General features: G+C 37.7%; 1 protein-coding gene across 8 annotated transcripts; it reads right to left on the bottom strand.

Moving 5' to 3' along the window:
* Positions 1-15,749: 15,749 nt before the first annotated feature.
* On the bottom strand, positions 15,750-180,089 carry PEX5L (peroxisomal biogenesis factor 5 like). 8 transcript variants are annotated; one of them, XM_069472887.1, is made up of 16 exons: positions 180,064-180,089; positions 179,185-179,344; positions 177,630-177,701; positions 105,700-105,804; positions 95,330-95,441; positions 89,020-89,214; positions 85,622-85,745; positions 84,599-84,695; positions 70,821-70,916; positions 29,786-29,902; positions 27,414-27,557; positions 24,327-24,397; positions 22,315-22,512; positions 21,460-21,625; positions 20,918-21,075; positions 15,750-15,954 (listed from the first exon to the last, which is right to left on the bottom strand). In XM_069472887.1, the coding sequence occupies exons 1-16, from the start codon at positions 180,087-180,089 to the stop codon at positions 15,750-15,752; spliced, it is 2,046 nt and encodes a 681-aa protein (XP_069328988.1). The 8 variants fall into 8 exon arrangements, with proteins under 8 accessions (XP_069328988.1, XP_069328991.1, XP_069328989.1 ...); XM_069472890.1 differs by lacking the exon at positions 89,020-89,214; XM_069472888.1 differs by lacking the exon at positions 105,700-105,804.
* Positions 180,090-229,730: the final 49,641 nt, after the last annotated feature.

Genomic DNA, 229,730 nt, shown 5'->3' with positions numbered 1-229,730 from the left:
ATTATAACTCAGGAACATTTAAAAAAGATTAGTTCCCCACTTAAACTTGAAGGAGTAAAAAAGGGCTGAGTTATCCCTTTAAGTGCTGTCAAGAATTCACTTGGGTTTGTGACGTCGTGGTGTAATGCCAGATGCCCACAGCAGCGTAATATTGTACTTTGCCAAAGGTAGGTGAATTCCCAGTTTCTCAGCAGCCCTTTCCCCCAAAGGCATAGTGTTTATTTTTAGTTAAAATAGGTAATCTCTTTTTACCATACCACACGGTAGCTCCCTGGAATCGTGTAAGGTACCCCCGATTTGTCTGTAGTTTTCCCGTCTCTGAGCTCTTTCCCTGCCCCCAGGTCCACGGTTTCTGGGGTCAGAGTCTTGTCTCTGCTCCCTTTTGGTTTGTTACCTCCTAACTTGCCTTCACTGCTTATCTGATGTGACCAACAGTGTGATCTTGTACACTTTAAGGATTTTAGATGCAAAGAAAGTTTATATGACGTTATGAAAGACTATTCTTCTCACATTGGTTATTTTCGGTATTTTAGTTGCAACCTGGGATTAGATTAGAGTTTCGAATGTGATAAAAGGTGGAGTGATAGCGTTCTGTAATTTTCCTACTGCTCTGCACCAAATCCCAGAGTCTCTGGAGTTTCTATTTATGATTATTCAGTCAAAGGAAAAAGGATTTATTGCTGTGTGCTTAACATGTATTTGTTTGGCTGAAAGGATCTTTTAGAAACTGTAGGAAAATAAAGCAGAACCAGCTGGGTGAAATCAAGCACAGACATTGGATTAGGACGTGGTGAGTCAGGACCGTGGTTACGACAGGGGCGCCTGTCTCGCAGATCACCTAACGCTGTGTGAGCGAGGGTGGCCGTGTCCGAGGCCTGGGGCCTGGAGACCTGGGCGCAGCCCCCCACCTGGCTGTGGACCGTGAGCAAGTCCCTTATCCTTCCTGTGCCTCACTGTCCTCATCTGCACAGTGGTGCGATGACACCTGCCCTCTCTTTCCAGTCATGCTTTGAGGATCTGACACGATGAACCTGCACAGAATAGAAGGCGGGGTGCAGTGCTGGGTCCTAGTAGAGTATGCTCCCTGCCTTCGCTCATCTGATGTTTTCCTGAGTTTGGGAATAGATGAGATTGGCAGAAGGTGGGAGCTCACGGTGCAGTAATTCTCTACTCAAGTGTGCTCGCTGGCGTTACCTTCCAGTGTTGACTTGGACATCCTAAAGCAGTCCCGCGCTCTGTTCCTCGAGTTGCTGACTCCCGTGGAAACGCCCATGCTAAGCTGCCTTACAAAATCCAGTGCCCTTAGGGCTGAGTGTCACAGAATAATGATTCCAAACATGCATCAAAAATGGCTTGTTTCCATCGATGTTACCTAGCAAAGGCCTTTTTGTGGAATGGGGGGGGGATTGGGGGTTTGGATTGAAAAGTGGACAAAGATAGCATGTGTATTTTGAACAAAATAAAAATTTTATAGTAAAACTTTGCAAAATTAATGATGTAAAATCAGTATTTGAGATTATAACCTATAAATTACTTAATTTCATTAAACAGAAAAAGAAATTTAGCCCTTTTGATGCCTAACATACTGTAAGAAAGCATACTATGGCTGCCTTTTTTTTCTGCCTCACAACGCAAAGGGCTATTTCTACAAGGCAAAGTTTTGTATATGTGCTATTCTTCATTTCAGATTGAGAGTTGGGAAAAACTGGAGCAAATAATGGGTTTCTTTCTTGCTTAAAAATGTGTTTATATGTGTATCTTAATATATACAAAGCAGGTTTCCCTATGAAAGTCCTGAATGTACCACTTAATTTTACATGTGTGTAGACGAGATTATTTGTGACTGAAAACTGGAATAATATGTGGATTGTGTCAACTGATTATCAGCCTGTTAGGAGTCCTCTGTGTGGGGCATGTTGGTATCATTGTGAAATTCTCACTGTATGTGGGTGTCTGTGTGAAAGATAATGCTCTCTTTCTGTAAATATCTTTTGATATATATTTGTGTAGAATCCCAATGAATGTGTCTTTGGAAAATGTAATGTATCAAAGTTTTTATTTTGTCAGTTGGTCTAAATGCCCATGTAACTAATCAGCAATCCAGTTTGGTTCAGATTGGGATTTTCTTTTAAAGGAAAAAATGTATGCAGAAATGACTCTTGGAAGAATCATATTTTAATGACATTTTATATCAACGTTGCTTCAACATTTTGGAATTGATGAAGCTGCTTTCTCTCACCTACAAGAGAATGTGCCTGCCATTTCCCAGTTGCTCACTTTGAGCTGCAGAAGTCCAATGGGAATAGCTTGAACCGTTCACTCCCTGAATTGTTTATTCCTTTTACCTGAACCGGAGCCTGACCCGCAGTTCATAGCGAGAACGCCTGGTCTGTATGAGGCTCCACCTGTCAGTGTGTGGGGCCAACTCGCTTTACCTCTCCAGGCTTTTTTCTTTAAAATGAGTGGGTCAGACTAGATGAGCTCAGAAGTCCCTTCCTCCTCTAAAAGCCTCTTCTATTTTTAAAGAAGGGATCACCTAGAGGTTTAGACCTTATATTTTTGAATTGTTACAGCTTCTACACCCCAGTTGGGGACCTGTGTCATTTTTAGTATCCCAATCCCATTTCTATTCCTGCTCTACTTATCTTTATTTTCTTTGGTCTTCATCCCATTTTTTTCCCACTCTTGAAGCTCACAACTTTCCAGTCCATGAGGTATTTTGCCTCCATCCCCCTCAAAAATAACAACAAAAAAATCCATTTAAAACACCTTCCTAGAAAAGGCTCAGAACGCATTCAGCTAAATCTGTCACATTTATAGAATATTTTAAAATTCTAGGGGAGGGCAGGGGAAAAAAGTTCTAATTCAGTTATAGCTATGATCTCCAAATAAGTCTGACAAAGTTGTCTGTCACAGACAGGATCTCTGTTTCATCTTGTAGGCATCACTGTTGCTAAATCTCATCAGGACCGGGGGATGGGGTTAGACAAAATGTGATTCTGTCCTTTATTTTAAAGGATTCTATCCTACCCTGTCCTTTGCTTAAAAATCCCAGGTTGCGAAACAAGATTCTGTGCTCTTAAATTGGTGTATAAGATCACCTCCACAGTGTCGTGGAGATTTCCCACTCAGTAAATCACCCTGAAAGAGTTCGCATCAGATGCTCTAGGTCTGTGCTATTCAGCGTGATAGTCAACAGCCACATGTGGCAAATGACCACCTGAAATTTGGTTGGTCTAAGTTGAGATTGTGCCGTACACGTAAAATACACACCAGATCTTGAAGGCATGGTACCAAAAAAGAACTTAAAATATTTCACCAATATTTTACATTGATGACATGCCGAAATGACAATATTTTGGATATTAAATAAAATATTAATAATTTAATAAATAATATTAAAGTTGTTTTCATTTATTTTTATCTTTTTTTTTTTTTTAAATGTGGCCACTAATGAATTTAAAATTAGATGTGTGGCGAACGTTGCACTTCTGTTGGACGGCGCTGGTCTAGACTTCCACGGTGTGGGGTAGGCAGTGAAATCCCACAGGTAGGAAAGGTCCTTCTGAGAGGCATCCGAATAGAAGCAGCACAAATGTTTTCGCTGGAGTCAGGAGCACTGTGAGGCACAGAACACCTCCCAGGAAGCAGGTTTTTCTGCCTAAAAACCAAGATACATATGTATGATCCTAATTAAAAAAACAAGAGCACACGAGCCCCAAACTGTCTGCCTTCAGCTTTGCCTGGGAGCTGCTATCTTTGCTCCTCTTTTTCTAGCATCTTCCAGGTGCCAAGGGTATTAGCCACATGAGGGTGTTGGGCATATTTGTTTCATTGTAGGCAACATTCTCTTGTGGTTTCCCCTCCCCGGGTATTTTTAAGTCTGTTCAAAGCTGGCTGTGTTGAAATACGGTGCAAATCCTGCCGCCCTCGATGAGCCACTTCTCTCGACCTCGGCAGAGGCCGAGCCTGTTGCCTGTGCCCACCTGCCCAGCAGGTTTTGATGCTGGCTCCTGAAAGAGTTTGTATTTATTTTATTTTGCACTAGTCACAGTTGTTGTTTAAACTATATCAAATGTTTTGGGAGAGTATTTGCCTGTGATGAAAAGAGAGATGAATGATTTATTGCTTCAATTGTTTTAAATTAAAAGCTATTCTCACAATCTGAGGTTCCTTTATGGCTCTTTTTTTCCCCCTTTTTTTTAAATGCCAAGTCAAGTGATTCTGATGGTTCTTATCCACCAGTGGAACAGGTAACTTTAGACAGTGACTAATTTTATTTCTTTTTAGGGTTTCTTGGTGTAGCCAGGCAGCCTTGGTGGCTGTATGATTCCCATCGCTAGTGGCATGTTGCTACCTCTGAGGAGGTGGGAGGGGTCAGGGCAGGGAGGAGTCTGCTGCCTTAGACATCTCTGCTGGATGTCACGTCACAGAGTGGAGTTCATCGAGACCTTTCTGGGGTTCCCAGGCTCCACATTTGCAGGTGGCCCCCCTAACACGGTAAAAGCAAAATGGAGAGGTGTTAAATCAAGAGACTTCAATGTTTCTATGACACTGTGTTTCTAGGGCTTGAGTTTCCTATTGCTGCTGTGACAAATTACCACAAAGTCAGTGGCTTAAAGCAATACATTTATTAGGTCAGAAGTCTGAAAATGGGTCTTGCGGGGCTAAAATCAAGGTGTCGGCAGGGCAGCTATAGGGGAAAATCCCTTCCTGCCTTTTCCATCTTCCAGAGGCTCATCATTCCCGGGCTCACGGCCTCCAACCACCACTGGCCTCACTTCAGCCTCTGCTCCCAGCTCCATCTCCCCAGCCTGGCTCTCGCTGCCCGCATGGGAGGACCCTTGTGATTACATTAGGCCCACCCAGATAATCCGGAATGCCCTTCCCATCCCAAGATCCTTAACTTAATCACATCTGCGAAGTCCCTTTTGCCAGGTAAGGGAACATATTCACAGGTTTTGGGGAGTAAAACGTGGACATCTTTGCCTATCACGTAGGGTATGTTAATCACTGCTTAAAGATATATCAATTTGGAGCCGCCAAAATGGTGGTGCTCAGACATGAGGCCAGGGCTGACCCGGGGGATGCAGGTGTGGCGCTGGTGGGAGGTGGGAAGCGCCCACAGACACTCAACACGGTCTCCAAAATGAGCTCAGGCATTCATGAGAGACGGAGGACAGAAATGTTAATAATTGTCAACAAGCAGCTACTCTTTCCACCTCCCCACCTAAAGAGCTCAGCCAAGGAGAACTATAAAGAGCCTTAAAGTTTTCGGAATGAGGAGAGGGAAAAACTAAGGAAACAAGAACTCAGTATCTCAGTCATCAAGGCAGCGTATACGCATGGTCAGCCCAGTCCTTTTCTAGGAGATTAAAAACTCGGAAGACCAATGGTCACTGAAATCAGGAAAAAATTTGAATATCTTAGAAAAGAAATGACATTAATTATATAGAGAGTGGAGTTTTTTTGGAACAACAGGTGGTTTCTCTGGAATATGCAGTGTTTGAAAGACATTTGAGAAAACCATACATGAAGTTTAACCAAAGAATGAATGGATGCTAACTCAGCAGAATGGATTTTTATGATGAGGACTAGGGCATTGCTGAAGGAGTTAAAAGTATCTCTGGACAATTTGTTTCTGTTCCTTTTGCCTGATATGTAACAGATAATAAATATTCAATAATTCAATCAATAAATGTAAGTTTCGTCTTAAAAAATACATGTATTTAATGCCCGAAGTTTGTAAAAGAATGAACCTATATATTTTTAAAAATTTAAGTAAATGACTGACTTCAGTGTTTTCCCATATGTTTTGGTGAGGAGGAGGAGGAAACTGATTGAGATAGTGTAGAGCAGGAAGGAAAACAGGACTAACTCCATGACAGACTGGACCTCTTAGGAAAGGCCTAAGTTTTGGTTTCCCCAACGCAGGCCCTCCCCCTCCCCGGAATGCCGCTGGTAACAACTGAGGGCCCTGGCTTGGAAACTGGCCAATTAGGAGCCAAAGCCCCGGCTTGGAAACTGGCCAATCAGGAGCCAAAGCTATCGGCCACTTTTGAGGGAACAAATGAACTAAAAGGGGGGTGGGGGGGGTGTGCCCGATACATGTAACCTATCGATAAGTATAAAAGCTTTGTTTCCACCCCAGGGCGGGGTCCGGGCTCGTGGAGAGACCACTGCGCTGGTGCTCTGAGCCTTGGACCCTAGCCTAGGCTAGAAAATAAACTCCTTTGTCTGTTGCAGCCTTGGTGACTCTGCCTATCTGTTCCTGGGACTGAGGGAAACCGGTTCTTACAATAGTAAAGGATTACTTGTGATTCAGAGAATTGTAAATTTTTAGGACAATGCAAACCAGCTGCTACTCACATTCACTTGCTATATCCCATCGTGCCTGATGGGGGAGTTTACCAGTGTGAATACCTGCTGTTGAAATTTTGGTCCTGTTTTTCAAATGTAGTCAGTGACAAACTTCAGTTGTAGTGGGAAAATTTAATTGGCACTGATCATTTAAAAATCAACTAGGAAAAGTTTTTCAGTGTGGTAGGGAGGCAGGGTGGTGTAATTACCACAGTGGAGGCATATAGACTTGAAGTCAAATCCTGTTTTCAACACAGACTAGCTATGTGGCTTTGGTACACACTTGATATCCTGACACTCAGTCTTCTCACCTGTATAGTGGGCATAATAACACCTGAGATGAATTATGTAAAGCATCTGACAATTTGGTGAATACATTTTTACATCACCATTTTAACCCATATAGCATTTTGATCCTATGTATGTTTTGACCCTTTGTTTCAGTCTAAAAGATTTTTCAGATTATTTATTTATTTATTTTTTTTTTAGAGACAAGAGTTTTGCTCTGTTGCCCAGGCTGGAGTGCAGTGGTGCAACCATTGCTCACTGTAGCCTTGAACTCCTGGGCTCAAGTGACGACCCTTCTACCTACAGCCTCCCAAGTATCTAGGACCACCATGCCTGGCTAATTTTTCTGTTTTTGCTCAGAGACAGGGTCTTGTTATGTTGTAAGGTGAGGATTGAGAATTGACCACGAGATTAAGGAGGTCAGGGGTGATCTCTGTGCAAAGAGTTTTGAAAGTGTGGGTTTTAAATGTTAGAATAACATTTAAAATAAGATGGTCAAATAGAAAATGAAATATTAAGGATGTAGGAGGGAGATGGAAGAATTGCTGATCTGATGTCCTTGAGCAGGCAAGAGGTGATGGGATCTGGTGCCAGCGTGAGGCGCTGATTTGGGCAGGGGCATGGAAAGACCGTCTATGGCAACAGGAGGCTGAGGGAGGCCGAGACCAGGAGTGCAGCTGTGGGCTGGCATTTCTCTCCTGCCTGCTTTAATTTTCCCAGTGAAGTAGGAAGCAAGATCATCAGCTGGGAGCGAGAATAAGGGAGTTTGAGGATTTGAGGAGAGAGAAGGTGTGAAACAGTTATCCATTGCAACTATTTCCAAGCTTTCACATTGTTTTCTATTTTAGTTTAATTGGTATCAATTCTGTAAATTGTATAAGGACAGTCTGAGTCATCAGTTAGTTTTGGGTTTTATCAAATTTTCCCTACTGAAACTTTTGCTATTGCAAGTTCCCTTTTGCAGCCATTATTTCCACCGGGTCCAATCTTGCAAATCTAAGTTTTGTCCACAAGAGTTTATTCTTTTGTCAATTTTTAATCAATAGCAAGTTTTTACCATGAGCAATGTTAGCTATCATCTTGGTTATTTACCTCAAGCCTACTTTTTCCTGGATCAGTTTTTGCAGTTTTTATAAATAATATTAGATGCGATCTTTAGTCAGTTTTTAATTTAGAAGAGATTTTTTTTCACCTTGCACAGTTTTTGCTCTTATGTTCATTATTTTCAGTAATATTAACTATGGACTGGATAAAATTATTAGTAGGGCAAAAGTATGGGACAAGAGTGCCCACTGGGGTTAAATGGCAGAGTAGAAACGTGTAGCCTAGGGAATCTGGCACACGGTAGGTTTCAGTAAATGTTAGCTTCCTTTCCTCTTCCCTTTCGAAGAACTTGGGTTGAGAAGGCTGGACTGCCTGGTCTCTACCCATCTTAACTCAGGTACAGAAACTCAAGCATGGGCAGTACTGAAGGCCAGTACTTTAGCTCCACAGGGCAAAATACTAAAATTAACCATCAGTTCTCAAAACTGATGCATATTGATGATTACCAGGCAGCATGATTTATTAGGGGAGTAATAAAGAACAAAAATGTAAGTTCTTTGTGAGCCCTGAAGTGCTGGGTAATTAAGGTGTTACTTTAAGGAGTCTTGTAAAGAAATATAAAGAACTCTTCAAACCTTGGGCTGTTTTTACATACACATGGCAATAAAAGCAGCTATTTCAGGAAATTAACATAATTTATGTTTAAAAAGTGGAGGTAGAAAATGTAAAAGAGGCTTAAGTTGCCCAAGGAGTGGAGGCGGGGAAAGAGGCTCAATTCACCACTAGATAGATGGATTTGTACCTTATATAGCACAGCAGTGAAGTAAGAAAGAATTATGTACAGTTTGACTTTATAAAGGAAAAAAATGGAATTCCACTGAGGCTAAGTGCTGCTTCAGATCAAAAGAGTGAGAAAGGGATGCTCAAGTCTCTCTCTCTCTCTCTAGCTCTCCTTAGAGCCTGCTGTTCCTTTTAGCACAAACCTGACTCAAGGACTTTACTTTGTAAACATTTTGGAAGCACAGAAACTTGGATCCTCTTTGCTTAGCGGGAAATCTGCCCTTGATCCTGAACTGGGAAGGCCTCCTACGATCTTCCTCCTGCCAGGGTGTCTTTTAAGGTCTCCCTGCTCCCAGTCCTCACCACCCCGGCCTCCTTTCTTCTTGTGCACACACTAAGTTTATTCCTGCCTTGGCACCTTGCACTAGCTGTTGGCTCTGCCAGGAACCTTGTCCCCAACTCCACTTGGCTGACTTGTCGTTTAAATCTCAGTCCAAATGTCACATAAGAGAAAACTTTCTTGACTACTTACAGTTAAGGGAGCCCCCACTGACTCTCATAATACCTCATATGCCTTGTTCTAGCACTTCACAGCACATGGCTTTCTTATTTGTTGAAGTATCTGTAGGTCTCCTCTCACAGACATCTGAATCCTTCAAGAGCAAGTTTGATTTTATTCACTTGCCACTGTTTCCCACACTGAGAACAGTGCCAGCACATTGCTGGGGCTCAAAGATTTATTGACTGGCTGACCAAAAAAAAAAAAAAAAAAAAAAAGACCCTAAAACTGAATTATATTTTAATACTTTTATTCTAAACAATCACAAAATTCAATTTCAGGTTAAATAATATCCTAGTCTTAAAAAAATTAACAGAGGAGGAATATTTTAAAGTTTTATTGTATATCTAAAAATGTATTCCTGATTTCCAGATAACTCATGCAAAATCATATGTAATGAGAGTCAATAAAAGGACCTTTTAGCCAGTAATACAAATTGGATTCCATTTGATTTGAAGCAATTCTGATTCCCAAATCCCATTTTGAAAGATTCCTGAAAAGACTTTGAAGCCACAGACAAAGTTTATTTGAAAACATAGTTTAAAATTGCACAAATATAAATACAATTTAATAATGTGAAAAAAGGAAGGCATGCTTCCAATAATAGTACAAAAATACTACCTTAATCTTGGTACTTTGCAAATTATAAGCCAACTGAGTAAATCAAAACATCAATATGATAAGAGGTTATTTTTATGGTAGTAACTTTATTTCAAAGAGCATTGCAGGGAAATACTAAGATGAAGCCTTAATACCCAACAGAGTTGTGCTATGATACATATTATTTCACTAAATTACAGATACGGTATCACATAGTATGCCAATAACTTTTAAATCCCCTCCCCCATTGCCATTAATTTACTATAGGTCATTTAAACTGGGTTGGAATTAATTTAGAGACTTGGTGTAAACATTTAAAGTTAAATTTTTTCTTTGTTATCTATTTCAGCTTGAAAATGAAATCCCAAGATTTTAAACATTATTGAGCATCATGAGGAAGCATCACAGAAGAATTTGTCTCAAAACAATATTTTTAGATTAGACCATATATGCAATATTCATAGATATACAAAATATATAGAAATGTCTTTTCTAAATAGTTAATAAATGCTTGTTATAGTTTGTAAAAAGTTTACTAAATTAATCAGGTTTTTTTTTCAACCAATGTAAACAAATTTGGGCAATGAAAATTGAAGAGGGTTTGGGTTAGATGATACGTGGGGAAAATGAAAGGAAGTTGGTAAAAGTTTAGGTTAGCTATATTTCCTTTAACTACTGGTAACAGTCAATCATGAACACATTTCTCGCATGGCACAATCCTTTATGGTATCCATGCAAAAATGTTATATAGCTCAGTGAAAATGTCAAATGTTCAACTTACCCAGCTGAATGTGTATATACCTCTTAGTCTTTTTGTGTCACATTTCTGTCTCCAACAAATTCAAAGAAAAACACCCCCAAAACCAAACTACATACATTTTATAGTTGAACAAAGAACTGCCTCATTGGTTTTTGTTTGTTTGTTCATTTTGTTTTATTTTTCTTCTTATTATTTTGAGTACAGGCTTCTAAATGTGTTCCACTGAGCCTGTCAAGGTTTTGCTGCTACACCGCAACACTGCAGTTTAGTTTTCTCTGGTACAGAAGGTCTGAGAACACAGTTCTGAGATGGGGACAGTTGTTTTCAGAGTATGTTATTTTGGTATTTCTGCAGAGGTTGCAGGTTGTGGAAACTTTGTTCAAGGCAAAATACCAAATGAGAGGTTGTTAAACCTCACACTTTAATGTTCTGTTTATTCTTCTCTTAACTGTTTAATGCCTCCACACAACAAACGGTCTTTGCTGTGTGTGTGTGTGCAATTCTGTCTTTGAGCTCGTGTGTATGTGTGTGGGGGTTCAGGGGTGTATGAAGTGGGTGACAAAGCTGTTACTAACATAAGACCCCATTGTCTTACTGAACTTTGTTCTCTCCATTTCTAGTCTCCTCGTAAAATAGGGATTACAGAAAAAGGCAGTGAGATGACTTCAGATTTGGTGCTGAATGACCATGAAATCACCTCAGCACCCCCTGAATTTCAGTGTTTTTAGACCTATTGATCAAGTGCAGTTTCTCAAGGGACATGGGTCCAAGTAGCTCACCGACCATACCAATAGGGCTGTGTCAGAACACTGCCATGAGACCCCATACACTCGCTATGTGACATTTATGGAAATTAAGGCCCCATGTCCACTTTGCCTGATGATGATTTTCCTGTGCCTGATATTACCCCAACCTCCCCACCTTATTTAGAATGTCAGTTTTTCTAACCTATTCCTAAACATTTAGAAACATTTTGAAATGCATTATTAAGAATTTAGAGCCCAAACTTTTATGTGCTGAGGAAACTGACACAATTTAGTTTAGTTGTTTCAGATACTTGGATTTGTTTCAATTTTCGACCTGTTGTGCCTCAACTGGTTTTTAAAAGTATTTAGATATCTAAGTACCTAAATTCTTCAGAGGATTAGCTTGGCACTGCTGCAACACTGCACAAACCTAATCTGTGAATATCTGCAAAGTTCTGTGTGATAGGATGAGAATAATTTCAGGGATAGGATAGAAAAAGCAAACAGAAAAACTAACACAAAGTTCATGAAAATGCTCCCTTGTTCAGAAGCAAGGAAAATAAGCTAACCTATGAGACTTAATCATGCACTGTGTAAATTTACATTCAGTAAAGTTATCTTGCATGCTTTGGTTAATATTTGAATAGGCAGATTTGCAAGTACTAACGCATGCGATATTTTTGTACCTGAGGTTATATGTTTTGCTTTTTAAAAATTGCTTTTTTACAAACGTTATGCCAGAGTTCATCTATGAGCACTCTTTAAAAATATATATGTATCTACTTCTTACTTCAAAACAGTTTAATTTCACCCAGTTCTATAACTACTGAGATGATAGGGAAACTGAGGATAGGGAATGAATTTGAAATTATTTTACAAAGTTGAAATGATGTGTACATATGTGTCATAATTTCCAAAATAAGAGGGCTTAAAAATATGGCACACAAATTAAGCCTTCAGAATACCCTGTTTCTAGAATGCTTCTATGAATAGAAGCATTTCAAGATATAAAACAACATGCACAACTGCTATGACAACTAACTTAAAAGTATAGTCCAGTCTTGTAGAACTGATTCAGGAACAAATGAGGGAAGGACTCAAAATGACCATCTTGCTTTCCTATATTCCCAAGGAGCTCACAGACAAAGTTTATGGTAAAGAGTTTGAGAGCTCCTGTTATAAGTGGGACTAGATACAATTGTGTTCAAGTCTTTCTTGTATGGCAAGAATATACCAGAAATAGTTATCTGTACAAGTATTTAGATGTGGGCCCAAGAGTCAATATAATAGTTTTCTTTAAATAGAAGAGCAAGGAAAGTGGCATAAAACTCCAAAAGTGAGTGTGTCCTGGACATTACTACCCAGCTATGTATCACTACTTTGCCATTCTTGTAGGAATCCAGATTGGCTGAGAAAACATAGTTCACAGTTTTCTATTACAGTTTCCTGGTGAACAAGACCTGCCTTTGTTTCATGAGTCAAGGGGAGTGATCTTGGGAGAAAGTAAAGGGAATGAAGAAGCAAAATGATGGGCCCAGTAAGAGCATCTTTACTCCTTGCCTTCTCCCCCACCTCTCAACTTTAGGAAGGTGCAGCAGCACAGAGAGATAGCCTACTAGACATAGTTGTACCATATTTTGAAACCCAGCAACGATCACTGACTTTCTCTGGAATTTCATCCAATCTACTGGCAAAGTCAGTCCCTGAAAGTCACCTCTATGCAATTGAGTGGCCATTCTAGTAAAAGAGAACCACCACCTAGGAGCTCTTAGGTTGTCACTAATACATGAAAAAAGAAACTCAAGCCTTCCCAGAGTGCCTCAGAAGGGAAATAAGGGCACCCTACCCTGTCCAATGGAAAGAGTAATTTAAATGACAATTTCTTGCCATGAAGATGAGATGCCAAAACCAGTTCTGCCTAAAAAAAGTGTATACACTTAAAAAAAACCCCAAACATGTTATGATATATACAAAAAAAGACCATTCTAAAGTCTTGCTACGTAATTTTTGGTGGTGCTTTGTTTCTATAAACTTTCAGTCACTTTTCAGTAATAGTTTCTACTTAATTTTATCAAAAATTATTGAAAATGCAATTCTTTTCCTCTTGGGCAGTAATTCTGGACTTCCTGACAAGCAGCAGCCTATAAAAATCTTAGTTCTAATGGACACTAGACATACTGGAGAAAATCTTACCAAATGCTCTGCAAATGGAAATGGAAAATTGTCTAGTCTCCCCTAAAACAACTCTTTGGAGTTTGAAGTTACTTTGTGTTCCAGTAGCAAAAAAAGAAAACTGGAGCCACAAAACTCACCGCCACTTAGCACAATCAAATTAAACCAAACTATTCAACATCTCCAGGCTTTACATTCAGGCAGCAAATTCAGTTGCTGCTGAACATATAGAATGGCATCACAAGCAAAGCACCTGGAAGTTAGCTTTGACTTGTTCAGAGGCTTCTACTGGACTGCCCAAGTCAACTGGCCAGTCAGTGACTGTACAGAGATTGGGAGGAGGAGGGAACAGGCAGGGAATGGATGCTGTTCTATCAGGTATATTCAAGCAGACAGTTACCCTGGGTTGGAGGCTGGCCCCAAGAGAACCTCCCAGACTGAGATTCTAGGATTCTAAAATTCTAAAGACCATTCTTGAAAATATTGTTGAGCTTCACTTTGCAGCAGAGACTGCAGAGAATCACAGGCTAAGCGGGGTTGCACTACTGCCCAATGGCGAATGCCTGCATGCTCCTGCCTCCTGCTGCCGGGCTGGAGTATCACCTAGCCCAAGTGAGCTTTGACAGAGAATATCAAAACCTGGCACCTAGCACAGGGCCCTCAACTCTTTGTCTTTATAAACTAGAATAGATCATAACATATATAAGCCTCAAGGATCTGTGGTTTTATGTTAACTTGAGGTCCTCTCACAACCCAGGAACTTCAAAGGTCGCGGGCAGAGGATTTATACCTGCACTTAACATTCAATTTCTAAGCATGTGTGCACATTTCTCCCTCAGTAGAAGCTAATTCCGCAGTCAATCAAACTGTTTTGACCAAAATTCTTCTTCTTCTTTTTTTTTGTAACTATAATCATGAGTGGAATGAGCTATTACTAGCCAAAGAGCATAAAGAAAAAGTTGGGATTAGACTACTGTGGGAAAGGTTCTGGAGGACCCTGGAGACAAAGGGAAGAAGAATGGGACAACTTGCTGGAACTGGACATGGGTTAAATTATATTTTGGTTAGCATTTTTCAAACAGTTTTTCTAATTCTTAAAAAAAAGAATCTATCTTTCAAAATAATCACTAAGCCCTAAACACATACAAGAAACACTCTGGAGAACTAAGTGGAATGTAACCAATTAAATAAAACACCACTGCCAACAGAAAATTTCTGATACTTGCTAAATGTTCAAAGAGCCAAAGGAGCATGCATCTTTCATATTAATCTGCTGACATTCAGTGAGAAAATGTTCTTCTATCACTTAGAATGCAAGGGATAAACAGTGCAGTATTATGAAACTAAGAAAACACATAATTTTTAGGAAAAATGTTTTTATCACTCTTAAGAAAAACTATTTAAAATATTAACAGTTTAAAAGGAACATTGGTATGCAGGGCAATTAGAAAGCCAGTAAAAGATGACTTACGCAAGTTAATATGAACTCAATAGAAATCACGATATCATCAAACTTTCTCCCTGCAGAGAATGCATGAAGAGACAGTACTTTGTCTCTTACTTAAGTTCATACAGTCCCAGAAAGCATGTGGATAAAACACCTATGTTTGACATATTTATACCCTATGTCATCATATCTGCTTTAAGAAAAACACTCCTTTAAAACCCTACACTATGAAAAACTATTTTCAGGAATTTCTTATTTGGTCCGTTGATCTAACAAGGCTGAGTTCCCAAATCTTTCACCCCCAAGGTAAAAATTGGAGCAACAAAACAAAACTCCAGCAAGGCATAAATAAGATATTAAAGTGCATATATACAATCCCAGAAAAGTTTTGATTGGGAACAGCAAAAATTTCTAGTGCAAAAACTGCTTTTGCCAGCAAAGCTCCCTCTCTGGAATCAAAGGGCTACAGTAAAAGTTAAAATTGGAACAGGTTTAAGCAATGCCTGTCTTTAGTCAAGAGTTAATATATGTGCATGCACCAATGGCCCAAACTATGTTCAGTCTTGCAAAAGGGGACATTTCAGAAACAGTCAGAATTTCCTGATCTGAGGCAGTGCTTTCTCCCATGAGCAAGTGTCCCATGAGCAAGTTCCTCAGATGTATCATCCGCTGCAAGTAGGGATTAAAAACCCAAAAGAACATGTTTTGCAATATGCTTGCAACTTGTGAAAAGAGTATTCACACAGTCACTTTATTTTAGTTTGAGTCTCCAATTCTTCTTTTGAGCCCGACCTTCACTCTGTCTACAACATTTTGTGCTTTTGGATCTGAACAGAGACTGGGCATTGTCTGTAGAAATTAATTTCCTTGGGTTATATGACCATGTCCTTTTGAATATCTGATTTATCCTTTTTGAAATTCATAATAAAATAGTTTTTCATTTCTCAGTACAATTAAACAGGTGAGGGGTTATTTATTTTTTTTCCTTTTCTTTTAAGGATCCAAATTGAAAGCTCTTAGGAGGACGTCCAGGTCACCAAGATTAGCCGCCTGGAAGAGTTCCGGTTGGTCCATCAGAGACAGTGCAATTCTGAGGGCAGCCCAGATATTCCCAGAGATGGCAGGATGAGGAACTTGCTGTTGATTCCTGCTCTTTCTTTGCAAACTGAGGGCAGTGAGAAAATTGCTGACCGCTTCTCTAAGAGGGTAAAAAACAGATATTTTGAAATGTAACACGTCAGAGTTAGCAAACTTAAAATAAAAAAAAAAACACCAGATTGAGTTATTTTAGTCTAAAATCCTAAATTGCCTCTCTTTGTTGTTCTGGATGATCAGATGAACAACTTTCTGAATCTCTCATTATGTTTAGTGAATGATATTTGTTAAATACAGTGAAATTGGAAAGGAAAAAGAAAAGCAAATTTTATTTTAGGAATGTCGTGTGGGAAAGGAAGAATAATAGCAAAACCGTTGCTAACTCATTAATGCATTTGATTTTCTCCCACTCCAGGAATGATTTGAAGACTTAATACACTTGTAGATATGATTTCTATAACTACAGTTTAAGAGGAAGAATATGGCCCTACTTAGAAATAAAGTGGTCTAATTTTTCCTATTAGTGATAGAAATATGGAACACAATTAAGATGGAGTTAAATTTGTTATCAGAGCATCTGGGCTTGAATCCCAGATATTTAGCCTTAGGCAAATTTCTTACCTTTTCCAAGGTTCAGTTTCCTTGAGTATGTAGTAGAGATAAGAGAAAACATTTTAAAACTTTGTGAGGTGCAGTTGAATCAATTCATGTGAAAGCTCTTACTGAGTAAGATCAATAGTTATCGAAGTGTGCTCTGGGAAACTTGGGGATCAGTGAGGTCAAAATCATTTTTATAATGAAACTGAGATGTTATTTGACCTTTTCACGTTCATTTTTTCACATACATACAGTGAATTTTCCAGACTTCGTGATGTGTGATATCCCAATAGATTGAATGCAGAAGCAGATATGAGCGTTTAGTAAGCAAGATATTAAAGAAATTTGTGAAAATGTAAAACAATGCCACTCTTCTCGTTAAACATTTTTTGTTGTTTTGGAAAAGCATTATTTTTTTGTAAAATATGTATGTTAACATGTAGCGAGTTTTATTATTTTTAAATGAATCTTTTAAAATGTTGTCAGTTTAATTTCTAATATGGTTAAATATTGATCCATATAACCTACACAAACAAAAGTCCTTTTGAGTTCTTAATAATCATTAAAAGTATAAAAGGATCCTGAGAGCACAAAGTTTGAGAACAGCTGAGTTAGACCTATCAGAAACTTTCTAGTTCTTCTTGTCCACCAGTCCGCAATTGTGCTCAGGTGCCAGGTGTACCTGCTGGGTCTCTTCAATGTCACCTTGTCACCCCAACCTTGTATCACGTATCTGACAAAACGATCCTTGCTAAGAATAATCATTTGTCTCTGCCTTACTCTTCTCAAGAACTTTTGACACACTTGATCTCTTTTAATCCTGCCAGGTAGTTATTAAGCATCTGGCAAGAAACCTTGAAAGTGAGGCTAGATTTCTAATTCCAATGCACGTAATCTAGGCATTTGCTCATCTATAGTGTTAGATCTGCCTGAAGATAAAAGCAACTGGGAAATGGTCGTGCTGTATGTAGCAACCTGGGTAATAGAGTGGAGTGGGTGTTCTAATCACCCCTCTTCTGGGTTTCTTGTAATCAAGCAAGAAAGGAGGCTTTATAAATGGATGGACATAGGGAGTCTGCTTCAGAGGCTCTTTCTGTCCCCTCTTCACTGGTGGGAGGCTCTATTGATAATGTCTCCCAGTTTCTCCTCATAATCCTAGAACTGCAAGAACTCTGGGGGAACGAAGCTCTGGAAATGCCCTCATTCACTGGCTGCTCCCAGCCTTCAAGTGTGTGGCAATAATTTCAGAGGGATTTTGAGAGTAACGAAATAGTCTAATTTATTAATCTGATCAAATGACTTCAGGGTTTTTTTTTCATAAAAATAGTCTAAACCTGTTCCTCAACTTATGAATTTGGAGTCCTTTTGGGAGACTCAGAAGATTGTACATGTGTATGTGTGAAGAGTTTTCACATGTACATGTATATGTGTACTATTGTTTTCAAACATTTCACACCTATATGTATGAATTGGTGTGTATTGTCATGATTAATAAAAAGCTTATTCATTTAAAAGCAGTACTCACTTTACAGTAGTTTTCCCTCATTATACTAATAGTAAAACTATTACTATCAAAGGGAATAAAATTTTTTTCATTAAAAGGGGTCCTCATTTGTGAAAAGGTTAAGACTCATTGTTCTAAGTTCTACTCCGGGACTCTGTTGACAAAGGTGTAACATTTTAAGCTACACCCAAGTTTCACACCAACAATTTCCTCTCTTTATTTCAATTGCTAGGATAGGGCTTGCCTTTGACTCTTTATAGAAAATGTGAGCTGACAAAAGCCAATGTTGTAGCTACATACACAGATACCTGCGGTTCTTGAGGAAGAGGTCCCAAGACTTTAGTGAATATAGAAGTTATTTGTAACTTTCTTCTGAGCTGTATCCCTATCGAGGGTTGTTATTTCCTAAGCATAAACTAATACCTCAAGTTACACTTCTTTTCAGAATTCATTTAAGGTTTATATCTCACTTGACGGTCTTTTTTCTGAGGGAAAAAATGTTTATCACTTTTCAGATTTCCCACATCCAGCGTGACGATACAAGACTCACAAAGCTTAGTTAAGATGTTCCAAAGTAACTGGTTGAGTAGCATTGCCAGATTTAGCAAATAAAAATATAGGGTGCACAGTTACATTTAAATTTCAGATAAACAATGAATAATTTTGAGTACAGTCATCCCTTGGTATCTATGGGGGATTTGTTCCAGGAACCCCCGAGGATACCAACAAAATCTGCAGATGCTCAAGTCCCTTACATAAAATGGTATAGTATTTGCATATAACCTACGCACAGCCTCCTGCATGCTTTAAATCATCTCTCTACATCACTTATAATACCTAATATAGTTGTTATACTGTATTTTTTTAAAAAATCTGTATTATTTTTTTTTTGTTTTTTGTTTTTTCCCCAAAATTTTTAATTCATGGTTGGTTGAATCCACAGATGTGCAGCCCACAGATATGGGGGGGGGCAACTGTACAAGTATATCTCATGCAATATTTGGGAAATACTTATATTAAAAAACTTATTTGTTGTTTATCTGAAATTTAGATTTAACTGGGCATTTTGCATTTTATCTGGTAAACCTAATATTGACTTGCTCCCGTACAGCAGACTTTCTGCTTCAGGATTTAAAATTCACACCTCAGTAGAGTTGTGCAATTTTACCTGCCATGGACCTTCATGGCCTCCTGCAAATAGTTACCCTGCTGAATTTCTTATCTGTGAATTCCCAGAAAGTATTTTATTGGCCCCTCAAGTATTGTTTTCTACATTAGTTACCATTAAGAAAAACCAGTTTTATAAAAGCCTCCTTTAATTGATATGTCTACATGTATATACGTATTTATTTACATCTCCCTTGTTCCAAAAAAAGAACCTGAGTTGTCTCATAAAATACATATATACAACATATCTAGAAAAAAAGTGAATAAAAGAGGTAAATAGAAAACCTGCTCAGGAAAATCAGATGAAGCTAGGAATGAAGTTAGTATACAAAATGGGAGATGCGAGGAAGATGGTGGACTAGAAGCAGCCCCGGGCATGCTGCTCCCAGGAAAAGGATCATCAATTGCAGGCAGATGCCTACCTACGGCTAGCTCTTCTCACAAAATGGACGCAGTCAGGGCTTAGACGGCTCATGTGTGGGGAGGGGAGCATATTTACACAGCTGATATAAAGAAGGCCTCTGTAGTGGCACTTTCCACAGTGTCTATAAAATAAAACAAGCCAGTTGATCAAGAGTCACTTAGCTATTCCTGGTTCTGACCTCAGAAAAATCCTCTTAAGAGGACACAGTGTAATCTGGTGACTAATGTTCTTTGTAAGACTTTTTTTTTTAGTATAAATGCAACAACTATTTTCTAAGGCCTCAGTATTTGCCAATGGCAAAACGCACAAATGCAGTTCAGAAGCAGTAATTCTTCAGATGTCAAAAAAATAGTCTAGTTATATAGCTCTCTGATGACTTACTAAATAAATAACAGTAATAAGAATACCTATGGCAATAATAATCATAATAATAAAACCTACTAGATCTTGAGCATCTACTCCATGCTAGGCAATTACATTTAACCTGCACAATAATTCTGTAAGATAGTTATTATCATCTCTTTTTTAAAAGTTTTATTTAATTTTTTTAATGCCAGTCAAGTGAAGCCGTGGGAGTGGAGAAGGAACAAAGGAATCTGTAACTGGTTGTAATCAATTAGTTGTAAACACATTTAGTTCTTTATTTCAATTATGAAAGTAATACCTGTTTACTGAGAAAATGACAAAATGGAAAAAGAAAGGAGAGCAAAGATCACCCATGTTTTTATTACCCAAAGGTCATTTACGGTACCTGGTAATGGGGAAGGGACAAAGAGGACATAGATCTGAACAACGATGATGAATGATGAGAGAATGAGAAAGGCATTTCAAACCATAATCCCATTTTTTTTCTTTTTCCCTAATAGCTCTATTGGTACATTAGGTTCTAGAAAACCTGGATTCTTGATTTGGCTTTGCTAAACACCGGTTCTAGGAATTTCCGGAGTCTTTTTGCTGGGTCCCCTTGCTCATGCCCCCAAGATTCTTTTTTTCCTTAAGTGGAAAATGAAAGATTGGACTGATCATGTTTGTCAAGCAGTTGCCCTGAGGGTGTTAAAGACCCAGAGAACTGGTCCCGTCCTAGGCTGACCGAATGGAAATCTTGCGGGGTGAGTGGGAACCGGGAGGGGGAGAGGCCTGGGAATCGACATTTCCCGAGATGCCTAGATGATTGCTGCTCTCTGAGGATTGAGAACCCGCTGAGCACACGGTTCCTGCCTCAGGATCTGCAGTTTCCACATTCACGCTTGACGGGAGGAGGAAGAGGACTACTCCTAGGAAGGGAGGTATTTTTCTTTGGAAGGCACCTTCGGGGTTACTCGACGTCACTCCTGGGCATGGCTTTTGTTCGCGGCCGGCCCGCTGCCTACTTACCTGTAGGCGCCCAGGTTGATGCAGCTGATCCCCAGATTGTATCTGGAGCGGATGAAGCCCGGCTGAATCTCCAGGGCCCGCGTGTAGGCCTCCACGGCTTCCTCGCTGCGGTCTCCGTTCGCCAGGGTCGCCCCGAGACGGTTCCATAATGAATAGTCCTGATGGCAAAATCAGAGCTCTCTAAGCCAGTACCAGCCACAATGACAGAGCATTCCCACATTTCCCTGCAGAGGAAGGGAGGTGGCTAAAAATATTTCCAGTGCTCGCCGAAAGGGACACTGGCGAGGTGAATTACTCAAAAAATCTTTAGGAACAACTTTGTGAAATGACTTTCATTTATCAAAGAACAGCTACCCTTTGATGCTGTCGTGTAATTAATGTTTCTATTTTGGGTAAATTCAGTATTAACAGCCACAGTAGCACATCATTAGGACTGATCGCTTTAAACCACTGGAGGCAGGGAAATAAAGTGTAGAAGAAATAGAGAAAACTTATTTGTTACAGAGAACCTTAGGGTTTCTTGCTGTACCGTGCTGTCTTACCTCCGGCCGAACAGTTAAGGCGGCGTTAAATGCATCTATTGCTCTATTAAATTCTCCGCTCAGGTGGAACAGTACCCCCAGACCTGTCTGTAGGTCTGGGTCAATCACATCTCCATTTTGGTGGGCAGCTTCCAGATATAATTCCTTCACTCCTTCCAGAACAGAGCTACAATGGCAAAAATTAGATTTGTAATCCAAACAGTCGGGAACATGAATGATTTCCTGTTAAATCTCTTGACTCTATTTCAAGAAGTCTCTCTTCATAACAGACCAGAAAATTTTGCTTATAGTATCTTAGCTTAATGAGAATACTGGTAACACTGAATGTTAAAAAATATGGCTGACTTTCGTGAAATACTTTGTAGTGCCCAGATGCAGGCTGTGCTAAGTAAGGAATTCACAGGAGAGTTCTGTTGGCCCTGTGAGTGTCGGTGGGGAAAACCCCACAGCTGAATTTCCCAAGGCTTCAGTGAGAAAGGATTTAATTACAGGATTTATTGCTGATGAAAAACAAAATTTCTAGAAGATAGGACTGCCATTTTCCCCCATTCCTAATTCTCAAGCTTTATAAAACTTGGAGCATCAGTACTCATTATATTTTAGGTAAACATATGTTCAAAGCATTTGGCTTTAAAACGTGGTGCTCAGATAAATGTGAGCGTCCATAATGTAGATCATGTGTCAAAAGGTTGGCCCTGGGCTCAGCATCAATCTTTCAAATCAGTGCTGCAGAATGCTATCCTACAAACCATTCTGGAGTGAGTGGTGGGTATCTGAGGCTCATTCATTATCCTTAAAGTGATTCATTGTGTACATGGGTGTTTGCTGCTGGCTGTAATATAATGAGAAGGATACCTATCAACTGGGGACTTAGACATCCGCCGGGTGAGGCCTGGAGATCCCTTCTTGCTCTTCACAAGGTATTTGTACTTTGGATTTTGCTTAATCCAATTCTTCAGAGATTCACAGGCATCCTGCTGATGGCCAGTGTTCGTGTAACTCACAGCCAAAGCCATCAAAGCTTTCAAGTTGTTGGGCTGTAATTCTAAGCACCTGAAAGAAGGTGGGGGAAAGCCAATTTCAGATGGTTTTGGGAGCCGGAGTCTAATAGCGTGTCAGAAAATTTGAGGTTTTTATTAATTAAATGTTGCAAAAGCATCGTTAAGTTTACTTCAAGTCCCTGGAAAACACCATATTTATCCATATGAAAATTGGGACCAAAGCATATTTTTAAGAAAGTTAAAACTTATTCTGATGACTGCCAGATTTGGTAATTTTAATAAATGGTTTTAAAACTATAGGAAGTGTGGCTTATCCTGCACATAATTTATTAGTAGTGAATCTAATGAAAGGTAGGGATATCATTATTTTAATGCCACTCTCTTACTAATACATTAATATTATATGTACCCTATCCCCAAAGAAAACTGACTTGAAATTGGACATCTGGAGATGAAAGATCGTATAGTGTTTTGCAAAGGAGAGGGAAATTCCTATATTTCCAGATTATTGATGTGAGTTTACAGGAGACACAAGTTATAGCTGCTCTGCCGCATTCTATTTCACTGGCCTCTAGCAAGGGCTTTTCAAACTTTGAAGTGCATGTGAATCATTTGGGAATCCTGTAAAATCTGCATTCTGGTACAGTAGGTCTGGGGCTGGGAGAGTTGTACACTTGGGTCTGACAAGCTCCCAGGTGATGACATAGTCCCTGGATAAGACTTTGAGTAGACAGCCCTAGACAGTATCTAATACCTCTCTGCGGGGGTCCTAACCTCCCAGGAATTTATTAGCACCAGGCAGAGAAGTTCTTAACCCTGGATGTACATTATAAACACCTGGGGGAGTTTTTAAAACTATAATGTTTGGTCTCCAGCCCTGACCATATAATCACAATCTCTGGGGTATGCCTGGGCAAGTTTTTTTTTTTTTTTTTTTTTTAATGATTCTATTGTGCGTGTGTGTGCAGGGTTACGAACCACTAACACAAAGTTCCATATTTGGAGGTAGGAGATGAGGATTTGAGTTCTGTCTCTTACATCCTATCTGTGTGACTTTGACCTTCTCTGATCCCCAATTCTCTCTTCTATAGGAAAAGGGTATCATCCTCCCTTGAGGGCATGATTATATCATCAGATGCCAATAGAAATTTGAAATCTAGGATTCCAAGATTGCAAAACCCTAGAATTCTAAGGTCTAGAATTCTTACATTCTAAGATTCTGAAAGTCCAGGATTTATACACTTACACCACTGATTTATACACACACACACACACACACATATATACCACATATATACACATATATAATATTAATATATGGAATATTTGTGTACATAAATATATTCTTTTCCTATACCAATATATTAAACATATTCATTATAAAGGACAGGGAAAGTAGAAGTCTATTTGGTAGAGGTTATTTTTCCAGATTTAAACAGGAGTTCTAGTCAAGTAAGTGTGATGTAACACCCACCCACTGTTTCCACCCTTCACCCTCAAAGTAGTCTAGACCTTTAGTCAGTATTTTTCATATGTTTCTCCTAAAGAAAACTTTCAGATGCTGCAGAAGGCTAGAGAGTTCAAAGGAACTATTTATTCAATGAGTCTGCTTTATGACTGCTTTTAATATAGACTTTCTTTGATGCCAGTGAATGTTAAGTGATTTGTAGATAGCAAAACATTGTGATTTAGGAACATTATTTCATTATAAATTCTTGTTTTCCAGAGCTAAGTGTGAATGATATGTAGTATCTTAGCACTTATCCTGGCCAAATTCTTTGCACTTCAATAAAAATCAAAAGACAAATCTGAAACACAGGAAGTCCATTAACACTAGGCCCATGATTTGCACTTAGTTTCATCTACCTCTGGAGGGCGACAATAGCTGCTTGTTCATTTTCATTCTCTGCCTGGGTTATCCCGAGGAACTGCCATGCCTATGAAAAACAATTGGCGTTAATACTGCAAGGTGAAGCAGAATTACTCACGTGTTTTACTTGGTTTACCTGTGATGGATCCCCTATGCACAGTAGCCTGTCTCAGAGGTGAGGGCTATGAAAAAGGGGAAAATATCACATGCATTTCTTCATTTAAACTCTCTTGTGGTATCTGGGTCAAGATCCTCTGTCATTATTTCCAAATTCTTTCAGTATTTATCCTTTCCTACAACCCAGTGCTATGGAAACCTCTGAATTTCTGGGATTTCATGATATGAAGTACCTCAAAACCAAAAGACAAATATATAAAACTATACAATTGTGAGGAAAAGAGCTGGAAAAATAATCTAAAAAATGGAGCTAAAAAGTCTAAAGTTTGTAGTGAGCAATCGCAAGATGTACAACATGAAATTAGCTGTTATAAATGAAAGTCAAACAGAAGAGTTCACAGGAAATTTAGGAACTAGCAAAAACAAAATGAAATAAAACATAACCTCCTACAATTTGTATACCCCTCCAATGTAATCACTGTTAAAATGTATAAAGCACATATAAAACACAATCATAAAATATATATAATTTTATAATCTACAGTTATACTTTTTATTGTATCTAAAGCACTTTTTTCATGTTTTTACAAATTTTTTAATTTTTAATTTAAATTTTGTTGAATGGACATCCCCTTATTTATCCAACCAATTCCCTTATTGCTCTAAAGTTGTTTGCAATCTTTTGCTATTCTGAAGAGCATCTTCAGGCAGATAACTTTTTTCATAATGAGAATCAAAGTTTTAATATAGCAAATTTCAATCTATGTACTCATAAGAACAGTAATTCTCATACCATTATAAAAGTAACACACATGAGCAAAATCTCTCATTACACACATTGTCTTCAAATTTGCTGGAGGTGGGGGTGTATCAGGGTCTTTGGGATTTAAAAATGTTTGTGCAGTGTCAAACTCCCATCCCTGAAACTAATGCTGTAGACATTTTAAAATAAAACTCTAGGAAAGCACATAAAGTCATCTTAAAGTGCCATTAAAATTGTATTAGCTTTTCCCTTCATGGGTTATTATCACATATGCCCTCTAAACTCATAAAAGTACTGATTGTTTTCCCACAGAATATCATTATTCTTTTTAATATTTCAAATGTACATAGAGCAACTTCTATTTTGATTTCACCTTCCATATATCTTAGAATGCTTCTTAAGAAAAAAATTGATAAAACAGTCTTTCTCTGGGAACTTCTGCCTAGCCTTTGGCCATGGTGTCATTTTCACTGTCTACAGTGTTATTGTCTTAGTCTTGAACTCTCCATAGATTCAGAAGCCCTGGGTCCTTGCCTGGGATCCATTAGTTGCCAAGGGCCCCAATTTTCTCATTTATGAACCTGAGACTTGGGATAATAATGTATATATATATTTTTAACCTCCCAGGGTGGTTACATCAAATAATACAATATACATGAAAACACCTTGTAAAATACATAGCATTTACAAATGTAAGATGACATTAATATTATTTTGTGGAGGGTGGCCTGTAGCTTTTTACTAATGTAATGATTTTCTCTTCTATAATGATTCATATATTTTTTTTTAACAATTCCAGCTCTCAGTTCAATCCCATTTCACTGTAAACCTTTTGACCAACAAGATATTAGGAGCTTTAACTAGTGATCAGTTTTCCCCTTCTACCTATACGACCAAGAATAATAATGAAGACTAAATATTGAGGTGCCAGGAACTGAGCTGAACATTTTATTTGTATGAACTAATTTAATCCTCACTACACCCAATGAGATACTTACGATTATGATTTCCATTTTACAGATGAGGAAGCTGAAACTTAGAGGGCTTAAATGACTTGTTCCAGGTCCTCTGGCTAACAGGTAGAGCAGGAATTTGAACCTATGCAGTTAGGATGGCAGAGCCTACAACCTTAACCACTATTTTATATTGTATTCACAGCGCCGTGTACACCTGTCCCTAAAATTTCTGCAAATTCCTCTGGGAATATCCCTTATAAAATGATTCCTGAAAATAACTCACAAACTAAAAAGAAGCCTTTATACTGCCACTAACTTATTACAAGCCTTCACAGGTTTAGAAATTTAGTGGACTAAGATAGGACTGCAGAAGCTCTTTGGGGGTCTCCCAGCCTCTGTCTCCAATCACCCTTCCCATTTCAGAGACAAGGGTTTTTCTAACATGCAATCTGCTGATATGCCTCTCCTGAGTAGAGGGTCCCCTCCTGGTTTCCCATGGCTTTTAGATGAAACTCAAACTCTTGCCTATCTCTTCTTGCCTCCCCACTACCATTCTGTCCTCCCCTCTTCTGCCTGACAAGATGTTTCATGCCCCTCTGCCTGCCCATGTCCAATTCTCTCTTAACGATAACTCAACACCCCTGTTGTCTTTAATACTCCCTCCTTCAATCCTTAGCGTTGGATTCCCTTGTGCAGGAAAGCTGGCTTAGGAGTCCTGCTCTCTGCTCTCCTAGCGTCCTGTGCATATGCTGACACCGCATTGATTGCACTGCATCGGTTTATGTGCTTGTCTCCCCAGAGAGATCACAAACATGTCTCTTTAGCTGTTACATCTTTCCAGCTTTTCAATATTTTAAGCCAGGACCTGGTGTAATTTGGACACAGTATGTATTCAACAAATGTTGAGTGAGTAAAACAAGGATGATATATGGTGTGACTCGAGACCCAGACACAACTATACATTGCCCCCTGAAAAGTACTGGTGAGTTTCCAGGTTGGTAATTTTGATTTTTCATTTCCTGTCCCCAACTTTTATTTTTGGGTACTATAGATACTGCAGATTAGAAACCTGGTTAGATAACGTGTACCTATTTGCAACTTTCAAACAAATAGACTAAGCCAGGTGAACTCCTTTGGAAACCACTACTTGATGAGAAAGCCACCCAGCAGATTCTGTGCCATCCTCTGTCCCTCACTAACACATGCAGCCACTGTCTGAGTCTGGCAGAAGTAAGGGAGAGTGACACCTCTGCATCTCCAGGGTCCTGAAGAATTGCTGCCTCCATGAACAGGATGGTGACTGGCAGGTCCCCTTCCTTCAGCCTTTTTAAGCCTTCTTCAAATGCTCCCGGCCAGTCCTTGAAGGGGTTTTCAGTGTGAAAGTAATATCCCTACAACACAGAGAAGGGCCAGTACAGGATTCACTGACATATGCCTTCATTCTTAGATTCAGTAAGTTTTCTTTGAATTTTAATTTAATTTATTTATTTCAATTATTTGATTTATTCAATTTAAATTTAAATTTGTTTTTCCTTATTGTGAATATAGTACATTTTCATTACATACATTTTAGATAATACTGAATAGTATAAAAAGAACAGAAAGTTATCCAAAATACTGCAACCTAAATATGACCACTGCTAACATTTTGAGTTTGTTTTTCTTCTGATTTTTTTTTTGTTCTTTTTGTTTTAACCATTTCCTCTCAAGATTTAAAAAATACTGACTCTTTTGACATATTTTTGCTAAGTGCTGCCAGCAACCCTCCTGAAATGTTAATACCACATACTGTATATCTGTTTATGTACTATGGCCCCTTGGAGAACTGCAAATCATTGTAATGTCTAAGATTTTTTTTTTTGCCCCAACCCCAAATCAGTTTTTATCCCATTGGGGACTATATCACCCCTGTTGAGAATGCATGTTTTAAAGTTATAGGATTTTATTACTGCAAAAATTTAAATAATACAGAATGTACAAATAATTGTCTAGTATCTTTCTGTGAGTACACAAATTAACAAATAGGCTTATACTGTATATATATAGCTTTATAACTTAGGCCCCACTTAGTTTAATACTGTAATTATTTCTGTTATTAAAATTATTTATATGGATATACTAAATTTACTTACCCAATCCCCTATCGATGGACATTCATGTTATTTTAAACTTTTTATCATAAATTAAGCCATAATGAAAGCCTCATGCTCATATCTTTGCCTGCATTTGCTTATTACCCGAGGATAGACTCCTAGAGGATTTATTAGGTTAAAGGCTATGAAATGTTTTTAAGCCCTTGATACATGTAACTGAATTGTTTATGAGAAAGTTTGTCCCAACTTAAATTCTCACCTGAAGTATCTGAGAGATATTATTTGTTTAAATTTGATAGATATAAATAAGCTAGCCCATTGATGATGTTACAAAGGTTTAAAAATAGAACATCTTCTTTCTCCATAGGTGCTTAGAAAGACAAAACCCCCTATCAAAAGCCACAGGGGACGACCAGCTTTTGTGGGGGTCCTGCGGATATGGATTCCTGGGAGTGAGGGGCTGAGGGGCCCTGCCTGGCCACAGGGGCAAGGGTCACAGCCCAGAGTCTGATGATCTGCATCAGTGCTCTCTCTTCTTACTTAGCTTTGCTTTCTTTGTGGAAAAGAAAATTATTTTTAATGAGATGGTTGTTGATTTTTTGAGACTGCCTGGCCCACTGAGGGACAGACAATATTGGGAGGAGGCAGACATTTTAATGACTATGTGGATTGCAAATCCCCTCAAATCAGAGACTATTCATCATCATCTCCCCAGAGCCTGGTGTAAGAGTAGATACTCACTAAATATTTCTTGGATTAACAAAATATCACGGAAATTATCCAGAACTGAATATTATTGAGACTTCCTCCACCACAAAACCCATAATATATACTTGTATGTGTTTTTTTGTATGTAAAAAATTTACACATTTCTATCTTTCAAGTCATTTATATTTATTCCTCAGTGTTTTTTCACTTCCCCCCTCAAGTGTTTTTAAAAACATAAATCCTAGAGCAACTTGGACTTCATGGGTAATTTGGCTGGTTGTTCACTGCACTTGTACATTTGTGGCTCCTATCAGGGGAGTAGCTCCGAGGAATTCCCCTGGGACTTGACCTGGTTGTGTGAAAAGTGTCTTTCCCACTGAATTTCTTTGCTCGCTGTATAATGATGCCCTGTGGAGTGTAGCCCTAAGCCCATGCTGCCTTCTCTTGCCATTAATGTCACTCCTGTTGTTAGCACACCAACAGGACTCACGTGACTGGCTGGCAAAGCATTGCGGGATAAGCCCAGTTCTTGTTCCACCCAACCCTCAAGGTCAGTTAGTTCAGTAACCAGCCGGCAATCAGGATCCAGGTTCTGGTTGGCTGCCAAAGTGTCTGTCTGATCACTTACAAAAATAAGAGCCTTTCATTCAAGTTTGGCTGCCTTCACTATTGTTTCTATCTGTCAGAATTTCTTCTAGGTCAGATTGACATGAAATTGTCTTTTTAATTCTTGGATTTTGGACAACATAGTTGTTGACTAATCTATGAAATGTGATTCAAAAAGGTTGAGAAAACCATTTAAGAACAGAATTGGTTACCTTCTCACTAGCTGAGACTGTAACTTGGTTCTGGGCTTCTTGGTTCTCAGATATCCAGTTCCTCCGGGCCATTTCTTCCCATTCTGCTTGCATCTTATCCCAAAACTCTGTGTCTGACTGGGAGACAGAAGAAATGAAGAGAGAATTATTTAAGAACATGCTACATCATCTGATTTATTCCTACAGAGACGGTTTTGCTAGCAGATCAAAGTGAGTTCTGAGGAGGAAGACACTGTTCTAGCCGGCCACATCCAATGATACTCATGCTTGAAGAGCTTCTGGAGGGTGCTCAGCGGTCAAAGTGTTGACATGGATTAGTTGTGACTTTCCCCAGCAGGAAAATAACTACCACTTGAAGGACCAGAATCATCTACACCAAATTCAGCCAAAAAGCCACTACTTCTACAGAGTTTCAAGTGTGGGCATTCGGCACGCATTTTAGGAAGGGGGGCCTCTCCCAGTGTTGCTTCTAGCACATGAGGAACTAGAAAGACTGTTTTGGGACTGGCTAGGCAGTGACTGGACAAGGGACAGTAACATTAGTCGATCCTATTCTGTGATAAGTACTGTGCTAGGAAAAAACTGAGCCTAGAGTGTTATGTTATGGTCCCAAAGCTTGGAGTCACAGGATCTGAATCCCATCTGGCTCCCAAACCCGCACTTAGCAGCTTATGGCGAACTTGGCCTCCTGGTGCTAAAGAGTGAAGGACCCTGGTGTGGACCTGAATGAATCCTCCTCAAGGCTCTTTCTACAGTAGGGTGACGTTTTTGAAAAATATCACTCTGTGGGTTTTTTCCCTTAAAATTTCCCCGTTGTCTTCTATGAGGGAAATCAGGCCATTTGCTCTTCTCTACTTCAGGGAAGGTGTGTGTCCTAGCCCGAAGCAGAATTTTTCTGCAAGAGCTGTCCCTGGTTGGCTTCTATTTTATTAAGCTAGAAGAGAGTACTTTAGATGTCCCGGGGGGAAAAGGAAGGAGCCAGTATCTTAAAGAATTTAAGAGAGATAGGGGAACTTTCCAAGGGTAAGGGAAGAGAGGGAGACTATTGGTTCTGATTAGCAGGAGACTGATGCTCAGCTTTTAGGTGTTTCCCAGGCAAATTGTCCTGACCTCAGAGTGGATGACTGAGGGTGTGACTAGTGGGCTAGCTTGAACCCTGATCCACATGGCAGGGAAACAGAAACTGAATTTCAAGGAGCCACTCTGAGCCTGGACAGCTGTTAGTGATCACCACAACAGACAAGAGGGTGGTCTCTGTCCTTGTTTTCTGGCACTACCTAAGCCTTCCACATTTTCTGCCTGAAACTAACTACCTGCCAGTTTGGTAAGAAAGATACTTGGAAACCACTTTATTATCTTTAAAGAAAACAAAATGGGTATTCCTGGAACACCTGAGTCTGGGACTAAGATTCATACCCTTTACCTGCAAATCTCAATTTCTATGATTCTAAGTCCTGTGACCTATTAACACAGGACATAGCGGTTAAGCTTAAGGTTAACCTTCCCCTTTTAATCCTCCCTGTCTGCCTGGGTGGTGGCTGCCCTGAAGTGAGAGAACTCTTCAGGGCTGCTCTGAATGGCAATTATAACCTTATTTCTCTCGGATACGAATGTTAATGGAATAAGGGCCAACCCAATGTGATCGATCCTCGGCTACTAAATAAATAGCAGGTCTTGCTCGCCTCCCTTATTATGTCCAGAATCCTCGTTCCCACCACAGAAGCTAGTCCCTCTGACAGAGGCGTCCCTCATGAAGGGTTAGAGCAGCAGGCATCTTGACAGTCTGTGTCTGAGATGCTGGACGTACGTGGAATGGCCACTAGGTACCCAGGCTAAGGTTAGGAATAACATTCAACATCTCCTTTTAAAGGCTTTTTCTAGTAGAATACCACATTGTGCAGACAGAATGATCTCAAATATACAAAAGCAATGGCCGGATGAAAGACTAGGAGAACATATGCTGCCATGCTGATAGAAATGTGTCTTTGCATGAAGGCATGAGGGGGGATGTTTTCCCTGCTTCTTTATACTTTTTATACTTTCTGAATTTTCTACAATGAGCATATTTTGCTTTTATAATAAAAAAATGAGGTTAAAAAAACAAAAAAGAAAAATACCTTTCCTTTTTTTAAAAAAAAAAATCATGAAAGCTGAATATGATTAGATACTGAGGGATTTGGAGAAAATTTGGGGAACTCATTTTTTTAATAGCTTTTCAAAGATGCAGTTTTAACTTGGCTGTATTAGAAATGAAGAAAAGTCTATCAAGTGAATTTTGTAATGTTTACTGACGTTCCCACATCCCCACTGGGTGATGTGAAAGGATGACTGCACCTACTTCCTAAGGCAGATAGGTTCCTCTAGCAAGAGTCCTTGGAATTGAAAGCGTGTTAGAAGTCTTCTGCATGAGAGAATGAGGAGGATTTCATAATGTGTACATCTGAGTTACAAAAGGATGTGTCACCTTTCCTGTGGTTTCAAATTAGAGCAGTAGATGCAAAAATAAGACTGCTGTGGAAAACAGACAGAACCTCCTCTGAGGTGGGGCGGCCAGGCTCTCATTTAATGAGATACACCAGGACTTACTGTTACCACTTAAAATGAGTTACTGCTGACTAATTAAAGTGCACAGCACAGTTCTCATTTAATTACCGAAGACTACTTTTAGCATAATCAATTTTCATCCTGTCTCGGAATCCAGACTTCATTCACGTAGCTGCAATTAACACTGCTTCCCCCTGCCCCGCGTTTTTAAATCAATTTTAGAGAAACCTGAAGCATATTTGAATTTTAAACATTTTAGACAAGATCAGGGGGATTTTATTTATTGATGATTTTCTTAGCTGTTCTGGGATTTTGGTAGATTGTTTTTTATACTCTACATGTAACAGGTTATCTGGTCATAGCAAAGATGAACTATTGTTTGCATTCCATTTCCATTTCTAAGAGTAACTTTCTGATGGTCACAATAGTACATACTCATAAAAAACCTGGGATATGCAGTGTGGCGGTTAAGAATAGCAGCTTTCTCCTCAGATGGACCTGGGTTCAAATTCTTGCTTCATCATTGCCCTTCTGCAAGTCCCTTAATTTCTGTGAGTCTCGTTTTCCTTATCTTTAAGATGAAGACTTAATAGTGGTTTTGGTTAGTTGTTATGGTGACTACATGAGAAAATGTATCTGTGGCATAAAGCATATGGTAGATGCTCAATAAAAGTACATGTTCTTACTAGCGTTTTTGTACCATTGAGAAAAATATAATGAATGAACAAAAATCACCCACAACCTCAAAGCTCAAATATACATGCTGTGAGTATTTTGGTGTTTTTTGTTTGTTTGTTTTTGTTTTTTATTATTTAAGACCTTTATTAACAGGTGCTTGCAGTTTGTCGACTTTCTTGAAAAAATGAAGTTGTAAACTTTTATTACAAATTAAAAAGGAAGTTCTTAAAAATCTCACCTTGACCAGATATGAAACAATTTAAAAACCTTTAAAGGCGCATTGAGAAAAACCAGGCTTTTTTTTTTTTTTTTTTAAATACGTTTGTTATTACCAAAAAAGACATCTTTAGGTAAAAATAATAAAAACCCCATGCTGCATAGATAATGCAGATAGTTCTAGTTATCTGGTCAACGGGCAAAAAGTGAGCACTTAAGGTCTTCAGCTCCAATCTTGTTCATTTCTTATTGCTGGAATTTCATATTCATTTCTTCTTGTTGGATGACTAAACCGGACGATGGTGGAGATGGTAAGCCGGCATTTACTCAGCCCCGCCCTGCTCAGCCTCGGGAGCCCACGAATTCTCAGCTGGTGGATCGGCTGCTGTTGTCTCTTTGCCGTCCTGTGGTTTAGGGTTTTCTGGGCGTCTGCGTGGGTCATTGAAGTTGCTGCGGTACCGACGTTGAGGCGGCTGCTGACCTTGGGTCTCATCTCCTTGATTCTCTTTATCCTCTTCATTGCCATCCTCTCTGGGCTGTCTTTGGCGAGGAAGGGCCCCTGCGGCATCGTGGTCTATAAACCTGATACATATTTTGTCTTACTGGTGGTCCACCTTGTTCTCCTGCACCCTGGTTGGCAGGACTCTCCATCACTTCTCCCTGCACAGGAGGGTTGGGACAGGGCGGTCGTGGCTCACAGGGTCTCCGCATGTAGTAAGGTGGGAGCCTTCGCCTGCGTGGGGCCGGCGTGGCTGGGCCTGGCCTGCAGGAGCGCTCTCGGGTCCCTCATTCTCCCCCACTCTCACTATTCTGGCAACGCTGCCCTGCGACGTGGAGAGCGCCTATCACGGTTGCGGTCTGCTGCCTATTTACTGCCTTGAACTGCAATTCCACCAGGGCCTGTAACAGTTGCTGCCTCCGCACCCTTTTCTCCTTAAACAACATCAAACTCCAGTGCGAAGGTACTTCCTGGGGTTGTTCTTCTTTATGGCAGTCTGGTGTACAAATACATCTTCTTTGGTGTCATTCCTGTTGATGAAACCATATCCGTTTCTTACATTGAACCATTTTCCTGTCCCCAAAACCTTCGTTGCGATGACCTTCTTGTCCCCGTCGGCAGGCGCCGCCGATGTGAGGCCGCCGATGTGAGGCCGCCCGCGCCACCGCTCCCTGCGCCGCTGCGGGTGGTGTCCGGCTTGGTGTCAGCGGCGCTGAGGGCGGGGGCGGCGGGCGGCTGCTGGGTTTCGGCCTCGCTGCTCTCGGTTGCGGCCGTGGGGACGGGGGCCGCTGCGGCTCCTCCCGATGTGTGATGGTGACTAGGCCGGGGTGGCGGTGGGGCTGCACTGGGCTCTCTAGGGTCCGCTCTCCGCTCCCGCTACGGATCGAACTCATTTTGGTGTTTTAATCTGCTAGAAATACATATTCTTCTGGACACCTTCTTTATCTTTATTTAAATCTTCCCTTCCACCTAATCATTTGAAAACAGGAGCAAGGTTAAGAAAATGATGGCAAAGCCTCTCTAATGAAATGTTATACAGCAATTAAAACGATGTTTATGAATAGTTTATGATAACATTGAATAGTCCCTGAGTTTTAATGTTCCTTGATAAATAGTATCATTACAATGATAGAAAAACCACAACAGTCATGGGCCAGGAAAAAAGACTGTAGAGCAGTGCACCAATAGCACTGCTTTTATGGGATGGGGTTATGAGTAATTTATTTCATCACCTTTTCTTGTACTTTTTAGCAGTTTCCAAATTTTCTATTGCTAGCATGTGTTATTTTGGTGGAAAAGTAAGATTTGGTTAAAAAAGGCTTACTTCTTTTCAATTTCAATTCCTCCATCCTGTTTTCTTCAATGATCCCACACTAGAGCAGTTTGAATTGCCTCTGAATTCCTTCAACAGTGACGTTCTGTGTCAGTAGTTTGGAAGAAGAGAGATGGGTGCTAGAAGCCGCCGTTATCTCTGTGAACTTGAGTCAGTCATTTTTTTTTTTTTTAACTCATCTGTACATTATTTTTCCTCATTTGTAAAGTGAAAAGAATAGGTACATTAGATAGCAGCTTAGGCTTCTTTGGCTACACAGATTAACTGAGATCAGAATAAGGGGGAAGGAGCATCTTAGCACAGAATCACATTTTTTTTGAAGGCAGCTTCTAATTTCCAATAATTATATTTTAAAATATTATCCCAATAGTATATTTGACATTTTTTGCTTCCCTTTTTTGACTGTAAAACTGGAAAATAAAAATTTCTGTAAGTACCGGGGTAAAATTAAATTTTAATTAAATTAAAAAATAAAGAATAAAAAAATAAGCAATTTATTTTAGAACCAGGAAGTTTTAAGGGACGGCAGCATATTATCAGTTTCAATTCACCAGTCCATATTAGTCATCTTCTAGTAAACACAGAGATGCTCTGATTTTGTGATCCAATGTAATTAGCAGTCAGAAAGGTCCTGGGGTTGTTATGGAAAGGAACTGATCAATGTGAGGTTACACGCCAGTTCTGCCTGTGAGGAGTCTAGCTTTCTTTGTGACTCCTTAGGTGTCCATTGATTAGCTGCCACGGGATCAAAATGTAAAAAAACCAAACCAAACCAAACCAAACCAACTAACTCTGCAGATGCAGAAGAAAAGAAAGCACCTCTTTTACATGGCAAGAAATCAAAACCACCATGCAAGTTTAGATAAAGTATTTGCCACAAGAAGCAGTTTTTGTTGAGGTGAAATTATGTGCAGATCAGTGTGGGGCTTTGTTGCCCTGCGGTCCAGTAGTCCAGGCTGACTGACAGCGCCTGAATATCCCCACCCACCACATCTCCTGTTGACTAAGAGCTCAATTCTAGCTGAGAATTCCATGTGGCTGCCCAAAGAACATATTCAACTTGGGGCTGTAATCACAGATGTGCAGTGCCACATAGTGAGGCTCATTGACAAACTGGAGTCTATTCAGGCAAGAATGACCTTGGGCAGGAGTAACCCTGCTTATGAAGAATGGGTAAAGGAGCAATTCCTCTGCCAAAGGAAGTCAGGGGAGGATGAGAGCTGAGTGAGCCACACTAGGCTTGTTCTGCAGACAGCAGAACTAGGACGAATGAATAAGTGGTGGTTCCAGGGGGACAGAGTTTCATCAAATGCAATATAAAACTGCCTGAAAGTGGAATGGGCTCCCTCCTTTTCAGAAGGATAGGTTCCCCCACATTAGTAGTTTTCAGAGACAGAATGACCAATATGAGGACCAATGTAAAGGCAATTCCCAAATCAAATAGAGGTTTGACCTACTGAATTCTCTGGTCCCAAACAACTCTGAGTGTCTCTGGTGGCAATGTTATTAATGAACTGATTTATTGAGTCAAACAGGAAGGCTCAAAGTTAATAAAATCTCTATGAGATGAAAAATGGATCTGTCATGCATTCCCCTTCCTCAATCTAAAGTGTGTAGGGAGCAAAACAGATGAGCTTTGGCTTCAGGTAGAACAGGCTGGAATTCCAGCTATGCCCTTGTCATGTGACCCTAGGCAATTTAGTTCACCTCTTTAACTAGGTTAGCTCATCTGCAAAATGTAAAAAGTCTCTTAGAGTGGTAATGAGAATTAAGTGAAACAATGCATGGGAAGTGCTTTGAACTTGTAACATCTGAGAGCTAAGGAATCAGCAGTTAGTGTTATTTTATTACTCATAAATGAAAAAGAATATTTCCCAGGATAGAGAGAGAGTGCAATCCCTTAAACTATTGTAAACTGCGTGGTTCAGAAGTGTTGCAAAACAAAAATATCGGTACAAGCACTTAAAACAGATTCTCTGGTTGCCTCTGGGATACATGCTTCTTCCTTGTTTCAGTGGAGTCAGCTGTCACTGCAGATGCTGGCAGGCACCTGGGATATAGCCCGAGGCTCTCGAAAAGCAACGTGCCAGCAGGGTAGCTGAAGAAATGTGGGGAGGAAAGATTGGAAATGATGGCAAGGGGAGGAATGGGCACAGGAAGCTGGAAATAATACAATGTTCGAGCAGTTTGTCAGAAAAAATCAAGAGCCATTTCTTACAGAGAGAATCTAAGATAGTTTTCTGTTTTTTCCTTTCTCTTCCTTCTTACCTGGCAAGGGGGCAAAGAGGAATGGAATATTAAAGAACAAAGAGCAAAATCTGTTGTCCAAATGGGGAGGAGTCACTTTTGCTTTTAGCGTATTCATTAGCGAAGGAATGTCTTTGCAGAACTGAAATTTCACATGATTGTATCTGTGGTCTTGGCTCCTGTGGTATTTGCATTTACAAAAAAGAACAGCCATTAATGTTAATGTCACTGGAGTATGCCTGGGGTTTCCTGCTGCTTTGAGAGTAAGGTTTGGTGGGTCCAGATTGTCAGTGGCTGTTTTTATTTCATGCAGGCCTTTTGGCTGCTCTTGGGCAAGTAGGGGCAGGTGACTAGGGCTACTTTACCACTGGCATGAGGAGGTGGGGAGAGGGTCCCTGCTTTTTAGCCTTGTTTCATGTTGCAGGTGATGACAAGTCATGTGATAAAGGAAGCTGGTGTGTGGACAGTGGACTAAAGCAGTGTGACTCTGTTCCAAAAGCGGTTTCTTTTCCTTTAGCCATGTCTACAGGTAGTGAAAAGTTACTGGGAAACTCCTACTGGTTTTAAAAAACAAGGTATTAGACATATCTACTAAACCCAAATTACATGTTTTGTATTATGTGATTATTAAAACAAAACCAAACCACCTAGATGTGAATGCTACCCTCAAGAAGCTCACTCTCTGACAATAAAATAAAAATAGTGATAACTGTAATTCAGGACAGGGTGAACAATATGGTACAAAAAGAAATGAAGTTATTTACTCAATGTCACACTATTATTGGTAAATGACAGAACCAGAATTCAGAAGATTTAATTTTTTCCTTCTGTGGTAGATTGCATCTTCCCCAAACAGCCACAGTAGTATTTCTGGTCCCCCATCCTCTTCAGAACCTTGCCTTACTCCATTAAGAGGTGACCTATTGCCCGGTCTTCGAATGCCTGCTTTGACAAATAGAATGCAGTGGAAATGCCCTGGTGTGATTTCTGAGGCTTGGTACTATTTATTAAATAAAAGGTGATACAGCGTCTGCCTGCCTCTGCCTCAGGATACTCATCCCTGGAATCTGGCTACCATGTTGCAAGGAAGCCCAAGCCTCAAAGCAAGGCCACATGTAGGTGTTCTCAGTAACGTCTCAGATAACTACCAGCATACTCAGTCTGACACATGAGTGAACCTTCAGATAATTCCAGCCTCCCGCCATCACTCTCAGCCTTCAAGCCACCCTGACACATTGTGGAACAAAGATGAGCCATCCTTTGTGAGCCCTACCCAAATAACAGAGCTTTGAGCAAAATAAATATTGTTGTTTTCAGCCACAAGTACTGAGTAATTTATCACACAGCCATAGTGACTGGAACATCTTTTACTACTTTAGGTCCAAGGACTGGAGTAGGGGAGGAAGACTCGGCTTAGAGACAGGACGTTACTGCTGGGGCTTTTTTGAAAGGTTTTCAGGCTGATGAAGTATGGCAGCATTTCCCAAAAGAGTGTTCTAGGAACAAAGAGTTCTGTGGCCAAATGAGCTTGAAATACTTTAGGTTAAATCAAAGGCTACAGATTGGTGGCCTGTAGGCCAGATCCGACAAAGACTCTCCTTGACTAAACCTTAGTCAGGCTCCTCTGAGCCCTCTTCTCAACTAGACCTCAGTCTTGGATTTCCATGTCCATCTTTGCAGAGTCTGATTTTACTAAGAACCCTGCTAAGTCAGTTTAGGAAAAAATGCCCCCTGACTTGATATCTGCTTACCTCTGTATCTAATCAAATTCTCTATCCCTCAGCAAGTGATGTCTCATCACTCTGGCCTGCCCTCAGCAAGAATCCTGTCTAGTCAGTTTACCCAGAATCCCCCATACCCCTGACATTTCCTCTTAGTAATTTTCCGTCCACTGACCACCCCCCTGCTCCTTGGCTATGAATCCTCACTTCTCCAACCTGTATTTGGAATTGAGCCCAGTTCTACACTGAGCTCTCTTTTCCCCGGTTGTTCCTGAGTAAAATCTGTTTTTAACTGCTTTAACTACTGTACGGCTCTGGTTTTCTTTAGCAGATCTGGCCAAGAGACGTGTTCTCCTCTCTCATCTTGGATGTGAGGTTTCACATGAAAATCCAGATTTCAGACATTTTGTGAAGATCTATTGATACAAGGCCTATATTTCTAGAAGCAGCGACATTCAGGGGGTACACGTGGTTTCCTCTTCATCACAGTTGCCTCCAGGTCCTTACCTTTACCTGCCTGGCCCTGTGGGTAACTGACTTTACAGTTTCTGGACAGAAGTAAGCAGGCGCCTTGCTGAATGACTTCCTAGGATCTTTGCATGCTAATGTACATCTTAAATCTCTGAGAAGGGGTTGTAAGCTTGTAAGCAGAAGTCCTAAATGTATTTTACCTTGAACTGTGTGTGTGTGTCTCTGTGTATGTGTTTAGGGTTCTCTAGAACATAACTTGGAAAATGCTGAAATAAAGGCCCACAGCACGAGCATCTAAAGTTCCACAAAAACAGACCTCTGGTGGGATAATTTTTGTGTATCCTGAAATCAGCTCTCAGGGACAGGAGTTTACAACACAGTTTGTTTTTATGTGATTGTTTCCAGTGAAACGCATCTCCAATTAGCCAGCAGGTTTTCTCATTCTCACATCTGCTGTGTGAATCAGAATTCTTCACGATTTTGTTGTTGTTGTTATTCCAGAAAGGGAAATGAAACCCAAAATGTGGAGGGAAAAATTAAAATAATTTTTTGTATGTTTTTGAGAAGATAACTCATTTAATATATTTATCTTTTCAATACTAACTAGTCATTGAAAATGACCTTTGAAACTACATATAATTATGTACACAGATTGGACAAAGATTGAAGGAAACATGAAAAAACGAAAACAGCTAATTTATTAGTGTAGTGGCATTTCTGGGTAGTTCCTGATCTTTCCTCCCCCAATCTTCTGATTTCCTTTACTGTTTTTGCTTTTAAAACAACTGAATAAGAGAAAAATCTCTGTAAAGGAATCATTTTCTAGTGATCAACAAATTTTAAGTTCTATGGTTGGTTCAGGGATGGCAAAGCTAACAGCATCCAAATCTAGCCTTATATCGGGAATAGTGATTACGCGCAGGAGGTTTGGAGTTAGATCAGGTTAGAATCTCAGTTCTAGCACTTAAGAGCATTGTGATATTGAGCAAGTGACTGAATCTCTTTGTGTCCCAGTTTATCCACCTTAAAATGGGAATAACGCTGTCTTGGTAGGGCTGCTGTGAGCACCGAGTGAAACGAAGAATGTAAAGCACTTGGCTTAGAACGTAGAAAGTGCCCACGCAGGGGGTTGCATTTATGGCTACAACTAAAGCAACCTCAGGAGATCTAGAAATAAACCAGTTCTTTCCTCTTCCTTTTTCCTTTGATGCAGGGAAAGGTCACCAGAGAGATTAGTTGAGAAACAGTTTCTCTTGTAATATTTTCCTTGGTGAAAAAGAATTTAGACTTGCTATATCTAATATTCATGTAGATACTACTTTCCACTTTGTGGAAATAGTTTTTTCTCCCCATTCTTTCAGGATATGTAAAGAAAAAAAAAAACTGGTTCAGTCATTTTGGCAGGAAAAGTCCAATAAAGAAATCACTTGTACTGTATTGAATACTGCACTGATATTCTGACTTCCTCCCTTTTTCTTTGTGACTGCAAGATTGTCACAATGGTTGACCAGATGTGAAGACAGATTCTAGATCCAGTTTGTTATCTTATGAAGCTTTTGGCTAGGAAAATGGCTGAAACTGCTTTCTTTGATACTGAAATCAAAGTGGCTGACCCAACAGCAAGGCAAGGATTCTGAAAAGCTGCAGAGAGTTCCCCAGCCTGGGAGCGGTGGTGGTGGTGGTATCACGTGGGAAGGTGGACATGTCCATGCTACCTTGAGCTAATATCCAGCTATTCATGGCTATGGTGGAGCTAAGTGATTTCTGTAACATCCACCAATGCCTTAAAAAAATTCCAGATGGCCAAAATCATCACACATTCTCCTTGTATATTGATTTATTGGCCTGTGAGGCTTAATTTGGATAGAAACAGAAAAAATATTTTCTCTGCCAAGGATAATAGGCATTCGATCTAGTGTCTTGGCAGCAGCTGCCTCATTCCCAGTATCAAAACACAAAGGAGAGTCAGAAAAAATGCCAGGCCATAGATTCTACTGGCCCAGGGAAAAAAAAAATCCACTCTCTGAACACTCTTTTCCACAAAACCTGACAAACAGAAGAGAGGTGGCTATGGATGGATTCACATTCCTTTATTTTCAGCTACTTGGCTGTACTGGCAAGATTTGCTGGGCTTTAACAAATGATATATACCTGCACTGGTCTCAGCAGCTATTATGTAGTTTGGAACACATTTTGAAAGGCCAGATATAGTATCTTTGAAAAGAAATACTATCATGTACAAGACAGTAGTACTTTTCCAATGTCTTTATAACATGGATATTTTTTTTTTCCTATGGAACCTCTTTGATTGAGGTCATTCATAAAATGTGAAGGGTAACATCTTCTCAAAGTAATTTATTATATATATTTTCAAATTTACTTCACTCATTCAGCAAACATCATGCCTACTGTGTGGCAGGCAGTGTTCTAGTCACCAGGGTGTAGCAGTGAACAGGAGATGTGCTGGTCCTGCCACTGGAGTGTGCAGTGCAGTGGGGTGGTGGGGCATAGACAGCTGCAACACAGCGCTCTAAGGGCTGGGAGAAGGGGCAGGAAAGATGCTCTGGCAGCAAAGAGGAGAGAACCCAATGTAGACTTAGGAGATTGGGAGTCTTCTTGGAAGCAGTAACAGCCAACTGAGACTCTAAGGTTGAACAAAAGCTAACCAGGTAATGGGGTAAGAAGAGAATATTTCTGGTAGGAGGAACAGCATATGCAAAAGCTAGGAGAAAGACGACCTGACCCATTCTGGGAACTGATTATCATGACACGGGTGTAGATGTCAAAGCAGAGGAGTCAGAGTTGAGGATGCAGAGGCAGGCACGTTCAAGATCGTAACGGATCTTATAAAGTCAGGTCAGTGAGCTCGGACTTTATTCTAAGGACAAATGAGAAGCCATTATTCACATCTGTGTTTTAGAAAGATTACTGTGGCTAAAATGAGGAGAATGGAATAAGTAGGGCATTCTCTTCTGCATACTGAGGGCCATGAGACCAGTTACGGGGTCGTTGCAGTTGTCTATATGAGATGATGGTGGGCAGAGTACAGAGTAGGGCGTTTGCAGTGAAGAGGGAAAGAAATGAGTGAATTTGAGAGATATTTAATAGAATCAATTCTATTGGTGTTTGATTAGATGTTGGAAGAAGAAGAAGAATGAGGAGGAAAGGGTGAATCTAAGAGATTTTCTAAGTGAGGAAGTAAGAGGATTTAGCGATAAAACGGCATTGCCTCTCACTAAGAGCAACAAAATTGTCACTTGAATATGTATAGTTTTTAAGAGCTTTCAAGTGTATTAACTAATTTTACCTTCACAAGTGACTTGTCCAAGGTCAGTAGCTAGTTAGTAACAGAACCAGGGCCAGAACCCACTTCTCTTAATTCCTCCTCTTGTACTCTTTTCATTAATGCAACTTTGTTTCTCCTCATTTCTCTCCGCCTCTCTAACCTGTCTTTAGATTTAAGGATCAATTGATGTTGCAGCTTGGCAAATATTATCTTGGTTGGAGGAAAGAGCAGAACAGATCTCTTCTGTTTGTCTCTTGTCACTTAATTTTCTGAGACAAACCAAGTTCATTCTGTTTGGAAATACAAGGTCACTGATACTGCTTTCAGCCTCTTTTCTATCAGGAATGAGGGAAACTACAATAGAATGTTAAAATGGGACTCTTCCAGTCTGGTTTTGGCTGTGGTTCCAAAAGAGTTGAAAAATAGAATGAAACAATAGGTGCCTGACTACCTATGCTATCTACTATGCAGGGCTTGCAAAAGGAATGGTAAAATATTTTTACCATAACACACACATACACACACACACACACACACACACGTTTTTCAACATTTCAACTATAACTCTGATAGAAGGGCTAAAGTTGAAGGGGCCCGGGGAAAGCATTTCTATGAACAGAATGGCCAAGGATTTGTGTTGCTTACAGATCAGATTTGGGCCACCAAGGAGCAAGGCAACTTGGAGCTATTTTGACTTCCACTCCAGAGGCTTCCTGGAAGGCTGGGGGTTGGTGCCATTCTCACGGGAACTGCAGTTGGATATTCCCTGCAGGAATCTCTGAGGGACCCACAAAAGCAGAGCATGAGAGAATGTGCTTAAACATCCAACAAGCCCGGAGAACACCTATGCAGGGTCAAGATTGTACCTGCCATACAAGGCTGGGCCCCTTCTCCTGTCCCTCCCTGCTATGGGTTCTACCACGGAGGGCTCAGAGTCTGTGACTAGTGAGCAGAGGGCAGGGGGTGGGAGTGGGAGACAGAAGGTCCACCAGGCAGCTTTCCCAATGCAAAGGATTAGGCCTAAAGGTGCTCCTAGCTTGGGAAGTGAGAAATTCTAAATTGTGAATATGGAAGGAGTCATGTAATTATTATAAAGTTTATTTATAGAAAATCAGGCAGAGAATATGTTGTGTATCTCAAATAAATTCAACATGCATTAAACCCTAGGCTCTAGGTCTGTGCTATGTTCTTAGACTATGAAGCTGAAAAAGATAGTTCCTAACGTCAAGGAGCTCACAGTCACCTGGAAGGAATTGCTGGAGTGTTGAAAAATATTGTGGACCAGAAGTCAGAAGGCAAGGACTCTGGCCTTGGTGCTGCCACTCCCTAGGGGTGTGATCTCGGCCAAATCAGATAACCGGCTCTCATTTCCAAACATTTGGGAATTTTTTTCTATAAACCGTGAAGAGTTAACAGCAGAGTTAGGTGGTGTTATTGTTTTTTTCATAAAAACACTTTTCTTGTAGGATTTGAATGTCCACAGAAATGTGAGACAATGTATCAGCCGGAAATGGTTCCTGCTAACCAGCAGAGTACAAAACAACCCGGTTTAAGTTCTGTGAGGACAAAACAGCATTAGTGGCTTTTTCTTTTTTCTCTGGGAGACAGAGCTTGTGATTTATTTTTTAAAAGGATATTTGGAATCTGAAGAACATTGCTGACTCAAGAGAAATGTAAAGGTCAATTGCTGCGTCCAAGCTATGCTGTTATGACATTTGAATAATTAAAAGATTGTTTTCAGGGGTAATTGTGGTCCCATATTTTAACTAACTATTTAATGAAAATAAACTATAAACATGCTCTGTTTTTGTATGGGGAACTCCCCAGAGCCTATAACTGTCCAGATGGTAGAGACTAGAAGGATTAAAGCAGGTTTAAATTAGGGATCACCTTAATCTTCAAAACTAGACTTAAGTAGGTATTAAGAGCACATTTTAGAGACTTCCTAAAACTCATTCAAAATGTAAGAGCAAAGGACTTTTACCTCATTTAGGTATTTGTATTTTTTGGATAAAATCCTTTAAATTTTAAAAAAAAATTCAGTAATAGTCCTCCTTGTAGGCAAATTAGAAAAAGTAAATGAACAAAAAGAAAAAATAACCCTACTAATTTTACTATCTAGATATAATCACTGAAAGCACTTTGGTGTATCTTACTGTAGGTTTCATTAACTTTGAATCCAAGGGCCAGTTATTTCTTTCTCTGAGCTCTAGTTTTCTCATCTATAAACAGGAATTAACATACCTACCTCACAGGATAGTTGTGAGGAGTACATTTTATAATACTTATAAAATATTTATCAGAGTGCCTGGAACATAATTAATGCTCAATGAACATTAGCTATTATCATTATTTTATTTTTTAATTTGTGAAAATGGAATCTTACTGTGTATGTGGTTTCAGAATCTAATGAATATATTTACATGTCAATAAATATACAACTATTAATATCATTTTAATGACCCCATAGTTCCCAATGTATAGATTTATCTTCACACATTCTCCCATCCAAGTACTAATCAGGCCCAACCCTGCTTTGCTTCCGAGCTCAGAAAAGATTGGGCACGTTCAGGGTGGTATGGCCGCAGACTATCTTGCCACATTCCAACTTCACCCATTATTGCTATTATAAAAATCTGTATCAAATAGCCTTGAACATGTACCTTTATGCACATGGGTGATTACTTTTCTATAATTATTAAGGAATTCCTGGGTCAAAAGGCATAAATATTTTGAGATTTTGATAGACATTGTGAAATTGCCTTTCAGAAAATTGTACAACTCTATTCTTCTACCAGTACCAAGTATTATCATTTTAAAAAGTTCTTTGCCAAAGTGGCCACCAATGAGGCTGAACATTTGTTTTTTGCATATACATATTGTTGGTTTGTTAGAAAATTTGTAAAACCGTATGAAGCTGGTGGAAGGACTTACTCCTAATTGATTCAATTTATTTAATGGTGTTAAATAAAATTTATGGGAGGCCATTGATTTGGACTGAGTTACTGCACTAGGCCCCAACAGACCAAACCAAAATGGAGTCACTCATGCTAAAGTTCGTGTCACCGAACCAAAACTAAGTTGTTTATCTGACTTTTCAAGAAATAGGAGAGACACAGAATCTCCAAATCTCCAACCAGGCCAGTTTTAGCCGGCATGATAAGAAAGTCCCCTCTGCTTTAACCTTTGCAAGGAAAGTAACCGGAAGTAATCTGGCGCTAAACAATTTACTTTTTGTTCCCTGTTTCTGCTTTCTACAGCCCTTTTTTTTGCCTATAAAGGCAACTTCCTTTGCTCATAAGAGCACCTTTTCTAAATTTTTATTATCAGGGATATGCTACCCTGAGTCATGGGTCACAAAAGCCAATTAGATCATTGAATTAAATTTGTTATAATTTTGTCTTTTGACAATGGTTATAGGACTATTCAGGTGGTATATTTCTTTTTAAGTCAATACTGGTAAATTATATTCTACTGAGAATTATTTCATTTTTCTAAATTTTTCAGCTCTTGACATTTTAAAAACTACTTTTAAATCTGTTTTACCTTTAGATATGGCTCCCTTTAAAAATTCTAATAGTATTTTTTGTGCCCTTTCTCCTGTTCCTTAATCAAAATTATCACAAGTTTGAAAAGATTATTCTTAAAAAAAACCCAGACTTTTGGCTTTGTTGTTTCTCTCTACTATATCCTGTTTTCTAGCTGATTAATTTCTGCTCTTATTATTTTTATTCTCTTATTTCTATTTTTTTTGGTTAATTGTTCTTTCTCTAACCTTTTTAGATTTCTTAAGTTGATGCTTAATCTAACAATGTTTAATCTTCTGTCCTAATACAAGTTTTTAAGAGTACGTAATACTCTTGAAGTATTGTGTTATCTACATTTTGTAAGTTTTGTTTTGTTGCACTTTAGTATTATTCAGTTATAAAAATTTATTAATTTCCATTATGGTTTCTTTTGTGACCATGAGTTATTCTGAAGTGTGTTTTTAAATGGCCAAATATATGGAGTTTTGCACTGTGGCCAGAGAACATGATTTATATGCAAAGAATTCTTTGAACTGTGTTGAGACTTGCTGTACGGCTTGACGGCATTTGGTAACTATTCCAGGAAACTATTGAAAAGAATGTATGTTCTGCAATTGTTGAGTGCAGAACACACACAACAATTGCCTTCTGGACTAGGCCTCAGAAGACCAAAGTGCCTATCCTTTTAGGAACAAACTGGACAAAGTCAGACACAGAGGCACAAGCGTACTTGCCAGTATTAATATAACGGGTTTCCTGTGGGAGGGACATTGATCATAGGCTGGGCGTTTAGGCATGAGATCCTGCATAAAGCACGCACACTGTAAACATTCATGAACAAATCCCTTGGATTCCAGCAGGGCAGGGCTAGAATTCATAGCCACTCTCTAGAGAGAATCTCAAGACCAAATCAGAGGAAAATGCATCAAATCCAATTTTAGCAGAAACGGATGTTTTGTTCATATAGATGGGCTTTGGAGATATTCAGATGTAAAATGTAGGCCATAGCCTCTGTAAAATTGACTCCTGATAATAGACAACATTCCCTAAGCTCTTTCCTGGAAAAAACTTGCATTCTTTCTCCATCCCTGTGAGATATAAAATTTCCACCTAAAAGTCTTCCCTTTGGGAGTACAAATTTAGGGTTGCCCGGCTAACAGTTGCTTAGAGCAATGGAAGAGGTAATTGAAAGACTGATATGCTGAAAGGGAAGAAACAATTTGGAAACTGGCAAATGAAAAATTGTGATGAAAGCTCTAAGATCTGCTTTGTCTGTATGTTTATTTATGTCTATGTATGGATATATGTTATATATATGGGATATTTTCTACCTCTGGATAATGTTGCCAAAATATATAAAAGAGCTCTACTTAATTGGCCTAAAAAATAAGTGCTTATGTAAAGTATTATCTTAGAAAAATAGAAACTAACCCAATTGCCTTTTAGTTAATGTGACCTGGGTAAATCTTTGGTAAATAAACTAGTTTTAAAATTGCTGGTAGAATAAAAGCAGAAATGTCTTCAGAACTGTCAGCATTAATTATAATATAAGCACACTCTTTTTTTAAACCTAGATTTGCTAGTCAAACAAGCTCATTATCTCCTAGAAGTTTAAGGTCATGACACTGTAAATCCAATCTAAAAGCAGCATGCACAAGGAAAATAAATTGCTTGATACATATCAGTCGTGGAGTAAAAGGAGAGAGGAAAACCATGTTTAACTTTTTAGTTTCTTATATTTTCCAGATTTGTAAAAAGAAACAAAATTGAAGATGATGGCTAGCTTTGTTTTCCATGAGAAATTAAAACATAATTGTTAGTAAAGAGTAAATTAAATGAATGTAAATGGGATAAACATTTATAAATTGAGCCACGTCTCCTTATATTTATATCATTACTATTCTTACTCTCTTTAATAGTTTCAAAAATCTTTTTGGTAACTTGAAATCTTAAAGTGATATTAAGTAATAGATACTCATTAAACATCTGGGTAAGTTAAAATAGTGAAATATTAATTACTAAGCATAAGTTTAAGTTTATATAATTTGACATCTTTTCTTTAAGTGGCTTAAAGAATCTAAATATATTTAGGTCTGTTAAAAAATACGAAAAATTGAGGAAACATATCTCTCTAGATATTATGAAATGGTGAATGCTGATACAAGACAGTTCACAGTGCTTGCTAGTTTTCACTAAAAATTAAGGCTGCTAGGAGTTAAAATTACAATTAATATGATTATATTAACTATAATAGAATATGTATAATATATTACTATTTAAAATGCAACTAAATTACTAGAAATTATAAGGAAAACAACTCTGTATGTGAGGAAAGATGTGTTTGATAAGGAAAGATATAAGGATGCATTTTTCTTCAAAAAAAAAGCTGATGGATTAAAAGAAAAGGTTATAAAAGGTTTACGGAAATCTTGTGTGCTGGAAGGTGACTGAGATTGGATGAATTTATTTATAAGGTTTTATTAAAATTAGCTTTATCATTGATAATACACTGCTGCAAAAGTAGAATTTGGTTTTCTCTATTAAAATGGCAAAGTTTTCTTGGAGTATTGCTCTGAGAACGTAAAAGTGTTTTTTTTTCTTTTGAGTAATTGACTTAGGAAACAAAGATTTTGTGTTTTATCAAGATAATTTCTTGTGCTTCATGTTGTCATCTGTTAGGTCTTTAGTTACTTAAGAAAACTGAATCCTAATATTAAATGAGCTAAGTATTTATTCACAACTATGTAAACTGCATATACCTTTAAAATCTTTGTCACTTAGATGAAATAGATAACCAAGAGCATATTTAATCAAGTGTTTTAAGCCTTTTGACACTTTTCACAAACTTTCCCAAATCAAATTCTAAATTAATTTGTTTGGTCTCAAATTAACTTTGGGATTTTCCAGTTGGACCCCTGGAAAGCCTCAAAGGATGTGTATCTCACCTTACAAAAGATGAATATTCAACTAATTAGGCTTATTTGATATGTTAAATTACATAGGAAGCATTTTCAAATAATAAGTGATGCTAAACCTTCTTTAAGTTATATTAATATTTACAAGTATATTAGTGACATGAGTGTTCCAAAATTGTATGAGATTTCTAAAAATGTAATATTATGAGTTATAATTTTGATTATTATATTAAAATGTTGCATGCCACAGAAATAACCAAAATTTCCTTGTTAACTTTTGGTTATAATGAACTCTCAGAAAATTTTTAACCATGGCCATTCTAAGACTTTGTCATGCACAGAGACGTATTGTTTTCATTCTTCTCTAAAAGCATCTGTAATCAGCTATAGTCCAAAATTGCTTATTCTTCAAGGAGATTCATGGAAAAGACTCTGGCAACTCTAGAATATAAGTTTCTGATAATTCTAAGATCACGTCATTGGACTGCGTAAAAATTCCCAGAAATATAATGAAGAAACTGATGGCTTTATAAAACTGTTAATCAAGATCAAGCAAAAGAAGAACCAATTACACAGGACTCAATGAACTGATAGGGATAATGTTTTTAATGACTTTTTATTTTAAATAAAATAAAATGATTCTTCATATGTTTCATTTTCTAGATTTAACAAGACCTTTTTTTAAGCTATCTATAATTTATAGCAATTTGGTAAAGTACATATTTTTGTGAGCAAAAGTTGAAACATTTACTTTTTCTCCCTACCTCATCCCTCCAGAATTTTAAAACTATTTGTGACAATTCTTATTTTAGTGTTAAATAGTTACTTGCATAAATTAAATAAGAATCTACTCTCTTTATAGCAGGATACAGTTGGAAATATTGGTTACATTATCAGGACTTTGGGATGTCATATTTGAGAATATACATAGAATGATTCTTATAGGTGAAGTCTAAAGTCTACCTTGATTTGGCTTCCTAGCCTAGTGAGGTTTTTAAAAGTTCCATCTGAGATTTCTTATCAAAAGTTCCAACAAATTAAACTTAAAAAGAGCCTATGTCATCAATCACTATTCTTGTTGCACTTAAATAATCAGGCCAAGTATGATGAATCTAAACTTATTTTGCAAACAAATTCGCAAACACTTTGATTATCTTTGGGGAGATTGTAAAGAAAAAAATTATGTTTCAGAAAAAAAAAAACTACAGTACGCTTATTATTAGATTGTAGCCTTGTTCATTTTTTTGAGTTTTTATTATCTACCTGTAGACTAGACTGGATCCTGAATTCTTCTAGTTTCCTCCAATATCTAGTTACACCTCTTCAAGTAAGGAGGAATTACTCTCTTCCTGAAGCTGAACAACTGAATGTAAATTTCAAGGAATGAGTCTCATGCCTGATATGTGGGCCACACAGAGAGTTCACCAAACCACCTGATGCTTAACTGAGACGTTCGAAATGCAAAGCAGAATGAGAAGTTCTGTTCATGCTGTGAACAGCTTTTCCTAAGACGTCAGAACAAGACATCCCATGATAATGAGACTCTTATCCCTCTTAATTTTTCTTCTCTATGCCTATCTATTTGGCTGGGCAGGATAATGCTGTAATTAGAATTCCACAATCGGTAGCCTCTGTGAGTAACTTGATGAAGTGTTGGATCTGTTGTGCCCAATCTACATCTTTACACGACCTAAGAGATCCTTTAGTCCAGCCAGTGGCTAACTTTAGCAACATCCCTAAAGCAACTGTTTGTTCAAATTGTACAAGTGGTCTCTTTTATAGAGTTAGACTTCTAGACCCACTCGTTCTAACTATTGGTTTTAATTTAACCCAGTCATGGGATGTTAGACAATAGAATTGCTGCTTCCTAGCTGAACAGGTGGCAATCAGTGCAGTTGCTGACATTTCTTGTTGCACATGGATAAATACATTGGGTATTGCAGAGACTCCGTTGCAAAAATTAACAAACAGGCTACTTGGTTAAAACAGGTAGACTCCTCATCTGATTCATTCTTTGATCTGTTTAATTTTGGTTGGTTTGGTTCATGGGGACCCTGGCTAAGGAGCATACCACAAAATCTTGGTGTTATCCTCCTGATAGCCATAATAGAAATCTCTCTGATGAGCTGCATTCTCTAAAAAGTTTTAAATGTTTGCATGCAGTCATCCACAGAATGTCTACTTTGGCCTTCCAGTGTTTGCTGAAAAATCAAGTTTTTAGATCTAGATTGTTAATAAGGTTTTTTTTGGGGGGGGGAACACAGTCTCTCTCTGTTGCCTTGGCTATAGTGTGTGTGGTGGCAATTGTCATAGCTCACTGCAACTTTAGATTCCTGGACTCATGTGATCTTCCTGCCTCAGCCTCCCAAGTAGCTGGGACTATAGGCATGTGCCACCACACCCAGCTAATTTTTTTATTTTTAGTAGAGATGGGGTCTCGCTCTTGCTCAGGCTGGTCTTGAACTTCTGACCTCAAGTGATCCTCCCAACTTGGTCTCCCAAAGTGCTAGGATTACAGATATTATGTATCTTTTCTTTTAAGAATAATTTTAGAATGTTTTAGAAATTCTTAAAAGTTTTTGGCTCTTTTAGGTGCATTCATTCTTTTTTTTTTTTTTTTTTTGAGACAGAGTCTCACTCTGTTGCCCAGGCTAGAATGAGTGCCGTGGCGTCAGCCTAGCTCACAGCAACCTCAAACTCCTGAGCTCAAGGGATCCTCCTGTCTCAGCCTCCCAAGTAGTTGGGACTACAGGCATGCACCACCATGCCCGGCTAATTTTTTCTATATATATTTTTAGCTGTCCATATAATTTCTTTCTATTTTTAGTAGAGACGGGGTCTCGCTCTTGCTCAGGCTGGTCTCGAACTCCTGAGCTCAAATGATCCGCCCACCTCGGCCTCCCAGAGTGCTAGGATTACAGGCGTGAGCTACCGCGCCCGGCCCATTCATTCTTATTGTCTAGTACCAATAAAGACTTTTTTCATCTGTTTTGTTTCTTTGATTATTTCAATAATAATTTGAGACAGGGGAATTAAACACATGTTAAAATCATAGAAATTCAGATTTCAGAAAATTATATTTCCTTTAAGTTGCATTTAACTCACAAAGTGCCAGGGCTGCCTCTATATACTGATACATCCTCAAAACACATACATCCAACTTCAAGAGTATTAAGGAGTAATGGTGATCTTTACTATAGCTTTTCTCAAAGGAGTATTAAGAGTCACTTTTCTTGAAACCAAAAATTCATTTCCTTCTGATAAGTTGTGTTAGTTTCACTGAGAATTAAAAGATTTACAGTCTATTAACTCCACATCTGTTATTAGACTTTGGAAATTTACTTAAAATCTCTGAGAAAGGTAATATTATTATATACAGAAAATTATTGTCCTTGTTGCTGCAAGGCTTCGGTGTGAATCTTGACTGTTGCTACTTTCTAATGTATTACTGTGTACTTTTGGGTAATTGCTGCCTGAATCTGTAAATGGATTACTACCAATAACTGTCAGAATTATTTTGAGGATTAAGTGAGATAGCAAATGTATATGCAAAACTTAGTACGGACTTGACAAATAATAGCTGCTTATTACTTTTAGAGGATGGCAGAATAACAGCAAATGAAGATATCTCAAAATAAGCTATTGAAAAACAAAGCAATTTAGCCAATCTATAGATTCTTTTCACCTAAGAAGGAAACACTTTATATGTTTTTTTAAGCATTATTTTTTCCCCTCAGTGTTCTGATATAGCTTGCTCTCTAATGACAGGCTTTTAAGGAGAAAAAGTTTCTAACACAGGCTGTTAAGTATATTGGTTGTTATGGAGACCACAGTCTCTAAACTAATCAGCAAATCTAAGCTAATCAGCAAATCTAAACTCTCATAAAGGAAAAGGCTTTCTCGTTTGAGAAGGGAAAATCTACTCTTTTTGGTAAAAAGAGGTGGGGATACATTCTGGCAGGTGATTATTGTGGCAATGTTATTGATTTTCCTTTCCCTTTGGCCTTGAGGTAAGGAAACAAGGATCTGACTCTAAATAAAGAGATTCAGGAAAAATTCCAGTTCCAACAAGATTATTCAAATATGTTTACAAAATCAGTTATAGATTAAAAATTAATTGACATAAATTAAAGGTTTTTGAGTAAAGATAATTGTTTCTAGGCCTTTATACTGTTTTCCTTTGAATATACTGTAATTCAGCATCATGTTTTTCAAATGATGACAAACAACACCAGTTGTGCTCTTTAGCTAAAAATTACATTAAAGATGAGTGAGATACATTTCTAGGTCAGGCTTTTACTACCTTAACCATTAGATCCCAAAATAATAAACATTGCCACTTGGTCAAGTTTTCCCAAAGAAAATAAGACATAAATGTCCAATTGAGTACTAGACTATTAAATCTTAACTAGATGTAGCTATTGTGCCTATGTCTTATACTGAGGAAAAGAAATAGGATTCTTTGGGTACATTCACAGAAGGTTGAATTCCACTTTTCAAGGCCATATAAATTTACGTAACTTCTGTACTTTTCCTTCGTTTGCACAGAGCACAGTTTGTGATTATGTATCTGTGCACCATCCTAGGGATGGAGCTACAACAGTAAATAAGACAAACCTCTCTGCTCTTATGGAATTTCCAGTCTAGGAGATGGATATACTAATAAAAAGTAAATAAATAAATGAATAATATAATTTCAGATAGTTATTATCACTGTAAAGACATAATTGTTAGAATAATTATGGAAGATTTCATTTAGAAAAGGTGATCAAAGATGACCTCACAAAGGAGGTGACATTTGAGCTGAGACTTAGATAACCTGGGTGAAAGCCTTCTAGGCAGAGAACACAGAGTTGAGAATGAGCCTGGAGAGATGAAGGAGTAGAAAGGTCAGTGTGTCCGGAGCGTCCTGTGGGGTAGGGAGGCAGGACAAGAGGGAATAACAGGGGGCATATCAGGTCCCATGGACATAAGTTAGGACTTGGGATTTTTTTTTGTTTGTGATGGAAAACTATTGGCAGATTTTAAGTAGGGAAGTACTAGGATCTGATGTGCCCTTTGAGAAGAGAAGTTGGAGTGTGGTGGTAAGAGCGACAGTAAGGGTGAAAGGCTGGAAGCTGGGAGTCGAGGTAGGAGGCTGTGGCAGTGGTTCAGGCCAGAGATGTGGCTGGTGCGGAGGAGTGTTTGAGCAGGAGGTGACAGACGTGATTGGGTTCCATTAGTCTAGAAGTCTTTCCAACAGGACCTTCTGCTGGGAGGCTGTGGGGACAGGCAGGGCATCATCCAGGATTTTTGGTGTGAGCAGACTGTGGTGCTAGCACTGAACTGGGGTAGGGACAGGCCTGGGGTGGGAAATCAAGAGTTTGGTTTTAGGCATGTTAAGTACACAGTGGATATTAGACACCTAAATGGCAGTATCAGCTGACAATTGGATCTTCAATGTGGGATCTCTGGGGAGAGGTCAAGGTTGAAAAATCAGACTAGAGGCCATTAGGGTATAGGTGGTATTTAAATCCTTGGGACCGAAAGAGACGGCTAAGGAGAAAATGTAGATGGAAAAGAGGGGATAGACACAAATGGAGGAGCCAGAAAACAGGGCTGGGAAGGAATGGCCAGCGAGGCAGGAGAAACACCAGGATCTAACACAGCCCATTGCTTGTCACATGGTCCATGCTCCATCCATGCTGACCTGCTGAAGGAAAGCATGAATGATATGGCTTCTGCCTCCCCTGCCTGCCTCTTCATCTCATCTCCCACCACTCCTTCATCTCCACCCTGCTTTCCAACCACACACTCATCTGTGCCTCTGTGCATTTCCCTGTGTTCTTCCCTCTGCTTCCAATGCCTTTTCTCCATTCTTCTCCCACTCCCTCTTCCAAATGTGTGTGATGCCTACTCTTTCTTCAAGTATTAGCTCCCATGGGAAACCTTCTCTGTCTCTGCCAGGCCAGGTGAATCCCCTCCTACAGGTTCTCAGAAGACCAGGGGCTTGCTTGTGTTATAGTACTTAATACGTTGTATTAGGATTCTTAATTATCTTTATCTCCTACCAGATTTTGAGGAAGCCAAGGGCAGGAATGGTGTCTCTCATTTTGATCTTTCTCATGCCTAACTTAGCATCTGACAGATAATAGTCATTTAACAAGTATAATGCTATTTAACAAATGAATGCACGATTAAATTTGGGAATATTAATTTAACTTCTTAAACTACTTGAAGTTGTTCTCCCTTGCTTATGTATTACCCAAATTCTATAAGCAGGTTTCTGGCTTGTTTACTAAACCCAGAACAAGGTGGTATAACATGCTCAGAGCTTCCTATTTTGTGTGTATTTTACTGAAACAGAAGATGTCTTCTGGACATATCATATACATATTTTACATAAGAGAAACTTCCTTTAACATGGCTTTATAAATGTAACCATTTCTCCACCACCACAGTTTAGATGTCACTGGTGCAGATGAGATAAATAGCATACAACATGGTTCAGGTCATGTCATAAATGTTCCTTGGCAGTCAGCATAGTTCGGTGGGCTTATGTAAAATGTTCCTGTTCTTTTGAAAATACTCCACAGATCCAGTAAAAATCATGGAGAGGTCCAATGAACTGGAATAATTTTACTGGATTACAATGCTGCTCAATCCATCTCATTTTTAACAATGGGGCAATATGACACACGCACCATCAATTTTTCAAAGCTGCCATGCTCTTGCCTGCTGCTGCTAACGCGCAGGTGTGACACAGATGTGATGTGGAGCCACCTCCTTCCATGCAGTCAGACTGATTGAGTCAGGGTTCTGTCCTCTGAGTTTTGTAACCAGGACAGGGACCTGTTTCTATTTTCATTTGCAAATGAATGGACAAAGCAGGACGTCAGAAGGGTTCACATCGAATGGTCATATACAAAGAACAAATTTAGCCTCGAAGTTAGTGTTAAGAGCTAAAACAGGAACCTATTTAACAAAAATAAAAAAGAGGGCTTATGTTCATGTCTTTCATTCTTCCTGAATCTTGGTACAATTGTAAAGAGCATCAAACCATATTTTTCAGCATGGGAAAGGATTATTGTATAAATGGACCAGTATTTTCAGTCATTTTATTGAAACTTGAACATCTACCCAGAACACATTTTGTGATATGTCCCTTGTAATTAGCTTTGTTGAGATCTATTAATTTCACTAAATATACTAAAGAAGAAAAGAAAACCACTGAAAAGTAATAGAGAAAAATCTGAGAAGAAGGCTAAGGAAAGCAACAAAAACAACAAAAATTAAAGGATTGAAAATATTGTCCCTGAGAACCTCACAGGGCATGGGTCTAGGAATGATCTGCCAGGAACAGGAAGCCATATTCTGGGCAATACAGCAGTGAGAAACCTTGCATTTTCCCCCTCACTCCTAAGCATTGGAAAAGGACTTGTAAGGTAAAGATTCAATAATGAGAGAATTTAGTTAGAAGTGAAAAATGACTGAAGCTGGTGATGTAAGTTCATGCAAGGAATTCAACACCAAATCCAATCATAGTAGATGTTCTCTTTTCCCATCAAGGCTTAAATTGCTGCAGCAGGAATTTAAATTAGACATAAAGAAAATATATTCTGATTGAAATGATTGCAAGACATTGAAATGGGTTACCTAGGAAAGTTTTAGAGTATTCTTTCTTAGCAATTGCTAAAAAAAGAACTGGTACTCAGAGATGGCTCTAGGCAAAAGTGAGGAATCAGATTCACAGACTATCACAGCAGAAGACAGCCACAGAAATCATCAAATCCAGAGATTCCCAACTTGTCTGCACATCAAATTATCTGGAGTTCTTTTCAAAATTCCAAAGCCCACGCACAACCAGGACCAATTACAATCTCTGGGATGGGACATAAGCATTAGGATTTTTGGAAGCTCACCAGGTGGTTCCAATGGCAGCCCATTAGGGTGCCATGATGTAATCTGATGGTCTCATGTTACAGATGAAGAAACTGAGGCCCAGAGAGGGAAAGGGACTTTTCTAAGACTGCTGGGCTGAGAGCGGTGGAGGAGAACTAGAACTTAAGTCTCCTGACCCTGATCTAATACACAGGGCATGTTTTAAGAGAAACAACATTATTTTGTAAAATTAATACATTATCATTGTAGATAATTTTAAAAACTATTGAAATTGCCAATGAAAAATAATAATTCCTTAGTATTATCATCCAGAGATAAGCTGTTGATATCTTGCATTTCCTTCCACTCTTCTCAAAGTCCTTAAGTACTTTTTAATTTTTGTAAAAGTTAATAGCACCCTTCTGAGAATGGCATTAACTTTCTGGAATACTGGGTCACATATGTCTACCTTTGCTTCCCACTCTCGCCATGGACACACAGCTTGAGGCCCCATCTTCCCTGACTCCTGCAGTTAGCCTGAGAATCGAAAGGGTTCAGGATGGACAACATTAAGTTCTTCCTGAGTAATAAGGCAGAACCCAAATATAAAAGACCTACCTTGTGGAGTTACTGTCACCACCGGATGCACACTCATATTCAGGACCCTGGAGCTAGAGGAAGCTAGGCTGAGAAGCTGCATCTGCTTCTGCTCATGTGATCACCTTACTTCTACTATGCTCTGGATCCTTGCTTGAATAAGGCAGGACCTAACTTTACAGTGGTCTGTGTATATTTGAAGGTGTATGTGTATGTATTTGTGTGTGTGTGTGTGTGTGTGTGTGTATGTGTGTGTATGTTTCCTTACCCATCCCAGGCAACTTGAAGGATGAAAATCTATTGTTTTTATTTTTTATTTTTTTGAGGTAGAGTCTTGCTCCATTGCCCAGGCTGAAGTGCAGTGAAGTGATCACAATTCACTGCAACCTCCACTTCTGGGCTCAAGTGAGCCTCCTGGCTCAGTCTCCCAAAATCTATTTTGAATGGAGTTATGCCTTTATTATTTGATGCAAATCATCACTGTGATTTGGTGGATCCACAAAATCAAACTTCACTAATCAAAAAAATAATTCAAATTTTGAAGACCATATTGTATTATTGCCACCTGGCTAGTTCAAACTACAATCTAATTTATGAGGTGATTCTTAATTCTGATTCTCACAATTCAATGTTGTTAATGATAGGTAGAGAACAAATGATGTAGTATGAAAAAACAGCTCATTATGGAAAGAAAGAATGTCTTTATAAGACCACATGAATCATAGTCAAGGAAGTGGTTAGCTTTAAATATATCTTCCTCAAGTATGCTTTTTATTCACTTTGGAAGCTATATAAATGTCTTTAATAAACACTACTACCATTCCAGAAACACACCTGGGTTTAATTGAGGGAAATGCACTCAGACTAGTTTTACTTATTCTGTGAAAATGAAACCTGTTTTCACATTTAGGTTTAAGAATAGTGTGATCTATCTACTTCCCTTCTGTAATTACATCAAATAACCAATCCTGTGTGTATCTGCATAGTCACTGCAGAGATGTGAAGAACACAGAAATAGAATATTCAGCCATTCATCTCTTTTCTGTGACTACCCAAGCTTCTTGATGTAGGAAGCAACTAGTGTCTAATAACCATATATTCTGATTTTGGGGCTTGACTTAAGGTTATTTATTTATTCATTTTTTACTCTTTTGATACAAGGTAATGAAGATAGGATATCCCTATAAACCTTTTATTCTCAGATTTCACCATGCAACTCAGCTTTTTGTTGGAGACCAAATTCATCTCCAATTATTTGCATATGGCTCATGTATGGTATTAATAACTTATGAGTATGTTTTAATACTCCTCTGGTCTCTTTCCATGCCTCCAACCCTCTCAGTCCATTAAAGGTAGCTGTCCTTCTCATTGGTTGATGTATGTTTCAAGGAATACTAAGTAGTTTTAATATAAATTAAAATATATTAATAAAATAAATGTGATATAGGGAAAGAAAAATACATTTCCAAACCAAATTTCAAGTTCAAGTAATTTCTAGTATTGTTTACTATCTGAATTCAGAATTTCCTCCTTTTATCAATAGCTCTAAAGAAACGTGCAAATGTGGTTTCTAGCTCTGCCTGCCAGTCAATAGCAGTGTGTGCTTGTTTGCAAGTCCCTTAACATCTCTAAATTTCAGCCCTTTCTCCACCATGACAAGGTGGGCCTTATGAATCCCTGGCATGAGACCCAAACTCTAGCATGGCCTGTGACACTTTATAGGACAGTACCAGAGGTTCCATAAAAGACCAGGGACCTCTAGGAATGTCATTAAGATCTGTGATGGTAAATTTTTTTGTTGGTACATAATAATTGTACCTATTTATGGGGTATATGTGATGTTTTGATACAGTCATACAATGTATAATAATCAAATCAGGGTAATTAGGATATCCATCACCTCAAATATTTATTATTTCTTTGTGTTGGGAACATTTCAAATCTTTTCTTCTAGCTATTTTGAAATATACAATAAATCATTGTTAACTATAGTCACCTTACTGTGCTGTGAAACACTAGACCTTAAGCCTTCTATCTAACTGTATTTTTGTACCCATTAACCAACCTCTGTTGATTACCCACGACAACCCTTCCCAGCTGTGATGGTTAATTTTATGTGTTAACTTGATTGGGCCATAGGGCTCTGAGATATGTGGTTAGACATGATTTCTGGGTGTGTCTGTGAGGGTATTTCTGGATAAGATTAGCATTTGCATCAGTAGACTGAGTATAACAGATTGCCCTTCCCAATGTGGGAGGGCATCATCCAACCTGCTGAGGGCCCTAGTAGAACAAAAGGGCATAGAAAGGGAAACTTCACTTTCTCTGCCTGAATGCTTGAGCTGAGACACTGGTCTTCTTCTGCCCTTGGACTTGGTCTTACACCATCAGCTCTCTTGCTGCTGAGGTCTTCAGATTTAGATTGAACTTAGGCAAAAGTTCTCCTGGTTCTCAGGCCTTTGGACTCAGACTGGAACTATGCACAAACTTTCCTGGGTCTCTAGCTTACAAACAGCAGATCTTGGGCCATCTTAGCCTCCATAACTGCATAAGCCAATTCCTCATAATAAATCTATTTATATATATATATCTACTCTCTTTCTCTGACACAATGTAGGTATATATACATAAATACACACACACATGTATATGTGTGTATGTATATCCCATTGGTTCTGTTTCTCTGGAGAGCCCTGACTGATATGAGATCTAAGACTGATGATTGATCATCTGGGAGGAAGAGGTAGAAGTGGCTACCATCATGCAAAGGACCACTTTCTTAATTAATAAGAAGTATTTATTTATTGAACAACGACTATGTATCCAGCATTGTGTGGTACATCATATGCCCTAGTCAAATGAATAGAAGAAATTCAAGATGCCCCTTTGCCTACAGGGAGTTTACTAATTCTCCATTGAACCCTGTGAGTTCTGCTTATTAAACCAATGAGCAGTTTTAGTGTTTGTAGTCAATAAATAGATGTCTCTCATAAGTCAGTATTTTGATTTTACTTTATAAAAAGTGTTTTTGTAAAAACCAGAATGTGCAGATAGCTCTACTGACTTGAATTAGAAGTAAAAACTAGAACTATTTTAACCCCTGACTTCACTATCTGACAAAAATAATGTGCTTAACCTGAAGATCTTATTGTTTCTTCTCAATCAGCTGGCAATAGTAATATTCATCATTACAGGAAGTGTTATAAAATATTGATGATTGATTTATACAGTGCAGCATTGCTAATGAAAAGCTGGAATTTTCAGCATTTAACAGAAATAGAATTATATTATTCTTCCAATAGAAAGAAAAAATTTTAATAACAACTGCTCCTAATAGTAAAATATAGTGTGCATGCAATAGAGAAACAGAGAGAGAGAGAAAGGGAATCTAATATTCCTACAACCCATGTTTTACTTAGAATGTCAGAGCCGGAAGCAACCTGTGGCAGAGACTGCTCACTGCCAGTCAATCAAAACACACTCTCTCCTTTCTTCTGTGGTGATAGAGCTGTGGCCATTTCTTAGCCTCCCTTGCAGTTTGGGGCCAGGGTGGGAGGTGATGGTCGTGGTGGCGTGGTGTGATGAACTAAGCCTCTGTCGGTGGTACGTGAGGAAATGAGACCTGGGTCAGAGCTTTTAGGAAAGTGGGCCTGCCTCCCCAAGCTCTCTTTTCCTTAGCAGGAAATGGAGAAAGAATTGACCATGCAGATGAAGTAACACCCTAGGGATGGAGGATAAACTAGTTGCAAGGAACATGGGACCCTGCATGATGGCACGGGGTAGACCTGCTCACTAGTTTGGGACTTTTATTGTTGCACAAAAGAAAGAAACTGTTTTGTTTCAGCAATTTCATTTTTGGGAATCTTTTATAGCTACTAGTGTTATTCTAACTAATAACTGGACTTCAAAAATCATCAATACTGGTTTCCTAAACTTGAGTTATTTGATCCTAACTTTACAACTTTTGTCATTTCTGTACTTTATTCCTATTTACATAATATATTTTGTAATTAATACAGTCCTTTAATAGGCAAAATCTACTCTAGCTTTGTCTAAATTATCTCTGTGAAATCACCAATTTGAAGTGCTAGTTATATTTCTTAATATACATTAAAATAAATGTACAATTAATAAAATAAAATGTTCATCCATTTTCTACATCTCATAGAGCAAATATATGAAACCCAATTTAATTCAAACCACTCATTTTATCAATGAGAAAGCTGAGGCCCCAATGCCATATTGCCAAAATTAGAACCAAGATCCATGTCTAGTTTGAGACTTTTCCCACATATGTTATTATACTACTTTACTTTTTTCATGTAAGTCTAATGTGATTCCTGGGGACAGAGCTCTCCAACAAATGGTTCAAACTATTTTCAACCTACGGTCTCACTGTTCTTTGGAGAATCTCTTTGGAGAGGAGGGAGTGCAAATTATTCTCCTGGTCTTGCCAATGGACAAAGAGAAGCACGAAATAGTCCATAACTGCCAAGCCTGGCTCAGATAGAGTTTATATCTTTTCATGTTCACCTTCTTCTCCACTTATTTGCTAAATAAGTATTTGTGGATGAGATCATGTCCAGAATGCGTATCCTGGATTTCTCAGATTCAAAGTTAAGGGAATTTTCCAAGCTACTTTTTGGTCTGGAGCTAGTCTATAAATCTAACCATCTAGAACACTGATTTGTAGATAACACGTTTAGTTAGAATGGGTCAAGTTAAAGATTTTATTACTTTAGGATTTCCACAGTGAATATGAGAGGATGGTGAAAAAATATGGCAACTGCCCATAACTCTGACCTTAAAAAATTAGAGGTGGACTCTAAATATCTCTCGTCCTTTTAATTGACCACTTATCCATAAATTTATCCCAGATTAGATTACTTTATACTTTCATCCATATCCCCTCTGAGGGTTCATCACAAACCACTTTACAATCATAAGAATGTCTTATCTATGCTTCGTGTTGTTTTTGGAAATCAAATCTTATTTGTTTAAAACAGAAGTAAAGCTAATCAATGTGAGAATAAAAGAACTTTTGCCAGTTTCCCAATGAACTCACAACACATCTAATCTTTATGTGATCTATCTGCTTTTGACCTGGGAAGCATGTTGACAAGCTAAGCTTTGGGAAATCTGTATCTTAAACAGCTAACATCAAGATTCCCTTAATAGTGCCCAAGGAACTATATTTCTTATATTATCAGAAGATTTTCTCTTTTTTGGATATTGAATCTAAGCCAGAATGATTTAAGTAGTGTTTAATCCATTAATCCCTTCTACCTGCTTCAAAGAGGTAATACTGTCACAGAAGGCAAAAGGAAATAGGAGGGGTGCTGGAGACAGATAATCTTCTTGGTAGGAGGGTGCTCAAGTCAGCAGTTTCTTATACAATCCTATAGCAATAAAAGCAGCTCAAGAATAGTCTCCAAATTTTGTTCAATCATTTAATATTTCTGAGGTGCCTATCAGTTCTATAGTATATATACACTGGGAAAAGCTTCAGGTAAGAACAAAATTTCTATTTGGAAAGCACTTTTAATGAGTTTATGTCACTGGAGCTGGGTTTAACTGTTGTGTTGTTTAGAATATGGCATCTGCTCCTTAAACTTAAAGAGAAATTTTTTTTAAAAGTCCCTATCTTAGCCTGTTCAGGCTGCTATAACAAAAATACCATAAACTGGATGGCTTGCAAACAGAAAAACTTTTATTTCTTACAGTTCTGGAGGCTGAGAAGTCCAAGATCAAAGCTGGCAGGTTTGGTGGTCTGGCGAGGGCCTGTTCCCCATGGACAGAGCCTTCTTGGGGCCTCCCCACGTGGTGGACGGGGTGAGGGAGCTCTCCAAGATCTCTTTTATAAAGGTACCAGTCCCATTCATGAGGGCTCCACCCTCATGACCTAGTCACCTCCCAAAGGCCCTGTCTCTTAATGCCATCCCATTGGGGATTAGGTTTCAATCTACGGATTTTGGAGGGACACAAACATTCAGACCGTAGCAGTTACCTGTATTTCTAGAACAAGGAATTACCTGTTAGCATTACACTCTTTCACTGCCCATTTTCAGGTAACAGCCATTACCAGTTTGCTGTGATTTTTCATAAAATGCTGCTGGACACAAAGTTAGTCTGAATCCTGAAGAGAAGTTATCTTGAGGGCTGTGTCCTTTGCAATAGGACATAGAAATGGAAAGTCAGAGTTGCTTTCACTGAAGACAGTCATGCAGAAAGATCAGGTCTAGGAGCTGTGCAGAAGAAAAGGCAAGTCCCCAACCAGATCCTTGGTGAAGGGATGAATGTCCCCTAAGAAACATGGACTGTCACAAACATGGATTGTCATTCTCCCTTGGGGATCAGAGAGGACGAGCTAAGGACCAGTTAGAAGTAGGGGAATAGTTTGAAGAATTCCAATCTAGAATGAATGAACACGGTTTCTGTGCTGCAAAGGTAATCTTCCCATTTCTGCAGTATTGAAACGTGTTAGGGATGGAGATGGGGAAGAGAGTGGTGGAGCAGGAGGAGGCTGGAGGCTGTGAGGAGTAGAGCGATGCAGTAGTTATCTCTTGCTGATTAACAAATCACCCCAGCACTCAGCACCCTCAAACAACAGACATTTACTACCTCACAGTTTCTGAGTGGGTCAGGAATTTAGGAGTAGCTTAGCTGGACAGCTCTGACTTACGAGGTTGGAATTAAGCTGCTGGCCGGGGCTGCAGTTGTCCCAAGGCTCCACAGGGTCTGGAGAATCCACTCACAGGGCTCACTCGCCTCGCATGGACAGGAGGCCTCAGCTCCTCCCCCGGCTGTTGGTTAGCAAAAGGCCTGGGCTCCTCCCCACGTGGGCTGCTAAGGGTCTGCATGACATGGCAACTGGTTTCCCCCAGAGTGAGTGATGGAGCGAGAGAGCAGAGAGGAGGACAGAATATCTTTTATGGCCTAATCTTCAAAGTCACACACTGTGACTTCCTCTTTATTCTAGTGAGTCACTAAGTCCAGCTCATGCTCAAGAAGAAGGGAATTGAGCTCTTATATTTTGAAGGGAGTGTCGCAGACTTTGTGGACATTTTGAACTACCATAAGTAACACCCCAAGGGAAGCTCAAAGGGAAGAGCATTGGTGGACAGGAAGAGTTCAGAGCTCTAGAATTTAAGGATCTTATTAAAATTTAATAGTGTCAACCAATTAGCCGAAAGGAGTGAGAGTTATGCTTGTCTTCTTGCTTCTGACTGGACTGTACTTTCCTTTGTCCATATGTCCTTGTTTTCCCTCATTTACATAATTCATTGTTCCTTTTAAAAATTTGCTCATAAGAATACCCCCCTAGGGTAAAAGTGGAGCTGTGAAACATTGCTTAAGATGTATAAAGCAAGCATTATAATAGTATTGGAGCTAAGTGGAACATGACTTTGATTCTCAGGGCAAAAAGTTCATCCTTCGTTAGCCAGTAGGTTTGTTATATATCTTAAGCACCCATTAGAGAAGGAATGCTTAGATGAAATAGAATGGAATAATAAATTGTTAATTTGTTCATTTATTTATCCAGCAAAAATTTGTACCAGCCTCTCTGATAGGTGTTAGGAACATGAAGAAGGATGAGACACAGTCCCATCCATAAGAGGTCACAGTCTGGTGGTGGAGACGGACATGAAACCCATAGTAACTATACCATGTGATAAGCTATATTTGAATGATTGCCTGGTCTGTATATATCTGTGACTCTTCATCTTAATTACTCTTTAAGGACAGAGATGTGCTTATTCAATTTTCTGTTGCTGGCACCCAGCACAGTGCCTGGCCCATAGAAGGAGCTTAACCATGTCTGATGAATTTGTTGCTAAATTAAATTTATTCCAAAGATCGAGGCATTTAGGCACTAGCTAAACACAAAAGCCAGATGCTGGCTGGCTTTCTTTCCCTCCCTGCTAATGGTGACGAAGGAGGTATTTTTGCTTTGTGATTGTAGGTGTGCTGACTCCCATGTGACCTTCTCTCTCCTCTGCAGATGCAGCACAGTTCTCTCTAGGGATCTCCGCTCCTGGGAGGCAGCTTTGGGCCTCACTGAGCTCTGGGAGCTCCTTCCCAGCGTCTCACTTCTGTGCCTCCCTGCGCATTCTGCCTAGGGACACATTGTAGCTGACAGTGCAGTCAGGCTGCTGGCTATGAGGAAAATCTATGAGGAAGTTCCTTTCCCTTTTGTTCAGGGAAGATGCATTTTTTTTTAAAGCTCAGAATAGGAGTATCCATCTCTTTGTCCTAAAACTACAATATGTTAAGCAGAGATAAATTTGTGGTGATTTTTTAATAAAATGTAAGATATGGAGGAAGAAGCCCCACCCATACAAGGCTTTGCTAGACCTAAAAGTTCAGCGTGAGCTTGAGCAATGTCAGCCTTTGCACATAGGCAGGTTCTCAGGTAATTTACTATATGCAATAAATGTGCATGTGGCTTTAGCTGTCTTTTCTCCAGTAACGGATATTGTATTTTAGGGTATTTCAGCTCAAAAATGAGGCAATTTGCACATTGTCAGGTGTTACTTGGTATAAGTAAAAATGAGTTCATATCATGTAAAATAGAATGTTACTTCACGGCAAGATCGGTTGAAGCTACCTGCATTCTTATAAGTGTGTCTCACTGACTAACTCTGAGACCAAGACAACTACAGCACAGTTCCAGGCAGGATCCGTATAACATAGACAGAATTATTTGTTTATGTCAACTATCAAAATGAAGATACTCTTATATTGGAGAGTCATATGGCATTTTATGTACAATAGAAAGAAGGAAAGAAGTGTTACCCATATTAAGTGATTAAAAATCATCCATCCATCCATTCATTCAACAAATACTTATTGAGTATGTACTAGGTACCAGACAGTGTTCTAGATATTGGGGTACAGTGGTAAATAAGAGACAAGGTTCCTTTTCTCATGGAGGTTGCCTTTAATAAAACAAGCAAGACAAATAAATAAAAACAGCAAGAAAGGACCCAGTGATAAATATGGATGAATGACAGAGCCCCAGGTGATGTGACAGCAGTTTGTTGAGGCATGGACGCTCCAGCTAAAACTTGAATGACAAGAAGGAACCTGTCAGCTGAGGATCTAGGGGAAGAGTGCTCCCCATGCAGGGAAGAAAAGGTGGGGACAGTGGGCAAGGAACTCGGTGTGGGAGAGGAAACAAAAGAAAGGCAGTGCCTCTGGACCTCCCCAAGGGACTGAGGAGCAGAAGGAGTGGAGAGGGGATCAGGTGCCAAATTGTGAGGCACATTGATAACCAAAAAATGGAATAGAATGTGAAGTAAAAGAAACATTGGAATCAAATGACATATAAGGTGGAGATTTTGGAAAAATTCAACTCACTCCAGGCCTGGTTTTCATCTGGATCTTACTAGTATTTAGAACTGCCTGTGAGAAGGCAATCTGCAGTGCCATTCTTTACTTGTCTTGAAATGAAAAATAAGACACTATTAGCTCTTTTGAGAATCTTATGTCACCATAGTGTCTATAACTTGCCACTTTTCCCTTGGTTACCAACATAATACATCTTTATGAAAGAACATTTGGGAAATACAGATAAGCCAAGAGAAGAAAAAAAAAAAAATCACCCCACATCCAGCCACCCAAGAATAACTACTGTTAACATTTGGGCACAGACTCTACTATGGTCTGAATATGTGTCTCCCCCAAATTCATATGTTGAAAGGTAACCCCACCAAGGTGATATTAATAGAATTAAGAGGTGGGGCCTTGGGAGGTGATTAGGTCATGAGGGTGGCGCTCTCATGAATGGGAGAGAGATCTGAGGGGGTTTGTTAGTCTCTTTGGCCCTTCTGCTGTGCGAGGACACAGCAAGAAGGTGCCCTCTATGAGGAATGGGCCCCTGCAAGACACCGAATCTGTTGGTGCCTCCGTCTTGTACTTCTCAGCCTACAGAACTGTGAGCAATACATTTCTATTGTTTATAAATTACCCTGTCTAAGGTTATTTTGTAATAGCAGCTTGAATGAAGACAGACTCTTTGTGTTCATATAGTGCAGTGGTTCAGAACACAGACTCTGGAGTCTGGGTGAGAATCATGGCTTTGCAACTTGCTTAAGGTGGGTAGTTCACTTTTAAATCTATCTTAATTGCTTATAAAAGCCAAATAACTGTCTGCAATGTCTTCAAGCTCAGATTTCTCATCTGCAAAATGGGGATAGTAATATTACCTTCTTCATAGGACTGCTGTGAGGATTAAGGGAGATTATCCATGTAATGGTCCTGATTTAGTGCCTGCTTTGTAGTGCATTCTTTAACATGTTAGCTATTATGATATAACCATTTTACAAAGTTAGGATTGCACTGTAAAACTGTAAACTATAAACTATTATTTCAATTATCACTAAACATTTTTTACATGATCTTAAATATTTCTCCATAATGTTATTTTTAATGTTAATAGCATTTTGCTATAAGGCTATAATATAATTTAGTTAAACTCTCTATTATGGGACACTTAGGCTTTTTCCAAATTTTCACTATTTAAAACAATCCTACAGATAAAATATTGTGAACTTTCATGATTACTTCTCTAGCGTAAATTCTAAGAAGTGGCCGGGCCAATGGGCATGAAGACTCTTTGATGCATATTATTACATCTTCTACTGTGGATTTAGATAATACCTGGGTAAGACTAACATCTGGAAGTAAATAGTCCATATACGTGTAAAGTTTTGGAAGCATGATGTACCATCAGCTGAGTGTAAATCCTTTACATCCTTCCTCCCCAACATACTCACACACTTTTCTTTTTACACCTGTTCACACCTTCTGGTTGGCATCATCTCCCCTCATTCCTCATGGAAGATTTTTGGCACCAGGCTTCTGGTTAAGCAAATTTACTTACAGTTTTCACTTTGCTAGGAATTTTGTACTTACCATTCTTTTTACTCAAAGTAATAATCTCATAGGGTTTTAGTATTATATATTAGAAATCCAAGTCCTTCAACTTATAGATGATATGAAACTAAAGTAGAATGAAGAAGTGATTTATTTGCCCAAGTTGGTCCTCTGGACCATGCTATTGTTAGACAGCTAATCACAGCTGGCTCATTTTTTTATTTTTAGTACCTATTCAGCAGTCAGTACATGTAGGCAGCCAGTTTGCTGAAAGAATAACTACTTGAAATAACTTATAGCCCCCTAGGATTTTGTAGCTGGAAAGGACCATAGAGGTGGGGAAACTGAGGTCTAGATTGGTTAATGAGATGTATGTTGTTATGTAGCTATTAGTGACAAGTTGGAATAGTAGCTTAGGTCCCAGGACAGCCAAGAAGCCAGGAGGTGTGGCTTGCTGGGGTGAGGTGGGGATCACATAGAGAAGGGATTGAACTAATTCTGCCTTTCTCCAGAGAGGGCAACACCAAGGCTAAGCAAACCTGGAAGTTGCTTGTAGCTAATTGCAGCATAATGTAAGAAAGAACATTTTGATAATTAGCACCATCCAAGACTGAAATGGGTTTTCTTGAAAAGGAGTTGTCTCTAATTGGAAGTGTTCAAATAGAAACAGGGTAATAATTTGTCAAGTATTTTAAGAGAAAACAATGTTTAGTTTATGTGCCTGGTAGGGATAGATGACTTCTAAGGTCTCTACCAAAAGTAAGATTAGATAATTTTGAGAATATATATATCTTGACAGATAGATTTTTTCCTTGTTGATCTGTTACTTTCTAATTAAAAGTCTTTGAATGTGAATTCATTATCTTTCTCATTATAAATGGGAGCAGATAAATTTTAATGTCTTTACTGACCCAAGAGTTCTATGGTTCTAAATAATCTTTTTAGTGCTAATTCAGTGTGCTACACACAGTAGGAGTTCAAAAGATAAATTTAAATTAGCTCTTAAGTTTGGAAAACCTACATTTAAAATAAATTGAGCTACAGGCTCCATGCATTTGAACAATTTGATTGAACTCAGCTGGTTTCAATGAAATATATCAGTTGATCATGCTCAAGAGCTATAAATATGCATTAGCTTTTTTTTTAATTAAAAAAGGTTAAAATTAAAGAAGAAATTTGGGTAAATTATATCATAGTGAGATAAAAGTGCTCTCTTATTGGGTTTCTGAATGATCATAGGAAATTATGATTGGAATTCTTTCCCAAAATAGAAAGAATCCTTTTAATATTGAACTGAAAATATGATTTTATTATATTTCAAGTATAGAGTTCTGAAAGACCACCCATAGTATAATCATTTCATCCAAATTCTAGGAAAACAAGCCACATAAATGAACCATATTCCAAGAATGCTTTCAGTTTTCAAGATTTCGTATCAGTAATAGAAATGGAGGTTCTAACAAGTTCATACTTGAGTTCGGTGAAAAGCTCCACTCTCAAATAGCAATCTAGCAAAGCTTTGATGAGTATTGTAGATAGCATCTGTGATGCACTCTCTGTGATTCTAGCCAGGAAGGAAATGGATAGAAAACGGCAAAAGCTGCTTTTTGTTTGTTTGGAGTTTTGGGGGGCTTCTCTTTTTTCCTTCCTCTCTCCCCCCACCGCCCCCTACCATTCTCTCTCTCTGTCTCTCTCTTATGAGGAGGCCAAATATGGAAATCTATGTTTCAATCAAGTATTTCATTTGAATTATCAACAATGTTTTGGAAACTCCTAATAATAAAATTGGTTCAAGATTGGATAACCATTAGCTAGAATATCTCAGCCATACCCTTTTGCCACCCAGTTAGGAAACTATGTGAAATCCCAGGGACAGCAAGATCTTCTCTGGTTCAGACATTGTGCTAGATGCTAGAGAGAGAAAAGTGCCGGGCAGGAACCTTGGCCTCACAGCGGCATAGCAAATACAAGGCATCGTTTCACCATGGAATCTAGACTACACTTGGAGTTATTTCTGACCCAGCACTCCAGACAGTTAATGCTAATTTGTCACAGAATTGGCATAAGAGGTGACATCTATTCATCATCTTGGTGGGAAATCAAATGTTCTCTGTTAACAAGTCTCTTTCTGACAGTCAAAATCATGCTTATTTCACGTCTGTAAGTTAAGACCCATTTTATTTGTATCCTGCTGAAGTTTGATTTTTTTTGAATGTCACTCTCACAAGCATGACACAGAAAAACTAATTGTGAAAAAAGTTACCTCCACTGCAGCTTTTGCTCTTTCAAATTCTTCTTCTAAGGAGTGGTTTCTAGAAAGTAATGCACTTCCCCAGCGATGTTCTTTGGTCAGTCGAGCCTGAAATAGACCAAACACATGCTGCTATGATATCAGAATCACAGGGTACAAAAATACATGTATTTTTTTCTTTTCCTGTCTCACTTCCCTGGAGTTTAAGAGTCATCTGTAATCGATGACATTTTTGGAGTACTTTGCAGGCATGATGTTGCCTAAATTGGGATAGTGTCAAAATGTGTGTGAGCATGCACGCACGATTCTTCCGACAACGTGTCTCAGCCCTGGACAGACTAAAACCAATCCTCCGGCTGTACCTCCCAAAGATCCTATTTTAATTGGTCTGGATTTCAGGTATTGATATTTTAGTAACCCTCCCCAAATGATTTTGGCCCAGCAAAGACGTATAATCTCCCTTAGGAAGGCTAGATCTAGAAACTGATATTCGAGCTTTCAGCTCATTAGGAGGATCAGCCTCAGGTAAAAGGGTACGAGCTGCAGAGGTGGAAGTGTGGCTTCCAGGCCTTTCGCCTTAAGTACACAGAAGACACTTATGCAGAATTCTCTTTCTTTGGCCTTCCCTCTATTGGCACTGTCTTGTGTCCCATTTCTCAGGATATTTCTCTCAGTTAAATAATGAGTCACTTAGATAAAATCATATCTGTTAAGACCAACTGCTTTGCCACAATTAACAGGCAATGAGATACACATCTTAACTTAGCTAAATGCAAATATTCTCACAATATTTCTCCCTCCAAAGAGTCTGCTGTAATTTAAAAGATGTTATTAATTTTTAATTTCACAAAAAATGAAAACATTCTTTTTGAAAGAAATTAATCATGGAAAATAAGAGGTGTAACATTAGACCTTTTTCTTTGCAGTTACATACACATTTTTGTACCCAGAGTCATGTGTACAGTAATGTGTTTCACAAAAAATTGAAACATCAGTGGTATGTCATTCTGCAATTTACTTTTTTTCCACTTAACAATATATGTTGGCAAGTTTCCACATTTAGTATGTGTAGATGTACCTTATTCTTTTCCTAAGAGATCTCCTAGTAAGGAAATCACTGTAGTTTGTTCAGACCCCTCTTCCTGGAGATTCAGGTCATTTCCAATTTTTCTCCATACAATTATTTGTTTTCTGGTTTACCTCCTTGCTGTACTGTGGGATCCATCAGGGTAGGGATTTTGACTGGTAACTTTTGTATTCCTAGCAACGGGCCTGACAAGTGACGAGTGTCTACATACGCCTAAGGGCTGCAGGATGAGGGATTACACTGAGGAGACAGCCAGGCCTTGGGGAGTGGGAGAAGAGGGGCTTGTGGAGTGAGTCTCCCCACCCCCTTTTATTGCAGGGTGAGGGTGGGGTAGGGTGGGAGACTTCTTGGCCCATGTGTTAGGCTGCTCTATAGCAGGGATGCTCGACCCTGCCTTCCATAGTGGAATTACTTGAACAGGACCCCCCCAAACCAATTACATAAGAATCGCTGGGGCGGGGGAGCCGGTGGGAGGGGGGTGGCTAGACATTTGATATGTGAAAAGGTCCTCTGATGATCTTGAAAAGCAGTCATGTTTGAAAACCACTGTTTCAAACTTTTCTCTTCACATGGCACTTGCCGTCTATACAGCTCAGCTGCTTTTCATTTGTCCTCCATCACTGGTGCTGAAGAGGACTCTCCTGTTTTGTTACGACACGATAGTCCTACCAGGGCTGGCTACATGGCAGACGCTCCTCTAAGTGCCGTAGATACTATAACTCATTTTGTTCTTTCCACATCCTCTTGAGGTAAGGATTATCATAGACTCCATTTTCAAGATGACGACACTGAGGCACAGAGAGTTTAATTAACTTGCTCAGTCACCCAGCTAGTAAGTGGCAGGGCTGGTGCTTCAGGGCCATGCTCAGAACCACTGCTCATACTGCCTCTCACGAGAGACTGTGCTCACTTGGCCATTTTAGGAAGATGCAAAACCGAGAGAAGCTGCTGCCGGGGTGTTCATGCATGGGTGAGGAGTCAACCAAGAATCCCTAAGAATACTGTGGACTGAAACCAATAATGAAGTAATCATGATGAACACTCCTGATCGTACACAACAGTCTTAGGCTGTGTTTTGCTTTGATGAATGTGGAAGGTTATTTTATTGAAACATTAACTTATGTTTGCTCCCCACTGTTGTTAATACTCCTATATCCCCCGTATTTCCTGGCACACAGTAGGAACTCCATAAATAGTCAATAAATATTTGTTGAAAATATGCTGTCAGTGAATGAGCTGAAGGTAATTTCTCTCCTTACTCCCAGAAGGTGTTCTCAGTCAAGGCTCACTGGCCAGTCCAGGAGGTTAAGGAGGAGCTTATAGGAGACTGTGAGGGTACCTGTGTTTTGTCCTGGATCTGGAGTGACAGGGGTCTGAGCTAGCAAAGCCCTGCTGTCCTGGCTTTGGGGGAGCAGAATGGCTACTGGATGCCTTGTGGGCAGTGCAGGGGTGAGGCCACTGCAGGGGTGCCTGTGGTCGGAAGAGGGAAGGGTGGTGGGGCACCTCGGGGCCTGCCTGGGCATCAGCCTCATTGTCGGGTGGGCTCACTGTCACCATGAACAAGAAGTCTCCCTTGTTCTCTGGGCCCCATGAAAGCTACTACCTCTTCCCAATCCAGAAACTGACACAGGGAAGGGAGCCAAAAACATAGGTGAGATTGACTACCACATCATCCTGGCAAGCAGGGATTTAAAGCCAGATTAAATATAAGTAATAAAAGTAATTAGGATATTTTTTGTACTCCAGGATTATAGTAGCAAATTCATATTCACTGCAGAAGCAAAAGAACTTTTAATTACTCTGATTTTAGTCTAAAATATCCAGTTTTTGTTTGAAACTAAGAATACCATATTTAGTTTCAGAGTAAACAGTTAATTCAGAATCTCCCAGAATTGAATTAACAATATTCAAATAGATTTTTTCTCACTAGGCTGGAGAGATAAATGCCAATAGGTTGCTATAAATCATAAAAAAGTTATGAGAGTTGTATTTTATAAACGATGCTTCACACCTTTATTTATATCTAGTAATAGCATAAACTAATGTGACTTTTGGATTATGACTGAATATTTTTGTTCTGAAATTATATGGTCCCTGAGATTAATGCACTGAAAAGAACATAAAAACCTTCTATAGTTTAAAAAAAGGATTGGTTAGTTCACTTATGATTTGAGTATTTGTTAACTGCTCTCTCTCTCCACTTACGTTCTAATTTTGATTCAGATTGTGAAATATGCAGTTGTTTTTGTTCCTAATCTATGCATGTTACATTTCTCAATCCACAATATTTTGTCTCTGGCAGTAACAAGCCTTTAAAAGGACACAATTCTCCTCCGTTGGGGAGAGTTACTGTGGTCCTGCTGGAAGGAGGCTGGCAAGGGTGGCTTCTTTGGGTTCCCATTTAATCACCAGAGATGAAAAGAAAGCAAAGGTTAATAAAAGACACAGTTGTGTCCAAGTGGGGAAAATGGGCTCTTGCATGAAAGGGTGGCTCTACCTGCCACCTCATCGCCTGTCATCAGGTGGCGCGAGGTCACCTGCACTGCCCTTGCAGTGATTCCTTCTGAGCTCTCCCTCTGCAGAGAGCAGCATCTCACATGCAGAGAGGATGTACCACTGGCACCCCCTTACCACTGGCTTGTAACTGAGCATCATCTCCCAATGTACTATTTTCTGAGTGCTTTACTGCATGCTTGTAAGTTTTCAATGAGAATGCAAAAAATTTTGATGGAGAACAGCCTTCTAATCATTTGCTAGGAGGTATCTGAGGAATCTAGCAGATCTTGTGAAACAAAAATGCATCCTCAAGTTTTGAAAAAGGCAAATTGAGATTGCTTGATTTGTTGCTATCATGCTAGAGCATTTTCTATTAAGTCAGCTTGACCCTTGTATTAGTTTCCTAGGGCTGCTGTAACAAATTACCACAAATTGGGTGGTGACTTAAAATGACAGAAATTTATTCTCTTGAAGTTCTGGAGGCTAGAAATCCAAAATCAAGGTGTTGGCAAAGCCACGCTCCCTCTGAAGGCTCTAGGGAGAATCTTCTCTATGCTTCTTCAAGTTCTTAGTGGTTTCAGGCTTTCCTTGGTTTATGGCTGCATCTCTCTACATTGTCTCCTCTCTTCTCTCTCAAAACCCAAAACCTCCTCTGCCTCACTCTTTTTTTTTTTTTTTTCCTGGACAGTGTCTCTCTATGTTGCCTGGGCTAGAGTCCCATGATGTCAGCCTAGCTCACAGCAACCTCAAACTCCTGGGCTCAAGTGATCCTCCTGCTTCAGCCTCCCAAGTAGCTGGGACTAATTTTTTTCTATTTTTAGTTGCTTGGCTAATTTTTTTTCTACTTTTTAGTAGAGAAGGGGTCTCATTCTTGCTCAGGATGGTCTCAAACTCCTGACCTTAAGCGATCCTCCCGCCTTGGCCTCCCAGAGTGCTAGGATTACAGCATGAGCCACCGAGCCTGGCCTTCTGCCTTACTCTTATAAGGTACATGTGGTTGCTTTCAGGGCCCACTGAGCTGGTTCAGGAAAATCTCCTTCTCTCAAGATCTGTAACTTACTCATGCCATTGGCCACATATAGTAATATTTATAGATTCTGGGGATTAAGATGTGGACATATTCAGTCTACTACAACCCTCATCTGACACTCTGGGGTCACAATATAATTGATTAACAAATCTAAATAAACATAAAGGTGCAGATGATTTACAACCTTTTAAGACTGATAAGTTGTTAGGATTCTATAGTCTGGTAGACATGTTAACTCCAAAGGGGCTATGATCTTATTGTCTCATAGAAGATTAACAAATCTTGTATTTAACTTGGCAAACTTATTTTGGCATTTCTTTCCCAATTGGCTACATAAAGCTCTGTTACTCAATGCTTTGATTTTGGAAACAACTCTGTTGTCTTTCTGCTGGTTCCTTCATTATGAAATAAACAAATTTTTAAAATGTGGACAAATAGTAAGAAATAAACTTTGTGAGAAATTGAAGAAGATGCAAATAAATGAAAAGATATCACCTGCTCATGAATTGAAAGAATATTTTAAAAATGTCAAAAGCAATCTACAGATTCAATTCAGTCTCTATCAAAATTCCAATAAAGTTCTTCACATAAATAGAAAAATAATCATAAAATTTGTATGGGATCACAAAAGACCCTGAATAGCCAAAGCAATCTTGAACAAGAAGAATAAAGCTGGAGGCATCACACTGCCTGACTTCAAAATATACTACAAAGCTCTAGTAATCAAAACAGCACAGTACTGGCATAAAAACAGACATAAAGACCAATGGAACAGAATAGAGATCCCAGAAATAAATCCATGCATTTATGGTCAATTTTTTTTTTCTACAAAGGTGCTAAGAACAAACAATGGATAAAGGACAGTCTCTTGAATAAAGTGTGCTGGGAAAACTAGATATCCACATACACAAGAACAAAATTAGAGCCTTATCTCACACTGCATACAAAAATCAACTCAAAATGGATGGAAGACAAATATAAGACCTGAAACTATGAAACTACTAGAAGAAAACATTGGGAAAATGCTATAAAACATTGGTCTGGGCAAATAATTTCTGGATATGACTCCAAAAGCACAGGCAACAAAAGCAAAAATAGACAAGATTACATCAAACTAAAACCTACTGCACAGCAAAGGAAACAAGAGAGTAAAGAGACAACCTACAGAATAAGAGAAAATGTTTGAAAACCATACATCTGATATGGGGTTAACATCTAAAATATATAAGGAACTCAACGCAACAGCAAGAAAACACATAATTTGATTCAAAAGTGGACAAAGAAGCTGAGTGGACATTTCTCAGAAGACATACAAATGACCAATAGACATATGAAAAAACATTCAACATCACTAATTATCAGAGAAATGCAAAATAAAGCCATGGTGAGATATCACCTCACACTTGTTAGAATGTCTAGTATCAAAAAGAACAAAGATAAGTGTTGGAGAGGATGTGGAGACAAAGGGAACCCTCACACACTGTTGGTGGGAATGTAAATTAGTATAGCCACTGTGGAGAACCATATGGAGGTTCCTCAACAAACTAAAATAGAGCTATCATATTATCCAGTAATCCCACTACTGGGTATATAGCCAAAGAAAATGAAATCAGTATGTTGAAGAGATATGTTCATTGCAGCATTATTCACAACAGTCAAGATATGGAATTGACCTAAGTGCCCACCAATGGAAGAAAGGATTAAAAAATGTGGTATATATACATAATAGAATACTATTCAGCCTTCAGAAAGAAAGAAATACTGTCATTTGCAACAACACAGATGAACTTAGAGGATATTATGTTAAGTGAAATAAGCCAGGCATGAAAGACAAATACTATATAATTTCACTTATATGTGGAATCTAAAATAGTTGAACTCATAGAAGCAGAGTAGAATGGTGGTTACCAGAGGCTGGGGATGGGGGAGGCAGGGTTTTGGGGAGATGTTGGTCAAAGGATATAAAATTTCAGTTAGATAGGAGAAATAGGTTCAAGAGATCTATTGTACATAATGGTGACTATGGTTAATAACATTTGTATTGTATCCTTGAAAATCTATAATAGAGTATAGATTTTAAGTGTTTTTATCAAAAAAATAAGTATGTGAGGTAATGCATATGTTAATTAGCTCAATGAGCCATTTCAAAATCTATATCTATTTCAAAACATCCTGTTGTACACAATAAATATATGTAATTTTTATTTGTCAATTAAAAAATGAATGAAGAAAGGAAAACTTTGTGCATTTATATAATATCATGAATGAATGGTGTCAGAATAAAATGCAACCACTAATATTTTTGTCCCCAGGCACCTTCTTTTATTAGCAGGCACTTTTCACCAGTGAAATATGACCTGCCTTTCCTGTGAAGTCTGACCTAAAGGACGCCATTACTGTCACAGGCTTCTTCCCTTCATCAATGTTTCACGACCCAACTGGATTATGAATCACAGGATGCAAAGGGCACCATATATCAGGAAGAAGAGGCAGAACCTCTCTCTCGGGATTCTAGGCTTACAGTTCATATTCTCTTTACTGCTTAAAACAACAAATAGAATCTTACTGTGCAAATGAAATTTTATTTTGATAGTACAGTTACTATTTAGGGAAGTGCTATTTTCCACATGGTTAGAAAAGTCTTATTACTAAGACAAGTGTTATCTACCTCACATTTTGAAACCATTTATTTTGCCCAAGGAAACACAACATAAATGCTACGAAATATAGGTAAATACTGAACGTAAACAGAGGCAGTTTTCAAATCGAGATTAGTATGCCGTTAAAGATTCTGAAACTTTTCTACAATTTAGCAATGTGTCTAGACCTGCTGGTTTAGGATCGAGAATGAAATACAGATTATAATACATGGTAAAGATCAGCCTTCCTTTCAACCAAAACATTTTTTAAACATCTAATTTTATTGTAGTAAAAACTGTGATATGGGAAAATATATATAAGTAATGCTTGTAAACTGCCGATATTGCTTAGTATTTAAATAGAGGAATAGTAAACAAAACAATTAGACCCATAAATTTGAGTTGCAGCTGTTTTGGTAACACAATGTCTGTATCAGTGGTTCTCAAACTCCAGTGGGCATCAGAATCACCTGGAGGAGCTTGTTAAAATGCAGATTTCTCAGCCCGACCCCAGAGATTCAGTAGGTCTGATTCAGTAGGTCTGAGGTGAAGCCCCGGAGTCTGCATTTCTAACAACTTCCCAGGTGATACTGATGCTTCTGGAGTAGGGACCACACAAAACACCTCTCATCTAGATATTGGCTTTATGTGTATGTGAGTAAAATGCTGGAGTTCACAAGGTTACTCTAAGGTGGGCATTTTTTCCCCCTTTTTTGCATGATTTTGAAAAATGTTCCACAGGTCTAGCAACCTCCTGGAAATACCTTGGCTTTAAAAATGGCATTTTCATTGGTTGAAACTAATGGGATTTTAGGATATTAAACTTTCCAAAGAAGAAAGCATTTAGTTTCCCCAGCTGTTGATTGTTCTGAATGACAAGCACTAGGTAAAGGGAGAGAAGAAAGGATTTAATAACTCTTTAAAAGGAATAGTGTGTCTTATTCCCTTTATTAAAAATTATGATTGTGATCAAATTATAATTTGAAAATTACTGTATTTTTGTCTGGATTGTCCCATAATAACTCTGTTAGCTAACCACTATGACAGTCATTCATAGCTTCTCATACAATTGCTTTTATATAATTGCTAGAGATCTCCCACCAAAACATATCTTAAAAGCTCAGTATTATTTCAAAAGAAATTAAAGGAGAAAAAGGAATCTACTTAATTATAGAAAAGGAAAATATAACAACTAGTAGACCTCAGGTGACAGGATATCATGGTCATTAAACACAGTCTCTGGAATCAGACCACCTGAAGCCAAATCCTAGCTTATTATTTAATATTAGTTGGTGACCTTGGACAAATTACTTAACCTCTATATTCTCATCTGCAAAGTGTACCTTCACTTCTAGAGTTCCTCTAAGAATTGAGTACAATAATTCCTGTAAACACACATACATAATAAATGCTCAATAAAACTTTGCCTTTGTTACTATCTTTCTGCTTGATGCCTATCAGGTGTAACTAGTGATTCATTAAAAAATATCTGTTTAGAGTACTTTTGGCTAGTGGTTGATGGAGACTAGTTGAATTCCTATACTAGAACGGGTAATTTAAATGCTTGCCTCACTGAGACACTCAGGATTTTTTTCTTAATCAGACATTTATACTGAAAGTACATGAAAAAGCTGTCCCTTATGTGTAAAGAGCCAATTCCTAGAGCTTTGTGCAAGGTGCTGCAGCATACAGGCCCATCTCCACCCAACTGTGAAATTCTATGCTGTAGAACATCAAGGCAAATGAGCACTGATTTTGAAAAGACATGGACAGTCTATTATCAGGCATAATTAAAAATTATTATTGAAACTAGTTTTAAGAATGACCAAGGGGCCGGGCGTGGTGACTCACACCTGTAATCCTAACACTTTGGGAGGCCGAGGCAGAAAGATCACTTGAGGCCAGGAGTTCTGAGATGAGACTGAGCAAATAGTGAAACCTCATCTCTACAAAAAATACAAAAATTAGCAGGGCATGGTGGCGCATTCCTGTATTTCCAGCTACTCAGGAGGCTGAGGTAGGAGGATTGCTCGAGCCCAGGAATTTGAGGTTGCAGTGAGCTATGATGACACCACTGCACTCTAGCTTGGGTGATAGAGTGAGACTCCATCTCAAAAAAAAAAAAAAACAAAGATAAAATTTGGTCTTTTTCTTTTTTTTTTTGCCTTTTAATCAACCATCAGCTGCTACTTCCACATTGTTAAATTTGACAAGCATTGTTGTTTTCTCTTTTTGTTGGGATCCCCTTATTTTTCACTTCAACAAATATTTGTTGAGAACCCACTATGTACAGATTTCCTACTATGCTGAAAGTGATCTTTCAGATTTCTTTCCTCTTGCCTGCCTTCTTTTCTTTGTTCCTTCCTTCCGTCTTTGCTTCCTTCTTTCCTCATTGTATATGGCCTGGAGGCCTGAAGCAAAACTATTATTATTTACAGTGTATCTAATTGTTTCTGCTAGACACAAAGGTCTTGATACTTCTTATAATGTTGCTAATCTTTCTAACTTTTTTACTGCCTTGCTTATGGCTTTATGGATAGTAGACATTCAGTCACGTTTGTTGAATTGAAATGGAATGTAATGCAAACCATCAGCATTTCTAAAAGTAAGGGGTTGAGAATAAATTTGGAAGGTGGAGGTAAAAAATTGTGTATGGTCTCAAATCAGATGACAATTCTAATTTGTCTTACGAAGATTCTGGAATAACATGAAACATAAAATTACTTAACTCCTATCAACCCTATAAAAGTAACTAATAATCAGGGTTTGCAATGAGAAGGGAAATAGATGGTTTGTGAGTTGTGTCAGGTGGATAAGCTCGAGGTGGCTGATCCTGGATGGTCTCTGGTTAAGAACAAGGGCTGTAGAAGCTGATGGGTACGATTTGAATCCTGGTTCCTCTCCTTAGCTGCATCACCTCGAGAAAATTACTTCTCTCTAAGATGCATTTTTTTAATATGTGAAATTGGGGATAATATAGAGTTATAAGCATTTCAAATAATATGCAAGAATAGAATCTCATCTGACACACATGAAGTAGGCATGTAAAAAATGACAGCTACTAACATGCATTTCCTTTTACAATAGTCATTAAAAAATTTAGAAAACATAACTGCCCTTTAAGTTTAAATTATCCTGGTTTGGGATACTGTCAAAATTTAAATTGTTCCGGTTTGGAATTATGATTATGTGAAAGGAAGCGTGTGCTGTGCTAAAGTCAGCAAAATCCGAGAGTCACATGATGGTGACCGAGCATTTGGGGAGCCTGGCTGCTGCACAGCCCGGTGAAATCTAACTGAGGTTTGCAAGAGCCTGTCTTGGAGCTCCCTTTCCAGTGTCCAAATTCGAAAAGGAAATGCTTGAATCATCATTTTCCGGCAGGAGCTAAATTTTTTTTTTTTTTTTCCTCACCAACCCATTTGTGGAAAAAGCTAATTTTACATCATTACTGTGTTTTTCTTCAATTCTTCAAATGTTTTCTAGTTTTTTAGATTACATGACTTTTAAAAATAATTAACTCCAATTAACACAGTTTGTATAAGTGTAAAACTTTATTCTTAAATATGTAGATTATATAATTTATTATAATCTGCTACTCTAGTGTATTGTTGGGACTCAGAAAAAAATGACGCCTCAAAACATGGCTCTTTGACATGCTGAGTACTTTGAACTAAAGAAGCAACCTCAGAACCAAGGTTCTCTGACCTTCACTCCAGTCCCTGTCTCTCACACCTCCTTCCTCTCCCAAAGAACAGGGAGAGGCTTCCTCTGAAGTTCCTTGCTCTAAGGAAAGTTCCTCCACAAGGAATGTAACTGTCTTGGGCCCACTCCCTATAATCTCATCAAACAGAGATTAAACTCCAAGGAAGGAAGACCAGAGTTGATCACACACCCACAGACCAGATGGACTTTTTGTTCTTCGGGCCCACTCATCTCCCCTAAAAATCATTTACTCTTCCTCTAAAATTGCCTACATTCCCCACTTCCCTGTCCCTTATGAAGAGGTTATTTAAGCTTCAACCATCTGGCCCTTTTTCAAGTTTCATACTTTGTGTGACCCCCATGTGCTTGCATATTAAAAAATTTGTACGCCTTTTCCCCTCTTAATCTATTGTCCGTTTGTTTTGTAGACTCAAATTCTTGAAACTTCAGGGAATGGAAATTTCTTTTCATCCCTACAGTATTCAAAACACCATTTAAAAGAGATAAGACTATGTTTTCCTCTTTCCTCATCTTGAAAAGAAAAGGAGAAAACATAAGGATTCTTCACATTGTGAGCTTCCGGTTTCTTTGTGATTTTGAAATATAATTTTTAAACACTGCTTGTAAATAGCTCTTCACCTGTTGAATCACTGCCTCAGATAATTTCTGTTGATTTGAGAGAGAAGAAAATATTTTCTTGATTTTCCTGTGAACCATCTGAGTGATAGTTTTAAGTTGAATTTTTATATATACCTTCATTATGATTTTACTTAATCTACATGAAGAGTGTGTACATTTAGGAGTAGTATGCTTCTAACAGTATTGATATCTTTTTGTCTTTTATTACCAGTAGATTAATCAGGCTATTCTCTGTTTGAGTGACTTAGTGTTTCGTATTAAATCTCAAATTCAGGAAATGTTACTAATTTAATCACAGGCTGGAATTAAAACTAGATTATGAATTTCCTTAGTTTAGGCAGGTGTTGAAAATAAGTATAAAATGTTTTTAAAAAGTATTAAGTTAAGGCATAAATTCTTTATAAATAATTTATAACCTTCTAAAAGGATTCACTAAGATTTTTCTAGACAGAAAACTCTAATAGTGCATTTTAAACTGTGTTTTGGAAGATAATATAGGGAATCTCAGACAAATTTTCCAAAGCACATTGTGTTTCGTTAAAGTAATGCATGCTGGTGGGTAAAGTGGAAGGACTGTGTGGTCGGATGGAATAAGACAACCAGCAGGAGAGTAGCAGTCATTGGAATAATGAGATAAACGCATCCTGCGTCTCTATGGCAACAAGAGACCCAGCTGACCCTCCACCCCAGCTCAGTGTGGAACGGCCCACCTGTGCCAAGCCTCACCCTGCTTTAGGAACAAATGTTTTATTGCTACATCAAATTGTTCCCAGGATTCCAGGTCGTGGAACAGTAACAATTACTTTAGCTGAGTCTAGCTCTCTAATGCACTTATCAAGAAATGTTTTTCTAATAAATGCTATAAATTTTCTTTTAAAAAGGCACATTTATTATAGAATGAGCACAAAGGAAGAAAATATATTTTCATGCTTCATTTACAATTCATTAAGGACCATTTGTTCAGAAAGTTAGTGGACTTGTTTTCCAGCTGTGTTCTGGGAGCAGTAATGTCCTCTCTTGCAGAGTGCGGGGTGTTGGTAGGGATGCTATTGGTGTCTTAGAAAGGTTTCCAGAGGTCTTCCATTTCCTCACGATTTCCTCCCTGTCTGTGTCCTCCTTTTCTTTGTCATTTACTAGTTGTGGGTCCATAGACAAGTTTCTTCATCTCACTGTGCTTTAGTTTCCCTGTCTATAAAATGGGGGTAGTAATTGAACTTACTTCATTCAGCCATTTGACAGAATCAAATGAACTAATATATATTAGAAGTCCTTATTATGGCACTCAATAATATTTGCTATTATCATAACTACCTCTTTATTTCACCCCAGATAATATATTTCTCCTCTTAGTTTCAACATTTTATCTAATAAACTCAAGAAAATTTCTTTTGCTCACTTTATTACACTTATTTTCCTTAAACACTTAGTCTCATCTCAACTAGATTGTAGAATGCATGAACATGGACACACACTTTTTAAGAGATCTTTGTGGTTTTATATCAAGCTGATGCATTGAAAAGTGTTCGAGGGAATAAAAAGATTGAGACTGGCTTTAGCCTTCTTTGCCTGGGAAGATGTGTTTAACTTCACTGAGACTAAAGAGTATCTTTACAGTGAGGTGAGGCTAATAATAATTCACAGGATTGTTTGTTTTATATAGAACACATAAAAAGCACATAGTAAAGTCCCTAATATTTGATGGGTACTTAAAATGGTAGTTCTTATTATTATCATCATTACTGCTAATGCTATAAGAATATATTCCTCAGTATAAAATTTATTTTCATGTGACAGTCAGGGTACTGATGTGTAGTACCTTGCTCCACAGGGCATAGATGTGAATGAACACTGAAGATGTAATTTCCTCTTCTCTGTGCTCTGTTACATAAATAGTGCTAATACAGGAGTAGAACAGATTTTCCATTGCAAAATAATAGAACAGAAAATGTAGAACAAGAAAAAAGTGCTAAGTACACCGTGAATTCATTAATACATTTTCTAGCCAAATGTGTGTATATACATATATATCTGTATACAGTCAGTTATTTTAAGCATTGAGATAGCTACTGAGTGAGAAAGCACATGGAATACAATGTACAGAAATGTACTTCAGACTTTTTGTGAAAATTTAAATAAAATATTTATGCTATATATTGTATTAGGAAAGATGGGTTCACTGAAACATTGGTTTTGTTACCTGTGTTGGAGCCACTAGTTCTAGTTCTGAAGCCGACTCAGAGTTGAGGGCACTTTTGCCACCACTCAGTTCTGGTTGAGATCTGTGCTCTGAGGACCTATAAGGAATGCATTAAGGCAATTAACAGACATCAAGAAACACATTCAACTAGAAATTCAGCCAAGAAACTTAGTTAATTTCAATTATCGAAAGCCATGATAACAAAGGTCTCATCAAAATTTTGATGAAAAAGATAAGTTTTATATATTTTTATTATAATGACTACTTTCAGAATTTAAGTGGCTATAATGTGCTCGGTATTATTATCTTTGATTGACTCAGAGTTCAGTTCAATTATGGGCAATAAGTAAATAAATGCAATATCCTTTTGTTACAGAAAATTCTGTTTTATGAAAAAATATTGTGGTTTTTCTTTGGGGGGGGGGAACTGCTCACAAAGTGTCTCAGGCCATCTTTATATAGAATTTGAAATGTTATAATAAGTGGAGATGTGGGCGGGCACCAGGAGCCTGACACAGGATGCTGCCCTTTTGGAAGCTTCAAAAACATGGTAGAACTCAGGTGGCCAGATGTTCTCATAGGCATCCACGGATTATTATTAATTATTTCATTATCTGATGTTGGATGATTGAGAAAGCCAGAAAAGATTACCTGTATAACCAGAAAAATTTAATTTAACTACCATTTATGTAAGGTATTGAATCTACTCACATCCGTGGATACACATATGTACTTCTTTTGACTGATCAGCACAGTCACATGTTCAGAAAATTATCAACAAATGTTAAATCGTTGACCTCCCCAAATCCTTACTGATTGATTGACTTGACTTAATTTTGGACAATTCAGATGAAATAATTTAGAGTTTGTAGAGGCCACAATAATTAGCATTGCTATATAGGCAGTTACACATGGTTAAATGTATTTGGATTGACTTGACTCATTGGCTATTTCAGTACATGAGAGAAACACTTATAAAATTGACACACAAATGGGCTATTTTCTAGTATCAAAATATCTTACCATAAGAGCTCTTTCGATCCAGTTCTAGATGAGCATGATTTTCTGTCTGCCATTGGGTGCCCCTTGCTATTTCGATCTCCATGAAACTTAACATCATCCCATTTTTCCAGTTGTGTCTGAATGTCTATTAAGGAGAGAGGAGGGGGCAAGGGGGACAGGGGAGTGCATATGATGAGGAGAGGAGAGATTGACTAAGACTGAAAAGTCTTATCCAAGTAAACTTTACTCAACCGATACTCTCAAGCTCTAAGACCAACCTTTACTTTTTAAATGTTGCATAAAAATTAAAACATATGCAGCTAGGTAAAAATCACACCTATCAAGATAAATTGAATTGCTTTTACAGTTAAAGCAATCAAGTTGTTTTACCTGACTTTGTTTCAAAAGCTATGTGCATTCTGAATGCTGTGTGTGAGCCCATGGGATCTGGTGTAGAATATGCATATGAAGTGCTATCCCTATTGCCCTCTATCTAAGGCTTTGGGGTACTTTTGGCATGTTTCCAGTAAGAAATTCTGTTTAAAGAGATGAGCTTAGATGTTGGAAGGAGGTAGGAAGAAGCTAGAACTTTTTTTTTTTTTTTTTTGTAGCTTTGTATAGACCACTTAATTTTTCAGCACAGGAAGGAAAGAAGGTGATGAAAATAGTCAAGAGAATGCTAGAACCATTTCTCCCTGTGGCCTACAGGTAAAGAACCTGATGTGACTCTCTGTCATTAACAGGTGAGTGACTGTGAACAAACCACTTAAACAATCACGGGGTTTGGTTTTTTTCATTTATAAAAAGATGGCTTTGCAGTTCTGAAGGTCTTTTTTCCCTCTTCTTTTTAAAAATTGTGGTAAAATATATTAATACATAACAAAATTTACTATTTTAATGATTTTTAAGTGTACAATCAGTAGCATTAGCATATTTACATTGTTGTGCAACCACCACTACTATTCATCCCAAACTGAAACTCTCTACCCATTAAACGCTAATTTCCCATTCCTCTTCCCCCCAAACCCTGGTAACTTCTACTTTCTGTCTCTGTGAATTTGACTGCCCTAAGTATCTCATGTAAGTGAAATCATACAATACAGATTGAGTATTCCTGATTCAAAATGCTTGGACCAGAAATGTGTGTTATTTTGGATATTTTTGGATTTTGGAATATTTGCATATATAAAATGAAATATTTTGGGGATGGGACCCAAATCTCAACATGAAATTTACTTGTTTCATATATACTCTACACACATAGTGTGATGGTAATTTTAAGTAATATTTTTAATAATTTTTTTGCATGAAACAAAGTTTTGACTGCATTTTGACTGTGACCCATTACCTGATGTCAGGTGTGCAATTTTCCACTTGGGTGGTCAGTGCCCAAAGAGTTTCAGATTTTGGACGATTCCAGATTTCAAATTTTCAAGTTAGAGATGCTCAACCTGCATTTGTTCTTTTGAGTCTGGCTTATTTCACTTAGAATAATATCTTCAAAGTTCATACATTTTGTAGCATGTATCAGTAATTTATTCCTTTTTAAGGCTGAATAACAGTTCATTGTATGTATACATCACATTTTCTTTATTCATTGATTTGATGATGTGTATCTGGGTTGTTTCCACCCTTTGACTATTGTGAATAACGTTGCTTGTGAAGAACACTGTTCTTCAATGTGCTTTTTTTTTTTTTTTTTTTTTTGAGACAGAGTCTCACTCTGTTGCCCAGGCTAGAGTGAGTGCCGTGGCATCAGCCTAGCTCACAGCAACCTCAAACTCCTGAGCTCGAGCGATCCTCCTGTCTCAGCCTCCCGAGTAGCTGGGACTACAGGCATGCACTACCATGCCCGGCTAATTTTTTCTATATATATTTTTAGCTGTCCATATAATTTCTTTCTATTTTTAGTAGAGATGGGGTCTCGCTCTTGCTCAGGCTGGTCTCGAACTCCTGAGCTCAAACGATCCGCCCACCTCGGCCTCCCAGAGTGCTAGGATTACAGGCGTGAGCCACCGCGCCCGGCCCAATGTGCTTTTAAACTAAATATTTCTACAACTTCTTCATAAGACATTTCTCAGAAGCAGAGAAATAGATGTTCACTTATATGTTTATTGTGTTATATTGTAATATAGTAAGTAATATATTCTTATACAAATGTATAAATTTCACTTATGGATGGTGAGGAAATAGTAGCAACAGTTATAAAATTTTCCTCCAAAGACTGATCTCAAAGAGGGATATGGCAGGGGAGAGGGAATCCTGTGTATGCATGTGGTTTGAACAATGGGTTGGTTTTCTTCCTTTTATGATCTATCCCTTGATGAGTTCATCTGCACACGTGGTTGCAATATCCATTCATAGCCTTCTGACTTCCAGACATCCATTTTTTGTTCAGTCCTCTTTCCCCAGTTCTAGACCTATACATGTAAGAGTCTATGGGACATATCTATGGAGTAGTCCCACAGTTTCCTCAGTATAACCGGGTCAAAATTGAACTCAATAATTTCCACCCTGACTTCCTCCTTCACTCCTCTTCTTCTGTCTTCTCTCACAGAGCTTTCTGCATACACATACACACACACACACACACACACACACACACACTCCAGTCGGTCACAGCCCCGGAAGATACCTGTTCCACTTGGCTTTCTGAAATACCTGCCACCTTTATTTTTCCTGAGAAAGGAGAGCTTAATTTGTCTGGTTCCAGGAGCTCAGGATTAAGCTGTTCTTTCTCAGAGGATATAGAGTATAGTAAATAAACTTATGGGCTTTGAAGTTAACTAGAGCTAGGCTCAAATTCCAGCTCTTCTTATAAACTATGAGATCTTGGACAAGCTATTTAAATTTTAAAACCTGGTTCCTCATGTATTTCAAAGAGTTGTGATGATGTAGTAAAATAACTTATGTAAATCATGTAGCACAGTCCCTGGACATTGTAAACCACTAACAAAAAAAACAGTAGCTGTTATTACTGTATTGGTTGTATCCCCAAACATGTCTCTTACATGCTACCATTTCGTCTGGCCATCCCTGGGTCTTGTGTTAGAATTGTTCACGCACGTGTTTCTCTCTCTCTCGCTTTAGACTAAGAGCTCCTAGAGAGCAAGATTCACACTTTGTTCTTGTTTGTAATTCAGGTGCTTAGCATGGTGCCTGGCAGCTATTGAGAACTCAATAACATGTGGGTTGAGTAAATAAATGAATGAATCAATACCAGGTATGCAGAGTTGAGCTCCCCAACAACTATTTAATCCAGCACAAAAGAAGCTATGTTCTGCTCAGTTTCTTACATGGGATTCACCTTTTCCCCTCCTTTGTTTACTGGTTTAATGTCATTTGTGGAACTTCCCAGTAGTATCGACACCAGCAGGACAGGCTGAGCAGTAGCCGCCACAAGCTATTTATTTCCTTACCTAAATCTAAGGATGAAGTCTCCGGGCCCCTGAGAGGCTGGCCTCTCTGCTCAGCATCCGCACTGATGAGGTCAGATCCATTGGCCTTTTTCTTGAGGGATGAAGTTTTTGATGAGGGCTCTGACTTCTTGCCTTTGGTTTGGGTTTGAGAGACTGGTTCACTCAGGTCGAGGAGATCTAAGCCAGTGGTCAACACTACCAGAAAGGGAAGAGGTTAAGATAAACTGATTTATTGCTCTGAAACTATTTTTTTAAAAATAGGTTTTAGCTGGGTACAGAAGGATTTTGTGTTTATAGGATAGGTTAGAAACACCAAGTTAAGTTAGGTCACTATTGATTTGCAAAGGCAGTTTGTCAGAAGGGGAAGTTTGCTGCATGTTCTCCTATATTAGGCATGGGACCAGTCAGTCAGACAGGACTTAGACCAGCTTCAGCAGTGATGAAGTTTTGAATGAAATTAAAATGATAAAACTGGATCTGAGTTGAGGTGCTACTTACTTTATTGTTTTGCTTTATTTATACTAAAGGTTTATTTTAGATTTTTTTCCAGAGAAGGGTTAATCACATTCAGAGATTTAGTGAAGTTTTTGAATGTCTTTGTGTTTTAATTTTAAACAATAAAGGGTATAGAGTATAAAGGAATGCTGTTAATCATGTTTTATTTAATGAAGCAGTTCAGTCAGAAAATGGCATGCTGTTTGGGCTCACACTAGAGAGGTATTTTATAATCCATAGTTGATGAATAGGTACACATGTTAATGCCTTTGCTGTTTAATATGCAAATTTAAATTTCAGTGTAACAAACTATAAAACTGTTACACTTTTACCTCCTAGTACGTTGTATTAAATACTCTAATGAAGGCAGAAATAACGATTTGTTCAAATGCAAACTAGGCAAATGGGAATTTAAATAGCAAGTTTTATAACCTTCAATTCTCCTTTCTTTTACAGTGCAAGTAACCAGTGTTTGAAGAGTTCATTGTCAGAAATGAAAATTCAAATTAGGGAAAATCCCTCCGGCCCACATCTCCACCAGCCCCTGCTGCTTCATTGCTGCAGGCCCAAGGAGCCTGGCTTCTGAGCAGGCTTGGTGGCTTCCTGGCCTAGGATCTCTTCACCCAGCTGGCTTAGGAAAGCTACTGCAGGACAGAGAAACTCCTTGTTTTAACCCTCCATGGCACAGTCTACCACAATGACTGTACCTTTCCCCTTCTTTAATCTCCCAGCTTTCCCTCCAGGTGGGGAAGGAATTTTTGTTGCTGTTGCGATACTCTTCTATCTGCTTTCCCCTCCTTGCACTTCAAGGCAGGGTCACAGCTCAATTCCCGGCACCACGAGGATTTCCTTAGTATTGCACCGCCTTCATGAGCTAACCATTCCTATGGCATCTGTAGGATGTTGGGTCAAGCTTTACTCTTAATAACCTTGTTTTCTGATTCCAATCCCAAATTGCAGTGGTTGGATGTTGTTGGTGAAGTGGAAATACCTGGCTCTATCACTGCTTAGCTGTGTAACTTAAGTTTCTTGACTCCGCTGAATTTCAGTTTCCGCATCTGAAAAATGGGGAATTAATATCTGTCCTTTAGGTATAAGATGAGGATAAATGATCTCACGTGTGTAAAGTGCCAAGCATATGATAGGTACTCAATAAATGTTATTTCCATTCTTTGGTGGCCAATTTGCGATGTTTTCCTTTCCTTTCCTTTCATTTGATCCCTCCTATTTTCCCTGTTTCTTTCCATTGTAGGCAAGAATCAGATTCATACACTGACAGAAAGAGGAAATGCTACTCGGGATAAAAATGGGGATGAGACAAAGATATTGCTTCTACAGAGGATCCTGTGAAGTAGGTTTATCATAAAATGGCCTTGAAGTGTCTGTTTATTTCAGCTGAGTTTTCCTGAGGAGATGGAAACCACTTTACAATGCTAAGATGCCCTGAGCTATGAGAAATATTTTGTGACTAGGAAGTACTTGAATGTGGAGGAAAAGAAGTAGCTTTCAGAACTAAGCTGCCTGGTTTAATGTCTAAAATTTAAGCATGGCAGGCAGCCAAGATAGGCTAGAATGCCACACACTTCACATTCATTGAATGTTTAAATAGAAATTTCCAGACCACTGTTATGTTGGCATGCAGTCTAGGCCCAATGTGATTTCCTTTTAATAGGAGGAGGGAAGTTGATGACAGTCTATGGAATGCCATGTATGTCTTCTCACTAATTGTACAAACAATTAAGAATTAGTCACTTGCTCCTAGACTGCTTTTAGAAGCAAATTATATAGGAATCATCTACTTGTATATAGGAAGTACATTTGTTACGGAATAATAATTGGTGAGTACTAATTTAATTCTATATCTGCTTCTCACCATTCAGAATAAATAAATTGCTATAAGAGGGAATTGCAAATTCAGACTAGGCTCAGTAATGTTCTTCCCCCTCCAAAGTGTCCTGGGTACGTCCTGTGTTGGGGCTTGGGAGGTGAGCCTACTTAAAGTAGTCAGAATAAAATAGTACCTATTTGGAAGCCCTTTTTTTTATTTTTATTTATGTATTTTGTTTTCTTATTTAATTAAGTGTTTTAAACCTTTTTGACATTTTTGACAAACTTCCCCAAATCAAATTTTAAATTGAGTCTTTTCAACTTTATTTATTCATTTATTTTTATTTTTTTTATTTCATCTTATTATGGGGGATACAGAATTTCAGGTTACATACGTTGCCCATGTACCGCCTGTCCCCCCAAGTCAAAGCTCCAGGCGTGTCTGTTCCCCAGACAGTGCGCGTTGCACCCATCATGTAGGTATATGTCCCTCCCCTCCCCACCCCGCCTCCCCGAGTCAGCACCTTCAAGCGTGACCATTCCTCAAACGGTGCGCAATGCACTCATCATGTAGGCATACCCCCATCCCCTCCGCCACCCCCCACCTCAGTCTGATATCCGATTGGTATCGTGGAAGCCCTATTTTGATACTTTTGTGGTAAGTACAATGCCGTTAACAGCACTAGAGTAACGAGCCTCAGATTTTAGTGAATTTCACTATATGAAGTGGCCAGAGAGGACAGAGCATGGGGCCATCCTGTCTGGTACAGCCAATGAATTTGCCTCAGGGAGCTGATGGGATCTCTGTTCTGTCGTGTGAGCTACCCAGCAACCTCAGAAAACATAGCTGGTGTTGTCTAATATAATGGCTTTAGGCATGATTTTTCCAGTGATGTCAAATAGATAAACTAGACTTAACTAATTCAATCAACTTTTTCTTAGGTACTGGGATGTGTAATTAAAACTACCATATTTATGAAATTTTGAAGCGCTCTCAAGAGGAATACCATTGGATTCAGGGCCACTTGAGCTTCATAAAAGGTATTTTGTAAATGTTACAGTAATTTTGCGGTTAGGATATTTCACTAGGCAGCTATGGAAGAGTATGAACTTGGTTAAGGGTAGCTCTTTCCTTATGTATAGGAAATACAGCCCTTATATGTATTAATAATTATACAGGTCCCATATGAAGGAGTGAAATGAAATTTTTTTTTTTTAAATCATGAAAAATGTTTCTTTTATAGTAACCGTTCACCTAATGGCTCAAGTTTATGGATAAAATGCTTTTAGATTGTGTAGCCCGATAAATACAAATAATGATGCCCTATTTTTCTTGATTTTTAGAAAAGAGTTTGTTCTGTACTTTGACATAGATTTGTTGGGAGATTTCAGAGGCATAAGTTGTTGTTGCAAAATTTATAGTATTACTTGTGCTATACTTTAGTCACTATCTTAAAAATAGCTATTGTCTAGTTACTTTCAAAGCATTTGCTATATGAATCTGTGTATATGTATTTAGGATTTGTAGAGAGAAAACCCCATCATTTGACTGCTGTTTGGAAAAGATAAATATTTCTTATATTGTTTACTTTGTATTGATTTATTTAAGAACACTATTCCTTAGGCATTTAAAAAATATAATATTTCTGTCTTGAAACATACTTTTAAGATTTAAAAACACATTATCAAACAGGAGTCTTCCTTCAGGATAAAAATCAGTGTGAACCAGATGCACTGAATACTGAGGTTGAGGGAAAAAAGTCCACAGTCTCAGAATACTGTTTTTCCCCGATCCCCTGGTCAGAAAAGTGTTATGGACTGAACTGTGACTGCCAAAATGTTTTTGTTGAATTCCAACACCCAGCACCATAGAATGTGAGCTTTCTTGGAAATAGAGTCATTGGAGATGTAATTAAAGATGAGGTCGTATTGGAGTAGGGTGGGCCCCTACTCTCATATGACTGATGTCCCTAAAACAGGAGGAAATTTGGACACAGAGGCAGACATGCAAACAGGGAGACATACACAAAGAGAAAATATTGTGAGAAGATTGGAGTTATGCTGTTAAAAACTAAGGAACTACCAGAAATTAGGAGGGGGAGAGGGGCCTGGAACAGGTTCTCCCGAAGCACTATGTCCAGAAGGAACATAGATAGCCTGGCTGACACCTTAATTTTGGCCTTGTAGCTTCCAGAACTATAAGATAATATAGTATGTTGTTTAATCTACTCAGTTTGTGATACTTTGTCACAGCAACCCTAGGACTAATATAGAAGGCAATGCTGTAGGCATTGGAATTGCAAGAAATTACACATTCTTTTGATTTTTTTTTCCTCCGATATTTCACAGGTCTCTCTCGATATAACATGTTAGAAAAATCAAGGTGAAAAGTAGCTTTTGAGTCAAATCTTACGTTATTCTCTCAGGGTGGGTTCTTCCTAAGTGGCTTAGTTTTCCCATCAGTGAGAAATGGAGAGTGGAAAAGAACTCATAAGATTCTCATGGATTTGCCTGCAATTAGTGACACAGGGCTCCCAGGGTTTTCCTGGAGTAGCTTCCCAGTTTCGGAAGGGTGAGCTCCAGTTTCATAGATCAGGAGGATGAATCTGAACTGATATTATCTGAAATTATTTAATTTTCTGCCTAGAATGTACCAAGTACCATTTTATTTTCTTGATTACTCAAAGTGATAGTTGAATTTAGAAAATGATTGCTTTGGTGTGATGTAAGAAAAGCTAATGCAAGTGAAAACAAAAGTGTTGGGAATACTTATTATTCTCATCTGACATTTAACAGAAATGGTCACACCAGTTAGAGTTTACATTGTGTTAAGCACTTTCATAGACTGCTTCATTTAATCTTCCCAAGTGACTTGTGAGATACAGATCTTTCTATTAGACAGATGAAGACACTGAGTCTTAGTTAAGAAACTTGCCCACAGATACAGAGCTGGGGTTTGAACTCAGAGTTTGTCCTCAGTAATCGTAGACTATACTCCCACATAAGGAGCCTCTGTTTCATGTTAGTTACTCTTGTAATTTTTAGCATTTTGAAAAACATCACAATTTTCTTCTTTTGTGATTTTCTTCACTTAGAAGTATGGTGAAAATATGCAAGCCAACAGCAAGTTGAGGCCACGGTGGCAAGATGAAACGAATTTAACAAGACAATATGTGATTAACCTTTTCTTTTTCCATTAAATTCTGATCTGCACTTCCAACATAACCTTTGTTCTTTGATTCTGAACGTCATTTTTTCACTCTTATTTGAACGACATGCCTTTGAATGTGAATGTTGACCAAATGAAATCAATGCAGAAAGTCTGCCTCTGCCAGGGAAGGTAATTCATGCCAGTGGTTCCTGCACTCGCTCATTGGATTAATACCTATTGAGTGTCTATTCCTGTATGGCCAGGCACTGAGCAAATGTTGGCTTACTCTTTGAGAATGTTTAATTCCAGAAGCATGTTCACATAAATTGTTGTAAGAGAGAGCAATGACAGAAAATGAAACTGGCCCTATAATATCCTAAGGCTGTAGGACATTTTAATTGTCATTTAAATCCACTTGAAAATACGCCACATTTTTATTTTACTGGACTTTTATAGTACAAAACTACAAAATATTTCCAGCAATAATTAGGCCACCAACCAGAACTTAAAAAATCTTACTCTGAAATTGATGCTTTTGTTTTCAAGATTTCCTAATGTGATGTGACTTGAAATGTGAATATATAAATACATATGGAAAAATGATTCATTGCTAATAGTGGTACACTTATATTCAACAAAATGATTGGGTAATAGACGTTGCAGTTTCTTATACAACATAAAGTGATTTATTGGTTTATGCTGAATAGTATTTGTTCTAAAGTTTCACTTGGTTGCAAATATTATTCCCCATTTAAAATACATTATTGAAAAAACATACATTTTTCTTATAGCTAAAATTAACTTTACTTGAGGAACAGTTAAAAGTGACAGAATTACCGGCTGTATTGGAGGTTACAGGCCTTGCTATTGCCTCCGATTTGGTTTCACAGAGAAAGTCGTCGATGGAGGGACTCAGGAGGGGTCTGCTTTCTTGCTGCTCATTCACCAGCTGAGAACAAATGAACACAGATGTCAAAGGGCTCCGTTAAACTGCAGAATCAGATGAATTAAAATGCAGCCTTGCAACAAAATGAGAATAGCAAGCCTACCAAAAAGAAATACATACATAAAGTAAATAATGGGGTGGGGCCAGAAAGAAAAAAAATATCAAGGGGTGGGGAATGAGCTTTTTAGCACTGTCAACATATTTTTGATGCAGCCAACTTCAATTTTTAAAGCTCAAGCCTTTCTCTCCTCCTGGAATAGTTTTAGAATTATCCTCTAATTTTAATATGTAGAAAATGACACTTATTGAATCATAGTTGCGAAGGGCCAATCCCACTCCTTACTTGGACAAAAGCTCCTCCTGAGACCCTGGAACAATGGCTTCAGACTCGGAGCTGACATGTTCTGGGTAGGATTGGTCAGGGTTTATGCGGTAAGTGCAAATACACGGATCAGTGTGCGTGGATAAACACTTGCTTTTTCTCCCTCTCTTCAAAAGCTCCAGTCACCTAAAACACACCCCCTACAGTTCCTTGGAATGCTTTCGTAGTGCATAACAAATATTATTTTGGGAGATTAGAAAATATTGTTATATTAACTGTACAGGTATCCAGTAGGCAAGTTTGTGAAAAATTTGTATGTAAAACAGATTTCTGCAAATTCAGTATGTTTTCCCATTAGCTTGTTCTCTAATTTCAGCAATCTTTCTGTTTGATTTTTAGGGGATCTCCAATTATCAGTGGCAGCCAACTATTTACTTTCAGTTTATTCTGTACCTCTTTGAATCCACACTTCCTCAAATTATGTTTCTATGGTTAAGGGAGAAAATACACAAGTGGTTAATCCCTAATTAACTGTCTTAGTTTTTCAGGGGTTTTTATATTGGCTTTTCTTAAAATGGTCATAGCCATCTACTTTTCTACCTGTCATAGGGAAAAGATGTTCCTCATAATCTCTAGATTTTGAAGGACTTATTTGTAAAGGTGTATTTTAAGAGACCCATGAAATAAGAAACCAAGTGCTTTGGAGTATCACCAGATCAAAATATTTTATATTACGCTACTCACTCTTTACTGTTTCTTTGGCACAGTGTCAGTGTTTATAGCTTAGAGCTGATGGAAGGTGGCAAGGGACCTAAACAATGGTAAATATGAGAAGAAAAAATGTAATTCTATTATTTTTGAAAGAGCAATATGGAAGCATTTGTGATCATTTGGAACCTGGAAGCCAAGTGACACATTTGGTACTTTAACATATTCATGCTGTTTATGGATGTTTAAATCTCATTTAAACATGGATAAATTTCCTATCTCCATTAGAGTTTAAGATTTTGGCACAGAGTTGGCAATTTATTTTCACACATATTTGTGGACGTTAGTGAGGGATAAGCATTGAGAATCCTCCTCTTCTTTTAGTGTTCAAGTTACAGTGATAGACATTTCCTCCATTGTTACAAGTTTTAGTGTAACTATGTATAAAAACTCACAGATTTTGCTGGGAATCAGATTATCCAAGGTCTGGTTTTTTTTTTTGGTTTTAATCTTTTTTTAGGATGCTACTTTAACCCATGAGTGAAACTTTGAGTCCCTTTGCATTTTGTTTTCTGAATTTGAACATTTTTGGGTACCACCCCTTCTCTTTCTATTGATGTGTCTTTAAATGTTGCAGGACTATGAGCCTCTCATGTTTCTGGAATAAAATATATTCAAGTTTTTGTAAATGCCATGGTCTATTTGAGTTTAGGAGTGATTTGTAATATTTTCTGGCATAAAACTCAATTTTATTATCTGGAAATGTAGTTGAAAGCACTGGTCTAGAATGTAATACACTAGAAAATGATGAAATGGCCAAACATCAGTGATTCTGTGAGCTCATCTGAAAATGTGATTAGTGTCCCAGAATCTGTATCTCATTTATATTGTTAGTTCATGTACGAATTGTGTGCATCTAACAGTTTTTGATGGAGCCTTACATTAATGTATATTTCCTGGTAGAATCTGCTCTTTTAACTATATGTGCTTAATGTAATGAACACATGAGGTGTGATAGCACCATTGTGATGTGGTTCTAACTTTACAAACAATGCCCACCTCCAGACTGTGGCCTTCTTATGGCTGTCAAGTGAGATCTGATCTGAATTCTGCTGTGTCATAAGCATGCATGGAGGATGCAGGTCACCATCAAATATGGCACCACACTATACTCATAGAAGTTATTGTAACAGGCTTACATTTTTTAAGCAGGGCATTTTGATTTCTGGCTTCTGGTTCTAGGTCTTATTGACCCATTAGATGAAGTGTATAAGGTGCAAAGATTAAACTCAACCAATACAACTGTGACTTTAAAATTATGACTATGAACCAGGCCCAGGGGCTCATGCCTGTAATCCCAGCACTAGGAGGCCAAGGTGAGAGAATTCCTTGAGGCCAGAAGTTTGAGACCAGTCTGGGCAACATAGCAAGACCCCATCTCTACAAAAACATAAAAAATTAGCCTGGTGTGGTAATATGCACCTGTAGTACTAACTACTCTGGAGGCTGAGGCAGGAGGACCCCTTGAGCCCAGGAGTTCAAGGCTGCAGTGGGCTATGATCATTCCATTGCACTCTAGCCTGGGTGACAGGGCAATATGGTGTCTCTAAATAAAACAAAAATAATAAAAGTATGAATATGTATGATGTCAGAACTATCTCTTTGAAGAAAAGTTACCATTTCTCTGAAGAAAAGTCTGATTTCACTGACAGATAACTAAGAACAACTGAGTCCTCTTAGTCATGATTTTGAGAAATATCAATTGTTATATAGATAAGCATGAACTATATTCCACGAAATGTTCCCTTATACTCTTTCTTTACTTTGGATAAAATTAGATGCCTTTGCAAAAAAAAAAAAAAAGAAAAAGAAAGACTAAGAATTTATCCCCAAATCGCAGCTCTGTGCATACATGTGTGGAATGGGCCTATATTACCTATAGCGCTAAAGATCAGGGTGTTAGATTTCTGTAGACACATTTAGTAGTAAGTGCTGAGAAACTGTATCTAAATCTGATAAATGAATTCTAGAAAGTAAGACCTTTGTCACCATAAACATCAATGGGAAAACAGAGAAAAGGCACAATTCAACAAAAGGTCTGTCCTTTTAGGCAGGTCTGCTTTATCAAAGGTAAGAGGATGTTTTTGTTTTTGGAGTCTCTCTCCTCATTCAAACTTCAGATGCATTTACTGGAGAAAGTACCTCTAGCGTGCTCAGAATTACTCAGCAAACGGGAGGTTGTTCTGGAGAGAGCCAGGGAGCCCAGGACAAAGCTGTGGCCTTTCCAGTCTCCTAGGCTGCTGCCTCATGAGTTCCGTGTCTCTTCCACACCCACTGTCTTGTTTCTAAACATGGTTCACACCTGGACTGTTGGAATTTTTACGACTGCCCAACTCCTACAGCTAAGCTGCTCCTGTGACTTTCTTCCATAAGGACGAAGCAAAGAGGGAGTAACAAACTATAATCCTTTCTGAGTCAGTGGTTTTCAAGCTGGAACACAGTTTAACTGTTGGGAAATTCTCGGGCTGGAGTAGAGGGTAACGAAAGGGCCCATAGGTGGAAGGCCAGATGACCGATAGCATGAAAAGGTAATTGAAACTGAACTGAAAGATTTTTGGTTTTAATGGAGATATGGAAGATGAAACAGGAGATGTTATGAAGATAAAGAAATCTTTTATGAGCCCTGAGGTCAGAGACTATACCTTACTCAAGTTTATATCATTCATAGCTTCAAACAGCATGCTTACATATAAAAAGGGTTCAATAAATGGCTACCAAATGAGACAGTGACTTTGCAGAAGCTGAAGACATAAAAATATCTATCTTAGTCCAGTTTATAACTGTGTTTACAATTGGATGAATTTAGGAATGAGTATTTTAGCCATAGGAAGTGCCATTTTATTTTTATTTGTACAGATTAGTTTTCCCATGCCCACCCTCATTTTCAAACAAGTGTATGGTTTTACCTTCGGTTATTTGAGAATAAATAAATCTTCTGGTCATAAAATAAAATTCCGACTGAACTGTATTCCCCAAGCTGTCCCTCTAGGAGTTATTTCCAAATTGCGTGCCATTTACTCTTTCCTTATCATTGGTAAGACAAGGTTTATTGACTTTCTCTTAGCATTACTTCCTTTAGTCTGAAAATACTTTATGAACTTCTCCCATTTCATCCTTTGGATATAGAGTACATTGATGTTATAAAAATAATAAAAGGTGAGTCAAAGTTTTCTAATTTTTTTTAATAGCTAAGTTGGAGTGATTGCAATTTTTGTCTAATCAGATTATCATAGCTGAGTTGAAATGATCCACTCATTCCATTATTTGCTAAGGACTTTGTTTATATTTTCATTTTTCATTTCTTATCTTCCTCTGGCCTCTTTTCAATATTTGGATCAGTTCAAAGACCCTTCTAATGGTGACAGATTCTCATTTCTCTTTAGGACCCCATTCAACTGACACATTGTCTAGGAACCTTCCTCGGTGTCAGCCAGTGAGTTCCTCTATCTAGCACTTCCACGCTCCCACACTTTACCTGGTACCAGAATCTTAGTTTTGTCTGTTTCCCTCCCCACTAGACTGTGATCTCCTGCAGGGTGGAGACCTCATCGAAGTATTTTTTGCATCCTATAGTAGCAGTTGACTGATTTTATACAGTGTAACGGAATGGTGAATTGTACAAAAGAGAGACTGCAGGGGCATTTTTAATTTCATACTGGGTTTGATCAAGTCACAGAGAGGTCAGCGGTCCTCAGAAATGTTTACCAGTTTCCTTGCAGGTTTTAAACGAAACATCCCATTTCCTCCCAGTCACATCTTTTAAATGTTTGGAGACCTAGTGGTACCTCAAGAAACATTTCCAAATGCAAGCCTTCCACCAAGGATGTTAAGGCTTTCTGCCAAGAGGTTAAGAATGCCAAAAGTGAATGCCTATGAGAAAAATTGAAATTAGCCTGATCCACACCATCGAACACTTGGAAGAATGACCTGGACCAATGTGAATGGGAGGCCAGTAACACTTCAAGACACAACCCTATTACTCCTCTCAGTGATTTTAATTCAGAGATTCAAATCTGTAGATTTTGAGGGAAAATTTTTAAGTGCTCAATGAACACAGAAACAAAAGAAAATTCCTTTGTTTAGGAGAAGATAGGTAAGAACGTGCATGTAAGGGTTTCTTGTCAATCAGTATTCAAAAGACTATTGAACCTTTACGCTTTCCTTGTAATCAAATATTTAATCAAATGAATTCAGTTGAATTATGACTTATTCAGACTGGTCAATTGATGTGGCTACTATTAGCTATGACACAGCCAAATTGCTTCATTTATCAATATAGTGCTTTCTTTGTGTTGAACAAATGCAGACTGTATCATCCAGCTCTAACGGATTATTGTCTGTATTAAAACTTTATCTGAAAATACATTTGCCTTAGTTCAACTTAGATTTCTCTAATTTCAATGTTTAAAAATTAAATTATTAAATGATCTAAGCTACCAGGACCTAATTAACAAAAGAAAAGTAATTTGCTTTTAAATACTTGTGTGTGTTTATATTGCTTGTTTTGTGACTTAAATCTAAATTTACCTTTAAAGAAATAAATTGCTTAGATGCTTCATTAAAAAATATAGAGATAAAGGTTTGTAATAACGTATCACTAAGAATTAACCCTGAAGCAAAATATATTTTAGATGATAAAAACAATGTCTGGAAGAGATGATAATACATTACTCCATAATTTTACATTCCAGATAGATAATCTTGAAATGTTGTTTTAGTTTAAGGTAAAACATTCTGTTTTCATACTTAAGCATTTTAGTACTTTAAGAATAATTTTAAAAGTTAAAACATTAAAGCTAATAAGTTAAGAAACCATTGACAAACATCTCATATTTGTAATGTTGATTTTATAAACTTGTAATAATATGCTATGTCTTCTTACTTCATTTAAATAATTGAAAAATTTTAAGATCATTTTGTTTCTATATGAACAAAACACCAATATACTTTGAATAGGTATATCTTTGTGCATTTTGAAAATTCCTTTATCTGTGATATTGTTGATTTAAAGTATGTGCCATTTGTGAAGTAGACTTTCATTCACAATTTTGTAATTGAACTACTTGTTCATGGCCTTATTAATCCTATCCAAGTTTAGAAATTTATGCAATGCCCAGCAAAATAGTGACCATATTGCGAGAGATTCGTTATTATTAAAACTAAATAAACTGACTCAATTTATTGAAAAGACAAGACAACTAAATCACTACCATACATACCTCAGATATCTAGGTGTGGGGAACCTGCAGTCTCAAGGCCACATGTGGCCCCTAGACCAGATCCAAACTTCACAGAACAAATCCCTTTCTTAACAGGATTTATTAAAAGGATTTGTTCTGTGAAGTTTGGAATCAGTCCAAAGGTCACACTCAAGGATCCAGAAGGCCGCATGTGGCCCCTGCCACACCCCCAGACCCTAGGTATATGTGCCCTGCATCTTCTGGTAAAGGATAACCATGTGATAACTTGCAACTCTTTCACTTGATTTAAATGTCAGCTAACTGACTACACATATTTTCCTGATGGGATAGTTAGATTTATAAGATGTGAATCTATTCATAGGGAAATGAACAGATATTACCATTTACAGGTTGAGTGGAACTAACACTAAGGCAGGCCTGAGGACTTAAGGCAACTGTTGTAAGTTACTAATAGAAGCCCAAACAAGGCCGTATTTAGTATTCTTGAGAAGTCTTCCAGTTGAGGACATTACTCTTTTTATCTTTATCAGGCATAAAAATTAAATCAATATCAGAGTACAGGGGTGGTGACAGAAAAACAAGGGCTAGGTTTGAATAAAAAAAGTCCCTCAACAAAAAGAGACCTGGAACACCGTTTTAAAACGCTGCTCTATAGGCAAAAATGAATGGGGTATATACCTTGCCAAAAGAAAGTACCCAGGAGATATGGCCAAAATGAAAATTTCTGAAGGTTCTTTATGAGAGAAAAATATTCACTAAAGTCATTTCATTCTCATAAAGATAATACATTTTTTTCCTATGATATAATCAATCTTCTGGTACACAGTTTTCCCATCTATCCTCAAATTAAATTTGTGTATTATTATAGTTTAGAGCAGTGCTGTTTAATAGAAATATAATGAGAACCTTATAATTTAAAATTTTCCAATAGCCACCTTTAAAAAACTGAAACAAAACAAATGAAATTAATTTTAATATATTTGGCTTAACCCAACATAGCTAAAATATTATAGTTTCAACATATGATCAACATAAAAATTATTAATGTGATAGTTTACACTATCTTTTTGGATTAAGTTTTTAAAATCTGGTGTGTATCTTATACTTGCAGCACATTTCAATGTACAGTAGCCACAAAGTGCTGAGTGGACACGTGTGGCTAGTGGCTCCTGAACCGGACAGTACAGGGCTAGAGAAACTTGTTTTCCTCAAAGACTTGATGATTCACATACTTTTTCTTCAAACCTTTCATCAACACACACTTATTTACATGTGGTTTGATTTAACTGTTAGTCTAGGACAGCATGAACTTGAGCTTCTACGAAGCGCTTGACATATTGTTTGTTAATACAGAAGTAATAAGTATGTTAACAAAAAAAGCAACTCTCAGTGGTCCAGTAATTTTTCAGTTCAGGTCATCTGGCCAACTCTTCTGCTTTGTTTGGTTTTTTCAATATACTATAGATGGCTTTACTGGAGTATTGTTTGATTTAATCCCTTTAAAAGTTGAGGAACACACCATAATAATCACATAATAAAAAATGCTGGAATATAGAACTATTCTACACTTGCAATCTGTGGAGTGAACAGTTACTATACAAGGTAAGGGCTCAGTGTTTCAGTGATTGATTTTGTATTTTATCTACTGTGATTGTCCCAAAGACATTATTGAGAGAGCAGCAATTAGCTTCAGACATATCTGGGATCTATGACATGAGCAGCTGGCATCAACATACCAGCGATGAAGATGAGTTGATGTATTCAGCATTATGTAGCACTATGTCATAAGGGGCTTTACAGGAGACACTGGGACAAACACGTGTCAAGACACTAGTACATTCACACAGGATAACAAGTAAGAATGTGGTATGGCACACTGATTGGATGCTATGGTTGCCATGAGAAGTACTCACTTTTTCAGATCATTCTGCATCTTTTTGGCTTGTGCACGCCACTGGTGCATGGCAGGGAAGAAGCCACTTGTGTATAGTGGAAAAAGTATATTAACTAATAAAACTGCACTTGACTGAGAAATAATTGTATCACAGCTGTCACTGAATTAATTATGTAATATTATCAACATAACAGGTGCATTAAATTTTATGAATCAGAACTCTGTTTGCTGATTCATAAACTGGCCAGTATGCAATAAGAATATGATATATCAAAGAAAGCATTATATAATCTTCATGCAGTAAAATTGTAACTAGTACCTCAAAAACAGTTAATGCAACATTAGGGATTAAAGAAGGAACTTGGTACAGACAAATGTTCTGAATATGAGAAAATGGTAATAATCACAAATTTTTCTAAATTAAAAAATCAAAATAATATTTTGCATTAAAATTTAAATTGAAGCTTAGGTTATAATGGTAATTTTGGATACTTGAAAAAGATTACTGGAAAGTACATAGCAATGCATGACTTTGGGGAAAATGAATTTTGGCGGCTGGAGCCTATCCTATATTTTGAAGTCTTGAGATGATATATTATAGCACAACTGTGCCAGTTGCAAATTTGGATAGGTCTTACCTACGTTTGCAGATGGCTGTATCATTAGCAGAGAACTCCAAGTAGTTCTCACCTCCCATAGCATTCACCTGAGGGACTGTGGGCTTTTTTTTGAAATGGGAGTCTACAAAAGTCTGACTCTCACTGGCGGGAAATCAGTGTAAAACTGTATATGTTTTATTATGTAAATTAAGGAAAGAATGAGGAATTTGGTAAATATCAAGCACATTTCTTTCCAACTACTACTAGGTGTCATTGGGAAGAAACATCTCTTTTTTATGGATTAAAAAAACTGACAACATAAAATTTATCCCTAAGTCCTGGGAATTCTTAATAACTTTAAAAAAAATTATTCAATATTGATGTTAATATGTTACAATTTTTATTACTTACAACATAGCATTTAGGATAAAATAAAACCACACATGTTGGCAGCAGCTGGTGATGAGATCTGCTGATATTCTAAAAATAAGTTGCCACAATTTAGCTTTTGATATAAATGTCTTTCATGAGGATTGTAAATGGACATTTTTCGAATTCTAGGCATGTTCATATAATCGGAACTGAATCACTACATTTACTATTGCATTATGGAAAAAATGAAATGTTTAAAATAACAATCTAATCTAAATTATAAGATAAATGCAAGTAAAAATATTTTCCATTTAAAAATTTAAAACTTGTAGTTCCACAAAGTGGTGATGAGTATATTATACATATTTATGTAGATTTTACAGGGTGTTTCAAAAGTCCCTGAGGACATACAGGATTCACAGTCTCAGCATGTCTTTGCATACAAATGCAAACTTTTTTCTATACTTGTTATAATAAATGCTGAAAATGGCCCTCCTGTGCTTATAATAGAGATGATATTTTTGTTCTCAAGGTCACTAAGTATAAGAGGGGTCACAAATGCCATTTTCTGCATGGGGACTCAGGGACTTCTGTCTCATTCCTGTAAATTAGTTATCCACATAAATATGTATAGACATATATGTAGTATGCATAGTCACAACATAAATATATTTAACATTTAAGAAAATTTAGATATTCTACTGGTAAACTGACATATGTATAAAATATAACTTACATTTATTCATAGGAATTTGATTGCTTTTGGTTGTTCAAATGTACCATTATCTTAATTGCTATTTCTTTCCCAAAATTGTTAACAAGACTCCTTTATAAAGAAGTAGCATGTTTTACTCGCACATACATTTTCTTTCTTTTTTTTTTTTAACTAAAGTTAAGTAATGAAAATTGATATCCACAAATAAATAACTAGAGGACAAATTTTCTTCTTTTAGCAATTTTCATTTTCATTTATATTTGTACAGTTGTTTCATTGAAACTGTCTTTTTAAAAAAATTGGTTCAAGAGTTAATGTTTTCTTTTCTAGTTAAAAATCACAATGTCTGAGATATTAACATATGTCAGCTTCCCCTATGGGTCTGCCCACCTGTGATGTCATAGTAAGGAGGGGCTTTTCTTCAGCAGACTCCTCCCTCGGTATCTCCTTCATCACCATGGCAACAGCCTTATCTGCCGCCCTAGAGCCTTTTCCCTATAACAGTGAAATCAACAATGACTTGTGTCAGGAGAAATCTTTAACTTATTATTTATTACAAGATATTCTAATGTTTAAAGAGCAATCCAACATAATTGAAGAGGTAGGCTGCTGCAAGTGAATCTTGAGGCTTTTGGCTGAGGAGAAAACACACAAAATCTGAAAAAAGATTATTTGTGAACTTTTAGTTAGCTACTTTTTCACCTTTACAGCTGACGTATTATATTTAATTTTAACATAGTATTTTATATGTATAATATATTTTAAAGCAATTAACATGACATGAACATTTGAAAATAATATCAATTTAAAAACACTGTGGGTTGCCTGTTATGCTCATTTATAAATTATCACTATATAATCCCTAAATATTTTGAATGACGGTGAGGGGTTTGGGACAAGGATTAGGATCAGGATCTGACTCCCACTGAGGGCTTTTGTTGGTTGGTCTCTGGAATCTTTGTCGTTTTTGAGTGGGTTGGCATAAAAAGAGTAAAAATGTTATCAAATCTCTAAAAATCCTTCAGTGTCTTGACATAACAGGAATTTACCCAGCTTGTTTTGTGGAGATAGTATGACCTTGGAGGAAAAAAATACCGCAGCGCTCAATGTTTTGAGGCCAAATAATTTTAATAGAATTTTAGACATATCTTTTAATTTGAGAACCCCATAAATCCAGATGTAAGTAAAGGATAATTAACATTGAGGCATATATATATATATATATATATACACATATGGGTGTGTACAGATATATACACATCCATACATATCCCTACATTATTTGCTTCAAAGAAGAATTATGGACTGTAAGGGATTGTGCTGGCTTTTTGTTATTTGAGTTTACCAGAGTATTAAATTTTTGAGAGTAAATATGGCATAATATGAAAAAATAAAATGTCACCTTCCCAACTCAATTAGAAACATCTCATGCTACATAAAAATTAAATAATCTTTAAATACTTTAAAAACAAAAAACTTCCATTTTCTCAGGTCTCTGGGCAGAGCCTCCCTGGAGAAAATAATTTTATACTAAGAGCACATATGAATATCTGTGTTGCAAATCTATTTAAAATACAAATGTATCAGACAGAGATATCATAGGCAAAGAGACGAACATGGAAATATGGGGATCTGTTGTTTAAAAAGGGAATTAAAAGCCAGGGTTGATATTAAATCCAGAGCTTAATAAATCTTGATAGTGTCCATGCAACAACAAAAAAAGAATTACATCATCTTGGGCCTTCCAAGAGCTTTAAGTATTTAGAAGTTTGCTCTAGGGGCAGAACATTCCATTCTCTCAGGTATTGACTTTCTAAAATGTAGCCAGTGGTAGCTTTTATTTATGAAAACAAAGAAAAAGTTTTTTATAGTTATTAGATTCAAAAATTTGTGAATCTGTTTACAATGCTGAAAGTTTGTTTTTTTGGTTTGACTTTATTACTAGCATTACTGAATGATAATGTGTTATTTCCAAAATGGAATATCAAATGTTAAAGATTTTATTCAGGAGATATATCAGTAGTAATTTTCATATGTGTTCTGAAAAGTTTATATGGTCACAATTCTTAGGATAACTTACTTCTAGAAGAATAAATGAAAATTTAATGATTCATTGCTTAACAAATCAAGGTGCATAATGATTCCAGGTTTCTTCTTTAATGAAGCAATGTGAACTTCCTAAAATAGAGTTGCATACAATTCTGAATTCTGGGAAAAGACTTATTATGACACTACTAAATTTTTTGACATTTTACCAAAATATAAAAAGTATTTGGATGAAAAGTTACACACTATAAGCTTAGTACAATTTTATAAGCTACACTCATTTATAGACTAAATATGGTTTATAACAAATATTTTTGCAGCTTACTTTTTTCAAGAGCAAAATCATTTGTGAAAAATTCTTTCCATGCTTCAAGAAATTCTAATAATATAGCAGTAAACAAAGTGGCATGCTTATATTTAAATTCCTACTATATTTAAAAGAGCAAATCTAATGTTATAAGGTATAATTTTATTTAAAAATAATAATTCAGACTCTTCATGGGCTAAGAAAAAAATGTCAATTGATAAGCATCTCAAAAAATTTCAGGTCAATTTTTCAGTATACCATTTATTTGAAATGCTACCAATCCATAAACTACATAGAGAGATTTTTTTTACGTGTGCAACTATAATAGCTAGAATTAGCAAGGGACATGCCATTTCACTAAAACAAACAAAAACAAAACAAAAATTAGTCCTTTCATGCTGAACTCTAGAACAAAGCAGTGGTCAGCTAGAAAGGATGTACAATAAACACATGCGGTGCTTTTTATTTCTTGCAGAAAAAACCCACCAAAGCCAGGGTCAGGTCACTTTTTTGAAGACAGTGCCACTTTTTCTTCAAGGTTACACCTACTACCTGAAAAAAGTCATGATACCCATGTTAGTGCCTGCTAGCAACTTTTTTCTTTACAGCCTTTTGGCTTTTGAGATAATACCCCACGAGTCTCACAAGTGTGGTACAGTCTGAGAGCAGAATGGGAAGGACTGCCAAAATGACATCTCCCTGGTGCCAGATACAGTGTCTAAAACCACTGCCAAGTCAAGTGAATACCTCATATATCAAAGCAAGATTTCCCCCAGATCGTACTGCCACCTTCAGCTGGTATCTTACAATCAGGCTGTGTTATTTTTGACTTGTCCATCTAGGTTGTGGGAAAATGCTTCTAGAATTCAGAACCTGACAGATAATTGATTTGGCAATTCATGAAACTGTACAATTTTGCTCATCAGCAGCTCTGCAGAGCTGATTACAGTACAACTGTGCTGGTTTCTTTCTTTTTTGAAGGCAGTAGCTTAAAACATTGCAAGAAATATATATGTGTAATTGTTCAGGCTTTCAAATTCAATTTTCTGTACATAACCACACTAAGGGGTCAATATTGATCTATCATTTGAAACAATATGAAGACAGCAAAAATGAAATATATACTCAATATACATTCAAGCACATAAGTGGTTTATACACTTTATGTTAAGCCTGCACACTTCTAAGTCATTCTTAGCAACGACAGAAAAGATTAGTGAAATTTTAGAAGTTGATTATCATATTGTGACATCTTCCAGCAATTATTTCATTCTATTTATTTTCAAATAATATTTCAAAATCACTTTTTCCCATATCCTTATTGACTTTCTTGAGATATTTTTGACTGTTTGGAAAACAACATTAGCAAAAGGGGAAACTCTTATTTTTCTTAGTGCTGGAAAGTTCTTTGATATTTCTGTTTCTTTTATCATTTGTTTCCCCACAAAGGAAATATATAAAATAAAAGTTTTTCTAACAAACAATAATTCTTCAGAGTAATATTTTTGTTAGCTTTTATTATAAGAGCAGGCACAAATGAATGAAACATGGAGTCTAACAAGTGACATTAACATTTATTCAGAAAACTCATATGGATATACGGAATATATTTCTTTATATATACACACGTAAGAAGCCTACTTCTTTTCTTTTCTTTTTTTAAAAATGTGGAATGTAAGAAATAGAGTACAAAATATTAGATGTCACAGGATCCTTACAGGCTGGATACTAGGCTGTGGAGCCACCAGATGTCTTCAGATGAGGAGGTGTTGGCTCCAGGCCTGTCTCCCTGGGAAAGGAATTACTAAACTATTTCGAGAAGCTACCATGTGCTGGGCACTCTGCTAGATGTTTGATGTCATTTTACTTAGTTATGTAAAAAAGTTACATCTCATGATAACTCCGTGGGGTAGATATTATCTTCCACAGATAGGTGAGGAATTTGAAGCTCAGACATAGTGTGATTTAGCCCAGGCCTCAAAGCCATTCTGAGGCTGAGCCAGGACGGGACCCGGACTGGCTCCCAAGCCTGCAAACTTCCTTCTCTACCAACCCTTGCTATCTTTTCACCAGGCTTAGCTAGGCTGGAGGACTCTCCCCTGCCACCCTCACTGACTGCCATAAATGTGGGTTGTTCATGATATCGCTCAAAGTTTGGGCAGCAGGTACATCTCACTATAATCACACAGACTGGCTCTAAGCAAACATTTTCTGAGATGGTCAATAATTTCGCTTATGAGCACATTCCTAATAAGAGGCTTTTGCTTCTTTTATCTTCATGGAAAACTAACTTAAGCATTTCATGTCTGCAAACTTCTTTTTTAATCTGTAGAACTTAATAGGTTTATAAGCTTTAGCATCTCTCTAATTCTTATTAAATGCTAACTACATGCTATTAAATGGCATCTTTCCTAAGATTTTCCTGAGATCGATTTTGGGTGCATAAAATACTTAAAGTATGTAAGTCCATAGTGCACTGAGAAACAATTTTATAGTTGCAGATTCTATTACTGCTACTATGGAATTTATAATTTAAAAATTATTTTTTATCAATAATAATCCCGAGTCTCCCTGTCAGAGATATTGAATAGAAGAAATGGAGATATATTACATTAGGGGAAAACTAAAAGACTACAAATACTAGACATCTCTGCTAACCCCAAATTGTCTAACATATGCATTTAAAAAATAATCTTCCTTTCTTTCTGATTATAAAAATTAATATATATTGTTGCCAAAAATTGAGAAAAAATAGAAATAAAAATAATGACTTTTGTATTTTCAAGATTTTTTCCAAACTTATATTTTCTTTCCACAATATTGGAGATTAAACGATTTTTTAGGATATTTTAAAGATAGACCTACTACCATCAAGCTTACAAGCATGGATATATGGAATACATTTCTTTATATATACATACATGTAAAGAAATACCTGCAGTCTACATAATTTTAGTAATATTGTTTGAAATGAAATGGCATTCAGTTTTGCATATATTAAAAAGTTATACGTCTCACAAATTTTGTACCCTGGATTTAAGTACCTGCAGGAAAGTGGCCACAAAAAGGCTTATCTTTGATGACTGTACCTGTCACGTACAGAGCTGGGAGAACCTTCTTTCACTTAGGAAGACAAATGTCACGGTAAGTGTCATGTTCTCTTCCAACTTCCAACATGGGAACAGGTCAGGGCAATGCTTTGCAGTAGCCTCTGAAAGCTGGTGATCCTTGCCTACCATTTTTTTGTCCTTTCCCAGTAAGGTGTGCTCCAGTAGATTTCTTCCAGCATAGCTTAGGGTTCAGGCCATGCTGGTTCTCAACTCATTTCCTCTCCCAACAGAATGTTTTGTAAGTTTTTAAAGTGGTAAAAATACAACTAAGTCTCGGCATACTGGTCAATTCTTGTTTTTAAATATCCTGAAGGAAGAACAGATCTAGGTGTAAATAATTGGGAAGCATGGACAAAATTCTTTTTTCTTAACCAGAAATTCATATGTGGAATTCACAACTCAAAATGAATTCATCATTGACTTGGTGATCTGTTTGCACCTGGAAAATGAGATTTATGGTTCCTTAATAAGGACAGTCAAGTTGCAGCAAAGAATTTTGTGCCTATTGATTTAAAATAATGACACAGGGCATTTAAAAGGAGGACTTCCAATTGATCCTCCATATATTTCTCCCTTACTATCTTTTCCCCACTTCCAGCATTGCTTTTATTCCAGATGACAGGTGCACACTTCTTCAGCCCATCATCTTTTCTAGGAAGTCTTCTGAGATTAATGAGGAATGACTCTAATTACATTCTACTATATAACCACTGAGCCTTCAGCATGTGCTATGTGTTAACTGGCGCTTTTTGTTTCACGCTTCCAGACTGTGTATGTGTTTGGGTGCTCTGGGAGAAAGTCTTGGATAACAATCTGCATGGTCTTTGACTCTAAGCCTCCCTCCACCCATGAGGGTCACTGGGATTCCAAGCTCACCATACACACACTTACTTTCCTTGGCTTGAATGAATGGTGTAGGATGAAATTATGGCTTTCATGGACTTTAGGCACTTGTGCCTTCATGGGCTCCTTGCTCCATTAAAAAAATTTTTTTAAATTGTATTTCATGACAGCGTTGGTATGAAGATAAAAATAATCCAGACTGCATGATTACATATTAACTATTATAAAATAGTCTGTTTTTTAGGTGTTGATTTTAAGAGAGAGTAAAATTAAAACATTTTTGTGGGCCCTTAAAAGTGGCCCTATAAATTGTGTCTACTGTGCCTAGGGGATAAATTGGCCCTTCTCCTCCTGAGCAGGGGTCTTCTCAACAGTCAGTGTGGCGTCTCTGCTGCTGCTGCTGCTGCAGTGTTGTCCCTGGAGCTGTGGTCTCTGTCTCCTCTGGGTGGTCTATTGTTGCTTCCACCACCCTGCATTTCCATCACAGGCATCCTGTCTGCCCGAACAGGCCCCTGCTGCCGCTCTCACTGTTTTTGTTAAGGACTCAGGGAGTCTTTCCTAATAGGACTCACAAATCTTTTCTTTTTATAAATTTTTAATTGACAAACAATAAGTGCATAAGCCCAGTCAGCAGCTTTCATCTTACAGTCCTTCACACATACTCTCAAAAAACCTGGAGCAGTTAGACCTGCAGCAGAGAGCATTGGCAAGTAATGTCCATTTGCGCTCTTAAAATGGAACCTCTCCACCAGACAACAGGCATCAGCCTGCCTCAGGGGGCATTCCTATCTGTCCAGGGGCACTTCTGAGGAAATTAAGACAATTCATGTCCCTATTTTTAATAAATAATCAGTTCTCAATGACCAGAGTCACCAGTTGGTTCCAAAGTATGCCTCGCCATTTTTTCCCATACATCGTGGATCATTTGAGAAATGGAACTGTCTAGTACCCACGGTATCTGAGCTGTGCATGTGGTTTAAGCTCCTCCCTGGAACCTTGTTATTATCCTTTATTTTGTAAAATATCCTTTGTAAAATGGACATTAATGTCTCATTAATGAAACTGCCCTGTGAGAGCAAAAATTGTGTTTATTCCTTTTTAAACATTTTGCATTATTTGGTATAGTTATCTGTGGGCACACAATAAATACTCAAGTGCATTCAATATACATATATGTATGGGATATCTTTTTCAAATTATTTAAGATACTGAAATCACATAATATAGCCAAGTATGACAGAAGGTGATTCCAAATTAGATAAAAAGTTTTAATTAGACTTTTAAGGAAATGAAATAGTTTCAAGCTTCTGAATAAAATTCATTAAAATTAATAAAGTGTTGCCAGGTAAAGATGCTTAAAATTTGCTCTGAAGGACAGATAAGACTTTATTTTTAATTAACAAGATCCATTTGTCCGCAATTTACCATTTGTTTGTTCTTTTGAGAAGACTGAACATCCCCCCCTCATCTCACTCTTACCATGCCCCAAGGCTTATCTACCCTTTTTGCTGGGCAAGCGATCTCACCACAAATGGTCAAGGTAACAGCGCTCAGTCCTCATTTGTCTATAACCAGCTTTGCATTAGTAAAGTTTTATGCTCAGGCTTCCTTTGATTAATGTGGCTCTAAATTACTCGAGACTTATTTTATCTTAAGGATGAGCTTCTCTATTATGCACTTGAAAGCAATGTTTTCTGTCTAGGGTGTTCTGGCTTAAAACAATCTTTTTCTTTTGACTTTGACCTTATATTGAGGCTGGCATAAATAATACATATTTGATAATTAAGAAGTAAATATAGAATGAGATGTTTTCTGGTTTTTTGTATGATAAAAACTAAATTTGTTATATTTTGAGAAGCCTTTGAAGACTGGTTGAGAGATATAACTAAAAAATGGAATCCCAATTAAAGAGTTACTGTTATTATTTTCAATTCCTTGTCAAATATCTCAGATCATTTGCAAATGGGCACCTATTTTTGGTTATTTTTAAGAGAAAGGAAAACAACTAAAACAAAGAACTAAAGATTACTTTTTTCTTTTCAAAAATTTCCCCTCCAAATACAAACACTCTAGACTGTTTGTACCTTACTTGAACAAATGGATGGACATTCCAACATTCAATAGAAAGTAAAGCATAAGAATCGTTCATCACCAGCATAGGTAATTGCTTAGACCAGCAGTCCCCAACCTTTTTGGCATCGGGGACCAGTTTCATGGAAGACAATTTTTCCACTTGGGGGGAATGCGGAGCTGGCGGTGGAGGCGGAGCTCAGGCGGTGATGCAAGTGATGGGGAGCAGGGCTGTAATACAGACGAAGCTTCGCTGGCTGGCTCACTGCTCATCTCCTGCTGCACACCCCCCACCCTGTTCCTAAGTTTTATAGAAGACAATTTTTCCACAGACTGGGGTGGGGGTGGCGGAGCTCTGTGGCCAGTTCCCTAACAGGTTTCTCTGGGGTGGGGGCTTCAGGCTTAAACTATGCTGTATCAATGTTGTTTTGGGCATGGGGGGAGGTGAGACATGGCCTCTTTTGGGAAGAAAGTAGGGGAATAGGATTTGAGGCCTGGTTTCTAAATGTATGCAGATAGCCAAGCTGGTGTAATATTCAGGATCTTAGAATTTTGCAGGTTGATCATAAGGAAACTGGGGAGAAAGCATGTATAAATATCTGGTTCCTTTATCACTCCCATTTCTTCCACATTTTATATGATTGGAAAGTATTCTAAAGTAAATACAATAAATAAGAATCCCTGTAGGTAAATATAGGATCAAGACCATGAAAAAGTTCCCTTGGATTGATATGATTATCTCTGGAACTCTTTTACTGATCAGTGATCAGATGCACTCCCCCAACTTCTTGCCTCTAGTAAATAAAATATTCATACCAAATCCAAAAAGCAAGTCACAAGGAAGAATTTAATCCCCCTACCAAATTGGAGGCCTTTAAATGTTGAAGGTCATTATCTTGGAACAAAGAGATTGAATTCCCTCCTTTCTTTAAAAAAAAAAAAAAAAAAAGATGGAAAGACCTAATGTTAAATATACTGTTACCAAATTATTGAATCTAAGGCAGTAAATTTATCAAGATATCATAAGATAGAATTATACTGTGTCATTTTTATTCTTGAGGAAGATGATTGACTAGTGAATTGGAATTCACCTTGTTCATGAATGTTTAAGGCAAATTCTATTACGAATTGATGAGCCAGAATTGTGGCCTTGGAGCCTGACTATTCAGAAGCCTTCTTTGTGGCTGTCCTCATTTTCTGGCAGGTAGAAGTGTTTTTATCAGCTTGTTCCCCAGTCACCAAATGGCCCGGTTTTGTTGGTACAACTTAGGGAAAGTAAATTAAAGAAACTAGGCCAAGTTCACAAGCTACTAGCCAAGAAGGTCTGCAGCTAAGGTATTCCATCTGCCTGAATTCTCTGAAACAGCTCCAAGAGTGAAGCTGAGGCTTTGGGGATTCCTATTCTAAAATTCTGACTCTGACTCTGGCATCTCTGCTTAGCTCAACATTCTTCTGGGGGTCATTGGCAATGTGTGGGTTGGCTCCTCTTAATGCCTTGGATTCCTTGAAAGCAGATGAATAGTCTCTCACTTGGTGGAGAAGAGTTAGGGAAAGTACAGAATGATCTCGGAGCTGTGAGCCATAGTCAACGTGTAGCCAGGTGTGGTCAAGGTGATTACCAGCTAATGGAGCCAGTGCAGCCTCCGTGGTCAGGAGGAGAAAGTGGGAAGTCCATGTGGCATTGTTGGCACCAACACTGGGATTGGAGTCAGAAGAGAGGAGTTTCAATCCCACTTCTGCTTATTATAAACTATTCTTTCTAAGCTTCCATTTTACCTTCTGAAAACAGGATAACATTACTATTTATCTACTTCATAAATTTGTGAGAATTAAATGAGACAGTGTACATGAAAGCACTTTCCACAATGCCTGGTGCTTAGTAGGTACTCAAGAAATATGAATTGACTATGAACTGTTACAGCTGAGCTCAGGGACTCTGTAGGCCTAATGGACTTTATGAAGTAGGTGGTAACGAATGCAATATTATGTTTGTATTTGTTCATGGAGTTAAGTAGGGATGGTTCTTTTATTCTCATCTCTGTATAGTATTCTATCATCTGATATACCAGAGTTCACCCATTCAAGTGTTGATGGACATTTAGGTTTTCCTATTTTTTGGCTATTATAGAGAACACTGTAATGAACTTGAATTTAGAAGCCACAGGGAACATAAGAAAGGCAAATAAGGAAAACTGAAAAATAAATATGAAAAGGGTAAAGAGACTTCAATAACAGCAATAGAGGTAGAGAATAATTACAGTATGGATAAAATGTCTTCATGTTTTATCCAAGAGTGCATTTACAGAAAATCTGAGTCTCTGCAGCCAACAAGCAAAGACCAGGGTTGGGATGACTTAAATTAAAAGAGACTAATAAGACACAGAAATCAAGGATCAGAAGAAAGACCAGGATGCTGAATCTAGCCACCAGTAGATAACGAGAAACCAGTTTCTAATGAGTTAGGATTAATACCTGTTACGGGCTGAGTTGTATCCCTCAAAATTCTTATGTTGAAGGCCTAAGCCCCAGTATCTAAGATTGCGACTATATTTGGAAATAGGGTCATTAAGTTGAAAGGAGGTCATTGGGTTGAGTTCTAATCCAATATGACTGGTAATCTTATAAGAGGAGGAAATTAGGACACAGACATGCACAGAGGGAAGACTTTGTGAAGACAGGAAGAAGACAGCCATCTACAGCCACGGAGAGAGCCTTAGAAGAAACCAACCCTGTTGAAACATTGATCTCAAACTTCTAGGTTCCAAAACTGTGAGAAAATAAAATTCTATCGTTTAGGCCACCAGTCTGTAGTACCTTGTTATGGAAGCCCTAGCACACTAATATAGTAACGGAACAACCACCTATGAATGACTGTAAAGTGATCTTACTTTTGTACCTCAGTAAACTGTTTAGAAAAATGCAAAGACAGTTCATTTACAAGGTTATTTTAAGCCTTCTCAGCTAATTCCTTTTGTGGTTTCTAATCTGATCAAAAGGACTTCATAGATATTGAAAACGAGAAATTCTGAACCCTTGGCCTCCTGTAAGGGACCCTGACCTAATTGTCAGGGAGAGTTGCCCAGAAGAAATTCAAATGAAGATTTGTGCCTGGAGTGGCCAGCTAGTGCCAACAAAGCTGTGCTTTCTCCAGCTGGACTGAGGTTTTAGCCACATGACCTCAAATTACTGTTTGGAACTTCCTAAAAATAATTTTCTTATGGAAAAGCAAATTTCTTTCGATTTCTAAATCTGAATGCTCTAAGGAAGTTGTTTGTTTCCAGCTAAAAGTTTATTAAATTTTATATATTTTTAGACTTCAATTAGTTAATATAGACATCAGTCAAAATATATAATTGATATGTACATAAAAATAGGACTAAAAAAATAGAACATTTGGAAAGCAATCATGTACCACGGGTAGTTTGTTTATTTCTGTTTGTAAAAAGCTCTTACTAATATCTCTGCAGCATATTTTGGGGCAGGGCTTACAGCTTGTCTCTGGCTGTCAGATACAGCCTGGCCTCTTCTGAATTAAACATGAAGACATTAGCTTAGGATGAGGTCCATAAGGAACGTTAAATAAATTAGAACACTTGGAGTGCCTGAATGTTTTAAATAAGGCCAGTTTCCCTTTTTCTAATCACCATAAATCTATAATTTACATTTCTATTGGTATGCAGATCATGTACCAGTTCATTTTACTTTTCTATCAAACTTTCTGGCTATAATCACAGTCCTGATTAGTTTCAAATGTAGGAAACTTGTTAATGTCAACAGACATATGAAATTTGCTGTTGGAGCCGCCATTTAAGTACTCATTAAAAAAAATATATTCCTTTTGTGGTTTCTGGGTTGTGCCTAGACCCAAGTCCCACTATCTATGCCCCATATTTCTGTTCTTAGAGGCTCCCCTTTAACTGACAAACCAGAAGGGGAAGAAAATAGCTGCCACATATCTGCCTTTTCTCAGGTTTTATTCTATTTGCTCTCTATCAACTCCAAGTTGCTGAGGGATGCCTTAATCCAGTCATGTGCAGCAATGTAGCTTCACACACATGTGGTCACTAAGGCTAGGTGGGGTCTGTGTTGACAGAGCATGAGACATGGAGTTAGAAACGAAGAGCTTGAGACTCAGAAACATCACTTTCTTGTGTGACCTTGGGCAGATATCTTATTTTTCTCTAAGCTGGAGAGTGGGAATGATTTTAACAACTGCCTCACTGACCTTGCAAATAGATAACATACGTAAACATGAACATTCAATATGCTCTAGTAATGCTATAAATCAGCAAAATCCTGTTAGCCAAGTAAATTATTTTTCATGTGCATTTGGGCATCTATAGTATCTGAAAGAACAGTTTATTTTTCAAAATAGGAACTTGATAATGCTATGCGATCATAAAGTGAAAAAGTTAATGTACTTCCTCTAACAATAGAAATACAAGGCAAGTCTGGATCTGGCCCATTATAGCTGCAGTTGCAAAACTCCAAGGTACCATAAGATTGCTAATGAATTCACAGACTGTTTTATGTGCTCTAGGATTGACAAATATAGTGCCATGTTAGGAAATGCATCCAACCAAAGTTATATAATCATAATAAAAAAGATGACTTTCGACTTTCAAAGTCTAAGAAAGGATTCAACAGAAAAGACTTTAAGATTGTTGAAGTATTTCCAGCAGTTCCAAAAGCATATATTTCTACTAATTAGTTCACTAGTTTGTCTGATGAATTATAAATAGGTACCACATTTATTTCTTGTTTCCAATGCTGAAGGATTAGGACATTGTGGTGGACCATTTTGTACATGAAGGTATTGGGTCATTTACACTCTCTGGAAATATGTCCATACTCTGTGTCCCAAGCCACTATAAATAGGCAGAAAGTAATTGGATAATATTAATTTTAAGGTGCCTGTGAAGTTTTTCTTAATCTGCTGTAAATGGATCCCCTGCTAGCTCCAGCATTTTCTTCTTTCCTAACTCTCAGATATATATCAAAAGAGATTAAATTAACATTTTAAAGAGATTTGGCCTGAACTCAGTTATACCCTTTAAATGATACATTATGGCCTTTTAGGTCCAAAGACAAAAACAACTACATGATACTGATATTTTATGAGATAGGTTGAATTTTTTTTTTCAGAGATGGGGCCTCAAATTCCTGGACTCAAGTGATCCTCCCACCTCAGCCTCTCAAGTAGCTGGGACTACAGCTGATCCCAACTTAGGTTGAAATTGATACTAATTTTACTATTGATACTATTTTATGAGACAGCTTGAAGTGATACTAGATAGATGTTATATATATAGAAAAATTAATCCTTTAACTTTAAGATCCTAGTTATTCCCATATTAGTATATACTATTTTTAATTAAACTTCTAAAAGGTTCTCAGAAAGTAGAAGAGGTCTTAGATCCTGCACTTAAGCTATTCCTATGAACACTGATTTGAAGAAAGCTCAAGATGGGTTTAGCCTATTAACATTTATCTGCCTGAAAATTTATATTGTTGCAATCTCCCCATTAACAATACCACAGTATTTCTTTCTAGCCACTTATAATGTATTCAAGTACAATAGAACACAAAGTCTCATTAATCAGCATTCTCAATTAATTTTTCCAGAAAATTTCATGTTTAGAAGAAAACATTACAAGCAAACAAGCTCACTTGAAGGATCCTAAAGATTTCGAGTTATGTCTCACTGTCAATATATTTTCAGCCCCACCTCTGACAACTACATCTAGGGGAACCAGCCAGCAAGGAAAGATGATCTGAGCAATGGTCCTGAGGCCTGTGATATCCCCATTCTTCAAAGAAAAAATTAGGCTTAGTATATTGTACTTAGTAACTTAGAAAGAAGTATAATACATGTTAGAAAGATCTGCCACTAAAAAAAGGTGTTTTTTTCTTTAGTTCATCTTAAAGTGATGAAAAATTTCAGTTAGAGCACCCAAATGCCGTTACGTGTTCTCATTGACTGAAATTTTATGATATTTCTTTCACTAGTCTTAAAAACACAAAGACTTCCTTTTAATTTCTTAAAGGCTGCTTTTATCAAAATGTTACCATGAGGTCATAGAAGGAATGTATTTTAAAGGCCTACTTCCTGTTTTTTCCCTTAGGCTTTCATAGTTGCTTTAGGTATAACATATATATGTTTATGGCTAATTTATTCAACAGTATAAGAACACTAGACTCATTTTCTGGTCTTGTTTTCATTTACAATAAATGTTTTTAAAGACATTATTGCAAATAATTTTAAGAAATTTTAAATTTCAGTGAAAAAATCCAATCTACTCTGTTATAGAAATTTTTATATTAAAGTCATCAAGATTCAGAGATTTCAGAGTATTTTTCTTCCTTTTTAAGAACTTAAACAACAATTTGGTAGGCTTAGAATTTGACCTTTTCTTTGAAAAATGAAAATAAAGTTGTTTGCATTTTTCCTCATTAAAAAAATGCTTATTTTCTTACAGAAGATTTAATTGGAAATAGAAATGTATTTCTTGAATGTGGATATTTTAATATCATAGTGGTATTCACAAGCTATACATCTGACAAAAAGCTAATAACAAGAATCTACAAAGAACTCAAGCAAATCAGCAAGAAAAAACAAACAATCCCATTAAAAAGTGGGCAAAAGACATGAAAAGAACTTCTCAAAAGAAGATAGACAAATGGCCAATAACCATGTGCAAAAATGCTTAACATCACTAAATATCAGTGAAATGCAAATTAAAACCACAACGAGCTATCATTGTAACCCAGTTGGAAGGGCTTTTATTAAACAGTCCAAAAACAATAGACACTGGCATGGATGCAGAGAGAAAGGAATGCTTATACACTGTTAGTGGCACTGCAAATTAGTACAACCTCTATGGAAAATATGGAGATTCCTCAAAGAACTAAAAGTAGAACTACCATTTGATCCAGCAATCCCACTACTGGTATCTACCCAAAGGAAAAGAAATCTTTCTATCAAAAAGACACTTCCAATCGAATGTTTATTGCAGCACAATTCACAATTACATAGATGTGGAATCAACCCAAGTGCCCAACAATTCATGAGTGGATTAAATAAAATGTGGTATATGTATACCATGGAGTACTACTCAGCCATAAAAGGATGAATTAATGCCATTTGCAACATTTTTTTTTTATTTCAACATATTACAGGGGTACAAATGTTTAGGTTACGTATATTGCCCTTGCCCCACTGGAGTCAGAGCTTCAAGTGTGTCCATCCTCCAAATGGTGGGCATTGCACCCATTACGTGTGTATATAGCCATCCCCTCCTCCCCCTCTCATCTGCCCTACATGCAATGAGTGTTATTACTAATACGCACTTAAGTGTTGATCAGTTAATACTTATTTGATGGTGAGTACATATGGTGCTTATTTTTCCATTCTTGGGATACTTCACTTAGTAGACTAGGTTCCAGCTCTATCCAGGACAATACAAGAAGTACTATATCACCATTGTTTTCTGTGGCCATTTATAACAATTTGGATAGAACTGGAGACCATTCTCTTAAGTAAAGCATCTCAATATTGGAAACACAAACACCACATGTACTCACTATTAAATTGGAAGTGACCAATGAACACACATGTGCACTGAGGGCAGTAAAACTCAGTGGAAATCAAATGGTGTGAGGAGAGGAGGGGAGGGGCAAAAACCTACCTAATGGCTACAATGAACATTATTTGGGTGATGGGCACACCTATAGCCATGCCTCAAATATTACACAGGCAATCCATGTAACCAAAAACATTTGGAACCCCTTACTATTTTGAAATAAAAATATAATAGAACAAAAACTGTGTCACAGTAAACAAAGAAAGTGACTGACAATTTTTTGTAAGAATTTAACTTGGATTCCTCTATTACAGAATTTATGGTCTAGCTAGATCTCTTTTAATTAGTACTGTATAATTTTATTCATTTATTTTTAGTTTAAATTCTGTGAATGTTTATGATTTTAATTTTTTTTTTTTTTTTTTTTTTGAGACAGAGTCTCTCTCTGTTGCCCAGGGTAGAGTGAGTGCAGTGGCATCAGCCTAGCTCACAGCAACCTCAAACTCCTGAGCTCAAGGGATCCTCCTGTCTCAGCCTCCTGAGTAGCTGGGACTACAGACATGCACCACCATGCCCGGCTAATTTTTTTTTTTATATATGTATTTTTAGCTGTCCATATAATTTCTTTCTATTTTTAGTAGAGATGGGGTCTCGCTCTTACTCAGGCTGGTCTCAAACTCCTGAGCTCAAACGATCCGCCCACCTCGGCCTCCCAGAGTGCTAGGATTACAGGCGTGAGCCACCACGCCCGGCCTATGATTTTAATTTTAAGTTACATCATGTCAACATTTTTAACTTTTTCTCCTTACCCAAAATGAACAATGAACAATGAAACTAGGTACTTTGGAACTCTGGGATCTTTTATAAATATGGTTTCTCTGTATATGATATTTGTGATTATAGATGCAAGAGCAACTGCTGACAAAAATACACAGGCTGGATCTTTCCTTTGAATAACACAGATTGGTGTTTCAGACAGTTGATGTCTCCTTAGCTGCAAACATGGCTCTCAGAAATGTCAGTCTCATCACAAGGTGCCAAACTCCCACAGAGGATATTCTGAACTGTAAGAGTTGCCTGGCATCATGGAATGTCCTTGAAGGAAGGAATTCTTGGTGCACTTATCCCTATGTAGGTCTGCAGGGTTCTCTTCTCTTACTCCCTCCCCTGCAATACTTCCCCTCACCAGCTCTACTGCACCACTCACCATTACACTTTAAGGCTGTATAGATCCAAGTTCTGTGTCTCTCTGTCTCTGTAGAGTCTGTTTTCCTCACTTGGAATTCCCTTCTCCTCACGTCTACATGGTGAATTCCACTTATTATTCCAGATTCAGCTCAATCATCACCTTTTCTTTATTGGAGTCTAGACTGTGGTCTCCTTAAAGTTGGACTTTGGCACATTCTGTTTTGTTTTGACACAAACACAGGGTCTTGTGGGTATAGAGGTGTTAAATGAAGGACTGTTGAATGAATGAACAGATGAATGAATGAAGGCATGGATGGACAAATAGCTGATGTATAGTCCTACCTACCTAAGACTTTTTGAGCTTTCTTTCAAATCTGGATTACAGAAAGATAAAACCATGTCCTTCCCAAACCTCTCCACCAACAACCCAGGCAGAAGTAAGGATGGTGATGGCTCCCTGGCTAAGAATTTAATGATGTTTTGCCAAGTGAAAATTTCAAACCTTTTGATCTCATTTCGGTAGCCAAAGGAAAGGTTCAGCCACGGTTACTTTTTATATTTTCTGCAAAGCCCTTGTGGGGGTAGTGAAAATCATATTTACTTTGGATTAAAATATGGTAGCAATTTGGAAGGGGAGAAAGGGGAGGAAGAAGATTGGCTAACGAAACTCTACAGAACTAAAACAATTTTTTTTTGTCCCAATTTAGTCTTCTCCTCGGTTGTCTCTAACCCTCCACCCCCGTTATCTCCCCAAACCTTCAGTGATATCTGCTGGAGATGGAAATATCATCTGTAAGATGAAGCCTTTTTGCCTGTAATTGAATGGAGCCAAGTTCTACATTCTGTGTGACAAGGCGTGGAAGCAGAGAAGACAGAGAAATGATTTCTTTGTATGTTTTGTTCAGTGCCATATGTGAACAGCCCAGAAAGGTACCAGGCACAGACAAGGTATTTAAATATTTGTTGAACAAATTTTTAAAAATCCACACACAACCCTGATAAAGGAGAAGCAGGAACTCAGAGCCAGAGAAGTTAGCATCCCCAGAATTCATGGAGATTTTGTGAAGTGGTGCTGGGGTGGGGAGGTGTTGAATTTCACGGTGCAGTGGTGCTTCCAGTGAATCTTCCCTTGATCTTAAGATTTAGGGAGACCCAGCTGGCACAGAGGTTAAATAAAATCCAAACGAAGAAACTATAACTTTAATCAAAGATGCCTTAAGGAAAGACTAGTACATTCCCGTTCAGTGATATTGAAACCAACACAAATTAACTTAGTGATGAGAGATGTGCAGAAAAGTCACTCAATTTTTGAAGATTATTGGAAAAAGCTGAAAATTGCAGTGATGTTTTATGTGAGAATATAGTGATTATATGTTCTGCCTCGAGGAAGGCAGAGAGCATTTTTTTGACTTTCTGAGTTAAACAATTTCCTGAACAATAAGAGAATGAAGGAAGCACAGGGAGTGTTTATGATGTCACCCCTGGAGAAGATGGCATATATTAGACGCACTCTCTACTTTGAAATCTCCAAGAGTAAAACATTTCTTTATTTGATACATAACAATGAATATAGCAATTTCTACTTCTACAAAAACTACTCACAACTATAAACTCATTTGAAGAGTGTGATGCTTCAAAGAACAAATGAGCATCAGAGCATCTAACTAATAAAAATAACTACCAAAATGGTATTGAGAGTGTTATAAACAGTTTCCCATTAAATTTCACAAACATCTCTTTGAAGTGGGTCTAATTATATCCTTATTTTACAGAAGAGATACTTGAAGCCCAGAGAGAATAACTTGCTCAGAGACAGGAGCCTAGTAATAGAAGTAATAGAAGTAATAGTAGTAATAGCAGTAATGGTAGTAGCAGTAATACGCACTTACTGTGCTGGTTAAATGTACCACATGCTGTGCTGAATGTTTTACATATATTTCAATGTAATAATTTTTTTTCTTCCTTCAATGATAAATTAACCTTAGCTTACTATAACTGTTTTACTTTATGAACTTTTAAATTTTTTAAAAAAATTTTTGACTCTTTTGTAGTAACATTTAGCTTAAAACACAAACACATTGTATAGCTGTTCAAAATATTTTTTCTTTATATCCTTATTCTATAAGATTTTGACTGCTTTTAATTTTTTTTTAACTTTTTAAACTTTTTTGTTAAAAACTAAGACACAGACACACAGATTAGCCTAGGCCTACACAGGGTCAGGATCATCAATATCACTGCCTTCCACATCTTGTTCCGCTGGAAGGTCCTGAGGGGCAATAACATGCACGGAGCTGTCACCTGCTGTGACAACAATGCCTTCTTCTGGAATACTTCCTGAAGGACTTGCCTGAGGTTGCCTTACAGTTAACTTTTTTTTTTTTAATAAGTAGAAGGAGTACACTTTAAAATAATGATAAAAAGTATAGTAAATACATCAAACAGTAACATAGTCTTTAGTATCGCTATCAGGTATTATAAGTGGTCCCCAATCCTTTTGGCACCAGGGACTATTTTCATGGAAGACAATTTTCCCATTGATCAGGGAGTGGGGATGATGGTTTTGGGATAATTCAAGCCCACTACATTTATTGTGCACTTTATTGCTATTATTAATACATTGTAATATACAATGAAATAATTATACAACTCACCATAGGTTGGGGACCCCTGATATAATGTACATACTCTATTTGTTAGGCTTGTATACAACTGCTGGTGCAGTAGGTTTGCATTACGACTTCACCACAGACCTATGACTAATGTGTTTCACTATGACATTAGGACAGCTACAATGTCACTAGGTGATGGGAATTTTTCAGCTCCATTATGATCTTATGGGATCATGATTGTATATGTGGTCCGTCATTGACTGAAATGTTGTTATGTGGTGCACGACTGTACCTAAATCACAACTCTTTGAGGTGTATACTTTTCTCATGACCATTTTACAGATGAAGAAACTGAAACACAGAGAAGTTAAGTGGGAAGAACTAGTAAGTGTCAGAGCTGAGACAGAGCCCAGTGTCTGGCCTCAGGGTCTATGCTTTTAACTGCTATGTTTTTATTGCCTCTCGGAGCTGTGATTAGAAGCCAAGTTTGTTTCCTCCTGGGGTCCACATGCTTAGCCATGCCCTCTACTAGTGCTGGGTTCTACGTGATGATACTTCAGAATCTCTACTGCAGTCTATTTCCTCCTTGGTCAAAAGCACAAGGATTCCAAGCAGCAATATCTGGATAAGTTCCTCTTGTTACACAGGTCACACATCTGATGGGTAAAGGGCAAGTCAGGATTTGGGCACAGGCTCATTCAACCCTCAAGCTCATGCTCCTTTTACAGGGCACTGGAAACCTTTATGTTAAAAGCCCTGAAGACACCGCGGTGCAGCAGCTTTTTAAAGTGTCACTGTAGTGGTTCATTAGTAAAACTCCCTTTCTACCTCCTTCTGGACCAAAAGGCAAAAAGCCTACGTTTAAATCCCAGCCTGCTCACATACAAGGGTGCGACTTTGGGAACGGCCACCTTTCTGAGCGTCTGTTCTCATCTGTTAAAATGAAAATATTGATGTCCATTTCACAGTGTTGTAACCAAAGAACTCAGTGCAGGGAGTGAACGTTGTGGGCATTTGAGAGGTGTTAGTTTCTTCTTCTTCCTTTTTTTTCTTCTTTCTCCCGTATCTCTCTCTTCTCTTGGGCAAGACAACAGATATCATCATTTTAAAATGATATGAGCACTATGCTACAATTGGTTTGTATGCACTCAAGACATATCCACAGACAGTAGAGAAGAAAAAGGATCTTATAGAATGAAAACACATGAGATTTTTTTCAGAGTCTTCAAGTGCTACTTAATTCTCCAATATCCCTCTATACCTCAGGCCAGCTCAAGGACAGCACATGAATTTGGAAGCACATTCCACAGAACCTAGGACTTGATCAAGTACCGTCTCATTCTGTGTTCAAGTAGTTTCACATCTATGCATCTTGGATTGTTCTTTGTGTACACCAGTTACCATTAAAAAGGAATAGCAAGGTCAAGGAAGTAACAAAACACTGCTGAACTCTTTATGTGGGAGATCAAATAGAATCCTTAAAATGCTCAAGCAAAGCTGCTTCTAATACTTCTTTACTAATACTGAAGTTAACGTGGCAGTGGCAGGATCTGAATCTCGGTTTGTTTAATTCTGAAGCTAAATATCTTCTTACTACTACAGCAAGCTGCCTCTTTCTAGGTGCTTGATAAGTATGTAGAAGCTAAATGGACATAGTTTTTAGGCTTGTGAAAACCTTTCCCAGCTAGACTTATTTACTCCTTATTTGGGGACAGGACAGTTCTTGTATTTTGGCAAATGATTATGGAGATCCTTCACAGACACCCTTGAGTTGCACCTGATGGAACTCAGACTTCGGGCTGCTTACATGTTGAAGTTGTAGGGTCAGAATTTAGCAGAATGTTTTTTTCTCTTGAGTAATTCGATGCAAGTATTATAAGATAGACTGCCACTGGGTGAGCAGTGGCTGTGCCTTGAGCATGGTTCATGATCTGGACATACATGCATCATATTTTTGTGATGAATGGAAAGGCAAGCTTAGCAGGCACTTTTACTTGACTCTCAATTTTTAAAGTAGGAAAAGAAAAAGCTGAAAAACAAATTACTTTCTTAAAATAGTTTAGTGTTAGAATAGTTTGCTTTTCTTAGCTCTTTAGAGCTAAGAAAATGTCCATCAGAAAAAAGAACAAGGAACTGCCCCTCCAAGTTCTCTGCTCCCAGATTTATTCTCTGGAGGCAAGTCAGAATGGGCAGGAAGGAGGGAGACTCAAGGCTCTGACATGGGTGGAACCTCCATCATGTCTGTCTGTGGTCTCCCTCTTCCCATCCAGAAGCAGCTTTCTCTCCTTCAGATGGCTGCTTCTTTCTTAATCCTCTTGTTTTTACAGGGAAAGTCACTAAAGTTTCTCTCCTTCCCTTATCATCAACCTCTTGATTGAGTCAGGTTGGGCTTTTTATAAAATAAAATTTGTGTTTAAGCATTTATCCCTTAGCTTTAATGGAGGATCTGAAAGACCCATTTTTCCGACATGGAGTTTGAGTCAGAAGTATTCCAGCAAAAATTATCAGGGTTTTAAGTGGGAAAAGGGATTAGCATTAACAGAGAAACTGTGTTCTCTATGTGATAGGTATATACCATGTGTTTGATCTCCTCACAAAAATCTTACAAAATGAAGGTATTATCCTGCCTTATTGAATACAAAGGAGATGGGCTAAAGGAGGTTAAGCTATTTTCCCAAAATCACTGGGAGAATACATGTATATTTATTTTCTAGACATGCCTTAATAAACTTTTCATGTCTTCACAAACTTAAGCTCCATGAATATAAGGACCATATCAATTTTGTTCACTATGGAATATCTATCCCCTAAAAGAGTTTTTGGCACTTAATAAATGCTCAGAAAGTATTTTTTAGTGAAATTATTTGCACCTTGCTACATAAATGAATATAAATTAACTTTCAAAATTACTAAAATAGAGAAAGAAAACATATGTATGAAAATCAAAGGAAAAAAACAACGGTAGCATAATATAGATAAAAGTAAGTCTAGTACAAAAATGAAAACCTTAAGTCCCATTTTCCTAAGCCCTTTAGTACTAATGAGGAACACTGAATCTTAATCACTTACATGATTTTTGGTTTCCTTAAGATAGGAGACAAATTAATTGCTCAAGACATGTACAGCTCTTCTAGAAAGAAGTTGCTCCCAACCCCCAGGAAATTCTACCTTAAAGATGATACTGGGTGATATAATGAACAAAGGTCCTAAAAAATACCTTTGAAGGAGGCATGATAATGAATGGTTTTTATTAGGACTCTAGTATGATGTTATTGGCTAATGTGGAAAGGCACAATAAGCCATAGCATCACATCAGCCCACAGTATCTGTGTCTTTTTGCATCAGCCAAGAGGATCGCACTAGAGTATAACAACAAACATCATTGTGTCTATCAAATATGAGCTTTAGGAACTCACAGAATAAAGGCTTTTCCCTTAAGGTATCAGTCTACACAGGTATTACTCATCTTTCTGATGGTGGCAACTCACTTTTGAACTAAATTACATATGTATTCTGTTCAATTATCCACTTGGAGTTCCTCCGAAGTTTTCCATGACTGACCCCTCAATCTTCATGACTATTCCTCCAGTACTTTGCAGCCCATCGAGTATCATCACAGCAGCAATGAGAGGGAAGAGAGACATATGTGATCCAGGAATCAGAGAGAGATGACTCACTCAGCATATTCTCCCTTGGTGTACAAGGGTAGGGACAGCTCCTGTGTCATCTGGAGCATGACAATGAGAAAACAGACACTGGCTCTTCCTGATATAGCCTACAACCCATCTGGGCCTCTAGACATCCATCTGCATTTGCATTCATGCACATCTCCTACTACTCCAACTCCTACACCTTTTGGCAGGAAATATCCACACAGCTGGATTGGATTCATAAGATGGTTTTTTTTTTTTTTTTTTTTTGCCTCATTAAACTCTAGTTTCTTGCAAGCAATGTGTGTTTTCTTTATATTCCAGCCCAGAAATCATTTAACAGGAAGAAGCCATCTCAGACATGTGCTTCAAGAAAAGGCTTAGGAAAGGGAAACAAAAGCATGTTCCTTCTGTTTTACAGAGCATTCGTCCCCCTCCATGTATAATATATTCTCTAAGAAGTCCTCTCTGGAACTAGACAGACAGATTTGTAACTGTTTGTTGCCTGTAAGATGATGGATTACAGAGGAGGAAATCAGGCAGTTAACAAACATTGCTAGGCACTGTACCAGGCCGGGGAGAATGCAGAAGACAAAACAGACAGACGTGATTCTTGTGAATCTTAGGATTTGGCAGAGATGAAAGATATTACACAAATAATTTCAAGCATAATAAATGCCATCAAGGAGAAAGCACAGGGTGCTATGGGAAGAGACAATAGCAGGATGTACGATAAATACCTCTTATTTATTTAGATGTGTCAAGAAAACATCTCTCTTGATTGTCCAGTGCTGCCTTTAAAATTTCAGTGCTTCCCTTCCTTGAGTTAATTCTCATATCATATGTCTGTCTGAAGGACAAAATATTCACATATTCACTGAAACCACTATAAGCTGTGATCAGAATTCTATTCAACTAATTTAAAAATCTTCATAATTCATGTAGGAAGATCAGCCTTGTCCTTAATGAAAAAGAATTCCATATTCATTTCATAGGAGATGAACTATTTAATTGGAAAATTTAATATATTGGTTATTTGCTTTAAATTTCTTGTGTCTGCTCAGACTTCAAGTGAATTCTTGATTATTCCAATAAAGGGGGAATTGGCATAAATATTTATCCAGTGAGACTGAGTTCAAGTTTGTCCAATGGAAAAACTACCATTGGCAGAAGTGTGGGATAGTGCAGTGGTTCTCAAAGTGCAGAACCTGCATCAGCAACCTCAGCATCAGCATCACCTGAGAACTCATTAGAAAGGCAAATTCTTGTACCCCACTCTCAACCCACTAAATCAGAAACTCTAGGGGTAGAGCTATCAAATTGCATTTCAATAAGCTCTCCAGGTGATTCAGATGCATGCTACAGTTTGAAAACCACTGGTATAGTGGTGAAGATCATGGGTTTGGAATCAGGCAGATCTGAACTCAACTCCTAGCCCTACCACTTAGTAGGTGTGTGACTATAGATAGTCTCTTTAAGCCTCCGTTTCCTCATCTGTACAATGAGGAATGTACATCTTACAATATTTAACTTGTAAGTTTGATGCAAGGACTAAATGAAGCAATGCTTTAAAGTAAAGTAAATACAGCATTTAAAAAGTATTAGCTGTTATTTTTAACGGAGTTTTAGCTGTTCCTCACCTATCTTACTGGACTAATGGGAGTTATTGACCTTATTTACTTGCAGGACAAAGTGGAGCTAAATTTATTTCCAATAAGGTGAAATCATGTTCAAGTAGGCAGTGAATGTCAAAACCTACCTGAGGCATCAGAGCTAGCAACTCTTTTTCTATTTCAAAGACATAGAAAAACCTCAAAACTAAGATACATAATCAAGGGATGTCCTTTGGCTGCCACAGTGGGAACATTGGGTACAGAAGCTGCTCTTAGACTAGGAGGTTCTCACAGGCTTCAGTTTTATCTGGGAGAAGGTCTGACCCTGACCATATCAATGACCTCTGCTGGGACTCTGAGGAGAGGTCTTGTTTTGCCAGCTCAGCTGACACCTCTCTCTTTAGAACTCTTTATCTGAACCTCTCTTAAGGCTCTGGTCACCTTTACCATGCATTGTAGTTATTTGCGGGCATGACATTACTCCCCAGCTCCATGCCACCTTCTTGAGACATAGCCCAAAGCTGACTCATCTTCATAACTCCCTCGCTCCTACCATCAACGCCTAGCTCTGGGATAGGATTGATGTTTTGGGAATGAATAAACGCGTGCATGAATGTTTTTAAACCTAAGTGCAAAGCTGAGAGTGCATTAGCACTTAATGCTCTTACCACAGCAGACAAGCATTCACTGTAATAAGAGAGACAAGCTGTCTCATCTTCTTTAAAAGTGAAATGTGATCCTTATTATCACCTAGAAAAGCAATGGAAGCAAGTGGATTTCACCTCCTAAACCCAACTGACAAATGCATATTCCGTTCTTATTATTACCTGAGCGATTTCAGGCCAGTATTAATTTCTTAGGACCTTGGAAATATTCTCATCTGCAAAAAGGATGGTATTTCCTTGCCTTTTAATACTTTATAGTAAGAGGATCAATAGAAAATTAGATTAATTTTTATATTTTAGGATATAGTGCAGTATGTTGCACGTAAGAGATAATCAATATTTGCTGAACAAATGAATGAAAGAAAAAGGGCTGTAAAGCACTTAACTTAGCAAAGTAAGAAGAAACCAACGAAGCAGATACAATAAGATTATTTATTTATCACTTTCATCTTAGTTACTAGACATTCCGGTTTTCTTTCTTACCCAAGTTGAAAGGCTGCGTGCAGAATCTGAGAGGTAAGGGTTGGGAAGTCCAGTAGAGGGAGGAGTTAACATTAGAAACTCATCTTCTCCTTCCCTAGAGAGGATGCTCAGAGGCCAGAGGAAGTGCCTTGCTTAAAAACATTTTTTATTGGCAGCACAGTTGTGTTTTCAATAGTAATTCTAGTCATTCTTTAAACTCTGCCTAACGTTGCTTTTCTTAATTTAATTTTTTGCATAGGTGTTATATTGACATGGTTCAAAAACAAAAACAAGTATCTAGTGGAAAATCTTCCTCATGTCTCTCTTCCCTCTCTGCCTAGTTCACCCACCCATATGACCCATCCATAAATAACCAGTGTGATTAGTTTATTATGTGTTTTTCCAGAGTTTATGCTTATACAAGCAAACTAGATACTATACATATTTTAATTTTCCCATCCTTTTAACGACTAAAGGTAATATACTGTACCAATTATTCTGTATTTTGCTTTTACCACTTGATACATCTTAAAGGTTTTCCTATAAGTGCATAAAGAAGTTCTGTCTTTTTATTACACTGCCTAATATTCACTTGTAAGAATATATTTATCTTGTACCTTATTGATGACAATTTAGATTATTTTCTATTTTTTGCCATTGTAATCACTGCTGTAATAAAAAACCTTGTACATAGTGATATATATTTTAAACGAACAGTTTTAACTCATTATCCCTAAATTTAGGAAGATTATCTTGATTTTAGGCCAAACAAAAACAAACAAAAAATGTATACTAATATTCTATATGAGTATCAATATTTAAATTACTTTGATTTAATTGTTTTATCTAACACTCTGGTCAAATCTCCTCTAATTCACATAATTACATTATAGTACAACATATAGGCACATAAAATTATTAAAGAAAATGTCAGCATCACAGGATTTCTGATGGATTATATTGAAGATTATTTTTTCCCCATGGCCTACTCTGTGTGTTATTTACTCCACACATGGCTTTACTCTTGATTTCAAGCCAATCCCCACTCTCCAAATGTTCCTCCTGAGTCTTCCAATATTTCCTTTTTTGGCACTAGTGTTCACTCAGTTGTTCAAGTCAAAAGCTAACAATTACCTATAGTGCCCTTTCTCCCTTACCTTGAATATCCAATCCATCAGCAGTTCAATTAATCTTGAATCTGACCACTTCTCATCACCTCCACTGCTGCCTCCTGCTCTTAACTTTCACCTGGGCTGCTCCGCTAGCCCCTCACTGATGTCCTGCTTTCATCTGACGCCCATAGTGTTCGCCTTAATAACCAGAGTGGTCTTGTGAAAAGCCACATCAGATCATGTCAGTGCCCTCAGCCTAACCAACCATGATTGTTTCCTATAATACTTTCCCTTTCATCCTCCAGTTAGACCTTCCTCCTGCTTAGTCACACCTGCTGTTCTTGGAACTTGACTAGACTCATTCCGACCTCCAGGCTTTGCAGTTGTCCCTTCTGCCTTTCATCAGGCTTTTGTGGCTCCTTTTCATATTCAGGTCTCAACTCAAGTATCACCTCCTCAGATGGGCTTTCTGACCACATCATCCTAAATAGCACCTCCATCCCTCCCTATTCCTTTGTCTTGTGCTTATTCTGTTCACAGGACTTGTCACCAATTGTGAGTATTCTTCTAAGTGTTTACTGCTGTCTCATCCATAGAATGAGACTCTGTTCAGCAAGGCCTGGGCTTTCTCCTTAACTGCCGTAAGTACAACACTTACAGTAGTGCCTGGCACATGGTAGGTGTTCAATAAATGTCTGTGGAATGAATAGATGAATTAAAAAATAAAATCACATTTAACTGTGCAAACTTTTTGGATAATTTTGGAAATGACTTCAACTCATAGAAATGCTCATAATCCGAAATAGCTTTCATAATGTCTGCATAATGTCCCATTTTAATATGTGTAGGAAAAAAGTAATGGTGTGGAATTTGGCACATCTGGGATTTAGTTTTTTTTTTTTTTTGAGACAGAGTGTCGCTTTGTTGCCCTGGCTAGAGTGAGTGCCGTGGCATCAGCCTAGCTCACAGCAACCTCAAACTCCTGGGCTTAAGCGAGCCTATTGCCTCAGCCTCCCGAGTAGCTGGGACTATAGGCATGTGCCACCATGCCCGGCTAATTTTTTCTATATATATTTTAGTTGTCCATATAATTTCTTTCTATTTTTAATAGAGACGGGGTCTCGCTCTTACTCAGGCTGGTATCGAACTCCTGACCTCGAGCTATCCACCCGCCTCGGCCTCCCAGAGTGCTAGGATTACAGGTGTGAGCCACCGCACCCGGCCTGGGATTTAGTTTTGAATATATATGTCTTTGGAAATTTTTGGCACATTGCTTAAATTCTCTGTAGGTCACCTATCTCATTTGTAAAATGGAGGTTTGAATTATGTGAACTTCAGTTACATTTTTAATTATCTATTTGTTATTAATTATCTATTAATTTTCTATTTAATTATCTAATTGAACAAATTTATTAAACATGGTAATTTAGTTATCTATTAATTGAATTATTTAATTATCTATTAATTGAACAAGTTTATTGAACATGTAGTAAGTCCTAGGCATTTGGGATCATTGGGGAGCAAGACGGATGCCAGTACTCTTCTTACGGAACTTACAGCTCAGTGAGGCAGTCAGATTCCTCTGAATGGTGAAAAGTATGATAAGGGGAGAAACATGGTTCAATGAGAGCACAGAACGGGGGCCTGACTAAGCTTAGGATATCAGGTTAGAGACAGAGACGTGTGACTTGAGATCTGAAGGGAGATTCTGATTAACTAGTTACAGAGGGATTGGGAAGCTGTCCCTGCAGAGGGAATAGACTTTTTAGTGCACGGATGGTGGCACATTCTAAGAAGGGGAAGCAGGCCAGTGTGGTTGCCTGCAGAGAGTGACAGGGAGAGGTAGGCAGGGGCTAGTCTGCATTACTCAAAGTGTGGTATGCGGACTGCAGACCGTGAACCGTTTGTTACCACACTGTGAATAAGGCAAGTATAAAAATTCAAGGTATTCATTGTAGAAATTTTTGTGGCAACTTCACAAAGTAATCTAATAATAAAAAAGGCTTGTATTTTGTATGACTTTTTTTCATTTCATTTATTTGTGTAATTAATTTTTATTGTGTTTATAAAATCATAAATCTGCAAGAAACTGGACATTAAAACAAGCAAACAAAATCAAAATAAGACCTGCCCTTCAGCATAGATTGTTTGGGTAACCTTGTGAGGCAAGTTGAAGGTCTTGGTCTTCATCTTGTGAGAAATAGGTATAAATTGCAGCAAGTGCTCATGTAGCTAGCATACTAGTTGGCAGTTTGAATGGGAAGAAACAAGTTTTAGCAACGTTTTTTTTTTTTTTTTTGCTTCAGTAATAGCCAAGCAAATCAAATCTACCTGCACTTATAGGAAACTGGGTTGTGACCTTTGGATGGGTTTATGTAATCCTGTGTCTCCAGAGCCTACTTTATTACAGAGAGACTCTCAATAATAATTCAAAGTAGCCATTTTCAAACTTTTCAGCCTGTGACCCAACTGGGAGCACCTGTACCATTCCCTTTGGACCTCTGGTTTTTCCAAAGCTCACTGTTCCAGGAGAGAGAAGCACCATCTACAAATGGCTGAGATGGAGGAGTGGGGCAGGGCTAGGACCTCATGGGATACACAGCCTTCCCATCCCAAGCTTCAAACAGTGTGTAGATGGTTACACTAAAAGCGCAGACTTCACCACTATGCAATATATCCATGTAATAAAACTACACATGTACCCCTTAAATTTATGCAAATAATAATTACGAACAAACTATTAAGAACAAATGTTGGGTAGGGAGCGGATGGCATTTAAACAGTTGTGTATCTGAGTTACGATGTTGATGCTCCAACTGATTCTGGATTGAATTTTAAGCACTTTTCTTCATTTCCTGCAAGCAACCATTAGTTACCACCAGCAGCACAGTTCTGTGTTAGATCCAAAATTGGTGACTCTTATAAAAACCCAGCAGTCCCTTTTGATATTACGGAGACGAATTGAGGGCAAGACTAGAGTTCACTTATACTCATCCCATTTTATTACATGGAGAACAAAACCACCAGAGCATAAACCCCAGTTTTTGTTGAAGGTAGTTAAATCCTAACTCACTCCAGCAAAATCACCAAGATCCAGGCCTAAACCCACTTTGTGCTGTTATCTTTTCCTACATTCTCCCTAGCCTGATGGCTGAAATCTGTAAGCCGTTGTCCCTGTTATGAGTGTGAGTTACTGAGGGACCAACTGTAATATGCTATCCCTTACTAACTGTTACGTTAGATCAAAAAGGGAAACATCACATCAGTAGGGCTCACATGAGAATGACTTATCCCATCAGTCTCAATAATCTTCTAATAGAGAAAAGTACCAGCAAGCTTTACCCAGAACAAGGGATAATTCTAAGTGACGTATTTAAAAGTCCTGAATATATTTTTTAAAAGAATAGCTCTACCCTACCGGATACCATTAAAATCAGGTTGCTTCCTCAGCTGACAGCAGGGGGCAGCAGATCAGAGTCTGTTCTGTGAAAGTGGTTTCAAGGATGGAAAATTTGTGATGGAAAAATCCTCAAAGTACTTAAATCTAAATACGGAAAACCTAAAAGTTGATTCCTCATTTAAGATTTATTTGACAAAAGAAGAGAGCTGAATTAAACATAAAGAATTTTGCATTTATTTTCAGTTCATATTTTATATTTCATTTATTCTACCGTTCATATTGTATTAGGTTGTACTTAGGTTGCCTTTTTATTTTTTTATTTTTTGGAGACAGAGTCTCGCTCTTTTGACCTGGCTAGAGTGCCGTGGCGTCAGCCTAACTCACAGCAACCTCAAACTCCTCGGCTTAAGCAATCCTTCTGCCTCAGCCTCCCAAGTAGCTGGGACTACAGGCATGAGCCACCATGCCTGGCTAATTTTTTCTATATATTTTTAGTTGTCCAGATAATTTCTTTCTATTTTTTAGTAGAGACAGGGTCTCGCTCCTGCTCAAGTTGGTCTCAAACTCCTGACCTCGAGCAATCCTCCCGCCTCGGCCTCCCAGAGTGCTAGGATTACAGGTGTGAGCCACTGCACCTGGCCAGCTTTTTTATTTTTTTGTAAGTCAAGAGCTGTTAAATATTGGCAACTTCATAGGGTTAAACCTAATTATTTTGGAGCAGAATTTAGATATAGAACTACTGTTAAAGTGTATGCAAAGGGCAGGCATGTGTTTGCGTGCAGCAGCCGCCCTAGGTTCAGAGAGGTGGTGATGAGTACTTGTGGACATTAAGAACAGTTCCTGCCCAATCTCCCTGCCTCTGCCTCTCCCTGCTCCCTACAACTGGGATCACTGGTAGCCCCCATCCCTCAAGACATCTGTTCCCAAACCAATCACTTCTTCAGCTTCAGTCACCCTGTCTCCACCCACTTTTTTTATTCTGTCTTGATAACCTGTGAATTCTCACCTTGCTGTCCCCATCCCTCTTACTGTTTATCAGATCAGGACACAGCTGGGACTAAAACCCAGGCTTCCACAGTACTTCTCCTCCTTTCATAATCCCCATTTCAAAAATATGGTTTTTACATCTGAATTGCTGAGCCTGAGTGAGTTCTTGGTCTGTTTTGTCAATGTTTCTCAAAGTGTGGTCCCTGGACCAGAAGCTTCATTATCATCTGGGAACTTATCAGAAAAGCAAATTCTCAGGCTCAACCCAAAACTACAACTCAGACATTCTGGAGGTAGGGTCCAGCATTCTGAGTTTTAACAAGCCTTCCAGGAGATTCTGATGCATGCCAAAGTTTAAGAATCACTGCAGTAGGTCATAAAACTCAGTTTCTCCTTTGATCTTTGCTTCCTGTGTTATAAACTGCCTTGTATAACCTCTTTTTCTAGATAGTTTCTAATTTCCTTCCCAACAGCTTAAAATTCAGCTCAGTCTTAGAATTACAGCTGGGATCATGTTATGCATGAAATGACTTCCCAGTTGCCACATTCCAACCTCCTGGGATGCTGATATCACCTATTCTGGTTCTGCAATGTTAGCCTCTGCCCACCTGTTGGAAGGTGCCCAACAGCGTCAAGGGAAACTGGTGCCCCGTGAGTTTGGTGCCTTGCCTACATGAGTCTCCTATTGACTGGCTCTAACCCTGAGACTTAACCTATACTATATCTGGTCCTTCTCTAACTTATTAGTACAAAACAACCATCTTTGCATTTTAAATATGCTACATTCTTTCCTAGTTGTTGAAAATTACATTTGAACAGTTAATAAGAGGAAACGTCAGAATCTATCATTTAAAGTGAATAATGCTACTCTAAAGGAGCCCCAAATATTTGGTTTTCTTTTTGAAAGACATTTTATGCTTGCTCAAACCTTTCATCATTTTCACTTGTGTGGCAAAATGGAGGAACAGGAAAATGCCACCTCACTCAAATGTGAATTTTGAGAAATGCTATGATTTAATCACAGTTTTCTTTCAGGCAACACCTGCTTCCCTTTTTGTCCATTTCCCCACTAAAGCACCTTGAGGAAAGAAATTTTTGTTGCATTCATCCTTGTATTTCCCACGCTAATATATAAGAGAGAAGATGCTCAATAAATGTTCCAGAAATTAATAAATGGAAAAAGACATAAACACACACACAAATCCACTCACACACAAAAATAAAGGTATGTATCTCCAGCTTATCTGTATTATTAAATGTTACCAAAATAAAAATGGACTGTTTACATTTGACCAAGATGTAAGCTGACTGTCTGTTGTTGCGGTCAAGATGGGGAGCGAGGGCTGGCCAGTGCCAGTTTGGGATCTCGGTTAGTAAAGGACCTGGAGAAGCTCCTGTCCTGAGAATGAAGATTATCATCACATCCTAGGCTGTAACTACCTCAAAGAACGTCTCTTCAATCCCTTTTGTTTCTTGGAGGAGGAAACTGAGGTCTATAGGGGTGAAGTCGTTGCATAAGGTCACTGATTTGGTTGGTGGCAGACTGAGAAGAAAGCCCAGGATTCCTGACTTTTAATCTTTCCACAGTCTGCTTTTATTTCGTTTTTGGCAATTATTTATAATAGAACCACATTGGAAAGGATGACTTTTTTCCTCAAATACTTTTTTTTGAGATTATAAATATCTTATAAAAATGACAAGATGCCTGAAGCCGTATGCTCTCATGTATTTAAATTATTATCTGTTTCCTTTAAGAGAAACTTGCTATTTTTTTTTTCCTGAAGAGGTTCAAAGATGCAATGTTTCCAAGCTTATAAATGAAAGATTTCTTGGATACAGCACAGCCAATTAACTCAAATGTGAACCAGAGGGTTCCTGAGATGATCAGTTAAGTTCACATGTATGCTAAACTCAATTTTCTTAACTTCACTTGTAGTGAAGAAATAGAAATAAAAATGAGATGTTAAATTTTGTCTACCAAATTGGAAAATATTAGAAAGAGTAACAGTGTTTTGGGGGGCCAGTTTGCTGTTAGAATCAAACTTTTAAGTGCATATGGCCTTCTATCATCAATTTCACGGTTAGATATCTCTGTTAATCATAAAATTAAAAAAGTGCAAAAATGTTCACATACAGGACTGTTTACCCCAATCTTTTTTTTTAAATTTTTTTTATTTTTGTTTTTTTGTTTTTCAGCTCATTTTGGGGGTACAAAAGTTCAGGTTATATATATTGCCCATGCCTCCCCATCCCCCTGAGTCTGAGCTTCAAGTGTGTCCATTCCCCAGACAGTGCACATCGCACTCATCATGTAGGTATGCACCCATCCCCTCCCCCCATTCCATCCCCCCCCAGTCAGAACTTCAAGCGTGTCCATTCCCCAGGCAGTGCGCATCGCACTCATCAAGTAGGTATACACCCATCCCTTCCACCCAGTCCCAACCTCTGTCAGATACCCAATTGGTGTTATTCCCAAATGTACACTCAGGGAAACCAATTCGCTGGTGAGTATATGTGGTGCTTATTTTTCCATTCTTGGGATACTTCACTTAATAGAATGGGTTCCAACTCTCTCCAGGAGAACCAAAGAGATGCCATATCACCATTATTTCTAATAGCTGAGTAATATTCCGTGGTATACATATACCACATTTTGCTAATCCATTCATGAATCGATGGGCATTTGGGTTGTTTCCACATCTTTTCAATTGTGAATTGTGCTGCTATAAACATTCAGGTGCAGGTGTCTTTTTTATAGAATGACTTTTGTTCTTCTGGGTAGATGCCCAATAATGGGATTGCTGGATCGAATGGTAGGTCTACTTGAATCTGTTTAAGGTATCTCCACATTGCTTTCCACAGAGGTTGCACTAGTTTACAGTCCCACCAGCAGTGTATGAGTGTACCTGTCTCTCCACATCCACACCAACGTGTATAGTTTTGGGACTTTTTGATAAAGGCCATTCTCACTGGAGTTAAGTGATATCTCATTGTGGTTTTGATTTGCATTTCCCTGATGATTAGAGATGTTGAACACTTTTTCATATGTTTGTTAGCCAATTTTGTATCTTCTTTTGAAAAATTTCCATTCATGTCCTTTGCCCACTTTTTGATAGGGTTGTTCAATTTTTTCTTACTGATTTTCCTGAGTTCTAAATAGATTCTTGTTATCAGTCCTTTATCTGATGTGTAGTATGCGAAAATTTTTTCCCATTCTGTAGGTTGTCTGTTTACTCTCGTGACTGTTTCTTTGGCTGTGCAGAAGCTTCTTAATTTGATCAGGTCCCATTTATTTATTTCTGTTGTTGCTGTGATTGCCTTAGGGGTCCAATCTTATTTAGAATTATGAAAAACTGAAAACAACCTACATGTCTATAGAGGATTAATTATATATATTATGATAGCCCAGAAAACAAAACTCTATACAGCTATTTAAAAAGATAAATTATATTTATCAGTAAATACTGAGATTGAAAGATCTCTAGGACATAGGGAGGAGGAGGGGAAAAATACCATTCAAAACCTCAGGTATATATAACCCTATTTATATAAAATTGTGTGTGTGTGTGTCTGTGTGTGTGGATTATAGGGAGACATAATGTAAGAACAGCCCTTAACATGTTGTTTTTTTTTTTTTTTTTTGAGACAGAATCTCACTCTGTTGCCCAGGCTAGAGTGAGTGCCGTGGCGTTAGCCTAGCTCACAGCAACCTCAAACTCCTGGGCTCAAGTGATCCTCCTGCCTCAGCCTCCCGAGTAGCTGGGACTACAGGCATGCACCACCATGCCCGGCTAATTTTTTCTATATATATTTTTAGCTGTCCATATAATTTCTTTCTATTTTTAGTAGAGATGGGGTCTCGCTCTTGCTCAGGCTGGTCTCGAACTCCTGAGCTCAAACGATCCGCCCACCTCGGCCTCCCAGAGTGCTAGGATTACAGGCGTGAGCCACCGCGCCCGGCCCTGAGAGCCCTTAACATGTTGACAGTGATTACCTGTCGGGATGGTGAGTTTGAGCTGCTTTTTATTTAGCTCTTTCTGTTTGATTGAATTTCATATATGCACAGGTATAAGCTTTATAATTAGATTTTAAAAAACCCCAAATTTCTATCTTCATGTTTTAAACCAAATGAAACTGAATAATATGTTTTGGTATCGCCAAATTCTGCTTTATGATATTCTGAGGAATGAGTACTAGGCAAATGCATGTAAGACATTTCAAAAGCCACAAAGGATAGGGCTTTAAATGTTATTTGACTTGATTCTTATTCCAAATTGGATAAATAAAGGTAAATTTAAGCTCTCTTTATCGCTTTAACTTTTTAAAAAGATACCTTTGATGAAATAATTCATGACTCCAGACTTTAAAAACATAATTAATTGATCATTTAAATTGACAAATAAAAATGTATATGTTTATCATGTACAACATGATGTTTTGAAATATGTATGCATTGTGGAATGGCTTAACTGAGCTAGTTAACATATGCATTACCTCATATATTTAGCATTTTTTTGTGGTTAGAACACTTAAAATCTACTCTCTATTGTATTTTCAAGAATACAATACATTGTTTTAAGTGTAGTTCCCATGTTGTACAATAGATCTCTTGAACTTATTCCTCCTCCTATCTAAATGAAATGTTGCAGCTTTTGACCAACATCTCCCTGATCTCACCCCCGCCCCCCAGCCCCTGGTAACCACCATTCTACTCTCTGCTTCTATGAATTCAACTTTTTAAAATTCCACATATAAGTGAGATTATGTGGTATTTGTCTTTCTGTGTCTGGCTTATTTCATTTAAAATAATGAACGATCCCAGACTTTTATCCACATACATGTTGGATTCTTTTCAGCACTGACAGCTGTTCTGGACCATGTGTGTTCTTCCTGCTTATGTACCCAGTGACTCTTGTTACCAGGAAATCCACGGCAGTCATGGAAATGACTATGGCCACCTGCTGCATAACTGCTATGTGCACATGTGCCTTCGGTGCAGGAGCTGTCACCCACTACATCATCCGATGCTGCGATGCTGCCACTTTGGTGGGAGTTTGTCCTAGATAAGGTGACTGGAGACAATGGGGCAATGAAAAATTCCCTTTTTTGAGAAAACTAATTTCAATACCAGTGAAATATCTATTATTAATACTAAAAAGCAAGCACTTCAAATGAATTTTTAACTGAAATTGGAAATTAGTATGAAATCTGGAACTAAGAACATTGATAAAATACAAACAGAATTTTAACAGTTCTAGTTAATTATGTTGAAAAGTCTTTACTTTTTCTCATTCTATTTCCAGGTACAGCAAGGAGGCCAGTGTGTTGGGTATGGCGGCAGGAGCTCAGTGAATATTTGTTGAATCAATGAAGTTTCACTTTACACTAAACTTCTGTGAGTACCAGCGTCAACAGAAGAGCCCCACCCTCAGAGATTCTGATTCAGTAGGTCTTTGGGGAGCCCCTGAATTTGCTTCTAGGTGGTGCTGATATGCTGGTCTTAGGACATCAATGCTACCTTGAGTAGCATTGCTTTAGATTGCAGTCTGTTCCCTATATTTTCAAACATTTGAGAATTTGAATTATGGCTCACTCTGATGCCTGATGGAAGAAGAACACTTCTCTATCTGGCAAGGTTGTCTCAATACTCAGAAGGACCTAGTGGGACACAAAATAAGAAGGGGATATCCTTTCAGACCAGCCTGGCAGATCTGCCAAATCCAGCCTGGCCACTGATGAGCATAGCAGATGCCCTGGCCAGATTGCTTTCACATCCAGTCTGCACCAACTCTATCCAGATTGAGCTGGTTGGCATACAATTCATGTATATGAATAGCTCCTACTCTGGAGGATATCCTATATGTATTTGCATAGAGTAAAATTTGCATTTACATATAGCATATTTCTGCACAAGTGGATATTGCAAGATCTATGTATATATGTACGGAAAGAAGGCTGGAAAGATTGTGTGTGCTGAACCAGGGATTAAGCTAAATGTCTGTTGAGTAAACGAGGCTCTTTAGGGAAAAGAAACGATAGTGAGAATTAGCATGTATGAAGCCTCCATTATGTACCATGCACTGTTAAGAACCTTCACACACATTGTCTCAATTAATCCTTAGCACAAATGACATGATGAGGTGGGCATTATGATCCTCATTCTCAGATAAGTTCTCTGAGTCTCAGGGGTTCAACAACTTGCCTAGTAAAAATGAAATTACCGAATGGCAGACCTGGAATGTGAATTCAGTTACATCTGTCTTTAAAAATCTATATTCTCTTCATTCTATTCCCATTGACATATGGAACAAATAAAAATTATTTAACCAGAAAGTATTACTATGAATCTAATATCAATTTGTATTCCATAGACCATTCATTAATATAATTGTGTGGGTTTTTTCTGAGTACACAAAACTGCTCGATACTAATACTCTAATTCTATCTTCTATCTCTAAAATATTGATCATACTATGTAGCATCATTTGATTGAATTAATGTACCTTTTAAAAATATTTTATTTATTTGTTCAATCTCATAAATTAAAGAGTCACTGTGTTTATGTGCCTCCCTATTACAAATGGTCAGATGTCAATTTTAAAGCATTTTGGATAGCAAAGGACCAGATTTTGGCAGAAATAACTTGGCCATGAATCAAACTCAGAAGAGAAACCAAGCTTATGAAAATCTATATGATCTTGTTAGTTTATGAAAACTAAAAGAAAAAGTTGTGTGTTTGGTGGCAGGGGAGCTGAGCTAGCTACTGAGGTGAGAAGACTTACTTGAGCCCTAACTTACAATATGAAATATAGTACTGTAGCCACAAAAATGATATTTTTGAAGAATGTATAATAACATGGGCAAATTATAATCTATAATGTTATGTGAAAAAAGTTTCAGAATCAAAGTGTATAAATTATGTGATTTTATTAATAATAAGGAAAACCACACATACATAGAAAAAAGATTTGGGGGAACTACAAAGAAAAAAAAAAGCAAGAATGGCTGTATTTAGAATGTGCTTATATGGGTCATTTTTTGCTTTCTTTTTTAAACTTCTATTTTTGTTGTTGCTGTTTATTTTCTACCCTGAGCATATATTTGATAACAGGAAATGAATATCTTTTTTTAAAAGTTAAATTTACCAATTTTTTTCCTATCTATCAAGTTTGCAGGCAGTAATAATTATTTTGGCAACAGCTATGGTTTGAACATCCCCACCAAAACTCAAGTGGGAACCTTAATTCCCAGTGCAACAATGTTGGGAAGTGGAACTTTTAAAAGGTGGGGCCGAATGGGAAGCATTTGGGTCATGGGGGCTCTGCCCCTGTGGGCAGCTTGGTGCTGCTCTTGCAATAGAAATTGAGTTCTCAGTAATGGGACTAGATTAGTCACTATGAGAGCTGGTTGTTATAAAGTGGGGCTCCTCCTCGTGTTGGCTCTCTTGTTGGCATGCCACTTTCCCTCTGGTTCTCCATCACGTTATTGGCATAGTATGAGTCCCTCACCAGAAGCTGAGCAGATGCTGGCATCATGCTTCTTGGACTTCCCAGCCACCAGAATCCTAAGCCAAATAAATCTCTTTTCTTTACAAATTACCCAGTCTCAGGTATTCTGTTATAGCAACGCAAAACAGTAGCTGTCATGGTAGCCTACTTTCCAGTGTGTGTGCGTGTGTGTCTGTGTGTGTGTATGGTTGTGTGTGTGTCTGTGTGGATAAGAAGGAGAGGGAGAGAGCAGCAGAGAGAGGGAAAGGAGGCAGGAGATGGGGATAGGGTAGTGGGACTGGTGGAGTTGGGCCAATACCTCCTTATTGATGACATTTTTCTCCTGCCATTATTTTCAACGGTTCTGGAATCAAGTTCACATGTTGGCAAAGTACTTCACCATCTTTTGAGATGAAAGATACTAATACATTTCAAATGGGATTCATGTACTTATTTGAACATGTGGAAGAGGGATGAGCAAAGGAAATTTCTGTTTGTGAAAGAGGGAATCTACCTTTTGGATTCTTGGAGGATAAAGTGAGTTAATAAACCAAGTAAGATAGTGCCTGCCATTTAGGAAATGTTAGGTATTATTATTGCCTCAAAAAGAGCTGCTTTTAGTTTCTAAGTTAAGCTTTGGGTCTAATGATTTTTCCTTTTTTGTTCCTTCTAAGTAACCTAATTCTGCCCTGTTAAATTTTAGGAAAACTTTCAATTTGCAAAAGAAGCTGAGCTCCTTCGCTAAGAGGGCTGAACACAATCGTGTGTAGGTGCCCTAGAGAGGAGAAGGGACAGGGTGTCATGTGCCTCTCTAAGAGCCTGGTCACCAAGAAGCATCAAGAACAGAGATTTATAGGATTCTTGAGCTACCAGCCTTTCTCTGTTATGCTGTCTCTGAAATCACCTTGAAAGGCTTAACCCCTACTCCAGGCTATCAGCACTGTCTTCAGCTCTGAGACGTGGGCTGGGCCTTCTGAAAATAAAAGTAAGTGGAATGTATGTGACAGCTTGCACGATAGCATGAGCTACCCTTGTTACCCATTTATGTTCCAGGTGTATAAAACTATCACCGAATGAGTGAGGTTGGTGAATTATCTTGTACAAAAATGGAATCAATGATATATTACAGTAACCTAACCAGTCAACACGTGTTTATTGTGTCCCTGATATTTATACAAGGTGCTAAAAGAAGTATAAGCAAATACATAAAAGTAGATTTTACCTGCAAGGAGCTTCAAGCAATCTTGTGTGATGGAGTTTACTGTGTTAAAAAAATAAAAAGTTTATATTGTTTTATATTTGGAGAAATACTAATGAAATCCAAATAAAGTGTGGAATCTAGTTAATAGTAGTGTACCAAAGACCAATGTTGTTTCATTAGTTCATTAGTTGTGACACATGTACCGTAGTACTTTAAGATGTTAAAATAATAGGGGACATTGAATGCAGGGTACATGGGAACTCTGTGTATTATCTTTGTACTTTCCTGTGAATCTAAAACTATCCCAAAATACAAAGTTTATTTAAAAAATAGCATATGTTAAGCACGTGACAATTTTGCCTGCAAGCACACTTATAATCTTTCAACTCTGGCTTCCTTTCATGTAATAATAATAATATATGATCAATCACCTTAATTATATTTTCTCCAGGAAGGCCCAGTGTGGTCACCAGCTCTAGCTGAAAGTTGCAGGTGCACTAGGCTTAGGGGTTGCCCTTGCAGTGGACATAAGACATAGATAACCCGATGAGGTGGAAATCAGGTCAGCTTTTCAGCTCGGGGGAAGCAGGTTGTTTTAAGTGTTTCTGAGTAGCTGGTTGTAAGGATTTGGTAATTCTGGGATCTTAAGTTCAAGGGTTTATTATTATTTGTTAGGTTTACCCAATATTCACTGGGTTTTGTGTATTTGGGGCAGGAAGGAAGCAGGAAAGTAAGGTTTCTCTTGTGTGAAATGATAATGCTGTCTCCTCCCTGGGCTTCAGTATTACCCTGTGGAAAGGGGGGTGGTATCTACCAGTTTGGGAATTGCTTGGTTTCTCGTGACTCTGTCCAAGGCAGATCAGCAGCATCACCTTCACCATGTGCATCTCTACCATGTCCACCTCCACCTCTTCCATCAACTCCACCATCTCCATCTCCACCGTCCCTACCTCAACTGCTACCTCCTCTGCCTCTGCCCCCACCGTCACTACTACTGCCTTGGTGCCTCCACCAGCTCCAATGTCACTTTCACCACATCACATGATTATGGCATCAGACGCTTACTAAATATTATAAATATTGATTCTGAAAAGGTAAACATATTTACGGTGAACTCTGCAGAGGTGAACATACAAAATGGGGCAAACTCTCTCAAAGGAAGATTCATAGAGACGAAATTGCTCATGTCATCCAGGCAAGGAATCCTTCCTTTCACCTATTAAAATATGGGCTAGCTGACCACACTCATCCCCACTAAGTTCAGATGCTAAAGAAGGCACCCTGCCCATTCCTAACTTGGATACATGAGAGGTTAGAAGGCATTTCATCTGCTAATCCCTTCAAAATTGTGCATCTGCACAAAAGGCCTTCAAATCCAGCTACTCTGGAGATTTAACAAAAGCTGTCTAGTATAATTAGATCAACATGATGAATCCAAACCTCTAAACCATCATTTAACACTTTGGTGAGTAAGGGAAATAACATGTTTAATAAAACTGTCTGCATCCACTGGGATTGGCATTATAAGGTTCATTAACATATCCACACAAAATAAGAGTTTATGGGAAAAATGCCACCGAGCAACACAATAAAAAAGGTGAACATTTTAAGTGGGGCAAAGGAACCGTCAATGCAGACATGCCTCAAGGACAGAATGAGGGTGCAGGGTAGGTTAAAAGTTGTAAATTTCCTTCTTAAAATGTTCCAAATTTATGGATGACATTGCTCCATTTTGGAAACTGACTCCAGGGCGTGCTGCATCTTGTAAATGCTTTAGGACCTGCAACTGCTGCTTCCTCAGGGTGCTGGACTGTCTTAAGCCATTAGATTCCAGTCTTAAATCTCTTCTGTAGTTCAGTGTACAGTCACCTACTGCATGAGAGGTTAAATTCTGAGACAGCAATTGTCAGAAGTATTTTCTTCACAGGGGCCATAAAACACGAGGCCTGGCCTAGTGAATGGCTCAGGGACTGGGGAAAAGACTGCATTGTGTTGCTAAAGCTCTGCCCCACAAATTGGTGCCATTTGAATTCCTTTGGGAAACTCCCTGCACCTAAAAATTACACTTCTGTTTCCTTATCCTGAAAATTAGGCTTTTTTCATGGTCTTTTTATAGGGGTGAAAGTTTTAGGACAATAATTTTTTATTGAATAGGCATCCTTTGAAATGAAGATGCTTACAGAAGAAACCAGGAGTGATCAGCTCTGAAAAGCAGGATTAATACCTCTCACAAGAAAATGTTGGTAAAGACTTCTTGAAACTCTTAGTCCAGCGGTTCTCAATGTGTGGTCCCTGGACCAGAAGCACCCACATCCTCTAAGAACTTGTTAGAAATGCAATTTCTCTACTGAATCCAAAACTCTAGAGGTGTGCTCTGTAGTTTATGTTGATGGATGGGTATTCTTGAAGCCTTACACTAAAGCAAGACATTCAGAGGTTTCAGAGGAGAGGAAGTAAAATACTTAGTCTTGGGAGGTGAAGCTTCAAAGGAAGTCTGAAGCAAGTAAAGGCTGGGCTTCAGGTTCTAATGCATGTGCCTTTCTGCTTTTCTTATCCACAGACACGTAGACTTTTAGCCTGGAGGAGACCTTAGAACATATAGCATAGTAAGGCCCTCGTTTATACAGGGGCAGAGAAGTTAGATGAGTTGACAGTTCACATTCCTAAACGTCTTCCATTACCCAGAGCCAAGTATTCCCACAAGCACGTTCACGAGCCATGAGGGGGTGACAGCTGTGCCAAGAGCAGCCCTGGATCCCCACTGAGTGACCAGGCAGGGCTGATTAGCCAGGTCTCCTGGGAGAGTGTCCTGGGAAGAGCAGGGTCTGATGGTGCCCCCCACACAAACAAGTTGGGAAGTACTGACCCAGAGAAAAAATGAGTCCATATCATTTTATAGTCCTGTCAATGAGAATTAAAGTGATATGACGACAGCCAAATAGTTCTCCACAAGCACATCCCAGAAATGCTTGGCAGTGGGGCCCATCAGCATCTCACAAGGTGCAGAATTTTAATTTTTTCTACCAGAATTTCAGGGAGAAGGATGGAGTATGTGTTGAATCTTGTTGGGTACCAGTCAGCTCAGGGGACCTGACTATGCTTCCTAGAGACTGTGCACAGAGGGGACAACCATGCACGAGGAGCCTGGACTTTGGGGTGGTGTGCATGGCAGCAAGCCATGGATGAAGAAGAGATGGATGAGCATGAAGCATGGAGCAGAGGAGAGGACAAGGAGAAAGAAAGAAGTGCAGGGGAGGGAGAGCAGAAGGAGACTGGTTTGAGCAGCTACTGTGAGTGTGGAAGTTTAATGAGAGGGGAAAGAGATTCATACAAGGCTTTTGAGAGGCTTTCGATGTGAGGTGCTACGGGATCTCCTTAGTCTCCTCTGTCAGGAAACTTCATTAATGATCTACGGAGTTCTTCAGAGCTTATGGCATCTGGCCACTCTTCCTTTGAAATGGTACCACACCTAGATTGGACTATGTGGGGCAGCAGTTACATACTGGATACAGAATACTCTGCACAGTATTCATTTCCCTCTAAAGGAACAGCAACATTATGCTCCATTTTTGCTCTGCCTGTATATTTAGAGCAAGATATAACTCCTTAAGAACAACATGGATTTTCTCAGGGATCTTCAGAGACCTAATTTAGAGAAATTTCCCGCTCATTTATCAAAGATTAAAGAAACTAATACATTTGTACATGCTGTGAGCCTGTTTTATTAATAGTCCAAAATAATGATCTTCTAGCACCCAAGGAGAAATAAGTGATCTACTCAACATTTAGAGGTTTTAAGATGTAAAAAAATTAGGAGGGGAAGGGTAGTTAGCAACCTTCTCTTTTCTCCAACATTTAATGAGAGCTTACTATGTTCCAGACACTATGCTAGGCTGGAGGCAGGAAACATGAATGTAATCAATGGTCTTTTACTTTCAAGAAGATTGAACTTTAATACTAGTGACAGATATAGTGGATAAAATGCAGTGCAAGTAACGGCTTATGATAGAAGTATGCAAATGGTAGGCACAGGATTAGAATCATTTATTGTTTATTGTATGCCAAGTTCTATGATAAATATTTTTAAATTTATTAATTTTGTTGTGGTAAAATATACACAGCATGCATAAGTTACCATTTTAACCATTTTTAAGTGTACAGTTCAGTGGCATCAGTATGTTCACATTGCCCTACAGCCGTCACCACGGCCCATCCCCACGTTCTCACCTTCCCCACCTGGAACTCCGTATCCATTAAACAAAAACTCCCCATTGCTCTTCCCCTCAGCCCCAAATTCTCTCTGAATTTGATGACTTTGGCCACTTCACATTTGTGGAAGCATACAGTATTTGTCCTTTTGTGCCTGGCTAATTTCACTTAGCATGATGTTATGGTAAGCATGGAACATGCAGCACTTCATGTAATTCTCACAACTCTATCAGGTTGGTAGCGTTTTCCTCATTTTACAGATGAAGTAACTGAGGAGCAGAGAAGATATTTGCTCAAAAGTCACAGTTAATATATAGCACAGTGCGAACTGGAACCCCAGGCTATGTAGTGCCAAAGTCCAAGCTCCTAACCACAGCACTAACCTGGTAGAAAGGAATCGGGAGTAAGAGTAGTTAAAAAATTTTTAAAAATCTTTTTAATATAGCTCATCCTAGCTACAGAAATGGAATATTTCTTCTTTTGAAAATGCAAGATTATTAATCAGCTATTTCACAGAGGAGGTTGATAGGAGGAAGAGGGCCTGGATCTGAGGTTCACTCTTGCTTTTTACCAGCGAGAAGACAAACTATTGCCGTACATATGTACTTCTAGTCTATTGAATCCTCCCAGAAAGTGGCCGCCAGACTGAAAATAATTGTGACAGGCTTTTCTGTGTCTACTCCAAACAAGCAAGGACTTCATTTTTCCTCCCAGGGCTCCTGCTCGTGGCTGCTGTTTCTGATGTTTGATTGTTTTGGAGCACTTGCACCTGGAGCACGGGGAGTGCCACTCTGAAGCCACGCACCTCTCGTGGCTGTTCTGGAGTGGGATGCGTCCTGTCAGCAGTTGCCAGAGCAATGCCAATACTGCGGACCGCCTGCCGAGGTGGCTGGCAGGGCTGGGGCCTTTGACCACTCCCTCTTCGCTCATACCCAAGGCCTGGCACTTCTGCGCAGCTGTGGCGCCTGTTAGCACTCGGTACTTGGACAGAATCTCCTCCCTTTTGAATCTTTTGGTCCTCACCTGCTGCACACTGCACCCAGATTCTGTCTCTCAGCCCAGGCCCATGAGATGGATGGTGTCTTCCCAAGACCCTGCCTTCACTGGGGTGCACACATTGAAGACAATGTAAAGGGACAAAACTCACCTCTCTACTGAGTGTCCCAGATACCACACCCCGGTCTAGCCCTTTGAGGTCAGCTGCCTTTTGACGGGTATAAGGGAAGAACTTATGTGGTGACATGACCTAGAACAACTAAAGGACACAGTTTTCAGACTGATCTTTTTCTTGCAATTCAGTCCTTTTATGTTAATTATAGCAGATGTAATGGAATGAGCATAATATTTTAGCATCAGGAGGCCTGGGTTCCAATTCTGACTCTGCTACTTATGAGCTGTGTGCCTTTGAGCAACACGCTAATGTACTCTGAACCTCTGTTTTCTCATTTGTGAAATGGGGATAGTCATAATAATATCTAGATTGTTGTGTGACAAGAAGTGATGTAACATATATCAAAGCACTTGCAAAAGTAAAGGACTACACAAGGGCTGATTTTTTTACTATATTTAATTTTAGAACCATGCTTAATTTTCTACTTATGGTACATAAAGCTTGCTTTGGATTTCAAGCAAACATCTTCATGTTAGGTTAGCACCATCAACAGCATTTGAACTGCTTAAGTACTCGTGGTATGCCCAGGTGTCACCTTGGCAGTGGGAAAACAAATCATTCCATCTCTTAGCACAGAGGTAGCCAAGCCAATACTTCCTCCTTGCATAAATAAGTGAATTGCTCATTTGTTGCACAATGAATCACATCTACTTCCTCATTTTCTAAAATGAAATCATCTAATGAATTGGATGAATGAAGATGAAAACTGGCTTTTAATTCATTTATCCAAAGTATTTAAATGTGTAACAATTAGCCTGCAGTAAATTATTGTGAGGAGAACAGAAACTCACGTTCAATCAGTCAAATTCTTTACTATAGTATTTAGATATGGAAACTCAGTTTCTGCTCACTGGAAGCTAATTCTCTGGGAAGCTGAATGCAATCTGAATTGTGAACAATGTTTTTTCTACCACGTGGAGAATCACAATAAGACTAAGCATGTGACATCTGTGGCCCACTGCTGTCATTATATATGAGAGAGGAAAACAAGGCTTGAATTCTTAGAGGCTTAAGTCAGACAAAGGTCTCTTGAAGAGCTCAGTAACAATTCTCAACACAATGCTTAATTCTACCAATTGTGCTCCATCTCCTTTTTCCTTTCCATATCAACTATTCAAATACCCTGCACAAAGCAGAAGGAAACGGGACCAGATAAGGTTTCTGGGTAAAACTGGGTAACTCAAATATTTAGGGCAAGTGATGCTTACTCTCAATGGGACTCTCGCAACAAACTTGCCAGAAGAATATGTCCTCCCAAAGAAACCATAATGACTGAAAAATCTGTAAATGTATATTCCACTCAAATTCAGTTAGAACCATTTATGAATGCCCATAATACTTTTTTATATAAAAACATACAACCATAATGTCAGTGTATTTTCATCAAGATCCTTTCCAAATTTTAGGGAGTGGAGATAATATATCAGAAATTTTAGAAATACGTGTCCACAGAAGTTTCTGTTGGAAGAGCAACTATTAAATCAGATGATAGCAGACTATTATCTTTAGTGATGCATGAGAAGGATGGGAGGTTTATACTGAATACAGCCTTTTCAGCAAAGATCATTAGACACTATGGTTTTGACTAGAAAGTCTCAGGCAGTCTGGGAACTTAAGTTAAAACCCGGTCTTGGATATTGAAGAAGTTTCCTTAACCTCTCAGTCTTACAATTCACCATTTGTGAAAATGGGGATAAGAATAGCTGTCTCACAGGACTCCTATGAGGATTAAATGAAAAGTTTGGAAAGGTCTAGCATGGCCTGGCATAGACCAGGACTTAATAAATGTCAGTTTCCCTTTCCAATTCCTTCCTCTTCCTCAAGTTCAATACACACACAAACACACGCACACACTTTTACAAAAGTATGCTTCTTTAAATGACCTTGTCACATGCTATTGCTATACTGAGTTTGTAAACCAATTCTTGTAAATCTTGTAAGATTCCAATTTATGCCTATTTTTTGGTACTTGTAGCAGTTTTCTATTGTTGTTCAAGGAAGGAATGCAAACATTTATCGAGCACCTACGACACACCAAAGGGTTTCCCCATAATAATCTGCAAGGCATTTCTATAAATGCAGAAATAGAAACTCACTGAAATAAAGTGAAATGTAAGATTACGAAACTAGTAAGTGGCAGAAACAAGACTTGCATTCAGATTTCTTAAGCTCTTCCTCTGTGTCCTCTTCACAATGCAGGGTTGCCTGTCAATATATTTGTTCCTTGATATCTTGGTGTAATGCTGGCTTCAAAGTCATATTTGAAATCAGAAAAGCTGTGCAATGATTGCAATCAGAACCTTTCCTGTTGCGTTGTCTACTTTGGACACAATAGACTGAAAAATTGAAGCCCATTTGCAACTGGTTCCCTCATGATCTAATTGGGTGGAGCCAAATTAACTGCAGTCCTGATATCACATCGCCAGTAACCAGAGGAGGCTGACAGAATGGGGATTCTCAGCTTTCTCTCTCTCGGTATAGTTGGGCAAAGTAAAATGGCCTAAAGCTTGAGCATTAGGATCCCAGGGCTGGGACAGATTTTCTGAGTGATGACTCAAATTTTCCACCTGGTGTCGGACATTTGGAACAGTCATTAAGAGCACAGACTTTAATTTCTGGTTGAGGAATTAAATATTTCTCTATCATTTAATATCTTGCATCCTTGAACAACTTTCTCAATCTCTGTAAGTTTCAATTTTCTCGCCCTTTAACTGGGGTTAATGGAACCTACCTCTTGAGGTTATGATAAGGGCTAAAGAAATAGTGTACATAAACATCTTAGCATGATGCCCAGCTTTCTAATGAGACTGCTGCTTCCAGAGGGGGTTCTGCATCTGGATAGCTCCCACAGGGGCTGGCACAGTGCATGGCCCATAGCAGAGGGTCAATAAATGCTTAACAGAATTGTACTTTCCATTGATGGGATGAAACCTTTCCTAAGGAGTGCTGCAGGTGTTTATTCAGCTCAATGCCCTGTCTTCTTGGTGTGGAGCAGCCCGTTCCTTTGCTGGGTAGTCTGCTGATAAGTAAGTCTGTGAAACATACCAGATCAGAATCCACCTCCTTTTACTTCCATCCATTAGCCTCAGTTATCCCACTCGAGGTCACACAGTATATTCTATGCCTCTTCTATGTGGTTGCCGAGTGAAATTGCATGACTGTTATTTTTCCAAGTTGAAAAAATAAAAGGCTAAAAGCCCAACCGAAATTCCTTGTTTACAGGTCAAACATGGAGAGTGAAGAAAGAAAAATATTAGAGATAGGGAGGCTAGATGAGAAACTATGTTAGAATAGAAGTGATAATGAGAAAAAGAAGAAGTGCAAATAAGATAAAACAACCAATTCACAAAGTGCACATGGACTCTGAGTAGCGTCACTGATAGGGTTTCAATGGCTACTCAAAAGCCAGAAGCTTGGGTGAGTGAGGTAAGCTAGAGCTGAGCCTAACTTCAGACGGATTAAATTAGAATTCCTGGGGGTGGAACCCAGGCATCAGTATTTGCAAAAAATCTTCAGGTTGTTCAGTGTGCATCTATTACTGAGAACTCAGGAGCTAGAGTTTCTCCCATCAATGCATCACACAGCTGCAACACCAGAAAAGCTTTCAATTAGTGGAGGCAGCCTTTTCCAGTTTGAATTCTCCTGAACATCAAGGGCCCACCTCTAAATGGTGTCAAATAGAACTGCAATATACATGGATTTTTGCATTGACAAAAAGAGAAGAATCAACGAGCAATATTTGATGTGTATTACTAGCTCTGTGGGCCACTGTCAGAAGCGGTGGGTATGTATTGAGCAGTCTGGCTGTGTCAGGTTTCACAGTATATGAGACATGGACCCCCCCTACCTGGGTAATTTTCAATTGAATGAGGCTCTCACACATTAATGAACAGAGCAGACATGGAAAATCTTTTATGGAGACATTGAGAAAGTATACTCATCTGAGAAACTGGTAGTGGCCTTTCTCAGTGCCATAGACTATGTATATTCCTCTATTAAAAGTAGTATTGAAATCCCTAAGCACTAAAAAATGCTGCAAAGAGTTTAATCATATTCTTAAACTTAGAAGATAGAAAGCATAATAATAATAATTATAGTTACTACAAATTGAATAACTATATTTTATAATATTTTATAATTATTATAGTTATAATTAATCAAACACCTACTTTGCGCTGAGGATACATTATTTCAAATCCTCACACCAACTGCAGAGGCAGGTATGACTATCCTCATTTTCAGTCAAAGAAAAGAGTTTTAGGGAGGTTAAGAAACTTATCCATAATCACAGCTAGGAAGTGGCAGGTTGGGATTAGAACCCAGGTCTTTTTCTATTACAGTAATAGAATAATCCAGTCTTATTCTACTATAGTAGTTTAGCACTCCAAAACAAGGCAAAAACAATATATAGTACTGATAGAAAGTAAACAGCAGGTTTTTTACTTTGTAGTTTCCACATTTTTTATAATGACCATATTTTAAATGTTATAAAAAAATTATGTTTAAAGGAGAAAAAAGTGAATGGTAAAAACAGGGATCAGGTCTATTGTTTAGAATATTGTTATTATCAGATGCTTTTTCTTAATTAAAAGCATTACCATTCAGGAATAAATAAAAGTGTGTTTGACTTTCCATAATAATAAATACATTTCATGGATTTAGATTTCAGAGCAAGGGGCCTGGAAGTTCTGTTCACATTTTCGTATTATGATCTTTGCATTTGAGGCAGATACCTCCCAAAGTTATCAAATGATGAACCTTCACAAAAGCCGCGGCAAAGAGAACTCTTACGAAATTCTTATTTAGCAAATTGTCTTCCTTCCTGTAGGATTTTAGCATCTGTTTGTTCTTTACCTACAGTATTTGCCAAAAAAAAACAGCTGGGGCTTGCCTCTCTCCTATTTGACTATGGTCAGCAAGGTGAGAAATATGAGGGTGAAATGTAGAATTTGGAAATGGGTACTGGTAAAGTTGTCATCTGGCCAGAAAAGATGAACGAGGAGACAAATAGGAATGCAGCATGGGAGAACTACAATTCGATGTGTGGATCCACAGAGAGAATTAGAGCTCAGCAAAATTTCTTCCCTGCTGGAGGTACCAATTCAATCTTGTAAAATTATAAATGATGCTATTGCTTTTAAAACTGGGTAGGTGCACACTATATTTCTTCACTTCTCCCCAATTCCCAATCCCTACCACCTGCTGACAAAACAAAGTACTAGATAAACAAAAAGAATGCCTACCTTAGATTTTCTCTCTGTGGAAGCACTGGATGTGTTTATTAATCTGAAGCTTCTAAAGCCATTAATGTTCATTGTTAAAATGCAATTTTAATACAATTACATAAACTGGCAACTAAGAAGTTTTTTTAGAGCATTTTTGCTGACATTGACTTTAAACACAAGCAATCAGTAATATCTACATTCATGCAAAGAGATTTTAATAATATTTAATTAACATTAAATGACACCACAGTAAGCAGATCCTATGACTAGCTTTCCCTGTTACAGTTCTGGGTCTCTCTATTTAGATGAAACACATGGCTCTATTTGTAGCTGATGTTTGGAACAGTGTTATTTCTAATCTGATTAATTGTACAGGTCTTTCTGATTAATTTTTGCTTTTAGTCAATTTTATAATATTTTATTTTTAAAAATTATTTTGGGAAGAATTAATCAGTGGCAAAGTACAGAACTGAAAAGAACAGAAAAGTAGCTTTAAAAATCTCTTATTATTCCAGCTTCCAGACAAAATCACTATTAATATTTTAGAATGTTTCCTTAGAGTCTTTTTTGCTAAGCATGTTGTTAGCCCAGCTTAACAAGTTTTTGTACTGCCTTTGTTTTTTGCTTAGTATGTTGCAAGCACTTTTTCATGTCAGTATAAATGTCAGCATGATTTTAAGTTGTACATAGTATTCTACACTATGTACGCACTAGAAATTATTTCCCTTTGAAAGAAAATAAGACCAACCAATTGCTATCTTTTAAACTTAGAGCCCATTAAGCATTACTTTTATATAAAACATCTGGCAGGACGCACACAAAATTGCCTGGGTTACCACTGGACTGTGTACAGAGCTGGGGGATCACACTTTGTTTCCAAGCGCAAACAAAGAACCCAAGTGTGGGCAGGTGCCTTCTCGCCCCACTCCCAGCTGCTGCCTTCCTCATGCAAAGTGAACCTACCAAACCCTCAAAGGCAAGAGGAGTCTCAGGAGCCTCCTCTGACAAGCAGGTGGAGTCTGAAATAGTCTTGTGATGATGGACAGGTTACTTAGAGGGAGAAGCATTAATTAAAAACCTACCGTAAACGGGAGAATGTTAGGTGTAGAGAATATAAAAACGAGTAAGATGCAGTTTGTACCTTACAAGGGCTGGAATATTGGCCCAGTCTGCCCGTGTGGGTTCCCCTTCAGTTGCTCTGGAACTCTGTCCTCATCTTGGCTGAGACCCTGACACCTCACCTATCGCTTGTCAGCCTCCTTCCCCAAACCATCAGCCTTTGCTGAGGGTCTGCCGTGAATGCACTGGTCTCTTGGTACTTTGAAATGGTGGTTGAAGGACCTCACACTGCCCGAAACCCCACTGCCGCTTGAACTTTCTTGGTCAGTGACACTGGCATTGCACTGCTGGCTTCTCGATGGCCAAGCCAGCTTTGAGTCTTTCCCACTGCCCTGTGGTGCTGGATCCCAGCACGTCTCACAGTCAAACTTGCTAGGCAGTGCAGCCTTATAAAAATACTTATTTCCCATATTCTCAGATGTTTTGTTTGATCTAATAGCATCTGTTGAAGGCCTGTTGCATACACTATTCCTAGTGAGCCCTAGAACGGCTAATGCAGGAGTAAAGACTGGACTGAGCTGTTGAGGCATTGGGAGTCTAGTTGAAAATAAACAATAAATAAGCAGGAAACAAAAGTGAGGTCATGGTAACATGCCCCTCACTGACACTGCATGTAAGTCCCAAGAGGTCAAAAGCGAGTTGAAACAGTAGTGCAGGGGAGATTACATACGGGAGTCCCGGCTTGGTGAGTGACGGGTGAGGAGAGGCTGAGAGGAAACTGGTGAGCATTCTGAAATTGGGAAACAGGAGAAGGGGCTTGGAGGCATATGTGTAGTGCCCAATGGCAAAGGGTACCAGACTGCACTGAAACTACTAATCCTAGGAGATGTAAGTCCTGTTGGCCTTTTCTTATTTTAGAATATGCACAAGTGAGTCTATTCCCTTTTCTCAACTAAATGCTGAAGACCTGCGGTCCCCAACCCCCCACCAGTCTGTGGCCTGTTAGGAATGAGCCGCACAGCAAGAGGTGAGCGATGGCTAGGGTCTAAGCTTCATCTGTCTTTACAGCTGCTCCCCATCACCGCCCGAGCTCCACCTCCTGTCAGATCAGCAGTGGCGTTAGATTCTGCATTATGGTGAGTTGTATATTTTTTCATTATATATTACAATGTAATAATAATAGGAATAAAGCACACAGTAAATGTAATGCACTTGAATCATCCCGAAACCATTCCCCTTGCCCCTCCACCCCCTGGTCAGTGGAAAAATTGTCTGCCATGAATCCGGTCCCAGGTGCTGAAAAGGTCAGGACCTCTGCTGAAGACTATTACAATAGATACTTTGCATATTCCCTAAACAGTTCTTCCTGTTCCCCTCCTTCCTCCATTAATGAAACACTATTGGGCTTTGTGACTTTGTAAGATCAAATTTTAAGAAATATCTGAAAAATGTGTGGTATGTGTTTATTTTCCTTTGTCATTGTCTTCCGAGCTGAAGAAATTTATTTTTGATAGTTTGAGTGTGATAATTAGGGTTGAGTTTACTAGTTTGCTACCCCAGTATCTTTTTTCCTTAGTAACATGCTTTTTAGATGGACATATTACCATGCAGAAAAATGACTCTCCGGTAGCCAGTTTTGACTACTTACCTAAATTCTGGGCAATGAAGTATGAAAAAAAGACTCTATGGAACTTCTATGAAGTCTCTCTTAAAAAAAGAGAGAGTGAGGTAGATGGTCCTTTGCCCTTCTAGCCCCACATTTCTTCCTTCCTGCTGCCTAGAACTCAGAGATGATGGCTGATGATTCAGTAGCTATTTTGGAATATGAGGACTCAGGTCTCTTCCAAGGTATAGTAGAACAGAGAGCTGGAAAAGGCTTGCATCCCTGATGATTCTGGGTACAGACCTACATCCCTGTACCAGCCCTGCATGCTATAACACCAGATTTCCTTTAAGTGAGAGAGAAATAAACTGCTGCCTTGTTTAGGCCACTTTATTTATGCATTAGTTTCATAAATATATACAGTATATATTCTTTAAGAGCAAGAACAATGTTTATGCCATGTGGCTATGGTGGGCATTAAGCATTGAGGATGATGATGATGATGATTATGATGTTGACAATGATGATGAAATGAAAAGCAAGAAAACAACATGGCTTAAGTAACTGTGTATAATTGTTTTTCTTTTAAGATTCTGCTACTGATGCCATTCAGTCTCTTCGTATGCTGGTGTAACCAAGGAGGTTTACATTGTTTAATAAAATTTTTGATCAATTTAACATTAAAAGTTTTCATTTTGTTTTGTTTTGAGAAGCAAGAATGCTGTGTCATTCATAAGTGTCTTTAAGTTGGCTTCCATTGTGCTGTGAGGAATGTCTCTGAATGACCCACCCTCACTGATGGAATGACTGTTAGGTCTGGGGCTTTACCATGACTCAGGATGGAAATGATAGAATGATGTTAGGAAAGGTGTCCCTCCAAAAGTGAAGGAGCAAACAGCCTCTCGGATGGATAGAACAGGAAACTCAAAGGCAAATCATAATGCAAGTGGAAGGGCTGAAAAGGGAGATGATGATCAACTGACATGAACACAGAAAGAAAGAAAATGTTCGACAACTCATGAAACTAAAAGTTGGCAAGGTATTCTAAATATTCTCAAAGGTGAAATATTTTGCTTAGGTACCCCTCTTTATCTACCTAAGCCTTCTGGAGAGATTACAGATAGTTTTAACTCTTGTGTCTCTCAACGTTGTTAATTCTATAAATCCAAGAAGAGATGTGAGGGGTGATCTCATCTGGCTACTGGAAACTGCTGCTTCTTAAGTTTCAAAGAGATTTTTTTCTCCTTTTGCACTTGCCTTGAATACTTTTACTATTTAAGTTCTGCAAGAACAAGCCCAGGAATTAACTGTTAGTCCAAAAAAAAAAAAATGAACAAAGGCACTTCAGCATTCTTAGAATGGGAGAAAAGCCTAGTGAAATGAGCCATTTTATTTTTCTTGTATGATTTATCTTTGGGGCAATTATGAGTAAAATACAGACATATTTGTGTGCAAACTAGGAAACAGGGCAATGCATTTTTCATATTTATTTGTTTCCTGTGTTTTAAGACACCCCTCTGCCTGCTCTATTCCATTATTTAGCACTTGGCTTCTTCCGAAAAATCACCAGGAAAGAACTGGCAAGTGGCAGCAGGTGACTAGCAGGGGCTTTGTTTTGACCTGGCTCCACCTTTCTCTTTGTTTTCTGTGACTTTTTTTTTTTTTAATTTAAAGAAGGTCCTTTTATTTAAATTCCCATGGGTGCTAGGCATTGTGCAATAATTACCGACTGTATCTTTCAATTTAACAGAATGCACTGCAGTTTCATTTTCTCGGTGGCTTGTGGGAAGCAGTTGACAGAGGAGAAGCGTGGGCTCTGGGGGCAGACAGACTCAGTTTTGATCCATTTTTGCTGCTTTACTAGTTATGTGACTCTTTCCAGATTTCTCAACCCCTCTGAGCTTTTTTTCCCCATTCTGAAAAATTGGCATAAGTATAATACCTCTCAGAGTGTTGTCTGGCACATAGTAGGTGCTCAACAATGGAAATTCCCTTAATTCTCACCCCATGATAAAGTGACTAAATCCGATAGGTGGAATATAAACCTTGACCAACTCAACTCCACAATCTCATACACAGTGTTTGTGTCCGTGTTTAAAATGACCTCTGCATAACCCGATTCATCTAAATTTTCCTGCATCCCCTCTTTACCTGACTCCTGTCCTATAATTTGGCCTCACTATGAACTTTAAACCTTATTTTTTAAAATTTTTTCAATCATTTTTTCTTACTCATAGGCTAGAAGTTCTGAGGAAGCTGGTCACAGACCTCCTTTATGATGTCACAAAAGCAGATTTTAAAATAAGGAAGAATAATAAGAAATTATTTGTGGTTACTAACCTTTGGCACACATATGTAATTGTTCCAAAGGCAGCTTATTGATAGAGAGCCTAATTCCCTTCGAAACTATACAGAGTGGCTCTTACTTTGTGAGAGAAAGTTGTTTTTCTTTGGTACCTTGCTGAAGCTAATTGGGTTTCTTTGTGTTTTGAGAGATGTTATGTGATTTTTCTGCTAAAGACTCATTATGGATTCTGCATGTTTTTCATTTTTTAAAAAAGAAGATTCAGGTGTTAATAAAATTCATCTGGGAGGCCTTTTTCTAGTCTTGGGGGACAAATATGTTGTTACTTGGGCTGCATAATTTCTTTACTGCTAAGGTCTGGAAGTTTTGCTTTTCCAGGAAAAAATTGTGTTCATTAAAAAAAAATAGAATCTGTAGTGATGAAAAATAATAACATTATTTCTTTAGAACTAGGTGTTATAACATAATCTTTTGGGGACCGCTGAAAAACATAAATATGAGTACTTACTCATTTTTTTTCCTATGATAAGAAAGTTATCTAAATAATCACTCAAAAAGAAGTCCAATGTAATTCTTTCACTTATAAATTCATAAAATCTTGCCACACTTTGCCCCCCTCGTCAAGTACTCACTGATGTAAAAGTAATCATTATGGATGTGTTCATTTTTCTATAGGGGATTTGACTTTTAAATTGATCTTTAACACAAGAAGGTGATTCATAACCCCAGGGCATTAGTGGCATCCTTACTGATGATACTGTCTTGTATTTATTCACAGAAACTAATCCTCTTGAGTGACTCAAATGATTATTTTTATAGTTTTCTTTAAGAAATTCTTCCTTAATTCTTGTGTGATAGAAGTAGGGAAACTTTTATCACTTTGCTGATAGAGAAGTCAAGGTTTAGAGATTTGTTCAAGGTCAAAGAGAAAGTCATTGGCAGTGTCAAGAACTTGAATCTTAGTATCCTCACTTATATTTTAGCTCTGCCTCATGGACCTTAATAAGTTCCTGTACCCTTGGTTCTATATTAACTTAAGAGTGCTGGCCGGGCGCGGTGGCTCACGCCTGTAATCCTAGCACTCTGGGAGGCCGAGGCGGGTGGATTGCTCAAGGTCAGGAGTTCGAGACCAGCCTGAGCAAGAGCGAGACCCCGTCTCTACTAAAAATAAAAAGAAATTATCTGGCCAACTAAAATATATATAGAAAAAATTAGCCGGGCATGGTGGCGCATGCCTGAAGTCCCAGCTACTTGGGAGGCTGAGGCAGGAGGATCGCTTGAGCCCAGGAGTTTGAGGTTGCTGTGAGCTAGGCTGACGCCACGGCACTCACTCTAGCCCGGGCAACAAAGCGAGACTCTGTCTCAAAAAAAAAAAAAAAAAAAAAGAGTGTTGCATTTGGGGATCCTAGGAAAAATTTGTAAATCTAGAATGCTTATAAAATTATAAATTCTAAAAGCATTCACAATTATTTATTTTTATCATTGCTTTTCAAAATGAAGCAGTCACAGGTCTTAATTCTATAACCCCTTTAATGGTACACATTTCATATAAGTTTCTTAGACTTAAATATTGGGTTTCTACAGTCTATGTATTATTTTGGCATGAGAATACCCTAGCAGATCTATACATATGAATGCTCAATAAATATGGTACCAAAGTAAATTATCTCTTATGTATTTGTGGTTCTAACAATATTTAGCCAGTTTCCATTCTCAGCAAACTTAAATATTCATGCAAACTGAATTTATGCAAATCTGTTTGTGGTTTGGCTGTGGTCAACTTCAGGAAACAGAATGTTGTATAACTGCCACGTGGAATGTGGTTTAAACTTGAAGTTTTTTTATTCTTTTGAGACAGGGTTTCACTCTGTTGCCCGGGCTAGAGTGCAGTGGCATCATCTCAGCTCCCTATATCCTCTCACTCCTAGGCTCAAGCGATCCTCCTGCCTCAGCCTCCTGAGTAGCTGGGACTACAGGTGTGCACCACCATGCTCAGCTAAATTTTAAATTTTTTGTAGAGTCAGGGTCTCACTATTGCCCAGACTGGTCTTGAACTTCTGCGCTCAAGCAACCCTCCCGTCACTGCTTCCTAAAGTGTTAGGATTACAGGTGTGAGACACCACATCCGGCCTAAACTTGAAGTTTCATGGAGTGATGCAACATATATGGTGCCATCTCCAATGATGTTTAAAGATGCAGCAGGGATATAAAAAGATGACACTGTGCAAATTCCCACAAACATCATGCATAATTCATGATAAATCAGTACATATGTGTCTAATCATAGCAATCTATGCAAGTTTTTTGCAATCCTTTCTTTCCTTCTTTAATTTCATAACTTGCATCCTGAAAGAAAGAAAGGATTTGGATGGTCACTGCACAAGACAGGGAAAATCATGGGGAAAAAATGCCTGAAGATCACCTTAATTCAATATAAGGCAACCATTAAAATGACATTTATAAAAACTAAACAGCAATGTAGAAAAATGAGTCTGACACAATGTTACATAAAGAAGTAGTTACAAAGTTGAATGCATACCTACTGCAACTATGCAAAAAATTAAAATAATGCTTGCAATTATGCAAAAATGAGAGAGTATGCAAAATAAAGAGTCCTTGGGATCATGGGTGTTACTTTTCCTCTTGTCCTAAATTTCTGGAGAAAGGTTTTGTATACTTAAAAGCATAATGTAACCTAACCAGTCAGAAGGGACCTCAGGGGTGATTGTCAGTTCTTTAGCACTAACAGGTAAGGTTTAGGATGGAAGGCTGGAGCTCTGCTTTTAGGAAGATCACAAAAGGAATCACCAGGATCTGGGAAGGGCAGAGTCGTGTCAGGTGAAAGTCCAGGGGGTGGCTGAATATCAATTCTCAGAACACTTTTCTAGATGGGCACACAGTGACATGGAGATCTGCCAGCAACTTGGGATACACTAGCTGTACTGAAGTTCAGCAGGGACTTCAGTCTGAGAAGAAAGGTCAGCCCCTGTAGGGCAGCTGATGGAGTGACATTTTCAGAGCACAGCAATCTACTCCCATAACAGAAAGCTGCTCAATAAATGCTGAAGTGACAGACTTTCTGGTTTTGTGCCAAGCGTGGAATTTTTCAAATGTGGTGGGTACAGAGGTAATTCTAATACGCAAAGTAAGGATTTAACTTATAAGTAGCACCTCTGATTTGAGGACTTGAAACACATATGGCAACCCCAATGCAACATACAGTTTTATTGGTTACCTTACAGGGCTGTCTGGTCACCAGCCATTCAATGTTACGTAGTGTCCCAACAGCCTTAGAAATGGCCATTTATTTAAGGATTGGGCAATTGCCTTTTTTTGTAGATTTGCTTTTGGGTGTGTATGTTTATAGCTACATATTCACACTTTCTCTCTCTCTCTCTCTCTCTCTCTCTCCCCTACACACACACACACACACACACACATGAATACTTTTTTTTGAAGGGAAAATATATTTTCAAGTTTACTCTTCTCAATTTATTTATACTTTTCTTTATCATATATGGTATATCTTTCCTTTACAAACAGGAAGTCTTTCTCAGATTTTATCATGTTACATTATTTCCTAACACAGTCAAGACTGTAACAGATCTCAGGGAAGTATGATGAAAGGAAGTTTTTATTTTTTTTTATTTTTATTTTTATTTTTATTTTTGGCTGTAATTTTTCTTTTTCTTTTTTTTTTTTATTTCATCTTATTGTTATGGGGGATACAGAATTGCAGGTTACATACGTTGCCCATGTACCACCTTTCCCCCCAAGTCAGAGCTCCAGGCGTGTCCGTTCCCCAGGTAGTGTGCGTTGCACCCATCATGTAGGTATATGTCCCTCCCCCCCAGCCCCCCTTCTCGAGTCAGCACCTAAATACACATCTGGGAACGACACCAATCGGATACCAGACTGAGGTTGGGGGTGGCGGAGGGGATGGGGGTATGCCTACACAATGAGTGCATTGCACACTGTTTGGGGAATGGTAACACTTGAAAGGAAGTTTTTAAACTGTGAACTCCCTTGACCAGGGCTGCCATACACTGCCACGCAGCCTGTGTACACACCTCCCTCCAGACTGGTGCAGGCAGCAGCCCTGCATGAAATTCCCTAGGCCTTGGTGGGCACTGTCAAATGGGGGTGACAGTACCTACATCAGGAAGTTGTGGGGAGGATTAAATGAATAATATATAAAAAGTCTTTAGAACATAGTGTAGCACACAGTAAATGCTATATAAGTGTGTGTTGTGTTGTTATCATTACTCTTTTAATAAGAGTGGCCTACGATCAGAAAAACCTAAGACAAAGATTGGGTAAAGAGATTTGCCTCGTGGTCTCCATCATTTATAGTTTATTTTTGTTACAATCTGGGTCACAGGATTGATAACTGTATAGGTTCATCTTAATGAATGAATGAGGCTGGGCAGGAATATTTGCAAGGTTAGGGACATTCAGATAAAGGATTTAAGATACTTAACTTGTCTTAACTCTCTTTCTTTTGTAGGCCTAGAAAATAAAAGTTTAATGTCTTTACCAAAGTATGAATGGTCCCTTCCTGACACCCCAAATTGGAATAATCTAAAACAGTGCTTCCTAAGTGTGTGTAGGATTCTGCTGGAGGGCTTGTTAAAACAGATTCCCAGGCCTCACCCCCAGAGTCTGAAGCTCACAGTAAGAATTTCTTACAGGTTGCTCATTTAATCCTCCCAACAACTTCCTGATGTAGGTACTGTCACCCCCATTTGACAGTGCCCACCAAGGCCTAGGGAATTTCATGCAGGGCTGCTGCCTGCACCAGTCTGGAGGGAGGTGTGTACACAGCCTGCGTGGCAGTGTATGGCAGCCCTGGTCAAGGGAGTTCACAGTTTAAAAACTTCCTTTCATGATACTTCCCTGAGATCTGTTACAATCTTGACTGTGTTAGGAAATAATGTAACATGGTAAAATTTGCTGGTCTATAAACAACTCTTTGAGTAGATAGGGTCTAAAAAACATCTTTGGTAATTGTTCCCAAAGCCCAAGTCCCCTCCTGGGAATACACTGAGCACCAGAGAGGCTCTATGACTTTTTCAAGACTCTGACTAGCGAAGGAGGAAATAATGCACTTCTTAAGAGTTCTTAGAGTTCTGAGGATGCCTGGAGTCCCTGGTTCCAGCTCTCCGGTGGCACTTGGTACCATAACTGTCTGTTGACAGTAGGTCCAACCACACTGTTGGCTTCTTAAGGGCCATGACTGTGGTTATATTGTCTCTGTGTCCCAGCACCTAGCAAACACCCCCCCAAAAATAGGCTGTAAATAAGTTTGTGTAAAATAAATGAATGAAATATGTTAGATCATTTCCATAAAATTATTTTTTTCAAAAGCATCAATTCTATCTTCCCCTGGAGTTATTTTAATTTACTTCATAATAGAGAAAATGAAAGAAAATTTAATTTTGTTCATATAGTTTCTCTTAGAACCAGTTTCTGAAAACATGATTCCCTGTTTAGTGCTCTCCCCTGAAAACTGAAAGCTAAATGTTGCCATGGTTCCCTGACCTGGCTCTGCCATTTCTCCACTGCTCCTTTTCACTCACCACGTGGGAAGAAGAACTTTGGGAAGAGGGCAGCATGCAGCCCAATTATTTTTTAGAGCTACAAAAGGTATGAATGTACTAAATGTAACTATACATTTTCCCCCACTACCATGCCCAGAATATACAATAGAAAAATTATTTACATAGCAAATTTCTCTAAATAATAGATTCTCAGATTTTTCTATGTTTCTCCATTTACTGCCTCTTCTTTCTGGGGGCAGACTTTGATTTTGTTTGTTTATTTCTTTCTCCCTGGTTTATAGGGTTGAGGAAGTCTGTTTGTCCACAAATCCAAGGGGGACTTCTTTCCCTCTCTGCTTCCTTACCATTTGGATTCTCCAAGCTGCTAGCGTCAATCAGAACTATGAGGCTTTCCTCTAATCTATACCTTCTACTCCTAGCAGATATATCAAAATATTCGTGATGTATGTTATATATACAACACAGGCAGAAGGAAAAGCAAAGTCAAAGGCACGAAGAGAGGAAGAGCATCACACATTCGGAATGCTTCAAGGTGCTCAATATGAATGGGGCATGAAGTTGAGGTCGCATTAGACAAGGATGATGGGACAGTCACGGGCTGCACCACCATGCATGGCCTGTAAGCCCAACTGAGGAGTTTGCATTGTACTTGGGAGACAGTGAGAAGCAACAATTCTCTTCATGTCTTGGGTGCCCACCACTATGCCAAGCAGTGTTGAGGTCCATGGGGCATTGCTACTATTGTTCATAAAAGTCCTGACCCCAAGGGTATGATTTTAAATCAAATTCCTTGGAGTTTGAATGGAAGCATAAAATTGCTCATTCATTTAGGGACATATAAATTGCTTCCTTTCTTAAAAAAATGCAAAATTTCCAAAGTTTTACATCTTTAGCTTACAAGTTTAAAAATATCTAACTCTATTTATGAGCTTCAATTTGTTTCAACCCGTACTAAAAATTTGATTAAGAAAATCCATCAACTGATGCACCATCACTAATTTTTTCAGGGACCACTTTCATAGTTCATTAAAATTAATGTGTCAATTTTGGGAGCACACTTAAAACTTTATAGATAGAAGCGGAGAATATAGGGAAATGATAATTGGACAACCCTTGACTGGAAGAAAACTACTTCTATGCATAGTGTTTTTCTACAACAAAAATTCATCAATTATTCACAAATTATACAAATGAGATAATTTCATTAGAAAAAAGTGATTAATGAATGTTTTTTTCTATTCAGAACAGCCAGCACAAAGCCGAGATGGTACATTGTCTCACCATTTCTTTAATAAGTCTCTTATTCATATATTTCAAGAATGAGATCATTTGGCAAAAAAAATACTATGATGAGGAATAAATAACAATTGTATTGAATGATCATTTGTGTGTGTTTTCTAGATCACAAGATAAGAAGGAAGTGGGACCCACTCTGATTGGTGGTGGACCATGTGAAAAATTAATTACTAAAAATGGAAATGACAGACTTATAGAGTTGTTTTGGAGAACAGGAAGGAAGCAATGGAGCATTAAACAAAAAGCGGGTTTGCAAGAACTGCATTTCTGTCAAACCTTATATATGCAGTGTCATAATAACAGACACATTCCAGAGGCAGGGATCAGAGAGTGGGGCTGAGCAAAGAAGAAAAGATGTGCACTGCAAAATCTGGATGGGAGAGAAATATTAATAAAAGCACAACCCTAGAAATGACAAGGTCAGGGCAATGGCAGAACACAGGTGTCTAGGTCCAAAGTCAGAAGAGAAGGAAGGAAAGTTTACTCTCTAAACTCTCCCTGCTCTTTAAATAAAAAAATAGAAAAAGATTCTGTGTGGTCTGCCTGTTCCTTTGCTATTTTTATCATCAATGATAAAATCAAATTTATAACATAAATCATTTTAGTACAAATATTTCCACTCATAACTGGTTTTCCAAGCCCTTATGACAATAGATGCTGATCTAATCAGCAATCACTGGGTTCACCTGCAGCATTCATTAGACAAAAGCACTGGCAGCTCACGTTGACATGGATGGGCTTGGAAGCTAGAAGCTGAACTACAGATACGGCTCATACTCTCCATGGTCAATTGAGGGGGATGATAAACTGAACCAAGTGAAGAGCTCTGAGAGATGAGCTGTAGAAAAACCATCTGCGTCAACATGCAGGACACACTGTTAATCTCAGGGTTGTTTAGGAGATTTCAAAGTCCACTTTAAAAATCTCTGATAACTTTACCCTGATGGACACTGGGAAGCTGTCACAAAGTTTGTGAGGATATTTCTATGAAGAATTAGGAAGTATCTCATATAAACATCTTTCCATAAAAATCTATCAGACACATAGACTTTTAGCTGTGCATTTGAAATACACGCTTTACTCAAGTGAATATTCTGGCTTGATTTGCATGCTTAGCTTACCAACATGAGGCACTTGAGAAGGAAGCCTCATAATTTAGGAAGGTGGTTATAGGGGTAGATGAATGAACTCAACACTGGAGGCCGCAGACCTGAGTTCTAATATTGCCTACAATGTAAAATAACTTGGTGAGCCCAGTCAGGCTGCCTCCCTCCTCTTAGACCCACTTAACTTATTTTGCTTGGACCAGGACCAATATAACTAAACTTCTTAGCAGCAGCACCCACTCATCAAACAAAGCTTGTCTGTACACCAGAGTGGCACATAGATACCTCTGCCCCATTAAGGTGGCTGGGAATGGGTTCTATGGAGCATAATTTTTAAAACCACTGGATTAGATTATCTTCTGAAATTCCTCTCAGCTCTAATGTCTACAGTTCTCATGTTGATCATTTGAATCTACCTAAAAAAACAGTGAAAGCACTGCAATACACCTTCCACAATAAAAGGTTGAATGGGTTTCTTTTCAAGTTGTCTTCCAAATGGCTGAGCCTACTGTCTCTGACTGTTACTTTCATACATCACATCATTTTTACACTCAGGATGTCAGCTCATGTCATTTCAATTATGCATTTATTTTCTCACTGACTAAACATTGTGCCAGCACTTTTCCCTATTAGATTCAAAAGAAAAAAATATACAGGTTATTTGAAAATGACTTGGCATCTATAAATTTTTCAAACCTGAAAGTCCATTTTTTTCTTTTATGTTACATGTAATGAAAATAGGTTGTACATTGATATCTTAAAGCAAAACTATTTGTTGAACTTGAGGTGGTAACTCACAGTCTCTCTCTTGGTGATTACAATTTGCAACTGAGCCCTGGGAGTTGCATCACTGTCTGGAAAACTGGGCAAGATGGACTGGCAGAGGAAAGCAGGGTGCTTGCTTGCTGTTCAACAATGCTGGTACCTTGTTTACTCACGGAGGTGCTAGGTTGGCAGAGCAGAAGGCAGTAAAAGACAGTCCCCAATAAGTGGAAACATCAGCAATAACTTCTGCTCATAAATATTTGCTCTACTCATTTTATCAAATGGTTTTTTTTTTTTTTTACATTTTAGGTTAACTGGTTCCCTTTAGAGGCACCTGAATTTCCTGGGGGATTTAAGGCCAGTTGTCAATTATGCCTTATGTCCCTTATTTTTAGATCAACAACTAGGTGAGGTTGGTTTTCCAGGGGAAACGTGTAAACCAGGAGAGAAACAGAAGAGGAGAGCAGAGACCTGCCTAGGCCCGTGTCAACATCCTACTCTGACCTGAGAGTCTTACGAGCATAATAGGTCACAAACTGGAACCCCAAAGGCTGTGTACAGACCCAGACTGTTTTGTTTGATTGCATACTTTTTACAAAATTTTAAAACTGATTGCATACATTTAAAAAGCAGAAAATTAATTGCTTTTCTTGAAAAGTTAGTAGTGTGGTGACTCTGAGCCCATTTCCAACAAGATGGCAATGAACTGGAGTGAGTGGGTGAGGCCAGCTCACACCAGGTAGCCACTGTCCCCCTCATTCTCTATCTTTCTTACACCCATAGTTACCACTCTCATTTCTGTACCTGGCTGATTGGAGGAAGCATTTGCATGCATGACCTCAGAATAGACTTTATTGTTTAAAATCATTATAATTCTGTCCTCCCAAAATATAAGGGGATCTTATACGTAATAAATCTAAGAGTATTACTATCAACTCCCACCACCCGTTCCCCTCAATACCTCCCACTTATAAAGCACTTATTACATGCCATGAACTTTGCTAAGTATTTATATACAGGAACTCATTTATTTCTCCCAACTTCTTTATGAAGTAGAAATTATTTTCCTCATTTTATAGCAGAGCAGCCTAAGGCTCAGAGAGGCTGGTTAATTTTCTCAAAGTAATACAGTCACTACCTGGCCATAGCCTGTTTTCACTCAAACTTCTGACTGTAAAGGCCCTGCTTTTAACCACATTGTAAGAGTGACATGCACATATTCTGTGTTATATCCACAGTGTCAAGCACATGGCATGACAGAGGAACTGGCACCACTGAAAATGCACCAGAGTATCTGACAGTATCTCACAGAAGGCATGTGGGATGCCTAACAGTAAACCAGTGGAAATAACCAAAGTAAAAATGTCATGATACAACAATCACGTCCAACTCACCATTCAGGAAGTGTGAGTTACTGGTGGAAAGTGTATCAGATAAAACAGTGGTGGCCCTGGATTCTAGACCTGGCTCTGAGCAAAGGAGGCTAAGGTGGACACATGGCTCTTCAAGGGAGCATCCCCATTTGAGCCTCACAGCAGACATCTGAGGCTGACAGTATTATTCCACTGCACAGGTAGATGAGGAAATGGCAGAGAACTTAACTTGCTTACTCCGAAGTCTTCTGCTTAGTAAGTGGCAAAGCCTTAGACTGGAAACTAGGATGATGGATTTCTACTTCAGCTCTTTTGCCTGCCTCTTTGTCACTGTATGAAGAGTGACACTCTTTATTTTCTGGCCTTATATCTCCAGACTTCAGTAACCTGTCAGAAGATTCTGAAATTAAGATATTAGGTTTGCCCTTTGAGTTTTTCCTAGAGTCAGGCGATGCTTATGGGAATCAGTACACTAAATTGAAATGCATGAAGTTAAACAAACAAAAAATAAACTTACCATTGTGAGTTTACAAGGAAAATACAAAGTAAGAAACTTTGCATTACTATGATTCCCCCCTCCATTATCAATAGCTCAGAATTATTTTTATATCATTTGCTACAAATAAGGAATACTTAGCAATAAAATATAGAGTGATTATGCTTTTGGTCCAGTTATTTTTCTATTTAACTTAATGGAAAACTGTCCCCCTTCCTTGTACAATATTTATTGGTGATAGATAGCTTTGCAGACAAGATGGGATTGATTGGATTGCTGAATCTTTGTTTACCCCAATGCTGATTTCAGATAGATAGCAAATTTGAGTAGCTTCAGTCTCTCTTATCCTGAATAAATTTGGCTTCTTTTCATTCAACCATTTCTCATCCATCAACCTTTCCTGAGAAAAACGCTAATGAGCTTACGTCTGCTGTGAGTGTCATCAGGGCAACCACAACTGTGTGATGTGCTCTGTCCTTTGAGTGTCTCAGAGTATGCTGTTTCAGAATCCCCAGCTGCTTCCTTTCTGCAACTCTAGAGGAGCTTTCTGTTCTTGCTGACCAAGTACAGAGTTCCAAGAAGGTACCCAGGGAGAGTGTTGCACATGATGCCATGAGAAGGGGTCTCATACTTTATAAGTCACCTTAGAGGTAAAAGGGATCTGAATTATATTTAAGTGACCACATTGACATGGCCAAGAAAGCACTACCCAGAGGTGCTGTGTATGACAACAAGGCAGGGACATGTATCACCCTCATCCTTTTTACTATTTAGGAGTGCGAAACTCAAGTCAGCGGCTTAGGTGGTGGTAGCTCCCCATCATCCATTAGCACCGGATGGAAGCTGGGTATCTTTTCCATTGATCTGTTTTTCTCACTCTTCCATTTTTATTTCATGTTGGCCTATATTTTCCTCTTTAGGATCCATTTCCACAATGACCACGAGGACAGAACTGCAATCCTGTTCAAATGTTACGTGCTATTGGAGATACAAAGGGGAGGCTCTACTGTGTTTCTTCTTGTTAAGAATAAGATCACAGAAGTTCTAGTTTCCATTGCTTTCTGCTCTGGCTTCCTTTGCAAGTTGAAAAAGAGACTCTCAGAAAGGTTGTAGGCTAAGAAGAGTGTGTGTTGTATTTTTCCAGGGCGCTTCTCATGCCTGATGCAGGCCCTCCTTGAGAAGGTTGTGAGAGGAAAGGCAAATGTTGTCAACAGCCACCTTTTAGTTCTCGTTTTGTAATCATTTGCTTTGAAGGGCTTTTCTCTCTGGACAAAGCCATAAGGGCCAAGAGGGAAGTAAACAATTAAGGAGTGTTTGTGGAAAAGTTTATCCCTGTGAGGGTTCAATGAATAAATGTTAGCCAATTATGATAATTTCCAGTAGATGATTATTTTATATAATTAGAAATCAGAGCACAGGAGGCAAAACAGCTTCTTAACTCATTTAGAAGATGACCAGCAATGGACGATGGTGCAGAGCCACGAGGGGTGACAGAAAGAGCACTGGACTGGACGTCAGGAGGGAACACTGCCTTCCAATGCTCTCTCTGAACTTCATTCACCTTTCTACACCTCAACGTTCCTGTTTGCCAAACTGGGGGTGAGGAGAGATGGGGGCGGTGCAGTGGTGGTGACTAGCTGACTAAAATGACATAAATGATTTATACTTTATAAAGCACTTTACATATTTTATCTCAGAGAAACTCTAGGAGGTGGGAAGAGCAGAGTATTATTTTACAAATAAGGAAACTGAGCTCAGACAGGTTCAAGATCATAAGGTTCCCACGTGGAATTTAGCCAGACTGCAAACCTGAGCCTTTAAAGGCACGTTTGGTTGTAAATGCCCGTGGTTTTCTTGTTTTCAGCATCATGATGTCGAATGCCTATGAATTATAGTTTCTAGATTTCCAGGTAATGCTCAGTCAAATTTATCACAATTCACATTTCTCCTTTTGAACTGCATTAGTTATTTTCTCTGACCCAGTGGTTCATAGTAGCTGAGGATACAGAAATGCAAAATCTCAGGCTCCACCCCAGACCTACAGAATCAGAAACCTCGGGTGGGGTAGGGTGGGGTGGGGGGGGCAGCAGTGTGTGTTATAACAAGCCCTCCTGGGGATTCTGAGGAAGCTAAAGCCTGAGAACTACTGCTCTGACCTACCTACACTTGTTCCCCTGCAACTGGCTCACATTCGACACTTCCCTGCCTAATCACACTGAAGGCTGTGTCGTTGCAACTTTGAGTCCTATAACCAACTAGATCCACAACACACTGTTAAACCCATTTCTGCAATGCTTGAAGCTGTAACTGTATCTTTCATATAATCAAAGTATATAATTTTGTTAGTTTTTGTTACCTCCTTTAAGTCTACTTGGAATTTGAAAACATTTTAGAAAAAAATACCTACCTGGATCCAGTCTATCATAAGCCTTCAGTTGTTGACTCTGATTAAAAATAGTCATTTAAAATAGAATGAATTTTATTTATTTAAAGTGGTTAATGTTTTTAATCCCTTACTCAAGGTACTTGGCCATCTACCCCTAATTCCCAGCCTGAATAGCAGTAACTTCAGAGGGAAATTCATGTATCTGTAAAACCTAAACAAGAACATCCCCTCCTCCAGTCAGGAAAGAACATTTTCATAAATAATAAAAAATATCCAAAATATATATTTAAAATTTCTCTTTTATTATTTATTTTAGAAAACCAAATGTAGCATTCACTAATTATGTTAGCCTCAAATGTTTGGAGTTTAGAGACATTAAGATTTTAATCCAATATATTCCCTTTGATTACCTTCCTATGATTAAAGTTTGAAAACCCTGGAGATTTCTGATGGAAAATATGGTCTCTGATCCCAATATGATACACTTATATTTAAATGACTATTGTGTGTGTGTGCACACATATATAACATACATGTCTGTGCGTGTATATAATGTGGTATCTTATTATTTTAGGACATCAACACTAATTTAAGAATTCTCTGGAATGTTTATATAAACATGCCCCCCAAATTTTGCCAATAAAATTTCACAGAGAGTAGCACAATATTGTCTTTCCAGAATAGAACCATACACATTACCAAAATTTACTTTTTTTCATGTAGAAATAAGACAGAAATCATCTTTTATTCCCTTGAATGAAGGCAGCCAGGGAGAACAAATCCACATTTGCTGTGCTACTTCTGTTATTAATTTGCTTATATAAGCAAGACTGTAGGATTTCTGTGGAAGTACATGACTTGTAAATCATATGACTGATAAAATGGCATATAGCTCGCACAGCATTTGCAGAATGACAGCTTCTGAATGACGGATTTAATGTGATTAGGAGACTTCTGCCCATCACAGCACTCTAATCATTTTATTTATCTTCTTTAGGTTTTCTTTTGGCACCACTTACTGAAAAAGCTATTTGTGATTACATGAAGATACACTGACAAATTTCTACTATGTTTCCGAAAGATACAGGAAGAATAACTTGAATATAAAGATTCCTGACAAAATAGCATATAGTGCCACAGAGTTTTAATTTTATGAAACATATATAATACATATATATTCATAATTTCATCATATCTATCTCATATCAATAAGATGAAGCAATATTCCATTTCTGGAAAACAAATGTATTATACATCCACACACCCGTAATGCTTAATTTGTTGATCTCTTAAATGTAGGAATAACTTTTCATAGCTTTATAAAGACTAATTGCAGTGTTTCCCAAATATTTTAGTTTGAGGTATCAACATTTTCATTGTTTCAACCTAGGATTTGCTCACAACATCAACACCAAATAAACTTCCCCAAAAAGGAAGGACTACTCTTACTGCCAACAGCAAACACCAAAGCCAACTCATATTCATAATTACTCATCTTACAAAACGTTTTGACATGAATAACTCAGCAAAGCTGAGTCACTGCCAAGTGGTACCGACTTGTGCAATGGCACTGAAAGAAATGTGATAAGCACAGAGGCAAAGGATGACTCTGAGCAAACTGAATCCACCTTCATTTGATCCAGGTAACAAAAGGGCCATTTTCTGAGGAAGCAGAAAAGTTGGTTCTCTTTTTCTTTAAGGTTCACTTAATAGTTAATAAAATGTGTTAGTCACAATAATATAAATTTTGTGAAAGCTAGCATGAGGAAAAAGAACAAAGACTTCTTTGGGTTTTCCACGCCAAAGATTTCAAAATATAATTTTGTAGTTTTCTAAACACCATAATTTAGTTAAAACACAAAAATTTAGGCAAAAAAAGGGAGAGAAAATCAAAGCTTTAAGGTAGATGATAGCAAAGAAGAAAAAACTAAGAATTTACTTCCTAGATGGTTAAGGAAAAAATAATTAACTTTTTATTTTAATAGAAAAAATGTATACATAGGTTTGTTCTCATAATATACTCAATTGTATTTTACTAGTTCATTCGCCAGGTGAATCTAGTCCCTTAATCAGAATCCCAGTCTATGGGTGGGATCAGTGTGAGGCGTAGCTTGCATGCCTCATGTAATTAATCTGGCATAGTCAAAATAATAGTTAGTAGCCCAGTAGAGCATTTGGGCTCCAGCCACACTTAGCTTATTAACTAACCTGACAATTTGGCATTAATTGCAGAAATACAGGGACAAATCCTCACATCCCCTACCTTGTTTTACTCAGCACCAAGAGAGTAATGATAAGGCAAGAAAAACTTGGAGGCAGTTTGTATATCTTACGATATATTGTAAGATCAGAATATTCTGCACCTCCATGGAGATACTTTGCTTAGCCAGTTTTTACAGAAGACCACTTCAGTTACCTCAATAATTCCAGGCCTAACAAGAAAGTCTCTAAATCAGTTGCTTCTGGTAGCTGGCTTCTGATGGTCATCTTCCTTTTTGTTGGAAATATACACAATGGCTCTTTTAATGCAACCATTAAATGATGCAAAACAAACTGCATGAGTAGGAAATTGTCCAAATTCAGCTTGCCTTTCTATAAATTACTGTTTTCTTTCTAATCTCATTTGCTCCAATCCCCTTGAATTATTTCTCTATTTACACCTGAGCTTACATCACCCTCAGCTGCTATGCCATTCGTACGTTAAAGAGATGTACAGTTATCTTGTCTCCCTGATCATCAACAAAGATGTTAAGGGCTAATGCCGATTCAGTGGCACAGGCTGGATACTTTCCATTACCTGGTGTGTCATTGTTCATGGTCCATTAAGCAGTTTTCATTTCACCTTATGGGCCCATATAAAATCCAAGTTAGAGAGCTTTCTTAAATTACAGGCTGTATTACAGACTATTACATAGCTTCTTTTTGTTTTTAAAATTATCTTTATATTTACTGCAGACAATCTGAGAAATTAAATTGGGCAATATGTATCTTTTACAGTTCTCAGTTTTTAAAAGTCTTTTAACCCCCCTTTAAATCATATTCATTGTTTTACAAGATAGATCAACGATAGTGTTTCTCATTTTCAAAGTAATATACTTTCTTGTTCTTGTTTAAATTTTTTTCCAACCAAATTATTATTGTTGTTTTTTCTCATTTTATCAAGTGGAGCCTTTAATTTTCCAAAAGTTCTCTTATCTTGTTCTAGCTTTGTTTTTCATCATTCTTATATACAGAACACACATGTTGGCATCATGCATCAGTCAGTGGATCAGAGGCATCATATGGAGAGGCTTAGCTGCTCTCAAAAATCTATCTTGTTATGCAGGCATCAGTTAGACTGGTGCCAGGGAAGGGATGAACATCCAAAAGGCTTTAGTTGCCAAAAATCTACAGTACAACAATAGAAAATGTATGTAAGTATTCACTTACCTGCTTTTGATCAACAATTATTTCGAGGTCTTCATCACTGCTTAGTTTTCCATATCCTTGTTCTTTACTTTTCTTGTGAAAGAATAATTTTAAATGATCATTTAGTTTCTATCCATTAATAATCTTAATTCCCACTTAATACTACTAAAGATAAAAGTCTTTACTTAGCCTTGTTCACTAGTCATAAAACATCATTCTTTATGTCAATTGCTCATATAAACAGCAAATGTTTTTATTGTTAAACTACTGGCTTATAATTATTCGTTATTTCTGCTTAGTCTTGGTCCTTCTGCCTTTAATCTTTTTCTCAATATTCTTATACTTCTCTTTTGCGTTCTGTAGTTTCAGAAAAGATTCTTTAACACATTGAGATAAATAAGCAATTCCTTGAAGAGTCTCAGCACATTTTTCTTAAAGACCAAAACTTCATTATTCTTAAGACTTTAACTGTTAAATGTTTTGCTTTAATGCCTTATATAATTTTAAGAATAAAAGAAGTATTACACAACTCAGATAACAAATCTTTTGATTTTCAACATTTGTTTATAAATCAGATGAATGGTAACATTGGAAAAACCAACTCAGAAATAATCTTTAAAAGATAAATAATTTTCATAACTATGTAGTTTGAAAAGTTGGAAGACTATAGATCATTTTAAGAGTACATTAAAAATGCACTTTATTGGCATTTTGTCATAGTTTTTGTCCCAATGACCAATCCCCATCTATTTTGTCCATAGAGAAATCTATATCATAAGTTCTGAAGTTAGAAAAGGACATAGGTCATGACAGTTATTTTACAGTTGTGCTCCAGGAGAAAGATAAATGTCTGATTCTTTTTTTTTTTTTTCCCAATGCAAGAGCTGATGGGAATACTAGAAATGTCATGTTCCCTTTTCATACCAGTAACAAATGGAAAACAAAGTTCACTACATAGCTCTAGTCCAAGGTTATTTATTTATTTTAAAAATGCTTTAATTATTAACTACTTCAACTTGAGTTAAAGAAATTAAAAATATTTGTTATGCTTGCATCTACTGTGTCATATTAGGATTCCCATCTCACTGGGGGAAGAAATATATCATTCAGTGAATATGATATAACTCTTCACACTGTGGGCACAATGCTTATCTGTTTTTTTTCCCTATACCATTACAAAAACCAGATTTACACATTTCCTCTATAAAACCATGCCTATTGTGTGTGTGTGTGTGTGTGTGTGTGTTTTTACCATAATAAAGACATTTCTGAATCTTCAAGTATTAGGATGCATAAATAAAACCCCAATTCTCATTCATATATTAATGAACTTAGTCACTTAGAACAGAACAGATGGCCACAGTCTTTCTCTCTATTATTATTCTTGTCCTCACTTGAGGTTCCAAGATTGATGGAAAACAAAAAGAACAAGTTTGGTTTCAATCAGGCTGACTTCCTTCCTATCACTTTGCTCTTGTATTCTATTAGTCCACTGATTGCCATAAGATATTGTCCAGAGACCCTCTAATGCAAAACATTTAGACATGCCTTTCCAAATATTGATCAGTATACGTACCAAGTAGCTCATTTGCATGACTCGCTTTCTGGACAAAAGGACATTAAGTAGAGATGGAATGTGGGTCCTTCCATCCATTTCACTGTCAGACATCCCAGAATTCTTTGCGCCAGCAGCAGTGGCTTCATTGCCAGAACTTGCTGACCAGAGAACCACAGATCTTGGCCAGCAACGGTATTAATAATGTACGACAGTAATTGAAGTATTCCTGAATCATTGTCTTGACTTTGTAAACACTGTGAAATTTTTGGCTAGCACAAAAAGTCATTGAAATGAAAGTTTCTTTTTCTAACTAATTTTTATACATGCACTTTTATGTTCCCTGACTGTTATTCCTGTTTAATATTTTTAAAAATACTTTGATTATTTATATAATTTTTATAATTAATCCCATGCATATTGACTACTCAGCCTCCCTGTCACAAAAGCTCTTTATTTCCCCTTTTTAATCCCCCTCCCCAGACTTTCTTGACAATCACTGCTAATAGAAATAACAGACAACTAACTGCTAATAGATACAATAATGTCAGCATTCACAGAACATAAATCAAGATTGCAATTTCTGCTAGTACCAAATGCCACCTCCCCAATATAATTCCAACTCATCTGATTTAGTAGTAAATTTTTCTGGGAGGCGGCTAGGTCAGGGAAGGAAATTTTGTCCCCAACTACTCTAAATAGAAATTGGAATTTTCCAAGAGTGGGAGGAGGCATTTAGAGTTCTGATTTTGTACTTAAGCTCCTAGTCTCCAAACAGCACACAACAGTACACAGAGCCAGAGCCTTACAGTTTTACTCTAGAATTAGCAATATTTTCTAGTTCACCCTATAATCCCAGGGGGATTAATCTTTTTCTAAACCGTAACGGTATCCGCTCACTTACTGCTTATTTCTAGTGCGAGCATAATCCTCTTTCAAGCACTCAGCTTCCCACTTTGACTGCTTAGATCAGCCAGCCCAGGCAGGGCTCTTCAGCTCTCCTCCCTCCTCCCAGCCGGGGATCCCTGTCTTCTATCTATGCACTTTGTCAAGCACAAAAAGCAAGTCCATAGCTTCTGCGTGGTCTTTCACATTAGCCAAAGGACTGAACTAGAAGCAAAAAGAAAGCTAATCTCTGCACTGTCCAAGTGTGAGGGGGCAGGGCTTCTGTGGGAGGAGAAGCCAGAGGCCAACACGCTTCCTATGCTCCTCCCACCTTCAGTGGCAGACACTGGAGCCGAGGATTTCCACTGAGGCAAGGAGGCTGGGCCCCTCTCCACCGCAGCCTCAGCGTGCTGCCCTGACGTCGTGCGTGTTCCCCTAGTGTAGCTGAGCAGGGAGCATTAGTGCAATGGAGCTAAAACGGTGAGGACTGAAGGTGGAAGAAGCAGAGGAGAGAGAAAAGAAACAGTCTTCATTTGCTGACAACGCCTGCAAGAAGTTTTCGGCTCAGGACAGGTGTCCAATCTCTGAAACCCCAATCACAGGTTCTCCCGTTTTTCCACCCCATTCCGAACCCTTTCTGCCTAACCTGAAGGAGGACTATCTAGTTCTTTGTTAGTGCTGATAACCTTTTTCATACTATTGAATTAGATATTCCTGAATTAGATCTGTAGTTTTCCAAGAACATTGAGCCGAACTGGTAACCTTCCCTCTCTGCAGACTTCCAGCAAACCTCCTTAACCCCAGGCACCTCCTGATTCCTACCCTTTTGTTCTCTCTGCTACAAAAGTAAAACAGAAAGGTGGGTTTATTCACTTAAATTACATAAACTTCTATTAAACTTGGAAACTCTGTAGGAAAACAACATAATGGGCACAGGTATAGAATGTATTATATAGGAACATTTTGCAAGTAACACAACAACAAAATCTGATGGGATAGAGACCTGAAAAATGAAGTAACATGGTCATTTCAGAATGTGTTTATTAAAAGGTAAGAGTTTTAATTGGAAGGTACTAGTTGTGTATAAACTGAATTAAAAGGATTCTTCATACTCATTAGAAATGGAATATATAAAGAAAATTTTGAAAAGGAAAAGGAACACTTGATTTAGCTAATTGTGTAAATTAGCCCCAATTGCCTAACTACAGATGTCAAAATAAGTATAAAGGTTTGCATATAAATATTTCAAAAATTTCTTTCATTAATACTGCTGTGAATGATACATAGTAGACATGAATTAATTGAAACACATGGAAAATGCAGAATATATAATATAGCTGCAAGAAGAAAAGATCTTCGTACCATCTTCTTCATGATTGACAGTATTCAATTCCTATCCTCTCATTTTCCCTATCTTCAGTCTCTTCTCCACCACCTTCCTTCCCACAGCCTGCAAAATTGCTCAGGTATTCCCTGTCCTAAAAGGTGATTTCCTCATGTCTGCTTTTCCCTGGAGACTTTTCTCCAATCCCTCTCTTAAGTACCAATGAGAAGGAGAAGGGCTGGGAAAGAAGATAAGGTACTAAGAAGATACTTGCTGAGTTTATGGTGTCTTTGGAAAGCTCATCCAAGTGGAAAGATCCAGTCAGTCATGTGGATACAGGGGTCTTTATGTAAGAAGAGATAAGGGCAGGTATATGGTTTGCTGGGGATAATTGAAATTGCAGGAGTGGATGAACTCATTAAAGAAGAAAATGTAGAGCAAGAAGAGACAAGGACTAAGGCCAGGGTCATGGAGAATTGTTGCATTTAAAGAATGGGCATAAGGAAACTCAGGAATGGATGAGGAGGAGGAATGGTTATAGACCAGGAGGAGGACCAGTGAAATACAGTCAAGGGAAAAGGAGTTCTAGATAGTGTCAAATGCTGATGAAAGGTTAAATAAGGATATGAGCTGCAAACATTTGTTGTATTTGGCATTTTGGAAGTCACCAATTGGAAGTCAACAATTTGGAATGGAAGAAGTGGTAAAGATGGAAGCCAGGTTAAATTATTGAATACATTGGTGGTAAAGGCGTGAAGGTAATGAGAAAAGACTTAATATTTTCCCTTAGGCAAGCTCAAATGAAATGGGAAAGCAGAAGCAAGACTGCCAGTTGAAAGAGAAAGGATACAGGGAATGGATACTGGGAAAGTTATAGTTTCCCCCCTTACGACTGAGCATATTTATAGTTCAAGAAGAAGGAACTAGTTAAAAAAAAAATGAAAATGTAGATACCAGAGAGTGAGGGAGGGATGAATCATGAAGTACCAAAGAGTCAAGACCCTTTGGAGAAAAACTGTTTCTCTTTTAAAATTTATAATTATGTGCTGTATATTCGTAGGAAAAAATCTGAAAGAATATATACTAAATACTAAAAGTCCTTTTCTCTGGGAGATGGAATTGTGTGTGATCTATGCTTTTCTCTTTATACTTGGGAGTGCTTTTTGAAATAAGTGAATTTCTTTTATAATTAAAAAATAGGAAACAAAATGTGATTGCTTGAGAGATCTATAAAATTGCCACTGAAAAGACTCATTTAACAACTACTTTGTAAAAAAAAAAAAAAAGGACTGGGTCAGGGCTTTACCCTTTCTTTACGATGTTTCTGGAAATAAAGGCTTTTTTTTTTTTAAATGTAGAGATTTATGCTACAGTTATTGCTTGTGTCCCTCGTGGCAAGTATGGTAGATGGTAGACTGAATGTTTTGTTTATTGCATTTAATATGCCCCTTTTCTCTTGACTCTCCCTTATATTAACCTTCTCAGTTCTTTGACAATATTTTGGTCCCATGTCCTTTCTCGTTTTAAAGATCCACAGTGTCAGCGCAGCCACAAACACCACTGCACTGAGGGCCAAGGAGACAAGGAGAGAGAAAACAGGAAATGAGGAAGGAGTTTCCCCCAAAAGGCCTGGAAGAAGAGCTTGAGAGTTTCCTCCTTTTTAGGACATCAGCCCAGATAGACCTTTTAAATAGAAAGTGATTGTCTTACCAGTTAAAAGAACAATTTTCAGATTTTTAATTTTTCTCATGTATGGGGGAAATCAGGTTTCTGAAGGGAAATGTCATCGTTACAGAGAATCGTTTGTAGAGGGGCTTGTTAAGTCTGGCACTTTTAAGAATGATCCTTGTCTTTTTAAGAGATAGACACAGGATTTATTTCCCCTCTCCAACTGTGACCATGTTATGGTAAAACAGAACAGCCACAGGGCTCTCTTTTTAAATTTTGGGTCAAGCATGGGCAATCAAACTCAGCTCTGAATGCACATTGCTGGGGGAGAAAAGAAACATAAGGACAACAAGTATGTTGCAGCATTTTAAACTGTTTTAAGTCATATGCATAAGTCAGGATATTTAGTAAATTTTCTAAAAGGCTAAATATAATTGGGAAAATAGATATTCTAATTATTTACTAGTTGAATAATAAAATGGCAGTGATCTACAATACATTTTTTTTTTCTGTCTCAGCTACTTGAATCAGAACACAATACAATTTTTACCATAGCCTGGCAGTTCCTCCTTAATGGTGGCTTTTCCATCTCTAGGGTACTTTTTGGTCTGTAAGGTAATAATCTGAAGAGTTTATAATGCTTCTTAAAAACATTTTCTATTTTTCAAGATTTCTAAAAATAAGAATTCTCCAACATAGATATCCATTAAGATTACTCAATCTCATGTCATTGTGCAGTGACATTTTCTTAAATATACGAATTCAGTTTTAGGTATGCACCTTTTTATATATGTCTTTCAGTATTTCATCATGAAAAGTTTCAAACATACTGCAAAGTTAAAAGAATTTTACAGAGAGCCCCTGTATATTTAACCACCTAGGTCCTCCCATTAACCTTTTATTATACTTGCTTTTTTTCATATTTATCCATCTGTCTGCTTTGATATATTTTTAAAGTATAGTATACACTTTACATTTTTACATATTCTTTCCTCCAAGTTTTATTTTATTTAATCTACTTTTAAAAACTCAGAAAAGCAAGATAATTTTTTCAATAAGCTTCCAAAATGAGAGCACTGAAAGTTCAGTTCCCCTATAGCAAATGGTTGCTTGTATTTGAAAAACAAATAAGTGAATTACATTTCTAGCATTAAGTGCTAGTGATAGGTCCTATCAATAGGACTAGGGAAGAGGATTTCTGATCAAAGGGCTGGTATTTTTATAGTTCTCAGTCAAAAACAAGTGATCAAACAGCTCAACTTTTGGGAACAAATCCATGGTGCAATAGTTAGTTCAAGTTGATATTAATTACCATGTCCTCAATTTTATATCCTTTGATCATCAATGTTTCCTGTATCTATGAAAAACAGTAAACAACCTCACTTTACCCAGAAGTATTTACTTCTGGTACATGCAGCAAAAGTAGCAAGCATCAGGACAGGGCCAGGGCAGCTAGTGGCTTCTCAGAGGGGTTACACATGCTTCAAGGAACAGTACTTGGGTGGCATATTGAGATCAAGTAGGCAGAAAACAAAAATTAAACTTGAAATTTCAATTATGTCAGATTCAGCAATGTTCCACATTACTTTGAGGACAATAACTAAATTCTTCTTAACTCCCCCTCATCCTCAAAACCAAATTCAAAGAAAAAAAAAAAAAAACCCAGACAAACAAAAAAAGTTCTTTTTAACAGAAAATTCTAATTCCAATTTTTCTTTCAGCTGCAAGGTTCTTGTTTCTACAGAAATCATTCTCTCCTTCCCTTTAGACTTGGCCCTAAAAGCTATAAATGTGGCAATATAGGATGTAATGACTAACATATAAAAGTTATTTTGTGCTTGATGAAGACATTGATGATTGAAAAATTATATATTTTAATCTGATAAGCTCGTGGCATTAGTCTTGGTTTTATTTCCAAAGCAAGATGAAACTAACAAGCAGTCCCCGTTGGTGGTTTTATAACTGTCATCACCCACACAAGAGGACTAGAGTGGTTGTTGGTATAAGATAGTAATGAACCTGAGAGAAGTGACTTATTATTAATATTTTGGATCCTCAAATGGCAAGTGAACACTCCTATCACATAAAAATCTCTCCCACCCCCAATAGGAAAATGTAAACTGTGTGTTCTATATCTTTGCAGCTTGAGAAAAATAAAAAATAATCTATTTAAAATTAAAACTTAATGCTTGATGTTCTGCTTCTGATCCCTGTTGACAGGAGTTCTTATTTTTGTATGCACCAGCCATACTAGATGGGGGATGAAACTTTGTCACGGCAGTCTCAAACACAGGTGGACTTATCATTGGCTTTTCCAGTGGCTCCTTTTCCTTCTCCCTGGCAGCTAGTGCACCTGGCATCCCACACCTGCCGCTGACTTCCTTTTTAACAGCTGATCTGGACATCATGATTTTATGACCTTGTGAAATAAAACTGCAATCTGTTTAATAAAAAAGAAAGAAAAAACTAACCGCTTCTGTTTAAACATTTGGTATCCAACTATATTATTCCTCTATTTTCATACCTTTTCAAAACAGCACATTTTTTTGACACTTTGACACAGGCTGAGAAAAATTTGTTGGTGAAATTTTATTTCTGAAAGAGCCAACCCAAAGTCTGTGCTTCAGCCATAAGATTCATGCAGAAGGTTGTTTACCTTTCAGCCACATTTAAGTGACTGACTTATAATCAGCATTTCTATTATGGTTCAAATGACTTTTGAGGGTTATGATTACTTTTTAGATTTCATATTGATCCACACACAGCCATGATAGCTTAGGATAAATCTTTCCTGTTCCTGAGAGTGAAAACATAACCCATTACTCTCACCTCTCGGCTCCCTCCCAGGCCTTGACAACCACAGGCATCCTAACTCTACACCACAATTCTTGTCAATTCTCCATCAGTCTCCCTATGGCTGCTTTTGTTCATCCTTTTCTCCAATGGCTTATAAATTCACAATGACAACATTATAGATAAGACATGACAATTCTTAGAGGGTGGGCACATCTGGGGCTCCCATCCATCTTCTTCATGAATAAATGGGCAACTACTTGTTGAGAGAGCCCTTCTAAGCCACAGGATGTGTAGGAATAAGAAAGATCTGGGGTCACAGGCAGTTTATTTATCCACTGGATATGTGACAATTGGTTAAAAAATTAAAACAGCAGAGTCCAGAGGACACATAGCCAGATCCAAATCATATACACTATTTTATCACAAACATCAACTAACACCTCACTTGATATAGAAAATATTAGTGCTAATGAGATGGGGAAATATGGTGGCTTATAATAATAGGCAATATTTAAATAATTTCATTTATATAAAGTATTGCCACTAATCAGTGGAGTACAAATATTCTGTGAATCTTTGGCTTATGTAAAAAGGGGTTTGATTTCTAGAAATTGTGCATTTGAATCACGAAGGTAGGGTTAATCTGAGAAGATGCAAGGTAGAGCATATCACAATGTCAGATTCAAGTATCTGATGAGTTTGTTTAGGCAAAGTTGCATTAGTTTGGAACAAAGCTTGCTTCATGTTGATCTGCAATCACCCTTTTATCACTAGGGATGCTAGTTTAGCCAATATGGTTATGTATTATGATCACAAAAAAAGTAATAGGGAGTGGACTACCTCAGACATTTTGAGCAAATATGACATCCATTACTGGAAAAAATTAGCACTAATACATCTGAGTACGTGTGGTGTTTGGGCACTTTATGTATTTTATGCATTTTATACTTTACAATAAAAGTGCATTACTCAAATTTCATTTTTATTAATAATACATTCTACAGATTGAAAACATGTTTTATTTTTCATAAAAGAGACATAGGTATGATGTATAAGGTGATCGTAAAACAGATTTTGCCATACTTTTGGAATACCTTATCACTACCCATTGTGAGCTTCTTGAGGTCAGAGACTGTGTCACTGATTCATTCTTTAAATATCTTTGATAACTTACTACGTAAGGGCTAAATTCCGAGTCTCTAGAGTGCACAAGGCAGGTGTGATCCCTGCCCTCAGAAAGCTTAATGCCTACTGGGGAAGGGAGGAAATGAAGCAGTTGTAAATGTGTGAAGTGGCTACAATAGGGGAGCAGGGATGCGAAAGAGGCAGCAGGATTTTGCCAAGGCTCAAAGTCAGGGAAGGCCTCCTTTAGGAGACACTGGGATGGGAAGGATGAGTAGAAGCCCCAGGTGCGTAGAGGGCATGGTGTGTGTCTACGTGCGGGCTAGACGTGTAGAGGAGCAATGCAGAGGGAAGACCCAGCGGTCAGAGGTGGAGGGGCCTTCTGGCATCTGAGAGGAGCACGAGGTGGCTGGAGCAGAGTTAGGGTTGAGGGCAGTTGCCTGACAAGGCTGGAGAGGAAGGCTGAGTCCTGAAAATCATACTGAGGAGTTTGTTCTTCATGTTAAGGGAAATGTGGAGCCATTGCAGGGTTGCAGAGTTTGTCAATCAGGTGAGTGACATCAGATCTGCTTTAGGGAGCCCACTCTGGCTAATGCCTAGGCAATGGGTTGGAGGAAGGCAGGCTGGAGGTAGGGAGAGCAGCTGGGAGCTACTGAAGTGGTCAGTGTCAGTGCATGACAGCTGGAGCCTGGTAAGACACAGTTGACAGAGACACCTGACCACACGCCAATTTTATAACAACACGCTTAATTCATCACTTTGTGTATCAGATTATTTTTTTAAATTAGCCGTGAATGGGCCTACAATAGGCACATCCTAGGCATGCAGTTAACTTAGTAACATCTGGAATTATTTTAGAGAAAATTTAATGAAACAAATAGTGAGAGAAATGGGAGAAAGAGAGCAAGCGAGAGAGAGAGAACACTTTGACTAACAGGAAAAAATTTTGTACTTAGTGAAAGATACATATTTTTGCACTCTGTAAAGCCCTAAGCAATATCTAAACTTTTATTGTTCTTTCTTGCTATTTGATAAAACAAAGGGAGTCTGTTTAAAAAGATATATGAAATTTTTCAGTGCTGTGGAGCATCTAAAAGGACCTAAAAGGATTTATTGTGTTTTTCTGGACCCCAACAACAGGAATCTTTATGCAAATCTAAGAGCTGAACTGTCCAGGGATTATAAAATATTGAAAAGAAATGTGTTTTCTTAAGTGCATTTGGGTTATTATTAGCCTAATGTGTTTTTAAAAGAAGTGAGATGGCACACTTAGAGTTTGGTTGAAGTATCCCAGTTGCTTCCATTTCATTTTGCTGCTTTTAATGTGTCAGAGGATAAAACTTTATAATGGGAGAAAGCTCAAGCAAGTCAGATAGAGTACAGGAGATTTGACCATAACATTTATCTTCTTACTCAAAGTTTGTTAGAGGATTCTTTCTTCTTAGTGAGACGCTTTCATTATTAATATTTAAAAACAATGACAAGTAACATCCAAAATATTGAAGGATATTAAGCTGTATGTAAGTACACCTCAGAGCTACAGAAGGAACCTACTTTATAAGATCACAGTATCCTATTGAGTAGAGATGACTATTAACAGTCTTGTTCCATCTGCAATTCTAATGTTTGCATTTTTTCTTTTCTTCCTCTTCAGAAATTAAACCCCAGATCTCAGATGCTTCCATTAGGAAGGCTGTCACAAAATTTTAGAGAGACTTCTTGGACAATACAGAGAAATTCCAGTGATGAAGAGCACAAAGCTCATATTAACTTGAGAGGATTGTAAGGGTTCCTTTGAAGACTCTTCTTGCAATCTCTGATTAATCCTTCAGAGTGCATAATATCCTGATACTCACGTACTTTAAATGCATCTTTAGCAGTAGATGTAGACTTTAACAAAAAGTCTTTTTAAAAAACTGCATTATCGTAAAATTATCCTGGATGGGTGAGCGAGGGGGTTTTAAGGAGAGATGAAGCAAGTCTTTAATAAAGAACAGCTAAATTGCCATGGATAATACCATGTTCCAAATGGAAAAAGACTTTTAAAAATGATAAGAGTAGCATCGTTTCTGTATAAGAAATGCCAAAAATTTTTTAAGTACGAAAGTGTGCCTATCACATTGTAGGTGTTTAGTAAATATTTTTTTGAATGAAAAATTTGCTTTTTAACAAAAAGGAAAGTATTATTCGCATTACTCCTAACCCTTTTACTGTTTCTTGTTGATGCCATTATAAAACAAAAGTTGGATATAAGTACTTTTGAACTATGTTTATACACAGACATATGTATTTATGTGTAAATACATATTTATACATAAACATATTAATATGTATTATACATATGTATTATTATGACATAAATGTGATTATAGTATAAATGCTAAACTACTTTTTTATTAACAATATATTGTGAATACCTTTTCATGTTAATACACATCCATATCTACCTTACATGTCCAAATCTACCACACATTAACAATTTTTATTAAGAAAGTTAAAAAAAATCCTGGAAACCATCAGAATAAAAATCCACTAAACACTTAAGAGACAATAGCACATAAGTATTGTCTGCAGAATCCTGGTGGTTCCCTAGAAACTTTCAAGGGGTCTGTGAAGTGAAAACTATTTTTGTAATGGTACTCAGACATTATTAGTCTTTTTTTTTTGAAATTTACATTGATGGTATAAAAGCAATCTTGTTAGGTCCTTGGCATGAATCAAGGTGGTAGCACCAAACTGTACTAGTTGGGAACAGAACTAGCCACTGAGACAAACAAACAAACACCATTTTTACTTGAAAGAATGAGTAAAAACTATGATTATGTGAACTTGGAAATCTGGCTTCCCCTCGCCCCTGAAAATTAATGAAAAAACTGTTCATTTCAAAGAAAACAACCAATAATATTTGTTGCCGAAACTCAAGTTTTCAATGAAAATCAGAGTTTTGGAAACTGGAATCTGCCACTCTGAGTTTGATAGCTTCCCCATAGTGAAAGACGTTTCTGATAAGACCAGTGGTGGTATTAATAAAGAATTTTTTTTATTCTTTATTAATTGGAAGATATTAACCAATGAACCAATACCTCAGTGAATCAATATTTTGAAATTTCAAATATCCAATACCTGGCATTTTACAAATATCATGCATGAGTTAAAGATCCATTCAAAGTGTAAGGCAGACCAATGGATTTTAATGTAAAAAGCACACAAACCTCATTAATATGGCTTCAGATTTCACATTGTTACTAAACTTTAAGAAATGACACTTGTCAAGCTTTGCCATCAAAGAATATCCACAATTATCTCAAAAGGCTATTAAAATACTCTTTCATTTCTCAACTGTATATTTATATAAAGATTTTTTTCTTCCTATATTTCAATGAAAAAGAGCATACTGCAACAGACTAAATCCAGAAGCAGAAATAAGAATCTGATTTTATTCATTTAAGCTATTCTATTAAAGAGATTTGCAAAAATGTAAAACAATGTCATACTTGTCACTAAAATTTTTTTCTTTTTGGAAAGTGAATTTTTTTAAAAATAAAAATTTTATTTGTGTTAACATGGAATGAGTTTGTTATTGCTATTTTTAATGATTTAATAAGTAAATAATTAAAACTTTTCTTAGTTTTCTTTTCTAACACAGCAAATGCCAATAGATATAATTCACATAAACAAAAGTGCTTTGAGGTCTTGAATATTTTTTAAGGGTATAGGGGGCACTGAGACAAATGTTTGAAACCACTGCTATTCTAGAAAGAATGCAAACAGTTTTTGAGGTGGTGGAACAATTTGCATTTGGAAAATTAGTTTTCCTTTTTCTAATAATCATAAGCAAAGTTAGTTTATTTCTTAGATTCTGGTGGAAAATTTCATCATAGCCCATGCCAAAAATTATCTAATTAGCATTATGATAAGTAGCTCTGTGTGTTGCTTAGTATATATCCGAATTACATTTAATGACTATACCTTTAGAGTTTACAGATATTCATACTTGGGTTATATCCTTTAATTTTCATAGGGAATTCTATGAATGTAGGTATTATTCTCTTCATTTATAGCTGAGGAAATGGATTCCAAGAGAGGAAAAGTGCTTTGTCCATCTAGACTGTGCTAGAACACAAAATCAGCTTCAGGTCTGCTGACCTTGTGTTCCTGTGCTCTTTTTAAATCTTTGGATGGAAGAAAATAGCTTTTTGGTTATTATCAACACAGACTGTGCACGTCATCTCTTGTATTATACAATGAAGCAAGAGCAGGTATTGAGATACTTTTTGGATTTGGGAATGGCTCCTGACTTCTCTCCCAGGCCATTTCCTCTGTCTTATGAAGATTGCAGGAAATAATATATTCCAAGGCATCCAGAATAGTGCTTAGTATATAATAGTCTCTGTTGTTATTATTTTTCCTACTTAGTATAACAAAGTAACCCTGTATACGGCTAGAGTAGCTTTGGTTTCATCCATCTCTTAGGTCAACTATGAAAGGTCAAGTCTCAGTTGATAATACAGAAATAGATGAGTGGTACATGAAAAAGCTTCACAACTAATGCCGGTCTGAACAACGGAAATGCAGCCTTTTCTAGGCTGGAAGCCAAAGGTCATTCTACATATGTTGTTGACCTACACCTCAATGCTGTGTTCAGATTTAGAGGTGACCAGATAGGTTGATACATTACTATTCTCCTTGCCAGGACTGGTCCAAACCAGCTTCCAGTGGCTGCTGGATATCACCACCTTTAATGGCTTCTTCCCTGTCCCATCTGAAGCTGCTGGAGCCACTTAGAAAGCCTTGAGAATCCAGGTAAGGCCATTTCCCTTAGCTTAAAACCCTCTTTTCCCCATGTTTTCCTACTTTTGGTCCCAGTGACTTCTCACTTGGAGCTTCTCTCTGCCCAGCACCTTCAGAATGTCGTGCTAATTGGATGGCCTTCCTGGATCTTGATTAGTGCCTCTCTAGATCCCTTTCTGCCTCACCTCAGCCCTACTGTGCACGCCTGCTCCTGACCCAGGGTTCTGGGCCCCGCTTGTGCAGGCAAGAGGATTCAGCACTAGGGCTAAACAGAGGCCCACAGTGTGAAAGCCGTGACTCAGGCTTCCTGGTGGCTGGTGCAGAGTCCTTCAACTGCATGGCATTCAGGAGCTATGCTGGTAAGATTTGGCCTGGTGTGGATGTTTCTGGAGTGAGAAGTTGGTTAGCAGAAGAATATTAATGGTATTAATTTAGCTCTCTTTGCACATTGATCCCAACATAGTACACGTACATACTGATACCTAATAAGATAATAATGATAATAATAACTCACACTCATAGGAACAATCTGATGGGTTCTTTATCTATATAGCTATATACAACTTTATGCAACAATAATAAAATGAGAGAATGACCCACTAAACATTTCAGTTTATTATAGTAAATATACCTTGGGGAGGTTGGTTTGCTATGTGCTAGAATGAAGACTTTACATATTTTACCACATTGAATTCTCATAGTAATACCATGAATTTATTTATATTTTTCCTGGTTTGCAAATGAGGAAATGGAAAGGCCTAAAGGTTTGGTTATTTTTTCAGGGCCATATTCAAGGCCACATAACCTATAAGTGACAGAGCAAAATTAGAACTTAAGATTTTCTGACCCCAAGGTTTGGATCCTTTTCAGCTCAGTCCCCTGCCTCTAGCACATTTCCATTTGATTGAAAGTTGGGAAAATATGATGCAAAAATGCATCTTTGATTAAGCAAAAAAAAAGAAAGAAAGAAAAAAAAGCCAAAAAAGCCAACAGTCCTTTATTACTTCTTTAGACAAACCTCCAACTTGGAGACATATAGTTGAATAGGTAAGAGGTCAGCCTCTGAGGTCAGATTGCTTGGTTCAAAGCCAGCACTGCCATTTACTAGCTGTATGGCTTTGAGCAAATTATTTAATCCCTGTAGGTCCAAGTTTTTTCATTTGAGAATAATAACAGAACTCCTCTCCTTGAGTTGTTGAGGAAAAGAATTTAATTAATATATGTATAGTGCTTAGAACAGTGCTTGGTATATTTAACACTCAGTAAATATTATTAGCTGATAATATTTTCCCTCCCACATCTCTCTCTGTCTCTCTAACTCCCTCTCTCCCTCCCTCCCTTCCTTCCTTCCTCCCTCCCTCCCTCCCTCCCTTCATTCCTTCTTTCCTTCCTTCCTTCCTTTTTCTAACAGGTTGAAGTGACAGTGTGTAAACACTAAACAATCTTTCTAGCAAGATGGCAAGACTCACCAAAGATGGCTCAGAAACTCAATCTTGAAGTTAAAACAAATTTTTTTTTGACTGGGATTTAAAAATAGAACCTGGTGAGATGCAATCTTGCTGTGTCAACTTTTAGAATGCTGTACTGAGAAAACCCAGAAGAGCTTTATTTTAAGAAGACCCTGAATGGCTTAGCTGCAGTTCATGGATACATCAGAACATCCCCTTGATGGTTCACTTTCTTGTCAACCTAAAACCAAGCGACATAAAGAGTTCTGCCCTAACCAACCCCCCTACCCCAACCTTAAAAAAGCCAACCAAACCAAACTCAGGTGCTGTTGTCAAGTAACTGGAGCAGAACCCCAGCAGCGAGCCTTCACTGCTAAGCCTTTTGAAGTTCCACTCTTTGTTAAATCTTCTTTTCACACAGACTGGATTTTTGACAGTATGTTTCGGGGGTGGTACGAAATATTAAGGATACAGAAAAAGGATGACTACAGATGGTGGATTTGGAAAGTAGGTAGAGAACTTTAGCCTGTGTCAACATCTGGCTTTTAGCCTTGTTTTTATCACTTTTTTCTTATAGGGTCTGACATTTCAACTCTTTTGAGCCCAGTTTTGCCATTTTCAAAGGTTTGTACTGGATGATCCTAAACATTGTTAATTCTGTTATTTCTTTTTTAACCATTGGGAAAGTCAGTTAATTAGTAATTTTGTAGTGATTAAGAAAAAGGACCATTGTTAATTAAAGCAAGAAGCTAACCCTGATGAAAAAAAACATTAATTCAGGCTGGGCGCGGTGGCTCACGCCTGTAATCCTAGCACTCTGGGAGGCCGAGGTGGGCGAATCGTTTGAGCTCAGGAGTTCGAGACCAGCCTGAGCAAGAGCGAGACCCCATCTCTACTAAAAATAGAAAGAAATTATATGGACAGCTAAAAATATATATAGAAAAAAAATTAGCCGGGCATGGTGGTGCATGCCTGTAGTCCCAGCTACTTGGGAGGCTGAGACAGGAGGATCGCTTGAGCTCAGGAGTTTGAGGTTGCTGTGAGCTAGGCTAACGCCATGGCACTCACTCTAGCCTGGGCAACAGAGTGAGACTCTATCTCAAAAAAAAAAAAAAAAAAAAAAAAAAGAACATTAATTCAAATACTGAGGAGAATTAAGTGTCTTTTAAAAACTGCTGTGCACACTTCCCCCTTATCTTTTATACTTAATATTTCTTAATAGCCAAATGAAATGGGTACAGCAAATCTAAGTCTCCATTCTAACACAACAAATAAAAGTAGTTGAGATTGGATGTGTGAGTATGTTTCTCAGGAAGGAATATGCTGGAATTATCTTTAAGTGTATGTGTAAACACCTGCTTCAGGAAAACTAAGGTATAGAATTCTAACAAGCTTTAGAGTTCACTGAGGGCCGTGAAAAATGGAGACATGAATACAGTTAGGAGCCAAATCACAGGTAGTAAGTCTGAAAGAAGGTATCAGCAGAAAGAATGGAATTGCCAGGGTTTGGCAAGTTGGTATTATAAAGAAATAGACTTGGACACATATTCTTTGTGCTATTTTTGGAAGATTTTTTTCTGTAAAATCAGTAAAATGCCATTATCAAGATAAAACTTTAAAACATAAGTAGATATATTTTATGTTACAAAGAATGGAGGATGGACTTGGAATGCTTTTTCTAGCATCAGTCTGGGAATTGACTAAATTCATTAGCAATTTCTTGCACAGGTCTTCAAGGAAACCTGCAGAACTCAGTGGCAGGGATAATTCTGAGGCCACAGGACAGGGCTCAGTTGCCTGGTTCTCAAACTTGCCTTGTCTGTTCAACCACTACCTATTACGGTTTGTGGTACAAAGCAAAAAAATCAATCAATATTTTTAAGCTAGTTATTTGATAGATAAGGATCAGCATCCCCCTGTCCCAGCTTAAGAAACACTGTTGTATTGATGAAACCAATGGAATTAAGCCAAATCAACTCACCCCTCTAATTCTCTGTTATCTCCTCCATCACTGCACTAAAAGTTATTTAAGCTTTAAAGAAATGCATTCAAATTCATTAGATCAAGTAAACAGTTGTACTAATTCATATAATATTAATATTAAAGAAGAAACAATTAAATCACATAGAAAGTCTAAATAACTTGATCAAAATCCAAATTAATGAAAAGTACATAATGTACGTACTTAAGAACACATCCATAATATTTTCCCTTGGGTTTATAAATTGGACTAAGAGATTTCTTCCTTCCATTTATCTAATTCCTAACACATCCCAGTCTGCCACTTGTAGGAGACAGAGAAATGAATCAGGCCAGTACCCTACCCTCCAGTATCTCACTATCTAGATAAAACTGTTTGTAAAAGTTTCCCATTCCACCAAATTGTCAAGAGATTATCAATAGTCACTACAGAATTATTTCTAGTGGTCATTTTTAAAATGCAACCAAATCATTTTAAAAATTGTTATTAAGCAGGTATTTTGTGCTTGGCATGGTAACCATGCAAGGTTTAAATAAACTTCTAATTCCTGTAATATTCAGACTTATATACTGCATGCCACCTAAAATATCACAAATATTTTATGTTTGAATAGCATGTTAGTGTTCACAACATCTGTTTATTCATCTGTTTTATACTCATTGAGCATTTATAGTTATTTTATTCTCATGACAACCCTATGAGGTACCAATAAGAATATTTACTGAGTATTTATTGATGGGGCAGGCATATTCTAAGTGTTCTACATATATTTATTCACCTAGTTCCCATTTTAACCATATGAGAAGCTTATCACCCACATAGTACAGATAAAGAAACAGAGAAAAAAGAGGCTAAGTAGTTTTCCCAAGGAAGAGCCCAGGCTTGTATACATACAAATGCTCAGGTACCACACTCAGAGATTCTGATACACTTGGTCCAGGGTGGACTTGGGCATTAGTATTACCTTACAAAAAGTAATTACTTTAAAAAACTCCTCAAGTGATTTGCTAAAGGTTAGAAATTACATGAAAGCTAGAGCTCCCAATGGAGCAATGGTTTACAACTGGAACAATTGCATTTCTGACTAACATAGGAAATGATTAAATTAAAGGAGATCTAGAAAGAAGGTCAGTCCATAGCCCTCACGAAATCCAAGAGTCAGCTGTGTTAAGGAATTGGCTGAATGACAGAGGGCAGACGCAGTAGAGCCTGCGGCAGAGAGGTGAACAACTGGGAAATGGGAGCACGTGGCCCCCTCGGCACGTAAGTCCTTAGACTCAGCTGCTCCCTGGATAACACAGTCCAAGAAAGGACAAACTGAGGCACGGAAGTCCTTTTGGGCACACATTGCCAAATCTGGGGATGTACAGTTCGAAGATTTTCCCATCTGTTGTGACATGAGGTGTGATCCAGTGTCACTGTCACTGTAGGCCTGGGTGGGGTAAAGCCAGATCACGTGGGAAGAACGCAATGTTGGAGCCTGGAAACCTGGGTGGAGTGTCCAAACTGGGCTGCATGGCCGGAAAAAGTTTAAGGGAGCACACACAGAGGTAGATATCATCAGAGAAACCCAATGGGGTCAATGAACAGACAAGTTTAAGAACTAAGGAGTCAGGAACAGAGGCAGCAAAGATTTCTTGGGACTAAGATGATTCTTATATATATCCTGTTTAAAGGACTGTGGCCAGCTCTCAAAACTTTGCCCTTGCTAACCTTAAAACTCAGTGTTCTTACATCCAGGGCCACTTGTTTTCTTCTTCAGTTAGGCTAGAATGAGGGAGCTTACCTAAATTACATATCACAGTAGAATATTTGGACAAACCAAGGTACCAGAAACCAGCTTAGTCCACAGAAGCCTAAGCAATATTTTCAGATTTATTTACCTCGGACTGTGTGGATGAACCACCTACTTCACACCAGAGCAACAGAGCTCTGGGTGCCCCAGTGTGAGGGGGCCATGGCCATCCGGATACGGCTTCCAATTTAATTAGTAAATGAGGGCTGAGTGGTGCCACAGCTTTGTGCCACTCACAAAGCATAGCTACCACTACCCTTTGATCCCTTAAAGCCATAGTAATATCCATAAATGATGTGTCCCCTTATCATAAAAAATTAAATGCTTTGGGAACATTTAAGTCTTCTTGTTATAACACCATGGCATCATACTATGAATAGAGACTCAAAAATCTTCATATAAATACAGTTTTCATGCACATGCAGTCATCTTAGCATAAACACTCAATATATGGGGTCTGGCATCTTAAATGTATTCTTTGGCATATGTAGGAAAGTATAGATGCTTTATAGAGATATAAATAATCAGCACAATCTACTAGGAGAGGATGATTACACTTTAACATGGGACTATCTCTATTAATCATCTGCTGTTTTGAACAGAGCTCCTCTATTTATATACAACTTTTTCAAAAATGCTCATCATGCTTAGTTTATACATTCAAACTTCTACTTAGAAACCTCTCATGAAGACTATATGGGAGAGGGACACAGATTTCCTCTTTTATTTTTAGTAGAAAAAAATCAAAACACAGAAATATCAGATAACTAGTACATCAAATTTAACCATGTATACATAGTACTCCTACCATACTAGCTATGCTATGAGATGCCTAATAGTAGTATTTTCTTTAGTGACATACTTGACTTACTTATATCTAGTATTAGTAACCACATAAAGCAATTTTCATTTCCCTTTAACTTTGCCTTATGCACTTAGATTGTGGAAATGATTCACTGGGAATAGTGGCTCTTCCAATCAATTTTGACACAATTATTCCACGAATACTATTTATACAAAAAGTGCTCATTTACCTAAAAAAAATCACATAAAAAATTTAGCTGTTTTTCATGGTATATTTCAATTCAAATGATAAAAGTGTGATTCATGTATCAATACAGAGGTTCCCTGAGGTTAAGAATATGTCGTTGGAAACCATAAATCACATTTTGGTTTTGCTACTTTCTGATAAGCTCCTTACCACATATTTCCCCAACATTCACAGGGATATCACTTATTAAATTAAAATATTAAATATTGCATAATTGAGATAAAAATTACATGTGGGTGTCGAAGACAATGCTTTGTTGCTAAAAATCAGTATACTTTTGTTCCAGTGCTGCCAGAGCCAGTCAATACTATTTGACTTTGCGCCAGGTACTTAATACATCTGAACTTCTGTTTCCTTATATGCAAAATGAATGGATCAAATGAGACTATTTCTAGCGTCTTCCAGCCCCACCATTCTATGCACCCAAACTTATGAAAGAGCATTTTTTTAGTTGCATTTAGAAATCTCATGTAGGTACTATTAATCATTTTCAATAGAGAAAAGATCTTGGCCCATTTCTTTCTTATGTATTTCCCTCACATTTTAAAGTAACACTAAATTATTTTCCTTTCTTTAGTCCCTATTTCTAAACATGTTCTGTTATTCTGATATCTTTACTGCTGACTGCTAGTGCCAATGATATTGAGTGCTTACCTTGTCTCAGGAACATTGCTCAGCATTTTACTTATATTATTTCATTTAATTTTCACAACCTCCTAAGGCAAGTACTCTTATTATTCTTATTTTATTGATGAGGAAACTGAGACTTAAAGGTGCTGGGTACATTTCCATTAGCTCACTTGGCTAGTCAGTTTTGGAGCTATAATTGAAACCCATTTATATAATTGCTATCCCCAGGTATAAACAACTCTATATACTTCCAATGGATAGAGGATCTGTGGTCCATGATCTCTGAAAACTCTTGGGGCATAGCTAAGACTCAGGGACCACCTGGCTCCCTGCATTCTACATGCATTCCTGGGAGTAGCTGAAAATGCTAGAGACTCCAATCAGGATGCCGCTCCACCACAACAGCTTGGTTTTCCATCAGCCTGTTTCCTCACCTCTACACAGAGCACCAGACCGACTTTCTGTTTTTAACCTGACATGGAGCTCTGGGATGCCTCTCCGTTTGACCTCTGGTGTCTCTTGACAGCATAGCACGGGGATGCCCACAAATCATTTCAATGAGGTGCTTCCTGCATCCTGCATCCTGGATGCATCGCCACTTCCAGATCATCCAGTTTTATAAGCAAAGTCACAAGGCCAAGGTGACTATGTTCACTGCAGACTCGTGCTATTTTATAATAGCTGCGTCTTCACAACTGCTGGGCAACTTCTTGTCATCATTGCCGCAAAGACTGACCCCTTTTGCCATGCAGAGCTCTTTCCTCCTCAGGATGACCTGACTGCTTTGCTGAGATGCTCAAGGCCTCAGCGTCATCCATTCCCCCTCTACTCATTTCTGGGTCTTCACCTTCTGGTTCTTTCTTCTTGTCTATTTTTTTTTTTTTTTTTTTAGGAGAAAGCATTGTCTGGCAAGGATGAAACTCTTTATCTACGGTACAGATCTCATTCTCCTCACATTAATTTTGCCACTTTGTGTCACCAATGCTTCTCTCATCTGCCTCCTCCATCTCTGACTCTCCAGTTCTTTCCTTCTGTGTACAAACAGGCATAGCTCTTCTCCTGTTTAAATAATTTCTAGGACTATATACCATCCTCTCTTCTTTCGTCTCTCTCCTTTCCCTCTAAAGCACACAGTATTCCTTTTTTTAGTAGTCAAGAAGATAAATCATACCAAACACATAATAAAGTATATTTCCTTAACTTTAGTTATTTGAAACAAGTCAAATCCTAGTTCGCAGATATTTAATTACCATTGTGTTTACTAGGCACTTGTTTTTATTCTTAAAAAACAGAAGGAGGTATTAATGACGTCATCTCCTGAGCCCTGTGTAGGTGTGAGGGTCTGTGAGGAGTAGAGGCGAATCAGCCTCCAGAGAGCAAACAGCCTAATCATTAAAATGAAGATAGAGTAGAGAATACAAAACAGAAATGCCCTGATGCAGCATATTCTTCCCAGCCTCATAGAAGTGTCCAGATTTTTAGGTTGTTAAAGACTTAGTGATGCCAGGTACATTATTTAATTTTTAGAGCCAAAAGGAGTCTTGAGAACATTTAGACCAACTTTCATTCCCCCATGTTACAGATGACAGAGAAAATGAGGCTCAAGAAAGGTTGAGTGATGTACTTAAAATTACCCAACTAGTTAATGACAGAGTCGGTACAAGAACCTGTCATTCAGGATAGTGCTCTTTCTACTTTATCAGAATTAAAAATCTCTTCAAGGCTTCATTTAGTGATTAGTATAATTATGATGCAAGGTAGGTGCTCACAAATGTTTGTGATGCAGATAAGGAAAATCAACCGCTGTGTGTTTATCAAACATGGATTTTTATGCCAGAGCTGGAGTAGATAAAGCAGAGATGCAATGGAAGTGTAAGAAATGGCCCCTACGCATAAAGAGGTAGTGTCTGTAGTGCATAAGTGCTTAGCAAGTATTTGTCGAATAATAAAATTTACACAAATGGATCAATTAAAGAACAAGTATTAAACTACATTGAGTAGACTATAACTGCACAAGAATGTCCAAGATGGTTAAGAAGAATATGGGATGGAATCGTTTGAGAAGACTTCACTAAATATTTAATTCTTGACTTGGTTCTCAAGTGATGAAGAATGAAATTTAAAGGATTGTATGATCATATCTACTGGGTTTAATAACACTTTAAACATAACTTACCCCTGTTATTACAACAGTGGCATATTTATGGTAGAAAATGTAGATAAGGCAAAGAAAGAAATAAAAATTAATGAAACCACCATCCAGAGCTCACTGTTCACATTTTGGTGTATATTTTTCCAGAGTTATATAAGTATTTGTTTCTTTAATTTCCATTTCCCTCATTACTAGTGAATTTGAACATAATAACTCATACATTTGTCATCAATTTGCACAAGTTCTTTGGTGAAATGCCTACTCATATCCTTTGCCCATTTTTCTATTGAGTTCTTGACAGATACAGAAATAATTTATAAAAAAAGGATGGTAGTGTATACAGTTGTCCCTTGGTATTGAGGACTTTCCGTGGATACCAAAATCCACGATGCTCAAGTTTCTGACAGTAAATGGTATAATATTTGCATATAACCTATGCACATCCTCCTTTATACTGTAAATCATGTCTAGATTACTTATAATGCCTAATACAATGCACATCTATGTAAATAGTTATACTGTATTGTTTAGGGAATAATGACAAGGAAAAAAACATCTGCATATGTTCAGTACAGATTCTTTTCCCCCGCTCCCTGAATATTTTTGATCTTCAGTGAGTTGAATCTGTGAATGTGGAACCCACAGCTACAGAAAGCCAACTGTATATCATGGTATAACTTGCTTTTTTATTTAATATATTATCAACTATCTTCCTGTAAATATGGGTACTTTCACAACATTATTTTCAAGGTCTGTGTCGTGTTACATGGTTTATCCCTAGTGGTGGACATTTGGGTTTTTAGAGGATTTTGATGTTGTTTTCCAGCTTGCCAACCGCCGCACAAGCAGGAAGGCCATCTAGGACCATCTAGACACAAGCTGAGCTAGTCCAGACCAGGAGGATCCCCACCGACCCAAAGATAAATGGAAAATAACAAATGTTTGAGGTTTTAACCTGCTACATTTTTGGATGGGTTGTTCCACAGTAAAAGTTAATTCATGTGAATTCTGACCCTCACATAGACCCTTGCCTGCTTTTAGCATATGACATCTCCAGGTTGTGGGCACCTACTCACATCTTCTAGGGAAGGGCACCAGGGCATTTTTCCATGGGCTCTTTGTTAACCATTTGTTTTCATCCATACCCACCTTCTCTCTGATGAGAACTAACTTGGCAAATAAACTCTTTGTGCACAGGTCAAAAAATTGTTTTGTTGTCATTGCTCATATAATAAAGCTTCAAAACATGTCTTTGTAGTTAAACCTATGTGCACATCCTTTGGACAGGGGGTTGTTCATTACATTTATTTTTCATTGTGCTTTCAAGTAACAACCTGTGAATTTTATTTGAAACCATTAAGTTTTAATCATCTTAAAATAACTATTTTATACATTATTTTATATACATATGTAACTTGACATAAATGCTCTAATAGGGTATCATGTGTATTATTTTTATAGTCTAGTCTTTTCTTTTTTGTTTGCTTTTCTACTCCTTGTGCTTCTCAGTACATTCACATCATCAAATACACACTTATCCATCTATGCATAAGCAACAAGACAATGTTTATTTTCTCTATTTTATCCATTGTCACAGTCAAACACACATATTTGTAGGTAAATACGTTTAATCATCTACCTATATACATTAGTTGGGATTGTCATTATTTTACAAATAGTATGATATTACATTTAGTTCTTTGTGTCTTGTTTTTGTCTCTCAGTTATACCTCACAAACAAACACCTAAGTCAAGCTTCATAGCTCTATCTCATTCTTCATACTGCCTGCATGTTACTGTAGGTATGAATGTACCATAACCTTTTCAATCATATATACTTTTTTTGAGATAGGGTCTCACTCTGTTGTCCTGGCTGGAGTGCAGTGGTGCAATCACAGCTCACTTTAACCTTGAACTCCTAGGCTCGGGGATCCTCCTCCCTCAGCCTTCTGAGTAGCTGGGACTACAGGCATGTGCCACCATGCCTGGCTAATTTAAAACAATTTTTTGTCAAGATAGGGTCTCACTATGTTGCCCAGGCTATCCTTGAACTCCTGACCTCAAGTAATTTTCTGGCCTCAGCCTCCCAAAGTGCTCAGATTATAGGTGTGAGCCAGCACATCTGGCTCAACCATTTTTTTTAATGGGCATTTCCTTGGTTTCCTCTTTCTCCTAACTCAGAACAATACCGCAGTTAGCATTTTTGTGCATATTTCCTTAAGCTCTGGTTGTTTTAGTTCCATGGAATTCCTAGGAGTGAGATTGCTGATTAGAAGAGTGTACATACTTTTTATTTTAAAATTATTTTACAATGTTGCCAGGCCACCAGCTTGCCAACTGCCACACAAGCCTTTCTTAGTTCAGCCATTTCTACATCCTTGACAGCAAGAGGTATTATTGCTTTACAAAATATGTTTTGGTCTGATGGGGATAAAGTGATATCTTTCATTGAATTTCCCTATTAGTTAATCTGAACATTTTTTTCATATGTTTGTTGATCATTTGGAGCTTCTCTCCTAGAAAATTCCCCTTTGTATCCTATCCCCAGTTAATTGGGTTGTTGGTTTGTTTATTGGCAATTTGTGAGAACTTTTTGCACAGTATGGCTGCTAACCCTTTGTCACCTGTGTTGCAAATATTTTTCCAAACCTATATTTTCTATCAATATAATCCTTTTTGGGTGTATCGTCTTAGTTTTTCCATCAAAAATATATTTTCTTCAGTATCAACTGCTGCTAGAAATTCAGCTGTCCCAGAACTGTGAGCAGGAAACAATTGCAATCATGCAGAGTGTCCCCATAAAGATCTAAATTATCTTGTATTTTCATGGCATGTTAAATCTGGAGGGTATCTTAGATGTATCTTTATGTAAATCCTCATTTCACAGGCAAGGAAACAATACACGAGACCAAGGAGTTTTCTCTTTTCAAACAGAGAAAAGAGGGATATAAATCGAATTCATTCAGGGTTATTAACGGAGATGTAAACTGACACAATTCAGGTGAGGATTTGGGGACTGATTTCAAATACCCTATTGAGACCTTTCTAAATAAAGCCAGAAGTCTAAGCAGCTCTGTAAACAAGCTGATTCAGAAAACTCAGTCTCTAAAGGGAGCTTAGCTCACTCTAGTCTATCATGCAGAAACAGAAAACACCTGGGGTTTGATCCATTATTAGTACAATCTGTATTATGGCCCATCTTTATGTGCTATTGAGGGAGGAGTATATTAGGTTTTATAAAAGATTGTCTAATTTATGTGGCCTTATACTGGGCACTTAAAAAAGAAAAAAAAAAAAAGAAAAGAGAAAAGAAAAAACTTGCCATATATTTTAATTCCAAACTACAGAGAGCCAAAATGTAATTATTTGACCAAATTTATATTATTGATATTTTAATCCTTTAAATAAAGTGCCACAAACCTACGTAAACTGGAAAACCATATATGTAGGTATTTATTCCAAAGATTTCATAAAAATAAAAATGGATTTTATTTCCCATACCTAAAAGCTCCCAGGTACTCAGGTCTTTGATTCGAGTTCAATTATGATGCGATTGTTTTTCCATTTGGAAAATAATTTTACTTATTTCATTTGAAAATGTCATGAATTTAAACTAAAAGTTTTCCAAGAAGAACTTTAATTAAATTTAAATAATAATTAAATTTTACCTAATGTTTCTTAAAAGGCTACTTTGTCTTCCTTTGGCTGCTAAAGTAATATTAAAAGAGTAATTAAATTTCTTAAAATTCAGTAGAAATCTATTGGGCAAATATATGAAGAAAATTTACACAACAGTGATTTGAACTTTCAAATGAGGCATGTAAGGAAATGCTCTGGCAATTTCTACCAACCACTGCTTTTATTCCAATCAATATCTCCATCGACTATTTACAGGATATTTCATATTTTTCCTTTTCCCAAGAGATCTGACAATTTCAGTTATGAAGAGAGAGTGATATTTGGAATAACCTTTCCAGTTTGGAAGCAATATTATTTGAATAGTAAGAGTTTAGAAAGGTCATCCTACAAATTTATTTTTTTTTACCTTGAACTGACTAAAGAAAACTTGGCTGGAAAGTAAAATCCTGAATATCTTATCAGGAGTTTTCTATGGTCCTCAAAATTAATATTTAGAGACCTCTGTTGCTAACTGCATTGATGGTCAAATTCAGTTACATTTTCACAGTTTCATATTCATAATAGGCAAGCCAAATTTGTTTTTAGTTACTGGTTAAGAATATTTATTATATGGTTATCATTTGCTGAAGTTTGGCAATAAGATGGAAAGGACACTGAAACGGGAGATAAAGCTTTTTGGTTAAGCTAAAGGGAACTGTATCTGTTCCACAAAATATTGAAATAATGTCCAAACTACTGGATATATTAATGTAAATGAAATGGTATCAGTTCTACACTGAGATCCAAATCCATAACAAAAGAAATGAACTATCTAACCTATTATTTTTCTTTCGGAGATTCAATGTCTTGCTGTATCCGAACTAACTGGAATTATGTTTAAAAAAATAACATCCCCAGGCTCCGCCCAAGATATACTGAAGTTGAACTTCTGGGATGGGGCTCAGGGAGCTGTGCTTGCAAAAGTATGCCGGCTGGGCTTTTTATGCAAATTTGAACATCACTAAACCAAGTAGAATATTTAGTTGCCTTTATCAACTTGTTTGATCGGAATCACAACATAAGAATTTGAATAAAAGAAATGTGAAATACAGACTAGAATTAGTTAAAAATTAGGTATATCATATTATTCTTAGTTAAAATTTTGCTTAATATTTGTGTAAATGTGGTATCTAGAATACGTTATTTTAAAGTAACTTCACAAAAATATGACAGAGGTTTTTTAAAAACATTTTAAAAATACAAATTTAGCTAATGAACATTTTTCCTATAATTGTATTAATGTGTAAGCATAAGAGAGTAACTTTTTTTCTCATAATATATAGCAAGAATGTATAATCTTTCTGATTGGAAGAGAAATAATGTATTAAAAATAGCATAGAGAATGGCGACATTATAATGAATTACTCTGCATTAAATTACTACATTTTAGAACAGAAATACGAAATTGAAAATAACTAAGTGTAAAAGAATTGATGAGTCTTAATTTATTCTTAGAACAGGTAAGCCTTCCTGTCTCATCTGTTCAAAACTGAAGTTTTTACAAATATGATATATCATTATTAGAAATGACATATCTAGGCATAACAGCATCCATTTTACCATGTTCATCTTTTAGAAGCCTCCCGATATTGTTACTAATTCAAACTTTTTCAATACTATCTCAATCAAGTGACACCAAAAATTATCTGGTTTTCCACTGAAGTAATAGTCTTTAATGTATTCATTCCTCTCAGGTTGTTCCGTGCTTCAACCTTGAGTAATTAACAAAACCTCTCTGCTTTAATTGCTGATCCTTCCCTTGATGGCAGTTTATGACATTTTTAATTAATTGCTTCAGCGACCTCATTTCCATTCATACTAAGGTCTTACATTGTCTTCCCACTTCCTTCTTTATTTATTAATTATTTTTGTTATAAGTGAATATAAATCCAATCCCTGCAGTAGTGAAGAAACATCATACAGGGTCAAAAGCCTGTCCTAAACCTGTGCAAGAGGAACATATCTATTGCTTTTAAAAGTGTCAAAGCTAGAGGAAGTTGAGATGAAGGCCACTGGGAAGGAGAATATAGAAAAGGGAAACAAACACTCAAATCATATTTACCAATGGCTAGTCTCTTTTGGTATTATTCCCTTGCCTTTTCATGCAGCTCAGTTGATTTTTAGAATATAATGTTTTGATTAATCTGTTTGCATACTTCAGATTAATCAAATAATTGCTAAAGTTTAACCTCATTTCGTTGTGTACAAACATGGTGTTGATGAATAAATGATAATTTTACTCATCATTGCTATTTATAATTCTTTAAGGGCCAGTTTTTAAATAATTTATTTTCCTCATTTGTTAGAGCTTGACCTTCATATATTATGCTCTCTTCTTTATGATATTCTTGGTATTTCTTTATGGATTCATTTACTAAACAGAGAATGAGTAACTATAATATGTTAGGTGTAGGAGATTGTTTTCAAATCATATTCTTTAACTTTTCTTGTATCTTTCAGTGTTTTCTTCTATCTTGTTACATGGTCTCATAAGGCACAATAGCTTAATTAATTCTTTTCTCCCAACCATTAATTAATGAAGAGTTTGCCTACTACCATATATTAGATTATATTCAGACTTCCTCCAAGAAAGATGAGAAATAGTTTCACAAACTTAAACAATCAAACAAGCAAACAAAAATTTAAAAAATAAAAACAGAGGACAGTCAGTTAAAAGGACCAGGGAAACAAAAGATTGTAGGAACCCAGCATCAGTTATTTAGTTGAGGTTCTCACTGATATAGATCTGATCTCCTAGAATGAGGAGAAACATACTAGATTTTAGAATTTTTCTTATCCTTTTAAAGCTAAAGTGATCATGTCACTCCTCTGCTCAAAACCTTCTGGGGTTTTCTATCATATTTAGAATAAAATCCAAAGTCTTCATGGGTTGAGACCTGCCCTGTTCAATATAGCAACTTGCCACATGTGTCTAAGTACATTTCAATCAATTAAAATTAAGTAAAATTAAAAGTTCAGGTTGTCAGTCACAATAGCCATATTTTAAGTGCTCAATAGCCACATGTGCCTAGTAGCTACTGCTTTGGGCAGTACTATATATGGAACATTTGCATCGTGGCAGAAAGTTCTACTTGGCAGAACCAATCTAGAAGACTCTGCATGATCTGGCCCTTGTCTGTCTCTCTGACCTCACCCTTTACCTCTTGTCACCTTACTCACTCATCTCTAGCAACAAGCGGTCCCTTGCTCTTCTCAGACATTCCAAACTAGTCCTACCTCAGGGCTCTTGCACTTGCTATTCCATCCACCTGAAACACTGGCGCCCCAGATATTCACATCTCATTTCCAGTCTCTCCTCAAAAGACACCTTCTGTAAGAGGATTGCTCTAAATGTTATCCACATCATTCTTCATGCCCTTCCCTACACTTCTCTCCCTCCCTCCTTTCCTTCTCCATTTCTTTCCTTCCTTCCTTCCTTTCCATCCTTTCCATCCTTGTCTTTCTTTTCTTTCTTTCCTTCTTTCGGCAGGGTCTATCTTTCCCAGGCTGGCCTCATACTCCTGGGCTCAAGTGAATCCTCCTGCCCCAGCCTCCCATGTAGCTGGGACTACAGCTGTGTGCCAGCATGCCCCCTTATTTTTCTTTTCAACACTCATCACTGCATTATATAGTTCTGTGGGGTTTTCTTTCTGTCTCCCTCACTAGACTGTGATTTCTATGACAGCAAGGGTTTTGTTTAGCTTGCTTCTATGTGCCTGGCCTACAGTAAGTGCTCAGTAAATGCTTGTTTACTCCAGTGGTTCTCCACAGGGGGTGATTCTGCCCCACCAGGGGACATTCTGTACTGTCTGGAGATATTTTTGATTATCATAACTGGGAGGGTGCTAGTGGCATCTAGTGGGTGGACACCAGGGATGATGCTAAACATTCAACAATGCACAGGCTCCACAATGAAGAATTATTCAGCCTAAAATGCTAATTGAAGTTGAGAAATCCTGGCTCACTGGCTACGTATGTTGTCCACTCACAAAATATAACAAATTTGTCTGCAGAGGCAAAACTGAATTACAGGAGTGGTTTATCAAATGACTCAACAACTAATGTTTTCTCCACTTCACTTACGTGTAAGGCAAATGAAATTAAAAGATATCTAAAACTGCTCTTCTTCAGTAACTTCTATCTCATCTGGTATCAATCTTATACTTTTATCTTCATAAAACTGTCATTTCATTAAATATTTCAACAATGCCCTTTTTTTTTTGTCTTTGCCATATCCCATTGCCCCAACTGACTTTTTTTTTTTTTTTTAAAAGAACTCTTGAGTTTATTGTAAGTAAATTGATTATCCAGTTACAAGACCCTTAAATGTAAACCATTTATTAAAGACAAAGAGAACTCCCAGAGGCTGCTCCAATATGTACTTTCTGTTGGGAAAGCAATAACCATAACCACAGGGTATATTTATCTAAACTCCACCTTATACCAAAAATCATTTAAAGTGCTCAGATGATTCTAATAAAGACTAAGAAATAATCCTCATATTTCACAAGTTTGACCCACTTAAGCTTTAAGATGTTACTAGTTGCAAGTAATTTTAATAATACTTAATACATTATTAAAATCATAATATGTATTTGTAATGGTTGAACTTTTTTGTTAGTTAATTTTCTTGTGTACTGATGTCCCCAAGGACACATGGATCCAAATACTGAAGGATAAAATTTATAACAGAATATTTTATATATTAAAATTTTATTTGAAACAGAATAAGAAGCTATTGAAATGATGGTGGTGGCACCAAGAAAGAAAAAAATTCATCTAGACATGTTTAGCTTTTTTGGTGTGTTGGTATCCCCCAAGGTGATCACCTATCAATTCTGTTGTTGCCGCAACACTACCACCGCAGTTCCAAAGAGCTCCATTTTTTGGTAGCTTAGGTGTAGTATGTCCTAAGGATTTTCTAATGCAATGGCAATATTATTGAGTTACATGAATTTTAGACTTCATGGTATGAAGAGTGATTAAGGTAGGTTGAGCATAAGTAGCTCAATCTGGAAGAATAAGTTGAATGTGTGGTCCAGCTCCCCAGTTCTCTTAAATCTAATCTTTATTTCCCTAGGATAATGAGTAGACACTCATGCCAGCAAATATATTATTAATAATAGCATAGAGTTAATTACCATATGTATATCTTTACCAACTTCCTAGAAAGTTAACCAAAAATGTGGAACCATTCTATGCATTATAGGAGCAGTATCTTTGTAAATACTTAAACCTCTTGAAAAACTCAAAGTAGAACTCAAAAAAAGTATATTCAATTATATTATTGACTCCTGGGGAAAAAATTTAACTTTTCTTAGTATATCTTTTCAGGAAGTGCCATAGCCTAGGTAAAATTATTCAATAGAATATGTCCAAGATATTGAGTTTTGGCCATCCCTTATTAAAACCAGTTGCTTATTCTATCATGCTCATAAAAGTAAATATAATTTGTAACAAATTCTTCAATACATCTTCCCCAATCAGGCCACAAAAGATATTTGCATTTTAATAAACCACATGAAATCATATGTAAAAGTTCAAACCCTTAAAAGAAAAATGTTATATGAATTACATGTAGTTGAAGAGAGTTTATAGGTATAAAAGAGCCCAGTTAATAAAATGGAAGGGTGGGTTGTTGTTGTTATTTACATTATTTTCAAATAGTACTCATTATATCACAATTTGACATAATGAAATTCATAATGTTAGCTATATGTCATTCTGCAGCCTGACTTTTCTTATACACATTTTGTGGCACGAGTTATTAATTTGTGTAGTTGTTGAAATATTTTTAAAAAATCTACTGTTTGACATTACTCCTTAATCTCACCTATGAAATGGGTTAAAGTAGAAAAGAGAATTGGAAGAGACACTGGTCAATAGAAGACCTGTGTTTAGATCCAGGATTTTCCAGTGATTCATTTACGTGCCCTTGAGCAAGATGTGCCATGTAAATGAGATGTATGTGTGCAAGCACCTCACACAGAGCTCAGCACAGGCAAAGACTGCAGCCATTCAGACCGCCTTTGACAGGATGGCATTGGTAGTCAATCATCTAACATAAAAACACACAATGGTGTGCTGACCCCCATTGCTTGCTTCTTGCTTGACCACCTGTGGCTTAATATGTTTTTTATAGAAAAAGGCATATAGTTCCTTAGCATCTGCCAGACCACATTCTGAGAAGTCAGATAAAACCAGCCCAACAGAAAACAACTACTCTGTAAAACAACTGCCTTCCTTTATCATTTTGCAACTACAACGCCTCTGCTCCTTGTAACGCCAATAAAAGCCCAAGCCACTCATTCCCAGGGCCGGCATTCCTTCTTCCTTTCATGCTGTGCCCTTTCCTCCCTTGGAAAGTAAAATAAACTCCTTGCTTTAAGCCTGTTTCTACCTCAGCCCATGGTATGTGCCCCCTAACAACCTTCCCTTCCTTTCTGTTGATACTCTATGAATTACATGAAACTAATACACCTTGAAAAATATCCTTAATCTCCACCTAAAAACAAGGTTAGTTCTCAATTACAGTGTATTATTGAAATCCACACCATAATTATTCTAACAATTCACTAAGAAATGAAACTTCAAAAGCAAATTTGGATTAAGAATTTCTTCCTAACTTTGTCGTTGAGAGAAAAGCTTCTAGGCATTAATGGTGATTTAGAGATTCAGAGCAGGTGCTTCATTATATTAAATTGTAAAAATTACACTAATTACCAAAGAGGTCAGTGTAAGCTACTGTATATTCTAAGAAAACAGTAGCATCCTTCCGAAAAGATGACCAAGAAAACACATGTGACTTACGGTTACTAAGATACTTTATCATTCAGAAGTTGCCAAGCATTTTGCTAATGTAACCTCTTCCTTTCCCATCTTTCATCATTATAGGAAATTTAGAAAAACACAGAAAAAAAGAGCCTTGTTTTGTAGGTCTTTGTGATAATTTTCTTAAATGACTTTAAATGAAACAGAATATTTGATTTTGAATACAAATGAGATATAGTTTGCTAATGCAGTCTTCTACCTCCATGACTGAACTGTAAGGTTCAATTAAAATAGTGATCTATCTCTCACTCCCTCTTTCGACCCTCCCTCCCTCCTCCATTTTTTTTGTTTAACCCTTTTCAAAGAAATGACAACACCCTACATTTAAAGGGCTATTTCTTAAACTCTAGAAGACTGAAAAGAGCAAACATTTTTCAAAAGCAGAAAGCAACAAGGCTAAACTTTGAAAGGCAAGAATAGACGAGCATGGCTTCTTCCTTAGCACTGCCTGTCTGAGAGGAAACCATAAAATTCAATATCTAACTTGGCAGCTGGTATCCTTATAGAAAGAAAACAATCTTGCCCCTTAATTTTATTTTCTCCTCTTATCATCTCATGGCAATTTGTCTAGTAGAAGGGAAGCATGGAGCCTAAAATAACTTAATCCTTAAATGGATTTATATTATCGTAATCCCATCTGCCCCAGGTTTGGTAACTAGCCCCTCACAGAGGAGTGATACAATCTGTAATTAGGCTTTTAAAAATTACTCTGAGATAAGCGAGCAAGAAAAGGGTTCCTAATTTATTTATAAATTTTATGATAATAGACAGATATTTTGCCTTATCTATATGTTAATGATAGCATCTGTCAACCAGGATCCATTTAGGGTTACTTGAACACTAGCATAAAACAATATTCAATTAAGCAGAGTATTTTTGTAAAACTTCTTTTTATGGCAAAGAGGCAAATAACCCTTCTCCCTCCCATCTTACACAACAAACTGATAATAGAGATTTCATTGAAAAAAAAATAGGAATGAAACAATCCTGAACTGGTAGGTTTTGTGTTGGAGTCGGTACAATTTTAACCCAGTATCTTTTTTTAGAGGAATTATATGATTATACCACTCATCAAGGAGAACTGATGTTTGAAATATTGTCCCTTCTCTGGGTACTATAAAAAAGGGTTGAATTATTTTTAATTTTGTGTTTAACATACTTCACTTAATAAGGCAAGGGCACAGGTAATAACCAAAGAATTTCAACAACAAGGAGGAAATAAAAAGCTTAATGATACTCATTTTATGGAATATATAATATATAAAATAGAAGAGAATAGTATAATAAATTCTAGTACATGGAATATACAGCATACATGGGATGAATAAATTAAATTACATATGGTAATCCTTTTTTAATGCTTTTATTTTAGTAAATCTTTCCCAACTTTATATGATCAAGCTATTTGGGATGCAGAGTCAATTTTAAAAAATACCTCTCTGTATAATGGACATTGAGACTCACAAGTAGGAGCATGGGAGGGGATGAGGGATGAAAAATTACCTGCGGGGTACAATGTACACTACTCAAGTGATGGGTACACCAAAAGCCCAGACTCTACCACTCTACAATATATACATGTGATGGAATTCAACTTGTACCCTCTACATCTATTAAAATAAAAAAAAAAATTAAAAACCTCTCTGAATCACACTAAAAAAATCAAGTATTCATATCATGGAGATAAAAACAATAAAATTCTTTTCCCAATTATGTTACAAGGGGATTTTTTTCTTTTAATTATTCAGCAATTTCAGTAAGAAATTGTAAATGGTTCTCAACTGAGCTTTCTGTAGTTTTCATAGCAGTACTTTTTTCGTGATTATTTTCATTTTAGGAAAAATGATCAATTTTGTTCTCTTGAGTAAATTAGTATTTATTTTTATGAAATTAAACATGCATAAATTACTTTATAAAAATGCAAAACTATAAACACTTGGTTTTTAATAAAATGCCACAGCAATGTATCAACCATGATACTTTTGGTAATGTTAAAGCATTAAGTACAATACATGTAAGTCTCTATGTGTGTGCGTGCTTGTGTGTGTTTAAAATTCTCAATACTTTAATTTTTCTCATCTTCAGATTAAGTCTCAGTAAACCAAAATGATGGCAAAAAACATATTTGGGCAACAATAATTCATAACTATACTATGTTTAAAATTCTTACTTTCATCACAAAACAAAGTCCTTAAACCAATGTCCTAATCTTTAATTTATGATTTCAATACTTCATTTCATTTCTTTTTTTTTTTTTTTTTTTTTGAGGAGAAGGAAAGAGAAGTTTATTACTTTGCCTGCAAAGGAGGAAAATGGTAGACTTTCTCATCCCAAAATCTAAATTCCTGTCAATACTTATTTTCTATAATATTTGAATCACTTGTGACTAAGGGCTCCCTTAGTCTGGTGTCCTTAGCCATGGGTCAAAACTACAAAACATTCCTTTAGAACTGATGGCATTTCCAGAGAGGATTTAAGTTCAATAATGTATGTATATGTTTAGTAGATTGCCCGGTATATAGTAAGCATTCAACAAAATTTAGCTACTATGATCGTTATTTGAACAATAGGAATGAAATATAGTTTGTGCTTCATGGTTCCCTGAAGGTATTTACCACCACTTATAGAAAGAACAGTCCCAGGAAAAACTTCTGGAGGAAAATATTAAAAATGATTGTATTATAGATGATTTTTAAACTTCCTTCTACTTTTCTTTATTGTGCAAATCTTCTATAAAAAACATGCATGACTTTTATAATCAGAAAAAAATCAAATTTTAATTTTGTAATTGTCTTTTAAATTTTGTTGAACTTTTTTAGCAGGTCTTTTTGTCATATTCTATTGTGAACTGCCAGAGCTATCCGTGTGGACTGATGGCACTGAGAAATCTTGGCACCATTGGATGGGAAATGTGATAATGCATCCAAGCTCATGCCCTTGAAGAGTCTGAGAACAGAATGAAGATTAATGAAATGTGTTTTATATTTTCTGTGTCATGTCAGCAAGTCTCTCTTAGAATATTGTTAGTTGAGAAAGGAACCATCCTTCTTAATCCTGTGCTTCCATTAAGGGAAAATGTCCAATGCACATGACTTTAGTGCCAAGAAAAGGTGAAGCATGCAGACACAGAGCTCCCAATTATAGGCAACTAGAACTATTACTTTAATTAAAACTTTAAAAACAAGCTTAGAGATTATAGTTTCCAGAAAGCATGTCTACAGTTTAAATTTGGGAACTTATTAAAAAAAACAAAACAAAATAAACCACAGAAAATAGTTCGGCTTAAAAGATGCTAAACTCTTAAGTCATATAAAGATGTTCTTAAAATGCATAATAAAAAGTGTGCTCTATTTTACATGTACTTACTGAAAAGATAAGTCAAATCTATTTCCATTAATGTTTTTTTCTTTTTTCTGATAGAGGGAAAAAAAGAAAAACAAAACAAAACAAAACACAACACAACACAACACCCCTGAAATCTGAATTGGGGTTATTAAAGTGATTTTAATCTTTCAATTGCAGCTATTTCACCAAAGTCTTTTATTTCATCCTTGCACTGTGCTTACCATAAGATGCTTGCTACAGGTAAACATCAGTGCTTATTTCTATTATTTTAGAGCCATTTTATTCAGCACTGATATAGAATATAAACATGAATTAGGTATAGTCTTCTCAAGCAAGGGATCTGAGAGGTAACACAAATAGCAATAACTTAATATTTGTAAAAGTGCTGTGGGAAAGGAGCTGATTATGTGCCATTCTGGGCAGAAAAGGCTCCGTCTCCTTCCTTAGCAGAGGCTTAGAGAAATGCTTTGCTGAAAAGTGAGCTGGCTCTGCAAACGCCTTGAGGACAGGGACCATACCTCATTCATCTTTGTTTCCTTTCCTGCTAAAACCTGGTGAATACTTAAAACATGCCTATTTAATAATATTGTGCACAGATGAGTGAGCTCTGAAGCCAAAATTTCTGGTTCAAATCCCATCTCTGCCACATTAGGGAATGAGCTACTAGATTTTAATTATAATTTACAGAAAATTTGTTTTCTCCAAAATGAAGTGTATATGTGTGTGTTTTAATTCTGATGTCATGCTCTCAGTATAACAGAAGAAAAAGTTCCCTATTGAGGACTTTATTCATGGCAGAAGCATAATTGTCTCACATAGTGAGATGTTCTTTAAAATGATCATCATTCTGTCTTATTAAAAACCAAAACAAAGCAGTAGCCCTGATGCCTAATTATAGTGACTTGTTCCTTAGTGTTCTCATGGACCTCTGTGCACAAAATAAACAAATTGAGGATGGTCATGGTTATTCATGAACTAGAATTCAGAGTTGAAGCGTCCCTCAGACCATTCTGCATGTTAATCTCCTTACTCTGGTGAAGAAGCCAAGCGGTTGAGAGGGCCTAAATCAGAAGAAGGAAAGATAGTGATGAAAGAGATTTGAAATTAATTGTCTGAATTTTTGTATTGACACATAGTAGGTACGGGAATGACTAATTCAAAGAAAAAAACATTCCTTTCCATAAAAAGCAAGGAAGTAAGTGATGTAGCAACACCAACATCATCAGCAACACTCCATATCCCATCTTTTTGTCCTTAATTCTATCCTTAATTTTATTCTAGTGTGTCAATCTTATCCCCAGAAAAGTACAGCCAGGGCATACCATGGAGAAAATGACTTTGAGTAATGATTAGCATATGAAGTTTTATGTAAATGCTTACTACTATCTTCAAAGTTTAAGTTAACTGTCTATTTACTAGGTATCAGCTCAGTTTTATGAAATATTTTTATATGTTTATATCCATCTCTCTCTCTATGTGAATGTTTAAGATCCTGCTCCTGTCTTTAAGGAATTTCTAATTTAAAATAGATAAGATTCACAAGATGCTAACATAGAGCTCCGATTTCCAGGCTGACCTTTAACTTGGTTGTTTAATTTGTCCTTGAATACACCTGGTTGGGTTATCATGCAGGAATGAACAGTACAGAAAACTCTTGCCGGTTTCTGTCTCAAAAGAAGTAGACACGTACCACCAGAGCAGCTGGAGTCAGAGTTAGCTTTGGAGGTGACAGTGCACTCAATAAACACCTGGCCTTGACCTTCACCCAGGAAGTAAATGAAACTGAGCTGACAAGGACTCAGAGGATTTTGGATGGATTTTATCACCTTTCTGATACAAATACTACACTTATTTGTAAAATATTATTCTTAAATGTTTCTATTTATGAATTTAGTTAATTTACTTGCATCAATATCTGAACATTTTTTTATACATGATTTTCCACTTATACTCTGGATTATTTGTTTTGTTAATCCACAGGAATCCTGAAGAACAGGACATTACAGATTCATGAATCCAAATATTTAACTTAAAATTTTACTGGTAATTTTTCATGTGAGAAGAGTAATGTTTATTAACATGTCATATTTGTATATGAAGTTATATTTCCACAATGGCATGTTATACTAGATTAACACCTATAAAAGATTCTCTCTAGTGAGTAAATTGCTGTGTCATGATAAAAGGAAAAAAGATCTGTTTACAGATTTGAGTCTAATTTTTTTGGTCTGAAGGAAATCAGGAGAACCACTATACCGCTATATTTTTGACTTATGAATAGCTTAAAATGGCTGTTTACCAAATTTAAATGTTTATCCATCCCCAGACAGAAATATCTTTTATGATTTTCTCTATGCTGTTTCAGGAAAGGGACATTTTCCTCATATAACATCTGGGCTATGAAATAACACTGAAAAAAAGAATATATGGATTACTGACTCAAGCCCTAGTGTGCCTTTGCAAATTTCTCCCTTTCTATATTCCTACAATGTATTTTAAAGCTGGGGTCAGTTTGAATTATGTGAAAAGTTGCCATTTTCAATAGAGGCATTTTTTTAATGATTCTATTTGACTGGGGACTATTTTTCAATACTTAATTCAAAACACTGTACATATGATCCATAAGTTACTCTCCAACTGAGTGTCCTACTTCTGTAAGTCATGTACAACTGATCCATTTTTTAAATGCTAATTTTTATACACTTTACACTTAATTGTATCTCATTGTGAAAATTCCTGAGTAAATTCCTTATTTCATTTAAATTTGATCTTTCTATATAAGTTTGTGTGTGTGTGTTGCTAGATTTTAAATTCCCAAATGAGAGGGATTATCATAAAGCTTTGTTTCTATAAAAAGAGAAGGTGCTCAAAAATATTTGATAATGAATAAGTACTTACTTCTATACACATGACTTGGATAAGCCCCTTTCATACATGGTTTAGGTTCAGAGAAAGGGATTCAAAATAAAGAAAAATTAGGATAAAGAATGAGAACTCAGCGTAGGTAGGTATCAGATATGCTGAAGAGATCTACTTCTTATTCTGCTCTGTGTTTCTCAGATTTTAACACCCACAGTTTGGAAATCAGATAAGCTTTCCTGGGAGTATGGCCAGAAAATAAATTGGATTTCAGTGATTTATATTTATTATGGCTGTACAGTGTGTCAGGCACTTTATGGAACATATACATTCATTAGACTGTCCTTTCCCTCCAAAGACAGTGTTCTGATTCCTCATTTATATACATAGGCCTCATATGAACAAAAGCAAAACGTATATTATGTTGTTGCATGTAATATAGTTATTATACATATGAACTGTGTTGATGATTAGTTTTATACTTGCAATCTTTCCATCATTTGGTTGGTCTGTGCTAATCTTACAATTGAGTGGGTTGGAGCATTTTGGCTAGTGTGTAGTTCATGTAAGACTATTCTAAAAGGAATAACATTGAATGTAGCATTGGCAGGCTAGTCCTCCTTTACCACTAACCAGTTGTAACTGATCATTACCAGGGCTGACAAGTAACTAACAATCTATGCCTTGGTTGTTAATATAACTGGTCCTTCTGACTTGGCAATGTTATCATGAGTAAAACTATGCTGCAAATCAAAATTATTTTTTTAAGTGAACAATACAGGTTAAACACAATGCCAATATTTGTGGTTGTGCAGCCATTTCCAAATTTGCCTTTCATTTGGTCTGCTTTTTAGAGAGGAAGAAGAGCTTCTGTTGGCCTGGGGACCTTATTCATTCTCTAGGAGAGTAGTTGCTGCTCTGAAAAGAAGCACGCGAATTCACAGGAAGCTTGCAGTACAACATTTGGACAGCTCCCATGAAGCTGTCATCCAAGCCTGCCTGTCTTATCTGGTGACATGCAGTCGCTATGCTTCTCAAAGGGCTCCCCCTGCCTCTGGGATGGCTCTCTGAGGTTGCTGCAGATCCGATTTGTTCAAGTTGTCTGGGGTTTTCTTTGTGATCCAGACCACCACACCTGGAGTTTTTGGGCCACCCTATTAAATAAAGGCATTTTGGAGCCACAGAGATCAGTACAGCCAAATATATTTCACAGTCAGGTGTGGATGGTCAATATGTAGAAAGCCATTTCTCCTGGCTGTATGTATTGGTGTCTGTCCTAGTTATGTGCATAAAGGAGTGGGAAACGAGAGGGAAGAAGGGCAATCTTTTCCATTATTAAGTGCGGTAGCATCTGACAGGCTGTGGATAGGGACATGGATTGGGTCAAAAAGGTTAGTTAAGGCCATATGGGGTCACAGTTGGGAATAAAGTCAATAATTTGAACCCCAAATCTCTGGGATTTTGGGTTTCTATGTAGATTATGATTTACTCATACCATTATGCTTATTTAAAGAATGCATGAATACAAGCATAAATATTCCTCCCAGTGGATCAGCTTTTTCTGTTCTCCCGTAAATCACTGTTTGCCCCAAGATATTAAATTTGTTAGCTTCCTATAAAAGGGTGCTCCTGGCTCTGATTAGAGTTTTAGTCTCTGGTCTCTACTCTTGACTTATGAGGACATATTGTTTTAAATTTTCAAACAGCCAATTTCAGCGATTTAAGGTAGAAGCATAGCTATAAGTTCTAGTGTCCAATTTTTATTTACCATCATATTGCCTCCTTCGATTATCTCTAAATGGGTGTATCAAAGGCAGTTTACAAAGGGCCTGCAACTGATGCAACTGTCTATGAGAATATCTGTATTTCCTTGGGACTGAGGAAATCAGATACATGAAAGGAAATAGAAATACTTCCTATGGCAATTTAACTTATTCCACTAATTAGTTTGAGGGTATAATTTCCATTTTGGTCATCTTATTGTAGAATTTTAAACAATGGGAAATGGTGGTCTCAGCTTTAATGAGATAATCTTCATTAATTGAATAATGTTCACCTTTAGTAATATAAGGGTATTTCTAAAGCAGAGAACCCAGCATTTAAATTTGACAGCAAATCTGTGTCTTCATTGTCAAGAGTCAGAAATTAAGCAATCAGGTTTTTCGGTATTTGCTTTTTTTAAGAGAGAGTCTCACATTTGTTGCCCAGGTTGCAGTGCAGTGGCGTGATCATAGCTCACTGTAACCTTCAACACCTGGGCTCAAGCTATCCTTCTGCCTCAGCCTCCCAAGTATCTAGCACTACAGTTGCCCACTACCAAGACTGGCTAATTAAAACAATTTTTTTTTTTTGTAGAGACAGAGTCTACCTATGTTTCCCAGGCTGGGCAATTAAGCTTTTGAATGAATTATTGCACACTTCAGTTTTCTAATTTGAGATGCTCAGATGGGTTAAGAAACTTGTCCAGGGTCACACAGGTAGAGAATGCTACCACTTGGATTAATACTTCACCCCCAATTTTCTCCCATGTCTTCGAAAACCAAAGGAAAATGTGAAGCTCACCTTCTCAGTTAAACGATACCATGATACTCATTTCACTTAAAATAATTCATGGGGAATGAATAACAGATGATTATCACTTCATGTAATAAGCAAATAATGCAATTAACTGATAAAATATTAATAAAAGTCCAAACTCACACAACAAAACAGTACAACTAAGTAGAAAAGAATAAAGTAAATATAATATTGGTTTAATGTTATGGCAAAGTTGGATCAACAGTCCCCCCAATCCAATTGTATATATATAAATCCAATTATATATTTTTATATATAATATTTATATATGATAAACTCTAGATATAATTTACTGAAATTGCATTTTTATGGCATTAAGTACTATCTCAAAATGCTAATTTCTTAAATTTTAGTTTGGAATAATAAAGTTATAGTACCTAGGAAAGATTAAGATTCTATCCAGTCATTTTGTGAAAGGCAAAAATGGTGCTCACAGAGATTAAATGGTGTCCCCCAAGTCATACGCTAGACAGGACAGAAAAAGGCCTGGGATCTGATTCTTCTGCCTGCTGGCTCATACTCTTTCTTTGGTTCTTCATACTTGCCTTTTTATTTTAATCAGACAAGAGTCTGAATGTATTACTCAGGAAAAATTGATTTTTAAAGGAACTAGTTCATTTTCATAATAATTTAATTTCATCTTCAAAGATCCCAGATAAAGTGCCTAATCTATACTGGGATATGGGAATCTTCAGAAATTTAAATCAAGCTAAACAGATTAATTAAGGCTAATTAAAAGATGATTTAGTTCAATGATCTATTATTTAATCCAACATGTATTGCTCACCCACCATGAGCAGGCTGTGTGCTACTCACCAGGGTTAAAAAGATGACCAGGACATAACCAAGGGACTCCAGCCTGCCAGAGAGCAGGGCAAAGGCAATGGAGACAAAGTTCTGCACAGGCTCAGGGTGATGTAAAAGAGTGGAGGAAGGTGTCTAACAGTCCTGGAGGCTCAGGGAAGGCTCTTTGTAGAAAATAACTCTTTAACTGGATTTTGAAGGATAAGCAAGGATCAGCCAGCTGGTGAGGTGGTGGTGTTCTGGTCAGAAAGAGCATTATCAGAGAAGGCCAGAGGGATGGAAGCACAGATTCAATTTACGAAAGTATCCAAAATCCAGTAAGGCTTGAGTCCAGAGTGCTTATGGAGTCCCTGTAGATGAGAAGGCCAGATAAGTAGGCCTTATAAATCATATCTTATTCTGGAGGCCAGTGTTTTTAACACTTCAGTGTGCATTAAGTTCTCCTGTGGAGTGTTAAAGTACAGATTCCCAGACCTCAGCCTCTGGGAGCCTGATTCCATAGGGCTGCAGTGGGGTCCAGGAATCTGCATTTTTCACAAGCATACTAGATAACTATTTTAAAGGAGACTGCACTTGAAAATACTGTTATAAATGATGGTGTACCAGGAAAGGACTTTAAATAGAACGGTGATATGAAAGAGTAGAGGATGACTCCCAGGTTTCTGACTTAGGTAACTGAGTGGGTGGTAGTGTTATTGGACAATCCAGGAAAATAGGGGAAGAGACAGGCTTTGTGGAGGTTGTTGGTGGTGATAATGAGTTCACATTTGAACATGTTCACTTTGAGTTAGAACTGGTAGCAGAGGTCAGCTAGTGAGACTGGCGTTTAGTTGTGAGATATTACTGATTTGTAGATAAATATTGAGGATGAGCATAGATGCCAGATTAATTATGTTTTCAATTTAGTTAATTGAACATTTCTTTACCTGAAAATGGGATGATTATCTATTTAAGCATTTATTAAAACAGCAGAATTATGTGCAGTACAACCTACAGGTAAAATAACAATTATTGGTAAATGAGGTGCAGAATACTTGCACTTTAGTTCTTAAAATAGAAGATTAATGCTTCCTTGATATAACATAGAACATATGATTTCTATTATTTATTAATTTTTAAAGCAGGACATAATCACATACATGTGCTTGAAGTTGATTTCTAAAATATTAATGAGATCAGCTATGAAAAAGAATATTATCCTTATTTTGGTACTTTAAATTTTACATTGGATTAACTGATCAATACTATCACACTCTAATTTTTATGTTACTTTTTGGCCCTTCCATGCCTACATTAATTGAAAGTTTAAAACTACTTTTAACAAACTAGGGAACAGTGATTCCATTTTAAGTAGCTATCTTATAAATTGAGAATAGTAAGTAAGATCTCTGTATATTTTCTCCATAGTAATCTTGATCCTGCCATTTAGAAGCAGTTCTCTTTCAGCAAAGCTGATATTTTCTCTCCCTGCAGAAAATGGATTATCTAAGAGTATAAGAAATTAAGAGAACGCCCTCAAACAAGTAGCAACTAATTTTTCACTAGTAAAGTCAGCTATTTAAAAGAGGAGTTTAACAGAGGTTGAAACATTAAAGTAAAATATGAAACATTTGGTTCACCACCTTACTATTGTTGAATGTTTTACAATAGCAAAGAACAAAATAAAACATAAAATTAAAATATTTAGGCAAACGACAGAATTTGGGGAGTAGGATATTTGGGCTTAGTTTATAAATACAGCTGAAGGCTCTGCATGCAACACAGCATCACTCTACACTGGGCTTCTGAGCGATGTTTAATCCCATAGCCTCAATATTGTTCAGGGCTCCGGGACATTTCTGATTCTAGGGAGCCTTTCTGCACAAAAAAATGGATGTTTCATGGTTGTTCTGTACTCCACTAGGCAAGGGTACCCCATCCCACACAAAGCTACTCTCAAAGTACTAAATATACAAATTTGCAAATGTAGAGTCAAGAGAATTGATAAAGCTGTACAGATTTAGCATCTGTCTTGAGTAAATGGTAGGAAGAATGCATCAGAGATTTCTACCCTCCAAGGCCACTGCAATGTTGCAGAAAACTTGCAAAATGCTTTGTCCCCTGTTAGTTGAGTCATTTTGCAGTAGCTGAGGTACTGACATGGAGATGTGGCTTGAATTTGCCATGTGGGCTCAAGCACTAGAGTAAAAAACAGAAGACCCAGATTCTGGTCTTTAGTCCCCAACTGCTGTGATGAGGAAGTTTGGGTGAGGCAAATTTGCATGCTGCATTTTCTTTATCAGCATGACAGAGATAAAATGTCTATCCTTTGCCAACTTCACTGAGCACTCTAAAGATTAACTTTTATGAGCCTCTCATTTTCACAAAAAGTGACTATTGTAGCAGAGATATCAATATTCTATCACAACCAAGAATCTGCTATATCCAGGATAGCTTTGTAGGAAACTATCTCTTGTTATTTGCAGAGTGGGGAAGAGAAGTATGGCAGGATATCCTCTGAAGAATTAGGAGAGCTTGGTCTTTGGCTTCATAAGAAATATCAAGCATCTTGATGTTAGAAAGTTTTAAAATTTATTTTCCATGATATGTTTAATAGTCAACTGGGGAAATGTACCATGACCAGGCAGTCATAGATATACTGTATCACTAATTGTGGGCCTGATAATAATGGAATCCTAGACCTGGAAGGAAAGCCAGAAATCCTCTAAACTGACCATCTTCCCTAAAGGACTCAGAAAATACATCCAATCTGTGTTTGAATATATTTAGTAAAATAGAGCAAATTTCTTCACCTTTAACCACTCACCTACACACACACACACACACACACACACGCACACTCTCACGATCCTTGGTAGAGGAAGTTGTGTGCAAGGATGTCTAGATGAGGGGGCACAAGTCAGGTCTGAAATCCAACCCTCTACTTCACATGCCAAGTTGTGTGCCTGCGTGTGGGATTGTGTCCTCCAGGAAAAAGGACAGTCTTTGTGTATTTGGACCACCGGAAAGGGTGCATTTTAATAATCTGTCCAGAGGCCGTACATGTCACTGGCATTGTTATTTCTTCTCTCCTAATAGAAAGGCCTCTGCTTTGACATATGATTTTTAAATCTTTTTTACTGTAACTGAATGGGAAGAATTACTCATCCATATTTCAGACTCACGTATGGGAGAAACTGTGGGAGGTGTAATAAGATCTCCAGGTTCAGACAGGCCCACCAAATAGTCCACTGGATGGCCATCGCGAGTGCAAACTCCTTTGGATCCTTGGAAAACTGTGCGTGTGTGCATGCATGTACACACATGTCTCTCTGTGTGTGTGTAACTGCGGAGGTTAGCACTGTAAGCAACTTTTACAACTAGTGTAAGCAAATGACAGGGCAGTTCCAACTGTGATGTTCTGTCATGGTCTTAGTGGTCTCAGGGGTGTGCATGTTAGCATTAGTATCAAAATCATTGTTGACAGCTAGCTGAAGTGGTGAAGAGGTGTCATGAACCTTAGAGGGATGGATTCTAATTCCAAATGACCTTGGTTAGCTGCAGATATAGTTAGAAACCATTCGAAGAATCTATTATATTTCTAAATCTGCAACCCCAGATTGTCCTCAGGCTTTACAGAGGTTGAACCCATTAAACTGTGTAGACTGCTTTGACAGTGGAGTGTTGGTTAATTACTGTGGCAATATAATTATAAGGTTTATAAGGTTTCCCTGTAATTGATTTCCTTTCCAGTGTGTGGAAACTTCTCTTGGTGTGCATTTGCTCCTGAAACTCATGGGAATAGACCAAATCCTATTCCTGGGGCCGTGTGTCTTAGAATCAGGAAGACCATCCCAGCTGCACTTTGGAGTCCTTATTCAGGACAGTAAGAACTCAGATTCTGAGTATTTCATGCATTCATTCACTCTTCCATTCTTTCTTTCCTCAATTCAATCATCAGTTCATCCATTCATTCAGTAAGTACCACATTAATTGTATATACCTGGCACTACTAGTCTCCAGGGATATGAAGATATATTGAATATAGTCACTGCCACAGATGGGCTTATAAGTAGTTTGGGAGACTGACAAAAATAAATAATTAAAGCTATATGTTAATTATGGTATTAGCAATGCACATAAAGCCCTAAGGAAGCAGTGAGGAAGACAGCTTTAATTCTGCACTGCTGGGTGTGGGAGTGGTGGTGCAGACCAGCACTCACTGAGGAGATAACATTTGAGTGGAATTGTGAAGGATGAGTAAATATCCAGAGTGTATGGAAGGCAAAGGTTTGGGATTGAGGAAATGAAAAGCAAAATCCAGAACTGTGAGGGAACAAGCAAAGTAAGCAGTGCCACCATTGTGAACAGCCAAGTATAAGAGGCACTGCTGTGGCTAAACTCTTTCTTCCACACATGATGTATATGAAATACTTTGCCAGCTCAATAAAAACATAGGAGCTAGCATAATTGAGAGATTATTATAAGCTAAGCTATTTATATTCCATTATCTCATCTGGTCCTTACAGAGTCATCACAACATGTGGGTACTTTTATTATTTTCACGTCACAGATGAAGAAAGTGGGGGTTAGAGAGAGTAAGTTAGAGCAAGATCACACAGATACTATGTGGTGAAACCAGGATTTGAATTTGGGGCTGTCTGATGCTGGAGCGGAAACTCTTAACCAACATGTGTTGCTTCTTCAAAAGTGAGGGATTTATTAAGCGATGTATAATGCAGGCCATCAAAAGCCTTTCAACATACTTTTTTTTTTTTTTTTTAAATTTTGGGAAGAAGCAGTTAATTCAAGAAGTCTGAGCCATCAAGACCTAGCTCCTACTTTCCTCAAATGTGAAATGAGAAAGTTGTGCTATGTGAACTCTAAAGACCTGCATACCTCCAAGATTCTATTATTTTAATTTTATCTTTCTCCAAGCTTAAGAAACTTTCTGTCTTACATAAACCTTCCTAAAGACTTATATAAGAGATTGCATATCAATATTAATGACTCACATGCACAGGGCATCTTGATTATAATCATCCTTTGGATGAATATGAAACGATAATGTGCCCAGTATTCCACATTAAATTCCTGCATATGGAGGGAAAAGATGTTCTTATCAGTAAGGTACATGATATGTATTTTAATTCCCCAATTAATTACTGAATTCTTCACACGGCCCTTCCAATTTCTCAAAAAGGAGGGAGTGAGCAGTAGATGGACATTGATGAATGGTACAGGGATCATTCTGCTTTTCTTCACTGCATGATTTAATAAGCCAATGTACTCTAATTGTACCACATTCCCCTAGTGGCCTGTATGCAATGGCAGGTAGTACTAAATAAACACAGGCTTAAAGAGAATTATTTCATCTCTTATCCCTCAATGCAGACCGGATTCTAGTCAAGTAAAGATAGAGAGTTAGATGTCTATTCAATATCTAAAGATGTTAGAATGGACATTTACCTTTCATAAAAAAAAAAAATCTTAATTCTAAGCACTCTTTCTACATTTAAGAAATTGCCCACTTTTCGAGTCTTAGTTGAGAAGCTGACGGGCACTTTCGCTGACCATCCTGAAGCTGGGTATGGATGTGTGCACAAATAGCCATACCTACTCCCACTGTGAAATGGGATTTGGGACACACAGAAGCAGCCATGGTGGAGACTCTGCCTTGGCAGTGACGGGCAGCAGCTGAGGCTCCAACATGGGCTCTCCATGGGCAACAGCAGCGGAGGCGCAGTGGCTGAGCCAGGGTCCAAGTCTGCTGGGTCAGTGCACAAGCTCTGTTGTGCCTTGCTCTGTGAGGGCAGCAGCGGGGTCCATGCTGGCCTAGCTCAGGGTTGGACTGGGGCTCTGCCTCTGCCTGTTGCCTGGTTCCTCCACCCCTAGCCTAGTTCTAGAAGTCTGTTAGTACCCCAATGTACTTTTTTTTTTACATTTAAAAAAACTTTTATATTTTGAAATAATCTTTCAAGCTTATAGAAAAATTTCAAGAATAGTACAATGAACTCCCTTATAGTCTTTTCCTAGATTTACAAATTTTAAACATTTTGCTATATTTGCTTTATCATTTTCTCTCTCCTTCCCCCTTCTCTCTCTCCATCTACACACACGCATTATTGTTATTATTTCTGAATCATCTGAGAGTAGGTTACATACACAATGCCACTTAACCCCTTCATACTGTATGTGTATGTCCAATGAACAAGGATATTCTCTTACATAGATACAGTGTAGTTATTCAATTCAAAGAACTTAACATGGATATAACACTAACCTAATCCCCAGTCTGTATTCAAGTTCTGTCAATAGTGTGTGCCAATGGTGTCATTTATAGTGATTTTTCTCCCAGAACAAGATCCAGTCTAGGATCATGTATTACATTTAGTTGTCATATCTCTTTGGTCTCGTTTTAATTTGTAACAGCTTCTCAACTTTTCCTTGTTTTTCATGACATTAATATTTTGGAAAAACACAATCTGTTTATTTTATAGAATATCCCTTATTTTGGGCATGTCTGAGGTTTTCTCATAATTAGATTCAAGTTGTGAATTTTTAGCATGATTATTACCTGACTGATGCTGTCTCCAAATTACATCCAGAGGCACATGCTATCCATCTTTCCCTTATTGGCAATGTGGATTTTGATTACTTAGTTAAGGTTAGTCCAATTTAACCTTTGAAAAGTTACTGTTTTTTTCATTTGTAATTCATGGGTGATATTTCAATGTTATATAAACATCCCGTTCCCAATCAAATCGCCTTCCTCCTCTGATTTAGCATCCACAGATCATTCTAATTTGAACAGTTTTTACTATGATGATGGCAAAATGGAGATTTTTCTATCTTCATCATTCCTTCTATGCTTATTATTTTTACAAATATACTCTTAATAAATCCCCTTTCTGCTTAAATGAAAACAAGAGTTGGTTTCTGTTACTTATAGCTAAGAGCTCTGGAATGAATTATTTGTATATTTAGACAACTGGTTCCAAGAACATGTCAAATCAGTTCATTCAAATGGTCAATGTAGTTAGTCCATGGAGACACACCTTTAGAACAAGAGATGATACAACTTTTCATGGTACTTCATTCCACGTTTAAAACCTGCTTACAGACCAGAATTTCTTCTACTGTCAGCTAGATGACTGCTAAAACTGAACATATGAAATATCAACTAGTTACACAACATAAAAGAAGAAAAATATTAATTTTAGTGATGAAATGCTAAACATTTAGGTATTTGGAAATGCCTAGTGGTTTATTATAATGCTTACTTTTCATTTAGATTTTTGAATGTAATGGACATCAAAATAAAGAATAATGGTATACTGGAAATAGTATACTGGGATAAAGCAGATTTCATTCTAGGATTAGCTCTGCTAACTAACCAGTGTGAGGCTTTTTAAACAAATCCATTAGCTTTTCTGGATCTCAGTTTCCTCTTCTGTGAACCAAAACTTTTTCAAAGGTTCTTTAAACTAAGAATTCTATGACCTCAAAACCAAACATTAGCGTAACTGTTGGAGAAATAAAGAACTGTTAACCTAGAAAATTCTAATCAGCACATTTGGATCCAAGATTATTTTGGTATAAGGACCAAACATCTGTGAAATAACTCCCAAGTGATTCAGAGAATAGAAATGTCAGAACAATTTAGAGAACAATTTAATATAAAGGAGCTAAAGAAGTTTTAGGCTGTCTGAGTAGATGTCATCCCCAAGAATCTCACAGTGCTTGGAATTGGTCAGATCCAGTCATATCTTGGATCGAATCTTGAGCAGTGTGTCTTATTTGGAGGGCCATATTTTCATGGAGCCATTAAAACATCAGAAACATCATTATGAGAAGTGATCGAGTGAACTGGGCTGTTTATCTTGGAGAAGAAAAGATTTAAAGGAATGAGGACATAACAGTTCTCTAAATATTTGAAGATTTGTTTTATTTAGGTGGAACAACATAGATTTGTTGTGCTTTTTTCCAGGAGGAAAAACTACAATCATTTGAGTGGCCATTACAGTGTCGATATAACAAAGATGTTTTATTTGAGTATAGTTATGATAGTTGCTCTTGCCAGTTCCTCTTTCAGAGACTTCATCATGCCTCTGTGATGTCAGAAAGCGACCCAAGAATTAAGCTTTTTGCTAGGGTCTCAGCTCAATAGATCAGCCATTGTTCTCTATGTAGAGGTTTTTCAGACCAGTGCTTCTCAAACGTTAATGTGCATGTAAATCACTGGGTTCCTTGAAAAATTCAGTTTCTGATTCAGTAGGTCTGGGTTGCGACATGAGATTCTGCATTTTCAAAAAGCTCCACCTGTCAAATCAAATGTTACATCCCCATGTGATCAGAGGATATCATTCAGGGTGGGCATGCATGTTACAGTTAACACCCATATGAAAGGAGGTGAAGGGATGCTTGGAAGCCCTAGAAGCTTCATTTGCTCATGGTGTTTTAATTTTTCCTTTTTCTTATTTCCTTAAGGAGGTTCCATATTTTCTGACCTTTTACTGTTTCTGATCACTTTGCATGATGGTACTGGCAGGGCTCCGTCTGACATCCACCTATATACTGTCCGATAAGCAGGGAATATTTCCCAGGAAATGTTGGATTTTGCCAGTCATTACTTCAGTTGACTACAGCCATTTTGATAGGACACAGACATGCACACACAAATATATGTAGTGTGTGTGGTCTTTCTTATGGTGCTTCTCACTGGATTTCTCCTACAAGGTGTAATGGTCTTGGAACAAGGGACTGTGTGCACAGAGTCACTGTGTTCTGCTTACTCATCAGCTCTCCCTTCACCCTTGACCTCTTCCACATCCAAGTAGGTATCTTGCCA

This window comes from Eulemur rufifrons, chromosome 7, assembly GCF_041146395.1.
Source record: "Eulemur rufifrons isolate Redbay chromosome 7, OSU_ERuf_1, whole genome shotgun sequence".
Classification (NCBI taxonomy): Eukaryota; Metazoa; Chordata; class Mammalia; order Primates; family Lemuridae; genus Eulemur; species Eulemur rufifrons.
Note: the sequence above shows the minus strand (reverse complement) of the source record. Positions and strands in the feature narration are given on the sequence as shown.

Bases quoted from the DNA above. Each gene is read 5' to 3' on its own strand.
- PEX5L (XM_069472887.1), bottom strand. From the start codon at position 180,089: ATGCTCGCACTAGAAATAAGCAGTAA. The intron at 70,917-84,598 runs GTAACAAAACCA...GGTCTATTTCAG, and splicing joins AACTAGTGGCTCCAACACAG to GCTCGACTGACCAAAGAACA. The intron at 27,558-29,785 runs GTAACCAATTCT...TCTGTGTTGTAG, and splicing joins CAGTCTCAGCTAGTGAGAAG to GGATATTACTTTCACACTGA.